Here is a 288,358-nt window from a genome sequence, read left to right as displayed (position 1 = left end):
ACAATCTTCTTTCCACTTGAGTGTTCTAGTCTGCCATCTTCATCCTCCTTGTTCCATATAGACCAACAAACAAACAAACAAAAAATGCTCCTACTTACTTCACCTCTTATCCACCAAAACTCCAATAATCATTATCATCACATAATCTTAGTACTTCAGTAATACCTCTTCCGTCGATACATATAAACCTTATTGTCAATATCATTTACCTTACCTCTTGTCCACCAAAACTGCAATAATCATCAACTTCACACAATCTCAATACCTCAATAATACCTCTTCAATATGTCGATACATATAAACCTTATTACCAATATCATTTCCCTTCCATAACACCTCTTTCCTCTAGTCAGTCTCCTCGAACAAGTACAGATAAAATCCTAGTGCAAACTTCAATTCATCATCCCATGCAATCTGAAGACACAATGTCCACACACAACCTCTGTGTAGTCCACCTGAGCCAAATCTTCTACTCATTATGAATTATAAAATACATTTTGGTTACCTTGTCCATCATAAAATAAAAGAAATGCATACATGACCTCTAACAGCCTTCAGTTTGAATAACTTTCAGTAAGTAGGTGCGAGTACGTAGTACGAAAGATCACATAAGACTTTGAATGAATAAATCGTAATATTTCACAGTGTGTACACCACTTCAAAAATCATGGCAAAACAGAAGCAAACATGTGGAGTATTTCTTGTGTCAAGTGTCACTTGCTATTTCAATTGCTCACGAAGAATGCAGTGTAATAACTGTCAATGGTCTAAACCTAGTGTTGGTATGTCATGTCGTTAGCTTCCTTCCTATTAGCATAAATTTATACAGCTTCCATAAAACCTCCAGCTCATGTGACTTCAATGAAGTTTCTTGTACCAACGTCGTTCGTAGAATTATAGCAGTTCATTTTCTTATCTTAAAATATAAGGCACTGAGCGTAAGCAAAACATGCAATAGCGAGTAAATATACCAGTAGAGAACAGTGTCAACAAGTGGATGCAGCACAATCCCTACAACGAGGCTCTGCCAAGCGAACAATCTATAATTAATACCATAGTGTGACCTAAACTCCATGTTCGTACACCGCATATCAGCATTTCTATATACCAAATTAAAGAGTAGTTATGACAACAAACAGATATGTGTAAATATGCAATCCATACGCAAAGCAGCAAATATGTATCTTACATAATAAACAGGTCATTAGCATCATTTCAGCATAAGCAAATAAATGTTCATATGTAATCTTAATAAGTAAACATGAAGGTGCAAGCAGATAAATCACAAAGTATAACTCACATACATAACCATATCAGCACAATTAATCAGGTGACAATTATAATTTAAATAAATAAGCACAGCAGGCACATAATAGAAAAATATGACATCAGTGAAAAAGCAGTGCAGCCAAGCGATGCATAATATACATAAGTAACAACCCTGTTCATTAATCAATCATTGTCAAAATCAGTTAACACAAAGTATGAATCACGTAATCGCGATGAGCAAATTACGTCTAAAGTACGTACCTAAGGGGAAATATGTTACCTGAAAAATAAACTCAATTAATAGTTACCTTTTTAGTTTATTACTTTCTTCTTCGAAATTACATTCTTCCTGAAATTTTCTCGATAGCAAGTCCTCTTAACGTCGGACACACACAGAATTTACCTGAAGTTCTTAAATATTTTATACAACTGTATCCTGAAAAATACTGTACGTTAATATCATAATTTATCAAGTCACTATAGCTTTATACAGAATTTATTCAGAGAAATTAGACTGTGTATTTTTTTACGGCTGTCAGTGCATTCGCACTGAGCGCTCGATCAGCTGTAGGTACGCGTGACGTAGGAAGTAATTGTTTACGGTCAACGACTACCTTGTGTGGCGCGCAGACTTGACTGTTGCGTTGAGTATGTGCCGCCGCTGGAACACGGCGCGGTATCCTTGTACTCTCCGTGTGTTTACGTATAACTGTTAGTTTCTCTAAAGTATGTCATTCCACAAAAATTTTAACTTTCGAAATATGATGTAATCCCTTAGAGCGCCGAGATTTAAGAGTTTCTACTTCAACAGTGTTATCATGAATAATTTTGCAAATCCTATATGGACCGTTATAAAGCAGAAAAAATTTGCGACACAAGCCCTTTCCTTTGTGAGACAAACGGTGAGACTTAATTAACACCTTTTGACCAACTGACAAGGTTTTTAAACGACCAGGACGTTTAGCTGATTTCTCTCTTCTACCAGCCGCAGATGCAATATTTTGCAGAGCCAGATTCACAACTTCAGAATGCCGCAGTTTCCATGTAGGCGGAAAAGGAACGATTTCAGAAATGCGATTTGTCGGTGCTTTATTTTTTAATATCAGTATAGGCGGTAAAGAAGTTGAATCATTAGGGAGTTCATTCAGAATGTTTTGAAAAATATGAAGATACTGATCCCATGTTCTGTGATTCTGATGACAATAAAGTCGACACAATTTATTGATTTCCTTCATCCATCTCTCTGAAGCGTTAGATTGAGGGTGAAAAAGTGAAATGAAAATTGGTTTAATCTTACGACGCCGTAGAGTACAAAGCCAAATTTTAGAACGAAACTGTGATCCGTTATCTGATATAACCTTATCAAGATGACCCACTTCTTTAAGAAAATGTTTGATGAAGGCATTAGATACTAAACGAGCTGTTGCTTTGTGTAAAGGTGTAAAACACACATATTTTGATGTCAATTCCACTGCTACCAAAATGTACGCAAAACCATTAGTAGAACGAACCACTGGACCGAACAAATCGACTGCAGCCATGTCCTTTAATTTCGCTGGAATGATAGGAAACAACGGTGGTCTGTGAGAAATAGTTGGCGGCTTAGCCTTTTGCCAAAATTTGCATTTGGCAAGAACAGATCGAATACGTTTTTCCATATTACTGAAGTAGCAATTTTCTCGTAATTTATGAAAGCATTTTCTGGGACCAAAGTGTGCATAACTGAAATGTGTGTACCAAATCAATTTATTAACCCACTCATCAGGAATGCAAACTAACCAAACAGAGTTGTCGACCGATTTTCGTCTAAAAAGAATATCATTACGAACTAAATAATATTGTCTAATCGCTATGCTTTCCTTTCTCCTCCACTTCTCCTTAATGTCCTTCCAGATTGGATCCTTGTTTTGCTCCTTAGCGATGTCCTGGAGCGAAGACGAAATAAAATTCTCAAACGCAACACCTTGAATATACATCAAACAATAATTGTTTTCTTTGTAGTCCTCTTCAGCACTTTGTTTCAAACCCATAGGTGCACGTGATAAAGCATCAGCAATAATATTTGAAGAACCCTGTATATAAACAATACTAAAGTCAAATTCCTGTAGATACAGTGCCCATCGTGACAATCTTCCATGAGTTAATTTTGTTGACAAGAAATTCCAGAGCTCGATGATCGGTGTAAACCATAGTATGCCTGCCATACAAAAATATGCGAAATTTTGTGAAAGCCCATACAACAGCCAAAGCTTCAAGTTCCGTAATCGAATAATTCTTTTCTGATTTAGAGAGAACACGACTTCCAAATGCAATAGTTTTCTGTACTACAACGCCGTTTTCTTCTATCTCTTGAAATAAATGTGCACCTAGGCCTTTGTATGATGAGTCCGTCTCCAAACAAATATCTTTAGATAAATCCGAATGTGAAAGAAGTGGAGCAGCAACTAAAGCATCACGAAGTTGTTCAAATTCTGACTGAGCTTCCTCATCTCAACACCAATTAGAATTCTTTCCAGATAGTTCACATAAACGAGGTGTGGCCAAATCGTCCACTCTAACAAAGCGTCTAAGAAAATTACAGACACCAAGGAAACTACGAACATCACGTTTTGTGGTAGGAACAGCATAATTACGAATAGCGTCTAGTTTCTCTGGATCAGGAAGAATACCTTCTGTAGAAATAATATGACCAAGAAATTTCACCTGAGAACGATCAAATTCAGATTTTTCCAAGTTCACTGTAATGCCAACTCTTGCAAAAATACGTAATAATGAATCCAAAATTTTGTTATGCCCACTCCAAGAACGTTTAGCAATAAGAATATTGTCAACATATGAAGTAATATTGTCAGGAAGATAAACAGGTAAAATTTCGTTTAAACTACGAATGAATGCTGCTGAAGATACAGTAAGTCCAAACGGTAATTTCCGAAATTGGTAACAGTTACCAAAGGCTAAAAAGGCAGTGTATTTTCTACAATCAGGGTGGAGTTCTATTTGCCAAAAACTTGCGCGCATATCAATCGTGGATAAAACTTTAATTCCATGGAAATGTTGAAGAAGTTCATCTAAATTTTGTGGACGGTCAGTTTCAGGAATGATGATATTATTTATCTGTCTGGAATCCAGAACCAAACGAATTGACCCATCCTTTTTAAGAACGACGTGTAATGGGCTGGTATAAGGACTGACTGCTGGCTCAATAATGCCTTGATCTAACATGTATTGAAATTCACCCTTAACCTTGTCTCTGTAAGCCAAAGGAATAGTGTACGTTTTCCCCCGAAATGGTGTGTGTTCTTTTACTTCAAATAAATATTGTAAGCCTTGTATAGTTCCTGTGCGATGACTAAATACTGTAGCATGTGAAGTCAAAATTTGGTGCAGTTCTTCTCTCGCAACGTCATCTGGCACTTCAGCTTTCTTAACCTTTTCATTAATTAATTCTTCGCTGTTAATTATATCATCCATCGCGTCTCTTTATCTATTGTCGTTGTCATGAATGAACACATTGTCGTCATAATGCTCAACGAAAACATCAGAAGTAAGAAACCTTAAATATTTTGTGTCTGATTCAGATTTTGTTAAACACTCGAAAAATTTCAAACTTTTCGTCATTTCGGCAACAGTCAAATTCACACTTCCTTCTTTAAAGTTTAAAATTGCCTTATGTGCGTTAAGAAACTCCATACCTAATATAATTTGTGTCCTGAGTAATGGAACAATAATAAAATTAGCAGAAAATTCGTATCCTTGACAAATGAAATTTAAGTTGGTCTGTTATTTGACTTCCACACTTTTTCCAGAAATAGCGCCTCGAATTGTAGTTTTAGAAACAGGTAACACAGGACAAGCAATAGTTCTTACACATATAAGAAAAACTGATTCACTAATGACATTCAATGGGCTCCCAGAATCTAAAACTGCAGTGAACTTATTCTTACCCACACATACTTCAATAACAGGATGTAAAAATGCGTCTACATTATTTTCCTTTTCGTCTAGCAAAATGTCTCTCATGTCTTCCAGGCGTACGTAGTGTAAAGTCGTAGTGTCATTACTTTCTGAACCGTCTATATTGCTGCCAGAAGCCGAAGCTACAAGTCATTGTCGATTGTTCGCGTCACGTCTTTGATTATTCCCGTCATTTCGCGGATCAATTTCTACGATTTGCACTTGTCTCTCTGAATTTCTGTCACGTGGAGGATGCCAATTAGGTCCCTCCTGTCTGTTACATGTAATTTCTTGGTTGCGTCTGTTATTAAAATTTCTATTTTCCTGGCTATCTGCATGACTACTTCTCGTGTAATTTCGACTGTCACTTCTGAAATTATTGTTATATCTACTACCCTGATTATTTCTGTAGTAAGAATTTCTATTATTGTATGAATAATTTCTGTCTTGATGATACCGATTACTGTTTCCGTATGATTGATCATTCCGGTAGGAATTTCCGTTATTATAATTGTCTGTGTAATTTCTGTTAGACCGTCTGTTATTATCATAAGGCTGTTATCTATTGTCCTGTCTGTTACGTCTGTCATTTTCAAAATTACCGCTATAACGTCCGTTCCGATCATTATCCCTTCTCTCTGAAAATCTATTGTGATAACTGTTACTGAAAAAATTACAAGAAGTCTCGTCGTCGTTGTCATACTCAAGTTCTTGTAGCAACGTCTTAAAAGTCTCAATGTCGTCTTTACATCTTCCGGCTAAAGCAATTTGTCTTATGGATTGTGGCAGCTTAGTTAAACAAATGCGAATTAATTCAGTCGGGCTATAAGGGTTGGACAGAAATTGATTCTTTCGAATCATGTCTTCAAAGTATTCTGCCGGCGTGCGGAACTCAGACTGTTCAAAATTACGCTGCATAATAAGACTATGTTTGACTCTGTCTTGTGTGTTTTCGGACCAATATGCCGATAGAAACGCATGATAAAAATCATTTAGATTACTACAATCTCTAATAAGTGCACGCATGCGCGTCGCCGGTTCGTTTTCTAAATATCCACACATAAACTCCAGTTTGTGACTTAGTGGTCAATTTGGTGGAAGTGCGTACATAAATTGATCTAACCATGAACATGGATGTATGTCGTTCTTAGAATTGCGAAAGATCTTAAATTTCCGAACAGTTAAGAAGTGTTTATAGTCAAAGTTTTCGCCTCGTGGCGACAAAGACCTACCGCGTCTGTCCCAGTCCCAATGTCGATTATTGTCAAGTTCGCGCGCCTGGCGCTCTCTTGTTGCTTCTCGTAAATGAAATAAATTACTTTCTTCAAACCCTTCTGCTATCTGTGATTCTAAATTTCTTCTGCTGTCTTTTCCTACGATTTCACCTTCGTTTGCTTGCTTTCGTAATGCCTCAAATTCCCTTTTAACGCGATCATTAAATTTTCCCTGATTTTCAACATGCTTATTTATGTTCTGGTACTCTTCGGTTTCTGAAAATGGCAATGGAGCTGTATCATCTGAATCTCTGTCCCCATTTAAACTAAGACTTGTCAATTTATCTGCAATCTCCTCAACTCTTTCCGATAAGTCACCTCTTTGTTCTTTCTGTTTATATACGTCTTCCGTAAGTGTCGCGACTCGGGTTTCAGTATTGACACATTTAGTAGTTAACTGTTCATAGTGTTGTGTTAGGTTATTTATTCTGTCATTTGGCACGGATTCCTCGATTCTTTCAAATATTTCTTCCTTATCGTGTGCACGTTCTAAATTTAACTCTGAAAATTTTTGTACTATCACGCGATCTTTTTCTTCCTGTTCTCTATCCTGTTCCTTTTGTCTGATTTCTATTGAAATTAAACTATTATTGTGAGCATTCAAAATCGGTTGTACTTCTTCTCTAATTTCTTTCTTTAATTCATCTTTCATGTTTTTAAAACATGTCGCTATTCGTGAGTCTAACCGTGTTTCCATTGTTCCCATATCTGTTTTAATTGTTCCTATTTGTGAGTCTAACCGTGTTGCCATTGTTCCCATATTAGTTTCTAAACGTGTTGCCAAAGTTCCCATCTCTGTTTTTAATTCAGATCCTAACTGCGATCCCAGTGAGTCTAACCGTGTTTCCATTGTTCCCATCCGTGATCCCAAATTTAATATAGCACCCATCAACTGCTCCATATTAACTGGTTCGAAATTCTTTTCGCCCCTAACATTTCCCGCAAAACCAGCTTCCTTCGTCATAGCTGTAAAGCTATCTGTGTTCGATACTATTCCAGAATCTTCTGTCGTTAATCTCGGATTCTGAAAATTTTTTGATTGTGAAAAGTTTTGAACTGGTTCTGGACTATTTTCCCTGCTTATTAAATTGCTTTCTACTTCATTATTCATCATACTATTCTCCTGTGTTGGCGAGTTCGCCATGTTAACAATTTCGTCATTCTCACTATTCATCATTTTTGCCTTTTTCATCGATTGCGTAATCATTTACAAAACATACAAAACTCGTCACTATACGAAAATTACACACAATGACACTTTATCTCCAACAATACCATTCACACGAAATGCTTCCCGACAAACACTATTAACGAACAATTGAAATCTTCATAATTGCACAAAATTGTCAAACCCGTATACAAGACATCAAAAATTAAATTCTGCCAAAATACCATTAAAAGAATAACAAGACAAATACAAATGTTCAATTACCAAATCTACACATGCAATATTCTATTACTACAAATTACTACAACAATACTACTGTCTGCTATTTTTACTATCAGAAGATTCCAAGGGACGATCCGAAGCAGCGGTCGCCACGTGCATGGGGGCTTAATTAAAAAGAATGCAAATAATTTAATTTTTTTTTTTTTTTTTTTTTTTTTTTTTTTTTTTTTTTTTTTTTTTTTTTTTTTTTTTTTTGCTGTCTGTCCGGTTACGCAGTCTCGTAACCGGTTGGCCCTGACTAGTATTACTCCGCAGTCTGACTGCATAGAATAATAACAAAGAATGAAAGAAAACTTCCGTTAACACAATTAATTAAGTCCCCAGCAACTATAAAACCTACGAAACAACAAAACACAAATGTAACTGATCTGTGTATGGAAGTGTGATTCAACGTACACATCTGGCACGGTTCTTCCTCAATGAGACAAGGTATTTTAAATACCATTTACACTGAATTAATTAAATAAAACTGAAATACTACAATTGCACATAGAAACCCGAATTACAGTCTAATACATGAACACAAGCCAGATGCTTTGTTGACTGAACCTGTGACCAAGAGGCATTGTTATTTAGCACATTTGAAATAAAAAAATAAAAGATTAGTCACGGCTACATCAGAACTCCTACTGCCCACTTCTCAATAAGCACTCTCCACTACGACTTCTCGACAAGCACTGCCAGTGGAGGCGGCTGAATAATACTCTTTGGCGCAATCTCTGGCGCTGTGACTCAGTGTAGCCATCTTTCAGTGGCTGCCTTTAACAACTACGTTGTTTCCGTGGCTCTTCTATAGGATACCTTGTAAAAACTGAAATAATTAATAAAAACGTTACGAATAAAATACTACTCACCTTAATAGGAGACTGACTTTCCTCTTGTTACACAACTTGGCACCAAATGAGATATAGCTGCATTCATTTCCTTACCCACACAAAGTATTGACCTGTACTTGGTTTTAATGGCAGCCACTGCTGAAAACCTACTCTCGCAGAGAAAAGAGCTTGTAAAAGGAATTCCTACATTTAGTGCTTCTTTGCTCAAATCTGGAAACTCTTTTCTTACTGAATACCAAAATTTTGGCAATGTCATTGATGAAAACTTCACTCTTAGTGAATTGTCTGATGAAAGTTCTATCAATGCTTCCTCGTCTTAAGTATTGAACTCAAAAGGAGAATCAGTAGTGAAGAGATTCTGAACCGACTGAAACCTACAACATTTTTCAGGAGAGCATTTTTGTAAATGAACATGTAGTTCAAATAAATGTCCTGCAATTATAGAAAAAATGTCTGCAGTAAGGCCATGTCATAGTCGCTTATAAAATGCCACAAACATAGAAAGTAGTCCATTTCTCCTCCGCCGTTAATATTTCTCTTGTAAAGAAGAAGCTTTTTTTGAGAGGCTAAACTCCGTCAATAAGATGAATGAAACGAGTTTCACTTCCTTTCAGATACTTATTCAGTGAGTTTAACTTCTCGATTATATAAAAGAGAAGTATGTGACCTTTAATGGAAACTTAGTGTCTAGAAAACAGCGCTGATACGATTTTATTCTTCAGACTTCTCGTTTAAGATCAAACAATGCGTGATAGCACTTTTCACCTAGAAAGACAGCAGCAACAAAATGAGAGAAATGTTTGTTCAGTCACCATATCGTCACATACTCATCCGAAATATTTAGATTTCTGAGTAGGAGATTTAATAACGTTCACCATATTTTTGAAAGTTTGCGGTACTTGATTAAGGTCAACACTCAAATGTTCCGAAGGAAGGGCTCCTTTATGGATAATGCAATGGACCTACGTAATATCAGGAGCTTTGCCGCGAATAAGTGCTTTCTGATTTTTTGTCACGAAGTTTTCCATTATTTCGAACAAATATTTTCCTGTCGTATCTGAGTTTATTTCCTTATAAAAACATTTATCATCATTTCGTTACTTATTTCCTCAACAAATCGCAAGTAGAAAATTAAATTAGCATCTCTGTTGCTATGAATGGCCTCATCAAGCTGCAAACCAAAATCCCTCCCTCTATTTTTTTTTTATTTTCTCATGAGGGTATGCTCCTAATTCCTGAATTCGACAACCAGTTATAGTGTCAGACAAAGGAATGTCCAAAAGTTGTTTTTCCATAGACTCTCCAAGCGTTATGGACTCCAAGTCAATAGCACACGACACAGTTAGTTATACTGCAAAACTATGCGCTTTCTTACATTTTGCTACTCTGTAATCTACGTTGTAGGACGCTAGAAGTGGTTTATTCGAGATTTTCGCCCCCTAAGAAAATGATTTTTGTTCTTCCATTTCACTCAATTTTCTAAAAAATTATTCTTTTGATTTGATTGCGTCATTCCCATGGACACTTCCTAATGACATTTTAAGAAAAAGTACTTTCAAACTCAGAAAACTGTGGACGCTCTTCGTTCTTCACAACAGTGTACGTGAAACCAAAATCTAAGCAGGTATCATCGTATTTTCTATACTTGTGTTTCCCGTCTTCATTACCACGTTCCTTCTTGTTCTCAGCAAGTTCTCACCTTTTACACCCACTTGACAAATTTAAGAATTTTTGCATAGTTTACTGCCTTTATCAAAATTGTAACAAAGTCACAATATATCAAAAACAATCACTGCTGGCGACAAGCGTGACGAGCTTACACAGACAAGCCAACGACTTAAGTGGAATTCCTCCTAGGCTACACAGGTTGAGACGAGAAATGAATTTTCCCACGACTGTCGTCTTTGCCACTAACCACGAAACAAACGACTGCGCCCCAGACTGTCATTCATGGCGCATCAGGGTGCTGCGGCGCACAGGTTGAACACCACTGTCTTGAACTATTGACACAATAAAATAAATTTTACATCTTACGAAACTCATCCAGTGCTTCAGCAGCACTTTAACTTCGTTTAATCTTATTCCAGATTCTAACTGTGCGTGAGTAAGAATGAATAATGACGTGAACTCTAGTTTTTCAATAAAGCAGTATGGTTGATGTGACATACTACTACTTTAGTTACCTTTACTTTTATCTCATAACGTAATATCGTAACATTGGAAAGTCTGTAGTGACAAACACATCAGGTTCGCTACGTCAGCATACAGCAATCATATGGGCTCAGACATTCATGCAAGACGACGCGTAACGTCTCTGTCACAGCGATTTCTGCCAAATACACAGCACATGTGTGTCAGAAACAAATTCAACCGCGTAAAAATACTGTTATCAACCTGAAAACGATAGTACGCCATCGAAACGTGTACTGTCGTTTAAAATTAAAGTGACTGCAGGACTATACCAGTAATGTTTCATACGATATGTTGTCATAGTTAACTAAAATGTTAATTACCTATTTATTACATACTGATAAATATACTGTAACATATTGTACAACGAATTTATGAAAATTAATGGAGAGATTGAATTAAGATTAAATTGGTTTTGTAATCACTTTCTGTATTACTGAAAAAAATGACTAAAAATACTGTTCAGTTAATACTACACATCTTAAGGCGTCAAGGAATCATCATTTTGGCAACGGGGGGAAGTGTGTGTTTGTGGAGGGAGAGTGGGAGGGGGGGTAGAGATTGTGGAAGGGGACCAAGACTTCACTACAGTAAGCAGTTTCAAACGGATGTACACTGACGGGAAAAAATCGCAATACCAAAAAGCAATTAATGTAGAATAATGAAACTTAGGGAATACATTTGTCGGGAATACAAATTAAAGTGATTAACATTGCAACATCACAGGTTAATGTAAGCGCCAGATAATCCATTGCAAATGTGGAATGCTGGCACATTAATAACCGATGTAACCGCCAGAATGTTGAATGCAAGCAAGCAAACGTGCATGAACTGTGTTGCACAGGTGCCGGATTTCAATTTGTGGGATGGAGTGTCATGTTTTATGCGCATTGTCAGTCAATACAGAGACGGTTAATGTTATTTGTGGATGACGCTGGAATTGTCGTCCGATGATATCCCTTATGTGATCGATTGAAGACAGATCTGATCGAGCTGCCCAAGGCAACATGTCGACCAAAATGGTTCAAATGGCTCTACGTACTATGGGACTTAACATCTGAGGTCATCAGTCACCTAGACTTGTTGTTTGTTGTTGTTGTCTTCAGTCCTGAGACTGGTTTGATGCAGCTCTCCATGCTACTCTATCCTGTGCAAGCTTCTTCATCGCCCAGTACTCACTGCAACCTATATCCTTCTGAATCTGCTTAACGTACTCATCTCTTGGTCTCCCTATACGATTTTTACCCTCCACGCTCCCCTCCAATACTAAGTTGGTGATCCCTTGATGCCTCAGAACATGTCCTACCAACCGATCCCTTCTTCTAGTCAAGTTGGACCACAAACTCCTCTTCTCCCCAATTCTATTCAATACCTCCTCATTGGTTATGTGATCTACCCATCTAATCTTCAGTATTCTTCTGTAGCACCACATTTCTAAAGCTTCTATTCTGTTCTTGTCGAAACTATTTATCGTCCATGTTTCACTTCCATATATGGCTACACTCCATACAAATACTTTCAGAAGCGACTTCCTGACATTTAAATCTATACCCGATATTAACAAATTTCTCTTCTTCAGAAACGCTTTCATTGCCATTGCCAGTCTACATTTTATATCCTCTCTACTTCGACCATCATCAGTTATTTTGCTCCCCAAATAGCAAAACTCCTTTACTACTTTAAGTGTCTCATTTCCTAATCTAATTCGCTCAGCATCACCCGACTTAGTTCGACTACATTCCATTATCCTCGTTTTGCTTTTGTTGATGTTCATCTTATATCCTCCTTTCAAGACACTGTCCATTCCGTTCAACTGCTCTTCCAAGTCCTTTGCTGTCTCTGACAGAATTACAATGTCATCGGCGAACCTCAAAGTTTTTATTTCTTCCCCATGGATTTTAATACCTACTCCGAATTTTTCTTTTGTTTCCTTTACTGCTTGCTCAATATACAGATTGAACAACATCGGGGATAGGCTACAACCCTGTCTCACTCCCTTCTTAACCGGCGCTTCCCTTTCATGCCCCTCGACTCTTTATAACTGCCATCTGGTTTCTGTACAAATTGTAAATAGCTTTTCGCTCCCTGTATTTTACCCCTGCCACCTTTAGAATTTGAAAGAGAGTATTCCAGTCAACATTGTCAAAAGCTTTCTCTAAGTCTAAAAATGCTAGAAACGTAGGTTTGCCTTTCCTTAATCTATTTTCTAAGATAAGTCGTAGGGTCAGTATTGCCTCACGTGTTCCAACATTTCTGCGGAACCCAAACTGACCTTCGCCGTGGTCGGCTTCTACCAGTTTTTCCATTCGTCTGTGAAGAATTCCCGTTAGTATTTTGCAGCTGTGACTTATTAAACTGATAGTTCGGTAATTTTCACATCTGTCAACACCTGCTTTCTTTGGGATTGCGTAGATTCAAGTAGCTTTTGAAATGGTTGTTGAGGTAGCCCAAGACTAACTGTATTTTACTGAATTTCGATATGCTTCAGAAACAAAGTTCACTATTAATCTCAGTCACTAAATTAACTTTCAATTTTCCGGTTTTATTAATTCTTTTGCTAAATTAAGTCAGAGTGTAGCGAAATTTATTACTTCTGACAAACTTTCAGTTTTCACACTACACGTGTCAACCTTCAGTTGCCACGCTTCTAGTGCTAATTATATGTTTAATAACCTTTCTTTTTCAGTTATTATAGTAATTGTCCTTAGGACTGGCGACCGTAATTTCCCCAAAATCTCAAATATCTAATTAGCGCTAGTTAATTGTTAACGTAACGGCCCCACATTTACTTTCTTTATTTACTTTACCCCTTTTCAAACTTAATTTCCACTAGTTTCATTTGCATTTTTCCTTTTCATTTAGATGTAACCCTTTCCTCCCTCTTTACCGACAGATTAACTTCGGTGACGATTGCTTTTCCCAAATTTCCATTAGGTACACGCGGTTTAATTTTTCACTGTCATTAAGGTCGATAAGTGAGGGGGAGGTTACACGGCCATGACTGACATCGAGGCAGAACCGGCTTTCGTCAGAAAACATAACAGACCTCCACTTCGCCATCCAATGAGAACTCGATCGACAACACTGAAGTCAAAAACGGCAGTGGTTTTGGGTTAGAGAAATTCACTCTACAGGACGTCTGGCTGGGAGCTGTCCTTGAAGTAACGCATTTGTTATCAGTTAGTTGTGTCACTGTGGTGCCAGCTGCTGCTCGAATTACTGCTGCAGATGCAGTACGATGCGCCTGAACCACACGCCGAACACGATGGTCTTCCTTTTCGGTAGCGCCACGTGGCCGTCTGGAGCCCGCTCATCGTGTGACCGTACCTTCCAGTGACCAATGCTTCCAGCAGTCCCGCTGTAATCCCTGACACAGTACTCGTTAAAGCCTGTGCTATGGTAAAGTGAGCGGGATTCACCTTATGAGAAAGGATTTTCGTATAGATATCGACCGCGTGTACCTGAATGGTGACAAATAAGACTTACATCCACTCTGTAATAACAATGATACGTCAAGTAAGTTCGAAATGCAATCATACGTCAGGATGGATCAAAAGCAAACCAGAAGATGCTACCAATGTGGCAATAATACGGTCGCCAGACTAATTAGGCATCAACTGAGTTTCTTCCCTGTACAAGTTGGTATATATTCATGCAAAACAACAAGTTGTAACACTGCATAATATAGTAGAATTTTAGAAGCAGAAAATCTATTGAACTGATAGTTTCACATTCTGTACTGATATGGAAAATCATGAATACATAACACTACACTATAATGTTTACTACAAAACTTTATACTGTCAATTAATCAGGTTAAAATCGGGCATAGGTTACCCTAGAAATTGTACTTTCATCCCACACACAAAATCTCAGTTATGATAAAGATAAAACACTGATAAATTTTGACTTTTATATTGACTTTAACTTTTGCTACCTCAAACCAATTTAAAACACTTCAGAATTGAAATGAACGAGGGGCGACCCTGAAGCTGTTACGATCGCTGTATTTAAAAAAAAAATTATTACTGAATTTATTATTCATTCAAGATTTCCAGTATATAAGTTACTACTCTTTTCATCTTATTTACTGCTCATTTAAATGCCTTTAAATCTGTCTCGAAATAATAAACTTCATTACTATATCAATGCTAAAGTTATCTTTCGACTTCGTTAGACCTTCGCTATTCATTTACTGGTTCATTGACAAAACATTTCTTTAACCACCGTTCTAATATAGCTAGTTCTGCAAATAATTATTATTAACACAATTTTTAATTTTCATTTCGGGACACTCGGATTGCACGACGTTTGGAAAGGACCCTGTCTAGGTTAGTTGTGAGGATAGTTGAATGATGGAAAAGTTCTGGTAAAATTTAGGTTATTATTCCCCCCCCCCAAAAAAAAATTCACTCTCTGATCCATACGAATACAGTACTAAAAGTTTCAACCTGATAGTATCGATGCGGCGGTTGGCGGGCGGCAAGATGGCGAGGCACAGAGTACACATACAACCACAGCTATAGCTCTTGACGTATCGGCACTTTAATTCTTCTTAGCGTCGCAATACTTTTCCATTTAGTGCCTATGGAATTTTGCCATGCTGTTTGGCCGTTGGAACGGCATACTCGAGGCCCAGTGAAGCTATGTCTTCCAGGAGAGCCTCCTCGCTCCAGAAGGTGTTCCTCAACCCAGTGCCAAACTCCAACTACTACTGTGCCCGTTGTGCCGTGCGCATTTTCCCGCGCTCGCCCGCCATACACTTTTCACCGCTCCCTGACAGACCGGGTATTGACCCGAGGTTTTGCATTCTACATATCCTAGCACATTGCCTACGTATGGATCAGACGCACAGTTACAATTTTAAACGTCTCACAAAAGTTTCAACATTTGTTACATTTCAATTCTATTACCCCCCCCCCCCCCCCCCCCCCCATGAACCATGGACCTTGCCGTTGGTGAGGAGGCTTGCGTGCCTCAGCGATACAGATAGCCGTACCGTAGGTGCAACCACAACGGAGGGGTATCTGTTGAGAGGCCAGACAAACGTGTGTTCCTGAAGAGGGGATTCCGTAGAAATATGGGAACACGTGAGGCAATACTGACCCTACGACTTATCTTAGAAGCTAGAATGAGGAAAGGCAAATCTACTTTTCTAGCATTTTTAGACTTAGAGAAAGCTTTGGCAATGTTGATTGGAATACTCTCTTTCAAATTCTGAAGGTGGCAGGGGTAAAATACAGGGAGCGAAAAGCTATTTACAATTTGTACAGAAACCAGATGGCAGTTATAAAGAGTCGAGGGACATGAAAGGGAAGCAGTGGTTGGGAAGGGAGTGAGACAGGGTTGTAGCCTCTCCCCGATGTTATTCAATCTCTATATTGAGCAAGCAGTGAAGGAATCAAAAGAAAAATTCGGAGTAGGTATTAAAATCCATGGAGAAGAAATAAAAACTTTGAGGTTCGCCGATGTCATTGTAATTCTGTCAGAGACAGCAAAGGACTTGGAAAAGCAGTTGAACGAAATGGATAGTGTCTTGAAAGGAGGATACAAGATGAACATCAACAAAAGCAAAACGTGGATAATGGAATGTAGTCGAATTAAGTCGGGTGATGCTGAGCGAATTAGATTAGGAAATGAGACACTTAAAGTAGTAAAGGAGTTTTGATATTTGGGGAGCAAAATAACTGATGATGGTCGATGTAGAGAGGATATAAAATGTAGACTGGCAATGGCAAGGAAAGCGTTTCTGAAGAAGAGAAATTTGTTAAGATCGAGTATAGATTTAAGTGTCAGGAAGTCGTTTCTGAAAGTATTTGTATGGAGTGTAGCCATGTATGGAAATGAAGCATGGACGATAAATAGTTTGGACAAGAAGAGAATAGAAACTTTCTAAATGTGGTGCTACAGAAGAATGCTGAAGATTAGATGGGTATATCACATAAATAATGAGGAAATATCGAATAGGATTCGGGAGAAGAGAAGTTTGTGGCACAACTTGACTAGAAGAAGGGATAGGTTGGTAGGACATGTTCTGAGGCATCAAGGGATCACTAGTTTAGTATTGGAGGGCAGCGTGGAGGGTAAAAATCGTATAGGGAGACCAAGAGATGAATACACTAAGCAGATTCAGAAGGATGTAGGTTGCAGTAGGTACTGGGAGATGAAGAAGCTTGCACAGGATAGAGTAGCTTGGAGAGCTGCATCAAACCAGTCTCAGGACTGAAGACCACAACAACAACAACAATTCTATTAAAATATTACTTTACTTTTGACATAAACATTAATATTCACATTGAAACTTCTTTACAGTTTTCTTAACATAATGGCATGAAACAAAAAGAAATGAAATCAGAACATCAATTACACAATTTTATCGTAAAATCAGATGAAAAGAACTACTTATATGTACAATAGTACAGAGTCATTGTTGTTACGACGTGAAGTAGCTATATTCCTGTCAAATCCTTTTGCATTATCGCAGAAGGAACATCCGGTTTCTCGTAGCTGTATTACACGAACTCGTTCGAGTCAGTGAGGTATTGATAACAGCTTCAAATTTTAATAGTTTTAGAAACATGTCTACCAACATTCGTTTAGTCGCACAAATACTTCTTGGTTTTGCGATTTTTTTCCGTCATTGTAGGTTGCAGCAGTAATGCAAAGACAAAAAGCGTTGCACACGACAGAGTAGCATGAGAGCTGTACCAAGCCGGTCTTGGGATTGATGTCGGAAAAAGAACAAAACCACCGTATAAGCAGAGCGTGTTGGTTTCCCCATCGCAAAGCGTAGGTGACATTTCTCAGAAGACTTAAGGGACAAACATGTATAATTCGTAGGTACTGCTATCGCCTTCAGTCTTCTGATGGGTGTAAACAAGGAAAAAGGAATTATCGCAGGAGAGGAGGACAGTAATGAATGATTATTATCAGAAGATACGCAATACATTTTACATTTTCTGGAAAAGCAACATAAAAAAAACTACATGTTACTGTTCCAAGAAAATTCTGATAATAAAGATTCGTTACTAAGTATCAGCTGAGACGGAAGCTTAAAGGCGGCAGCCTCGCCACTTTTCTTACCCTGGCAATGTTTGGGACGTCGCCAGGGAACTTCCGAATTCCTAAATATCCGAGGAATACTTCGCACCGGACTATGTCGCTTAAAGAAATGGCGTGAACAATTCCGAGGTGGTACAGGCCAAAAGGTCTAATCCTTAATGACGATGGCGATGACAATGAAAATTCTACGTTCGGACGACAACCATGATAAGCTTTTTTAAAGGTTTTCCAATTTCGTAAAACAAATTCCAAAAACGAACAAACTATTCAGTAGGAAGCAAATAGAGGTAGTTCCTTGATTGAACCAACAACCGAAGTTATGGGGTTGTGTTCTTCTGTCCAAACTCCTCAATATAAGAAAATAATGTTTTTTTTAATTTAATTTTATCCTGATTTTGCAGCTTAAAACGTGACTGTATTGAAAACATTGGAGGGATGAATTAAAAAACGCCTTCAGTCGCAACTTTTTCGTGTTTTATTGACTACACGATGCATTTCGGACCCTGTGGGCCCATCGTCAGATGTAATTTGTCTTAATACATGTTTTATTTCTCCTCCTGAATGAGCTGCCGGCAAACATTCTGTACTCTGTCGTTTTAGTACATCCTGAATGCAGTGACGTGTTCTTAAACGACAGAGAAAAGAATTTTTGCCGGTACTAAAACATTAAAAATGCTTTCTTGGATTATGTGGTAAGTTTATACTGTTCATTTTCCACTATTTTGCGCACATTATCCGCGTTCGACCTACGAAATTGATAACCTAACATTAAACCTTTTCGTGACAGGAATATGCATTTCACCTCATTCAGGAGAAGAAATAAAACATGTATTGGGGAGAAGAGAAGTTTGTGGCACAATTTGACTAGAAGAAGGGATCGGTTGGTAGGACATGTTCTGAGGCATCAAGGGATCACCAGTTTATGTGGTAAGTTTATACTGTTCATTTTCCACTATTTTGCACACATTATCCGTGTTCGACCTACGAAGTTCATAACCTAATATTAAACCTTTTCGTGACAGGAATATGCATTTCACCTCATTCAGGAGAAGAAATAAAACATGTATTAAGACAAATTACACCTGACGATGGACGCACAAGGTCCGAAATGCATCGTGTAGTTAATAAAAGGCGAAAAAGTTGTGACTGAACGCGTTGTTTAAGCCATACTTCCAAGGAAATAATGATTATAAAAGCTTGACTTAATATATAGTCTGGGATTCATAGTTTTTGGAACAGCTTCTGATACAGTGTCAAAAAAGTGCGTACTAGCAGCCCTTTGGAAACAAATCAGTGATTCAGCCTAGGTTAGTATACTGGAGACGATGCTCATCTTTGCTGTAGATTCGATTAGACTTTATCAGCACAGAGCGAAAGTAGAATACTGAAAGAGCAGAGTGTCGAGGATATTTCGTACCACTAAACCAATTCTCAGCAAGCCCAGATACAGATTTCAAATCCTTAAACCGTGGGAAAGTAGAAGAAACTCGTGTTAATAGAAAGTATCTGAACTCCCTTTGTTTTCAAGTCACAGTGTCAGTGGATGAGTGTAGGACAACTGAGGGCAACGACTAGATTGAAAGGAACAGAAATAAACAAAGAATAGAAATGACTTCTAGAGCTTTCTGTAAACTATACTCATGCTCATAAATTAAGGATAATTGCGGAATGTGGTGCCACACAAGGTGGAACTACACAAAATTGGCGCTAATTGCATAGGCACATAGGGAACACACACGACACAGATCTGTAAGTTCACGGTATTGGTGATAAGTTGAGAAAACCGTCCCGAAACACATGTGCTACAAAACGTCACTGTTCCCTTCGCATGTACACCGACATCGATATGCGATCTGATCACTATGCACACGTACACAGGCCGCACAATGGGTTGGCATACTCTAGATTAGGTGGTCGAGCAGGTGCTGGGGTATAGCCTCCCATTCTTGCAACAGATCCTGTCGGAGTTTCTGGAGTGTCCTAGGCGTGTGAAAACGTGCATCCCAGACGTGCTCGATGGGATTTAGGTCCGGAGAACTGGCAGGCCACTTCATTCGCCTCATATCTTCTGTTTCAAGGTACTGCTCCACGATGGCAGCTCGGTGGGGCGGTACGTTATCGTCCATCAGGAGGAAGGTGGAACCCACTGCACCCCTGAAAAGGCGGACATACTGGTGCAAAATGACGTCCCGATACACCTGACCTTTTACACTTCCTCTGTCAAAGACATGCAGGGGTGTACGTTCACCAATCATAACCCCACCCCACACCATCAAACCATGACCTCCACACAGATCTCTTTCAAGGACATTAAGGGGTTGGTATCTGGTTCCTGGTTCACACCAGATGAAAACCCGGCGAGAATCACTGTTAATACTGTACCTGGACTCGTCCGTGAACGTAACTTGCTACCACTGTCCAATGACCATGTACTGTGTTCTTGGCACCAGGCTTTACGGGCTCTGCTGTGACTAGGGGTCAGTGGAATGCACCTTGCAGGTCTCCAGGCGAATAAACCATGTCTGTTCAGTCGTCTGTAGATTGAGTGTCTGGCGACAACTGTTCCAGTGGCTGCGGTCAGGTCCCGAGCAAGGCTACCTGCAGTACTCCGTGGCCGTCGGCGGGCACTGATGATGAGATATCGGTCTCCTTGTGGTATTGTACACTATTGACGTCCCGTACTGTAGCGCCTAGACACGTTTTGTGTCTGCTAGAACCGTTGCCATAATCTTGAGATCACACTTTGTAGCGCATGGAGGGCCCGTGCTACAACCTGCTGTGTTTCACCAACCTCCGGTCGCCCTAGTATTCTACCCCTCATAACGTCATCAATATGTGTTCTTTGAGCCATATTCAACACACAGTCACCATTAGCACGTCTGAAAACGTCTGCGCACTTACTCGCTACACTGTACTCTGACATGCACCAAAACACCTCCGCGTATGTGGACTGCTGCCAGAGCCACCGTGCGACGATTGCAGGTTAAATGCACCTCATGGTCATACCCCAACGTGATTTAAACCCGCAAACTGCCTACCAGAGCGTTGTTTCACCATGAATCAACATTATCCTTAATTTATGATCATGAGTGTAGTTAGGGTTTCCAAAGCTAAGCTTCCGATGCGTCACGATGATTGCAACGAGTGTGTGTTTCTAGTTTTGATTTCCAGCACTGAGAGAAGGACTTTTAAAGCGGGAACTATTCAAAACTGAGGGCTATTGAGAGAAAGAACAGACTGGAGCGGAAGACTTAATCGGATGACCGATCAATCGAGGAAAATGATTATTGGCTGCTAAGAGATAACAATAGCGTGTGATAAAGAATCAGTGGCACGAGGTGGCTGTTAGGAGGCGGTATTATAGTTCTTCGCTCGTTAACAGTTTTCCTCGGGAGGAGAGTGATGAACGCAGGGAAAGAAGATTCAGAATTACTTATTTATTTATTTATTTATTTCCATAAGTTATAAGCATTGTCTTGGCTCGCAGTTAACATCGACTGTCGATGTCCGTCGAGGAATTGCGCTGTAAGCGGCCTTCGCTCCGTTCAAGGTAACTGGCGCTGTACGCCCGTTCCTCGCCTGCTGCCGGTATGACGGTTGTTGCTCGCTGTGGCCTCGCCACTCACAGTACCATAGTACCGCGGCCGTGAGTGGAGGCGGCGTGTGTGTTGGTCTGACACGTGTCGTTTTGGGAGGTGCTCCGTCCCCTCCAGCTCACCGCCGTTCTTCTTAGTCTGTTGAGCCTCGATAGCGGCTGTCGTGTATCCGAATACTGCTATGATCCTTGTTTACCGACTAGGTAGGCCCTGACCCGTCCGCCGAAGTATCAAGATGATACGGAAGACCCCGGATCCACCCATCTGCAACAGCAGTAGACTTTGGTAGCGAACTCTGCGACTGGTGGCTACGACGAGGCAGCCGTCTAGCGACTGATGTTGCTCAGCAGCGTGCAGGAAATGTAGAACAGACCTGTGCCAGACGTCACTTTACTACACTCGTCTTCATAAATTAAGGATAATGCTGATACATGGTGAAACAACGCTCTGGTGGGTGATTTGCGGGTTTGAATCACCTCGGGGTATGACCATGCCGTGCATCTGACTGCGGTCGTCGCACGGTGGCGCTGGCAGCAGTCCACATACGCAGAGGTGTGTTGGTGCATGTCAGAGTACGGTGCAGCAAGTGCGCAGACTTTTACAGACGTGCTAATGGTCACTGTGTGTTGAAAATGGCTCAAAGAACACATGTTGATGACGTTATGAGGGGTAGAACACTAGGGCGACTGGAGACTGGTCAAACACAGCAGGTCGTAGCACGGGCCCTCCGTGTGACACAAAGTGTGATCTCAAGATTATGGCAACGATTCCAGCAGACAGGAAACGTGTCCAGGCGCTACAGTATGGGCCGTCCACAGTGTACAACACCACAAGGAGACCGATATCTCACCATCAGTGCCCGCCGACGGCCACGGAGTACTGCAGGTAGCCTTGCTCGGGACCTTACTGCAGCCACTGGAACAGTTGTCTCCAGACACACAGCCTACAGACAACTGAACAGACATGGTTTATTCTCACGGAGACCTGCAAGGTGCATTCCACTGACCCCTGGTCACAGCAGAGCCTGTAAAGCCTTGTGTCAAGAACACACTACATGGTTATTGGAGCAGAGGTCCCAGGTTATGTTCACGGACGAGTCCAGGTATAGTCGGAACAGTGATTCTCGCCGGGTTTTCGTCTAACCTGAACCAGGAACCAGATACCTATCCCTTAAAGTCCTTGAAAGCGACCTGTATGGAGGTCGTGGTTAGATGATGTGGGATGCGATTATGATTAGTGCACGTACACCCCTGCATGTCTTTGACAGAGGAACTGTAAAGGGTCAGGTGTATCGGGACGTCATTTTGCACCAGTATGTCCGCCTTTTCAGGGGTGCAGTGGGTCCTACCTTCCTCCTGATGGATGATAACGCACGGCCCCACCGAGCTGCAATCGTGGAGGAGTACCTTGAAACAGAAGATATCAGGTGAATGGAGTGGCCTGCCAGTTCTCCTGACCTAAAACCCATCGAGCACGTTTGGGATGGTCTCGGTTGACGTACCACTGCAAGTCTTCAAACCCCTAGGACACTTCAGGGGCTCCGACAGGTACTGGTGCAAGAATTGGCGGCTGTATCCCAGCAGCTGCTCGACCACCTAATCCAGAGTATGCCGACCGGTTGTGCGGCCTGTGTACGTATGCATGGTGATCATATCCCATATTGATGTCAGGCTACATCTGCAGGAAACAGTGGCGTTTCGTAGCATATGTGTTTCGGGACGGTTTTCTCAACTTATCACCAATACCGTGGACCTACTGATCTGTGTCATGTGTGTTCGCTATGTTCTTATGCTACTGGCGCCAGTATTCTGTAGTGGTACGTTGTGTGGCACCACATTCTGCAATTACCCTTAATTTATGAGCATGAGTTTATAATCAGGGAATCGAGTGCGAACGTTACGCACGTCATCGGTCGGTCTCACCGACTGCCTTACGAGCTAAGATGCTGTGGTATTTAAGGAGTGAAGTAATGGCTAATATCTACCCGACGGCGCTTGTCATGACCACACAGGTCTCGCCTCTACGAAGGTGCGAGCGGTTGTCACTCTGCCGTCCTTGCTTAGCGAGCTTCTTATAGCACAGAACTGGTTGTGAGAGCTGGTTACTTCATTTATGCTACAGTCCGCTGTCTGGGTCGCCAGAAGCGCCGACGTTTTGTTTGCCCCGAGCCACTCTCGGCGGTGAAATGTTATCATCGCACCCGACACCCCCGTAATGTAAGCGAGATAGCTTCGTTCTGGGACTTAGAAAATTTTGACTGTTTGTTGCCTCGTAGCAGGTTGACATGCAACACATTCAAAGGCTTGTAGAGGACATTAGAATACAGATAGGAGCATTACTGATAGCTGAAGGCCATCCATAATGAATGGATAAGTCTAGAAGAAAAGAAGATTAGGGTAAAGTCCTATCGACATCAAGGTCGTTAGAGACGGAGCACAAGCTAGGGATGTTTCAAGGAAGGGGAAGGAAATCGCCCCTGCCCTTTCAAAGGAAGCATCCCGGCATTTGCTTGGAGCGATTAAGGGAATTCACGGTAAACTAAGTCTACATGGCCGGACACGGATTTGAATCGTATGCGAGTCAAGTGTACTAACCACTGCGCAGCCTCGCTCAGTGAAAAGTCTAGAGACGGTGTCTGTCGAGTAGTGGATGGCAAATGACCACTGGTGACGTTGATTAACGAAATTAATTATTAGTGACTACTCATAACGATGACTAACAAAAGTAACTATCAGTTACAATTTGATAACATGTCCATATTTTTTTGGTTATCTGGTTATTTTTTTATATTTTATTCAGAACTTTGTTCATCTTTAACACATTATAAGGAAAAAAGCACATGTGAAGCAGAAATACTAACCAATTACCTTAGTAGTAATTCCACTTTCCTTGTCGTGATCACAAGTCTTTCTTGTAGTGGCTTAGGCTGTCTACGAAAATTGCAGGAAGTTTTCATAAATCGTTATCCAGCTGTCTTTGAAGTGTAATTGAATAGTTCCAATTTCATCCTCATATACTCGTAAGAAAGCGCTCCGGATTAATCTCCTTCTCACTATGTAAAACGTTCGCTGATTCCCCGTAGAGGGTAAGGATAACGACCATCGGTGGGGCATGCAGTGGAGCGCATACAAGGCGTAGGGCAGGTAGCTTGGCCAGCACGAGTCAGTTCAGAGACTTTCTTATTTCGTGTCGCTACAACTCTTCAGAGAAACAAATCAGCAAGACAACAAGCTGCCCTTTCGCTACAAGTCGCTATATACACTTCTGGCCATTAAAATAGCTACACCAAGAAGAAATGCAGATCATAAACGGATATTCATTGGACAAATATATTATACTAGAACTGACATGTGATTACATTTTCACGCAATTTGGGGCATAGATCCTGAGAAATCAGTACCCAGAACAACCACCTGTGACTGTAATAACAGCCTCGATACGCCCGGGGATTGAGTCAAACAGAGCTTGGATGGCGTGTACAGGTACAGCTGCCCAAGCAGCTTCAACACGATACCACAGTTCATCAAGAGTAGTGACTGGCGTATTGTGACGAACCCGTTCAGGGCCAGACGTTTTCAGTTGGGGAGAGATCTGGAGAATGTGCTGGCCAGGGCAGCAGTCGAACATTTTCTGTATCCAGAAAGGCCCGTACACGACCTGCAACATGCGGTCGTGTATTATCCTGCTGAAATTTAGGGTTTCGCATGGATCGAATGAAGGGTAGAGCCACGGGTCATAACACATCTGAAATGTAACGTCCGCTGTTCAAAGTGCCGCCAATGCGAATAAGAGGCGACCGAGACGTGTAACCAATGGCACCCTATACCATCACGCCGGGTGATACGCCAGTATGGCGATGACGAATACACGCTTCCCATGTGCGTTCACCGCGATGTCGCCAAAACACGGATGCGGCCATCATGATGCTGTAAACTGGACCTTCCGAAAAAATGACGTTTTGCCATTCGTGCACCCAGGTTCGTTGTTGAGTACACCATCGCAGGCGCTCCTGTCTGAGATGCAGCGTCAACGGTAACCGCAGCCATGGTCTCCGAGCTGATAGTCCATGCTGCTGCAAACGTCGTCGAACTGTTCGTGCAGACGGTTGTTGTCTTGCAAACGTCCTCATCTGATGACTCAGGGCTCGAGACGTGGCTGCACGATCTGTTACAGCCATGCGGATAAGATGTCTGTCATTTCGACTGCTAGTGATACGAGGCTGTTGGGATCCAGCACGGCGTTCCGTATTACCCTCCTGAAGCCACGGATTCTATATTCTGCTAACATTCATTGGATCTCGACCAACGCGAGCAGCAATGTCGCGATACGATAAAAGGCAATCGCGATAGGCTACAATCCGACCTTTATCAAAGTCGGAAACGTGATGGTACGCATTTCTCCTCCTTACACGAGGCATCGCAACAATTTTTCACCAGGCAACGCCGGTCAGCAGCTGCTTGTGTATGAGAAATCGGTTGGAAACTTTCCTCATGTCAGCACGTTGTAGGTGTCGCCACTGGCACCAACCTTGTGTGAATGCTCTGAAAAGCTAATCATCTGCATATTACAACATCTTCTTCCTGTCGGTTAAATTTCGTGTCTGTAGCACATCTTCATGGTGTAGTAATATATATATATAAGTCTTCAGAGAAACAAATCAGCAGGAGAATAAGCTGTGCTTATTTTCCTGTAAATTTTAAGTTGATAAACCAGAATAACTCCAAAAATAAGCTTCACAAGAGAAAAAGTGTAGAATCCAAAGTTGATTGTTTTCGAGGGGGACATCTGTTGGTGCTAAAATTAACCCGCCACCCCAGCCCCCTGAGGGTGGGGTGGGAGGCAACTTTAAAATTTCAAATGGGAACCCCTATTTTTATTGCAGAATCAGATTCTACATAAAAAACTACGTACATTTTGTCTCAAACATTTGTTTTGATTCTTGGTAGTTGGCGCTGTAATTCAAGAAAATCCATGTTCTCATTTTTGCGTGGAAAATGGTTACGGATAAATACAAAATACTTATTTACTTCGTAAATTATGATTCGCTAAAGCTCTCCCTCTCTCCTCATAGGATTGGGTTTGAGAGAGAGGAATTAGAATTTTACAAATGTTGACCCAAATATTAATTGTTTCCGCAGATTGATTTGGGTCAACATTTTTAGAACTCTAATTCATGTGTGGTTCGGGTTTACGGCATCATTTACCATAGGGCCATATCTTTTCGAAGAAACAGGTGCTTCCGGTCCTGTTACCTGAACCGTCACTGGTAAGCACTATGAGTGTCTTTTGCGCAGCCACGTCATTCCAGCTCTCCAAAAGCGTGGATGTGTGTATGGGGTCAGTTTTAGCAACATGGTGCACCTCCGCACATTGCAAATCCTGTCAAGCAGCAGCTGAAGCACCATTTCGGAAATGCTAGAATTATCAGCTGCCATTTCCCTACAGCCTGGTCGTCCAGATCACCTGATCGTAAACCATGTGACTCCTGGCTATGGAGCTGCCTGAAATATATTGCGTTCAGTGTACCAATTGCAAACTTAGCTGCATTGAAGGTACCCATTGCGCAACACATTCTGAACGTGACCTCGGAAACACTTCGATCAGTTGTGGAACATGCTGTGCTGTTTCTCGATTTCAACTTGTTGCAGAAAACGGCGGATAGCATATTGAACATGTTTTGCGCCAGTCAGAGGGTAATTAATAATCCGATTTGATTTTGATTTACGCTTTTTATGCGGCTTTTGGCCTCAGGACAATTAAAAACCGATTTTTCCCATCCGATGTGATATGTCTTTGCCCTCGTGGATGGGCTTACGTAACTAACAGTATCTCAGCTGTACACCTATGCACACTGAGTAGTACAGTTTGTTTAACGTCAGACGTACACCTTAGGCATTGTTGTATGATTCATTTGTCATTTATAAATTATGATGCTTACAGCGCCATCTGTTGCTACATTTTGAAACTATTTATTTTCCTTCTGTCGTAAGTTTTCCGTCTTTTGCAATAATATTTCGTTGCAATTTGACGTCATTCTTACCAGTGGTGTTATTTCTACAGCGGTTTGAAAGTTTAACTTTAATTATAATCGCCCTGTATTTATCAATTCAAAAAGAATCAAAGAAGTAAGCAATAGTCGCTACAATAGATACTACGCGCCGCTCAGATAACTACATATGGCCTCCCCTCTCTAGCGTTCTCCATGAAGGATCTACACACTACAGGGTTGTGGAAATTCCACGGAAATGATTGATGTGCTCAGTTACGTCTCGTTAATAGACTTAACCGTAAATCCGAGAACAAAATATTTTGTTGTTTCTAAGCACAATTCAAATCTGATGTTAACAATCTTATCAAACACTTATTCAGTGCTTAAAAGTGCAGCTCAATATTTACTTGTTATGTCATTGTATGTGGGATGACCATTTCATGTGATGAGGTTTACAGAGTTGTATTCATCAATACGATATGCTACGTATAATGAGCATAAAACAATGTTTACATAAGTAACAAACATGCATAAAAATTTCAATGTAACTCAGGTGTTTGATGCTTTCATAGGTAGTCTACGCTCACGGTAATTAGGTTTCGATCCATTGATTATTCAGTAGTTCTCAACCTTAATTCAGTATCGTAGTTTAGCATCTCTTTCCTGTGTGTATAATACCCTAGCTTATCTTTGTGTGTGTGTGTGTGTGGGTGGATGTGGGTGTGTCTGTATTGTGTAGATAGTCGTAGTTGTATCATTGCACCTTGCCATGTGTTTCACAAGTTCATTTATTTGTTTACGACTGGCTACGCGCAAGGCGAAGCGTTGTATTTAGAGAATCGTCGTCTCTACACGTATAAAAATAAAATTCGTCCTTGTTACAACCACTCATCTTATCGTTTACACTTTTGGCGTATAAGAAAAAATACAAACAAAAAGTTTCCTTAACAACCAACAAAATAAATTCTGGAATGTGTCTTTCCAGCAGCCTAAATCCAATATTATTATACATATGTACAACTTAGAGGGCATACAGCCGTTCTTCAATGTATAAATGTTCTCAAGTCCTTACACATGTTTGCGTATATTAATCTCTATGCTCCCGGGTAGGGGATTTTAGTAATTATGTATGGTCTGGTGTATACTAGTTGCCACTTACGGTACAGTTTTCCAATTTTTGTGAATTTGCGATGTGTTCTAAGTAACATCTTTTGTCCTGTATTAAATTGTTTTGTACTTTTCAGCTTATGTCATAAATTCCTTTCCTGTATTTTGCGCAGGTTTCAAAGTTGACTACTGCTTGTTATATTTTATCATCCAGTAATAATTTCTCTACCGGTATCTTGGGCAAAGGTTTTTCCCCCTCGTCTACTTGATTTCAGTTGACCATTTAAACAAAATTAGCTTAAATCCAATTGATGTATGGGGAACTTTGTTAACAACTTGTAAGAAGGCAGTGACATATTCAATCCACTCGGTATGTTAACGTGGTACATTGGTTCTCACAAACCTGTTGAATTCCTTATGCACCCTTTCTATGCGAAATGCCTTGGGATGAAATTTGGGTACTAAAATGTATTTGATTTGGTTAGAATCTACAAACTCTTTCCATTTACATCGAACAAAATATGAGGCAATATCTGTCAATATGACTTCTAGCTTTTGCTACTCTTACAAAATAATCCTCTTTGATTCGTCTGATAACTGAACTGGCTATGATGTTCTGTACAGCACACAATTTTGCGTATTTGATGAAAATATCATTCAGACCTACTATATGCTTTACGCCATCTGTCTCTCTGGGATAGGGTCCAGCGACACCCAAATATATCTTTTCAAGAGATTTTTTATCCACAATGGGATGTACTTCAGTCTGTTTGGAGATGTTATAAAGTATTGTTTTCTGGCAGACAATTCACTTTCTTGCCACCTGTAATACTCTTTGTCTAAAGTTTGGGAATAACAGTACTTACCTATTTTGTCAGCGCGTTTTGCAGTACCATAATCTCCCCAAGTATAATGGGTGTACAAGATAAAATCATCCACATATTCATCTGGCAAATCCGCATGCATTGTTCTTGTTCGGGATGATTCCTATGGAACAGAACAGCTTTGTGGATAGTGAAAAACCTTTGTAACTTTTCATCACCGTTTTGCATAATTTTCGCTCTTACCTTACTCCAGCGTGTGTCTTCCTGATGTAATTGCTCAATGTGTTTGCGCATGTGGACATAGTACGGTCAGAGTGTTTTGTCTTCCATCAACAAAGCTCTTATTTCACCTTCCTGCTCTAAAAGATCGTTAAATTCCTCTAAGCCTTGTGGTAATCGAGAAAGAGCATCAGCTATTATGTTCTTATTTCCTTTCATGTACACTATTTCAAAATCGAATACTTGAAGATACATACACCACCTGGCTATCCGACGGTGTAGCAATTTACAAGCTAACAAAAACGACAGGGACTCAGGTTCACAATATACGTTTGTGTGTTTACCCTAAAGAAAAATTTCAAACTTTTTAAAGGACCAAATTACAGCCAAACCCTTCAACTCCATAACTGAATATGAACGTTCAGCTTCGGATAAGGTGTGTAACTCTAATACTAGCGTTCGCATGCGTGTACTACACTGTTTCCCAATAAAAGAACTTATGACCTGTCACAAGGAAGCCAAGTATAACACAACTACAGGCTAATAAATACCAATTATGGTTTAAAACGCACCGTATAGTGTTCCCCTTTGGGAGGAATTTTGAATCTGACTGTACGTTATCTAATAGACAGAGGGAATCGAATAGGAATTTCTTAATGGTAGTAGCTGGTAGATAACAGAAAGACTAAAATTTTGGAAGAAATACAGTAACATAATTTTTGTAAATGAAACAAAATACGGTCGCCAGCCTAATTAGGTATAATAATGTGAAAACATTATCCTCAATAGATTTTTATTTACTCTTGCAAAAGGAGACTTACATAAACACTTTCTTTGTAAAGTGTAATGAACATCTATTACAACTAGACGAACTGCTCAGTGAGTAGCAGTAATTATGGACAGCATGTTTAGCAATCAGCGAAATGGAAAAGATTTTTATCTCTGTTAACTACAATCATTACTTCAGCCATTTACTTATTTATCACAGAGGATGTTCTCAAAACAACATGGGACTAAATAACACCTGACCAGATTTCAAATTTGGACAACACACATTTACACAGCACAAATATGATGAAATAACACAATACACATCCCTTTTAAATAATCTCTTTTAAAATAGACACTTCAGATTTCTTTAGCTAGAAAAAACTCTTTCCAGTTTGGCTTTTTCCTAACGGCAAAGATTGAAATGGGGGGGGGGGGGGACTAACTGTCGCTACTTTTATGAGCAGACTATACATACTTTTCATTAACTATTTTCATGATAATAATAGCTGAATTACTTCCCCGTTTAAGATCATTTATCATGTAATACCTTAAAACAATTTACACTGACAATATTTTTCACAAACTTCAAAAATGATTTCAAGTTAAAGTCAAACTGTAATTAGACATCGAAACTATGTGCTTTATAACAGCTCTTGTGAAGCAATTTTGTTCATCAGTTCTATACATTTGGCACAATCCAACTGTAGCTAGTAATAGCAAATCAATACTTTTTATCAGTTTTATGATGTGTCCTATTTACTACTTGTGAAGAAAATAGTTTTCACAGACCACCTTTATGCTCCTGAACATTAAAGCAATGACACTTGTAAAATAGAATCAAACCAAAGTAAATTGGAACCTCTTATGAATTTGACATTAAGTGCCCCTCTTAGTCTATGAAACAATTAATTTAATTAGCAACATATTAGTACTTTACAATTGACTTTTAGGCACATGTAAATAAATCTGACAATGCCCAGTTCCTTATACAAGGTGAAACGTCCCCTTAGAAAAATTAAACATGACTGTGCCTAAACTGACACACAACATTTCTAGCGCAACGCAATCTGACTTTCAAAAATCCCTACAAAAGAATGGCCCTGACTAACATTAACCTATACCTTTCACAAATCACTTACCTCACAAAAATCTTCGTTACTCGAACTACTGCAATACAGCGAGCGCCACTACTGCCAGCTAAATAAATGATTCAAACTATGGAAGCCACTAACTACTGATAGGCATACTTAGCAAATGAAAGATTTTAATAGAGAACAAACAATGTATTTACCTTAATAGTGTTGAAAAATCATAATATACATAGCAGTTCATGACATCCAGTCCTAGAAATTTCAAAACTCCGCCATTTCTCTCCCCACATCCACCACTACTGGCGGCTCACCTCCAACTGCGCAACGCTACGCGCTGTTCACATCCAGCTGCCCAACACTACAATGGCAGACAACAATGCAAATTAGCCACAGACTGCACACAGCACAGCCAGTGATTTTCATACAGAGCGCTACGTGGCGTTACCAATAAGAAAACATAAACAGCCTACTTACATAGCCCCCATGCTCCCCACAAAAAAATTTACAAATTGTTTTGGGCAGTGGCCAATAACGATTTGATAAAATTTTTCATAATTACAATAACAAAGATATCAAATGCACACACTTATTGATACAATGTTGGTCAAAAGCTAAAATTTTCTCACAGTCCATAAAGACAGTCCTGATCGTTCATCACAGTAAAATAGCAGTGTTTTTCTCAAAGTCTGAGCAGTAGAAGAAAATGCACATGGAAGTAGTGGATTTCCATGCAGTCTTGAAGAAGTAGTGTTGTCCTTCCAACGAAAAGACAGTGCTGACTTTTGACATGCTGGCAGGTAATGGGCCACAACAGAGCAAACCCACAACAGAGTCATTCGAAGTTTTGAAGACTATTGGTAGGTAGGTCATCACAGAGCAGACCCACTGTAGTCCTGGTAGATATTATGGTATTGGTGGGCCACCAGAGGTGCAGACCCACTGTAGTCCTGTTAGAGATTGTGGTACTGGTGAGTCAGCAAAGGTGTAGACCAATTGTAGTCCTTCTAGAAATAATGGTATTAGTGGGTCATCAAAGATGCAGACCCACTGTAGTCCTTGTAGAGATGGCCAGCAACCATCTGTTGTGACTGTGCAGGTGCACAATCACCATTGAAGAGACTTGCGGATAATATAGCAAGTCCATAACCACCACTTGTGCACTCACAAAGTTTTTGGAATTGTCCTTGGAACCAGCAATGCTGTTATCCAGTCCCTTGCTGAATTAGTAACACATGTGCAAACACTAACAGTCCCTACTTCTCACATATTGTGCATTAATATGACCAACAGAAACGTGTGCAGTGAAATGTAACTTAATTTGAAGAACTGGTGTCTATACAATTACAACATAAGAATACAATTACAAAGGTACAAAATACATAATTAAAGAACATAACAGTACAGATAACATTTGTAGTAACACAGACTTTACAAAAGAATAGAAATAAACATATACATCAGTGTTACAGGAATTATGAAATAAGTAAATACATAAAGATCAGAATAACTTTTGAAACATCACCTTCACATATGTGCAACAAAACAGAATAAATAATGTCTAAACATCTTTTCAAAGTAAATAACATATTATCAGAAAAATTCTACAATGTAACTCTCATCAGATAAACACATAAAGACAGGAAGAACACAAATATACAAGAGTACACAAACACATAGCGGGATAACAGAAAGGGAAAGGACAGGGTTTGTTTTACTGCAGTATCTTGCAAACAAAACTTTCTTTACTTCTTGGAGATCTCCCTTTGTCTTCATTATTTCAAAAAGTGCTATCTATACCTGCTTTCTGTACTTTTTTCGTAAAACTTCTCAATGCATTTCTTCCAATTCATCGCAACTCATTCTCTTATATAGTCTACCCCCTATTAAGCTAACTTAAATCTACCGAGCTCAGATGCTAAACTAAGGGACAAGGCAATGCAGCAGCATAAAACAATTAATACAAACAGCAATGAAAAAAATGGAAATTGTCAAAGCAAGCTGCAGTAAATCTAAATTACCAAGCAATGCAACATTACAACTAATATGAGCCAATGTGCAGCAACAAGAAAAATAAATCAGTAGTAAAACTAGCTTAACAGAGTAATACAAAGCGAAATTTAGTAGCACTATGCCTGGCAAACCGCAGCAGCAAATGCAATAACTTATATCTAAACATGACAAAGCTCAATCAGAAAAAAATATTACACTAAAGATGGCCATGTCTAATACCTATGTCACATCTTAATATTAGAGTGATGCATCACGATAAGTTACTGTAGCAGAAAAGTTACCAAATCGTTTAAAAAATTATTTATGCAGTTCCTGTGAAGGGAAATGTCTATTTGTGCTCTTTTTTCTAAGAAAGTACATCATAAATGTATTCTTTCCTGGGTCTGTAGACATAAAATAGTGATATTAGTACATCTATTAAATTTTATAATAACCAATGCTGCAGTGCAGCTACAAACTAGATATTAAACAAAATGAGTAAATAAATACATAAAGCAGGCCATATGGCATTTCATAAGGTAGTAAAAAAAATCTCTCAACTAGAAAGACAGTAGTCATAATCAGGTGTATAGACATAAAAATATTTCACGTCATTTCATTAGGCATTTCAGTAAATATCATAAATTAAGAGCTCCACAACGTTATCATATGTTTTCAAGTTTGAGCGTGTCGTATTTGCGATGCTTTCTACAAAGGAATGTCAATAGCGAGGATAATGGCCCCTTTTTTTTCTCTCCACCTAATGGTTTTCTTTTGTCATACGACTATCTCTCAGCTGGGCGCCCAAAACGCATTACGTCAAGGTCACTTACCTTTCTTACTGAAATATTTACGACATCAGTTTCCGCTACAGTGACAGTCTCATATAAAAATTTCACAGGTCGAAAATTTGCTTTACAAATGTGTAGAAACAAAATCCTGTAAATATAACAGTGTCCAAAAAATTTTCGCCGGCATTATGATACATTCACGCTTATACACACATTTCATAACTCTTAAAGTATGATTCTTGGTTTCCAACATCCTTTTCATAAATCAGAGTCCCTAACCACTACTCCTTATTCCTTACCTTATTACACATGTACATATTCATATTCATCAACACGTCTTCAATATTCATCATAATAAATACACAGCATAATTAGATTCCTCATATAGCATCATCTCATTGATCATAAACATACCTCAAAAGCATAATACACATCGTCATTGTAATAATATCATAACATCTCAGTCTAATCTCAAAAACGTCGTAGCTTTCTGCAGTAATTTCAGAACCTAAAGAAAATTCTCTGCTCATTTCAATAGTGTCATCTACCTCAAACGTACTTTAAAATCATGATCCCATACCAAATATATCATCCAAAGCTCCCATAATATCACAATGGTTCCGAAAAAATATGAACAGTTCACAAAGTACAGACAAAATACAATTTCATAAGTGTGAAGTTACCCAACTGTGTAATTGCGTAAACATGTGTCACTGATGTAGTAAAAAAAAAATGTTTATCTATCAGTTAAATGATCAGATAGCTGTGTAATTTGTGTGTTAGAGAAATATGGTACCGATGTGTAAAGTTGTATAAGCAAATACCATATTAGCTAGGGCTCCTTGTGCTTGCCAAACACATGGTACACAAAGTAGGCGTGTACCCCCTGAGGATTAATGTAATTATACCCTCAGGTGTTGCAGATTACAGCAATGGAATGAAATGTATCACGGAAAACCTTTGTATCATTGTAATTCAAATATCTTTAAAAATTAATGTTTTAAGTACAAAATTAATCATTCAAATACGTGTACTGTAGCGCTAAACTGTGCGTCTTGTTATAAGATAATCTCTGTGGAAGTGTCGTAGTTATCGTCCTCCGAAAGCTAAGTTCCGCTAAAGTCAATGTACTTACCTCATGATAAACAAAAGTGAAATGCTTTGCGTATAGATATCTTAGTTATTACGCTTATTGCCGTAATGAAGAAAGTACTGTGCTGTAACGTATTGTTGTGCTACGGAAAAGGCTGTCTCATTGTAGCTATACCACAAAAGTTACTACTAAAACATGTTTTACTTTCCAGAATAATATAGAAAAACTGTGCAGATCTAAAACAGAAACACCGCAAAAGCAACACTGTAAATTGTCACTCATTAGTAGCGTCGTGATAAAATCGTGTAGCTGTCACATAAACTAACCACTGTGTTACTGGTTATCACTGTTAGCATTCAACCGCGATTCTTATACATATATTTTAACAACGCGTTTCAAGAGACAATGCTCTCATCATCAGGTTGTAAAGTCTATATCATGAAATTAAACGGACTAAAGAGACAAAATACCATGACAAACAGTTGGGAAGTCCATAGAGTAAAACAGAATTAAAAGTATATTGGACTGTGGGTCCTCGTCTTACATTGTAGTTGTTGACACAAGTAGATGGCCGTCCCATAGCTACCAAGTATGCTGTCGCACTGTGCCGGCTCGGGAGCTGTTGTGGACTGACGTGCCTAGGTGTTGTGGCGTGGTTACAGCCGTGTGCTTGACAGTAACGCTATCCTATTGGGCGCCTTATTTCCTTGGTCTGCCATCGTTAGCCTCTAGCAACTCCGTCAGTGACATGCTACCAACTTAAAGTCGCATACCTACCCTAAAATAATTCTAAAAACCCGCTAAAAAATCTCATTTTTTTAAAATTATCTTGTGCATTTAGAATATTGCTTTGTTTCTTTTCATGGATAGCTATCTTGAATTCCTCTATTAAGTCAAGTTTCCTCCCTCTTGAATCTGGTAAAGTTGTGGCGCAATAGTGGTGGCCAGCACGTGACGGCTACCTGGTCTCTCCTTTGGCAGTAATATGCTCTATTTAGCTCTTCTTGGCGATGTGAGTATTATTTTTAGAGCCATTTACAATGTGAGAGCACCACTTTACAGTCACAATCACACCCGAGGCCATTCCATCTCAAATTGGTTACTGGCACCTGCACTGTTGACTATAAAACTACCTACTCTGCTCTCTTGCTTCCATTTCAGCCTGCTCGCCGCTTCCACCTTTTCTTTGCTCGCCAAACCACTTCCGTAGTGGAGAGGAATCACTATGTCTTTTGTTTTATACAATACAAAATCCCTAAATATGAACCAGTTTTTACATTACAGTTTCTCACACATAAAAAAACATATTTAATAAAGTTTCATTATTTGAACACACAGTTGTAATTCCACGAAACATATTTTGCTAAACTTCACTTCCTTGCAGTAATGCAAGGACATTAAGCAGAAAAGAATAAACACTTTATACTTCACACAATAAACTACTCACTATCGATTATGCTGTTACAAGCTTTCCCTCCTCTTCTACCATTCGAAAAAGGCATGCACCCAAATCTTGTGAAGACGCGTCGATGCATAAGTAAAAATTCTTATTCATGTCTAGTTGAGATAAAATAGTAGCAGTTAATAATGTTTCCTTGATGTTCTCGAAATCGTTTGACAGCCACGCGGGGTAGCCACGCGGTCTTTGGCGGCTTGCCACGGTTTGCGCGGCTGCCCCCGACGGAGGTCCGAGTCCTCCCTCGGCCATGGGCGTGTGTGTGTTGTCCTTGGCGTAAGTTAGTTTAACTTAGATTAAGTAATGTGTAAGCCTAGGGACCGATGACCTCAGCAGTTTGGTCCTGTAGGAACTTACCACAAAATCGGTTTGACTTTGCTTGCCCCATAACCAAGGTCTGTTTTTCTGGAGAAGATTGAGTAAAGCATCACAGCTCATAAGTTGATTAGGGATGAATATCCTGAAAAATGAGACTACGCCTAAGTATGCCTTCAATTACCTCTTGTTTTGAGGAACAGGACAGTTCTGAATGGCATCTGGCATTATGCCTTCTGAAGAGATTATGTTTCCTAAAAATTTTACCTTCTCTTGTCCAAAATTAGATTTCTTGAGATCTGCTGTAACTCAGTATTTGTTCAATTAATCTTAAGTGTCCTACCGAAGTGGGTGTAGCGAATAAAAGGTCGTCCACGTATACTGTTACCTTACTGAAAAGTTTGGGTCCTAGTACTTTGTCCAGAGTAGGTATAAATACATCTGCCCTTACATTCAGTCCAATTGGTAATACCTGAAATTCGAAGCTCCTGCCCCACATACGAAGGCGGTATACTTCCGACTTTCTTCATGTAGTTTTATTTGCCAGTAAGAGCCTGGAGATCGATTGCAGCACGAAATTTCATAAACTGTTCCTCTGAATTGTCTAGACGTGTTTGTATTATTAATCATAGTATGAAAGCTTTCACGACTGGATGACATATCTTCTGGTAAACCTTCCGGGATGTAAGGTCGTGGTCCATGAAACTCTTCAGCTCCTAACGTTTCGTCCAGAGTTGCGCTGGAGATCTTCAGAGGAGTGTTTCCCCTCCGGTGAGTCTTGCCGACTGACGGGTCGGACGTCTGAGAGCGACTTATATATCGTAGAAAGTGGGCGTGGCCAGAGTTACACGTGATATGCAGAGATAATCTGTCAGAGATAGAACTTAACTATCGATCGTAATCTGGTCACGGATAAAACTGTCTAGCAATTCTGTAGTGCTACTGTCCAAATATCACTAAGTTTCATGGTCTCTTCTTTCCGATTAAAATTATCCCTATGTTTATATATTTCAATTGCTTCTCTACAAAGCCGTGGGTAATAGTTCGTCGTCGTAGATAAAATTTTTGTTTCGGAAAACTTCACTCGATGATTTCCTGGCTGAAAAGCGTGTTCTGCTACAGCCGATTTATCTGTTTTTCCTAATCGGCAAAGACTTCTGTGTTCTTTTAACCGTGTATTTACGCTTCTTTTTGTTGTTCCAACATAAACTTTACCACATGTACACGGAATTTTATATACGCCACTGGCTGATAGAGGAGCGCGTTTATCTTTCACAGACCGAAGAACATGACAAATTTTCTTCGTTGGTCTAAAAACAGGTCTAATATCATGTTTACTTAAAATCTTTCCAATCTGATCCGTTACTTTCTTTATAAAAGGGAGGGAGACTGTATTCTTCCATCGTTTTTCGGGCTTGTCAGACTTTTTGTTGTTTGGGTGCAGAATTCTGCTTACTTCTTTCTTTGAGTAGCCATTTTTCTCAAAAGCGTGATTCAGATGTTTTAATTCGACGTCTAGATACTCCGGCGTGCAAATCCGTCTGGCTCTGTCAACGAGAATTGTAATCACACCTCTCGTTTGTTGTGGATGGTGGTTAGAATTTTTATGTAAGTATCTGTCTGTGTGCGTTATTTTTCTAAAAATCTGTTGTTTCAATCTTCCATCCGTCTGTCTCATAACTAAAACATCCAAAAACGGTATTTTGTTATCATTTTCTCTCCCCATGGTAAACTGGATTCTTGGATTTATACACTCCTGGAAATTGAAATAAGAACACCGTGAATTCATTGTCCCAGGAAGGGGAAACTTTATTGACACATTCCTGGGGTCAGATACATCACATGATCACACTGACAGAACCACAGGCACATAGACACAGGCAACAGAGCATGCACAATGTCGGCACTAGTACAGTATATATCCACCTTTCGCAGCAATGCAGGCTGCTATTCTCCCATGGAGACGATCGTAGAGATGCTGGATGTAGTCCTGTGGAACGGCTTGCCATGCCATTTCCACCTGGCGCCTCAGTTGGACCAGCGTTCGTGCTGGACGTGCAGACCGCGTGAGACGACGCTTCATCCAGTCCCAAACGTGCTCAATGGGGGACAGATCCGGAGATCTTGCTGGCCAGGGTAGTTGACTTACACCTTCTAGAGCACGTTGGGTGGCACGGGATACATGCGGACATGCATTGTCCTGTTGGAACAGCAAGTTCCCTTGCCGGTCTAGGAATGGTAGAACGATGGGTTCGATGACGGTTTGGATGTACCGTGCACTATTCAGTGTCCCCTCGACGATCACCAGTGGTGTACGGCCAGTGTAGGAGATCGCTCCCCACACCATGATGCCGGGTGTTGGCCCTGTGTGCCTTGGTCGTATGCAGTCCTGATTGTGGCGCTCACCTGCACGGCGCCAAACACGCATACGACCATCATTGGCACCAAGGCAGAAGCGACTCTCATCGCTGAAGACGACACGTCTCCATTCGTCCCTCCATTCACGCCTGTCGCGACACCACTGGAGGCGGGCTGCACGATGTTGGGGCGTGAGCGGAAGACGGCCTAACGGTGTGCGGGACCGTAGCCCAGCTTCATGGAGACGGTTGCGAATGGTCCTCGCCGATACCCCAGGAGCAACAGTGTCCCTAATTTGCTGGGAAGTGGCGGTGCGGTCCCCTACGGCACTGCGTAGGATCCTACGGTCTTGGCGTGCATCCGTGCGTCGCTGCGGTCCGGTCCCAGGTCGACGGGCACGTGCACCTGCCGCCGACCACTGGCGACAACATCGATGTACTGTGGAGACCTCACACCCCACGTGTTGAGCAATTCGGCGGTACGTCCACCCGGCCTCCCGCATGCCCACTATACGCCCTCTCTCAAAGTCCGTCAACTGCACATGCGGTTCACGTCCACGCTGTCGCGGCATGCTACCAGTGTTAAAGACTGCGATGGAGCTCCGTATGCCACGGCAAACTGGCTGACACTGACGGCGGCGGTGCACAAATGCTGCGCAGCTAGCGCCATTCGACGGCCAACACCTCGGTTCCTGGTGTGTCCGCTGTGCCGTGCGTGTGATCATTGCTTGTACAGCCCTCTCGCAGTGTCCGGAGCAAGTATGGTGGGTCTGACACACCGGTGTCAATGTGTTCTTTTTTCCATTTCCAGGAGTGTATTATTAAGGTAATCAAAAAATTCGCCTAAGGCTTCTCTACCATGTAACCAGACTACAAATGTATCGTCTACATACCGATACCAGCGAGATGGTTTCTTATCTGCTTTTTCCAAGGCTGACTGTTCGAATTTCTCCATGTAGAAATTAGCTACTGCAGGACCCAATGGGTTACCCATTGCTACGCCATTAAGTTGTTCATAAAATTCATTATTCCACTGGAAATGACTGGAAGTAAGACAATGTCTGAAAAGAGCAGTCAGATCTTCTGGAAAAATATCCGTTATAAAATCCATAACTTCATTAACTGGAATCACAGTAAATAAAGATACTACATCAAAACTTACTAAAATATCTTCAGGAGTCAGAATTAAACCTTCAACTTTCTCTATAAAATGACGTGAGTCCTTTATATATGAGTCAGTTTTTCCAATATATGGTTGTAAACGAGTTGTTAGATATCTTGCTATTTCGTACGTAGGAGAATTGGTAGCACTAACAATCGGTCTCAGAGGAAGGTCCTTTTTATGTACCTTGGGTAGGCCATAGAGTATAGGACACATAGCTTCAGTCTTCAATAAAGCTCTTTCTTCTTCTTTTTGAATAGAAGTGGCCGATTTTATCAGATTATTTGTTTTCCGTAGTACGCTGGCTGTAGGATCTTTCTTAAGTTTTTTGTATTGTCCTGACGTTAAAAGATTCAAAATTTTGCTTTGATAATCTTCTGTATTTAAAACGACAGTAGCATTCCCTTTATCAGCAGGAACAATCACTATGTCTTCATCTGCATTTAAATCTCTCAGAACCTTTCTTTCGCCATTGGTTAAATTACTTTCCAGAGGTTTACTGCGGCGTAATACTCTGGTGGTTTCGATCCGGATTGCATTTGCAGTTTCTTTGGGGAGAGTACGTATACCTGCTTCTACATTTGCAATAATATCTTCAACAGGAGCTTTCGGAGGTGTTATAGCGTAGTTTCCTCCTTTTGCAAGAACTGAAATTTCGTCTTGAGATAAAACTCTGTCTGACTTGTTAATAACAGTTTCGGACATCACTATATTATTTGTAGATTCTGCATAAGTTTGTAACTTTTCGAACTTCTTCTTATGCCTTCTAGTAGTCGTTTCCATCATGTTTTCCATAGATCGAAATGTAAGGCAATCTATTTTATTCCATAGGTCTATCTGTATCTTACTAGCAAGGAATAAATGTAACTGCAGTAAGTTACGGTCAACAGCATCCACCTCTCGTCTTGTATAATGTATCCTCTCTCGAAGTAGTGCTGCTTCTGTATAATCAAATATCCGATGAACACGGGCTGTCTGTAACATCCTCTTCAACTTTAGAAAATTTGGTATGGTAGACGAATCCCTACAACGCAACAAGAAAGTTAAAGTACAAATCAAATGCGCTCTCTTCTTACGTAAAATTTCCAGGCGTCTGACTGATTTTGAGAATTGCTCCCCGTAGACTGTCTGATCATAGTATGAATATTCTAACCACCATCCACAACAAAAGAGAGGTGTGATTACAAGTCTCGTTGACAGAGCCAGACAGATTTGCACGCCGGAGTATCTAGACGTCGAATTAAAACATCTGAATCACGCTTTTGAGAAAAATGGCTACTCAAAGAAAGAAGTAAGCAGAATTCTGCACCCAAACAACAAAAAGCCTAAGGACAAGCCCGAAAAACGATGGAAGAATACAGTCTCCCTCCCTTTTATAAAGAAAGTAACGGATCAGATTGGAAAGATTTTAAGTAAACATGATATTAGACCTGTTTGTAGACCAACGAAGAAAATTTGTCATGTTCTTCGGTCTGTAAAAGATAAACGCGCTCCCCTATCAGCCAGTGGCGTATATAAAATTCCGTGTACATGTGGTAAAGTTTATGTTGGAACAACAAAAAGAAGCGTAAATACACGGTTAAAAGAACACAGAAGTCTTTGCCGATTAGGAAAAACAGATAAATCGACTGTAGCAGAACACGCTTTTCAGCCAGGAAATCATCAAGTGAAGTTTTCCGAAACAAAAATTTTATCTACGACGACGAACTATTACCCACGGTTTTGTAGAGAAGCAATTGAAATATGTAAACATAGGGATAATTTTAATCGGAAAGAAGAGACCATGAAACTTAGTGATATCTCTGACAAAGATTATCTCTGCATATCACGTGTAACTCTGGTCACGCCCATGTAAGTCTCTCTCAGACGTCTGACCCGTCAGTTGGCAAGACTCACCGGAGGAGAAACACCCCTCTGAAGATGTCCAGCGCAGCTCTGGACGAAACGTTAGGAGCTGAAGAGTTTCATGGACCACGACCTTACATCCCGGAAGGTTTACCAGAAGATAGATCTTATTAATGTTACGTGTGTCGAGGACCAAGTGCACCTTACTATCTGGCTTACTCACGTCCAAAATAGGACTACAATAAGGGGAAAATGATGGTTGTATTATGCCCCATACGCTACTCGCCCGTTTTAGTTGTTTTCGTTGAATTTTTGCCAATTTGTTTTACATCCGCCATTGAATTTATGGCTCTTGCTTTTGCCGTTGTGATTACTGTTACCGTTACCATAGTTCTGTGTGGGGTAAGGTTGCCATCTGTGTTGTACTACGAATCCGTTGTTCACTTGTTGGTCTGTAAATCATGTGGCACAACCTGTGTATCAACAGGCTTGGGTTATACTGGTCTCTCTTTGTATATCAAATCTATTGAGTCGAGTACAGATAGAAAGTATTCGGTGTCGTGTTCCGGAATGGTAACGAGTTTTTCCGTAATGAGGTCAGGTAGATGGCTCTTTAGAATTTTCAGGGCTTCTACTTGAGATACCGTGTTCGTCCAGTATCTGGTTTCATTCACATATTTTTCAAAACAGTGTCTTAAGCTTCCATGTTTGCTATTGAATGGAGCTGGGTTGAATACTTTGCGTCTGAGCCTCTCTTGTATGGCCCCAGTCCAATATTTACCGAGAAAGGCTCTCTCAAACTGTTCATAGTAGTGGAAACGTTCCCCCACGTCCGTAGCCCATAGCAGAATGTCACCCTTTGTGTATCCAACAACAAATATAATTTTCTGCACTTCGATTCGGGTACGAGGTGAAACATTTCGAAATGCTCTGATAAAGATCACGGGTTTTGCTCTTTTCCCTTCAGAGGTAAATAGCGGAAATTGTCGATGCCTAAGTAATCCTTAATCTACAAGTAATGTTGGCAAACACGCCGGGCTGTCAGCGACAGGTGTGTTATGTTCGTTTGTTGCGTAGTGCATGGCAAGTGCTCTTGTTCGACAGGTACAGCTGCCGGCAAGTGCTGTTACATTCTGCAACCGTCGCTATTTTCCTTCGACGGGCCAAACACGAATTGTGGGTAACCAGTGAAAGTATCTAACTTCTCTAAAAGCATGGGTTTGTTTTCTGTCAAATGTTGTTTTGGAATGTCAGTAGTTTTAGCAATACTACGTTGTAACCTTTCCTCTGCTTCCTTTAAACCTGAATCTATTTTAGCTAGAAACTGACTTTCTTTCCCTTTTAGAACTTCTTCTACTGTACCTACAAAAATATTCCACTCTAATACTACCTTTGCAGCAAGGATGCTGCCCTTATTCAGCATCCCGGCTTCAGCTTGATCAGTTACTTCCTTTACACCTGCATAAATCTTATCTCTCTGTTTTTTTGGCAAATTTTGTCTCTAAACTTAACTTGTCCACTTTTAGACTTATCTTTTGTACTTCGGTAGGTGCGTTTTTGCACACGTCTTGCAGCTCGCTGACGTAGTCCCTCACACGTTTTACTGACGCATCCACTTGGGAATGCGTCTCCTGAATTTGAGAATATGCTTCACTAAGGTTTTGTAACTCACCTGCAAGTTGTTCCTGTTTATCGTTTAGGGATGATACTCTTCAAAATGGTTCAAATGGCTCTGAGCACTATGGGACTTAACATCTATGGTCATCAGTCCCCTAGAACTTAGAACTACTTAAACCTAACTAACCTAAGGACATCACACAACACCCAGTCATCACGAGGCAGAGAAAATCCCTGACCCCACCGGGAATCGAACCCGGGAACCCGGGCGCGGGATGCGAGAACGCTACCGCACGACCACGGGCTGCGGACTGATACTCTTCCCGTCAACGTATATATATATATTGCGGTATTTCTTGTTTTGGTTGTTTACCTAGCTCTGTCAATTTCCCGGATAGTTCATTCAGTGCGTATAGTTTTGCTCACCTCAATGAACTGTTGACTAATACTGTTCCTGAAATCGTTAAATGCCTGATTTTGCTCTGTAAACTATTGTCCTACATTTTCCGGATGTATTGTGAATTGCTGTGTCATACCCTTGAGTTGTTGTGTTACACTTTCCTGAAATTCCTGTTGTTTTGTAAACTGTTATGTTATTTGTTGCACGAGTTGTGTCAAACTGTTCGTCTCACTAGTATTCACATTGTTCTTACGAACTGTTTTCTGTTCTTGCGTTCGCAGTACCAAGTGGGGTAATCGAGAGGTTAGTTTACGACTTGCACTGTTGAGGGCATAGTTCAATTGTTGTACCATTATATGAATGCGGGGTGTCTGTTCTTGCAGACAACCAGAAAGAACAGACACTACGCACTCATATAAGTGATTCGCCTAGTGCGGAGGCACGAATACGTCCGGCCTCCTGCGGGAATCTCTGAGTCGCGAGCTTGGAGGAAATGTACAGGGACTGCGCATAGTTGGCGCTAGGTGGGAGTGTGGGTCGGACTAGAGGCGCCCCGAGGTAGTCCGACCAATTAACGGTAAATACTGTATTCCGGATGGCGTAGAGGTTAATGCAGCTGCCTAGTAAGCAAACAATTTCATGAAACTTCCTGGCAGATTAAAACTGTGTGCCGGACCGAGACTCGAACTCGGGACCTTTGCCTTTCACGTGCCTCAAAATGCCGAAGACCTAAAGACTTCTTCAGTTCATACATACTCTCAGACTCGCTAATCACGCGTAATTCATTCAAAACTTGACTTTAGTTTCAGACGCTGCACGAGAATTGTATTACTTAATCCGTGCTCGAAAATGTTTTCAGAATAGTATGTGAAAAATTCCCTACATGTACTCTCCATGTCGTCTGATCTCATTCCAACTACACATAGCTCGAACGTCATCGAGGGAGTTGTGCACGTCATAGATCCTGGGCTGAGCAATATCCCTCAGTTTCTGGTGGTGCTTGAGCAGTAACAATCAGTATTGTTCCCCAACCATTGTGGCCGAGCGGTTCTAGGCGCTACAATCTGGAACCGCGCGACCACTACGGCCGCAGGTTCGAATCCTGCCTCGGGCATGGATGTGTGTGATGTCCTTAGGTTAGTTAGGTTTAAGTAGTTCTAAGTTCTAGGCGACTGATGATCTCAGACTTAAAGTCCCATCGTGCTCAGAGCCATTTGAACCATCCATTTCATAATGACTGACCCGTGACTTTGAGCTCATATTCCGGTTGCATCACATGACGAATATCGACGTGTTGTACCTTTCCGGGATTGTGACAATGTTTACTTTTATTTGGTTTATGAATATGAGTTCCTAATTAGAAAAGGGGGTGATACTTAAGGTGATATTTAAGAGAAAGCGCGATTTTTCTAGCATTTTTGGCGATTGGGGAATTAGTTAAACACATTACGTTTGCGCTTTATGTAGATTTTATGTGCATAAAAAAAAAACAATTGTGAAATGGAGTAACAGAGCTAGCACTTACACTTTTCGTCTCGTTCATATGTATCAGCACTAGGCGATTTGCGGCAATCTGCATCCGCCATTATTGCTACAAAATGACTAACCGAAAAACAACGAAAATCCGTCTGTAAACAGAGTATTGTTCTATTTTTAAACTGTGGAAAGGAAATTTTTTTTATAATTATGGTCTGATTTCAATGACTCCTCAGATTTGACACCCACCAAAAAATGCTAGAAAAAGTACACGTTCTTTTAAATATTAGCGTTTGTGTCGCACTCTTTTCATTCTAAAATGTAATACAGACAAAAATAAAAATAAAAAAGTTCCGCGGTTCCGGCAAGGTATAACACTTCGATGTTTGTCATGTTTTGTAACGAGCACACGAGCTCAAAGTCAGGGGTCAGTCATTATGAAATGGAAAACAGTAGCGTTGGTTTAGCACGAAACGCGACCATGCTCATCAGAGCGAAAGAGAATGCCTCCCGCTGCTAGGGAGCCGTCTCTTATTCCAGTGCTCGTGAATGTGCAGCGACCTTCAGATCTGTATAATATAAGTTGTATCAAAAAGAATCACACAGTTTTAAAAAATCGTAACTATTATGTTATTTGAGGTATGTGCGTGAACAACGCACTGTTGGAAAGAGCAGACTCTCGAATTTTACATGGTTCCCGGTAGGTAGCAGCAGTGTGCCTCCATTTCTGTTCTAGTAAAAATGGTGTTGGGATAAAGACAGCGTTTCGTGTTTTACGGTTTCCGCAGCGCGGGTCAGTATTAACTGTTCAGCTACACTTTCCTACTAGGTATGGTGTGGCATCACCTAAAGCACAGAGCGTTAGACGGTGCCATAAACAGTTCCGAGAAACAGGTTGTTTGTGTAAAGGCAAATCGCTGGGCTGTCCCCGAGTGTCTTACACAAACATCGAACGCATCCGCCAGTTTCGCAAGGAGTCCGCAGAAATCCGTTCGCCGTACAGCTCGACAGCTCAACATGCCCCCGATGTTAGTCTCGCGAGTGTTGCGTCGACGTTTACACACGAAACCATACAAAATTCAGCTACTGCAAGCTCTTCCTGAAGGTGACAAACAACAACGTGTGGAGTTCTGAAATTTCGTTCTTGGCAAGATATAGGACGACGGTTTTCTTCCATGCTTAGTGTTTAGTGGCGGGGCAACAATCCATTTAAATGGAAAGGTGAACCGTCATAATCTGATATTATAAGGGGTACGGAACAACCACACGAAGTCGTACAAGATGAGAGAGACTCTCCAAAATTTAATTCGTTTTGTGTCGTTTCACAGGAAAAGGTGAACGGTCCATTTTTCTTTGCCGAGAACACTGTTACAGGATGGACATATCTCGATATGCTTGAGAACTTCCTTTTCCCGCAGTTGGAGACTGATTCGAACAACTTCATTTACCAACAGACCACACTGGCATCTGGAAAGGCCGAAATTTTTAAATCAAAGGATTACTGAACGATGGATCGGTTGCACTGGACCAAATGATTCAGTCTTACATTATTGGTTCAAAATGGTTCAAATGGCTCTGAGCACTATGGGACTCAACTGCTGAGGTCATTAGTCCCCTAGAACTTAGAACTAATTAAACCTAACTAACCTAAGGACATCACAAACATCCATGCCCGAGGCAGGATTCGAACCTGCGACCGTAGCGGTCTTGCGGTTCCAGACTGCAGCGCCTTTAACCGCACGGCCACTTCGGCCGGCTCTTACATTATTGGTCTCCGAGACCACCGGACCTGTCCGAATATGATTATTTCTTTTAGGGACTTATAAAACACTCTATTTGTATTCCTCCGTTCCCAACAACAATGAATTACATGAGACATCGCATAACAACATCTGTGGAAACTATAACTCAAGACATGTTCACTGCAGTTTGGGAACAATTTGATTACCGCGTTTAATATGCCGTGCATCTCAATGATGGCACATCGAGCATCTATGAAAAGGTATTAAAAAATAACTTTATGAGTTCCCGTTCATCAAAAAACAAAAGTCATTGTATATGTCTATTAGCTTCAGAAACATAGAAGTGCCAAATCGGATGATTCTTTTTGATACAGTCTGTATATTGCTGTGCCCTACGGCTACCCCTGCCGAACAGGCATCCCTTCCAGTAGCTTCGTATTCCGGGCTGCATATGCCACTAGTAGGTCGTGAGCAGCACAAATCTGGACCATTTCGCATAGAAATTAGAATTATATTAATACCTTCATCCGATAACGGGCGGTGATATATATCAACGGGGACAGTTGAAAATGTGTGCCCCGACTGGGACTCGAACACGGGATCTCCTGCATAGATGGCAGATGCTCTATCCATCTGAGCCACCGAGGGCACAGAGGATAGCGCGACTGCAGGGACTATCTCGCGCACTGCTCCCGCGAGACCTACATTCTCACCTTGTATGTCCACACACTACATTCGTAGTGTCCCACCCGAACACACTCATTACTCATGGAAGACATTCTTACCAAGTCCCGTAAGAGTTCGGGTAATACGTGAGCATCCGCACAGAAGAAGTGTAAGTAGGCTGTTTATGTTTTCTTTATGTAAGTAGGCTGTTTATGTTTTCTCTATATAAGTAGGCGTTTATGTTTTCTTTATGTAAGTAGGCTGTTTATGTTTTCTTTATGTAAGTAGGCTGTTTATGTTTTCTCTATGTAAGTAGGCTGTTTATGTTTTCTTTATGTAAGTAGGCTGTTTATGTTTTCTCTATGTAAGTAGGCTGTTTAGGTTCTTATATTGGTAACGCCGCCACCACGTAGCGCTCTCTGTATGAAAATGAAATCACTGGCTGTGCTGTGTGCAGTCTCTGGCTAGTTTGCATTGTTGTCTGCCATTGTAGAGGGGCAGCTGGATGTTAACAGCGCGTAGCGTTGCGCAGTTGGAGGTGAGCCGCCAGCAGTGGTGGATGTGGGGAGAGAGATGGCGGAGTTTTGAAATTTGTCATGAACTGCTATATTTATATATGATGATATCAAGGTAAATACATTGTTTGTTCTCTATTAATATCTTTCATTTGCTAACTATCCCTATCAGTAGTTAGTGCCTTCAGTAGTTTGAATCTTTTATTTAGCTGGCAGTAGTGGCGCTCGCTGTATTGCAGTAGCTTGAGCAGCGAAGATTTTTGTGAGGTAAGTGATTTGTGAAAGGTATAGTTTAATGTTAGTCAGGGCCATTCTTTTGTAGGGAATTTTGAAAGTCAGATTGCGTTGCGCTAACAGAATATTGTGTGTCAGTTTAAGCACAGTCATGTATAATTGTTCAAAGGGGACGTTTCATATGTCGACCCTTAGCCGAGGATACCTCACTGGAATCTTCTGATTTTTTTCTTGTAGTTTGTGTAATTAGTGTAGCTATTGTTTATTGCTAGCGCGTAATTGTAGAGAAAATCTCCTTTGTAGTTGCAGTCTTTCATTGTTGTACAGTAAAACAGTTGTGGCATGCATGTAGATTTGCACCAAGTATTTCGCAGCTGCAATTAACTAGATATTATTTTCAGTGCTATGTTAATGTGTTCTCTTATTTTTGATCTTCAAATTGTGTTTTTCTGTGTTGTCGTGTGAAATACTGTAACAATAATGGCGTGTGAAAAACGTAATACTAGGCTCCAAAGTAAACTGAGAAATGACAGTGAAAATGAAAGCAGTGTGTTAGCGCCACCGAGTAATGAATTAACTGATGTTCAAAGTAGTAATTTGGTAATTGTGCATAGGGAAATGGAGCGGGCGGCAAACAATGGCGTGGACAGTGAAACAATTAGTGAAGAGGGAAACATTATCGATCGATCGGTCGGCAACAGCTCGCCTCAGGAATCCGAAATGACAGGACACAATTTTGCAAATACTGTAGATTCAGGTTTTGCGTCCTCACCGTTTTCTCAAATGAGTCAAGACACATTTTCCGCTTGTCAAAATGTGAATGTTGCCGGTGCAAATTCACTGCCGAAAAGCACTGACGAACATGTTTCAGACACCAGTGCATTGTTATTACAATTAATGCAAGAAATGGGACAAAAACTTCAAAAGTTAGACACAATGGAACAAAATCAGAGACAAACACAGCAAAAGCTTCAAAAGTTAGACACAATGGAACAAAATCTTCAAAAGTTAGACACAATGGAACAATACCAGAGACAAACACAGCAACAGTTAGACGCAATGGAACAAAATCTTCAAAAGTTAGACACCACGCTTGAACAAACACGTGAAGATTTAACTACTGAGTTACATAAAATCGAATCGAAATGTCAAAAAGTCTGTAATGACGTAAAAACACAAATTTGTGAGCATTTCAACCTATTTTTTCGAGTCATGAAAATGCATTACAGAATCACGAAGCAGCCATAAAAGAACTGCAAACTATTGTTCATGAAAATCACGACACCCTGCAAGCTAAAATTGACTCAGTTGCATCTACCGATTCGGTTATGCAACTTGCAAAAACTCAGGAAAACTTAAAGGACACAATAGATACTCTGAAACTTGGTTCAGAAAAACATACAGAGGAAATAATTTCTCTATCGGATAAAGTAGCCGAACTTTCAGATCAGTTCACTAACTTATCTACAAAGGTAGATGATGATCTGAATAACACAACACCTGTAGCCTTCACTGACACTGAAGAGTATGTAGAAATTAGAAAATTCAAACAAAATCAAAATCAAATCAATACACAGTACAAAAGAGAAATCCGGGAAGTGCAAGATCAGTTGGCACAAGTAGTACAAGAATTACATATTTCAGAGGACACTCGCGCTCCAATACGGGAAGAGGGACACAGAAATACGGAACAGCCACAAAATAATAACACAGGGCATTTCGGAAGTTATGAAAGAAATTGGCAATGTGCACCGTATTTTGAGATGGAACAGCCGACACGACCTAACAATGACCGATATGCGACTCGCCGACATGATGATTTTGACTATAAGCTGTTCATTACTACACGTAAATTCAAAACATTTAAGAATTCTGGCAACGACATTCATCCACAAGCGTGGCTCCATCAATTCTCTCATTGTTTTCCTCCCAACTGGTCATTGCAGCACAGATTAGAATTTATGTGTGGCTACTTGGAGAATGAACCAGCTGTAAGAATGCGATCGGTAATTCACGATTGCCACAGTGAAGGAGAGTTTTACCATGCCTTCCTCTCAGCATATTGGTCTCAAGCCACACAAGACCGAGTAAAACATAGCATCATAATGATGAAACGTTTCGAACAATCTGAATTTTCCAGTCTTATGAAATATTTTGAAGATATGTTGCATAAGAATCAGTATCTTTCAAACCCATACAGCCCCTCAGAACTCATCCGCATTTGCTTAATCAAACTGCCTGAACATTTACGACATATTATTTTGGCAGGACGTTGCAAAGACGACATTGAAGCTTTCCAGGGACTCTTACAAGAATTAGAAATTGACACAGACAGTCGCGGGATGCGAAAACAGGAAAACAATCACTACAGATCACATCCGTCGCAATTCCGCGATGAAAGAAATAATAACTGGGCGCGACAAGGCTATTCTCACAACGTAAATCGTGACCAAAACAGACACCACCCGTATGACAATCACTGGCAGAGTAATAGTTACAGAGAAAGATCGCACTTCCGTAATTATGAATATGACAGAGATAACCATAGAAACAGACAATATGGAAACCAAAACAATTATTATCAAGGGAGACAAAATAACTTCAGACGCAACAGTTCAGCGCGCAGTTACGATTCCGGGAGAAATTCTCCACCACATGACCGACAAGAAAGAAACTACAGGAACTACCAACATGACGACAGACGATATGATCGTAACGACAGATCTGAATTGCATCAGAACTGGCGGGATTCGAACAGAGCAGGGCCTTCTCGTCAGAGTGAATTTGTAGAAGTTAGGTCTCCTAATCCCAATAACGACGCGCGCCAACAAAGAGACAGACAATGACTTGCACAGCAGGCAGCTGCGTGCGGCCGCTGGCTCAGCGAAAAATAACAAAGACGCTAGCCTTGAGAAAAGATTTAGCATTCTTTACCGATGTAAACAACATGATAATTGCTTTGAAGTTGAAAGTCTGCGTACTAGGAAGAGTAAAGGATTGCACCACACTTCACATGTAAAACCGCTTACTGAGAGATAATCTGCTTTTTAACTTTGTCTTTGCCATAAAACTTTTCACTTCACATTTCTAGTATGCTTTGTCAGACTTAAGAAACTGTTAACATGCAACAATGTTTGAAGTTAAATATCCAGTCAAGAACAAGAGAACTTATTGAAACAGAAATGACGAATGCATTGTTATAGTGAACAGACGTCACAGTGTTATTGTGTGTGTACATTCTTGCTTGTTAGTTGCACGATTATGGAACGACTATAAGGCATACATACTTAGAACATTTACCAGTACTGCTAATGAGATTTTAATGCAACATTTTGGTTTACTTGAAAATACATTCTGGGTTTAAAGTACTTTCTGTGAGATACCAGAGGACACAGTGGTTAGTTTATGTGACAGCTACACGGTTTTATCACGACGCTACTAATAAGTGACAATTTACAGTGTTGCTTTTGCGATGTGTCTGTTTTATATCTGCACAGTTTTCTGAATTCTTTTGGAAAGAAAAACATGTTTTAGTAGTAACTTTTGTGGTATAGCTACAATGAGACTGCCTTTTCCGTAGCACAACAATACGTTACAGCACAGTACTTTCCTCATCACGGCAATAAGCGTAATAACTAAGACATTTATACGCAAAGCATTTCACTTTTGGGTATTATGAGGTAAGTACATTGACTTCTGCAGAAATTAGCTTTCGGAGGACGATAACTACGACACCTCCATACAGATTATGTTGCAACAAGACGCACATTTAGCGCTACAGTACACGTATTTGAGTGATTAATTTTGTACTTAAAACATTTATTTTTAAAGATTTTTGAATTACAAAGAAAGTTTTCCGTGATACATTTCATTCCATTGCTGTAATCTGTAACACCTGAGGGTATAATTACATTAATCCTCAGGGGGGTACACGCTTACTTTGTGTACCATGTGGGTGGCAACCACAAGGAACCCTAGCTAATATGGTATTTGCTTATACAACTTTACACATCGGTACCATATTTCTCTAACACAAATTACACAGCTATCTGGTCATTTAACAGAGAAAGAAACTTTTTTACTACATCAGTGACATATGTTTACGCAATTACAGAGTTGGATTACTTCACACTTACGAAATTGTATTTTGTCTGTACTTTGTAAACTGTTCATATTTTTTCGGAATCATTGTGATGCTATGAGAACTTTGAATGATGTATTTGGTAAGGGAGCATGATTTTAAAGTACGTTTGAGGTTGATGACACTACTGAAATGAGCAGAGAATTTTTTTTAGGTTTTGAAATTATTGCAGAAAGCTACGACGTTTTTGAGATTTGACTGAGGTTTTATGATGTCATTATTACGACGACGATGTGTGCTATGCTGTTGAGATATGTTTATGATCAATAAAATGATGCTACCGTATATGAGGAATAAGAAGTATGTCGGAAACCAAGAATCGTACTTTAAGAGTTATGAAATGTGCGTAAATGCGTGACTCTTTCACAATGCTGACGAATATTTTATTTGGACACTTATATTTATAGGATTTTCTTTCTACAGATTTGCAACACTAATTCTTGACCTGTGAAATATTTTTATGTGAGACTGTCACTGTAGCGGAAACTGCTGTCGTAAATATTTCCGTAAGAAAGTTAAGTGACCACCTGCATGTAATGCGTCGCGGGCACCCACCTGGGCGACAGCCGCCCGAAAAAAAAAAAAAAAAGCCATTAGCCTTTCAGTGGCACAGGTAGAAAAAAAAAGGGGGAGGCCATTATCCTCGGAAATATTCTTACATCTGCAAACCTGATAATGACAAGTGTCTTTCTATGAGAGTTGAGAGCTACTGACTTACGACATGCCACATGACTATTGAATGATGTTTTTATGCTTTGGTTTGCGTAATTGCTTATTTCATTTGACATCTGTTTTCCAGCTGTGTTGCAGCATTGGTTTCATAAAATAAAATTAAATGCATTTGCTAATGTGAACGCTTTCTGTCAACAGATCTGTTAAATAATAATTTTGTGATCCACATTCTTCAAAAAAGGAGCACTTGGAAAGGAAAGAACAATAATAAGGGACTAGTAACAGTAACTGCATACATAATATTCTTTTCAAGTACATGGTAATATTTCTTTTACAATAAGTTGTTGTGGTACACCACTTTAATTACATAGACATTAAGATGTGAATATACATTTCCCTTATCTGCATTGTTATCTTTAGTGTACTATTTTTTCTGCTTGAGCTATGTCATGTATAGATATAAGTTTTATATTTTTTATATTTTTTATATTTGCTGCTGCTGTTTGCCAGGCATAGTGCTACTGAATTTTAAATTGTGTTACTCTGTTAAGCTAGTTTTACTACTGACTTATTTTTCTTGTTACTGCACATTGGCTCATATTAGTTGTAATGTTGCATTGCTTGGTAATTTATATTTACTGTAGCTTGCTTTGCAATTTTCCATTTTTTTTTGCATTGCTGTTTGTGTTAATTTGTTATGTGCTGCTGCATTGCCTCGTCCCTTAGTTTAGCATCTGAGCTCAGTAGATTTAAGTTAGCTTAAGAGGAGTAGACTATATAAGAAACTAACTATTATAAATTTATAAGAAATGCATTGAGAAGCTATCAGAAAATGGTCTGGCAAAATAAAAAAGGATACTGTACAGTGGAGAAAAACTATTATTGACAGAGGATGTGAACAGAATACAGAAAGCAGGGAGAAAAACTATTTTTGACAGAGGATGTGAACAAAATACAGAAGGCAGGCTTAGATAGGACTTTTGGGAATAATGATGAATGAAGGGAGATCTCCAAGAAGCAAAGAAAGTTTTGTTTGCAAAATACTGCAATGAAACAAACCCTGTCCTTTCCTTTTGTGTTATCCCACTATGTGTTTGGGTACCCTTGTGTATATATGTTCTTCCTGTCTTTATATGTTTACCTCATAAGACTTATGTTGTAGAATTTTTCTCATACTCAGCTACATGAACTATGATGAGGAATACTGTTATCCTCAAATATAATTTGCATTAATAATATGTTATTTACTTTGTAAAGATGTTAGACATTATTAATTCTGTTCTGTTTTAATGCTCATGTGTGAAGCTAATGTTTCAATAATTGTTCTGATCTTTTATGTATTTACTTATGTCATAATTCCTGTAACACTGATGTATATGTTTATTTCTATTCTTTTGTAAAGCCCCTATTACTACAAATGTTATCTGTATTATTATGTTTTTAATGATGTATTTTGTACCATTGTTATTGTATTCTTATGTTATAAAATTGTAATTGATACCAGTTCATCATATTATTAACTTGTAAGTTACATTTCACTGCACACGTTTCTGTTGGTCATAGTATATGGACAATATGTGAGAAGTTGGGACTGTTAGTGTTTGCACGTGTGTTAATAATTCAGCAAGGGACTGGATAGCAGCATTGCTGGTTCTAAGGACAATTCCAAAAACTTTGTGAGTGCACAAGTGGTGGTTATGGACTTGCTATATTATCTGCAAGACTCTTCAATGGTGATTGTGCACCTGCACAGTCACAACAAATGGCTGCTGGCCATCTCTACAAGAACTACAGTGGGTCTGCATCTTTGATGACTCACCAATACCATTATCTCTACAAGGACTACAGTGGGTCTACACCTTTGCTGACTCACCAATACCATTATTTCTACAAGGACTGCAGTGGGTCTTATAAAGGCACATTTGCATGCCGAGCGTGAGTTTCCTCGGAAACGCGAGATATTAATTAAATAAATAATCAGTGACAAATAAATAAAGCCTATGGCACACAACTGCAGCGCTGTGTCGCTGATAAAACAAAAGTACATTTATGTTACTCGTATGTTTGATTAAAAAAGAGAAGAAAGAGCCCTGGTTGAAGTGGTGCGAGAAGCACGTATTTTAGTTTATTGTCTGGCACACCGCCATATTTCATGTTATAGAAAATTACTGCGAGTTGCAACCATACTAGGCACTCGATTCTGTAAAGAATTTATATTTATAAAAGTAAGTAGGATTATGAACTGTAGGCTTATTCATTGAATATATCTGATTTAACTAACTGTGTAATTTTTTGTTTAGTAGACAATCACCTCTGTACGACGTTTTGGCATGGCTGGCAAATTATTGTAATATTGAGATTTAGTTTATGAGTCCGCACCTACCGCAGCAGTCTTTGGAAACGATTTAATTACGAAGTCCGATTATTTCAGTTTTATTTCACGGTCAAGTACGAGTAACATTGCCTTTACGAAAAAGCCATTGTCAAGCGTCTGATACCGAATAATCAAAACCTGACGACTCATAGGAGAGCCAATCATACAGATAAAAATAATTAATATTTCATAATATTTTATTTTATTTTATTTATTTTATATTGGCGACTGCGTGTCGGACTTGTTATTTTGTCATTTGTTACATTGTTCTCTTTGTTTCATGGGAAAAATCAACTTTCTGGACCTGGACTTTACTATATGAGAAATAATAAAAATCAGAAGATATTTGCCAATTATAAAATTTTGCGGGAAGACGCAAAGAAGCTTCCAGCAAAATAAGGTAAGACGCAGCATCTTTGCATTAGCAGGCTTGACCAGACGTATAATTCAGTGTATTAGCTTTTCAGTAAAATTCTGTAGTGTTTCTTTTCCGCATAACAGTTTCAGTGATAAATTTCATTCTCAGTACTTTTCCCTAAACAATAACGTATGCAACAATACCAATACACGAGTGTACAATATGGCCGACTAATGTACGATATCATGTAACATGGCCAGCAGCCATTACCAATAATCTCAAATTCAGTTTATATTTTTAAATTAACAGACAGCCATTGTTGCTACGACCGATTCATGCTCAACTGCATTTTATTTTAAAATCAGTGTCAAATATTTTCTTGAAACATATATCACGTGTGGCATGGTAATAACTAGAAAACAATACGCAAAAATGGAACAGCAAAGACGTACTATTCAGACGCAATCCGACTCGGACGAGAGACAAATGTTAGAAAATGACTTTACGACAGCAACCGGTAGTGACGAATCATCAAACATTGACGCAAGTGTTGACGAAAATTTTGACAATAGGCCCTCCACCACAAAAATTTCAAAGTCTCAATCAGAGCCCATGCTAATGCATGACGTCACGTCTAATGACGCGGCGGGGGCAGAGACCTTGCAAACGGTAAACATTGCCGACATGTTACAAATGCTAATGAAACAAAACGCAGAAAATATGGCAACCTTAAAGACACAAAATGAACAGTTAAAGACACAAAATGACGGAATCAAATCTGATCTCATAGCACTCAAGACAGCTAATGACACTTTATGTAAGCGTGTGGAACTTATAGACGCCACACTAACCAAACAGATGACTGAACTCAGTACTAAATTTTCCCAGCTTAATACCAGACAAGAAAAGACTACAACTGACGTAGCACTTTTACAGACACAAGTAAAAAACCTTAATGTCACGTGTGAAGTTCTTACTGAACAAATTCAAACATATTCTTCAGTACATGACAACCTTGAAAAACGAATTACTGACGTACAGAATAAATTTGACAATGTTGAACAACACCTGACTGACATCTTACAATCTGATGCCACAGCTCATTTTCAAAATATTAATGAAGAATTTCATGATTGGGTAGTCAATAAAGACAAACATTTTGATAGATGCTTACGTGAAAATTTACCAACAATTGTGCACGACTCCGTAGCACAATACATTACTAATAACAAACAGCTGATCAGTGACGCAGTACAATCCGTCACTGCACCCATGAGACAATTCACAGATCGACCACAGTCTGAATGTAATGAAAATATCAGTCAAAATGCACAGTTCAGGAACCAATATACATTCGAGTATGACACACACATACCGCACACGACGAACACACAAGAACAAAACACACCACAACTACAACACATACCACGATGTGCAAACACAAACACAAGCTATTATCATGGTAAACCACAGCAACATTATCGTAATTACTCGCCAGCTGGACATAGCAGTAATTACAGTGGGACAAATACATATCATAATGCAAAGGAAGACGAAAGCTTAATGAAACACAGGCAATTTCAGATTTTTATCCCAGAAAAACGAACCATTCATCCGGTGATTTTTCTCAAATCTTTTAGTAACTCATTTCCACGCACTTGGAGTGACCGGAAAAAGATTTCATATATTGTCGGTTACATCCAAGGCGATGCAGCTGTCTGGGCATACAGTCAAGCTGACGTATGTACCACGTACAGTGAGTTTGAGCGTGCTTTTCTGAACAAATTCTGGTCGCAATCCGTTCAGGAGCGACTCAGAAGACAAATTTTAGAACCTGAAACTTTTAACAGTAAAAATGGTAACTTACGCAGATATTTTGAAAAATACTTGAACATGGGACACTTTTTAGACGAACCAGTCGCAACGCGAGATATACTCCGTGCGTTGAAGGCCAAATTGCCTTTCAACATTAAAGAAAAACTCCTACATATCCCGGATGACGATTCAGATTATTTTTTAACAGCTTTAGATTCGGTTGACATGTTACTTGAAGATCAGCGCTTCGCGCGGCAAAACAGCAGCCACAATGTTTACACTAGTGGCATGCAAAACATGCAGGCTTGCCAACACAATTCTGGCGCGCCCACAGTTGGATACGCGGTACAACAAAAACAGCAAACTCACATGCCGTCTCAGTACGGAAATCAAAATCAACACGCGTATTCCAATACGAACAATAGTTACAACAGTAATAACATTTCATGCGGCAATCCATACAAAAGGCACCGCGGTAATAACTACAACGGTAACAACGGATACAAAGGTAATAACAAAACACAAACAGAAATAGAAATAATAATAACTACGAGCCAAGACAGCATCAAGGTTGGACTCGTAACGATCAGTACTTTCATTCAAACTCTGCTTTACCACAGCAGCCACCAGGTCAAAATTGGAGCATACCTTACGACCGACAGGTAAGTTATAATGCGCAACAGCAACAACAACCGCAAAAGTTTGGAGATCATAATAGGCAATATCCGAATGTGAATATAATAGAAATGACACCTGATGCACAACCTCAATCTGTGTCAGTACCTAGTACAAATGCTAATCCAACAAACTAGAAACAGTCACTACTTTGCCCCAGGTCGTGGCTGAAGAATCCTTGGGGGGCGGCTTCAATGTTAATCAGTTATTTGACACCACACTTGAACAACAGAATAATGATATGCCGAGTAATTCTAAACAAAAACTACCTGTTTTATTTATAAGATACAACCACAATAACAATATATCAGATGAACTTTTACAAGACAGTACACAATGTCGTTTAAACACAAATGAAATTGTTTTAGCATCCACTACTGGTGTAGTAGGTGGGATTCTAACTACTATTATCCTAGATACAGGTGCAGCTGTGAGCGTTTTATCTTTTAATTTTTATAAAAAGATGTGTGAATTGGAACCTGTGCCTGAGTTTCCTGCCCAAAACTGTAAAATAACTACTGCACTAGGTAATAAGTCATGTAGGGTTACGAAGCAAGTTTTTGCAAACGTTAAAATAGGTAATGGAACCGTACAATGGCCATTCCTGGTTGTACAAAACCTTGTGACAAATTGCATATTAGGAATAGATATTATGAGCGAGAAGGACTGCATTATAGACTTCTCCAAAGGTAAATGTATTTTAAATTATAAAAGCAGGGTAATTATTATTGATTTGGACAGGAGAACTCTAAAGCATGACAAACACTGTACAGGGTACAAGGTTCAGTTAGTACTTGACAATGACATTCAAGACATGCAAACACACTCATCTGACACAGAGCTAATGGACTTGAAAACATTGCTTGATCATAAAATAAGTGAAGCTACAGCTCTCAGTGTACATGAACGTATAAAACTACAGGAAGTGTTATCCAAATATTTACAAGTTTTTACCAAACGATTAGGTGTTATCAACACGTATGTGTACAAGATTGAAGTTAAGCCTCACAAGATCTTCTACCATAAGATATATAACGTACCGTTATCTCAACGACCTGCTGTGTGGCAAGAATTAAAACAAATGTTAAACTGGAAGGTCATTGAACCATCCACCTCACCTTACTGTAGTCCTCTACTTGTTGTCAAAAAATCAAATGGAAGCATTAGGTTAGTGTTAGACGCACGAGCTATTAATGAAATAATTTTACCGGTTCACACAAAACCTGAAAATTTAGAAGAGCAATTACAGAAATTTCTAGATGCAAAATATTTTTCCACAATAGATCTCGCTAATTCGTTTTGGCAGGTGGGTATCACTCCTGATTCTCGGAAATAAACTGCATTTATGTTCGGGGGGCGAACCTATCAGTTTTGTGTTCTACCTTTCGGACTGAATGTCAGCTCTGGGGTATTCATTACAGCCCTGGATACCGTGCTTGGCGACGATTTAGTTGAGACAGTCACACACTATGTAGATGATATACTGATAGCTACACAATCCTGGAATGAACACGTTGACACACTTCAAAGAATTTTAGAAAAATTTGCACAAGCTGGAGTCACAGCCAATCTTAGAAAATCAAAGTTTGGTTGCAGTGAGATAAAGTATTTAGGACATATCATTAATTCACAGGGCATACGTCCGGATCCCAGTAAATTAGATGCTATCAGAAACTTTCCTAGCCCTCGAACTAAAAAGCAGTTAAAATCATTCCTTGGGCTATGTTCATTTTTCAGACGTTTTTTGCCACAACCACTTTTGAACAGTAAACATCTGCTAAATCTACTCAGAAGGAATCAAGTTTGGATCTGGTCGGAACAGTGCCAGAATGACTTTAATACAATTAAACATGCTTTAGTGAATGCTAACATATTGAGCCATCCAGATTTCAATTTAGATTTTTGTATGACTTGTGACGCTTCACGTACTGGCTTGGGCTGTTGCTTATTTCAAGTTGTAAAGAATAAAGAGGAGGAACAGATAAGAATTATTGGGTTTGCGAGTCGCACTCTAACTGAATGTGAGCGTACATACTCCACTACTGAGTTAGAAACACTTTCCATAGTATGGGCATTCAAGAAATTCAATTATTATTTATTTGGAAAACATACAGTAATTTACACCGATCACCAGGCCCTGACATTTTTGTTAACTTGTAAACTTGTACATCCTAGACTATCACGATGGGCAGTTACACTTCAGAACTACTCTTTTGAAATTAAGTACATAAGAGGTAAGGACAACACCATTGCAGACACTTTGTCTAGACTTCCACAAGGTATGAATGATACCAACAGTGACTTAGAAAATATAAATGACTACAGGATTCTCTTAATGCAAGACAAGCAGTATCACCAATATTATATTGATATGTGCAGAAACATGGCTGAATTACAAAAATCTGATCCTCACTGGTATAAAATAATAACATTACTGGTAGAAAAACACAATCATCCTTTGACTAAGTATTACAAGTTACACAATGATGTGCTATTTTACCGCCGACATCCAAATGCTACTAACTGGTGTGTATGCATTCCCAAAGAGTCTGAACGTAATTTAATTTGGCACACATACTTAGTATGGGGTCATTATGGGACAAAAAAGTGTTTAGCGAAGCTCAGTACATACTGTTATTTTAGCAATATGAGAAGAAAAATTTACAGGGAACTGAAAACATGTGTCATATGTCAAAAATCAAAACCTCAGAATTTGTCCACAAAAACAGATTTACATTCTATTTTACCTATTAAACCCCTGGAAATTCTGTGTACTGACATTAGTGGACCGCATCCAGCAAGCTCTGGAGGCGTCAAATATATCTTAGCTTTTTACGATATATTTTCTAAACATGTAAAACTTTATGCTTTAAAATCCGCCACTGCAAGTGCTATAATACGAAGATTCTCATGTGATTACCTGACGCACGTGGGAAAACCTAAAGCAATTCTATCAGATAATGCAGCATACTATTCTGGGTACAAATGGAGAAATTTCTTGAAGGACAATAACATTAAAAGTATATTTATTTCGAGGTTTAGTCCACAATGTAACGCGACTGAGAGACTTTTCCGAGAATTAAATCGATTCATGAGGACCTATATTTCATCAAAACATACTAATTGGGTGTCCTACCTAAGTCTTTTCGAAGACGTACACAATAACTTAAATATTTACGATACAAATTACACACCTAACGAGATCATGTTCAATTGCAAACAGAACGATCAGTGGATAGAACCATTACCTAAGTTGTCAGACAAGGAAATCACACCTGAACAGAAAATAAAAGAAGTATTGACTACGCTGACACATCACGCACAGATACGAAACAAACATCACAGAAACATAATAAAAAGAAAACAAAAATTCGAGGTAGGAATGCTTGTACTACTTCGTACTCATCATAAATCTGTTGCACTCAAACGACGCAACGCTAAGTGGCGTCTGCTATATGAAGGACCTTATATAATTGTTAACATACCGCACCCTGGTGCGTATCTGTTACAACATCGTAGAACTAACAAAATTATTGGGCTATACGCACACCGAGATCTTAGAGCATTTCATGCTGAATAATGTCAAGGTCATACCCATCAAAATATTGCTAAGCAACTCGAAAAACTCTGTTGCTACAACACAGATAATAAGTAGTATAGAAATTTTCATTTCAGCGTTCCAGAGTCGCAGTTGAAGACAGAAGAACTTTTCTTTCAACGCCGCGGCTCCAACGAGAAGACTGAATATTAAAGTAAAATTTATGATTACGTAGCAGTGAATGATATATAAATTTTTCACGGAACATTTGTGACTGTAGGTACCACTGACCTGGTATGACACCTGACGAACTGTCAGACGTCATCTGTGAAGCGATCTTTTACTTTGAGAAATAGATTAGACGCACATCTCTCAACACGAAAAGCATCTATCAGTAGTCAAGGCCACACAGACACTCTACACACACGCACAAAACGCGAGGAATCGAACATTTTCTCTCTCTTACTATTTTGAATATTTATTGAGTAGTGAAAACGCCTGGTCTTGCCTACTGATGTAATGAATGTTGTGTCTAACCTATCTTAATTTCAGATGACATCACAAAAATCATCGATAATATCCCAGCAAAACCGCTAAAGAGGATGCAATTCATGTAATCAAATGTGACACAATGTAATAACCTATAGCTATGTAATGATGATGTAAACATGTTTATGTGCAACTGTATTATGTTTATGCTAAGAAAATATGTGACGTGTGTATGTATAATTACTTATTTTTTTAACTGATGTATCATGTAAAAATTTGAACAAAAACGAGTGCCAAAAAGACATTGCATAGTGAACCTCTGTTCACGGACATTAACGAACGTTTAGGTGAGCTATATTCAGCAAAAAACTGAAAATGTGAAGTCCATAATTCGTGCATCGTCTAGTGACATTACTACAGTACCCAACTTCAAGATGTTAACTGGATTAAATGGACACAAAGTGCCTGTCCAGAAAACAACACGACGGGTGGAAGAGTTTTGGTTGGAACTTCAGGGAATGAAATGTTCTCGAAATGTGACGGACACTCTTACCTGGACTGTCCAAGGATCGACGCCAGCAATGTGCCGTCCGAGGTTCTGCAACCAAGCTTCCACGGAATGTAAAAAAAAAAAACGAACTGCACGTGGACCAATTACTCGACGGGTCACGTCTGATCTGTAATAAACAATGCTTTTTGTCACAACGAACTGCATCACAACGACTATAATGGAAATAGGAAATGGACACGCTTATGTATTAATCACGTTGTTATACAACGATGTTACTGTGATCAAAAAACTTTACCACGACGATACTAACCTGTAAAAAATTATTGTGCAGCAGATGAATATGAACTGTGATAACGACACCATGTGTATAGGTCAACGCACCTGAAACAACAGAACATTTTTCGTTGAAGCATTTCATTGCAATGCTATCTAACTAAGAACATTCAACAATCTAAAGTTGTATTGTATTATAACAAATATTGTAATTTTAAAACTAAGTTACCTGTCATAGAATGTAGTCTTCATATGTAATCTTGGAGGAATATTTTCTTTGTGCAACGACTAAGAAATGCGCGCGCACACGAACAATATGAACTGCAATACTGTGCCGCGTGATCTAAATTTACGAAATAACGGCAGTGCCGTAGTTACACAGACGCTTCTGCGCATGCGCGCACTCTGTTTTGCCAACATAAGAACTTTTTCGGCGCACGCGCGTCATTCAAATTGTGTATATAATGTGTATAATGTGTATCATGTAGGTCATGTAAATAGTTGTAGATAACTTAGATTTTCTTGTGCCTTTAGGTGAATTGCTCGCCTGCAGGTGTGTCCTTTCGCCTCGCAATTCAGGGGGCAATATAAAGGCACATTGGATGCCGAGCGTGAGTTTCCTCGGAAACGCGAGATATTAATTAAATAAATAATCAGTGACAAATAAATAAAGCCTATGGCACACAACTGCAGCGCTGTGTCGCTGATAAAACAAAAGTACATTTATGTTACTCGTATGTTTGATTAAAAAAGAGAAGAAAGAGCCCTGGTTGAAGTGGTGCGAGAAGCACGTATTTTAGTTTATTGTCTGGCACACCGCCATATTTCATGTTATAGAAAATTACTGCGAGTTGCAACCATACTAGGCACTCGATTCTGTAAAGAATTTATATTTATAAAAGTAAGTAGGATTATGAACTGTAGGCTTATTCATTGAATATATCTGATTTAACTAACTGTGTAATTTTTTGTTTAGTAGACAATCACCTCTGTACGACGTTTTGGCATGGCTGGCAAATTATTGTAATATTGAGATTTAGTTTATGAGTCCGCACCTACCGCAGCAGTCTTTGGAAACGATTTAATTACGAAGTCCGATTATTTCAGTTTTATTTCACGGTCAAGTACGAGTAACATTGCCTTTACGAAAAAGCCATTGTCAAGCGTCTGATACCGAATAATCAAAACCTGACGACTCATAGGAGAGCCAATCATACAGATAAAAATAATTAATATTTCATAATATTTTATTTTATTTTATTTTATTAATTTTATAGTCTGCACCTCTGGTGGCCCACCAATACCACAATCTCTACCAGGACTACAGTGGGTCTGCTCTGTGATGACCTACCTACCAATATTCTTCAAAACTTCGAATGACTCTGCTGTGGGTGCTCTGTTGTGACCCATTACTTGTCTGCATGTCGAGAGTCAGCACTGTCTTTCCGTTGGAAGGACAACACTACTTCTTCAAGACTGCATGGAAATCCACTACTTCCGTGTGCATTTTCTTCTACTGCTCAGACTTTGAGAAAAACACTACTATTTTACCGTGATGACCGATCAGGACTGCCTTTATGGACTGTGAGAAAATTTGAGCTTTTGACCAACATTGTATCAATAAGTGTGTGCATTTGATATCTTTGTTATTGCAATTATGAAAAATTTTTTCAAATCTGTATTGGCCACTGCCCAACACCATTTGTAAAAATTTTTTGTGGGGAGCATGGGGGCTATGTAAGTAGGCTGTTTTGTTTTCTTTATGTAAGTAGGCTGTTTATGTTTTCTCTATGTAAGTAGGCTGTTTATGTTTTCTTTATGTAAGTAGGCTGTTTATGTTTTCTTTATGTAAGTAGGCTGTTTGTTTTCTCTATGTAAGTAGGCTGTTTATGTTTTCTTTATGTAAGTAGGCTGTTTATGTTTTCTCTATGTAAGTAGGCTGTTTAGGTTCTTATATTGGTAACGCCGCCACCACGTAGCGCTCTCTGTATGAAAATGAAATCACTGGCTGTGCTGTGTGCAGTCTCTGGCTAGTTTGCATTGTTGTCTGCCATTGTAGAGGGGCAGCTGGATGTTAACAGCGCGTAGCGTTGCGCAGTTGGAGGTGAGCCGCCAGCAGTGGTGGATGTGGGGAGAGAGATGGCGGAGTTTTGAAATTTGTCATGAACTGCTATATTTATATATGATGATATCAAGGTAAATACATTGTTTGTTCTCTATTAATATCTTTCATTTGCTAACTATCCCTATCAGTAGTTAGTGCCTTCAGTAGTTTGAATCTTTTATTTAGCTGGCAGTAGTGGCGCTCGCTGTATTGCAGTAGCTTGAGCAGCGAAGATTTTTGTGAGGTAAGTGATTTGTGAAAGGTATAGTTTAATGTTAGTCAGGGCCATTCTTTTGTAGGGAATTTTGAAAGTCAGATTGCGTTGCGCTAACAAAATATTGTGTGTCAGTTTAAGCACAGCCATGTATAATTGTTCAAAGGGGACGTTTCATAAGGTCGTGGCCGGTGTTGACAGAACTATATACTTATATGGATATGGTATCTCTTCTTTCGGAAATGTGCGAAAGAACAGACACCATGTCCGTATAAGTTTCTCACAGAGGTCGGTTACAGCGGATGGACTACTTTGCCGCGCCCACCGCGGACACTAAACCAGAGGCTGTGATTACATCATCCGGTCTGGAGAGCCAACAGCTAAAAAGCTCATTATTTCTGACAGCGGCAGTCAGTTGCTTGGATCTAACGTAGTAATCCGCGTGGTGTGATGATCTACGGCCAAGAGGCTGAAGCGCAGTGGTAGTTCTGTTCCGGTCTGAGCTGCAGTCGCAGTTACGAAGTTACCGACAAGTACAAGAGGCTACTGAATAATACTGTACTGCAGTATGCATTATTAGTGAACACTCTTGTTACATGGAGCATCACTGCTGTACTGTTGCTTCGTAGATACAAACTCAGTCTCTGGATTATATTTACTACTGGAAGTGATAACTTGTTATGTACTAAGTTTTCGCCCGTAATGGGTACTTGTGAACCAGACTTCAACTCAAGTTATTTTGTGAATTAAAATAAATAAGAGTTCTAGTACTTGTATTAACTTGTTAGCTTCCAGAACGCTACACTGCCGCAGTCGTTAATAATGACGCAGCTCAACAGCAATAGTGAACGCATCAAAATACACTCCTGGAAATTGAAATAAGAACACCGTGAATTCATTGTCCCAGGAAGGGGAAACTTTATTGACACATTCCTGGGGTCAGATACATCACATGATCACACTGACAGAACCACAGGGACATAGACACAGGCAACAGAGCATGCACAATGTCGGCACTAGTACAGTGTATATCCACCTTTCGCAGCAATGCAGGCTGCTATTCTCCCATGGAGACGATCGTAGAGATGCTGGATGTAGTCCTGTGGAACGGCTTGCCATGCCATTTCCACCTGGCGCCTCAGTTGGACCAGCGTTCGTGCTGGACGTGCAGACCGCGTGAGACGACGCTTCATCCAGTCCCAAACATGCTCAATGGGGGACAGATCTGGAGATCTTGCTGGCCAGGGTAGTTGACTTACACCTTCTAGAGCACGTTGGGTGGCACGGGATACATGCGGACGTGCATTGTCCTGTTGGAACAGCAAGTTCCCTTGCCGGTCTAGGAATGGTAGAACGATGGGTTCGATGACGGTTTGGATGTACCGTGCACTATTCAGTGTCCCCTCGACGATCACCAGTGGTGTACGGCCAGTGTAGGAGATCGCTCCCCACATCATGATGCCGGGTGTTGGCCCTGTGTGCCTCGGTCGTATGCAGTCCTGATTGTGGCGCTCACCTGCACGGCGCCAAACACGCGTACGACCATCATTGGCACCAAGGCAGAAGCGACTCTCATCGATGAAGACGACACGTCTCCATTCGTCCCTCCATTCACGCCTGTCGCGACACCACTGGAGGCGGGCTGCACGATGTTGGGGCGTGAGCGGAAGACGGCCTAACGGTGTGCGGGACCGTAGCCCAGCTTCATGGAGACGGTTGCGAATGGTCCTCGCCGATACCCCAGGAGCAACAGTGTCCCTAATTTGCTGGGAAGTGGCGGTGCGGTCCCCTACGGCACTGCGTAGGATCCTACGGTCTTGGCGTGCATCCGTGCGTCGCTGCGGTCCGTTCCCAGGTCGACGGGCACGTGCACCTTCCGCCGACCACTGGCGACAACATCGATGTACTGTGGAGACCTCAAGCCCCACGTGTTGAGCAATTCGGCGGTACGTCCACCCGGCCTCCCGCATGCCCACTATACGCCCTCGCTCAAAGTCCGTCAACTGCACATACGGTTCACGTCCACGCTGTCGCGGCATGCTACCAGTGTTAAAGACTGCGATGGAGCTCCGTATGCCACGGCAAACTGGCTGACACTGACGGCGGCGGTGCACAAATGCTGCGCAGCTAGCGCCATTCGACCGTCAACACCGCGGTTCCTGGTGTGTCCGCTGTGCCGTGCGTGTGATCATTGCTTGTACAGCCCTCTCGCAGTGTCCGGAGCAAGTATGGTGGGTCTGACACTCGGGTGTCAATGTGTTCTTTTTTCCACTTCCAGGAGTGTATATACAGGTTGTCCCATTTATCTTCACCATCCTAAATAACTGTTTGCCCAGTTGCAAATTACAAAATGTTTCAAGCAAATGCTCTTTAACCCTCAGGGGGACATGAATCAGCAGAATTGCCTTCGTTGTAGCTTTGATTTTTACAAAGATATGAACAGCGATATGACATTTTTTAAAAGTCACCCTGTATTTTTTATTCGGTAATTCATTTCCTCTCCTAAAGAGCTATTCCAAAAAGTATCACAGTGTATCATTCACTGAAACACAACGTTATTAATTACATAACACAACGTTGACTATGAGCCCGGGATCACAAACTCTTCCACTTGCAGGAGTTGTCAGAAAACAAATGAAAGCCAAGTAAAAACATAACACAAAATTGACTTTTACTCTCCTATACGATTGCCCAGGAGTAGAACATTCAAAGGTGCTGAGAGTGGTGACCCTGGACACCGACACACTGGTACACTCGTTGAATGAAAGAATTATTTACTGCTTCCGGTGTTGCCTGCTGAAGAGAATTACAAGCAAGCACGATACGTTGCTACATGTCCTTTATAGTTGTTGGAACATCGCGATAGACAACGTCTTTAATGCATCCCCAAAGAAAAAAGCCCCGAGGATTTAAATCAGGAGACCTAGCAGGCCAAGTAACTGTTCCTCCTCGACCAATCCATCTGACAGGATACCTTCGGTTCAGAACACGACGTGCACACCCATTATGTGCTGGACATCCATCGTATTGATACCAAATAAGCATTCTGGTCCTTAGCGGCACTTCATTCAGAAGAGGAGGAAGAATTCGTCTGAGGAAGTTGGCATACGGTGTGCCGTTTTGCCTATCATTGATGAAATAAGGGCCAATAATTGTAATACCAAGCATCGCACACCAGACGTTAACTCCCAATTGACGCTGATGTTCCACCTGTCTAAGCCATCGTGGGTTGTCACTGGACCTTGTATTTACCTTTCCTTTGTTTGAGAAGGAACATTCATCGGTAAATAGAACATTGGAGAAGAAGTTCGGGTTGGTTAGGATTTGCTGCTGTGCCCACTGACAGAACTGTACACGATTCTGGAAATCATTCCCATGCAATTCCTCATGTAGGTATAGATGGTAAGGATGGAACCGGTGACGTCTAAGAATACGATGTACACTGGTTTTAGGAATTCCAGTCTCGAGTTCAAGCTGTCGTGTTCTCACATGTGGATTCATAGCAACGGAAGCGAGAACAATAACGTCGGCAGCTTCGTCTCCGCGAGTGCTACGACTATTGCGTTGTCGTGGGTTGAAACTTCCCGTTTCCCGAAGGGTCGCAACAAGACGAGAAAACATCCGTCGGGAAGGTGGGTTCTTGTCAGGATATCGCTCTCTGTACAGTACCGCTTCCGGCGTAGCATTTCGCATACTTTCAACAACAACAACAACAGTAAAAGAAACGTTATGTCGATGCAGTTTGTAGGAAGGACAGCCTTTACCGTATGCCTACTCTACACAACAATATTTAAAAGGACTAAACTACTGTACTAAATGCACCTGTACATATGTAAACATTATTGCAATTACTGTTCTGCTAACTTAAATTCCCCATAGATCAGTAGCATTTCTACCTTCTCTTCGTAGGTGTACATTCTACTCACACATCTCTTCAACTGACGACGATTGATGGAACGACGGGTGTGATTTCTACTTATGTTTACATTTGTCCTCTGTCGACGTCAGCGCGTGGATATGTTTCATTACCACGAGTACCTGCACTAAGCACTCGGAGCGTCAATGTTGTGTTATGTAATTAATAATGTTGTGTTTCAGTGAATGGTATAATGTGATACATTTCTGAATAGGTCTTTAGGAAAGGAAATGAATTACTGAATAAAAGATACAGGGTGCTATTTACAAAAGTCATACCGTTGATAATGTCTTTGTAAAAAACAAAGCTACAACGAAGGCAGTCATGCTGATTGTTGTCCCCCTGACAGCTGAAGAACACTTGCATTTTGTAATTTACATCTGGACAAACAGTTATGTAGAGTGGTCAAGATAAATGGGACACCCTGCATACTAAGAATGATCCTGATTATAATTTGTTTCAAGGACTACACCTGGAGGGATTTTCCAGATCACCGACTCTCCTCTTGCTTGATCTTCTCAGACATCTTTCGGCTACTGCCCAGTGTTCAGTAACTTGTTTTGGTGGCCGCTCATTGCTCAATTAAATGACAAGATTGAGCCATTGTTGCTCAAATTCTTCTATTTCTTTAGTTTTATTTGTTACTGAGAAGACGTTCCATTCTGTTTTCCTTGCTGGGTGGATTGGAATGAGGTGCACTCAGCCTTGTGAGACCAGCTTGGGTGAGAAGTAGCGGCTTCTAGGCTTGAAAAGCTGACATCCGCTGGAAGAACGGTGTGCTGATCTCATATTCTGTATCCAAATCGTGCAGTAAGATCAGTAAGATGGAAGACGACACGGAGGCACGTTAGCAACACGTTTGTATTGGCTTCTAAAAACTTGCATCATTGTTATTACTTTCAAGCATTTCCCACAGCCTACGCCGTTCATCATATTCAATGCGTTGGTGCAGTCGATGAATTCAATGTGCGTTCCGAGATTGAATTCTCATCTTTTCTCAATCCGCTGTTGTATAATAAGGACCGCGTCTACATATGAGTGACTTTTATGGAAACCATTTCGTTCTTCTAAGAAATATAGCGCTATCTTCTGGGTTCTTGTAATGAACATCCTTACATATATTTGACAGCCAGTATACAACATACTTACCCCTTTGTTACTGTCTGTAACGGTCCGATTACTGTTTTTAAATATGCATTTCATATTTTCCTCGCCTCAACCTGTGTGGAGGGAGTTCTTTTTCCTGCACTTGCCTATAAAATACGATAGTCTGTTTCTTTCACAACAAAACCGTATTTTTATAGTAAAGAGTAAAAATAAAGCGAGTAAAAGGACTAGTACAACAGCGAGTGGCGGATCTACTCACGAAGCACAAGAAGTGCTTCATGCCCAAGGAAAACCAATTACTACCGCAATATGTCGAAATTTCAAACACACGTCTGCAAATGTTTTTTATTGCAGTCTTTCGTCACAATATCAATTCTTTTGACGATGACCGACTTCAGTCCGTAATGAGCATCCTCAGATCTTTTCTACACCATGTCCTAAAGTTGATAAGGCCATAGTGGCATCGTCAAAACATATAAATATAATCAGCACAGCATCGTCACATAGATGACTGTGTGGACGATATGGCCTATTCTACACCTTACTTTAGATCTATGTGACGATGCTATGCTGATTACATTTATATGATTTGACGATGCCATTATGGCCTTATCACTTTAGGACATGGTGTAGAAAAGATCTGAGGATGGTCATTGCGGACTGAAACCGGTAATCGTCAAAATAATTGATATTGTGATCAAAAACTGGAATAAAAGCATTTGACAGCATTGGATCACTGTTCGTATACGCGGCTATGTCGCAGCTGGTGACGTGTGCAAAGTTAGAATGATACTGCTCTGGTGGCGAACGAGTTATGCTAGTAAGATGGAAGAACATAAACCCGAACAAATGAGCCGGTGTTACACAGACAACTATCTATCATTCTACTAAATGCAAACAGTACATTTTAAGTCAATAAAGCCTTAAATCATATGTATTTAATGTCAAAACGTTAAAACGTAATAACTCAAATTACCAATAAAACAAATACTAATGTGTGAATTCATACTTCGTTATTTATCTTATAATGTAGTCAGTGCTTCTAATGTGCTGCTACATTCCACTGCAACAAGACTGTCCCAAGATTTATTTTGAGTTATTTCTCTATTAATGATGTTTTCTCATTTTTAAATGCCACTGTTAAATCCTGGAGTAAGAAATTCAAGCGCATGCGGGAAAGATGTGAAAAAACCCGGATACATTTTGAACGCTGGAATGGACTCAAATAAGAAAATTGAGTCAACTTTAGCGTTCTACAACTACTACAATGCTCTAGCCGCTTACCACGTCTAAGAAGCGTACATTTTATTTAGTTAGTAAGAACTGACCTAATATGGTGTTTGTAGCAAGTTGGAAGATCCGAGGGTGCTCAAATGACTGGATATTTCGAAAGATGTTGACAATGAAGTGCTTATCTTTAACAGCAATAGTGGGATACTGGTAGTCATTAGGGCATAGTGATTTATCGATAGTGGAATATAACTTATTCATAAACCACTCGACAGACATTTAAGTTAATTCAGCTTTAATCTGAGGGGTTTTTTCCTACATTTGTGGTTGTAGGTAGGGCAGGATTATAGACAAACATTACAAACGGGTAAGAACCAGATGTGCTCCATCAGGTTCTCAACGAGCCCATTTGGATGGGACATAAACGTCGTAAAATGCTTGTTGCAATCGTTAGCAACTGTTGTACACGTGCCGGCCTGTGTGGCCGTCCGGTTCTAGGCGCTTCAGTCTGGAACCGCGTGACCGCTACGGTCGCAGGTTCGAATCCTGCATCGAGCATGGATGTGTGTGATGTCCTTAAGTTAGTTAGGTTTAAGTAGTTCTAAGTTCTAGGGGACTGATGACCACAGATGTTAAGTCCCATAGTGCTCAGAGCCATTTGAACCATTTTTTTGTTGTACACGTATACGTGCGTAAGCCTGACAGTGTATTGAATAATACAGAAAGTAAGTAACAATGTACGTTAAAGAAGTTCTATATCCGAAATTATTCGGACTAGGCCACATGTCCATATGAAGTTGGTTTTTTTTCTCAAATGATTTTCTGTATTATATCCCTGAATATTGACCATTCCTCCCGGAAAAAACAGCCTAGCGAAGCTTGTAACCAATATGAAACACAATTATTTTACGTACAGTGATAAACGAACCTAAGACATATCGCTGCAGCCGAAAGCAATGACGAACGCATGCCATTCCGACCTTCACAGTGTAGCTAGATGAAGTTTCGGCTTGGGCTCGGTGTGATACTGTAATTATGGTAAATAAGTCAGCTCATACCATCAATAATATCCAATATGACATGGATTATGACGAAACAGCCGACTTCGTGTGAAAATCGAAAGTGATTATTGAATATGCGTCAATGTCCATTGCTGACATTAGTTTTGAGGTATTTATATTGACAGGCTTCTCGATAGCGATAATCAGGTCTGTGCACTGCCAAATAAAATTTATCTACAGTTAAGTGAGGTTGCACAAATCCCACTTTTTCCCGCGGAAATGGAAGTGAGCGTATGGCGTTGTGGGCTGGGAGTCCCCCATTCAGGGAAGTTCGACTGCCGAGGGCAAGTACTTATTGCATTCGACGCCACATTGAGTGACTTGCGCGTCGGAGATGGAGATGAAATGATGATGAGGACAACACAACACCCAGTCCCTGAGCGGAGAAAAATCTCCTGCCCCAGCCGGGAATCGAAGCCGGGCCTCTTGACGTGACATTCCGCCGCGCTGACATCTCAGCTAACGGGGCGGACAATTTTTCCTGTGAGTAGTGTATATATCATAAGTGGTATCTCATTGCTGCCCAGGGTGTCTCCAGACATGTCTCCTGCCTGGAATTTCATTGACTGGGGTAGAATTGTCTTCAGTCACCAACCTCACTTGGAAATGAGCCTCGATGACCAGCGAGGACTTGGATGGAGACACCCCTGACAGCAGTGTGATACTGTCTTCACAGTCGCTCACCATACAGCCCGACAACCAGGACACGGTCTGGGATGCCGTTTCTTCTCATAGCAGGACGCCTCTGGCTGTCATCCACGGCTCAGCAGTACGTCGGCGATATCCTCGCCCATTTTGTTGCCCTTTATGGCAAGCCATCCTGGGCTTACATTTCAGCAGAATAATGCCCATACGCCCACAGCGAGAGTTTCTGCTGCTTGTCTCGGTTCTTGCAAAACCCACCTTTGCCAGAAAGGCTGCCGGACCTCTCCCCATTTGAGAAAGTTTGGAGCGTCATGGGCAAAGCCCTCCAAACCAGCTCAGAATTTAGACGATCTAGCGCGTCAGCTGGACATAAATTGGCACGATATCCCTCAGGATAAGATTCAACAACTCTGCCAAGCAATGTCAAGCCGAAAAACTGTTTACATAAAGTACAGAGGTAGACCAACGCGTTATTGACTTGCTCAACTTGAGTAGCTCTTTTTCCTGAGTGAATCATCCAATTTTTCTGAAATTGTAATCTTTCTAATAAGTGTCCTTTAATTTAAGTCTATGGTCACAAGCCTTTTGTTAACATTTTTTTAGCAAAAAGTTTGTGACCGTAGATGTAAATTAAAGGAAACTTATTGATTATACTGGTCACTGCTTTATTTGCGGCAATGTCGCAGCTTGTGTAATCTTTCTTTCGTTTGTCGGTACATGTTCATCACATCTGCCGATTTCCTTTCCATGTGGACAATTCCTTTGCAGTCCGTGGAGATTTTTTTATCCTTTTGTCTTTGAGTGTATTCAGAGGATAATGAGGAAAGAAGTTCATTTAGTGGATGTGTTGGTAAGGTAGATATGAGCACTGCATGTTTGAACTTACGATGTCTTGTTAATATGGATAAGGAGAGATCTGCGGCTCAGATAAAATGGTATTGATTATGTTAGGGAAAAAGAAGGCATCCAGAGGGAAGAAAGTGCAGAAGTCGTTCTTTGAGAAATTCGTAAGAAAATTCAAGAGATGTCTAATTTGGCGGAAGATAAAAAAGAAGAATTAAACGAAGTACATTATTATCCTATGGTATTTTCTAAGAGCCCAGGATTAATTAAAGATTGCAAATAAAGGCTGAAAGTAAAATAACGTTCATTTCGCAGCAAACATATCCAGCACCAACTGTAAGGCGTGAAGCTTGAAATTAAATGATTGCTGCCACAGAATATTATTGAGAGACCACATGGTCATTACTCTAGTCCAATACGAGTCGATGAGTAACAATATGGACTTGCCAAATTAGTCTAAGACGTAAGAGCTGTCAAAAAAACAATTTTATCGCAAAGGGACCAATCCGAAAGCTTAGATGAATTATTGCAACGTTTCAAGAGCGTCAAATACACTATGTGATCAAAAGTATTCCGACACCCCCAAAACATACGTTCTTTACATTAGGTGCATTGCACTGCCACCTGCTACCAGGTATTCCATGTCAGTGACCTCAGATAGTCACAGACATCTGAGAGAGCAGAACGGGGAGCTCAGCGGAACTCAGAGACTTCGAATGTGCTCAGGAGATTGGGTGTCACTTGTGTTGTACGTCTATGCGCAAGATTTCCACACTCGTAACCCCTAGGTCCACTGTTTCCGATGTGATAGTGAAGTGGAAACGTGAAGGGACGCGTACAGCACAAAAGCGTACAGGCCGACCTCGTCTGTGGACTGACAGAGGCCGCCGACTGTTGAAGAGGGTCGTAATGTGTAATAGGCAGACATCTATCCAGACCGTCACATAGGAATTCCAAACTGTATCAGGATCCACTGCAAGTACTATGACTGTTACGCGGGAGGTGAGAAAACCTGGATTTTATGGTCGAGCGACTGTTCATAAGCCACACTTTACGCCGGTTAATGCAAAATGACGCCTCGTTTCGTGTAAGTAGCGTAAACATTGGACGACTGAACAGTGGAGAAACGTTGTGTGGAGTGACGAATCACAGGGCACAATGTGGCGATCCGATGGCAGGGTGTGGGTATGGCGAATGCCCCGTGAACGTTATCTGCCAGCGTGTTTAGTGCCAACAGTAAAATTCGGAGGAGGTGGTGTTATGGAGTGGTCGTGTTTTTCACGGAGCGGGCTTGCACCCCTTGTTGTTTTTGTGGGTATTCGTCACCTTCCATTTTTTTTTATTTCTTTAGGCTTCATTAGTAGTTTTAGTTTCATTCAACTACATATAAAAGGAAAATTTTTCCAATCCCATTGATAAGAGGGATGTATATAACACACATGTGAATAATCTGTGGCATGAGTGTGGGAGTGCATTGCTTTCTTTGTTCGTCACAAAGTTGGTTTAGACATGTACTAGCATGCTGCAGGAGCATCTGGGAGTATAAGACAGTACGTACATGTGAAATGTGCACATATGTGCATTGAGTAATAGATCATACTTAACGTGTATCCTAGTGGCACATGGTTATACAAAGTACGATAACTGTTACTATATATGTATCATGTGGAATGGATGAACAAATATCGCTTATGTTCTGCATTCATCGACTTCGATTTTCTCCTGAATCCTTTCAAATGCAGTTTGTGAGCTCGCTCCATAGTAGAGGACGACAGGAGAGAAGATCACAGTCTCATGCATTTTTTTAGGTTCAACACGCATCATTCATCGACTCATTCTCAACCTACATGACATACAAAAAGTGTCATCACAGTATATGGAATGAGTGTTACTGCCAATTTATTGTTAATTTGTCTTTTTGACATAGGCCTGTAGCATCATACCTCTAAACCAGTTGTCGACAAGCTTCCGTGGGCTACATTGTCAAAACCTGAATATCTTAATGGCTGCAAGTATTTTCAACCTCAATAATTTAAAGGGAATGTGTGAAGAATGAGTTAAAATTCATCAACTTTTCTGTTTTTGTAGTATACCGGTTGGCACGCTTGAATCCATATTGGAAAAGTAATGCTCCATGGTTACCACAGCAGAATGAATAACACAGTGGTGGGGCAACTTCCACTCTGTTCCCAAGCTGTGTTTCTTCGTAACTGGGTATTTCATTCATCCAAGGGCTTTTGCGATTTCTATGCTTCACCACTAATCGATAGAGTAGGTCTTGGTATGGCAGTGACGTGTGTACCATGTGACTCATGTAGAGTTAATCTTATTGGCCTATGTAAAATATTTACAATTGTTCGAAGATCATAATACAATTCCGAGTAAAAATAAAATCTCATATCTTTATTTATACTTCATTCGTTTCGTCATTTTGATTAAATGAAGTATACTTTTCATGGTGGTGTTACTGAGAAGCCATGAGGCCATGCACTAATGCTTTGCGTAGTAACAATAAGAGTAATACTCTTGTGTCTTCAGGTTAATCATAAGTTCAATGATAATCACTTCTCATATCGTACGAACTGTACCGCTAGCAAGTAGTTCTATTACGTTAACAATTTGTTTTCAGATTTCAGAAAGTAGGTTTCCCGTGCGAATTTCAGACTAGCAGTTGCTACCTGTATTAACACAATGTGTTGTGAGAACGCCCTTTTACTAGTTACGAACAGTCAAGTGTTATCAGCTATAGTTGAATCCACGATATGATGCGAGGGTCTTTCCGGAAGTCACGCCTTCTATTTTTTTTTTTTGTTTTTTGAGGTGACTTTGGGTGTCCGCAACAGATGTCGTTTGTGTAGTGCTAATGCTTTAACCTTCCTCTTTCATTTGCAAGTGGTTCCATTGTTCTGCGATAGTTGGCGCCACCAAAGGCATGTTTCAGAATCGAGTGTGATATGGACGCGCGTATAAAACAGAGTTGTGTGACTGAATTCTTCACTACAGAAGAAACTGCGCAGATTGAAATCCATCGACGCTTGCTAATGGTGTATGGAGGCATACAGTAGATGTGAGCAATGTGAGGTGATGGGTACAGCACTTTGAAGATGGTGAAAAGGGTGTGTGTGACAAGCCACGGCCCGGTCGACCCTGCACAGCTGTCATCCCTCGCAATGAAAAGCGTCTTGATCAACTCGTCCGTGCTGACCACCAGAAAATTGTTTGTAACACTGAATGCCGGCTGTAATGCCTAGGAAACAATGTTGGAACATCTTGGTTATCGCAGAGCTTGTGCGAAATGGGTCCCACGGATTCTTACATAAGAAAAAAATCTCAGCGAATGGAAATTTGTCGGGACCTATTGGACCAATATGAAGTTGAAGGTGACAATTTCCTGAATACCAGCGTCACCAGAGATAAGACGTGGTCTCACCACTACGAGCCGGAATCCAAAAGGCAGTCCATCGAATGCTGACGTGCGAATTCTCCGCCAAAGGAAAAGTTCAAGACACAGCCGCCTGCAGGCAAAATGATGTGCACAGTCTTCTGGGATAGACAGGGTGTGGGTCTTTTGTATGTACTGGAGCCTAGAGAAACTGTTAATTCAGCACGTTACAAGACGACACTGCATAAGCTGAAAGCCCGAATTTCCAGGGTAAGGCCAGAGAAGACGACCAACTTCCACCTGCAACATGATAACGCCAGGCTCGACGCCAGTTTTAAGACCACGCAACTCATTGCAAAATTCGGCTGGACTTCCATACCACATCCACCGTAGAGACCTGATTTAGCGCCAACAGACTTCCATCTCTTTGAGCATCTGAGAGATGGAATACGTGGCCAACATTTACAAGACTCGGATCCTGGTGTCAAACAGGAAAGGAAGTGGTTCTGATTTTTACAAGCGTGGCATACAGGCTCTGGTTCACCGTTGGGAAAAGTGCGTGACGAATGGTGGTGACTATGTGGAAAAATTACAGTCTGTAGCTGAAATATTACTCTGTTTAGCTGTGCTGTTCTGATTTATATATCTCCTGTAGTTTCCATAAATAAAAACAGGAGGCATGAGGCATTACTTACGGAACGAGCATCGCATATATCCTTCCCACTGGAAGTAACGAAGATGTTGCTTTTCAGATCAATGGATACATTCAGCAATGAGAAATTTTTTCCTCAAGCAACAGTAAATGATTTCAGATGTAAAGAAATGTCTGCTATACACAGTGTGTGTATATGTGTGTGTCCTTCTAGGTGCTTCAGTCTGGAACGGCGCTGTGCTGCGGTCGCAGGTTCGAATCCTGCCTCGGGCATGGATGTGTGTGATGCCCTTAGGTTAGTTAGGTTTAAGTAGTTCTAAGTCTAGGGGACTGATGACCTCAGATGTTAAGTCCATAGTGCTCAGAGCCATTTGAACCATCCTGTGTGTGTCTATGTCGAATCATTTCTGAAGGGCAGTGAGATCGGGTAATTATGTTATCCTGTTGAGCTTTATTCACGTAGTGAATAGGGCATCTTTAATCAGGGCTATTTCATGTGGAACTTAATGACCACTGCTAAGAAATACAGATTTTTTTTATTTTACAGACATCATACAGCCTCTTCTGGTTAATTCTTATACTGTCTCTTCTTTTTGATATTTCGGTCAATTTTTTTCATCCTTTCTATGACGACACCCAATATGGGGGCCTATTTCGCTTCCCCTCAGTATAGCTGTTCTCTCGGTTTTTGTGACAACTGACTCGTATTTAATAATACTATCTTCATTCTTAATGCAGGAAGTGATGAGTAAGCCTAGTCTTCAACATTATTCAGCAACAAGAGTCTGCGAACAATTTCAAGTTTTCCAGCCGCTGCCAGAACACAGGTGATTGTGATGATATAAATGCTAGTGAACAATTCAGCGCTGTCTGCAATGACACACCATCCGAGCAGAACCTATAGTTACGGTCATTATCCATGTATCTGACTGATATAGGGCGTTGCCTAGTAAGGATTGTAGAGCCCAGATATTACCGTTCTGATACCATATACCATTTGCAGTTGAGTGGATGTGATCTATACATTTCTTTCGCAAATGAACTTTCCAACAAGAAAACTCTCGCACAATCAATCTAAGAAAGGCGTTCCATTCAGTGTCAGTTACGATACTAGAAGACTGACTACTTTTACTTCTCCTTCTTTGAAAATTAGCCAGATGTCCGGTGAAACGAGAGTTTTGGGCGCAGCTGTGCCAATGAGTAAACTAAGAGAAGAGGTGCACAGAATCACAGAACAGCTGCAAGTTCAGTGATTTAAACAATGCACATATAATATGCTCCGAATGTCTCCGTACTCATAGGTCAAAGCAATATGATAGCAGAGGTTTATATGTATCCATGTCTCCCCTGGAGTATCTCAGGAGTTAAGCTTGGGAAGGCTTGCTCAAAACTTTGGGGCAATCGTTCCTTGGTCTTGTACGACCGTAGCGCCAGTTTTTTCACGTGGTAAGGTCCAGACTTCATAGTGAATATTTCGAAGAGGCTGGAGATGCAGAACCGAACCAACCCACCGGTATCGAAAATGTTAGTCAAGAGTCTCAAGTATCTTAGTAACAAAGTGTACTGGAGCCTCGTCCTGCTGTGATCATACATGATTCGTGATACGCTTGCTTCGAACCTTAGGCATTAATTACGTTTGCAAAATGTGTAAATAAGAATTTCCATTCACGTACTCATAAAAAAACATGTGATGACATAGCGGCCCATACTTTCCAAGTCTTGTACATAATGGAGACTGTCCGTAGCCAAGAATAGCACATTTGCCCTTGGTGAACTGCGATGTATCGTACCTTCGAGTCTAGAGCGAGACAAGGCATTTGCAAATTATGTGAACAAAATACGTCAGGCTGCAATTCCCTGCCACATATCGTCAGATATTCCATTAACAGAGATGGGTCAAAAATATTTCAGTTCGGAGGTAAAATAGTCCCCCATTCGGATCTCCGGGCGGGGACTACTCAAGGGGACGTCGTTATCAGGAGAAAGAAAACTGGCATTCTACGGATCGGAGCGTGGAATGTCAGATCCCTTAATCGGGCAGGTAGGTTAGAAAATTTAAAAAGGGAAATGGATAGGTGAAAGTTAGATATAGTGGGAATTAGTGAAGATCGGTGGCAGGAGGAACAAGACTTTTGGTCAGGTAATTACTGGGTTATAAATACAAAATCAAATAGGGGTAATGCAGGAGTAGGTTTAATAATGAATAAAAAAAAGTGTGGGTTAGCTACTACAAACAGCATAGTGAACGCATTATTGTGGCCGAGATAGACACAAAGCCCATGCCTACTACAGTAGTACAAGTTTATATGCCAACTAGCTCGGCAGATGATGAAGAAATTGATGAAATGTATGACGAGATAAAAGAAATTATTCAGGTAGTGAAGGGAGACGAAAATTTAATAGTCATGGGTGACTGGAATTCGTCAGTGGGAAAAGGGAGAGAAGGAAACATAGTAGGTGAATATGGATTGGGGGGAAGAAATGAAAGAGGAAGCCGCCTTGTAGAATTTTGCACAGAGCATAACTTAATCATAGCTAACACTTGGTTCAAGAATCATAAAAGAAGGTTGTATACCTGGAAGAATCCTGGAGATACTAAAAGGTATCAGATAGATTATATAATGGTAAGACAGAGATTTAGGAACCAGGTTTTAAATTGTAAGACATTTCCAGGGGCAGATGTGGATTCTGACCACAATCTATTGGTTATGAACTGCAGATTGAAACTGAAGAAACTGCAAAAAGGTGGGAATTTAAGGAGATGGGACCTGGATAAACTGAAAGAACCAGAGATTGTAGAGAGTTTCAGGGAGAGCATAAGGGAACAATTGACAGGAATGGCGGAGAGAAATACAGTAGAAGAAGAATGGGTAGCTCTGAGGGATGAAGTAGTGAAGGCAGCAGAGGATCAAGTAGGTAAAAATATGAGGGCTAATAGAAATCCCTGGGTAACAGAAGAAATATTGAATTTAATTGATGAAAGGAGAAAATATATAAATGCAGTAAATGAAGCAGGCAAAAAGGAATACAAACGTCTCAAAAATAAGACCGACAGGAAGTGCAAAATGGCTAAGCAGGGATGGCTAGAGGACAAATGTAAGGATATAGAGGCTTGTCTCACTAGGGGTAAGATAGATACTGCCTACAGGAAAATTAGAGAGACCTTTGGAGAGAAGAGAACCACTTGTATGAATATCAAGAGCTCAGATGGCAACCCAGTTCTAAGCAAAGAAGGGAAGGCAGAAAGGTGGAAGGAGTATATAGAGGGTTTATACAATGGTGATGTACTTGAGGACAATATTATGGAAATGGAAGGGGATGTAGATGAAGATGAAATGGGAGATAAGATACTGCGTGAAGAGTTTGACAGAGCACTGAAAGACCTGAGTCGAAACAAGACCCTGGGAGTAGACAACATTCCATTAGAACTACTGATGGCCTTGGGAGAGCCAGTCATGACAAAACTCTACCATCTGGTGAGCAAGATGTATGAGACAGGCGAAATACCCACAGACTTCAAGAAGAATATAATAATTCCGATCCCAAAGAAAGCAGGTGTTGACAGATGTGAAAATTACCGAACTATCAGTTTAATAAGTCACAGCTGCAAAATACTAACGCGAATTCTTTACAGACGAATGGAAAAACTGGTAGAAGCGGACCTTGGGGAAGATCAGTTTGGATTCCGTAGAAATGTTGGAACACGTGAGGCAATACTAACCTTACGACTTATCTTAGAAGAAAGATTAAGAAAAGGCAAACCTACGTTTCTAGCATTTGTAGACTTAGAGAAAGCTTTTGACAACGTTAACTGGAATACTCTCTTTCAAATTCTGAAGGTGGCAGGGGTAAAATACAAGGAACGAAAGGCTATTTACAATTTGTACAGAAACCAGATGGCAGTTATAAGAGTCGAGCGGCATGAAAGGGAAGCAGTGGTTGGGAAAGGAGTGAGACAGGGCTGTAGCCTCTCCCCGAAAGTTATTCAATCTGTATATTGAGCAAGCAGTAAAGGAAACAAAAGAAAAATTCGGATAGGTATTAAAATTCATGGAGAAGAAGTAAAAACTTTGAGGTTCGCCGATGACATTGTAATTCTGTCAGAGACAGCAAAGGACTTGGAAGAGCAGTTGAATGGAATGGACAGTGTCTTGAAAGGAGGATATAAGATGAACATCAACAAAAGCAAATCGAGGATAATGGAATGTAGTCAAATTAAATCGGGTGATGCTGAGGGGATTAGATTAGGAAATGAGACATTTAAAGTAGTAAAGGAGTTTTGCTATTTAGGGAATAAAATAACTGATGATGGTCGAAGTAGAGAGGATATACAATGTAGACTGGCAATGGCAAGGAAAGCGTTTCTGAAGAAGAGAAATTTGTTAACATCGAGTATATATTTGTCAGGAAGTCGTTTCTGAAAGTATTTGTATGGAGTGTAGCCATGTATGGAAGTGAAACATGGACGATAAATAGTTTGGACACGAAGAGAATAGAAGCTTTCGAAATGTGGTGCTACAGAAGAATGCTGAAGATAAGGTGGGTAGATCACGTAACTAATGAGGAGGTATTGAATAGGATTGAGGAGAAGAGAAGTTTGTGGCACAACTTGACTAGAAGAAGGGATCGGTTGGTAGGACATGTTTTGAGGCATCAAGGGATCACAAATTTAGCATTGGAGGGTAGCGTGGCGGGTAAAACTCGTAGAGGGAGACCAAGACATCAATACACTAAGCAGATTCAGAAGGATGTAGGTTGCAGTAGGTACTGGGAGATGAAGAAGTTTGCACAGGATAGAGTAGCATGGAGAGCTGCATCAAACCAGTCTCAGGACTGAAGACCACAACAACAACAACAAGTAATTTTTAATGTGGTCATGCATTACTCACCATAGTTCTTCAATTACAGTGCTTCCTTCGGGAATGGCCGCCAACAAAACATCTATTTATCTCCCCAGATCTACAAAGTCGAGAGGGTTGTGGATAATTCTCAGACACCTTGTATATAGCAACACACACTATAATATGAGCACTACTTGTCAGTAGTAATTTTCAGTTGTTTGTCAATAATGGTTTGCCCGTATACTGTATATACTATGTTAATATGTAAGTTTACTTATGACAAGCATTGCCCTGGTATGCGTTATTTCAATTCTATTAGTAAATGTCCTCCTCCCTTCTCTCTCTCTAGACCTCCTCCCCACCCACCACCTCCTCATTCTCTGTCCATCTCATCTTGTCTGTCCACTTCCGCCTCACCCTCTCTCTGTGCCGTACAATGATATGATTTTGCACTTACATTCAGCAGCAAATATGGATATTGTCTGCGAAGTGCGTTGCGGACAGGGTTAGTATCAAAGGAGTGATAAATTGAAACGTCATCCATGGTATAGCAGGTTTTACCGAAAGTCAGTATTCATGACGTCATATCTCCTCAATTATGTGGCCTACAGCGATATAATTTTACATTTACATTCAGTGCTATATGTGAACGCCGTCAGCAGATGTGTCGTGAATATAGTGAGAAGTAAAGAAGTAATAAAATAAAACTTTTTGGCTGATGCGACAGTTGTGCTGCATGAACAGCGAAAATGTAGTGAGCGATAAACATTTCTCCTTTCATTGTCTTGGGCACTGCAAGCAAGGAAAATTTTCGTAAAGGTTCTAATTTATGTGTAAAGTTTGTTGCAAGCCACTGAACGCTATCGTTCTCAAAATACTGGATAACGTGCATAGTAGCAATACATGTGTGGGAATAGGTGTCTGCCCGAGTGCGATAGACACGAGGCATATCCCAAAAGCAAGGTCCGATTAGGCGCGAAATGGAAACCACTGTGAAAATCCGATGGAACTTTTGACAGATGTGTTGGGCAGTAACTTTAGTGTGCCTGTCGATTGCTTCACGTCGCTCATTTCAGTTGAGAGCGCAAAGTGATCACGTAGGAATGCCTAAAACAACAGTGTCTTTAGCCTAGTATCTGGCTATGGTGACAGATTTCGCCTGAAGTTATGCAGCCCACATAACATAAATGTCACGCGTTTCCTTCTTCAAGACATTTCAGGGGCAATGAAGGCGATCCTGCAGCGTTTTCGAAGGGAAGTGTCTGATCACCCACAATACAGCCCTTCACTGGCTCCCTCCATTGTTCATCTCTGCACACATGAACCACTGCCTACGAAGACAACATTTTGGCACAATCAACGAAAGACAGACCAGCGTAGAGAATTGGCGGAAAGCACAGACAGGTGCTTTCTGTGACGAGGGAACTGGAACGTTTGTACAACGCACGATAGATGTCTAAGTCGGAGCGGCGACTATTTAGAGAGGTAACTGCGAGGTGTGGCTAACTGTTGCGAATAAAAAATTTATGATTTTCACTGTGGTTTTCATTTCTCGACCGATCGGATCTTACTTTTTGAACAGCGCTCGTAAATTTTGCAATGTGCGATCAGTGAACTTTAATTGTTCTTTGATTGTGATGTTGTTCGGAATGACTTCTTGTTGATAACAAAGTCGAAATATCTTATATTTGTGTAGTGTAATTTGCCTGCACAGTTGGTGACCCGCTATGCAAGTAGTTCACGAACAGAGAATACAGTCGCCCATGCGTTATTTTTCGTAGTCAAGGAAGACGCGGCGAAATTGTTGGCGATGAAATCCAGCAGTTGGAACGGGAGTTGCAACGGGAGAGAGTGAAGCACACACGCTCCTAAGGATACATGGTTCTACATCTAAAAACGCCATAATACTAAAGCCGTATGATTTCCTAAGTATTAGACTTGCGCAATGCAACGCTCTGAATACTCTAATGCAAGACATACATGTCCACATGAGATAGTAGCTCGTCCTAATACCACGTCTCTAGATTACACCCTCCTCACACTATTAAGGCAGATATATGTGTCATCAGTCTACTGTCCAACAGAACACGCTAGGGAATGGCTTAAGCGTGTTAAACACCTTGGGCTTTCTCCTTAGTACTTATGGAATGACATTTCCTGCGAGAACTAACCGTAATTTGGCAGTATCTATATTGGACTGCATGTGTGAGAACACTGTCGTGGATTGGGATACACATGTTTTGCTTGCTTTAGTACAGCGCTTCTTTGTAATACTTATACCGCCTTTGTCACAGTATCTGTGACGAAAACCCACGTAGTTTACGAGGGGAGGGGTGAGGTTAAAACTGAATCCAACCAGAGCATAATTTTTAAGCTTTTCTAGGTCTTGAGTGCCTGGGTACCCGCAAACCACAAACTCCACGAATTTCTTGGTATTTTTTCTCTATTTTTATGTATTCTAAGTCAATTTACATAATTTTGCAATGTTTTCGCGACTTTCAATATTTCCTCTTATTTCTCTCAATTCTACGTAGTTCCCATCAATTTGTCGCAATTAAATCAGGTTTTCCTCGATTTTTACCAATTTTATGTCATTTTTCATATTGTTGACATACCCATGCGTTGTTTGATTTTATACGAGAATATTTGCGTGTTTATACTAGCCTACTAAAAAGTCCTAAGAATTCTCCTTTTTCCGATTATCTACTAACCAGCATTTTGAATAGGACGATCATGAAACATACAGTAACACTCGCTTCATACCTAGATGAGGCTCAACGAGTGGTGCAGATGATGGATGCATTGGAAACTCTAAGTCTGGAAACAATTCCATGCACTGCTACGACACATTAGAGAGCTTGTCGGCAGGCTCCAGTAGTGATGCATTTTATGGAAACTCAAAGTCTGGAAACATTTCTACATGTTCATTTGGCTTCCAATCTGTCGTGTAGGGATCTGCAACAGGGAGATGATATGTGTACAGAGTTGATTTCTGTTGCTGCTCTGATATTTTTCCCCTAAGTGGGCCTATATGCTCTTATTGCTTACCAGATGAGCTTTGCTACTTTTATTTATGCCTTCCAACTCTCTGATACGTCCCCAAAATCCTGTCGGACATCTACAAACTGTAGATTTCGGGCATATTGTTTTACCCTAGAAATAAGTTAGTTGTTAGTTAACAGTGTGTCGACTGCACTTAGCATCCTGGACACTAATAGTTTCCGTTCTCCCTACCTACAGATTGTGTCTCCCCAGCAGCGTAATTTATAGTCAATCTATTAGCAAGTTATGCATTCGAACTGCATCTGTCTGCCACTGACAGCTCTACACACATATACAGAGATACTATGCATGCCTATTACCAATGGTGACTTCTCGATTTCAACCTTTTGCACAATTCCTCCTGCTAAAGAGCATAACATCTTCGATGCAAGTTATATTACTAACATTTTGTAACAATATTATCTAGATAATCCAATACTGAAAACAAACCAAGGAATTCTGATGCGCCTATCACACCTCCCTTTATACTCCTAAAGACAACACATGATCATCCCAATTCCACAGTTTCGTACACTAAATGTCTGTTAGATGGAGGAGAAGTCCTTCATGAGTATTATTCTTATGTACAAGCTAGAACAGCACTTTAATAGGACGGTATAGTGTATCACTGTACTTGAATGCACCCATGCTTTTACAACCATATCTTCTACCATATATATACAGTGCATTTTCTCTATTTTCTGTATTTCTGAGTATAGGCTTGGGTTGTGGATGACTACCACAAACCTGACCCAGTTCTCCCACTGGAGGATTCATTTTCGAATGCTATTCCAGATGTGAAATCCTCTAGTCACCATTCCAGATGGACTATGGGGTGGATTCACATTCGAATACTAACTCGGGTCTACCCTGAGTCATGCGATGTTACTTACAATTATTAGAGTAAAGTTTTTTTCCTCTCATAATGGCTAGTGCTTGTAGGAGCGGGATGCTGGCGGCGTGGGGGCATGTCTTATAGGGTTCCACAGCTGCACTTTTAGACAAATAACACGTCACCGGGGTAGCTGTCATTTATCTCGCCTTTTTGTGTGGTCCCGGCTTCGCGACCTATTGTGTATCTGTAGCTTTTGTTGAAATTGATAGCGTTGACTGGATGGACTGATTGGTCATATGACTGCAGATGGCCATGTAATTAATTGATCAGTTTAATCAATTTGCAAATCAACTTGATACCAAAAGTGTCCTCATACTGCCATCATTCGAAGTCTGTAGGGCCATAATCTAACATTACTAAAAAATCTTGCGCAACAAATGACAATTTACAGTCTACATTGGGCATCTACATACTGATTCAGATTAATTACCTAAAGATGTAGTGGTAACATAGTACAAAATATTATTTAGCAAGAGCCGCTGTAACAATAAATAACTGTTACTGTTTCCTGTTGAAGCTGGATGTGTGGTTAGGCAGTACAATATTGATACATGAAAATATCTTTAACAAGACTAGTAAATTTTATATGTATTGGCATATTACTGAAAACATTTCAGATCTGATAGATTTCAGAATGTCCTTGATGACAAACTTTAATTATTAAGCAGTGAAATAAACAAACAAGTAAATGATCCCTGACTAGAATAATGTTTATGTCAGCACTGAAGAGTAAGTGATGAGCTGCATTGAAATGACGCAGCTGGCAACATTTTCGATTTCAAGTCATTGTTAACTGATTATAAATGTCTCTTGTTTCAGAAGCACTATCTTCAATAATGTTGGTTAACAGCATCAATAGAACGAAATTGTACAATCTTTATCCCTAGCATCTTCAAAATACCGTTAGCTGAACTATGACAGTTAGGTCAACATACTTTGTTGTGTGACAACTACGTACAGTTATGACACTGAAATTGCCCTTGGCAGCACAAATGTAATTTTAAGTTGAGATGTTACTCAAGGAGTACTGTTGAAACTGAAAACTGACTTCATTGTATGTAACACACTTTCATAAAATTTGTGTATAGTAGTCTGATTGTACTGATTCCCGGCAGCTATGAAATGTCAGCTGACAGTCAACTGCTTGATTGCAGAGATGAGCATTCACCAGCTTCCTACCTCAGACAACTGTTGCAATATCTCTGGTGCCCACACTCTGCTGTCTCGCCAGTCGCCGGTCCATCAGAATACACTAAATAAGATTCCACTGGTTCAAAAGCAGAATTGGACAAGACCAAAAGTGTTTATTTATTACCAAGAAAGCAGATTTGCAAAAACAACAGCGGACAGCCAACTGAGCACCAACAGCAATACGCAGACCGCCTCTTTATTTTTCACTTCATCAAACTTAAACGACTTAGAAGCTCGGTCCTCTCATAGATTCTAATGCTGTTTTGAGCATACCAACCCTGATCATAGAGAGCTCACTGCCCCAAAACAAAGACAATCTGTTTCAGTCGTAACATTTAACTTAATTCCTAGTTGCAACACAACATAGCTACCATCACTCCTCAACTGTCTCTCCATAAAATTATTCATAGATATTACCATTCTTAATGTGATCAAGCTCCTAAAATTATAGCCATATATTCAATTAACATTACATAATAAATAAGAAAATTGATTCTTTGTAATACATTACATTGCATCTGCTCAAACAAAGTCATTGCAATCCAGGATAAGCATCTTAATGGAGAAAAGAGAAGGAAAACACTATATATATATATATATTGTTAGTAGTAGCAGATGTACAATACAATAACATGAGCCCTTTACAACACACATAGAGCAGTCAGGATTTAACACTACCCTGTATGACTAACAAATAGAAACAGACTAATATGTTGTTATTAGCAAGCCCGCGATCATCATACGTCAGTCGTGCAGAGGATCGTGCCTCTCAAAAAGCGTCTGAGTCGAGTGTGATTGGAACATTAATGACAGGGCAGCTCAGAGGAAACTGAAGTACAAACCTCTGATTATCAAGATTAGTTGATGGCGAAATGTTGAAACCAATGTGATCCCTGTTGTCATTGGTACAATGCGATCAGTACTACATGTCTCTAAGAGCATTCTGCACAGAATCACATGATTTAGTCAAGACAGTGAAATTCAATATCCTATGTATAGTATTGTAACACCACTCAAGTCGCCAGGTCTACGCCTGAAGAACCTCAAAGCAACCTAGAACAGACTTGAGTACACCCAATAATGTAGTCTCTCATACAAGAAATAGCAATAATAATAATAATTATTACTATGATTATTGTTATTATTATGGCAGTAATTAGTAATCTTCTTAAAAACTTATTACAGACGTTGAAAAAGCACAGGAAAAGATACTTGTTTCACATTGCCTTTGAACATTTCAAGTTGCATGTCCACACTGCTGAGTGCAGCTGAGTACTGTCGTCGTGTTCTTGGTATTGTCATGTCGCCAGCTACCCACTAGCAGGGGTAGGAGTGACTCGATGTATGTATCATAAGGATGGGCAGCCAAAGCATACGCAAACTGTGGCACTACTATTAAGTGCAAAGGGAGTGTAATGCCTTATTAAAGTGTAATAGCGTGTGATTTATTCCAAGAAAGTAGAATCTAATAATATCTGCTCAAAAGAAAATGGATGATTATGGGATCAATACATACTGACTCGTTAGTTATTCCCAGGCCAACAATAACATAGACTCTTACATGTTTTCGTAATATGATCATATAAAGAAGAATGTATTCGTCTGATTCGAGACTGAACAATAGATTGTACGATTTGGTAACGAGAAATGGAACCTCATGTGACCACCAGGTAATATCCAGGGCATATAATTACAGTAATGATCTCCCAGTAATCTGCTGTGGTCACTAGTAAATCAATATGAATAGAACTGTGTGAAATGGAACCAAGTGCTTTGCATTAAGCACTTTTAGGATATATGCAAGAATGTTTGCAACTTGTTGACCTTTACTTAGCATGCTGTCCACTTTTACGTGTAGTGGAACTGCAGGGGCTGATCGGAAATGGTGTGTTGTGTTTCTGGATTGTGAATTAAGATAATGGTGAGCGACTTTTATGAATTGAGTCTGAGTGAAGATGTCACCCTCTGGAAATTCTGTAGGTCCAAGTGTTGGAAGATCACACAGTGCACCTGCGAACAACATTCTCTCATAACAGCCAACTGGGTGCGTTTGACAGCAGTTACAGTATTTACACGAATATTAACCATGTAAGAGTTATTACAAGACCTTCTGCCAACTACCATTTGCTGAACACCCCATTTAGCATGCTGAGCCATTCATAAAATAAAAGTGTTGTTGAATCTTACGAGGAAGATGCCAGGACATTATCCCATGGAACACAAGCCACTCTGTAGCCTGTGAGTGGACGTGCTGTGAGGGAGATCAGTAACTGCTCCAGCTGCTGCCTGGTGGAACTGAGCAGATGCAGAACCTGCACAGCACGGCAACCAGCACAACCCGCATCTCCAGGTCGGCAAAGCGCGCGCCCACGCACTTGCGAGGTCCTGTGCCAAACCGCAGGTAGCTGCCCGGCTGCCTGCTGGTGGCGCTGCCTCCGGGTAGGAAGCGGCCGGGGTCGAACAGGTCGGGCTCAGGGAACAGGTCTGGTCGGCGGTGTATCAGCAGGAACGACACAAAGATTCAGCTGCCATGTGGCGCCACGTGGTGGCCATCGCACAGTGGCATGTCCTCAGTCGCCAAGTGTGCTATGTTGGGGGCCGTCGGAAACAGCCTTAACGACTCCTGCTTACAAGGCAGACACTATCCGACTGCGGCACTGAGGACACAGAGGACAGTATGACTGCAGGGACTTAACTCTGGCACGCTCACCATGAGGCCCACACTCCCAAAGTTGGACATGTCTGGAGGAACAGATACCATCTTCATACAGATAAGGCTCACTGGCCAATGATCTTCTTTAGTGCGGATACACTCACATTGCTCAAACTCTTACGGGAATCAGTAGATTCTCTGTCGTGAGTAATGAGTATAGTGGGCAGGGGCACTAAACATGTAGTGTGTGGACAGTAAGCTGGAAATGTGGGTGTCACAGGGAGCATGCCAGAGATAAGTTACTCCAGTCGCCCTGCCCTCTGTGTTCTTGGTGGCTCAGTCGGATAGAATGGCTACCATGTAAGCAGGAGATCCCAGGTTTGAGTCCCCATCAGGGCACACATTTAAAACTGTCCCCATTGATATTTATCAATACTTGTAAGCAGCTAATGGTCTGGATCCCATTTTAATTTCATTCTTTGAGAGCTGCAAAATCATCAAGGGTATCCGTTCTTTCGGACATGTCCAGAAGAACAGATACCATCTTCATATATTTATTTGAAATGTCAGTGTTGTCTGAGAAAGGTGACAGGAAAACAAAAAGCTAGCACCCTTTGTCTACTTTCACACCCTAATGTGATACAGTACAATTCTTTATCATAATTTATCAAGCCAACCTAAAACTTCCCAAGTCCAAAAGTGTGTAATACGAATAATTTATAGTGTAAATAAACAACGTTCTGCAGAGGTGTGTTCTCAGTAGTGGATATAGTAAGTACTGCATCCCAATACGAATATTCCCTATGTAATTTGTAATAAATGGTACATTGCTTTTACAAAACAGAAACCTAGCACATGGAATCAACACTAAAAGTAAAAATAATCTTCATTTGGTTGAAAGTCACTTACTTTGCTCCAGAATGATGTCCATTATTCAGGAATACACATTTTCAGTATCTTCCCAGCAGGCATAAGACTTTTGACTATTAACAAAGCTGAATTTGATAGGAAACTAAAATATTTATTGGCAGCCAATTCTTTTTACTTCACTGACAAATTTTTTAGTAGCACCGACTGATGTGTACATTATTTAAAATATCGAATATCACTGTGCAACAAATTTTCATGGAAAACTTGTAAATTTTTGTATTTTGAACGTGTACATTTATTTAGACGTGATATTATTAAAAAAATCTATTAAATCATATATTTACCACTAGTTTCAGAAATATGTGTCATCTTTTACGGCATCAACATAGCAATATACCTATGAAATGTTTGGTGTAAGATAATTGTTATGAGGATTCACTCAGGGAATATGAAACACATGGACTGATTACATCCAATTAAAAACTACTCACAGAATTACTAAATTAAACCGAAAGAAAGTGAAACATTTTCTGTGGTTTTTACAGTTTGTTATAGAAGTTATCGGACATGCGCAAACAATCCATTACTTTATAATTTATAAAGAAAATAACAAGTGGTACTGCTGGAATACGTCATGTTCAGTACTGTAAGAAGTTTTACCATCATCATCGCTGTGACCTGACACTGTGAAGAATTTTCGATCAATGTATAAATCATCTGCACATTTCCACTTAACTTATCCGTTTTAAGTTATATCTGTAGCATCTGTAACACAGGGACTTTTCAGAGACGTTTAGATCACGTGTCAGATTCTCTGTAGCTGTCCAGAGCAGTCCCATTATAAGGAATGAGTGTAAAATAAATTTAAAACCACGTTTCCAGTCATAGACTCAGACTGCTTAAGGAATTATGACCTGAGTGGTAGGAGGCATGGGGGTTGTACACGTTTCAATTAAAATGTCAACGAATCTAACTTGCTTATTTATACATTAAAAGTAATTTTCCCAAACCAACTGAAGCCACCAATAGCTTTCCTAAGTAGAGGATTGTCGAATTGCACGGGAGCAGAGCAATTTTCGTGATCACCAGTCATTTAATGCATGAACCACTTAAAGTGATGTGTGCCTGCCGAGGTCCCATTGGCCGTTAGCTTCAAATTCAAGGGAAGGTAACTGTTGTGCGCAGTGACACCAAAGCTTGCTGCGGTCAGAAAGCTGGCACCGCATCCCGCAACGCAATGGGCGGCCCGAAATGGCTCTCAGCAGACAGCCTAAGTATCCATCGGTATGTCCACTCCCAGTTAAGTTGGCTGTAGGAGCCTTCTTCCGTCGGAGGAAGCATAAAGTCCGAGGTAACAAAACTGCTGAGAGCCAGACCCTTTCGCTCTCAGCTCCTACCAGTCCTTGGCTGGCTTTACTTTGTGAACAGCAGAAGTGCGGTAGTTGCCGCCATGTTCTCGATAAATGTGTTAGTTTCCATCACCTTGGAAGCAAATAGGCACAACGCCATTCAGCTTTAGCCAAGACGTTCGCGGTAGAATGCTCGTAGCACATTCGTCCGTGACTAAACTGCAAAAGCGTGATATGCAACGCCAATTATTAGCTTCGCGATAACTATAATGCTAGAGCTGTTGTTATTGACGAGATGTCCCCGTTTGCATGCTCACAAGTGTCTATTTATGGCTTATTACCTTCGTTTGTGGTTCAAATCCTGGAGATTCATCTCCAATATACTCCACCAATACTCTCCCTAGGGACTTGACTAGTTATAATTATTTCTCACAGAGTTAATTTGGCCCGCAGCAATTTCGTGGACTGCCAGGTTCCCGCATTTATTGTGTAACGAGACTACCTACATCTATATGCATTTTCAAAAATATATCTGGTTTCAGTTGAGCTGTATTACTGCTGCTGATCTGCAGTCACCCCATGCTCCGTGCATTAATCAACTAATTATAATCAGAAATCGAAATCCGATCTCTACGAAACGATCGATACCACCACGGTCCAGGGAACAAAGGATTAACAGGTGAGGCAATTTTAATCTGACAATAGGGGAGGCGGTAACAGCACAACACATCGCTTTCACATTCCCTACGAGTACAACGCTCTACACATTGCTAACAATTGTCCAGTAGATGCCTGCCAAATAGGAGAAGACTGCTTGCCCACATATCTCTGCTCCATGACTGAAAATCCTTGTGAAATCGCTCGCCAGTTCGACAGAAACAGATTTATAATTTTCAAAAAAGAAGACTAGGTGGTCACGAAATAAGTTTATTTCAAGACATGTTACTGTCACGCTTTTCATAACACGACAACAGTTCACCCACATCTCCCCTTATAATATTTTTTTATCTGTTATTTCCTAAGAAACTGAAACAAACGTTTTTAAAAGTTTCCAAAGTAATCTTCCCATCGCCATTTAACAAATTGTCAAATTTCTTGTTTCTGAAAAGCTCTCATATCTTTGAGCCAAAGAAGACATCCTCTTTGACTACTGATTGACTCAATCGTGGAAATTTTTCCTTCATTTATCAGTAGTCTTTGCCTTCCTGATTCATTTTCTTTACTAAACTTTTTATGAGTTACACAAAAATCCTACCTCCATGAAGCATGGACCTTACCATAGGTGGGGTGGCTTGCGTGCCTCAGCGATACAGATAGCCATACCGTAGGAGCAGCCACAACAGAGGGGTGTCTGTTGAGAGGCCAGACAAACGTGTGGTGCAGCAAGCAATCTTTTCAGTAGTGGGTGATTGACAGATCTGGCCTTGTAACGTTAACCAAAACGACCTTGCTCCATTGGTATTGCGAATGGCTGAAAGCAAGGGGAAACTATAGAGGTAATTTTTCCGAGGACAGCAGCTCTACTGTATGGTTACATGGTGATGGCGTCCTCTTGCGTAAAATACTCCGGACGTAAAATGGTCCCTCATTAGGATCTCAAGGCGGGGACTGCTCAGGAGGATGTCGTCACCAGGAGAAACAAAATTGGTGATCTACGGATCGGAGTGTGGAATGTCAGATCACTTAATCGGGCAGGTAGGTTAGAAAAGTTAAAAAGCAAACTGTATGTGTTGAAGTTAGATATAGGGGAATTAATGCAGTTCGGTGGTGGGAGAAACAGGAACTCACGTCAGATGAGTACAGGATTATAAATACAAAATCAAATATGGCTAATGCAGGAGTAGGTTTAATAATGAATAAGAAAATAGGAATGCAGAGAAGCTACTATGAACAGCATAGTGAAAGCATTATCATAGCCGAGATAGACACGCCTGCCACAGTATACAAGTTTACATGCCAACTAGCTCTGCAAATGAGGAGGAGACAGAAGAATTGTATGTCGAGATAAAAGAAATGAGCTTTAATTGACGATCGACAGTAGTACTACGCAAAAAGGGGATGTAACAGATGAGACTTCTGCAGTTCTGAGTGAAGCCTTATGCGCTCAAAAATGCGTCATTGCGTGCGTTCATTACCTTGTCGGTGTTTAGGCAGCGTCAGGGGGCGGCAGGCGGCGCAGCTCCTCACATCTCGCCGTCTCGGAAGCAACTCTCACCTAACTTCTCCTTACTACAATTTACCGCAGTTGGTTTAAAAAAAGCTATGTGGCTGTGTTTTCAACTGACCAATCAGGGTCTCAATGTTAACCTTAAGCTTCGCCTACAAAAATTCTGTCTATCCAATGAGAAACATTATACTTTTCGTGGTGGGGCAATGTTTTTAACGTTTGCAACGTAACAGAGACGCGAAAAAGTCTCACGCTAAAACTTGCAGCTGGTGTGGCCCTTTTAGTGTTATCGTAAGATCTATACTGTTCTTCTGGAGGGCTCTATCTTTTAACATGGGCTGGGGGGTGGTTTTGGCGGTCAGCTGGTGACGTGGGTGTCCGTCCCTTATCGTAGGGCCTCCTAGCCTACACGATTCTGCTCTCGGCTTCTGTTCTCGTTTCTCCCCTCGGAACTGCGTCTGTTTCATGGTGAGAAGGTATGACATGCATTTAGGCATTCTGGTGTTAGTCTGTGGTATTCCATTTGCTCACTCGTTGATCGTATTACTTTGGTTAATTTAATGTCAGGATTTATTCGGAGCTATGTGACATACTGCCGAATTTGCTTATCATGTCAGGATTTTCATGGAAGGTGTTGGATTTGCCTGACACCTTACAGGTTGACAAGGAATAGAGTAGAAAACGAGTGGGTAGCTTTAAGAGATAAAATAGTGAAGGCAGTAGAGGATCGAACAGGTAACAAGACAAGGCCTAATAAGCATCCTTGGACTACTCAGGAGATATTGAATTTAACTGATGAAACGAGAAAAATTAAATGCAGCAGACGAAAGAGAATACAAACGTTTAAAAATGAGATTGACAGGAAATGCAAAATTGCGAAGCAGGAATAGCTGGAGGAGAAATGTAGGGATTTAGAAGCATATTTCACTAGTGGAAAGATAGATATCCCCTACAGGAAAGTTAAAGAGACCATTAGAGAAAAGAGAAGCAGCTGTATGAATATCAAGAGCTCAGATCGTAAACCAGTCCTAAGCAGAGACGGGAATGGTGAAAGTTAAGGAGTATATAGAGGGTCTATACAAGGATGATGAACTTGAAAGCAATACTATAGAAAGAGAAGTGGACATAGATGAAGATGAGATGGGAGATATGACACTATGGGAAGAATATCTGACAAAGCTCTGAAAGGTTTCAGCTGAAACAAGGCCACGGGAGTAGACTATATTCCGTCAGAACTGCTGATCGCCTTGGGAGAGCCAACCATGACAAAACTCTTCCATCTGGTGTGCAAGATGTATGAGACAGGCGAAATACCCTCAGACTTCAAGAAGACTGTAGTAATTCCAACTCCAAAGAAAGCAGTTGCTGACAGGCGTGAAAATTACCGAACAAGCAGTTTAAATTTTATGGTTCCATAATGCTAACACGAATTCTTTATAGAAGGATAGAAAAACTGGTAGAAGCAAACCTTGGGGAACATCAGTTAGGATTCCGGAGAAATGTACAAACATGCGAGGCAATACTGACACTGTGACTTACCATAGAAGATAGGTTAAGCAAAGGCAAACCTACATTTATAGCTTTTGTAGATATAGAGAAAGATTTTAACAGTGTTGACTGGAGTATTCTCTTTCAAATTCTGCAGGTAGCAGCGGTAAAATACAGTGACCAAAAGGCTATTTGCAACTTGTACAGAAGACAGACAGCAGTTTTAAGAGTCAAGGTGCATAAAAAGAAAGCAGTGGTTGAGAAGGAAGTAAGACATGGTTGTAGCCTATGTTGAATGTTATTCAGTCTGTATAATGATCAAGCAATGAAGGAAACCACAGAAAAATTTGGAGTAGTAATTAATGTTGAGGGAGAAGAAATAAAAACTTTGAGATTTGCCGATGATTTAGCATTTTTTTCAGAGACGGCAAAGGACTTGGAAGAGCAGTTGAAAGGAATGAACAGTGTCTTGAAAAGAGGATTTAAGATGGACAGCAACAAAAGCAAAACGAGGATAATGGAATGTAGTCGAATTAAATCAGGTCATACTGAGGGAATTAGATTAGGAAACGAGACACTTTAAGCAGTAGATGAGTTTTGCTATTAGGGCAGTATAATAACTGATGATGGCAGAAGTAGAGAGGATATAAAATGTAGACTGGCAATGGTAAAAAAGCATTTCTGAAAAAGAGAAATTTTTTAATATCGAATATAGGTTTAAGTGTTAAGAAGGCTTTTCTGAAGGTATTTGTCTTGAGTGTAGCCGTGTGTGGAAGTGAAACATGGACGACAAACAGTTTACATAAAAAGGGAGTAGAACCTTTCGAAATCTAGTTCTACAGAAGAATTCTGAAGATTAGACGGGTCGATCACGTAAATAATGAGGAAGTAATCAACAGAATTGGGGAGGCAAACACAACCTGACTGGAAGAAGGGAACAAATAATAGAACACATTTTGAGACATCAAGGAATCATCAGTATAGTACTGGATTGAAGTGTGTGCGGTAAAAATCGTAGAGGAAGAACAAGGGACGAATACATTAAGCAGATTCAGAAAGATGTAGGTTGCAGTGGTTATTCGGAGACGAAGAGGCTCACACATGACAGCGTAGCATGGAGAGCTGCATCAAACCAGTCTTCAGACTGAAGGTCACGACAACAACGACATTAAAATCAGTTTAGAACAAAACATGAGAACAAATTACAATCAGTACAGCTTACGATATTAATTACAATAAGATGTTGTTCAGTGGTGAGCTGAGAGTCGACTAATATTTTGTTATCTTGTTATCTGCGTATGGCAAGGCCATACGCAGCTATTATACATACATTGGGAATAAATTTGTTCTATTTTCCTTTATGGATGAGATCACGAAGTAAAATCGTATGTGGTGGTTAGTAATGGTATAGTGCAACTTTAAATTCACTTTTTAAAATTATTCTTCTAATTCAGAAATACTATAAAATATCAGTTGTAATAAATCTATAACTACTAATGTTCCTTTTCCTTACAACTTAGGTTACCAGTCACTGCCAAAGTTGAACTGTGTTATGTCTACATCCATATAAACATCTGCACATTAGCAGTTTTGAATATCTTTGATAAAAAAAGGTTTTATAACGTTTTAAACGTTTTTGGTGCCTCAACGATACAGATAGCCGTACCGTAGGTGCAACCACAATGGAGGGGTATCTGCTGAGAGTCCAGACAAACGTGTGGTTCCTCAAGAAGGGCAGCAGCCTTTTCAGTAATTGCAGGGGCAACAGTCTGGATGATTGACTGATCTGGCCCTGTAACCCTAACCAAAAGGGCCTTGCTGTTTTGGTACTGTGAACGGCTGAAAGCAAGGGGAAACTACAGCCGTAATTTTTCCCGAGGGCATGCAGCTGTACTGTATGATTAAATGATGATGGCACCCTCTTGGGTAAAACATTCCGAAAGTAAAATAGTCCCCCATTCGGATCTCTGGGCGGGGACTAGTTAAAAGGACATCGTTATCAGGAGAAAGAAAACTGGCGATCTACGGATCGGAGCGTGGAATGTCAGATCCCTTAATTGGGCAGGTAGGTTAGAAAATATAAAAAGGGAAATGGATAGGTTAAAGTTAGATATAGTGGGAATTAGTGAAGTTCGGTGGCAGGAGTAACAAGACTTTTGGTCAGGTGAATAAAGGGTTATAAATACAAAATCAAATAGGGGTAATGCAGGAGTAGGTTTAATAATGAATAAAAAAATAGGAGTGCGGGTAAGCTACTACAAACAGCATAGTGAACGCATTATTGTGGCCAAGATAGAAACGAAGCCCACGCCTACTACAGTAGTATAAGTTTATATGCCAACTAGCTCTGCAGATGATGAAGAAATTGATGAAATGTGTGATGAGATAAAAGAAATTATTCAGGTAGTGAAGGGAGATGAAAATTTAATAGTCATGGGTGACTGGAATTCGACAGTAGGAAAAGGAAGAGAAGGAAACGTAGTAGGTGAATATGGATTGGGGCTAAGAAATGAAAGCGGAAGCCGCCTGGTGGAATTTTGCATAGAGCATAACTTAATCATAGCTAACACTTGGTTCAAGAATCATGAAAGAAGGTTGTATACATGGAAGAACCCTGGAGATACTAAAAGGTTTCAGATAGATTATATAGTGTTAAGACAGAGATTTGGGAACCAGATTTTAAATTGTAAGACATTTCCAGGGGCAGATGTGGACTCTGACCACAATCTATTGGTTATGAACTGTAGGTTAAGACTGAAGAAACTGCAAAAAGGTGGGAATTTAAGGAGATGGGACCTGGATAAACTGGAAGAACCAGAGGTTGTACAGAGTTTCAGGGAGAGCATAAGTGAACAATTGATAGGAATGGGGGAAAGAAATACAGTAGAAGAGTAGAAGAAGAATGGGTAGCTTTGAGGAACGAAATAGTGAAGGCAGCAGAGGATCAAGTAGGTAAAAAGACGAGGGCTAGTAGAAATCCTTGGGTAACAGAAGAGATACAGAAATTTAATTGATTAAAGGAGAAAATGCAAAAATGCAGCAAGTGAAGCAGGCAAAAAGGAATACAAGCGTCTCAAAAATGAGATCGAATGGAAGTGCAAAATGGCTAAACAGGGATGGCTAGAGGACAAATGTAAGGATGTGGAGGCTTATCTCATGAGAGGTAAGACAGATACTGCCTACAGGAAAATTAAAGAGACCTTTGGAGAAAAGAGAACCACTTGCATGAATATCAAGAGCTCAGATGGAAACCCCGTTCTAAGCAAAGAAGTGAAAGCAGAAAGATGGAAGGAGTATATAGAGGGTCTATACAAGGATGATGAACTTGAAAGTAATACTATAGAAAGAGAAGTAGACATAGAAGAAGATGAAATGGGAGATGTGATACTGCGTGAAGAGTGTGACAGAGCACTGATAGACCTGAGTCGAAACAAGGCCCCGGAAGTAGACAATATTCCATTAGAACTACTGACAGCCTTGGGAGAGCCAGTCCTGACAAAACTCTACCATCTGGTGAGCAAGATGTATGAGACAGGCGAAATTCCCTCAGACTTCAAGAAGAATACAATAATTCCAATCCCAAAGAAAACAGGTGTTGACAGATGTGAAAATTACCGAACTATCAGTTTAATAAGTCACAGCTGCAAAATACTAACGCGAATTCTTTACAGACGAATGGAAAAACTGGTAGAAACCGACCTCGGAGAAGATCAGTTTGGATTCCGTACAAATGTTGGAATACATGAGGCAATACTGACCCTACGACTTATCTTAGAAGAAAGATTAAGGAAAGCCAAACCTACGTTTCTAGCATTTGTTGACTTAGAGAAAGCTTTTGACAATGTTGACTGGAATACTCTCTTTCAAATTCTTAAGGTGTCAAGGCTAAAATACAGGGAGCGAAAGGCTATTTACAATTTGTACAAAAAGCAGATGGCAGTTATAAGAGTCGAGGGGCATGAAAGGGAAGCAGTGGTTGGGAAAGGAGTGAGACAGGGCTGTAGCCTCTCCCCGATGCTATTCAATCTGTATATTCAGCAAGCAGTAAAGGAAACGAAAGAAAAGTTCGGAGTAGGTATTAAAATCCATAGAGAAGAAATAAAAACTTTGAGGTTCGCCGATGACATTGTAATTCTGTCAGAGGCAGCAAAGGACTTGGAAGAGCAGTTGAATGGAATGGACAGTGTCTTGAAAGGAGGGTATGAGATGAATATCAACAAACGCAAAACGAGGATAATGGAATGTAGTCGAATTAAGTCGGGTGATCCTGAAGGAATTAGATTAGGAAATGAGACACTTAAAGTAGTAAATGACTTTTGCTATTTGGGGAGCAAAATAACTGATGATGGTCCAAGTAGAGAGGATATGAAATGTAGACTGGCAATGGCAAGGAAAGCGTTTCTGAAGAAGAGAAATTTGTTAACATCGAGTATTTATTTAAGTGTCAGGAAGTCTTTTCTGAAAGTGGAGTGTAGCCATGTATGGAAGTGAAACATGGACGATAAATAGTTTAGACAAGAAGAGAATAGAAGCTTTTGAAATGTGGTGCTACAGAAGAATGCTGAAGATTAGATGGGTATATCACATAACTAATGAGGAGGTATTGAATAGAATTGGGGAGAAGAGGAGTTTGTGGCAGAGCTTGACTAGAAGAAGGGGTCGGTTGCTAACACATGTTCTGAGGCATCAAGGGATCACCAATTTAGTACTGGAGGGTAGCATGGAGGGTAAAAATCGTAGAGGGAGACCAAGAGATGAATACACTAAGCAGATTCACAAGGATGTAGGCTGCGGTAGGTGCTGGGAGATGAAGAGGCTTGCACAGGATAGAGTAGCGTGGAGAGCTGCATCAAACCAGTCTCAGGACTGAAGACCATAACAACAACAAACGTTTTTGGTATGAAACAATATAGGAATTTCAGCATCTTTATCTATATATTGATCTTAAACAAACCGTTTGAAAATTTAGTTCTCTATGTTTGGTAGTCCCCCTGTGAGATTATATGTGCCAAATTTCAGCCTCTCTATTATGATCAAAACAAAAATACCGACGCCAGCCGTATGAGGGTTCAGATCGAATTCAATGACGACAACTGAAAATTTGTCATAGACCGGGACTCCAACCCGGATTTTCCACTGTATGCGAGTGGTCACCTTAACCGCTTTTTTCTCCGCTTTTGCGAAAGCTCGCCTTACCATTTTTTATAGGAACCTTCCTGGCTCCCAAAGGGAGGGGTGGGAGCAAAGTGGACAGGGGCCGCAACCCGAGGCCTGGCCACCATATCCCGTTCCCACGCTCCAAGAACCAAGGAAAGCGCACGGAACGTGCAGTAGAGGTACAATGAACATCAACGATTGATTTATTTATGTTTCCTTTTTTTAAAGTAACATTAATAGCATCGAGAATAACAGGAAACGGGCTTCGCGAGGAGGAGGGCAGAGCAAGGTGTCAAATTCACTTAGGCTATCGATGTATAGTTTTCTCGAGAAGAACATTCTGATGAGCAGATAATACATCAGTTCTGAGTGTGGAAGAGGCAGGGATCAACTCTTCATAACAGGGACAGCACAGGTGTCGGGTACTCGTCTGTGTCCGAAACATCACAAGCGACGCACAAAGGGGTGTCTGCGGGGTGACTTCCGTGAAGGTTAGACAGACATACTTGCTTCTCATTGACAGTCGACGTGGGGATGCTAACCCTCAACCACATTCGCTGACTTGCGCTGCTTAAGAAAGCCGTAGATCACCTTCGTTGATGTCAAGTGCTCTGGCATTATGGCAGTACGGATGCAGCTCTGGTCGACGAGAAAGTGGCGGAAGTGAAAGAAGGGTGGACGGACGTTCGAAAGTGGAACAGGTGCAGAGACAGAGATTGAGGTGCAAGGGCCTCCAGCAATAGGCTGGTAACGCACGTGGGAGAACGGCGCCACAACGCCAGGTAAGAGCCAATGAAAAGGGCTATCGCTCTGTTAGACACATGATACAGACCTAAAACGCCCCTGCAAAGCGGGAGGTTGAGGGTCTCGTACCTTATCTTGAACAGCAAAGCGTGGACAACAAATGAACCCAATTCCACTAGCATGCAGCGAGCCACGGATGGCGTAATAGGAAGTCACATGTTCTCCAATGTAAATGCACAAATACGTCCGACCTCCTGTGGGAATCTCTGGGTAGCGAACAGGAATATAATGGACAGGGACTGGGGATGTGTGGCGCTCGGTGGGAGTGTGGATCGGCCATGAGGCGTGCCGGGGTAGTTCGTGCAGTTACGATAACGCCCTGTCCCGCATGGCGCAGTGGTTACCACTCCTACCTAACAAGCAGGAGCTCCCAGGTTTGAATCCTGGTCCGGTGCACATCTGCGCTCCTTGCCGCTGATTCCGCTTAATGTCACGCTACAGCTGACAGCAGTGATCCCCCTTCAGTTTACATGGAATAGGAAGTGTCTGTGCTACGTGGGAGATACGTGACGTCAAATATAATTTTACATATTGTGTCCGTTGCAGAAGATCGAGCGCTCGTAAACAGTGATCTAAGAGCCCAGCTCGTAGTTGGGAAAGTACGCGTTAGCAGTTGAGGGCAATCGTGCACGCATATCACTTGCAAAATCGAGTCCAAAGCATCGGATAGTATCAGCTACACGCAAAAGAGCAGCGCCATCTGCAGGAAGGCCCGCACCTACGGCCATGGGACTCAATTTGCAGACGTTAAGTCAGCTACCAGAAGCTTCGACGTAGATAGTAACACATATCAGTGACTCCCTGACCTCGGAACCACTACGAGGGATGACGACGAGATCGTCTGCATATGCAGTGCAGCTGGATACATGGTCACCGAGAGACATCCCAGAGAGGCACTGACGGACGTCGCAGAGCAACGCATCCATGGCGAAAGCATACAACAGTGCAGAGAGTGGGCAACCTTGACGCACTGGTCGAAAGATCGGGAAGAGTGAAGTACATGAGACGTAGCTCCACGAAGGAGACGCTCTACGACGTCGACAGTAGTGTCTGGGTAGCCCGTATTGCGGAGCACCCCTTCCAGGAAGTCGTGATCGACTCGATCGAAAGCCTGGCTGAAGTCCAGTCCTGCCAAAATTCCAGGCATACGACGAGGGTGAGCAAGAGCGATTATGTCCCTATAGCGGCAGACGGTGGTGCGGGTGTCATTGGCCCCTCCCAAAGAAGTTCTATCGGAGGAACCACGTATCGAACACTCTGTTTAAGCCGCGTAGCCAACAGCCTGGTAAAGACCTTTGTGTCACTGTTGACTAACGTCAAGGGGCAATAGTCGCATATCCGTGAGGTACCCCGAGGCTTGCGGAAGGGAATGAGGAAACCATCTGAAACCGGCACGAAAGGTGACATTAGGTCCTGAGAAATTTCCGTTCGCACTGGCGCCAGAAGGGGACGAAATGTCCGATAAAACTCCAGTGGGAGGTCGTCACGGCCACGCGACGTGTTCGCGGAACCCGTCTGGCTAGCATCATGGACCTCGTCCTCTGTGACGTTAGCAAGAAGATCCATCGTCGCATCCACAGGAGCCGAGCCAAAGGAGAGTCCGGAGACGGCCGTAATGTTGGCAGGGTGGTGACGTCGTTCAGAGTGCAGCATAAGATAATGTGCATGTAGGGCAGACCCCCATATCCTGTTGGCTATCAAATCGTCGCCCATCGATTGGTCGTAAGAAAATATATCTAAGTCGTTCCACTGTGACACAATACATAGATGTACGTTCCTGTACTAACTTTGCATGTGCGTGTGCCCTGACCATAGCTCCTTCAACATGGAGGCGAGAGAGGGATGTGAACATTGTCTTAACACGATTCACCAAAGCCTGGAGCTCTGGCGAATATGGCACCAAGTGCATTCCCAGAGAATGGTGAAATAGAATTCCTGGGTTCGACGCCGCCATGCCGCAACCTCCCTTCCGTAACCTATCAAGACCTTCCAGAGGGCAGGATTTTCACAGACCACCCACCTCCACAATGTCCATCCTCAGCATCGACGTCGTACGACCAGGAGACAGGCGTTTTACTGAAATGGTTCAGTGGAACACTATCAGAGTTGCGCCCACAGGTAGCTTCAGATACAGAATGGGAGGAAACCACATCAGACACTGGCTGGGGAAGGTCAGTGTCCGGAGGTGGGCGCTGACTGGAGATGGAGGTGGGTGTCAGAGCGTCAGAGGACAGAGCACCATCAGTAGCAGGGTCGTCATCCTGTGCACACATCCGATGGAGGCAACCATCGGAAGGGATAAATCGTTGTCTCTTCCGTTTTTGCGGCGACCTTCGCTTCCTAACATGCTGTTCCGTATCGGATGGCGGGCGGCTATCGTCAGACATCTGGCCAGATGGCAGAAAAGAAGAGAACGGTACAGCTCTTTGATCATGGGGTCGGAACAGACAGCTTGTGCCTGCTGACGGTCATCATTCATTTGTATTGCTTCCGGCAGGAAAGTAGGAGAGAGAGACAAAACGTCCATCGCGTCGTCGAGAGGAATCGACGCCTGTACCGACTGATTCAGAGGGGGCGTAGAAGCATAAGATAGAGGTAACACAGTGGACGCCACAGAAAGAGCGCCGTCTCCGACCTGCATCTGAACCAGTCTACGTCGCAGGCATTCAGAACGAACATAGACTTCCCGGCCACATCCTGAACAGTGAGCGGCTGGCCATCGTACACGACGACAGCAATAAGCAAGTAGGAAGGCACGTGTTTCCGTTGTTCAGTTTTTATCTGACTGACATCACTGAGGACACGGTATGTTTCCCTAAGGTTTCGAGGCGGCCACCAGATAGCCCGACGGTACATCAAACGTATATTCGAAAAGCAGCAACGTTCGGAGCCCAAAACGAGCGTGATCAATCACAACATTCCCTATATGTCCGTCAGAGTATCGGAACTTGAGAGCGTCAGCGTAAAGCCGCACAATGCCGGCACACAGCTCTTCATTCGCCAGCTTTATGTATACAGTACTACTGAGGGTCGAAAAATGAGTTCCGAGAACCTGGGCTTTACCTATCATTACCTGCCGCTGGCAGCGCTAGCCACTTGTAACCGGGCTATCTCGCAGCTGCTCTGATCTACCGTACCTGGACAAGATCCCGTCAGGCCTTTAAACTCACAAATAATGGATGAAAGTATAGTAAGTTGTTTGGTGTCCAGACTCGGGGACACGAGAACGCGAGGGACTTGGTGTGTAGTCTCGAAGACTTAGGATCTCTGTCTCCAGCACGTGAAACTCTCTGGTTCGATTGTAATTTGATGTCTCGGCGACAAATAGCCGCATAGTTAACTGTTGTAACTTTGATTATTCCGCTCGTTCAGTTCAGTACACATAGTTCAGTTCAGTACACATAGTTCAGTTCACATTAGCTGACTGAAAGTGTCACACACAGTTCGTGAATAAATAATGAAACTATTAAGTCTTCAGTGTGTATCAACACATTTCCATACAAAAACGTGCGAGTTCCTCTGTTGTCTCACAAACACACACACACACACACACACACACACACACACACACACACACACCTGTTACGAAATATGCACGCTCCTTACACAACAGTAGCCAAACAGTGGAAGTGAACAGACCACAAGCGGCAGCTTGTCAACAGCGAACAGTTTGGACATGACGTTGATTGCTCTTGGAGGAAGGCAGCTCCAACGTGTGAAATGTCAATTACCAAGTAATTTTAATCAAGCTATAGTGTGTTGAACAGTGGGAGTAAATCCACTAGTAAGTGTCTGGATACTGTGGGAATTCAAATTGGATCGTTAATTTCAAGTTGTTTTCATTCATCTCTAAACCAAAGACTATTGATACTTCAGGGAGGGGGAGGGGGGAGGGGAGGTCACTGGGAACATGACACTTGCATTAAGAAGCTTTCAGTTCCCATGGGTTTCGCTCTGAAATTTAAAGTTACTGTGCTCTTGACTGACTAGGGGTCCGCCGTGGATTTTCGACTGAAAAAGGGGTCTGCCTGCTGAAAAGGTTGGGAAGCCCTGAGTTAGACAATGCCATGCTTATTTTCCGGCGCGCCGTAGCTACTGAACATTTGGAAGACAGTGGTGTCATTGAACCTGTTTCTGCTTCACCATGGGCTTCACCTATAGTGTGTGTGAAGACACCAAATGGTCGTCTCCGTATTTGTGCTGACTTTAAGTCTGCGGGAAAATTCTTTTCCACGATTGACTTGCTCGACGCATACTTTCTGATTTCCCCCCGACGAACAGTCGCAGCACTATTTTGTGATCAACACCCACTTTGGATTGTTCAAGTTTCGCCGTCTTCCGTTCGGTTGTGCTTCAGCTCCTGCTATTTTTCAGTCTTACTTGCAGAAGTTGTGCCACTGCCCCTGGTTTTTCCGACTATCTGGACGATATAGTCGTATCAGGTCGCACCCCTGACGAACATTTGCAGAATTGGCGTCCCTTAGCCGCGCGGGATTAGCCGAGCGGTCTAGGGCGCTGCAGTCATGGACTGTGCGGCTGGTCTCGGCGGAGGTTCGTGTCCTCCCAAGGGCATGGGTGTGTGTGTTTGTTCTTAGGATTATTTAGGTTAAGTAGTGTGTAAGCTTAGGGACTGATGACCTTAGCATCTAAGTCCCATAAGATTTCACACACATTTGAACATTTTTTTGCGTGGCTTATTTACTGTACGTTTGCAGGCAGGACTAAAGTGTAAGAGAGGCAAGTGCAAATTTCTTCAAACTGAGATTCAGTATTTACGACATATGATTAACGGAGAGGGTATCCACCCCTAACCGTCACATCTCATTGCGATTAGGACTTGCCAGCACCCAGGAACCTGAAAGAACTCCAGTCTGTGTTGGGTAAAATTTCATATTATATTCGGTTTATTTATGCAGCACAGATTGCAGTGCCTTTGCATCGCCTTCGGCGTAAGAACGTTCCTTTTGTTTGGTCTTCGGAATGTGACGCTGCTTTCCACAAGCTCAAATCTGGTTTGTTGAGTGATCGCTGTTTGATTCCTTTCGATCCTTCCAAACCAGTTGTTTTGCCTGTCGATGCATCTTCTCACGGCATTGGAGCGGTTCTCTCGCACTGCATTGATTCTGCAGATCGCCCAATCGCTTTTGCCTCTAAGTTGCCCAATTCTGCCCAGCAAAACTACTCTCAAATCGAGAAAGAAGCTTCAGCTATTGTTTATGGTGTGACTTTCATGATTTTTTTGTATGGTCGAAAGTTCTATTTGGCCACCGACCATTAGCCTTTGACGTCGTTGTTCCACCCGTCAAAGCCAGTTCCGGCCCGTACTGCACAAAAGTTGCAACGTTGGTCCTTGTTTTTTTCTAACTGCAATTACGAAATCTTGTTGCAGCCTACGGCCCAGCATGGCAAGGCTGATGCTTTGTCTCGTCTACCTATCGATCCTGACTATGTGTTTGATTCTTCAGAACTGTCCTGCGTGTTTATTGATTCGCAAGATAAGGAATTAGCTGATGGTTTTCCAGTGGATTTTCGTCGCATTGCTTCCGCGACAGCCACCGATGCTTCTTTGCAGATTCTTTTGCAGTATATTCGTACTAAATGGCCTCCATCTGCTACACAGATTCGTGATCCACTTGTTAGACATTACTTTACGCAACGTCACAACTTGTCTGTACACCAGTGTTGTCTTGTTACGAACTGACAACGTTCAGTCTCGTGTGGTTGTACCTCGTGCGTTGCGGTCGGAAATCCTCCGATTGCTGCACGCTGGTCATTGGGGTACAGTGTGGACGAAGCAATTGGCGCGTCGTCACTGCACTTGGGTCGGCATTGATAAACAAATTGAGAATTTGCTTGCTAACTGTCGCACTTGCGCGGAGCATCAATCTGCTCCCCGCCAGCGCTTCTTTGCGTGGCCGACTCCTGCTGCCCCTTGGCAGCGCGTTCATATTGATTTTGCTGGTCCTTTCTGGGACAACCGCTGGTTGATAGTCATTGATGCGTACAGCAACTTTCCTTTTGTTGTACCTATATCTTCTAATACATCTGCCAGTACTATTCGGGCTTTGATGTCTATTTTTTTATTGGGTGACGTCTTGGAGTTATTGTCTCTGACAATGGCCCCCAATTCGTGTCCTCAGAGTTTGAAGCGTTCTGTGCTGCTAATGACATTCGCCATCTACCCGTTCCACCCCCAATCGAACGGCGAGGCTGAACGCTTTGTGCGTACTTTCAAGTCGCTGATGAGCATGTTGCACACCACTCACTCACTGTCGCGAGCGCGCGCTCTGGACTTTCCTTGCTTCCTATCGCTCTCAGCCACGCGCCACCCATTCCCTCGCAGAACTGCTACATGGCCGCGCCCATCGGTCGCTCCTGCAGCTATCGCACCCACCGCCACGCGCTCCCACTGCTTCGCCTCGTTCTGGCTTGGCGCCGCACGATTTGGTGTTCTATCGCGTTTTCTCTGGCAGGCAGCGCTGGGAGCAGGGCCGCATTCTTCGCCAGCTCGGCGGCGCCTTATTTGTCATTTTTGGTCCCTCCGGCACTGTCAAGCGACACCGCAACCGGATCCATTTGTGCCGTCCTCGGTTTTGTGCTGCTGGTTGTTTTCCAGCAGAACTGGAGGCTTCGCGGCTTCTGCCGCCTCAGCCCACGGCTCTACCGATGGCGCCCCCACCGCGCGCGCCTCCGCCGCGGGCGCGCCTGCCGTCGTCGCCGCTGCCGGTCCGGTCACCTGCACCGGACAGGCGTATCTCGCCGCTGCCACGGCCCCACCTCCAGCAGCCGCCGTCGCCGTGTTACTCCGCAGTGCCGGAACCGATGGACACTGAGGATGCCGCCACCGCCGCCGCCCATGGAGGTCGTCGCTCCACCTCCACCTCCTCATCCTAGCATACCTGGTGGTGGCGCACGGCCTGGGCAGGTTTTCCATGGGGCGTTTTCCTCGGTCCCTCGAGAGCAATTTAGGGTCGCGGCTGGACAGCGTGCCCCGGCAGTTCGGCTGTACACCCCCTCAGCTGCGCCGCCCCTGAGTCTCTCCACCCGCCGTCGGAAGCCATACTCAGCGACGGTGCGTCGTTTCATGGGGGGAGGGATGTGGTATCGATAGCAACGATGCCGCGGCACAGGTGCAAGTTCTTGGGTTGGCACTACAAGAGACACAGACGACAGCACCGTCTAGCTGGCGCTGTAGAGCTCTACGAGCGTCGCTCAGTATTCACCCCATTTGATCAAGAGCAGACGGCCAGGACACTTTGCTTCAGGTTTGCTTCATATACAGTGTGTTAACTGTAAGACGGCAGAGTTGTGTGGGGAGTGCGGGGAGAGGAGGAAGTAAGCATTGGCTGGCGAGGGTAGAGGAGCCCTTGGGGAGGGGACAAGGCACGCCTACCTGTTGCAGTGCTGGCACTACAAATTGCGCGTCATGCTTACACGAAAGCAGACGGAATGGCTCAAATGGCTCTGAGCACTATGGGACTCAACTGCTGAGGTCATTAGTCCCCTAGAACTTAGAACTAGTTAAACCTAACTAACCTAAGGACATCACAAACATCCATGCCCGAGGCAGGATTCGAACCTGCGACCGTAGCGGTCTTGCGGTTCCAGACTGCAGCGCCTGTAACCGCACGGCCACTTCGACCGGCTGCAGACGGAATGCTTGGAAGTAAAACTCGCTTTAAATGTTGTTCGTAAACGAAACTGAAATCGTCATGTACATTAAAATGTATATATACAAAACTGAATGTATGTATGTTTGTCTACTATGCGCTCCCCCATGTAGTGACACCGACACTCTCTTCACGTAAGTCACCCTTCCTCTGCCAACATTTATTAAACGTTAAGTTATTATCGATCCACGATTCATCGAGATAAAATATTTCTCTGCCTGCTTCCCTGAAGTTCTTCATGTCAACAATGAAACGAGATCGCCAGTGCACAATGTCTCGACGTTCTAACAACACATTCCTCTTGTTTTGCACCTTACGCCACATGAATCCCATAGACAAAAGTACTTTTCTCAGCGAGACAATACTCCACTTCCAGCCTATTTTGTCGTGCAAAACTGGAAGCAGTGTTCGAAGGCTTGGCACAATCTTCCGCACTGAATAAAATTCCGCTATCGTGTCGCGAATGACACGCTGGTTGAAATCATCGATCATTACTTCGATTTCTCCACTTCTTTTCCTAAGTTAAAAGAGAGAGAAATATTTATAAGAAAAAGGCCTTCTGCACTGCATGTATTTTTTTGAATTTGGAAATGTACTGTAATATGAATGTGTTTCGAAATAATACAGTACCCAGTGGTGTTCCCATACAAAGCAATACATTAGCAACGAAAAATGAAATATAAGGTAATTCGGACGGAATAGGGGGCTCCTTCAAAGTGATTGCGAACAAAATATCTGAAATGGAAACTAACCTTTTCTTGCCAGGCGTTTGTGGTGATACGCCAGGATGATTCTTGGAAAACTGTTTGAATCTTCCAATGCTACAAATGCTTTGTCCTGTGTGTGTAGCAGCTCTCACTGAAGATTTGTAAATGGGGTAAAGCAATTTTTTCTGCTCCCTTTCCCTTTCGCGGCATTCAATCACACGCAACATAATTTTGCGAGCATCGCTACGTAATACTGGTTTCCTGCTAACCGTAGGCCTACCGGTAGGGGTTGCTGGCGACTCCCGAGATGGGCCAGCAACTGCCTCTTCACTCATTTTGATAATGTTTAGCACAACTGCACAATAAAAACACGCAGAACAGTACAGTGCAAAACAATAACGAAGCAGACGACAATGGCTACCTTGTACAACACAGTCAGCTACGTAATGTTGGCAGCAGTCGAAACTGCGTGCCTTCCGTAGCCTCCCGACGTTTACCGACTTCTACCGATTCAGGACTAGGGAGAGGTCTGCCATATAAAAGTTTACACACTGTACACTCTTTGCACTACTTACGACGGGTCTAAGGCTTTGCACCTACATGCTCATCTGTACAAAGTTACTGTAAGTGGGCTGTTTAGGTTTTTATGTTGGTAACGCCATGTAGCGCTCTATATGAAAATCACTGACTGTGCTGTGTGCAGTCTGTGGCTTGTTTGCATTGTTACGGTTTGCTATTGTAGTCTCGGGCAGTTGGCTGTTGACAGCGCGTAGCGTTGCGCAGTTGGTGAGCCGCCAGCAGTGGTGAATGAGGGGGGAGAGATGGCGGAGTTTTGAGAGCGGATGATCTGGACCTGTGTCCATCAGAGACAGCAAAATTGTAAGACTGGATGTCATGAACTGCTATATATATTATGACTTTTGAACACTATTAAGGTAAATGCATTGTTTGTTCTCTATCAAAATCTTTCATTTGCTAATATGCCTATCAGTACTTAGTGACTTCGGTAGTTAGAATCTTGTATTTAGCTGGCAGTATTGGCGCTCGGTGTATTGCAGTAGTTTGACTAACGAAGATTTTTGTGAGGTCAGTGATTCATGAAAGGTATAAGTTATTGTTAGTGAGGGCCATTCTTTTGTAGGGATTATTGAAAGTCAGTCTTCGTTGTGCTAAAAATAGTGTCAGTTTATTGATCTGAATAAGTAAAGAGAGAAATGTAGGTGCACGTTCAGTTTTGCTCAGCTGTTTGAAAATCAAGTAACGTAGAGGTTTATAAGCACAATCATTCATAAATTTTTCTAAAGGGAGGTTATGTACGCCTCTGTATATATTCATGCACAACTTTTACTTACCTGCAGTACCGACATGTTTTACCTCACCTGCTCCTACTCGCTTCCTTCATTCGCCCAACCTCCAGTTTACAGGAGCAGACCCACATGCCGCCTTCCAGGCGGGATACAGAAATAAGTTACAGTTAAAATACATCGTGAAGTTCCAATGAAACAGCTATTCGTCAAAAATATAAACTGTAGTAAATAATCAGCTTAAAATAAACTAGTCTAGGCTGCCCTCTGTTATCCGTTCCGTAAAATACGTGCTGTTGGCAAAGATATATGGAATAGCTGTCAAAGGTTGCTATAGCGATAGAGAAGTTATTAGCAAAGATAATCTATATAGACGTTGAAGGGTTGCCGTAGAAACGGCGTCCTCTATCGATGCGACATTCTGAAAAGCTAGTGCTGTAACGACAGCAAGGACGATGTATGTAGATGTTAACGGTTGCCGTAAGGACGGCGTCCTCTATCGATGTGACACATCAAAAATAAATAGAAAATATAATAGTCGTTAAAGATTATTCATAGCAATATGAAAGGCAGAAGAGCGAAACATGGGGCGTTATTTAACAAGCAATCTTGCCTAATATGTCGGAAGGAACATAGATACACAGGGTAGCATAAGGTTTTAGATATACAGAGGTCCGTCACATCTTGTGTTAAACACGATATGGTTATAAATTCATATAATAGATAATATTATGTAAAGTAACGGTGATGAGGAAATAACCCATGCAACATTAAAGGATACAAAATCCGTTAAAAAGACTGTTAGTGAAAAAAGTTTATTTTACTTTTTATTGTGCCACTTACATCCAGTTAACATTGTTAGCAAAGTGGTTATCGCAAAGTGTGAATGTGCATCGTTTTCGTTTTAATTCTTGCTGTAAGGGGGGGGGGGGGGGTAGGCAGGCTGCCAGTTTGTTGATTTACAGAATATCTAATAATAAATCAGTACTTCAATATGTAGCTCTAAAACCGGCGGTATATTTACAATGTGCAGCTGAAATTTTTATCGGCAGGTATGTCGATATTTCTTCCACGATGGTCTGATAGTTTTATCGATATATCGAGGCTTATAGATATCGATATATTGTATTGCCGAGGCACACCACACGTAGAAATGTAAATAACAACTTAAGGTCGGCACAACCTGTACAACGGGCAAGTAGAATATGAAACGAGTGAGAAATTTGAAAATCTAATATTATGGGAGAGGAAATAAACTCTTCTGGGATTGCCAATGACATTTAGATTCCGTCAGAGACGGATAAGAACTTGGAACATGAGCTGAACGCAATGCATTGTTTGTAGAAAAGAGGTTATAAGATAAGTAAAACAAGGGTAGCGCAATGTATTCCAAATAAATCAGTTGACGCTGAGGCAGTTAAAGAAGTAAATAAATTGTGCCATTTGGGCAGCAAGATATCTTAGGGGTGGAAGTAAACAGGAATTAAAAAGATAGACTTCCAATAGCGTGGAAATGTTATCTAAACAATAGAAATCTTTTAACGTCGAATGTAAATTTAAATGGAGTGAAGTTGGAGTGTAGAGTTACCTATTAGTGAAATCTCAGGATAATAATCGATCCAGACAACACGCGAATAAAAATTTTTGAAATGTCGCACAGAAGTGTGTTCAAAATTAGGTGGACAGATTGGGCAGACTGGAGTAATTAATGAAGAGATACTGTATCCGACCGGGAAGAAAAGACCGTTATGACGTAATATGACTAGGAGAAGGAAATGGTTGATGTGACATACCGCAGGCGTCACAGAATCGTCGAATAACAACAGGATGTGGCGAGTGTCAGCGTCGCATTTACTAGCAGGCTAGCCAGGCGCCCGCGCAACGAAAGTTTAGAATCAAAACGTGTTTACTGCAAATCTCTTGTAATCGTAAAAGACATGGACGTAATTAATATTTGACTGACTTTTCAAATGGACGACACAGATAAGTCAGCGTTCGTCTCTCATATCTCACGCCCTCTCGCCCAAAATTCCCAGAGGAAGCCGATTAAGCACGTGCTACTTTGGTTGTCAAAACAGGTAAGACTTATTCCAAGTCACTTTGTTCTTTAACGAGATGTTGTAGGAAACGTACGAGCGGTCTTAATGTACATAGCGTTTAACAGATAGCTTAAAAACTCGTTAAGCCACTGAAGGGTCACTATCTCTACGTGATCGTTTAAGAGGCATCCTTACATTCAGAAGTCAAATGAATCTATGTATTTATATAAATTCGTTTTGTGGATCTTAATAGTTAAATCGGTGAAAAAACAGTCCAGATCGCGGTGGTTATTTTATTAAATGACCGGTTTCGGCCTAGTCTTTGGCCATCTTCAGAACAGCACCTTCAGCTGAAGTTAACGATGTTTATAACAGTCAGTTGATCTCAGTCGCTGAATGTGCTCAGCAGTTTCAGTGACAGAGATCAACCGAGTTTTCTAGACATCAGCAACTTCAGCTGACGGTGCTGTTCTCAAGATGGCCTAGTCATAGCGATTTGAACTGTTTTTTCACTGATTTTACGTAGCTTACAAGATCGCCGTTTGCCAAAAAGTCGCCAAAAATCATTATAGTTACACTATTACCAATTATGAGTGATTCCACAAATTTCCAACATCCATACTACAATATTATGACGTTTTTACCCGTAACTGTGGCTGTTCCTTTGATTACAGACGAATAACAATAATCTGTTAGCAAAGTAATGGCCTCACTGTAATAAAACTTTTTTACTTTTCCGTGTCATGTATTACTATTGACTGGCGTAAGTTACAAACTAATTGCTATAAAAAAATGGGCATTTAAAAGTGATAACTTTCCATTTTTTAATTTCAGCAATACATTAAATCGTAAATTTTAACGTAAAATTTTATTCAATTACATATTGACCTTTACATGCTACATTATAGAATTTTAACTCTAAAATTGCTCTAAAATGCTATTTTTCCACGTTAGTTAGGCCAAAATGTCCCCCATGTTCATTCTATGTGTCTTACAAAAGAGTAGGCCAATCCGACATGTCGAAACATTCCCTGAATTCTTTTATGCAGGAAAAATACATGAAAAGAAAAGCCTCTCCAAATTTCAGCTTCTAAGACGACCTGCAAGAATTTTTTTTTAAACATGTTAAATGCTGTCAAATTCATATCTCACCAGGCGGCTGGAGAAATGTACACCCCTACCGGAGCTGTAGATGACTGTGCAAGTGTGCAACTTAAGCAGGTGCACATCCTTGGTTGACGGTGCGTCGCTAAATAGATAACAAAACTCGGCGCAATCGTAATTTGTAAAGCTAATTTCAGTTTTCATTGACAGTTCCTCTGAAAGAATTGTCTATAGTTACGTTTCACTCAAATTTGCAACTCGTGTAGCGTCCATAACAATTACAAGTTGCTTTTGCTGCAGCATAAGTGTTAACGATGGATACAAAATTGAATTATTATTCACTACGTTTAACGCTTAACGTTAAACAATGCGTGAATCCTGTTTTGCTTCGTAAAATCTGACAGTAATCTGTGCAAATGGAAGAATGTCTTACACAGAGTAATAAATGCATGCTAAAATGACTGTAAAAGTAAAACTATCATAAATATTTACTATACAGGCTGGCTAAGAGGTCCCGTTACCCCCCACCCCCCCCACCCAATTCATAACATAAACACCTAAACTCGAATAAATAAGAACTGTAGCTCTTTAGAGGAGTTTTATTTAGATATGATCCATGTAGAGCAGCTCGTGAGAGACAATGCACCGTTACCGATGGAGAGCTACGAGACTGGACCCCCTGAATTGCAACTGAGTTGAACATTGCTAATTTCTGGTCTTCTTCGACCTGGTTAAGCAGATTGAAGAAATCATACAGTATAGGAGGGCGAAAAACAGCGAAATTTATATAAAGCAAAAGTGTAGAAGAGATGCCATTAATTCGTAGCTGACGTGAAGACGGAGCTCCTTGTTGTCCCCCACATCTGCTGCGTCTAACGCCGATCAGTCAGGTGTCGTGAAAGAACTGCGAGCAAACCACACTTTATCGTTTCCAGGAGAATAGGAACAGATTCTGTTGTGCACTAGATTAATGCTATGACTGTGTATATACAAAAATGAAAGTGGCAAGTATGAGTGGATTGTTGTTTCCACAGCTTTATATCTGTCTTCAGACATTAGAACCAAAAATTTAGAGAACTGTTTAGTAGCAAAAGTCTTATAATTTACCCATCAAAATCTAGAAAAATAAACACGACTAATTTTTACCATTTCATTCCAAACAGTTTCTAGAGTTCCAGAAATTAATTCATTGCTTTTGTTCGACTCTTGGCATGGGCATAATAACTGTGTCTTTCACTGGGCGACGAAAAGACGGTTGATATAATTCAGATTTCATCCAGACTCTCGATACAGAATTTTCTCGACTGTGGAAAGTATTTTTAAGTAAACTGTTGGAAAATATAATTTCCGATATTTCCGTTTCATTTGAGGTTCATTAGAACAGTATTCTTAAATTTCAATCATTTGGGCATTATCAGTTTGCATCGACACATTTTACGAACTGCTGTAAGTATGCTTGGTATTCAGCAGAGCAAAGGCCAGGACCATCTCCTACTCTACCGTAATTCTGTCTAAATAGAACTAATAATTACTGTGATGTGCTTGATATCACTAATTTTTCTTCCGTCAGGTGTGGCCGGTGTAAGAAAAATGGTTGTTTTCGTCATTCAAATGACACTTGGCTTTATTATGACGACTATGAGGAATAAACAAGGAATTGTTTCATTGTTTCTGTAATACTCACTGAGGTGAAAAAAGAGGTCATGGGATAGCGATATGTGCACATACAGATGACGATAGTACCGCGAGCACAAGGTACGAGAGTTGTCCAGAAAGTAAGTTGCGATCGATGGCCAAATGGAAACCACAGTGAAAGTCAGAAACATTTTATTTGCAAGAATTAGCTACACTTCCCAGATATTTCTCTACATAGTTGCAGCTCCAACTTAGACATTTCTCAGAGCGTTATAACAAATTTCCAACACCATCATCATGGAAGGCAGCTGCCTGTGCTTTCCGAAAATTCCCTACGCTGATCTGTAGGGCGTATCCTGCGCCCAAGTCTTGTCTTAGTTTCCAGCGTCCCATGTGAACAGAGATGACACTCAGGACGAGCCAATAAGGGCTGTGTTGTGGGTGATCGAACACTTCCAATCGAAAAGGCTGCAGGAGCGTCTTCGCTGGCCCTGCAGATTGCGGCTGAGGATTGCCATGAAGAAGGAAGTGCGTGCCAGTTGTTAGGTGGCCTGCATTCATTCTCAGCGGACCCTGGCACTTGGCGTTGTTCTAAGCCCCTTTACTCGCTCACAGTTAGCTCACAACTGAAATGAGCGTCTTGATGCGATCGACGGTTATACTAGACACACTGCCCAAAACGTCAGTGAAAAACTTCATTGGGTTTTCACTATGTTGTCTATTTCGCGACCGATCTGGACAGCCCTCGTACATAAGGGGAGTGCATTGGTGGAGCTGTCATTTGTATGGACGTGATTTATGTGAAAGTTGTGCGATGTGATTCTGACCGCACAACGGGAATTAACAAACTTTGAAGCCTGAATAGTAGCTGGAGCAGACACATGGAATATTTCGTTTGGGAAATCATTAGGAAATTCAGCACTCCGAGGTCCACGGTGTCAAGAGTGTGCCGAGGATGCAAAATTTCAGGCATTACCTCTCATCACGCACATCGCAGTGGCCGACGGCCTTCACTCAAGACCGAGAGCGCCGCCGTCTGCGTAGAGTTTCAATGCTAACAGACAAGCAAGGCTGTGCAAAAAAAAAATATATGTGGGACGTACGGCAAACGTATCTATTAGGACAGTGTGGCGAAATTTGACATTAACAGGCTATGGCGGCAGGCGACCGATGGAAGTGCCCGTTTTAACAAGACGATGTCACCTACAGAGCCTCTCTTGGGTTCGCGACCATACCCGTTGGACCCTAGACGACTGGAAACCCGTGGCCTGCTCATATGAGTGCCGTTTCAGTTGGTAAGAGCTAATGGTAGGGTTCGAGTGTGGCTCAGACCCCATGAACCCCAGTTGTCAGTAAGGCACTGAGCAAGCTCTTCGTGGTTCCGTATGGTGTGAACTGTGTTTGCGTGGAATGGACGGGGTCCTCTGGTCCAACTGAACCGATCATTCACTGGATATGGTTATTTTCGGATACCTGGTGACCATCTGCAGCCATTCATGGACTTTGTGTTCCCAAATAAAGATGGAATTCTTGTGGGTGACGATGAACCATGTGACCACGCCACAATTGTTCGTGATTGATTTGAAGAACATTCTGGACAATTCGAGCGAATGATCTAGCCACCCAGATTGTCCGGCATGTACCCCATCGAATATTTATGGGACATAATCGAGAGGTCAGTTCGCGCACGAACTCCTGCACTGGCAATAATTTCGCAATTATGGGCAGCTAGGGAGGCAGTATGGCTCAGTATCTCTGCTGGGGACTTCCAACGACTTGTTGAGTCCAAGCCTCGCCTATCTGCTGCACTACGCTGGGCGAAAGGAGATCCAACGCGATATTAGGAGGCATCCCACGACTTTTGTCACCCCAGTGTACATTGTTCAAAAATCACCATAAGAACAGTGCTACACGAATTATTATAATATATGTTTCATTTCAATCAATTAAAGGCACGATTGATGAAAGTCATCTGTAATGTAACATCAAACAGTACCTTCATTTATTTATTTCCAAGGCGTGTTCGCACGGAGTTTAGTTTAGTTTTAGTTACCTTTGTAAGAATTACACATGCAACAGTTTACCTGTGGTACGAACTGCCTCTCATTCAAAATATTAATGATACATGACACTTCATGTATGCGTGAGGGGCTTCAAATACGGTTGTGTCACTCCGGATATTAACACTATGTGGTTTGTGCTCTCTTAACGCAGTGAATTGCGCGCTAGGCAGGAAGGCCTGTAAAAATCGCTGTCATAAGAGGTTCTTAGTGCGATGGAAAAGAGTTACTTCAACAATTTTTTAAAAATATTTGCAGTGCATCTTAGCAGCTAAGATTCTGACATTGTATTTCTTTCGTTGTATTCTTCCTGCATAGAAAGTCTCATGGAAAGTTTTGACACGTCGGAATGGACCATTTCAAGAACAGTGGTGCGTCCTTACAGTCATTTACGCTTACCTGTAGATATCTTCGCAGCGCTTGTGACACTCTCTGAGCCCGTGGACGTGCAGGGGGAATTTGATGGACTGCCTCACGTTGCCCAGTAGCGGCAGCGTCGGAGGACCGGGGGCCGAGGTGCGGGGGCGGATGGACCACAGCCACGCGAGCACCGCCCCCGCCGCCGCCGCCAGAGAGGTGGCCACGTCACACAAGCCGATTCACTAGACACACACACACACATACACACACACACACACACACACACACACACACACACACACACACTGGCAAAGGTAGAGCCATGCTGCGGAACTGACGCTGACGCTGAAAAGACGAGCCTATCCTTGGCTCGAGATGGTGCAGTTTGGGCAAAATTTGTCATTCCTGCGGTTCCTGTGGGAGAGAGAAAAATATGTTACCACTCTTGAAGATTTGTCCTTGCTGGTGTAACCTCAAAAAGAGAAAGACACACTCTGATGGGGGATTGGTAAAACTTAATCCCTCAGCAGGTCAAGCCAACGCGTGGTTGGCCTGTGGTGAGGTTGCTGGCCCAGTCCACGGATGAGCCGGTTGCGGGAGTCTCCCGCTTTCTCGTAGAACTTCCTGGCGATAGCGCGAAACCTGTCTCGGAGAAGCGCCTCGGAAGAGGCATAGCAGTCTTCATAGAGCGCTTCTGTATCCGATGCAGAGTCACAATGTGAGCATCTGCGGCTTTCCCCCAGACCACGGCCGCGTACCCTAACAGCAGGCGGACCAATGTTAGGTATAGCGTGATGCCGTGTTGCGGTGGCAATGACGACTGCGGGTTTAACAGCGGATACAGGGCGCGAAGCCGTCCTATTGCTCTCCCTTTCACATGACGGATGTGATGCTTCCAGGTGAGCCAGCGGTCTTGGGTAACCCCTAGGTATTTCTCCGTCCCACTCCATGGGATAGGTTCTCCCAGGACTTCGACTGGCGTAAGCCCTGGCGGCAGAAGTCTTCAAGTGAAGACAACTTCCTGGCTCTTCGTGGCGTTGAATTTCAGACTTTGCTGCCCATGAGCTCGAGGCGTCGCAACCGCGTTGGAGGCGGTTTCTCAGCATTTGGGCGTTCATGCTGCGAGTGAACAGGGCTGTATCATCAGCGTACAGCGCCAGTTCGACTCCTGACACTTTCGGCGCGTCGGCAGTGTACAGGGAGTACAGCGAGGGGCCGAGAACCGACCCCAGCGGCACTCCTGCACGTATCTGCCGGTCTGTGGACGTACCGTCGTCAGCCCTCACGACGTGGAAGGTTCGTTCAGACAGGTACGACCGCAGAAGCGTCATGTGGGACATTAGGTGTTCAAAATGTGTGAACTCGAGACCGTCGTGCCACACCGAGTCAAACGCTCGGGAGACGTCGAGGAACACTGCCCCAAGGTATTCCCTTGTTTCCAGTGCCCTCATCGCCGGTTCTACCACCCGCAGGAGCGGATGGGAAGTGGAACGTTCTTCTCGAAACGCGAACTGCTCGTCCGGGATGGTGCCGTCCTGGGTGACATGTCGCATCAGTCTTCTCGCGTACAGCCTCTCGAAAACCTTCGAGAGGGACGGGAGCAGGCTGATGGGTCGGTAGCTGGATGCCTGGCGTGGGTCCTTGCTGGATTTCAGGATGGCCACGACCTCCGCGTGTTTCCACGCAGAGGGGTAGACACCTGATCGGAGGATCTCGTCGAAGACATCGGCAAGTTGCCGGTGTAGTCCCGACGGAAGGTTCTTCAGCAGGAGGTTTGTGACGCCATCGCTGCCTCCAGCCTTCTTGGGGTTCAGCGCGCGAAGCTGCACAGCAACTTCCTCCTCCGTTATCGACTAGATAACGTCGCCTTCGTCCCTTGCGGCGCGGAAGGTTGGTAGTTGCTCGTGGACCTGCTGTGTGTGATCGTCGTCGATGACGTCGGCCACTGGTGTGAAATTCGCTGCAAATGCGTCAGCCAGAAAGCTGGCTTTCGCGTCCGGATCGCTGGCAAAGTCGTTCTCGACCTGTAAGGACGGTATTCGCTGTCGCCGGCGTAGGATTGATTTTACCACCCTCCATGCAATGCCATCCCCAGGATCGAGGGTAGACACAAGGTCTTCCCATTCCTGGTTCCGGTGTTGCTCGACTGCTGCCTTAATTTTCCGTCTCATGCGGTTAAAGCGGTGCCTCTTGTCTGGTTGGCGAGTGAGCTGCCATTCACGAAACAAACGGTTCTTCTCGGTGATCGCGTCCAGGATAGGGCGCGGTAGCTGTCGCGAGAAGTCTCGTGGCCCTCGGCGATGTCTCGGTGTGGCTTCATCTGTTGCTCGGAGTATTCTTCGGGTGAAGAATGCTAGAGTTTGGTGACTCCTCGGGCAGTTCGAGGGCTTTCGTCTGAGAGCGCTCGGCGTCGAGCCCGCGATAGCTTGGACGGCTCTCTGGGAGAGAAGCTTTGACCACGTCGAGGCCAAAAATGACCAGTACGTGGTCGGAGGACAGGACTTTACTCATCTCGGCGGTCGCGAATTGCCCGATGCCCTTATAAAGAGCAATATCGAGCACGTCCGGTTGTCCCCGTACAGGGAAGATCGTGGGGTCCAACGTCCCCACGGTTATCGTGCCCTTCCGGTGAACATCGCGGGAGAGGCGGCGCCCGCTGTGGCTGACAGTTCGCGACTTCCATTCGGTGTGCTTCAAATTGAAATCCCCGGCAATGAAAGCTCGCCCCTCCAGCGACAGCAGGGCATCGAAGTCGGCTTCCTCTAGTGGTCTGCCAGGCCGCCGGTACATCGACACGAAAAGAATCTATCCGGCGGTGGTGTTGACGGCCACTCCTGTGGCCTCCAGCGCATTGAACGCCGGCAGTTGAACCCGGTGGTGGCGTAGTGAGTTCGTCACGTAGATGGCAGTGCCGCCCCCGTGGGTGGCTCTGTCACCTCGGTAGCAGCAAAAATTTGCTGCTTGCACGTCGACCCCGCCGAGCGGTTCTAGGCGCTACAGTCTGGAACCACGTGACAGCTACGGTAGCAGATTCGAATCCTGCCTCGGGCATGGATGTGTGTGATGTCCTTAGGATAGTTAGGTTTATGTAGTTCTAAGTTCTAGGGGACTGATGACCTCAGAAGTTAAGTCCCATAGTGCTCAGAGCCATTTGAACCATTTAACCCATAAATATGGTCGTTACCCATTTTAAGGCTGGCTTCTCCCGGCGGTGGCCGCCGTCATTGCTCCCACGAGCACCGGTAGCTGAGTCATCAGCTGGCTGAGCGACTGCAGAAGCGCGGCGAGCTCAGTGGTGTGTCAGTCATCCTTCACCGTTTCGGGAATCTTAATTATTATACAATTTTAACCCACTACCTTATATGATTAGTGGGTCCAGATATACAATGGTTACCATTGCAGCTGAATCTTAAGTTACATTTAAGTAACTAATTAGGAAAGTGAGTTGTAGGATAATTGCAATGGGCAAAGTTAGTTGATTTTGATTGTATATGGATTACTATTAACTAGTTACTAATGCCTGCAGCGTTACATATGTGTCAGTCAAAAGTATAAACCTACTTATAGAGCCTTGCTCATTGAGCTAAACCCAATGAACGTGCCCCTGACACTGGGCAGGCCAAGATGTTAGTCGCTGCAGGTTCCTAGAAATAGTACCTAAATCTAAGTCCTACAACTAATCCTATCCTAAAGTCAAGCTCGGTGCTTGGCCATGATCGGTAATGTTGCACCCCCCCTCCCCCTTAAGTTCCGAACGCGACGGATTTCCAGACCGTAGAAGTCGGCCTGTCCACGCTCAGGCGGTATGGGAATAGGGTACCAGACTCTATACGTGTTTAAATATTTCTCAAATTCTTGCTAATTCAAGTCTCCCAGATATTCCTTTAAAACTTTTTGTGATACCACGTTTTCCAGTTTGTTGATGGTCTGAAAAGTGCCGTGTTGTCTAAGTAAGCTGTATGTGTTGTGGTGTGGCAGTTGGTCACGTAACATCGAAGCTACATCATTGAAAAGGGGGGACCCGTAAACGACATGGTCAGGAGTACCCTCCGGAACACCAGTCTCACGCGGGTGTAGCCTTTTTCCCGAATCGACATAAATATATCGGGTGGGGTCCATGACGAGTGAAAAAGTGGAATAGTTCCCGGGTTGGCTCGAAGTATTTCATTCCCATCCGTTCCCTAATATCCGGAAGAAGATCAAAAGTCCTACGTCCGGTTTCTTCAGCTTCCCAGGATTCTTGCCATAACTGGTCTCCTCTTAATCTGATCTCAACGCTGTTCCCAGCCCTGATGCCTAAAATCTGTTTTCTCTATGTTCCCCTTCTAGGCCCAGTACCCGAATTTTAATGCCCAAGGGGCAGAGCCCCATTATGACTAACAGGGCTCCTCCCGGCGTAGTCCTGTACGCCCCCACTGATCTCACTATCATGGTCCTCTGGACTCTACTCACTGTCATGGCAGGCACCACCCTCGTGAGTCTGTGTGGCCAGACTCCAGAGCCGTAACCCACTATTGATGTGAGTATACTACTGTGATATAATTTGATGAAATGTGGTGGGAGATGAAATCTTTTGTGTCCAATGGAAATGAGGTTATTAAGTACTTGAAAGGCTCTCTGAGTTACAGTGTCAATGTGCTTTCCGAAGGACCACCTTTCATCAATGATGATTCCAAGGTATCGAGTCTCTCGTCGCCGGAGAACTGGTGAGCCCTCAATTCTGACTGTGGGGTTACGAATTAACTGTCCTTTCAGGAGAAGGTAGGTGGACTTGCCTGGTGAAATTTTCATCTTTGTAGTTCGGCACCAAAGTTGTAGTATCACTAAGGTTTGACGCCACTGCGACGTTTCCCGTAGCCGGCAGCGGAGCGGCGTGCTGGGAACGCCCTGCGCGAGCGGCAACCCACCCTACAGCCGCGGGCGCCGGCAAGCCGGCCTTCCCGGTGCGGCCGGCGAAGGCAGCTGCGACGGCTGCGGTGCCGGTGCGTCGCAGCGACCGTGGCCTATCGGAGAGGGCGGCCGGCTTCCCCTTAGCGACGTCCGCGAAGCTGCGGCTCTGGTTTACGCGGCTGGCGCGATCCCCGCGCTTGAATAAGGCGAATCCTCGGTAACAGGCGACGTGGTTCCTGTTAGTTGCAGCACTTCGTTCGGTCTTCTTTCTTCTCGGGGCAGTCCCGCGACTGGTGCTCCTCAACGCATTTGCGGCAGCGCTCAGGCATCCTGCAGTATTTCGTCACGTGGTCCATGCGCTGACAGTTGAAGCACTGGGCTCGTCTGCCTTTTGCGCGGAGTGGCTCGACTTTTATGTCGAAGTCGGCAATGTTGTCAACCTGAAAAATTTTCCGGTTGTCACCATTGTCAACCAATACCACAAGGAACCAGGGCATGTCCCTGTGGGTCCTGGCCGACCTCATCAGGCCGACGTGGCGGGTCTGGAAGCCGAGTTCCTCCAGCCGCCGCTGTAGGAACGCCGGTTCCATCTTCAGCGGCAGGTGGCGAAAAACGACTTTCAACTGCTTCAGCTGTTGCGCACTCTGCGCGAAGCGGTTCCACTTCTCGGTTCCGCAGAGCTGCACGAGTTTTGTGTGGTCCTGTATGCACTCTGCTCTAACCTTGTAAGTGTCGGTCACCGCGATCATCTTTCACGGTTTTACGACGGAGTACAGCTTCTCCCTGAGCTCACTTTAGCCCTCGCGCCACTGGATGGTAATCAGCGGCGGGCGGCAGGGCGGTTTCGTCGGCGTGGTCCCGTCCCCGACGGTCTCGGCTGCTTCTGGCAGATCAGCAAACCAGTCCAGTTTGCAGCCTTCACCTGTTCCGGCGTCACCAGTTCGAGCGACCTGGCCCTCGCTGTGTGGCGCCAGGGGCGGCGCTATGAAGCCTTCTTCGTCAGGCTTCCTCGGCGATGCGGTCGTCCTGCGATGTACCCTCTAGAGATAAGTAGTTCACGAACGAACGGGTGCAAAGGAACGGTTCACCAAGATGAACGAAAGGACCGAAGAACGAATTCCAAGGAACGAGAGGTTCATAGTTCACTTCGGTCGCGGCGGTCACTTCGGCAGTTCTCGTTCCAGCCTCGGTCGCGTGCTCGTCTCAGTCTCGGTCTCCTTCGGCCGCACTCGTCGTTCTTCGCATGACCAACTTGTCTCAGTTCCACTACCGACTGCTCCTAGCTAGTTCAGTGTCCAGTTGTTCGTTTCGTTCACAGCGCTCGCCCATTTTACATGTGTTCCGAACTGTTCTTGCATTTGGTTCTGGCTATTCAGCGTCCACGACCGGTAATCAAAAAGTATTTTATAGTTACGTAAATTACATAAAAATTATGTTGTATGTAATATGTATGTCTTTTCAGGTAACAAAAGGGCATATCAGCTCACTTCATTATATCGATGAACAGCAGAAGACATACTTATAACAAGGCAAGTTCTTTTTTTGTTATTCATATATTTTTTCATTTCATCGACTTGATTTAGCAGCAAACTTTCAATAATTTGCTTAATTTTTAGTGTAATAAAATTCATATAAAACGATTTTCGTATATCTTTAATATACAAAACATTACATTTAGGAAGGCTGTAATTATTTTTAAGTTTGGTTGTTTCCAATTTGCATTACCTGCTAGTTTGGTTTCTTTGAAAAAAATAAAAGAAAGTGGGTTGTGGGTCATTTTGGCTCAGTAGGAAATGCGGTGCCTCTCCATTTGAAAAGACATAGATTGCCATAAAATCGTATTTACTTGTCTCAAAACATTTGTTCAGAAGGAGCTTTCAAACAAAAAACTTTATTACTGCGAACTTTATTATTATTATTATTGCTGCATTAACTTTAATAACGCAACGTAAAAACCTAATTTTTACTAAGCATGTGACGCAAGTGTGAGAAAACCACATTTTATTTTATGCTTCCATAAAGTCTCTACTTCGCCTACGAACTCAGACACAACGTGAAGCATATATAGGGTGTAAACGATTACTGTTTACAACGTAGCATAGCTATGTAGTGCAAGTCGAAACGAAGAACTTTATACAAGACACTTGTCGTCTATTAAGTTGGGAAACAGCCACCAACAGGTTCCCAAGACTACATGTCGCGTGAGATTTTCATGTTCTTTTCTCCAGCTCTCTACACATCGTCATCGATTGTTTCGCAATTGTTGCTTGCATTAGCTTGTTATTTCTTCACTATCTAATTATTACATGTTTGTCTGTTTGTTGTATCTGCTCGTAACGGCAACACAGCGTCCGTAATTGGCGAGCAGTCTGTACTCGCGGCCGGGGTTCCGTGTGCCACCCTATATTATTTCCCTGCGATCAGCCACACAAGGCTAAGGTTGGCTAAGCGAGAGGTTCTTCAGAATCACAGAAATTACTTCTAGTGTGGAAGAATTCTGTAATGAATAAAAACTCTGTACTCCAGGGGGGGAGGCAAGTGCTCCCTCTTGGCGCCCTCCACCTTCAATCACCTACACTACCAGTTTTCAGTTTTTCATAAAAACCATATACCAAGCACAAATAAACGGTTCCCAAAAAAGAACGATCAGCAGTGAACTAGTTCCCAAGGATGACAGAGTTTGCCCATCTCTACTACCCTCCTCTTCTTCTGCCTGGCGCGACCGGAACTTGGCTGGGGGGAGTGAGTGTCCCCTACGGCCGCGGCTGGGCGCTTCTGCGAGGTTTGCTCGACCTCAGCAGGCTCGTCGGTTGTTGGACGTTGGTGAGGGCGTGGCGGCTTCTGTAGCCACCACGGCTGGTGCGACTGCTGGCGCGGCAGCTGTCGTGGCCACCGCGACATGCAATTGCCTGTCGCGACCCACGGTTACCAGGAACCGGAGTCTCGGTAGTACCTGCTCCCTGTCCGCTTCGGTGCCCATGGCCAAACGTTGCATGTAGATGCAACTCTCCTCGGAGGTCAGCCTGGCGATGGCGGAGGAAATTTCCTCCTTTGTCAGGGGGATCGGCCGCTCGATGCGACGTCTCCGTCGTGAGAGTGTGCGGGCGCGGCGCCGTCCCTTCGTGGAAATTTCCGCGTCCATCCGGCGGCCGCGAGCAACGCTCTCCCTCGTCCTCTTCGTCGGTGGTGGGGGGTCAGACACTGCCGTCGTCCGGGAAACCTCCCTGCGACCGTCATCTGCCACGCCCTGCGTCTCGCCGGAGCGATCATCTCGTTTCAGTTCCTCCTCCGTGTCGTGGCCCCCAACACGAAAACTTTGCTTCTTTATAAAGCCACGACAATTTTTTGCTTTCTTAGACAGGGGGGTCACGCCACGTGGATTTTGCCACACCAGTCCCTAAAGGCCCTTGCAGGCCGTTGTCGAATCTGAAAGAGAGAAACGCTGGTGAGCGAGAAAACGCAAGGCGAGTAGCCAAATGCGTGGACCCGCGCAACCGGTCGCTGCCAGATCACGAGCAAAGAATTAGCCTCCGCAACGTCAACAAGAGCGTCCGTACACTTCGGCAGCCACAGTGCAAGTGCCGCGTGATTGACGCGTGCGTGCGTATGCTGCGGAACTGGCTAGCTAGGTCGCCTTTATTTATAGACTCTTCTGGCTATTGTCTGGCCTCCACTTCCAGGACCGCTTCTTCCCAGCTACTTTATGCTTCCGGTGCAAACTGGGTCAAGCCTGCCTCCCATATCAACACGTTGCTACATCACTCACAGATTCCAGTACTGTGCAACAATGAAACTAAATCCCTTCTTGTTCAAGATTTGCTGTAGCCCGTCTTTCATCTCTTACGTCGCTCACGCCTTTACGTCCTCCTGTATCTCTACATCTCTGACAAGACTACTCAGTAAATTCATGTTTAAGTGTCTGGCAGAGGATTCATCGAACCGTCTTTACACTATTTCTCTACCGTTCTACTCACGAATGACGTGTCGGAAAAACGAACACCTAAATCTTTCTGTGCGAGCTCTGAATTCACTTGTTTTATTACAGTGGTCATTTCTCCCTCTGCAGCTTGACGTCAATAATGTGTTTTCCCATTCAAAGCAAAAATTTGGTAATCGAAATTACGTTAAAAGATTGTGCGGCAGTGGAAAACGCCTCTGTTTCAATGATTCCCACTGCAACTTCCATATCATATTCGTGATACTGTCTACCTTATTTCGCAATAGCAAAAAACGAACTGGCCATGTAACACCTATGTAATATATCGATTAAGTAATATCACTAACAATTAACTTTTACTTAAAGATGAATGTCAAAATTATACTCAGTTTTGTAAACTTCGTTAATTTGGTATTTTCCTGTAAATACCATTTCAAAATATGTGTCGTTTTATATAATATAGTAGCTCACAAACCTGGCATTTCACGGGTATTAATTTTGCCAATTTTCTGTTACAAACGAAAACAAAGACCGAAATGTGAATCTTCAGGTTTTGGCGGAGCAAAGACTGTTCAATTAACTTTCGGCTGTGCAGCCGCAAGAGTTCTCCTTCTTCTAATATTTCGGCCGTATAACGTTCAGCCATATTCAGAGTGAGCCGCAAGACTGCCGCTCCAGTGCTTGCTTCGTCCCTTTATACTGTTGTACCGCGCAACTGCGTATGCGGCCACAGATGCAAATGCGCCAGAGACGTTGGTCGGCGGCAGAGGCGTGCACAGTGCGCGAGCACATCTATGACTCCGCAGTCGATCTGTGTTGGCATGTGGATATATTATTGTGAGCTGCACTGTGACGGCATCTTTCTGAGTTTATTACAACAAGTGCCGAATTCCATGATTTATCAAGGTTGAAACCACTATCTCTAGTAATTAAATTCGACGTCAAGTGTATTTCAATTGCCACCTTGACTATCGAGTCCCAAAAAGATGATGAAGTTGCCAAAATTTCGAGGTTGTCATACAACATACTGTGACCAGTGTCAATATAGTGTTCTGCCACTGCCGACTTGTTAGGTTGTAATAGTCGTCTGTACCTCCGGTTTCTTTACATCTTTCTTGGACAGTACGAGTTGTTTGTCCAATGTAAGAAAGGCCACATTCGCACGGAATTTGTAAACTCTAGATTTTTGGAGCAGTAAATCATCTTTGACGGATCCCACGAGTGCAGTTGTCTTGGGTGGAGGACGAAAAATCACTTACTTTGAGTCTGCTGAGAATCCGTCCTATTTTTGATGAGAGGCTACCCACATATGGCAGGAAGGCCATCAATTTAAAGGTTTCTTCGTCTTCTTCTACTTTCTTTGTGGCCTCTTTCGGTTTCATTTTCAGTGCCCTCTGTATTTTGCTGTGGGGAGTACCCATTGTCTTTAAACACTCCTCGAAAGTGGGAAAGTTCATCTTGCAGGCTGCTTTCGTCAGAAATAATATGCGCTCTGTGCGTCAAAGTTCGGAGAACACTCATCGTCTGGGCAGGATGGTGGCAGCTATTTGCACGTAAATACAAATCCGTGTGCGACGGCTTCCGATAAACTTCATGTCCCAAAGTGCCATCCTCTCTGCTCCGAACCAGAACATCCAAGTATGGAAGACATCCCTTTTTTGTACGGAGGCTTGAAAATGGCATATTTTAATCTGTCTGGGAAAATACCTTGAGTTAGGGATGCATTACAGATGTGACTCAGAACGTCAGCTGTAACTGCTCCACGGTGTTTTAATATCTTGTAAGAGGTGTCATCTACTCCTACAGAACATTTATTTTCAAAGATTTAATGATTTTCTTTATTTCTTTATTACATGAAAATTAATCTGACAAGAATTTCATAAAACTGACTCTCCTGTGTACTGTTTGGCTTTTTCTTTTGAACTATTCTCACCAATTTTTCACCTACACTTAAGAAATGGTTGTTAAATACACTAGCTATTTGTGTACTGTCGGTTAGGGTGGTCTTATTCTCTTTCTTAATAATAGTTCGTATCCCAGTAGTTACTTTTCCTGTCCCTCTTCTAACAACATTTCTTACTGATTTGATTTTATTGCCTGATTTGTTAATTTCATCTCTAATATACATATTTTTCGATCTTCTGAAACCTTTTCTCAGATGTTACAATAATTTTTATAGTGTAAATTACTTCTCGGCCTTCACTAATTCTTGCTGTCTCATACAAATTTCCTTGTCTTTCTGAAGACACTTTCATGCTTGATATACTAGTGTACACATATTAAGCGGCGTATGTCGATATTGTCTGCATAATGTGTTGCGAATAGAGTTAGCGACAAAGATGTAATACATTGAAACATCATGGACAATGCAGCAGTTTTTCACGCATCTCAGAGTTTATGACGTCATATCTCCTGAACTGTGATAGGTAGGTGGTTCTTACCCCCACTCCCAACGATTGTTGCCTGACACTAAGGGATATGTGTACCAAGTTTCGTTGACTTCGGTCCGGTGGTTTAGGAAGAGATGTGGAACTCGGTCTCTCTCTCTCTCTCTCTCTCTCTCTCTCTCTCTCTCTCTCTCTGTGTGTGCGTGTGTGTGTGTGTGTGTGTGTGTGTGTGTGTGTGTTTGTCTTTCTTACACATACATACGTATATATTTTAGGATCGAGTATATAATATCTGTAACCATTAACTTTTTTTACTTAAAGGTGAATATGAAAAGTGGTCACAATTTTGTAAATTTTTGTAATCTGGTATTTTTCTGTAATGTCATTTTAAAATCTATGTCCTTTTGTGCGAGTATAATACACACATCAAAAAATGTTTTGCATCACCTCGGTTCCAAGAGTTCCGGAACTTGTACAGAAAATTGTAATAGAGATCAACATAAACGTCATTTCCGCCCTTTTTATTGCTCATGAAAACCACACATTGCATGTTGTATCACCATACAGCGAGACATTCAGAGGTGTGATCCAGACTGCTGTACACACCGGTATCTCTAATGCCCAGAAGCACGTCCTCTTGCATTGAGGCATGCCTGTATTCGTCGTAGCATACTATCCACACATGAATCAAGGCACTGTTGGTCAAGATTGTTGCACTCCTCAACAGCGATTCGGCATAGATCGCTCACAGTGGTTGGTGGGTCACGTCGTCCATAAACAGCCCTTTTCGATCTATCCCGGGCATGTTCGATACGATTCATGTCTGGGAAACATGCTGGCCACTCTAGTCGAGCGATGTCGTTATCCTGAAGGAAGTCATTCACAAGATGTGCACGATGGGGGCGCGAATTGTCGTCCATGAAGACGAATACCTCGCCAATATGCTCCCGATATGGTTGCGCTATCGGTCGGACGATGGCATTCCGTATCGTACAGCCGTTACGGCGCCTTCCATGACCACCAGCGGCGTACGTCGTCCACACATAATACCACCCCAAAACAGCAGGGAACCTCCATCTTGCTGCACTCGCTGGACAGTGTTTCTAAGGCGTTCAGCCTGACCGGGTTGCCTCCAAACACGTCTCCGACGATTGTCTGGTTGAGCACATATACGACACTCATCGGTGAAGAGAACGTGATGCCAAACCTGAGCGGTCCATTCGGCATGTTGTTGGGCCCATCTGTACCGCGCTGCATGGTGTCGTGGTTGCAAAGATGGACCTCGCCATGGAGGTCGGGAGTGATGTTGCACATCATGCAGCCTATTGCGCACAGTTTGAGTCGTAACACGACGTCCTGTGGCTGCACGAAAAGCATTATTCAGCATGGTGCCCTTGCTGTCAGGGTTCCTTCGAGCCATAATCCGTAGGCAGCGGTCATCCACTGCAGTAGTTGCCCTTGGGCGGCCTGAGCGAGGCAAGTCATCGACAGTTCCTGTCTCTATGTATCTCGTCCATGTCTGAACAACATCGCTTTAGTTCACTCCCAGACACCTGGACGCTTCCCTTGTTGAGAGCCCTTCCTGGCACAAAGTAACAATGCGGACGCTATCGAACCGCGGTATTGACCGACTAGGCATGGTTGAACTACAGACAACACGATCGGTGTATCTCCTTCATGGTGGAATAATTGGAACCGATCGGCTGTCGGACCCCCTCCGTCTAATAGGCGCTGCTCATGCATGGTTGTTTATGTCTTTGGGCGGGTTTGGTGACATCCCTGAACAGTCAAAGGGACTATGTCTGTGATACAATATCCACAGTCAACGTCTATTTTCAGGAGTTCTGGAAACTGGGGTGATCCAAAACTTTTTTTGATGTATGTATATGTACCAAACGTTAACTGCTGTCACTAGTTCATGCATGAGGATTATTAGTCTTTTAAGTTATAGGAAGTCCCCTGAATAACAGAAAAGCTAAGGCGCAAAAGGAAAAGGTGGACGGTCATGGAGTTAGCAAGCGAAGTGACTGTGTTGGCAGGAGTCTGAGCGGGAACACTGAAAATGGTTGAAATGGCTCTGAGCACTATTGGACTTAACATCTGAGGTCATAACTCCCCTAGATCTTAGAACTACTTAAACCTAACTAACCTAAGGACATCACACACATCAATGCCCGAGGCAGGATACGAACCTGCGACCGTAGCGGTCGCTCGGTTCCAGACTGTAGCGCCTAGAACAGCTCGGCCACTCCGGTCGGCGAGCGCGAACATTACCAGTTTTCAATGAGGCTAACGTTTATGTCAAAGTGGACCAAAACGACTCGGATGCAATTGCCTTCAGCAACAGCAGCAGCACTGCATTTATTCATTTGCTCCAAATTTATAATTACGAAGCCAAGAAAATATTAGAGCACTTTACATCACGAGCCATGACTGCCTCATAGTACTTTTCATCATTGACACAGAAGATCATCTCCACATTATAAAATAAATAAAATAAATAAATAAATAATATATTGTTATTTAGATATTGATTATTCTATCTGTATGATGGTGATTGTGATTGCAATTGTAATTAATATTTTGCTTATCTGGAACGTGGACGTTTAATTAATCGGTATCAGACGCTTGACAATGGCTTTTTCGTAAAGGCAATGTTACTCGTAGTTGACCGTGAAATAAAACTGAAATAATCGGACTTCGTAATTAAATCGTTTCCAAAGACTGCTGCGGTAGGTGCGGACTCATAACCTAAATCTCAATATCACAATAATTTGCCAGCCATGCCAATACGTCGTACAGAGGTGATTGTCTACTAAACATAAAAAAGTTACACAGTTAGGTAAATCAGATATATTCAATGAATAAGCCTACAGTTCATAATCCTACTTACTTTTATAAATATAAATTCTTTACAGAATCGAGTGCCTAGTGTGGTTGCAACTCGCAGTATTCTTCTATAACATGAAATATGGCGGTGTGCCAGACAATAAAATAAAATACGTGCTTCTCGCACCACTTCAACCAGAGCTCTCTCTTTCTTAATCAAACATAAGAGTAACGTAATTGTGCTTTTGTTTTATCAGCGACACAGCGCTGCAGTTGTGTGCCATAGGCTTTATTTATTTGTCACTGATTATTTATTTAATTAGTATTTCGCGTTTCCGCGGAAACTCACGCTCGGCATGCAAATGTGGCTTTATAACATCCACCTTCAGAAAAAGTAATGTTTAGTTTCTACTTTTGTGCATGAACGAATGTTTGCTGAAGTTGCGGCAAATTAAATTTTAAAATGCAGCAGTGAGCTATATACCTTGCTTTTCCCTAAGTCGCTAACCTTGTTAGGCTGCTATTCCAATTCCACAAACAAACCATGTTTCAATCCACTGGATTCCTATTTTGATCTGGCTGTAGGGGTTAGTTCAAAGTGCTCCACGTGTTAGGTAAAAGTTATCAGTTCACTCATTAGTAGAAGACAGTTTGCTTGAAGTCCTATATAAAAAAGTAATCTTAAATTATTTCACAGAATATAAAATCTTTAAATACAGACAGTTATTATAAGTACGTTACCGTGTATAATAGATTAAAGGCTTACCCCAACTGTACACACGCAATAGATTTGTAATCAGTCAAATTTGTTTGTTGGTGTTTATATGTATGCCAGTGTTTATTTTTGAATGTGTTGGTTAGAGAGAAAGCTATAAGGCAAAATAGTTTAAGGGCTCTCCAGTGCTATAGTACTTTTACCTGTAAATTATCGATGAACGTTTGTTGCAAGTTTATGTAAATATTCTTAAAGTATATGTGCACTGAAATATTTGAACTGCAGTGTCGCAGCTAAATAATAAGAGTCAGGATGTGTAGATACTGCTGATTGCGAGAAATAAATTTTTCTTCTTTGTTTTCTTTTGGTTCATTTTTCTCTGTATGGTCTAGAATATTCTTTGTTTTGTTCTACAGTATGAAATGTTTCGCTTTGTTTGTAATACTACACGAATCTCTTATTAATTGCATGTGCAAAATATCAAATTATGTTTGATGTTCTTTGTGTGCACTGTATAAATCTGAGCTGTAATATGCAGATCAGCTGTACAAACTTTGAGGCGAGGGCGATGATAGATGAAGTTGAACAGTTTGTCATTGGAAGTGCAGTGGCCAATGGGGTGGCTTTCACATGTATATGTGTAATGTTCTGTGAACGTGCTGGACAAAGACACACTAAAAGTTACGAACGAGATTTCATGTTCCGGTCACGGTTAGAAGTAGATTTCGACTTGACCGTTATAAAAGGAAATGTTAGACTTCTTGAATACTGTGAGCTATAACCAGCAGTGACAATGTACACTCGAATGGACAGTGATTGTCGTTGTTAGAACCGAACTCTTTTGTATGTATCTGAGTTGCACAAACTAATATACTTCGAAAAATACTATTTTGTTTGCTCCTGAATGAACGTTACGTACGTCAAAACATTAAAGGCCGCCGTGAAAACATTAAAATCGTTTATTGCGGATGCTACTGTGTTCGCTAAAACTGTGAATTCGTGATCGTGATATTCATTCTAAGATAGAGATGGGGAAAAATCAAACGGTTAAAACCGATACCGGTAATTTAATTCTGAATAACCGTATTTTATGGTATTTGTTTGGTCTCGGTTGTAACAGATATGTTTGTTTTTTACTAATAACTGAGTATAAAACCAACATATCAATATGCCATAACAGTGGTGTCAAAATTTTTGTTCTTACACAAAACCGTTTTTAAAACACGATTTGGTGCGATACTCTGTGGCTTCTGAAACTTTGGTGTCGACTTTGAATGATAGTGTTTCTGATGAAAGGAGTCAGCTTATAGACTAATACATTATACAACGCGTATTTATACGCTGATTGGACAATAAATATTGGCCAGTGGGGTAATTCATTATTGAAATTTTAACTATAGTAATTGTTCCTGGTAAATGTTACATTTTGCCAACTATCTAAATTGTTCATTCGAATGTTCTGAAAAATAATTTTAGGAATAAGATTTTGACTCTGCAGCGGAGTGTGCGCTGATGTGAAACTTCCTGGTAGATTAAAACTGCTTGCCGGACCGAGACTCGAAATCGGGAACTTTGCCTTTTGCGGGAAAATTCTCTACCTTTATTTTGATCTCATTTTGTTCGATATTGTTTGAGGCGGACGTCCGATGACACCCATTTAGGTTCTTCGTTGAACCTATCACTCAGGTTTTTTTTTTTTTTTTTTTTTTTTTTTTTTTTTTTTTTTTTTTTACAGAGGGTAGCTAACCCACTGATCGAACACGCTGAGCTACCGTGCCTGCTCTGAGCTACCCAGCACGACTCACGCCCCGTCTTTACAGCTTTATTTCGGACAGTACCTCGTCTCCTACTTTCCAAATTTCACAGAAGCTCTCCTGCGAAACCTGCAGAACTAGCACTCCTGGAAGAAAGGATGTTGTGTGGAGACATGGCTTAGCCGCAGCCTGGGGGATGTTTCCAGAATGAGATTTTCACTCTGCAGTGGAGTGTGTGCTGATATGAAAATTCCTGGCAGATTAAAACTGTGTGCCGGACCGAGACTCGAACTCGGGACCTTTGCCTTTCGCGGGAAGGTGCTCTACCGTCTGAGGTACCCAAGCACGACTCACTCATTCTGGAAACATCCTCCAGGCTGTGGCTAAGCGATGTCTCCGCAATATCCTTTCTTCCAGGAGTGCTAGTCCTGCAAGGTTCTCAGGAGAGCTTCTGTGAAATTTGGAAAGTAGGAGACGCGGTGCTGGCGGAAGTATAGCTAAGAGCAGGGCTTAATTTCGGCCGTAACGCGCCGGAACGCGTTCCGGCACCTCCAAGAGACCATTTTCTTTTTTTCCCTCTTTTTTTAACAGTTCAGCACCGGAGATTTGAAATAGTACAAGTGTGTTAAATCACAACGTAACTTTAATTTGCCGCTGCGCCAGCACAAGTGAACGGGACAATGGGTCGGCAACGTGATATGACGGGCAGGAGGTACTGTGTGTGTGTGTGTGTGTGTGTGTGTGTGTGTGTACGCACGTACAGTATACCCAAGAATACTGAACACACGTTCATAGAGCAACTACAAAGCAACTGTTCGAACGTTGAGGTTGGCAGCATTTGAAAACATGATGTCATAGGCACGAAGACTACAGACTTGCGCCAATACGTATGAAGCAGAACTATGGAGCAAAGTGTCACTGGTAGGGCGGCAGGCGGTGGCAGCTGCTGTTTATATTGGAACCTTGTGGTGTTATGTTTTTCATTATAAGATATTATGGTTTAAAAACCAGAATTTCAGAATAGTATTTTCTAAAAAATAATTTCTCATTGTAAGTCTTAAGTTTTATCACAAGTCTCTCTCTGTGGCCGGCGGGAGGAGGAGGGGGGGGGGGAGTGTAGAAGGGGGCGCGTTCCGGCACCTAGAAGTTTATAAATTAAGCACTGGTTGAGAGGACGGGGTGTGAGTCGTGCTTGGGTAGCTCAGCTGGTGCCGGCACGGTAGCTCAGGGTGTTCGGTCAGAGAACGGGTTCGCCTCTGTACTAAAAAACTGAGTGGAAGGATCGACAAAAGCGACCTTTAACGGATGTCATGTGAAAACCAAACACAACGACAAAAAAAAAAGATTAGTGAAAATCAATTATATTCAGATTCCTATTAACAAGTAATTATGTATACTTGACTAAAATGGGTTTTCTATTCGAAATAATTAAAGTAAAACAACGTTAATAATTTTACACAGAAGATTATTATTTTCCTGTCACTTTGATGAAATACTAAAAGAGAAAGGAAGTAATGGCAACAGTTATACATTAAAAACTTAACAATTTATTCATAGTTTGCAACAAAAACAGTAAGTAGCTGATCTTCTGTCTGTCTACATGATATGCCTTTGTGCTTGTAAGCCTTTGAAACGGACAGCTTAACACGAAAAATATTTTCCAACTTCAGTTTTCACTCTTTAGTACTTGCTGTTTGTAATGCCCAAAAAGTGGTATGACCTATGATTACATGATTTTCGATCAGAGATTTAAAAAATTAGAATCAGTAAAAGAATTCTGAGTTTTTTTGTAATATCCAGCTCCTCATTACTTTTTGAGAACAGCAACAAACGGTGAAGGAACTAAGTTGTCTTTTACTTGCCTATTTTATTTGATATTTTGATTCTGTTTATCTTGGAATGTATAATGCAAAAATCTGAGAGAGTCTTATAATTTTTCGGTTTTTGTTCGGCTCCTACATTTATCACTGGAAATAATAACAATAAAAACGTAAAGTCAGTTGTTTCCTAAACGTGCTATTTTGAGTGGTTTTAACAGTATAACCGAAATCCAATTGTTTCGGTCATAAGAGATACCCCTTCTATAAAATGGGATGGACTTTGAGTTCGTGATTCGCGACTTAAAATGAATTATTTACTGTTTCAGAGTCTTGTTTGAATGTTAGTAACAGCGTCGTGTGTGTAGCAGACGGTATGATCGTTCACACAATTTGATTCTATATATCTACATCCAACTGCCCTGTGACAAAAGGAATGCGACGAAGGATTAAATAATTGCCAAGAGAATCATGTACAAATTTGGTGGATGTATCCATAGCAATTTCACGATTGATGGAGCTATAGTAAATACCCTTCACCACAACGAGCCACCGTCGATGTCACATGACACGTACTGAACATTTAAGCTGGAACGCCAAGCTCTCTCTCCTTTTAAAAAGAGTCGCAGTATTTCAGACACTTTCAACGTTTTTTTTTCTTTTGTGGCGAACGTTTCTCAGTAGCTGCTTTCCTTAAAATAATTATAATTTCAGTGAAGTTTGTGCCACATTCAGTGTTGACATTGTTGATACCACCATTAACAGTAGTCGTTACCATTTAGCTCTAGCTTTTGTTTTATTGTAGTTGCTGTTGAAGTGTTTTTATGCATATTTAGTGAGGTGTGCTTTTATATATGTGTGCAATATTTTTATCAGTTCATTAACCTGCTTTGTTCTGATTTGTGGCAACTTGGGTAGGTTGTGGCGTTCGCCATTAGATACTGAGCGCCAACCAATCACAGCAAGGCTGCTCATTCGCTATTGGTGGAAGTAACACCATCTGTGGGCATTAAAGGCGCAAACGAAGTTGACAATCGGTATCACCATCCTGACGGCATCATCCACGCCTCGTCCTTCCTCCAGAAGGTAATTACTGACTCCGTGGCGGCCCATGTTCCTACTCAAACCATCCACCCCCACTGTCCCACCCTCCCTCCGAGGGCTGCCCTCCTCCTCCCCGAATCCCGCCGTCTCTATCGCTCCTTCCTGCGTACTCGTGACAGGGATACACTCCAACGCCACCGACAAATACAGCGACACGTACAGAACCTTATTAGAGCAAAGAAACGCCGGGACTCGCGCCAGACCTGCACACAACTTAAGCCACCCTTCCTATCAACTCCTCCAAGTACTGGTCTGCCTTCCATCGCTTTACTGGTTCCCATTCCACTCCCCACTACCACCTTCTCCATAACGACCGCCCCTTTCCTGACAACCTCAGTAATGCCAACCACTTAGATTCCCACCTTTCCGCGGTCTTCTCCATCCCTGATGATCCCCACTTTGATTATTCTCTTTTCCCAACCATCATGGAACGTGCCGATACGTCGGTCGCTCCACTTGCTCCTAGTCTCCAGTACTTGGGACAGTAGCCCCCCTCTGACATCAACACTCCAATCACAGCACAAGACATTAAACTTATCCTCTGGTCCAAAAGCAACACAGCCCCTGGTGAAGACTGTGTCACCTACCGCCACCTTAGAGAAAGCCCCTTCTCCTTCCTGACTGTCCTTGCCCATTTCGATAACGTTATCCTCTCTACTGGCTTCTACCCTGCCCTGTGGAAGGCTTCCCGCATCCTCTTATTCCTCAAACCCCCTTCTGTCGCCTCTGCCTATCTTTACTATATATGACGGTAGTATCTGTTCCCGAAAGAACAGTTACCGTGGATGACCATGCAGCTTTGCTAGAAATGAAATGATAATTAAATGGACACCCTAGCTGCAAACAGGCGTAGATGTACTTCATTGGGGACATGTTGAAAATGTGTGCCCCGACCGGGACTCGAACCCGGGATCTCCTGCTTACATGGCAGACGCTCTATCCATCTGAGCCACCGCGGGCACAGACGACAGTGCGTCTGCAGGGACTTATCTCTTGCACGCTCCCCGTGAAATCCACATTCCAAACATGTCCACACCACTACAATCGTAGTGCGCCTAATAGATGTTTGCCCATCATAAGGGATAAGTCCCTGCAGACGCACTATCCCCTGTGCCCGCGGTGGCTCAGATGGATAGAGCGTCTGCCATGTAAGCAGGAGATCCCGGGTTCGAGTCCCGGTCGGGGCACACATTTTCAACATGTCCCCATTCCCATCTTCCTCACCACTGTCTTCAGTAAGGTGTTTGAATCCATCCTCTCCTGTCATATCCATCAGCATCTTAATCAACACCACCTCCTCCCCCTTACCTTGTGTGGCTTCCGACCCTCCTTCTCCACTGAACTCCTTAACCTCATTCCCCTATCTCTCCCTTCAGCTTAACTCCCGTCACTCCGCCATTTTTGTTTCCCTCGACCTCCAAAATCCTATGACCGTGTATGGCATCCCAGTCTCCTCTTTAAACTCCAAACCTACACCCTGCCTATCAATTTTGTCCATCTGGTCACTTCCTTCCTCTAATGCCATCCTTCCTATGTCACCTTACATAACACCAACTCCCATATCTTTTATCCCACTGCTGGCGTCCCCCAGGGCTCTGTCCTGTCCCCTCTTCTTTATCTCTTGTATATGGCTGATATGCCCAAGCCACCCCCACCTGTCCACCTTCTCCAATATACTGGTGGCACCGCCTTCCTTGCTCTCTATCCTACCCTTCAATGGTCCCAACACACCCTCCAAACCCACCTTGACCAGTTCACCACTTGGTGTAACCAATGGTTCCTTCGACTCAACCCCTCGAAAACCCAGGCAATCATCATAGGTCACACCACCCACTCCTTCCATCTCCATGATTTCTACCTCACCCTTTATGGTTGTCCTATCCAGCTCACCCCCACCCTGAGATACCTTGGCCTCACCCTTGACCGTCACCTCACCTGGACCCCTCACCTCCTGACCATCCAGCAGAAAGCCCATTCCCACCTCCACCTCCTGAAACTCCTGCCTGGCTGGACATGGGGATTGCATCCTTCCACCATCCTCCACACCTACAAATCCCTCATCCACCCCATCCTCTGTTATGCCAGCATTGCCTGGATCTCCACACCCACCCAATTTTACAAAACCCTCCAAATCCTCGAACGCCATGCGCTCTGCCTTGCCTTCCGTATCCACTTTCCTTCCCCACATGGCTGCTGTATGACCTCATCCACTCCCCCACCTCCTCCTTTTCCTCCAACATCTCTGCATCCTTTACACTGTTCGCAGGCTTGATCTTCCCCATCCCCTGGTTTCCTCCTTCCTCTCCACCCCCTCACCCGTTGCTATGACTCTATCGCTGTATCCCTCCCTCTCTCTACCTCCACACCCTCCATCTCCTTCATCAGGGCAATTTCTAGCACTTCCCCCTCCCGTATCATGAACTTTGCCTTGACATATACCCTTCCTTCCAACTGTAAACTGACCTTGTTCTCCTCCTTCCCCAGGGCCCACCTTTTTTCCTCTCACCTCCTTCTCTGAGAGTGGATTTTCCTCCTTCCCTCCTTCCCTCCCTAAGTCCCTGCACCCCCTCCTTGGCTGTTTTCCTCTCCCATCCCTTCCCTTCCGAGCCCTCCTTCGGCGCGCCCCCCACCTCATCCCCCTTTCTCTCGCCTCCTCCTTTCCTCTTCTTCCCATTTCCCTTGTCCCCCCCCCCCTTGCAGATCCTCCCACGTTTTTATTCGTTATCAGTGTGCTACGTTAGTGTTGTGTTTCGGTGCCATTATACAGTGTCATTAGGTGATGTGGGTTTTAATTGTGTGCTCGACCTGTTTATCGTCCATGACAGTTCCTTGCTACGCCATCCGTCATGTCGCTGTTTTACTCGTTCTACGAATTTTTATGATCTGGCCGTGCTTTGCCTAGTGCCTTTTAATGTAGGGTGTGTTTTTTTTGTGTAACATACTTTTTTAGATTTTTATCTCCGATTTACAGTCACCGCTTTGTATGTCTTCTTTGCTTCTGTCCCTCCTTTTTTTTGTATATTCCGCCAAGTTATCTCCTTTATATTGTTTTTAAATGTCTTCCTGTCTATGGTTCAAATGGCTCTGAGCACTATGGGACTTGACAGCTATGATCATCAGTCCCCTAGAACTTAGAACTACTTAAACCTAAGTAACCTAAGGACATCACACAACACCGAGTCATCACGAGGCAGAGAAACATTAAGTAGAACGTCATACGGATATTAACGCATGCTCGTGAGCGAGTGCGAGTTTTTTTGAGTTTCCAGTTACAATCGAGAAAGGTTACAGCCTATTCCAACATTATTACGAAATTAGCTATCGGTTTTTTGTGATTTGTTTTCTTTTGGGGTTCGTCACCATATTCTGATAGGATTAACCTCAGATGGAAAACGGATTTTTTTTCTAGTCTAAATTATAAAAATTCACTGCCAAATCACACAAAGTAGATCTCTTAGTACCATTTCTTTCACGTGCAGCTAAATTTTGTTATTGAACTGAGAAACATACTTCACATGCTCATATGTGCAAACATTACACTGTGCAATGGAATGACTACAACTTATGTTCATATTAGGTAAGTAAGTTAAAGTTACACGTTCTGGCCTTAGATGGGCCAATCGGATCCGACCAAGCACCATGTCATCCTCTGCGAATGCCGTCACTGGATGCGGTATGAAGGGCCGTGTGGTCAGCACACCACTCTCTCTGCCGTCGTCGGATTTCTTGGCCTTGGAACCGCTACTAATCGGTCGAGTAACTCCTCAGTTGGCCTCACCTGGCTGAATGCACCCTTTCCCAGTCCTATCGCCAAGGAAAGCTCGCTGGCAGTAATCCAACCCACGTCCCCGAAACCGCAGTCACTTACACTGACCATTCATATATGGAGGCGGACATAATAGGTAAAGTAATTGCTCTACAATTATTTCGAAATCAAATGATTTTAAGTAAAATTTTGTTGAGGAATACTTGCCAGAACGGAGACAAGACTGTTTGTATGAGAATTCATAATGGCAAGGATATATAATAACAGGGGCAGGAACTCTATGAAACATTTCTGCGAGTCTTTCTACAAGATTTTAGCACATTTTAAGAGGCAGGCGATGCGAATCTGATGTCGTCTGGGAATTGTGGAAGAGACTCCCAGAAGATTCAAAGAGCTTCGTTGGGAGTAATCAAAAATGTTTTGCTACATCTTTGGAAAGAGTCGAAGATGAAGACTACTGGAACGGAAATCGCGATTACTGCCAAATGAATAGTTAAATAATTAATCAAAACGATGATGACCAATATGACTACGAAAGATATCGCATCACCACGATACATAGGGGAAGAGGCAGAGGACGATTCAGTCCAGTCAGTTGCGATAGAGGATTTGTAGTACGTAATTACAGCGGCTATGATGACGTGGAAAATGGCCGTGTACCTTCTGGGCCAAACACGAGCAGAAGGGTTTTAGAGGCCCAAACATAAGAATCGTGATCGTAATAAACGTAAGAAGTCCACAATACAATAAGTACGAATTGCTGCGAGACACAGCAGTCGTTGCAGCAGATTTACAAGGAGATGAATCATGGCAGGCGGTCAATAAGAGGATGTTAAGCCTGGCAGCTGAGCTCCCGGTAGCAACCGTGCCAGCAAGACAGAGTAGTAACGTACTGCAATGAGCAGTTTCGCTAACTAATGATACCGTACCAAATGAGAATAGGAATATGTTCATAAGCAAAGAAAGAGATGCCAAAAATACACTCCTCGAAATGGAAAAAAGAACACATTGACACCGGTGTGTCAGACCCACCATACTTGCTCCGGACACTGCGAGAGGGCTGTACAAGAAATGATCACACGCACGGCACAGCGGACACACCAGGAACCGCGGTGTTGGCCGTCGAATGGCGCTAGCTGCGCAGCATTTGTGCACCGCCGCCGTCAGTGTCAGCCAGTTTGCCGTGGCATACGGAGCTCCATCGCAGTCTTTAACACTGGTAGCATGCCGCGACAGTGTGGACGTGAACCGTATGTGCAGTTGACGGACTTTGAGCGAGGGCGTATAGTGGGCATGCGGGAGGCCGGATGGACGTACCGCCGAATTGCTCAACACGTGGGGCGTGAGGTCTCCACAGTACATCGATGTTGTCGCCAGTGGTCGGCGGAAGGTGCACGTGTCCGTCGACCTGGGACCGGACCGCAGCGACGCACGGATGCACGCCAAGACCGTAGGATCCTACGCAGTGCCGTAGGGGACCGCACTACCACTTCCCAGCAAATTAGGGACACTGTTGCTCCTGGGGTATCGGCGAGGACCATTCGCAACCGTCTCCATGAAGCTGGGCTATGGTCCCGCACACCGTTAAGCCGTCTTCCGCTCACGCCCCAACATCGTGCAGCCCGCCTCCTGTGGTGTCGCGACAGGCGTGAATGGAGGGACGAATGGAGACGTGTCGTCTTCAGCGATGAGAGTCGCTTCTGCCTTGGTGCCAATGATGGTCGTATGCGTGTTTGGCGCCGTGCAGGTGAGCGCCACAATCAGGACTGCATACGACCGAGGCACACAGGGCCAACACCCGGCATCATGGTGTGGGGAGCGATCTCCTACACTGGCCGTACACCACTGGTGATCGTCGAGGGGACACTGAATAGTGCACGGTACATCCAAACCGTCATCGAACCCATCGTTCTACCATTCCTAGACCGGCAAGGGAACTTGCTGTTCCAACAGGGCAATGCACGTCCGCATGTATCCCGTGCCACCCAACGTGCTCTAGAAGGTGTAAGTCAACTACCCTGGCCAGCAAGATCTCCGGATCTGTCCCCCATTGAGCATGTTTGGGACTGGATGGAGTGTCGTCTCACGCGGTCTGCACGTCCAGCACGAACGCCGGTCCAACTGAGGCGCCAGGTGGAAATGGCATGGCAAGCCGTTCCACAGGACTACATCCAGCATCTCTACGATCGTCTCCATGGGAGAATAGCAGCCTGCATTGCTGCGAAAGGTGGATATACACTGTACTAGTGCCGACATTGTGCATGCTCTGTTGCCTGTGTCTATGTGCCTGTGGTTCTGTCAGTGTGATCATGTGATGTATCTGACCCCAGGAATGTGTCAATAAAGTTTCCCCTTCCTGGGACAATGAATTCACGGTGTTCTTATTTCAATTTCCAGGAGTTTAGTTTAGGTAATAAGGAAGTAAACAGTTCTTACGTAAATGAATTAGGAGGAATAACTGATTCATGTGAACTGATTCATGATCTGCATAAGGGGTTAAGGCAACATGAATTGGAAGATTTTAAAAGGGAAGTGACCAGAGAGTTAAATAAAAGTAAGCGAAAGGAGGAGGGCATCAAAATTAGAACGTTCTCATTAAAGAGCAGATTAGCGGAACAGTGAAAAGCGCCACGCAGAGTTTGCATACCGCTGATGTTCAAATGGTTCAAATAGCTCTAAGCACTGTGGGACTTAACCTGAGGTCATCAGTCCCCTAGACTGAGAACTACGTAAACCTAACTAACCTAAGGACATCACACACATGCATGCCCGAGGTAGGATTCGAACCTGCGATCGTAGCAGCAGCGCAGTTAAGGACTGAAGCATCTAGAACCGCTCGGCCACAGCGGTCGGCTCTGCTGATATTGAAAAGGTGGTATGTGGGGAAGTAATGTGTACTGTGCGGAGTACGCGAGCTACTAATGAAAATGAAGTAATTAATATGAAAAAGATTAAGATCGGGGACAGGAAAAGGATGGAAGAAGAAGAAATTGTTAGCATTGCGAACGAAATGCTCTTAGCTAATGTAATCCCAGCAGTAAAAAAATTTGAAATGACCATTTGGCGTCAATGGCCGAGAGGCCCCTTACAGGGCAAGTCTGGCCTCCTTGGTGCAGGTCTTATTACATTCGACGCAACAGTGGGCGACCTGCGCGCCGCATGGGGATGAAATGATGATGAAGACAACACCCAGTCCCTGAGTGGAGAAAATCCCCAACCCAGCCGGGAATCTAATCTGAGCCCCTTAGGACGGCAGGCCGCCACGCTGACCATTCAGCTATCGGGGTGGACATTCCAGCATAAGAAACTATAGTAAATATACGGCAGATGTGGCTCAGTGGACTGTGTGCAATAAAAGGAGCAAGTAATAGCATTCACCGTTACTTGGATGGACAGTGTACACTCTACCCTATGCACGGTCCTAATAAACGCCTGGAAACCCTTCCACTGGTTGACTGCGTCGGCGTCTATCGCAAAACTCCTCTTTGTTTGTCGTAAGTGGATGGAACAACATTGTACGTAAGTGTTCGATCAAAACTATCTTCCTGACAGAGATAGAAATAAGCTAAGTGTATGATACGACGAGGATTTTCTAAACGTTCCTGCACAATTTCAGGTTTGAAAAAGATTATCTGACCGTTTTCTAAATGAACATCTAAAAACAAAATGGTAGGGTGTCCCAGTACCCGCCACACTGCTTCCGACGTGACTGATATTTGGTCACCACGTCACGGTCAGGACTCTGAAAATCAGATGTCACCTGGTCGCATCCCTTATTCACGTGCTAGCGCAGTATTCGACATTCAGGTGAGTTTCAAATGCACATGAAAGTACTGGTGAAGATGATACTACCAACCGATTGTCTACTGCAAGACACTCGCCGCACACTTTAACTTGAGCCGTGAAACTATCTTGACGCGTCCGGCAGCGATGCCGTGGATACCCACTAACCAGTAACATTTTCGTCAATAACAGTTACGTTTTTGGGAAACCTTTTCGTGAAACAGCCTTCTTTCACGCAAGGTGAAATGGTATTTAATGAACCACATGCGCTATCTATCATGTCGGTTTTGACAATCCTGTGCAGAATGGGATCCCTGTTGGGATTTGGTGTTTCGGTGCTAACAACTCGATCTTTGTCGTTGGGCATAATCTTCTCTTCGTGCCACAAAATGTTGCGCAAATGAGGCAAATCAAACATTTGCCGCCCTATGGAATACATATAGCACCGGCCTGCTCCAAGTACCTTTTCTTTTGTAAGAAGATCTATCTGGCTTTTTTGTTTTAAAACTATAAAAATCAAGCCGTGACTGTCCAACGACGCTTGGCCGGCAGGCAAGTTGCTCTCTATTTCGGGCGACCTCGGCTTGGTGGTCATAGCAATAAACAAATCTACGTCACTATATTTTCTAACATTGCAAAACGAATCATGAGTACGCTCGTCCACATACCTGGGACCACCAGTGAATGAGGAAAGCTGACTCATCATCCTGTATCATAATCCTGTGTCAGAATCATGCTATAAAGCGTCTCTAAGATCGTTGTTATTTTAGCACGTAATTGTCTATAACAAGTGCAGATGAATATTAACTGTCCAGTTCCAATTTTTGCACACTCATTGTAAGTAGGCTCTTTAGGTTTTTATGTTGGTAACGCCACGTAGTGCTGTGTATAAAAATCACTGACTGTGCTGTGTGAAGGCTGTGGTTGGTTTGCATTGTTGGAGTAATATTTGCCATTGTAGTGTTGGGCAGTTGGCTGTTAACAGCGCGTAGCATTGCGCAGTTGGAGGTGAGCCGCCAGCGGTGGTGGGTGTGGGAAGAGAAATGGCGGAGTTTTGAGAGCGGATGATATGGACGTGTGTCCATCAGATACAGTAAATTTGTAAGACTGGATGTCATGAACTGCTATATATATTATGACTTTTGAACACTATTAAGGTCGTTTGTTCTCTATAAAAATCTTTCATTTGCTAACTATGCCTATCAGTAGTTAGTGCTTTCAGTAGTTTGAATCTTTTATTTAGCTGGCAGTAGTGGCGCTCGCTGTATTGCAGTAGTTCGAGTAACGAAGCTTTTTGTGAGGTAAGTGATTTGTGTAAGGTATAGGTTAATGTTAGTCAGGGCCATTCTTTTGTAGGGATTATTGAAAGTCAGATTGCATTGCACTACAAAAATATTGTGTGTCAGTTTAGTGTTGATCAGAATAGGTAAAGAGCGAAATGTCTGGGTACTTTGTTTTGCTCAGCTGTTTGAAAATCAAATAATGTAAGAGATTTATCAGCACACTAATACAATAATTTTTCTAATGGGACGTTTCATATGTCGATCCTTAGCCGAGGATACCTCACTGGAATCTTCTGATTTTTTTCTTGTAGTTTGTGTAATTAGTGTAGCTATTGTTTATTGCTAGCGCGTAATCATAGAGAGAATTTCCTTTGTAGTTGTAGTTTTTCATTGTTGTACAGTAAAACCTTGTGGCATGCATGTAGATTTGCACCAAGTATTTCGCAGCTGCGCTTGCAGTTAACTAGATATTATTTTCAGTGCTATGTTAATGTGTTTTATTATTTTGCTCTTCAAATTGTCCTTTTCTGTGTTATTGTGTGAAATATTGTGACAATAATGGCGTGTGAAAAACGTAACACTAGGCTCCAAAGTAAACTGAGAAATAATAGTGACGACGAGCGTAGCTTATCAGCACCACTGTGAAGTGAATTAACAGACATTCAAAGTGGTAATTTGGTAATTGTGCATAGGGAAATGGAGCGGGCGGCAAATAATGGTGTAGGCAGTGAGACAATAAGTGAACAGGGAAGCATTATCGATCGATCGGTCGGCAACAGCTCGCCTCAGGAATCCGAAATACAGGACACAATCTCGCAAATACTGTAGATTCAGGTTTTGGGTCCTCACCGTTTTCTCAAATAAGTCAAGACACATTTTCTGCTTGTGAAAATGTGGATGTTGCCGGTGCAAATTCGCTGCCGAAAAGCACTGAGGAACATGTTTCAGACACCAGTGCGTTGTTATTACAATTAATACAACAAATGGGACAAAAGCTTCAAAAGTTAGACACAATGGAACAAAATCAGAGACAACCAAAACAAAAGCTTCAAAAGTGGGACACAATGGAACAAAATCCTCGAAAGTTAGACACAATGGAACAAAATCTTCGAAAGTTAGACACAATGGTACAAAATCTTCAAAAGTTAGACACAATGGAACAAAATCTTCCAATGTTAGACACCACGCTTGAACAAACACGTGAAGATTTAACTACTGAGTTACATAACATCGAATCGAAAGGTCAAATAGTCTGTAACGACGTAAAAACACAAATTAGTGAGCATTTTCAACCTATTTTTTCGCAGCATGAAAATGCATTACAGAATCACGAAGCAGCCATAAAAGAACTGCAAACTATTGTTCATGAAAATGACGAGACCTTGCGGGCTAAAATTGACTCAGTTGCATCTACCGATTCGGTTACGCAAATTGCAAAAACTCAGGAAAACTTAAAGGACACAGTAGATACTCTGAAAATTGGTTCAGAAAGACACATGGAGGAAATTAGTTCATTATCAGAGAAAGTAGTCGAACTTTCGGATCAGCTAAATAATTTATCTACGAAGGTAGATGATAATCTGAATAACACAAGACCGGTAGTCTTTAATGACACAGAAAAGTACGAACAAATTAGGAAATCCAAACAAAATCAGAATCAAATTAATACGCAACACCAAAGAGAAATCCGGGAAGTACAAGATCAGTTGGCACAGGTGATACACGAATTACATATTTCAGAGGACACTCGCGCTCCAATACGGGAAGAGGGCCAAGAAATAAGGAACAGCCACAAAATAATAACACAGGGCACTTCGGAAATTATGAAAGAAATTGCCAAGGTACACCGAATTTTGAGATGGAACCGCCGAAACGACGTAACAAATACCGACATGCGACTCTCCGTCATGATGATTTTGACTATAAGCTGTTTATTACTACACGTAAATTCAAAACATTTAAGAATTCCGGCAACGACATTCATCCACAAGCGTAGCTTCATCAATTCTCTCATTTTCTTCCTCCCAACTGGTCATTAGAGCACAGATTTGAATTTATGTGTGGCTATTTAGAGAATGAACCAGCTGTAAGAATGCGATCAGCCATTCACGATTGTCACAGTGAAGGAGAACTTTATCATGCCTTCCGCTCAGCATATTGGTCTCTAGCTACACAAGACCGAGTAGAACATAGCATCATAATGATGAAACATTTCGAACAATCTGAATTTTCCAGTCTTGTGATATATTTTGAAGACATGTTGCACAAGAATCAGTACCTATCAAACCCATACAGCCCCTCAGAACTCATCCGCATTTGCTTAATCAAATTGCCTGAACATTTACGAAATATTATTTTGGCAGGACGTTGAAAAGACGACATTGAAGGTTTTCAGGGACTTACAAGAATTGGAAATTGACACTGACAATCGGGGGACGCGAAAACAGGAACACAACAATTACAGGTCACATCCGTCACAATTCCGCGATGAAAGAAATTATAACTGGACACGACAAGGCTATTCTTTTACAACGTAAATTGTGACCAAAACAGACACCACCCATATGACATCCATTGGCAGAGTAGTAATAATTACAGGGAAAGATCACCTCTCCACGGTAATGACCATCACAGAGACAGAGAAACAGACAATATGGGAACCAAAATAATTTTTATCAAGGGAGACAGAATAGCGTCAGACGCAATGGTCCACCATGCAGTTACGATTCCGGGAGAAATTCTCCACCACATGACCGACAAAAAAGAAACTATGTAAACTACCGACAAAACGACAGACCTGAATTTCATCAGAACTGGCAGGATTCAAACAGGGCAGGGCCCTCTCGACAAGGTGAATTTGGACAAGTTAGATCTCCAAATCCCAATAACGACGCGCGCCAACAAAGAGACAATAGGCAATGACTCACACCGCTGGCAGCCACAAAACGTACTTATGAAACTGACGACGCAGCTGCCGTAGCTAGTAATTACGTAAAAATGGAAGACATTAGGGACATCTTACTCCAGCAACACAACGTAAAACATAACAACATTGCATATCCTGTGATTCACATTACAGTAAATGACGTAAAATTTACGGCAGTACTTGACTCTGGCAGTCCCATTTCAGTAATTAGTGAAACAGCCTTTAGCAAATGCAACAAATCGAACGATTGCCCCACACTTCCGTTACATAAGATCAAATACAAGGTGCAATCGTTCGAAAAAGTGTAGATGTACGCCAACAAACCAACTTAGAATTCCTTTGTCAAAGCCACAGTTTCTCTATGAATTTTCTTATTGTTCCATTATTGTTGGCGGAAATTATATTGGGAGTAGACTTTTTGAATGAATACAAAGCAATCTTAAACTTTCACGATGCTGAAATAAGTTTAGAGAAAGAAGGTAAGTCAATAACTTTGAAATTTGAAGATTGGCGAGGAAGTTAATCGGTTTTACCTTCTGTTAGGCACCAGTTCGGAATTTTCGACGGAACTAGACACTAACAATCACTCTGCAGGTACTGGCAGGGATGATATCGACGGCATATTTGATACTAATGAGTTAATTCAGAATAAAATTCAAACAATTGAGAATTGTAATGACACTGATAGGCAGGACCTTTTTGAGATTTTACAAGCACATTCCACAGTTTTTACTCACAAAACAGGAGCAATCAAGGGATTTCAATACCAATTTCGTCTTCATGAGCATACTAAATTTTGTGTTAGACCATACGTAATTCCAGCACATTATAGGGACCGTTTTAGAACAGAAATACAATCTATGCTTGACGAGGGCATTATTGAGCCTGCAGTAAACTCATACAAAAATCCATTACATGTTGTTGAAGATAAAAATGGATCGATCAGGCTTGTCTTAGATTTGAGGCAAATCAATACTATCATCATTCATGAAACAGACAGGCCGCAAACGATGGAAGAACTTCTTCAAAATATTAATGGTGTAAAAGTGTTGTTTTCTATTGATCTCAGATCCAGCTTTTATCAGATCGAACTTCGTCCAGAATGTAGAAAATACACAGCTTTTCTTTGTTTCGGCGTTTGTTACCAATTTCGGAAACTTCCTTTTGGTTTGAATATTTCTTCGGCAGCGTTCATTCGCCGGCTAAATTCCATATTACCTGATTTCTTAAAACGTCACATCACCTTAAATGTGGACGATATTCTGATAGCAGAAGTCTCATGGGAACAACATAATCGCATCCGCAACAGTGTGTTACGTATTTTTGCAGATTCTGGAATTACAGTTAACGTGGAAAAGTCTGAATTCGGTAGGTCAAAGGTGAGGTTTTTGGGACATATAATTTCTTCTGAAGGCAATCAGCCGGATCCTGAAAAGTTAGAAGCAGTAAGAGCCATTCCAGTTCCATCTACAAAAAAACAAGTCCGCAGTTTTCTAGGTCTCGTAAATTTTTACCGTCGTTTTCTGAACATGCAAATTCTAGTTACACCAAAACTTTGTTCTCTCACTGGAAAAAATACTATTTGGAACTGGGACGAACAAGCACAGTTGGAATTCAATTCTTTGAAAGATTCGCTATTTAACGCGCCAATACTAGCTCATCCAGATCTCTCACAAGATTTGTGCCTTAGCACGGATTCTTCTAGAGTCGGTCTTGGTGCTCATTTATTTCAAGAAGCCATAGAAAATGACACTACTGTTCAGAAAACCATTGCTTTTGCTAGCCGAATGCTAACAAAATCTGGAAAAAATTATTCCGTTACTGAATTAGAAGCTTTAGCTGTCGTTTGGGCATTTAACAAATTCCGTTTCTTTCTTTCTGGTAAGCACGTAAAAGAATACAGTGATCATCGTGCATTACAATTTCTTATGTCTTCAAAATTAAATCATGACAGGTTAAAACGTTGGGCGTTGTTTCTGGAAGAATTCCACTTCACAATAGTCTACATTCCCGGCAAGGAGAACATTGTTGTGGACGCACTGTCACGCGCAATGGCTGGGCTTGAGAAAAGTAACACAGAAGGCAACTTCGAGAAAAATTTCAGTATTCCTTACATTCAGAAAGTCGCCTTTGAAAACTTCATCACCACATCTTTAAAGGACATTGCTCATGAACAAGATAAAGATCCGATTTGGAAAGGCATCAAAAGTAAATGGCATGAAAAGTCACACACTCAGATTCAGCATTATTATCTGGTTAGAAACAACATACTCTTCAAACGCTGCACTGTTGATGACAAGCTATGGGTACTTTGCATTCCTGACGATTTTGTTAATAAGCTCATATGGTACATTCATTTCAGCTACGCTCATTTTGGTCCAAGAAAATGTTATCATATTCTTCAGACGACTTGTTATTTTAACAATATGGAAAAGAGAATTCGAAAAGTCTTGTCTATTCGTAAACTTTGTCAAAAAGCTAAACCATCTACCATCTCACATCGTGCTCCGTTGTTTCCTATCATTCCTTCTAAATTAAAAGAATTTGTTGCTGTTGATCTCTTGGGACCCCTTGTCAGAACATCGAATGGATTTTCGTACGTTCTAGTCGCTGTTGAATTTACTTCAAAATTTGTTTCTTTCACTCCGTTACATGAAGCCACTGGACGGTCTGTATCCAACGCCTTTGTTAAAAATTTCTTACGTGAAGTTGGACACGTTAGTAAGTCATTTCAGATAATGGACCGCAATTCAGATCTGCTGTTTGGTCACGCATGCTTAGGAACCATAAAATCAAACCTGTTTTTATTTCATTGTACTCACCACATTGTAACCCGTCTGGACGGATTATGGAAGAAATCAATCAGCTTTGCAGACTTTATTGTCACAGAAAGCATCAGCATTGGGACAGATATTTACACTTATTTCAAAACGTGCTGAATGAAATGCCTCATGTCTCCACTGCTTTACCACCTATTCTTGTACTGAAGAATGAAGAACCACCGAACAGAATCAGAGAGCTTGTACCTTTACCGAATACACGTAAACTTCGACACAAAGACATAATTTATTTGGCTATTAAAAATATAAAATCTGCAGCAGACAAAAGGAGAAAACTACACGGTAAAGCAAATGCAAAGAAATTATATATTGGTCAGAAAGTTCTCATTAAAGCTCATTCATTGTCACATAAGAAGAAACACTTGAGTCACAAATTCTTTCTGATTTACAATGGACCTTGCAGAATCCGACATATACCACATGATAATTGCGTTGAAGTTGAAACGCTGCGTACTAGGAAGAGTAAAGGATTGCACCACATTTCACATGTAAAACCGTTTATTGAAAGATAATCTGCTTTTTAACTTAGTCTTTGCCATAAATTTTTTCACTTCACGCTACTAGTACGCATTGTCACACTTAGAAACTGTTATCATGCAACAATGTTTTGAAACTAACTACCCAATCTAGAACCTAGGGAACATATTTAGAGAGTAATTACCAAAGCATTGTGATAGTGAACAGAGGACACAGTGTTACTGTGTGTGCACACTCTTGCTTGTTAGTTGCACGATTATGTAAAGACTAGAAGGCTTACATACTTAGAACATATTCTGCTAATGAGATTTTAATGCAACATTTTGGTTTACTTGAAAAGACATTCTTTATTTGAAGTACTTTCTGTGAGATTAAAGATGACTTAGTATTTGGTTTTTTTGACAGCTACACGATTATATCACGACGCTACTATTGTTGACACAATTTGCATTGTTGCTTTTGTGCTGTATCTGCTTTATATCTGCACAGTTTTTCTGAATTCTTCTGGAAGGTAAAACATGTTTTAGTAGTAACTTTTGTGGTATAGCTACAATGAGACAGCCTTTTTTGTAGCACAACAATACGTTACAGTGTAGGCCTAGTACTTTCTTGATCACGGTACTGTACGTAATAACTACGATATCTACACGCATAGCATTTCGCTTTTGTTTATTACGAGGTAAATACATTGACTTCCACAAAACTTTGATTTCGGACGACGATAATTACGACACTTGGCACATTTTTTACCCTTAAGTAATGACAGAGATTATTTTACAACAAGACACACAATTTAGCGCGGAAGTACACGTATTTGAGTGATTAATTTTGTACTTAAAACATTTATTTTTAAAGATTTTTGAATTACAAAGAAAGTTTTCCGTGATTCATTTCATTCCATTGGTGTAATTTGTAACACCTGAGGATATAAATACATTAATCCTCGTGGGGGGAGGGGGGGGGGATACACGCCTACTTTGTGTACCATGTGTTTGGCAAGCACAAGGAGCCCTAGCTGATATGGTATTTATTTATACAATTTTACACATCAAATGGCTCTGAGCACTATGGGACTCAACTGCTGTGGTCATCAGTCCCCTAGAACTTAGAACTACGTAAACCTAACTAACCAAAGGACATCACATACACCCATGCCCGAGGCAGGATTCGAGCCTGCGACCATAGCAACAGCGCGGCTCCAGACTGGAGCGCCTAGAACCGCACGGCCAGCGCGGCCGGCTTTACACATCGGTACCATATTTCTGTAACACAGAATTACACAGCTATCTGATTATTTAACAGAGAAGCAAACATTTTTTTTACACATGTTTACGCAGTTACACAGTTGATAACTTCACACTTATGAAACTGTATTTTGTCTGTACTTTGTGAACTGTTCATATTTTTTCGGAACCGTTGTGATACTATGAGAGCTTTGAATGATGTATTTGGTATGGGATCATGATTTTTAAAGTACGTTTGAGGTAGATGACACTATTGAAATGAGCAGAGAATTTTTTTTTAGGTTTTGAAATAATTGCAGAAAGCTACGACGTTTTCGAGATTTGGCTGAGGTTTTATGATATTATTACGATGACGATGTGTATTATGCTGTTTAGGTATGTTTATGATCAATAAGATGATGCTACCGTATTTGAGTAATGTGATTTCGTGTTTATATGTATATGAATAATGAATAGAAGTTAGGGACTCTTGTTTGTGAAAAAGGATGTTGGAAACCAAGAATCGTACTTTATGAGTTATGAAATGTGTGCAAATGCATGAATGTACCACAATGGCGGCGAAAGTTTTTTGGATTCTGTTATATTTATAGGATTTTGTTTCTACACATTTGTAACGCAGATTCTCGACCTGTGAAATTTTTTTATGAGTCTGTCACCGTAGCACAAACAGCTGTCGTAAATATTTCAGTAAGAAAGGTAAGTGACCTTGACGTAATGCGTTGTGGCGGCCCAGCTGAGAGATAGTCGCCTGAAAAAAGAATGCCATTAGGTGGAGAATAAAAAAGAGGCCATTATCCTCACTATGACATTTCTTTGTAGAAAGCATCATCACAAATATGACAAGCTCGAACTTGAAAACATGTGATTACACTGTGGAGCTCTTAATTTATGATATTTACTAACATGCCTAATGAAATGATGAGAAACATTTTACATCTACTGTCTTTTTAGTTGAGAGATTTTTTTACTGCCTTTGGAGACACCATTTGCCTAGTGAATGACGTTTCATGCCTTGAATATATGCATATTTTGTTTAATATCTAGTTTCTAGCTGCACTGCAGAATTGGTTAAAATAAAATTTTATAGTTGTACTAATATAGATATTTTATGCCTACAGATCCAGTAAATAATAACTTTACGATCTACTTAAAAAAAACGAGGGAGCACAAAAAAATTCTCACAGGAATTGCATATATAATTTTTATCAGTGACTGGTAACTTTTTAGTAGTGTAAGTTAAGGTGATGCATCACTCTAGTGTTAAGATCTGACATAGATATTGGACATTTCATATCTTTACTGAAATATTCTTTCTGCTTGAGCTTTATCATGTTTAGGTTTAAGTTATTGCATTTGTTGCTGCTGTTTGCCAGGCATAGTTCTACTGAATTTTACATTGTATTAAGCTAGTTTTACTACTGATTTATTTTTCTTGTTGCTGCACATTGGCTCATATTAGTTGTAATATTGCATTTGTTTTGCTAATTTAGCTATACTGCTGCTTGCTTTGTCAATCTGCACTTTTTTGTCATTGCTGTTTGTGTTAATTGTTTTGTACTGCTGCATTGCCTCATCCCTTAGTATATATGTCTGAGCTCAGTAGATTTAAGTTAGCTTAAGAGGGGGTAGACTATATAAAAAACTGACTATGGAGAATAGGGAAAGAATGCATTGGGAAGTTATATGAAAAAGATTTGGGCCAAAATGAGTATTATACAATGAGAAATAATTAATTTGAAAGAAATATGAATAGAATACAGAAAGGAGGTATAGATAGGACTTTTTGGGAATAATGATGAATGAAGGGAGATCTCCAAGAAGTAAAGAAAGTTTTGTTTGAAAAATACTGCAGTAAAACAAACCCTGTCCTTTCCTTTTGTATTATCCCGCTATCTGTTTGTGTACCCTCGTGTATTTCTGTTCTTCCTGTCTTTATATGTTTATCTGATAAGACTTATGTTGTAGAATTTTTCTGATACTCAGCTACATTCACTGTGATGAGGAATACTGTTATTCGCAAATATAATTTGCATTAATAATGTTATTTGCTTTGTAAAGATGTTTAGACATTATTAATTCTGTTCTGTTTCAATGCTCATATGTGAAATTCATGTTTCGAAAACTGTTCTCATTATTTTATTTATTTACTTATGTCATTATTTCTGTAACACTGATGTACATGTTTATTTCTATTCTTTTGTAAAGCCCATATTACTACAAATGTTTTCCGTACTATTATGTTCTTTAATGATATATTTTGTACCTTTGTAATTGTATAGACACCAGTTCTTCAAATTAAGTTACATTTCACTGCACACGTTTCTGTTGGTCATAGTATATGCACAATATGTGAGAAGTTGGGACTGTTAGTGTTTGAATGTGTGTTAATAATTCAGCAAGGGACTGGTTAGCAGCATTGCTGGCTCTAAGGACAATTCCAAAAACTTTGTAAGTGCACAAGTGGTGGTTTATGGACTTGCTATATTGTCCACAAGACTCTTCGATGGTGATTGTGCACCCTGGCCGTCTCTACAAGGACTACAATGGGTCTGAATCTTTGATGGCCCACCAATACCATTATTTCTACAAGGACTGCAGTGGGTCTGCACCTCTGGTGGCCTACGAATATTTTTCAAAACTTCGACTGACTCTGCTGTGGGTTTGCTCTGTTGCGGCCCATTACCTGTCTGCACGTCAAGAGCCAGCACTGTCTTTCCATTGGAAGGACAAAACTACTTCTTCAAGACTGCATGAAAATCCATTACTTCCATGTGCATTTTCTTTTACTGCTCAGACTTTGAGAAAAAAAAAAAAACATTGAAATTTTACTGTGATGATCAGGACTGTCTTTATAGACTGTAAGAAAATTTTAACTTTTGACTAACATTGGATCAATAAGTGTGTGCATTTGATTTCTTTGTTATTGTAATTATGAAAAAAATTTTCAAATCTGTATTGACCACTGCCCAAAACAATTTGTAAAATTTTTTGTGGGGAGCATGGGGACTATGTAAGTAGGTTCTTTAGGTTTTTATGTTGGTAACGCCACGAAGTGCTCTGTATGAAAATCACTGACTGTGCTGTGTGAAGGCTGTGGTTGGTTTGCATTGTTGGAGTAATATTCGCCATTGTAGTGTTGGGCAGTTAACTGTTAACAGCGCGTAGCGTTGCGCAGTTGGAGGTGAGCCGCCAGCAGTGGTGGATGTGAGGAGAGAAATGGTGGAGTTTTGAAATTTGTAAGACTGGATGTCATGAACTGCTATATATATTATGACTTTTGAACACTATTAAGATAAATACATTGTTTGTTCTCTATCAAAATCTTTCATTTGCTAACTATGCCTATCAGTAGTTAGTGCTTTCAGTAGTCTGAATCTTTTATTTAGCTGGCAGTAGTGGCGCTCGCTATGTTGCAGTAGTTCGAGTAACGAAGATTTTTGTGAGGTAAGTGATTTGTGAAAGGTATAGGTTAATGTTAGTCAGGGCCATTCTTTTGTAGGGATTATTGACAGTCAGATTGCGTTGCGCTAAAAATATTGTGTGTCAGTTTACTGTTGATCAGAATAGGTAAAGAGCGAAATGTCTGAGTACATTCAGTTCTGCTCAGCTGTTTGGAAATCAGATAATGTAAGAGGCTTTTCAGCACAGTAATTCATTAAGTTTCCTAAGGGGACGTTTCAACATCTACTAAAAATTGGTCAAAAAGACCTTGACTTCAGTGTACGTAGATATGTTCTTTCTCACGTAGCTGGATTACAAAACTGTAGAACTCAATCGAAAAGTTCTTTTGTTAAAATTCGGAACACCCGCGTGAGGATCAATATTATACACTGCAAAATTATAGCCATGTTCACCTTGACATAACATTAAAGGATGCTGTAACGAATCATAAGCGCGATGTGTTTCATTGATTCTCATTATGAGTACGTAACACAATGTCTCTATCACATTCCTGATCGACTAACAGGACAGTGACTTCATTTGTAGTTGGTGCATTATTTCGACACGGGTGAGATGCTCTTGGTCTTTTTTCAGCTGTAGTTACAAACTTATAATTATTGCGCTCGTCGTTTGGAACTAAATGCACTGCCGCTATACTGCTGTTGACATATGGGTTCACGCTGTGTAGCGTGTTTTGCTGGCTTCTTACCAAACTTGAGTTTAAATTAGGAATATGTTGTTGCCTAACATTTGCATGGTCTCGGTAATTACCTACAAAATAAATTTGTAAAACCCTTGGAAAATTCTGCTACATCAAAGAACTAATCACGCACTACCTTGGCCCTGTACCTTAAAGAAAGGCGTAAACGCCCATTCAGTGGTCCGATTTGCTCCAAAAGAAGTCATTTGGAAAGCGTTGTCGTAAGTCCTCAAGTTCTTCAAAAAGTGTTTCGATGGCTGATGTTCTCTGTCAGTGGCTCTGGTTGCTCTTGCATTTTTTCTAGGCGAACTTTGCCAGATTAACAACACACCCCCTTTGGTTCTCCGTGCTACTTAAACATACGGCAATGCGTGACAGTTGAAAATAATCGAAAAATTTTATTACTGAAACGTATTCAAATCCACTTTTTTTCCTTTTTCTAGCCACGGCAGCTCCACAGGATCGTATACCATCAGCTCATCATCATTACTGACTGGCAGCCTAAGAAAGGGATGGCGCAGCGTTCTTCCTCTAACTGCATCACTCGGATTTCACTGAATTGTGCTCTCCGCACTTCCTGTAAACGACTACTTTCTTGTTCCAAGTGATGGACGGTTGCGGTTGCCTCCTGTCTGTCATGGTAGCGGCTACTAAGGTGCGCGTCATATATCTTGGCGGCCGAGTTTAGGTTCGTTCTGCGCATTTGACGTCACAAATCACAGTCATCCAATGAACAGAGAACGACGTTGCCAGATCTCGACTGCAGTGCAGAGCACGGACGAGTGTCTTCAATTTTAGAAACGTTCAGTCATAAATGAAGTAATTGAACAAAAGCAATGTCTTGATAGCAGACTTTCTTTTATAGAAAGTTTGGAAAAAGGATTCTTTACACCAATTGCTTCATATTCTATTAATTAATTAAACCAAACAAACAATAAGCCTCCTAATTCAGGCGATAGCAAGGAAAGGTGTTTGTATCAGTCTCACGAACCGCTTTTTCGCAATAAAGAACAGCGGTAATTGTTTATTTCCTATTGTACTTCGACGCAACGTGAGTTATTCATAGTCATCCCAACAGTGTTTGTCGGTATTTTGCAGACGTTTAGAGTGCTCCAGGAGATGCTAGAAATGAGTAGCTGCGTTGGCGTAATGGTTAAGGTGTTGGGCTGCTAATCGGAAGATTCTAAGTTCAAGGCTTGTTGCATACTAAATATTTTATTTATTTAAAAACAATAGCGAAGTGTCTTACTTAATGAATTTTATTCGTTTGAATGTAATGTTTTGAAATTTCCTGTGCTTCATTATAATCATAATAAGTTTTCAGTTTTTGTAATTTTCTCCTCCAATATTTCTTTTCACAGCAATTAAAAACAACGAAAAGGCACACATACAATATTCATGTTATCCGTTTTGTTTATATATCGCCTCTTCCGCAGTCGCTGTTTTACTATTCATATTGAGATATATTCTTTTGCGGCAGTATTAAAAGTATTATTTAGAGCAGAATTTCGGCTCGTACGTTGCCGAGCTATTTGATTGTCTGACGGAATTCTTTGCTTCGCTGCTTTGGCAACAACATATTCAATGGTTTCGTCGACTGATCTATGTTTTGGCAAGTATTTGCTGTCCGTTGTGACAAAAACAAAATGTTTGCGCACTGTGCCTCACTGGCAATATATTTTAGTTTTATGTTTTATTACGTCCAAAATTCAGTTTTGTGTACTTCGCCAACTTCGATTTAATCAGAACGTTTTAGAAAAAAGCGAAATGACTCTGGTATAAAGAAAGTTTTGTTACAGTTGCTAAAGATAGAATATTTCCCAATTTATAAACACTGTTTATGTTATAAAGGGTGTTCATTTTATGGCGACATTGAAATCTCTTGAAAACGACACACAGAGCCAAAAGAAATCCTAATGAAAATTAGTTCCTCCCAGAAGGGGACATCCAATTATAACAAATTTGACTACAAATTCGTCGAATTTGGTATCATTGGATGCCCCCCTCTGAGACAAAAAAAATTTAGTTATAAATTTGTTTGATCCGATGTGTAGATCTGCGGATATTTCAATGTCTCCAATTAAAATGAACACTCTGTATAGTTGGAACCATGAACGACTGCGGTCGATTTAAGGCTCGTTCTACGCACCTGACGTCACGCATCCGCTGACAGCCAATGAGTGTTCAGTAGTTTTCTGAACGGTCTGCTGGGAATGTCTTGGCGAGTGCGAGTGTTAAATGTGATTGTAGTTATTCTTTGGTGAATTTTTATCGCATTTGTTGCAAGTTGTCATGGCTGATAATGGTGATAAGCGACAAACTCTCCATAAACAGGCGAGGGACATAATTTACCGGATTCACGCTTTTTTCAAGCGCGAAGCGGAAAACGGTGGACCTATCACGGATGTCGCCAGATCTCAGGAACGCACTGCAGAAGCGACAGGCGTTAGCTTGAGAACCGTTCAGCGGATTGCCAATGAAGGAAAGTTATCTACGGAGACCTGTGGAAGCCCACTTTTCAGATCGCCAGGGAAATATCGCACTCGTGAGAGGACTGTAACTAATTTAGATAATTTCGACAAAGATGTTCTAAGACGAGAAGTGCTCAACATGTACAACACAGGCGAATTTCCTACTGTAAAAAAAATCACTGTGAAAATGCGTGAAACCATAAATTTTAAAGGTAGCATGACTTCAATGAATAGAATACTTAAAAACATTGGATTCAAATATGTACATACAAATGACGGTAGAAAGTTTTTAATGGAACGTAGTGATATCGCTGCTTCAAGGGCACAGTTTTTAAGACGTATTATTGAAGTAAGAAAATCCGGGAATAAGAACATTTTTTTCTTGGACGAAACATGGGTGAACCAAAATCACACAAGGAAAGCGTGTTGGAAAATGAGCGATTGTTCGGGTGGGTTTAAAGTACCAGTTGGTAAAGGTGGACGAATAATTGTGCTTCACGCTGGTTCTGCTTCTGGATTCATTCCAGAAAGCAAATTAGTGTTCCGGGCAAAAAAGAGAAATTCAGGGGATTATCATTCCGAAATGAACTCTGAGACATTTAAATTGTGGTTTAGGAATCAGTTTCTCCCTTACTTGCCTGCAAACTCGGTGATTGTAATGGACAATGCGAGTTATCACTCTGTTGTTGTTGACAAGACACCCACAACAAGTACAAAAAAAGCCGATATCATGTTATGGCTTCCAAGTAAAAATATTCCACATACTGCCAACCAAACTCGTGCTGAAATGTTGAATCTTGTAGTGCTTCATAAGCCTCGCACAAAAGTTTATGAAATCGATTGTATTGCACAGGAACATGGACACACAGTTTTGCGTTTGCCACCGTACCATTGCCAATACAATCCGATAGAGTTAATTTGGGCACAAGTGACAGGGTATGTCGCAGAACGAAACGTGACATTTAAAATTGCCGATACAGAAAGGCTTCTGCACGAAGCACTTGACAGAATTACTTCTTCAGCATGGGCTGAATGTGTTCGGCATGCACAAAGGCTACAGGAGGAGGACATGGACAGGGAAATTGTAATTGACAATCTGCTTGAACCCATCATCATAACTCTAAGACCTGATGATTCGGACTGCGACACTGACTACAGCGATGCAGAAGACTATCGCAGCGATTGACAACAATGAAGGGTAAGGCACATACACAATAATACTCATGTTCTCTTTCTTGTTTTTGTTCCACAGTTGCAATTTTACTAATGGTATTGAAATATATTCCTCTTCTGCAACTGTAATAAGCGTCTTATTTAGACCAGACGCGTTTTTCTCTTTTGAAGCATCTTCATTGGACAGCATTTTGTCTCCTCCATTGCCAAGTCACCTTTCGTAGTTTTGTGCTGAGGTAACACAATATTCAACGTTTGTGTCGGCCGATCAGTGTTTTAGCAAATAAATGCTTTTTGTGTGTGCCACACACAAAAATTATATTTGACATAGCTCAGAGCACTGATACACAGTATATTCAAGTCCTAATGTTTTTGTAAGTCCACAGTTTTGTTTAACGTATTTTGTGTACTTCCTTTTGATTGATTGAAGTGCTTTAAAATAAAGTCAAACGCGCCCGGTGTAAATAAAACTTTTATTACAGTCGCGAAAGACGGAATATTTCTCAATATTACATACGACACCAATCTGGTACTTAAATTAAATGAGATGTTGTTACACAGTAAATTTTATATGAAATTTAGGTATCTTGTCCACATTTCATTCTCAACATTGTGGTAACTACAATCGAACATACGGAAAGTATACGCTATGAACTTTACCTCTGCAAACGCTTCAAAATTTCGTGCAATGGTTTACTACATTTAATGCTGCAATATAACTGCGTTGAAAATCGAAACAAAATTAAGTCATTTATGGGGGGAAGATATCAGTCAAGAAGATGTGTCAAAATCAAATTTTTGGGCCAAATAGTTTTTGTGAAATCGAATGATAAGTGTGTCAAAGCAGTCGGAACACTATGTGTCTGCACAGGCGAGCAGTGCAGTGGTTACAAAATCGCGCACGGCGTGGAATGCGGGGAGCACGTCTCTGTAGCAGCGAAAGGTTTAATGCGGCCGTGGTGGCTTTACTTCATAAACTGCGCGCTCCCCCCTAAACGTAAGTTTGAGAACTACACTGCTACGGCGCTGCTTCTCTTGGCGCGAACAACTGGCAACGCTGCAATCTCCCGCGTCTGGGCGGGCATGCGCGAGCCGCCAAGATAAATGAATTGAACTATAGCAGCAGAAAAATGAAGCTCGTGCTGCTCATCTGTCTCCAAAAGCCTTCAATTTTCACGGAGACTGCGCTCGGCAAACAAACGAAGGTCGTGCTGCTCTTCCGTCTCCAAAGACCGCGAAATATGAAGATGGCTGCGGTCAGCAGGTAGACGAATCTCCAATAGCCGCGAAATTTAATAACGGCTATGGTCAGAAGATAAACGTGCTTCTTTCCCGGTGCAGTTCAAGAGAACTTGTGATTTTGTGACGTGTGCGGTTATCGGCCAAACGCAGTTCCCGTTCGGAGTACGTGATTATGGATCGAGAAATCTCGTGACGCCTACGATCAGAGGTTAATCGAATCTCACGTTCTTCCTTAGTTTCCGCACTATGGTGGCGAGATCGGCCTGCACTCAAGCGACGTTCACGTTCTTCGTTACCCTCTGCTGACCGCGAAGCAGCGTTACGGCGTCTATTAGCATTCAAACGTGACTCGCGTTCACAAGAAGTCTCTTGATATCAAGACCATGCATTTCTAGGTCGCTGCGATGCTAAACGCTCTTCATGCTCTGGTTCATTTTCTGTAAATATTCTCAACGTGTTCGTTTGACCTGAGCAGAATCAGAAGTAAGGTTAGACCGTTTTCGGGAAGACGTTATTACTACTCGACAAACTCATCAACGATAATAGTTACACCAACTGAAGAACGATTTGAAGAATGAAAGGAGTTATTCGAATGAAGACACTAATACGAAATCGCAACAATTGTAACACTTCACTTACGTCGATAAGACACGATGAAAACGTACAAAACATTCCAAAATATTACTATTAACGGACTGCATCATTTCTGTCGTGGTTTATATAGAACAGTTTTATAAAACTTCAGTTGTCCCGATGTTTTTCTTCCGATATAATTAAACGATCCTCAAACCAAACTGAGTCGATCCATATCAAAAAATTTTGCCAATTTTGCCCGTTTTCATGGACGACTCACACTGTACCAAAGATTTGATTATTGCGAAATTGTTTTCTCAAAAAAGGGACCTACAGGTTCCTAAGACAAAAAAAAAGTTCAAATGTGTGTGAAATCTTATGGGAGTTAACTGCTAAGGTCATCAGTCCCTGAGCTTACACACTACTTAACCTAAATTATCCTAAGGACAAACACATATCCATGCCCGAGGGAGGACTCGAACCCCCTAAGGCAGTTTCCCCTACATCTCCACAGGAGATAGAGGGGTCCGCAGCTCGTGGTCGTGCGGTAGCATTCTCGCTTCCCACGCCCGGGTTCCCGGATTCGATTCCCGGCGGGGTCGGCGATTTTCTCTGCCTCGTGATGACTGGGTGTTTGTGATGTCCTTAGGTTAAAGTAATTCTAAGTTCTAGGAGACTGATGACCATAGATGTTAAGTCCCATAGTGCTCAGAGCCATTTGAACCATTTTCTTGAGATACAGGGAAAAGAACCACACAGTAGTCCGATATCGGTGTCCTTTCCTGCCCACACTTACACGAGTATATTAGTTCTAAGAAAAAAAATAAAGAAACGACACACCACGAAGGAATTATCCGAATGGGACGGAAATCGGTAGATGTGATGTACATGTGCAGACAAACAAATGATTACAATTTCAGAAAAATTGGATGACTTATTCCAGAAGATGAGCGGCACAAACTGAGCAAGTCAGTAACGCGTTAGTCCACCTGAGGCCCTTATGCAAGCAGTTATTCGGCTTGGCATTGATTTACAGAGTTGCTGGACATCCTCCTGAGCGATGCCATGCCAAATTCTACATCATACTCCGCAAGCCAGCTAATGGTGTCTGGCGGAGGGTACTTTCGGTACCATTATCTGATCCCTCCAACCTCGATCCACTCGCGAATAGTGCGTGGGAAGAATGGTTGTCGGTAAGCCTCTGTATTGGCTCTAATTTCTCGAATTTTCTCATCGTGGTCAATACGCGAGATGTGTGTGTGAGTGTGTATGTGTGTGTGTGTGGAGGGGGGGGGGGGGAGAAGGGAATGTTGTCTGACTCCTCCTGGAAAGTGCTGTCCCGAAATTTCAGTAGTAAATCTCTAAATCTCTCCGTGATGCACAACGTTGTAACCTTCCCATATAAATAAACAAATATAAAATAATTAAATTTGGATAATTAAATTCTGACGTATGTAGACTGATAAATCTTAACTCACAAAAAACTGATAAATTTTGATGTAATAAGCGCTATGCCATGGCCCTGTGAAATCAATCTGAATCTGTCCGTGAGAAATAAACTGAAAACTTCTTACCTCGTAATGGTGTCGCCTGATAATGCTGTCAATATATCTGCTTGTAATTGGTACAGCTTAGTGCAATGCTGGCCTATCTACTAATACTGGATAACATTTGTCTGAGATCTGAATTACTAGAAAAACTGACTTTACTTAGCGACACAGCTGCACAGCTGGTCTTCAGATTACTAAAGAGCACATAACAATGATATGACAAAAGTTCTGGAATATTTTAATTTAGATAAATGACTGGATCGGGACTGGCAATGACTTAAGGGGAAATTATACTTTTATAGTTGACTGTTAAAAACAATTATATTCTGAAAATTTTCTACATTATTGATAAAGATCTACAACCCATTACACAGGAAAAATGAATAAGTTATAAATCTGGGTCAACTGGTGCTGACGAATCACAAAAGAAAAGATTGAAATAAAATTTATATTAACATCCCAGACAAGTGACTTAACTAGGTGCATACCAATAAAAATAATAAAATTTTACCTTGCAATAGATGGTTGACATAATTACACTGTTGATTTTTCGTTATGTTAACAATTATTCATTTGTTCATCATCATCTCATTCCATGGTATCATTTAGCTCTGCGGCTCATCATAATTATTCTTCAGTTGCATATAATTAAATTTTACAATTTGTTCTGCACTGTGACTTTAACAACTTCAAACTATAAACTGCAACTACACTGCACAGACTGCAACTACACTGTAGCAGCGAGCGACTGCAACTGCGGCAGAGACTGCTCTGACCTGCGACTCTATTGCAGCTCTCTTTTAACAGGGGCAAAGATATTTCATGTCTCAGGCAGCGCCTGTGAATTGTCGTTCTAGCAATTGAGCACTACATTGAGATTACATTTGTTCCCGCAGGGTGGCGAACCCCTTAAAACGACTCTCTTGTAACGTCTGCCAGTGGAGTTTGTTTAGTATCTCCGTAACGCTCTCTCGCCAGATAAACGATCCTGTGACAAAACGCGCCTCTCCTCGTTGGATCTTCTCTATCTGCTCTATCAGTCCTACCTGATATGGATCTCAGACAAATGAACAATACTCAAGAATCGGGTGAACAAGTGCCTTGTAAGCTATTTATTTCGTGGATGAGTTACATTTCCTTAAGATCCTTCCGATGAATGTGAGTCTGGTGTCTGCTTTTCCCACTATCTTTTTTATATGGTCATTCCACTTAAGGTCGCTCTGGATAGTTACGCCTAGATATTTTATGGCAGACGCTGTCTCCAGCTGTTCGCCATCAATAGTGTAGCTGTACAGTAGTGGATTTCTTGTCCTAGTTATGCCCAATAGGTTACATTTATTTACGTTCAGGGTCAATTGCCAGAGGCTCCACCATTAATCAATTCTCTGCAGGTCGTTCAGTACATTCTTACTACCTTCTGGCGTTGCTACTTTGGTATAAACAACTGCATAATCTGCGAATAGGCTTAAAGAGGATCCGACCCTTTCTGCTAGATCATTTATATACGAGGTGCATTCAAGTTCTAAGGCCTCCGATTTTTTTTCTAATTAACTACTCACTCGAAATCGATGAAACTTGCGTTACTTCTCGACGTAATCGCCCTGCAGACGTACACATTTTTCACAACGCTGACGCCATGACTCCATGGCAGCGGCGAAGGCTTCTTTAGGGGTCTGTTTTGACCACTGGAAAACCGCTGAGGCAATAGCAGCATGGCTGGTGAATGTGCGGCCACGGAGAGTGTTTTTCATTGTTGGAAAAAGCCAAAAGTCACTAGGAGGCAGGTCAGGTGAGTAGGGAACACGAGGAATCACTTCAAAGTTGTTATCACGAAGAAACTGTTGCGTAATGTTAGCTCGATGTGCGGGTGCGTTGTCTTGGTGAAACAGCACACGCGCAGCCCTTCCCGGACGTTTTTGTTGCAGTGCGGGAAGGAATTTGTTCTTCAAAACATTTTCGTAGGATGCACCTGTTACCGTAGTGCCCTTTGGAACGCAATGGGTAAGGATTACGCCCTCGCTGTCCCAGAAAATGGACACCATCATTTTTTTAGCGCTGGCGGTTACCCGAAATTTTTTTGGTGGCGGTGAATCTGTGTGCTTCCATTGAGCTGACTGGCGCTTTGTTTCTCGATTGAAAAATGGCATCCACGTCTCATCCATTGTCACAACCGACGAAAAGAAACTCCCATTCGTGCTGTCGTTGCGCGTCAACATTGCTTGGCAACATGCCACACAGGCAGCCATGTGGTCGTCCGTCAGCAATCGTGGCACCCACCTGGATGACACTTTTCGCATTTTCAGGTCGTCGTGCAGGATTGTGTGCACAGAACCCACAGAAATGCCAACTCTGGAGGCGATCTGTTCAACAGTCATTCGGCGATCCACCAAAACAATTCTCTCCAGTTTCCCGATCATGTCGTCAGACCGGCTTGTGCGAGCCTGAGGTTGTTTCGGTTTGTTGTCACACGATGTTCTGCCTTCATTAAACTGTCGCACCCACAAATGCACTTCCGACACATCCATAACTCCATCACCACGTGTCTCCTTCAACTGTCGATGAATTTCAATTGGATTCACACCACGCAAATTCAGAAAACGAATGATTGCACGCTGTTCAAGTAAGGAAATCGTCACCATTTTAAATATTTAAAACAGTTCTCATTCTCGCCGCTGGCGGTAAAATTCCATCTGCCGTACGGTGCTGCCATCTCTGGGACGTATTGACAATGAACGCGGCCTCATTTTAAAACAATGCGCATGTTTCTATCTCTTTCCAGTCTGGAGAAAAAAAATCGGAGGCCTTAGAACTTGAATGCACCTCGTATATTGTAAACGGGAACCGTCCTATCACACTTCCCTGTGGTACTCCGGATATTATCTTTACATCTGTCGATATAGGTCCGTTAAGAGCGACGTGTTGAGTTCTATCTGCAAGAAAGTCTTGAATTCAATCGCAGGTCTGCTCCGATACTCTGTAAGCTCGTATTTTTGTCATTAAGTGGCAATGCGGAACAGTGTCAAATGTCTTACTGAAATCAACCTGAGCGCCGTCGTCCACTGCGCTGTGGATATCATGAAGGAATAGAGCGAGCTGAGTTTCGCAGGATCTCTGTTTGCGGAATCCATGTTGATTTTTACAGAAGATCTGTTCATTTTCAAAGAACGTCATAATCCTTTAACATAAAACATGCCCCATAATTCTACAACAGATTGACGTCAACGACATAGGTGTATAATTGTGTGGATCTGTCTTATGGCCTTTCTTAAAAACGGGAATGACCTGCGCTTTCTTCCAGTGTTAGGTACCTTTCGTTGCTCAAGCGATCTACGATAAATTACTGTAGAAGGGGAGCAAGTTCTTTCCCATGATCTTTATAGAATCTTATAGGTATATCATCTGGTCCTGATGCCTTTCCACTACCATTCGATTCTAGCTGCTTTTCAGTTCCGCGATCGGTTATCTCAATATCTGCCATTTCGACGTTCTCACAACGACTGAAGGGAGGGATAGTGTTTCGATCTTCCCCGGTGAATCAACTTCCGAAGACCGAATTCAATATTTCGGCCTTCTTTCTGTTATCTTCCAATTCGGTGCCGGTGTGGTCGCTGAGAAAACGAATAGATGATTTTGACCCACTTACTGATTTTACATACGACCAAAATCTCTTAGGGTTTTTACTCAGGTCGGTTGTCAACGTCTTACTTTCAAAATCATTGAAAACTTCTCTCATTGCTCTCCTTACGTTCATTTTCGCTTCGTTCAGCTTACATTTGTCAGCTAGGTTGATCTGAGACGAAGTGCTCTTTGTTTATGTAGCGCTTTTCTAATACGGATATTAAACCATGGTGAATTTTTCCCATCCCTTAAAACCTTACTCGGAACATACTTGTATAGGGCATATTAAACGATGCCTTTTAATTTTTTCCATTTCTTCTCCACATCTTAGTCCTTACCACCGAATGTTTGATGCTGACTGCTGAGATATTCTGAAATTTGTATGCTGTCACCCTTGCTGAGCAAATATATCTTCCTACCTTTCTTAACATTCCTTGTAGGACCCGTCGTCATAGAATCTGTCACAGCCTTACGACCACTGATATCTTCCTCGATGTTAACTGATTCGATAAGTTCGGGTCTGTTTGTTGTCAGGAGGTCTGAGACGTTAACCTCACGATCTGGTTCTCTATCTGCTCAAGGTAATTTTCGGACAAGGCATCCGGAACAATGCCACACGATTCCCTTTCTCTGGCACTAGTTTTGATGGCATAACACTTCCAATCTATACCTGGCGAGTTGAAGTCATCCCTTGTTACAACGGCATGACCAGGAAAATTAGTAATGACATTCTGGAAGCTCTATCTGAAGCGCTCTACAAATACAGATCCTGACCCAGGTGGTCTTATAAAACCATCGGATCACCATTTTTGAGTGTATTTGATACTCAATTTCACCCAGATTAATTCACATCCGTGATAACCACGCTAGATTTTATCGAGTATTTTACTACAATAAACACGCCGCCACCATTGGTGACTAACCTATCCTTACGACAAACAGCCCAGTCTGAACTTAGGATTTCATTTCATTGATGTCTGGCTTCAACCAGCTTTCTGTTCTCAATACTATCTGTGCAGTATAACCTTCAATAAGCGATACTAATTCTGGGACCTTTCCTTGGATGCTCTTGCAGTTTATTAAATTCATAGTAATCTTTCCTATCTCTGATCTGCCAGGACCCAGATTCTTTGAGGTCGCTGTGCCTGATTTAACAGGCAAATCAGATTTGTTCCCAAAAGAAGGGTCCTCTCACCTAAAAAAGCCGCATGTGCCCGCCACACGTACTCCACTACCCTATTAGCCGCTTCCTGCATGTAGTGCACGCCTGACCTATTAAGGGAACCATACAATTCTGCACCCGATAGCGGAAGTCGAGAAATTCATATCCGATACCGTCGCAGAGCCGTCTAAGCCTTTGGTTTAGACCTGCCACTCTGCTCCAAACCAGAGGACCGCGATCAACCCTGGGTACGATGCTACAAATAGACAGCTTAGCCTGCACCCCACGTCTGTTGCTAGTTGCCTTCACCAAATCAGCTATCCGCCCGAAAGGAACCGAGGATGGCCTCAGAACCCAAGCAGCAGGCGTCATTCTTGCCGACACGTGCCACTACGTGCAGCCGGTTGCACCCAGTGCGCTCGATAGCCGCCGGCAGGGCCTCCTCCATATCACGGATGAGACCTCCCGGCAAACATACCAAACGCACACCGGAATTCTTTCTCGCCTTACCTGCTATCTCCATGAGGGGCTCCATCACCCGCCTAACATTGGAGCTCCCAGTGACTAGCATTCCCGCCCTCTGTACTTGTCCGGACTGGGCAGGAAAATCGGCCGCTGGCCCAACAGGAGAGGCATCCTGTGCTGGCTCAGAGTTGTCATCAACAATGGGAAGCACCTCGTACCTGTCGCTAAGACGTAGGTAGCCAGCCGCACGGTCTGCTCCCTCTTTCGCCTTCCGCCCAGTGACATGCGAACCACCACTGTCTGCCAGCCACTCTGAAATGAGGACAGACTGGTCAGATGCTGCGTATCGGAAGCCGCAGTGACGTGCGGGCCACCAGGGGATTCCAGAGACACCAAAGATGTCGCAGGTCTCGTCACTGGCGCCCCGACGTCACCGCAACTTCGAGCATCAGGTAGAAGCTAGTCGACGGTAGCCAAGGCAGCTTGCAGCTGTTGATGCACAGCAGCCAACTCTCTTTGTGTCCGCTCACAACAAGCACAGTCCCTAGCCATATCGTATTAAGTATGAAATAGATACATGGTCTCAAATGGCGCTACTAAGTTTGAAAATATACCAAAGGAGAAGAAAGCAAAACTAAAAGTTGCTGTGCAGATTTCTCAGTGAACTCTGAGACCGCAAACTATTAAACAGAAATAGATTTCTCTACATAGAAAATTTATACTAGGAAGCAGCCCTCCACAAGGATATACGAGGGCAGTTCAATAAGTAATGCAACACATTTTTTTTCTCGGCCAATTTTAGTTGAAAAAACCGGAAATTTCTTGTGGAATTTTTTCAAACATTCCCGCTTCGTCTCGTATAGTTTCATTGACTTCCGACAGGTGGCAGCGCTGTACGGAGCTGTTAAAATGGCGTCTGTAACGGATATGCATTGCAAACAACGGGCAGTGGTCGAGTTTCTTTTGGCGGAAAACCAGGGCATCTCAGATATTCATAGGCGCTTGCAGAATGTCTACGGTGATCTGGCAGTGGACAAAAGCACGGTGAGTCGTTGGGCAAAGCGTGTGTCATCATCGCCGCAAGGTCAAGCAAGACTGTCTGATCTCCCGCGTGCGGGCCGGCCGTGCACAGCTGTGACTCCTGCAATGGCGGAGCGTGCGAACACACTCGTTCGAGATGATCGACGGATCACCATCAAACAACTCAGTACTCAACTTGACATCTCTGTTGGTAGTGCTGTCACAATTGTTCACCAGTTGGGATGTTCAAAGGTTTGTTCCCTCTGGGTCCCTCGTTGTCTAACCGAACACCATAAAGAGCAAAGGAGAACCATCTGTGCGGAATTGCTTGCTCGTCATGTGGCTGAGGGTGACAATTTCTTGTCAAAGATTGTTACAGGCGATGAAACATGGGTCCATCACTTCGAACCTGAAACAAAACGGCAATCAATGGAGTGGCGCCACACCCACTCCCCTACCAAGAAAAAGTTTAAAGCCATACCCTCAGCCGGTAAAGTCATGGTTACAGTCTTCTGGGACGCTGAAGGGGTTATTCTGTTCGATGTCCTTCCCCATGGTCAAACGATCAACTCTGAAGTGTATTGTGCTACTCTTCAGAAATTGAAGAAACGACTTCAGCGTGTTCATAGGCACAAAAATCTGAACGAACTTCTCCTTCCTCATGACAACGCAAGACCTCACACAAGTCTTCGCAACCGAGAGGAGCTCACAAAACTTCAGTGGACTGTTCTTCCTCATGCACCCTACAGCCCCGATCTCGCACCGTCGGATTTCCATATGTTTGGCCCAATGAAGGACGCAATCCGTGGGAGGCACTACGCGGATGATGAAGAAGTTATTGATGCAGTACGACGTTGGCTCCGACATCGACCAGTGGAATGTATAGCGTCCCCAGTACCAAATTTTGATCATGTAGCCGTAAAATAACAATTTCTCTGCGTAGGTTTAGATTGCAAAGAAATAATTTATGACAGAATGATCTAAAGAGACGACAAGATACGCTCTTTTGTTAATTTTTTTTTAGTCGTCTTCAGTTCTTCTTTTGTCTTGAATGTGTCTAGAGGGACATCTTGCGTGTGCAGACAAATGTAAGCATATTTGTATGAGTTAAGCATATAATATACCGATTTAATATTATTGTGCACTTTTAATTTGTAAGAGGTGATTCCGATTTCATGTCCGCCTTCCTTGAATTAACCTGCATTCAAGTAATTTACAGCTCAACAATCGCAGCGGCCGATGCAGCCAACGACGCCATTACGTGGCGATATTAACTTATGAAAATTTAACGGAAGCTGAAAACTCGCCCGCTATTAGCATAATATCAATTTTTCTCCACAGCCGCACGAAGTTGCAGAAATACTTAGCTTTAAGATTCTTATTTTCAGTACCATAGCTGAGAGCCAGAGCCAGGACTCAGACTACAATACAATGGTCAGCGGAGGTAAGAAAAATACTCTCGCGCGTGTGTGGGCCGCAATTTTAATTAATAACTAAAGATTTCTTGCTTTAAAGTGAACTGACTAGCCGAGGAAAGTAATATGAAAAGTTTATTACATTGTTCAACTTAAATATCATTTTTATTAAGGCCCACCACGTAAGTCGGCAACAATCAAAAAATAATAATAACAATAATAACAACATATATATTAAATTACGACGGCCGACGGACGCGAGATTGGCGCCGCAACTTTGGGGCCCGATTAATATGATTCTATTGTACTGAATGTAATTATGTATGTATATGATTCTATTGTACTGAATGTAATTATGTATGTGTCTAATTGTTGTAAAATATTAATGCTTGTATGAATTCTTTTACATGTACAACAACAAAACCACACCCTGAGGAGATCTGGAGAGGAAAAAGTGTAGAAAAGAAAGAGGATTGCGAGAAAGAAAAATAAGTAAGGTAAGGCCTATTGTGCAAGCATCCTGTGTAGCTCTGTGCGGAATATCGAACCCATGTGCACATGAGATACCTTCGGTGTTTTGTGTATTTATGTGTTTATTTTTGGAGGGGATAATTAATCGTGTGTGTATCAGTGTTAAAGATTCGTCAGTGGCTTAAAGTGAATTTAGTATGGGTAAGATAGGACAACCTAAAGCATCCGTACCAGAAGAACAAAATTCTGTTAATATGGAAAGTGAGGATAATTTGCAATACGTAAACGAATCCCAAGCCACCGCCTCGGATGACATAATTTCCGGAGCGGGGGGCGAGGATCTGTGGTCGGTGATTGACGCTCCACAGCAGAATGGGAATAGAGTAACAACTCCACTGCCTGGGCAGGGGGGCCAATCGAGTGCTAGATTAAGCGGGGCACCAGTATGCTCACCGATTGCAGACCCATTTGCAGAATTTCTGCGCAGGTTAGAAGAAAGAGATAGGGAAAGAGATCAGAAACTGGCTCAGATGCTACGTGAGCAAGAGCAGCGCAATGAAGCGAAACTAGACCGTATACAAAGCGAACTTGCCGAGATGCGGGACACTTGCAAAGAAATCCCCGATCTTGTGCAAAGCTTAGCCGGCGAGATGCAAAAATTACAGATATCGCAGGCTAGGCTTGAAGACAATGTCCAGACTTTAACCAACCGCGTGGATAATGTGGAGATAGATGCACGGAAAAGTATTGACGCATATTTGGAAGTGCAAGCTCAAAAAGTAGAAAAAGAATTAAATGAATGGCTAGAAGTAAAGGATCACGAGATATCTGCAAAGATTGAAAGCGACGTAAAAACAGCTGTAGAACAAGCGACTGCGGCCGCGAGTGTAAATATTGACGCTAGCGCTGCTGCACTACATGCCGAATTAACAGAGATCAAATCCCGTGTGACAGCGGAGTTGCCAAATTGGCAACAGGAGGTCGCGCGAAGACTGTCTGCGTTGGAAAGCAATGTAAACAGTGGCGGACAGATCATGAATCCGACTCCGCGCACTGATTACTGTAATGACGCTGACGGTATGCAGGGTACGAGTGCGCAACTGCAACCTAAGACAAAGAATACAGTTCGTGGTCTCCTTTATTCAAGGTGACGCGGCACTGTGGGCCACCGACGTGTCCGAAAAATGTCTAACGATGCAACAGTTTGAAGGTGCATTCTTGCAAAAATTCTGGTCCGATAGCGTCCAAGAAAGACTACGAAAGGAGTTGTACAGTCCAGAAATGTACAATCCTAAGATGGGAACGTTACGCAAATATTTCGAAAAGTATATAAACAAAACCAGGTACTGGGACGAGCCAATGTCCGATCGTGACATAATCAGATTGATAAAAATGAAGTTGCCCAGTGAAATTAAAAGATATTTCATCAATGTGCCGGAATACGATATAGAACAATTCATGGAAATAGTGGATTCTGTTGACTTATTGATCGAAGATATGAAAACCGAAAACAAGTGGAACCATGCAGGCTGTAATCAACAAAAAGCCGATTACAATAGCAGCCACAGTAATGGTAACGGGAATAGGCAAGAGCACCGGCAACAGAATCGAGGCACAAACAATGGCAATGGTTATAACAGCAACGGTTATAATCGTCAAAATCGAAAGAGACATAATGATGGACGCATGAGTAATGGATATAATGGTAACGGCAATCCGCAATGGCGGAACAACCGAAACCAGTGGCGTGGTCGTAACGAACCGACACCACAGTGGCAACAAAACACAGCGCCACAATGGAACGCCAACCCAGGTCCGTCACAGAACATGTCAGGGAGTTACAACCGACCACCACAAAACCAGAGCCATACACAATATCAAAATACACCATCGGGGAGGCAGGGCGGCCAACCCAACAGTAGCAACAACAACAACCAGAACCACAATGTGAGGTTAGTGGAAGTGACAGACAACTGTCAACCCACTAATGCTCATCCGTTAAACTAAAGACAGCCACAATACGCTCTCCGTTGTTGGCTGCAGGATGGTGTAGTGAGGGCACATTCACGGATGACAGCCATAAACTTTGTATGCTGAGATACAATGAAGGAACAAAAATAGAAAAGGAACTTGTAGACATACCGCAGACATGTAACCGAACCGACAAAAGTGTTGTGCAGGCTATATTGCAAGCAGATATGTATGGAGCACCAATACACATAATAGTCGATACCGGTGCGTCAACCAATGTCATGAGCGCAAATTTTTACAAGTACTTGAGTCAAAATAATAGAATACCAGTATTGCCAGTGAAGAATTGTCGTGTTACAGGTGCAATAGGTGCACAATCTCATATCATAAAGCACCAGGTGCAAGTCGAGTTTACGGTAGGAAATGAAGCAATGAAAAGCTCGTTCCTAGTAGTTAAGGGATTAGGTGTTGCTTGTATCCTGGGGATGGAATTTTTACGCCAGAGGGACGCAAAAATCGACCTCTTGTGCGGGGAAGTAAGCCTTATGAATGAGGATAGACGTGTAGTTTTGCCGTTGTTGAGGACACGGGAAGTGCACGGTAAATATTGCCGGAGCTTTCAAACGAGATTCGAAGGAATACAGGTAATGAATTTATATTCTGACTTAAGTACAAGACAAGCGTATTATAAAGAATCTATTACTGAAGATAAAGAGGAAAAAAGGAAACTGATAGCCATGAAAGTTAGGGAGTCAGAACATTTGACTGAAGCACAACAAAACGAATTGACTCAGCTACTTACAGATTATGAGAATGTGTTTTCGGAAAAACCCGGTGTTATCGAGGGCTACACCTATAACATCGAAGTGGTACCTCACGATACTTTCTGTCACGCAAACTACACCATCCCGTGGTCAAAGGAGGAGGCAATTACGAGGGAAACAAGAAAAATACTTACAAAGACTTAAAGAAGTTCGCTCAGTAGAGCAACGTTTACATTTGTGTGTAGTAGGTTAAGTTTATAGTGTATTTTTTCTGTGTGTAAATGTTCCGATTTTAGTGTAATATTTAAAAACAATGATGCATACAAGATTAGTGCGATTCAGTTTTGTAGATGTTAAGGAATAATAATATTTTTAAGCAATTGCATTTTGAAGAAAAAAAATGAACGTAGGTTTAAGAATATGTTAAAAATTTCATGTTGAAAAACGCTAAAAAAAATATTTAAAAAAAGAGAAAATTCAATAGCATGTAACGATGAAAGAATTTTTCATTAGAGTGTCATGAATATTTTTGAACTGTAGTAGTAATGAAACTTATGAAAATTTAATATTATAATGTATATGTTGTTCCATGTATTTATGTCTATACCGATCTTGAAATATGCTCAATCATAATTTACTAAACAACATGAGTGCAGGGTGTACATCACCCAAGGTACCTCATGTGTTGTGGACAAGGTACAAAGCAAATCAGTAAACGCGACTACCGCTAAGCACTGTTAAAATATATTGCCATCTGCTAAGGCAGAGATTTGCACGAATTTGTAGTGCAAACAAAAGTCACAAATCTAACATTAATCTAGGAACTTGCACGCTAGGCCTAGATTATAAAATGTTTACAATAATGCGAGAGGCAAGGTTTTGTAAAGTCGAGCCTGGCTCTGGAGGGCAAGTACGCAATGAGTGGGCAGACATGACATGGGGACTGACCTCAGATGAGACGGAAATACAATTGTATAGTCAAAAAATCTGAAGGCAAGTACGACTCTAAGTGGAAAAGGAAAAGAGACAAGTAGTGCGAGAGACTGGTAAAATCCAGCACTAGCCAAAATCCAGTTCAGACTGAATGAAATACATTAGTGTTTGTGAACTAATCGAAACAGCTACTTTAAACAGTGTGAAAAACTGTGAAGGTGAAACTGTGATATGGACAGTGAAGTGCTAGTATTGAACGTTCAACAGCGGTGAGGACGCCAAACGCCAATATTACGCACGAAAAACTGTGAATTTGCTTATAAATGTGAACTGTTAACGTGAAGTGAACCCACAGTCAATATTTTTGGGACAGACTGTAGTTTCAGTGAGCACAATAATGCGAGATTGGAATGCGAAGCGTGGACTGTTGCAAAACAGCGACCGCAGAAACGGCGAATGTTTGTGCTAAGCTCGTATTGGGACACTCACCAGTGCCTGCGAGTGCGGCGAAAACATAAATAATTTTGTCAAGACAAAAACTGACGTATGATGGAAACAGTATTGCATCAAAACTTCATTCACGGGAGAAGATCCATGTCATGTATTCTGCAAGACAGTGCTAGCTTGACACTCGGAAACTGGCGAAAACTTAACAACAACTGCCGCGCTAATAAATTCTTCTTTCCCACTAGCGTAACCATCTGCGGCGGGAAACAAATATTACGTTGGTTGTGTGTATGTTTCATGTACTACGTCGGAGATCCGTAGCAGAGCTGACTCCTGCCAACAAGAGCGGGGGGCGGATATCATCCCACTCCGCCACGCCTGGCCGAGAGAGAAGCGCATCGCGAACCGTGCAGCCGATCAGCTGATTCTGACGTTCCGCGACGGCGAGACACACGCTGGCGTCGGGTGGGCGTTGACCTCTCCGCAGCCGCCGCGACCGCCGAGCACCGAACACACCAACCGACGCCGTCGCGAGCCAAACGTCGCGGCGTAGATCATCAACGACACCGCAATCAAGTGTTATAATGACCTCATTCCTTTGCATAGTGCAACGAAAAATTATTGACAAAGTATGCTTATCCTGTACTCCAATGACATCCCAGAAACGTTTAAGTGAAAGTAACCCAAGCAGTTAGTCTGTCGCTCCGCCGAGGTTTTCCCCAGGTTTCCCTACGGCCGCGCCAAATGGGGGGCGAACAGTTGACACCCCTGGGACTTCAAATATTCCGGACTAACTCGTGGTTGTATACCTTGAACTTCATCTGTATTACACCTGGTGGGCAACACACCTCAGTAATTTAACGATTTAAATAAACGATGTGACATATGCAAACTGTGAAAGAAAAATCTGCGTGTGGACACTGTGGACATGAAAGTGGAAATATTTATGTCAAAAAACCCGAACATTTTTCATGACACAAACATTTCGGGGGGCAATATAGCGTCCCCAGTACCAAATTTTTATCATGTAGCCGTAAAATAATAATTTCTCTGTGTAGGTTTAGATTGCAAAGAAATAATTTATGACAGAATGATCTAAAGAGACGACAAGATACGCTCTTTTGTTAATTTTTTTTTTAGTCGTCTTCACTTCTTCTTTTGTCTTGAATGTGTCTAGAGGGACATCTTGCGTGTGCAGACAAATGTAAGCATATTTGTATGAGTTAAGCATATAATATACCGATTTAATATTATTGTGCACTTTTAATTTGTAAGAGGTGATTCCGATTTCATGTCCGCCTTCCTTGAATTAACCTGCATTCAAGTAATTTACAGCTCAACAATCGCAGCGGCCGATGCAGCCAACGACGCCATTACGTGGCGATATTAACTTATGAAAATTTAACGGAAGCTGAAAACTCGCCCGCTATTAGCATAATATCAATTTTTCTCCACAGCCGCACGAAGTTGCAGAAATACTTAGCTTTAAGATTCTTATTTTCAGTACCATAGCTGAGAGCCAGAGCCAGGACTCCGACTACAATACAATGGTCAGCGGAGGTAAGAAAAATACTCTCGCGCGTGTGTGGGCCGCAATTTTAATTAATAACTAAAGATTTCTTGCTTTAAAGTGAACTGACTAGCCGAGGAAAGTAATATGAAAAGTTTATTACATTGTTCAACTTAAATATCATTTTTATTAAGGCCCACCACGTAAGTCGGCAACAATCAAAAAATAATAATAACAATAATAACAACATATATATTAAATTACGACGGCCGACGGACGCGAGAAATGGTACCATGCAGGCATACAGGCCCTCATTTCAAGGTGGCGTAAGGCCGTAGCGTTGAATGGAGATTACGTTGAAAAATAGTGTTGTGTAGCTAAAAGATTGGGGAATAACCTGGTGTATTTCAATGCTGAATAAAACAACCCCTGTTTCAGAAAAAAAATGTGTTGCATTACTTATTGAACTGCCCTCGTACTTACGCAAAAACTACGATTAACTTGCTAACCACTGGTCTACATAGTAATATACACATGTACAGTTCATTTCTTTGCAGAAGCACGTGAACAAAAAACAAAGACTAAATTAATGTACAGTTTATCACACAAGTGCTGCTGCTGCTCTGCTGGGCGTCCTCTCAGCTCGGCAACTGTTCTGTCCAAATGGCGAGTTAGATCGTCAAAATCTGGAGCTGGTTGGAGAGCCCTGCCCACCGTTCACCAAACCTCCTCGGTTAAGGAGAGATCCGGTGATGTTGCTGGCCAAGCACGAAGACAAGTAGTGAAACTCTCGCTGTGTGCTGAAATACGAGGGTTATTCGGAAAGTAAGGAACGATCGGTCGCGGGAAAATAGTGAAAATCTGATGAAGCTTTGCACAGATGCAATGGGCACTGTGTCTAGTACACCCGTCGATCGCATCACGTCGCTCTTTTCAGCTCTGAGCTCACAGTGAGAACGTAAAGACGGGTAGAAATTAGCGTCTCCCACCATGTATGAGGGCTTGGCGAAGGATTTCGCCTGAGCTATGCAATCCACATAACGTAACTGTCATGCGGTTCGTTCTATACGACAATTCTCGGCCGCACTCTGCAGGGGCAATGAAGATTCTCCTGCAGTGTTTTCGGTGGGAAGTGTTTGATCACCCACAATACAGCCCGTAATTGGCTACCCCTGAGGTTCATCTCTGCTCAAATGAACCGCTGGCTATGAAGACAATATTTTGAGACAGACAACGAACTGCAGTCCGCAGTAAAAAATTGTCGAAAAGCACTGGCGACTGTCTTCTGTAATGAAGGAATTGAAAAGTAGGTACAACGCTACGACAGATGTCTAAGTCTGAGCGGTGACTGTGTAGAGAAGTAGCTGGAAGGTGTAGATAACCGTTGCAAATAAAACGGTTTTGATTGTCACTGTGGTATCCATTTCACGACCTATCGTTCCTTACTTCCCGAATAGTTCTCGTATAATCCCAGGATGGCTTTCTATCAAGGGAACAGAATGGGGCGTAGAATATCGACGACGTACTGTTGTGATGTAATGGTTCTGTGGATGATAACCAATTAGGTCCCGCTGCGAAAAGACATGGCATCCCAGACCATCAGTTCTGGTTTTCGGGCCGTTTGGCGTGCGACAGTCTTACTGGTACCCGACCGTTGTCCTGGATGTCTCCAGACACGTCTTCGCTGGACGTCGTGGCTCAGTTCGGAGCGGTACTCACCACTAAAGACAGTTCCACTCCAGTCAGAGTCCACGCCGAAGATGTGTCTGGAGACGCCCGAAACAGTGGTGGAATACCAAACTGACTGTCACCCGCTATACGGGCCGACAGCCAGGAGTAATGGTCTCGTGTTCCATTTGTTTTTGTGCTTGCCAAACTCTGCTTTGGTTAGCAAGGTCGCCGGTCTCTCCACAACTGGAGAATTATGGGCAAGATCCTCGAGCCACATTGGAATTTTGGCGATCTAACGCACCAATTGGATAGAATTTGGCACGATAGCCACGAGGATGACATACGGCAACTCTACAAATCAGTGCCAAGCCGGATGACTACTTGCATAAGGGCCAAGAGTGGACTAACGCGTTATTGATTTATTCAATTTGTGAAGCTCTTTCTCTTGAATAAATCATCCAGTTTTTCTGAAAATGTAACCGTTTCTATGTCAGTACATGTGCACCACATCCACCGATTTCTGTCCCATTCTGATAATTTCTTCGTGGTGCGTTGCTGAGTTTCAGAGTCATATAAAATTTTGTAAATGATGTCGGGGTAACTTTTGACTGTAAAACTAGTTACCTGTTAAATGTAATACTGGAGTTTCGGTCCTGTGGTCATTATCAAGCGAAAGTAATGGAGCCTTAGTACATGTCAAATGCCAAAAAAATCATCTGACATGTTATGATGCAAAAGCCGGTTTCATTGTATCTTGGTCCTGATTACGACGTCCTGTGCATATTACATGCTGTGAATTACATTACAGATATGTTGCCGGTATTCTGCCTGATGTTTGCTCGCATCCATTATATCTGTGGCGTGAATGACACCCTATTTCCTTTTATTCGTATAAAACACAGGCTGGTTTCATTACATAGTGTTCTGCGGACTCCTGTATATTTGTTCCTGCTTAGAATCCGTGTGTGAATTGCTCGATTTACATGCATTATAAATATATTGTTCGTGTTCAACTTTGTTTTAGTTCACGTCCGTTTTTCGTACTTTCTCGCATTTAACGGAGAACGTATTAGCAGTAGCATTCAGTACATTGAAGTACATACACACTATGCCACACAGTCTCATGTACAAATATGCAATATGATGTAGAATATTTTTGCTGCGTAATAGTATCTTACGGTCAACGGCCTTGCCGCGGTAGTAACACCGGTTCCCGTCAGATAACCGAAGTTAAGCGCTGTCGGACTGGGCTAGCACTTGAATGGGTGACCGCCCGGTCTGTCCAGCGCTGTTGGCAAGCGGAGTGCACTCAACCTTTGTGAGGCCGACTGAGGAGCTACTTGAGTGAGAAGTAGCGGCTCCGGTCACGAAAACTGACAACGGCTGGGAGAGCGGTGTGCTGACCACATGCCCCTCCGTATCCACATTCAGTGATGCCTGAGGACTGAGGATGACACGGCGGCCGGTCGGTACCGTTGGGCCTTCATGGCCAGTTCGGACGGAGTTTAGTTAATAGTATCTTGCGCGATTTGTCACTAATACTACAGATCATACTCAGTGGCAAGAAGCGATATACCATTTCCGTCAAAAAGTGTTAACATGGAGTTCACCATTAACTGCGAGAAAGTTCGGTAATGGGTGTGAATAAAAATAAAGAAGAATATGAGCAATATATCCATTATGCATTCAAATCAAAAAGTTCACACACTTATTAGTATGAAGCAACATATGCGCACGGTAAACTGTGCAGCCAAACCAGCTTCTGTTTCACATGAAACAAGAACAATATGGAATCATCCATTCCATCCAGTATTACGGATACGGGAAAAATCAGGCAGAATACGTGCAATGTACACGCAGCGCAATTCGAAGCGTGCATTACATACATGAAGGCGTAAGCAGTAACATAGTCCTATGAAACCAGCTTGTTTTAAACGAAACCAAAACAAATACGGAAGATTTTAAATAACTCAATAACGAAACATGATGGACTGACAAACTAGCAGCGCTCCAGATGGCCTGGCAGCGAACCAAAGCCGTACTACCAGAAGTGCCTAGTTTCACCCCGCTGTTCAGCGACTCCAGACTGGGGTTTGTTTCGCAATTTTTGGGGAAAATAGTTTTTAGGGGAACTTTTGAGGAAACGGTAAACATGGGGAAATTTTTGCGGAAGAAAATTTCGGTACATGGCAAACTGGGGAAGTATTTTATCTGCACATACTTACCACTAATGCCATGACTGATATTTTAGTCCAAACAACAACACATACTTAAGTTTTGTAGATATTGATTAGATGTCACACTCTTCTCAGACCCGTTCGATGTACACGCACAGTTTCGTCGTTTCAGTTAAAGCTTATAATTGATGAGTTTTATATTGTAACGTATATCCTACGGTTATGTGCTGTTTCAAGCAATGGGGATCTCTCAAAAACGCATCGGTATTGGTATGGTTTATTCTACATCTACATCTATACTCCGCGAGCCACCTTACGGTGTGTGGCGGAGGGTACTTATTGTACCACTATCTGATCCCCCCTTCCCTGTTCCATTCACGAATTGTGCGTGGGAAGAACGACTGCTTGTAAGTCTCCGTATTTGCTCTAATTTCTCGGATCTTTTCGTTGTGATCATTACGCGAGATATATGTGGGCGGTAGTACTATGTTGCCCATCTCTTCCCGGAATGTGCTCTCTCGTAATTTCGATAATAAACCTCTCCGTATTGCGTAACGCCTTTCTTGAAGTGTCCGCCACTGGAGCTTGTTCAGCATCTCCGTAACGCTCTCGCGTTGACTAAATGTCCCCATGACGAATCGCGCTGCTTTTCGCTGGATCATGTCTATCTCTTCTATTAATCCAACCTGGTAAGGGTCCCATACTGATGAGCAATACTCAAGAATCGGACGAACAAGCGTTTTGTAAGCTACTTCTTTCGTCGATGAGTCACATTTTCTTAGAATTCTTCCTATGAATCTCAACCTGGCGCCTGCTTTTCCCACTATTTGTTTTATGTGATCATTCCACTTCAGATCGCTCCGGATAGTAACTCCTAAGTATTTTACGGTCGTTACCGCTTCCAATGATTTACCACCTATGGCATAATCGTACTGGAATGGATTTCTGCCCCTATGTATGCGCATTATATTACATTTATCTACGTTTAGGGAAAGCTGCCAGCTGTCGCACCATGCATTAATCCTCTGCAGGTCCTCCTGGAGTACGTACGAGTCTTCTGATGTTGCTACTTTCTTGTAGACAACCGTGTCATCTGCAAATAGCCTCACGGAGCTACCGATGTTGTCAACTAAGTCATTTATGTATATTGTAAACAATAAAGGTCCTATCACGCTTCCCTGCGGTACTCCCGAAATTACCTCTACATCTGCAGATTTTGAACCGTTAAGAATGACATGTTGTGTTCTTTCTTCTAGGAAATCCTGAATCCAATCACAAACCTGGTCCGATATTCCGTAAGCTCGTATTTTTTTCACTAAACGTAAGTGCGGAACCGTATCAAATGCCTTCCTGAAGTCCAGGAATACGGCATCAATCTGCTCGCCAGTGTCTACGGCACTGTGAATTTCTTGGGCAAATAGGGCGAGCTGAGTTTCACATGATCTCTGTTTGCGGAATCCATGTTGGTTATGATGAAGGAGATTTGTATTATCTAAGAACGTCATAATACGAGAACACAAAACATGTTCCATTATTCTACAACAGATTGACGTAAGCGAAATAGGCCTATAATTATTCGCATCTGATTTATGACCCTTCTTGAAAATGGGAACGACCTGCGCTTTCTTCCAGTCGCTAGGTACTTTACGTTCTTCCAGCGATCTACGATAAATTGCTGATAGAAAGGGGGCAAGTTCTTTAGCATAATCACTGTAGAATCTTGAGGGTATCTCGTCTGGTCCGGATGCTTTTCCGCTACTAAGTGATAGCAGTTGTTTTTCAATTCCGATATCGTTTATTTCAATATTTTCCATTTTCGCGTCCGTGCGACGGCTGAAGTCAGGGACCGTGTTACGATTTTCCGCAGTGAAACAGTTTCGGAACACTGAATTCAGTATTTCTGCCTTTCTTCGGTCGTCCTCTGTTTCGGTGCCATCGTGGTCAACGAGTGACTGAATAGGGGATTTAGATCCGCTTACCGATTTTACATATGACCAAAACTTTTTAGGGTTCTTGTTTAGATTGTTTGCCAATGTTTTATGTTCGAATTCGTTGGATGCTTCTCTCATTGCTCTCTTTACGCTCTTTTTCGCTTCGTTCAGCTTTTCCTTATCATCTATGATTCGACTACTCTTAAACCTATGATGAAGCTTTCTTTGTTTCCGTAGTACCTTTCGTACATGATTGTTATACCACGGTGGATCTTTCCCCTCGCTTTGGACCTTAGTCGGTACGAACTTATCTAAGGCGTACTGCACGATGTTTCTGAATTTTTTCCATTTTTGTTCCACATCCTCTTCCTCAGAAATGAACGTTTGATGGTGGTCACTCAGATATTCTGCGATTTGTGCCCTATCACTCTTGTTAAGCAAATATATTTTCCTTCCTTTCTTGGCATTTCTTATTACACTTGTAGTCATTGATGCAACCACTGACTTATGATCACTGATACCCTCTTCTACATTCACGGAGTCGAAAAGTTCCGGTCTATTTGTTGCTATGAGGTCTAAAACGTTAGCTTCACGAGTTGGTTCTCTAACTATCTGCTCGAAGTAATTCTCGGACAAGGCAGTCAGGATAATGTCACAAGAGTCTCTGTCCCTGGCTCCAGTTCTGATTGTGTGACTATCCCATTCTATACCTGGTAGATTGAAGTCTCCCCCTATTACAATAGTATGATCACGAAACTTCTTCACGACGTTCTGCAGGTTCTCTCTGAGGCGCTCAACTACTACGGTTGCTGATGCAGGTGGTCTATAGAAGCATCCGACTATCATATCTGACCCACCTTTGATGCTTAACTTAACCCAGATTATTTCACATTCGCATTCGCTAATAACTGCACTGGATATTATTGAATTCTTTACTGCTTATATCGCAGTTTTGCAGAAACCTGATTGGAGACAGTAAAAAGTGCCCTCTACCTATAAGAATTGTGCATATGCTATTTTTTAACCGTACATATTAATGGCGAATATACTTTTTAATAAAAACATTTTTTTTTGAATGGACCATGAACCGAAACAATTTACACTAATGTAAAATTTTTTATAAGGAAACTTAAAAATATAATTGAAATGTAGATATTCTTTCGAAAATGTGCGTTTCCTCTTCTTTGTATTGATTGGTGGTGGAGAGGGCTTCCCTACGTCAGAATGTATACAACGCCACGCCAAGTCCTCTTCCGCCGCGCCCAATTCACCTCGCCGCCAGTACGCTGAAGGCCGTTCCGCTGCAGCTGGTTCTTACTGGAGCGTGCTGTTGCATTCAAGAGTAAGCCTAAAACAGGTCTTTAAAAATAATAACTTCTGTGCATAAAATCACTTTGTTCATTGAGTAGTAGATCTGGGCTTTTTCTTTGATTAGCGTATATTTCAATCTCTTGGAGCACGTTAAGATAGAGACTTTTTGGAGCTTTATGTAGCACCTCCATTTGTTCATTTATATTACTCACTTCATGTTTACTATCTTTTACATGTGCTCCAAATTGAGAGATTTTTAAAGACCTGTTTTAGGCTTACTCTTGAATGCAACAGCATTATTTAAAGAACGATCGTGGAAATCCCGTTAAGACAATCATGTCTCGTTTTGATAAAAACAATCTATTAGATTTTATTTCAAGTAATCCTGGGAGATGTCGGTAAATGAAAACTACTTACTCCTTTCTCTGATCAGATATTCTACCAGCTATAGCTGCCTAATTTGCCGTTACCTCAGTAGACCTACTTTTTGGCCTTTCTCCTCTCCATGGACTAGAGGGGAGGGCTAGTAATTTACATATTTCATGCATATCACTCTCATCTACAGTGCCTGCAAATACCTCTGTTCCTGATGATGTACATCTTTTATTAAGCTCTCAAATCAGATAGTTTATCAGAGGTATACTACAGATATTGTATGAACACACGTATGATAAATGCACGTCACGTAATCTGTTTTCCTCGTGGTGAGAAATGTCTGATAATCTATTACTTTCTCTTGAAAAGTATGAACTCCTAGTGACGTGCGGTATTTAGCAGAATATGAGAATGTATGACACATTTGAACATTTGCAAATCAATTAAAATCTCGAGTTTATTACAATAATCTGAATGCTCACATGAAGCACATCAAATATTGTTGAATCAATAGTGAAAGAGCAATGTTCGCGTGTATAGGTAATATCTGCTCTCTGCCAACTCTCTGCAACAGAGCTGGAAGTACTGGCATACATGACTTGTCACGGTATGAATATGACTACCACGAAATTTCACAAAAGGAAGAATAATTCTGTCTTGTGTTAACATAATCGGATACACCATAGAGGATCTAAGAACTGCAGCACCTTATCGAATACCATGGAACTATACAGACAAAAGAAAAAGTGGGGGTGAACTAAAGTGGGATATAATGCGACACCATAGCTTTCCCAATAAAGTCACTAAATTCAATGACTTCCTTCAAACTGGGTTCCTGCCACTCAGAGAACGTTTCTTTCTGTGTAGAATACTTTGGTTTATTGCTTGGTGATGCCTCTGACTACCCAATAGTTATTTTTATCATATGTGGCGATCACGGGAAACAAAGGTTGAATCATTGACGCGTAAGGAACTATTACTAAATCCGTGGTAAAACTGATGGAAGCAGAGGCGAGAACCATGGGTAACCACTAAAGGTGATTACTCAACTGAACATTTACAAACTGTACGCAACACAAGCCGACAATGAAATTTATCGCTGAAGACCACTAACATTATTTACATCACGAAAATTTTATATAAAGTACTTGATCGAACGAAGTATTACGCTTACAATTTGATAGGTATTAAGTCTTAGATACACATGAAGAAACTCAAGTTAATACGCACGAATTCTGAGTAGGCATAACTGTGTCCGATCAGAACAAAAGCCAATGATACGTTCACTCATTTCACAGTAAATGCTGGGGAATTACTCTGTGAATAAAATCAAAAACATATCCAAACATGTAACTGAAATACCTTAATGAATCCCTAACACAAAATAATTGTTAAAGTCAGGTAACCCAAATCATACTTAAGCCATGTTCGGGCGAATAAACACGTATTGCAGCTCGGCGGCGGATCTCAGGGTGAGTTAAAAAAGCGGAAGCCAGCGGCCGTTGCCTTCAGGACTAGCTTTGTTTTTTCAGCGGAGTGTGAGTGACCCTCTAACTGACTATATTGGTGAAAGATACAGAAAGGCTCAGGATCGACAGGTTGTACTTTGCCAGACAACTTTGGAAGAGCTCTAATATGTTGGCATTACTCCACAATAAACTCTCTGTCTCACAATCAGCAATCTCAAACTCCTTCACTCACACATTCGTACTTACAAGTACCATTCATGGACATGTGAGGATGGCAACAGGTTACTGGTTATCAAAATGAATTCTAAATCCTCACTCTATGCGTAATCCATTTCCAATAACTTTATCAAATAGCACAGAAAACATCTGTGTAACTCATAAATGTAATAATCAAGAAAGATAAGTAGAGAAAAATGGAAGAGGGCTAAAATAGACTCCATTCATAACTCTGTCACTTGGAAAGAAAATAGCGCAGGTGTTTTATTCAGTTTAAAAAGCAGAAGCAAGTAATCTTTCCTAATCTACTCTTGAACTATTTCCATAGTAGGGGGCCTTAACGGCAAATAAAACTGTGAATGCAAGATACAAAAACATCATCAGAAGTCTTTCTCTCTCTACATGGCAGTGACCAAACATTACTTTAAATCAAATTTTGGAAGCATAATGGACCCTAAAATGAAGTATTTACACATCTGAATTGCACAACTTAGTAAAATACACACAGCTAACATATTAGCAATGCTGAAATTAAATACAGATAAGTAGACGATTGTAGTTCACTCTTTGTGCCACTTATTAATACCACACATACATTTATCACAACACATAACACTTGGTTCTACAACATTGCAAAACACACGTGAGTATTATTGTTGATCTAACTTAATTTACAATGCACTTGTTAATGGGTATCACCGGAGCAAACAACGTTGTTTCCCGCATTGAAATTCTTCAAAAATTCGTCCCTAAAACGAATGTCTCAGTCAGCCAAGCGTTACAGTGCCCCATGCTAGAGTATTGACATCATCTTGTAGTTCAAGAAGCTTTAATCTTCTGTCGCACTGTGGACAGTACATGACACTTCGACGAAATAGCATACTGAATAGTAATAACGTACAATCGTATAGGTAAGAAACAAGTGTTGCTTTGCTTTCAGAGTCACTATGCTACGAGATAACTTCATATTGCAATAAAAAACGAATGGTAACAGCTACTGGTAATGTCTATCATTACAGTAACCCACATGCTGGAGAATTAATTTTCTCTTGCAGTACAAGTTTCTCATCTTCTGCTGGTAATGCTAACATGTGCAGTCACACGGTAGAGACTACATGACACTTCATCTAAAGAACGTACTGAACAGTACCAAGCGAGGGGGCGCAGTGACTAGCACTCTGGACTCGCATTCGGGAGGACGATGGTCCAAACCTGCATTCGGCCATCCATTCCGTGATTTCCCTACATCTCTTCAGGCAAATGCCAGGATGGTTCCTTTAAGAGGGCATGATCAACTTTCTTCCTCATCCTTTCCTAATCCGATGGGACCGATGACCTCGCTGTCAGGTCCCCTCCCCCGAATCAGCCTACCATCGATACTGAATAGTAGTAATACACATTCATATAGGTAATATACGAGGGTTCCTATGGTTTCAAAGTCGCCCAAACATTATAGTGATTACATGTCAATTAATTTTATCTTGTAGAACAAAACATTTGTCGTCTTATGCTGATTATGCTGAGCAAGCAAGGTAGTGACAGCTGTCGATACCAGCCAAATACACATTCAGAACTTAAACAGTAGACTAACACCAAAAGCTGAGAGTGTTTGTGTGAATTAGATGTTAGCTCTCCATCTTAAATAGTATTCTATCACAAGAAGCTAACAGTGTGCATGTGCAGTTGGTGGTAACTACTGGATCTTAAACCATATTCTGTATATACAGTAGGTGTAAGCTACTGGGGTATGAGCTACTCCAGGTGTCAACCATTTGGGGAGTGCACCAATGCATATGTGCAGAGGTCAGTCAGTATATTTATGATCTCGACTAAACAAGTTGGTACTTATTCTGACAATTTGAGACTTGTTTCAACAAGCAAACGAGATTAGTCAGCAAACTGAAACTTATCAAGACTTGTTCCCAGCAGAAGCTGTGTATGTGGCCACTGAGGGTGTCAGCTACTGGGGATTTCAGATACTGGGTGTGTGTGGGTGTCAGGTACTGGGTGTGTCAGATATTTATAATACAATTCAAAGGCCCTTTAATCAATTCCAGACGTGACCTAAAGTCATACCAGATGTGTGTGTGTGTCGGTGTACGAGTGTGTGTTTTCTGACGCGTTTTGGGTCTGGTAATACTGCACGCTACAACCTTTAAGTAATTTATTGGATAAATACTTCTGAACAATACACAAAAAATTCAGATTGGTCAGTTACTTTGGAGTACAGCCATAGTATCGACTCTGGGACTACATTGCGATTTCATTTTAATGCCTGCTAAAATATTATGCTGTGGTTGGTTGTTCTACGCTGATACTGGCTCCAGAGGGAGCAGGGCTTGCTGCCATCTTGGATTGTGATTACCTGTGCATGTAGCAAATGCACAGGAGATCGGTGGTATCGCAAAGTTCACTACCACAGTTAATTGCTAATTGGTCTGAATTTGCCGTTAATGTGCTACTTAACTCGAACAAAATTCAGGAATCGATATGTATCGACTTGATCTAAGTGTTCCTTGACTCTTACTTGCTAGGCTCCGGTTTGGAATCAATTAACAGCGATTCCGGACCAAATGTTCTGCATTTTTTTAAAGTCTGGTGTAGAAATGATTCCATGAATGTGATGCCTGCTAGGTATGATTTTCCCAAAAAGTTTTCAATTAAAGCAAATACGGCTCCAAAAGTGTTAATGCCGTTGCGTCAAAAGCTAATGCTTTTAGTTAGGACTGAAAATTCCATTCAGCGAGAATTTCATACTAACTTTGCCTTCTTTTTCCATAGCACGTTAAGGGACGAAAACATGCGTTCATTTTTGTCACATTTCAGTTGTATTTCACTAGCAAGTCCTACGTGCTTTATTATGGAGAGTTCCAGACCAACTTCACTACAATGAATACATCTTACACAGTTTGAAAAAATTCCTTTGAGAACCGACATATCAAATATTTCATTCACATCCGATTCGCCCATAAAACATTCATAGTTTTCACTCATTGAACCAAGCTTCTTCTGTGAAGTATTTTCTTTCCCACTTTGACTGCTATGGGCAGGTGTACTTGAGAGGTTAGGTTCACTCACTTGGTTATCGTCTTTATTGTTTACAGTAATAACACATACCTTTGGCTTTCCAACATTTCTCCTTTTCTTAAAAGCCTTCAGAGGATTTCTAATAACTTTACTTTTACTCATTATTATACTTCAACAAAACAGAGACTCAAGAAACAGAATTAATTACGAATATTTTCGAGATAACGTCAGAGTAAATAAACATGAAACAATCGACAATCACACCAGCGATGTATATTGAACCATCACAGGTTAGCCACAACACATACTTTATCTCACATCACTAAAATGTACCTGATGAACACGGACGTTAATAATAACACCATTTGACAGCAGTTTAACAGCGCCACAGTGGGTCACGCCCATGTAGAACACGTTTCAAAAAAAATTTAAAAATAGTTGTAGTCTTCGGAATTGAATAAATTATATATCTATTAAAAGATAATAGTCTGCAGATTCAGAAAACGCAAAAAAGTAAAAATTGAACTTTTCATGATTTTGAGCCTTTCCGGAGCCCCTTAAACGTTACATGTATTAATCAAGACTGCCGTTGCCATGTAACAGGTACTCGCGAAGTTCACTGGAACATTCAACGAGAGCGGGCGCTATCTGTGCGAGAAGCTGGCGGAGTCTGCTGGGGCGACGGTGGACGTTTACCCCATGCTGATGGAATGTGCGCTGCGCACCATGGTGAAGGTCGTCTTTGGTGTCGAGCTGGATCGTCTGGAGCCAGACCGAAGCAAGCATTCCCGTATAGCGGCCATCAGGAAAATGTCGGTGAGTCCACAAAATACGTCAAATGTGTTTACTTTTACTGAAATCCATATACCGAATATAAAGTACTAAACATACAATTTAAATCTGTAATTTTTTGATCGACAGCCCGTAGATGTACAGCTGTTTTATATTCTGCAACAGTTACAATATTTCGGCAGTCAAATGTGTCGATATCGTCAGGTGCGCTGCGCTGACGAGGATGGCCAACTTACACTGAGGTGAAAGAAGTTGCTGGGTAGCGATATGCACATATACATGTGGCGGTAATAATGCTTACAGAAGCTATGAAAGGACAGTGAGTTAGAGGAACTGTCATTTGTACTCCGGTGGTTCATATAAAAAAGTTTCCAACGTGATTATGGTCAGACGACGAGAATTAACGGACTTTGAATGGGGAATGGTAGTTGCAGCTAGACGCACGGGACATTCCATTTCGGAAATCGTTTGGCAACTCCATATTCCGATATCCACAGTGTCAAGAGTGTGCCACGAATATTACCTCTCACCACGGATGACACAGTGGCCAACAGCCTTCACTTAACGACCGAGAGCAGCAGCGTTTGCGTGGAATTGTCAGTGCTAAAAGAGAAGCAACACTGCTTGAAATAACCCCAGAAATCAATCTTGGACGTACGACGAACGTATACGTTAGGGTAGTGTGGCGAAATTTGACGTTAATGGGCTATGGCAGCAGAGGACAGGCGCGAGTGCATTTTATAACAGCACAACATCGCCTGCAGACCCTATCGGTTGGATTTCAGACGGCTGGAAAACCATGGCTTGGTCAGATGAGTCTCGATTTCAGTTCGTAAGAGCTGATGGTAGGGTTCGAGTGTCATGCAGACGCCGGAAGGACATGGACTCAACTTGTCAACAGGGCATTGCGCAAGCTGGTGGTGATTCCATAATGTTGTGGCTGTGTTTACATGAAATGGGGTGGGTACTCTGGTGCAACTGAACCGATCATTGACTGGAAATGGTTATGTTCGGCTACTTGGAGACCAACTGCAGCTGCTCGTCGTCTTGATGTTTCCAGACAACGGTGGTTTTTTATGTATGAGAATGCGCTATGTCACCAGGTCACAATTGTTCGAAATTGAGTTGAAGAATATTGCGGACAATTCGAGCGAATTGTAACAACAACAACGTTATAATATTGTACATATAATAATTTTTGCTTCTGTTTTTCGATAAATAAGTATAATCGATGTTCTGATTTCATTTCTTTTTTGTTTCATGCCATTATGTTAAAGGAACTGTAAACAATTTTCGATGTGAATATTAATGTTTATGTCAAATTGCAAGCAATATTATAACAGAATGGAAATGTAAGAAATGTTGAAACTGTTGTAAGATGTTAAAATTGTAATTGTGCGCCTGGTCCATACGTAGGCAATGTATTAGGCTATGTGGAGTGCAAAACTTTTGGTGAATACTCTGTCTGTAGGGGAGCGGTGAAAGGTGGATGGCAGGCGAGCGCGGGAAAATGCACATGGGCGCGGCACGGCATAACGGGCTCAGCAGTAGTAGTCGGAGTTGGGCATCGGTCTAAGGAACACGCTCTGGATCGAGAAGGCTCTCCTGGAAAACGTGATTTCATTGAGCCTCGGATGTGCCGTTTCCGACGACTATACAGCATGGCTATATTCCATAGGCACTAAATGGAAAAGTATTGCGACGCTGAGAAGAAGCAAAGTGCCGATACATCAAGAGCCATAGCTGTGATTGTATGTGTGCTTTGCGCCTCGCCATCTCGCCGCCCGCCAACCGCCGCATCGACACGAACAGGTTGAAACTTTTAGTACTGTATTCGTGTGGACCAGTGTTACTTTTGTTCCTGACTGTTCAATAACAACTTAACTTTTAGCAGAACTGTCCTATCATTTAATTATCCTCATCACTAACCTAGACAGGGTCCTTTCCACATGTTGTGCAATCCGAGTGTTCCGAAATGAAGATTTAAAGTTTATGTTAATAATACTTACCTGCAAACCTATCTATGTTAGAATGATGTTTAAAGAACTTTGTTGTTAATGAATAAATATGCAAATAATATAGGTCTGGCAAAGTTGGAACATAATGTTGAGCCGGCTGAAGTGGCCGTGCGGTTAAAGGCGCTGCAGTCTGGAACCGCAAGACCGCTACGGTCGCAGGTTCGAATCCTGCCTCGGGCATGGATGTTTGTGATGTCCGTAGGTTAGTTAGGTTTAACTAGTTCTAAGTTCTAGGGGACTAATGACCACAGCAGTTGAGTCCCATAGTGCTCAGAGCCATTTGAACCATAATGTTGAAATTGGTTTAGTAATGAAGTTTAATTATTTGAGGCAGATAAAATGGTAATTAAATGAGCAGGAAATAAGCTAAAAAGAGTAGTAACTCACCTATTGGAAATCTTGAGTGCTTAATGAATCCTTTAATCAATATTTTCAATACAGTGATCATAACAGTTTCAGGGTACCCCCCTTTTTTCTTTTATATTCATTTAAATTCTGAAGTGTACTGAACTGATTTGACCAGCAAAGTTAAAGTCAATATAAAACCAAAATTTATTAGTGTTTTACCTTTTTCAAAATTGATATTGTATGTGTGCTTCGAAAGTGCTATTTCTAGGGTAACCTATGCCCGATTTTAATCACATCAATAGACAGTACGAAGTTTGTAGTAAACATTATAGTGTATTGTTGTGTATTTATGGCTTGTCCATATTAGTACAGAAAGTTAAATCATTAGTTCAGTAAATTTTCTGGTTCTAAAATTTACCATATTATGCAGTGTTATCACGTGTTGTTTTGTATGAACGTACACCAACTTGTACTGGGAAAAAACTCAGTTAATGCCTAATTAGGCTGGCGACCGTATTATTAACAATTTGGTGGCATCTGTTGTGTTGTTTCTTGTCCGTCCTAAAGTGTAGTTGCACTTCAGACTTGCTTGACGTATCATTGTTGTTACTGAGTGGGTGAAAGTCTGATTTTGCCTCCATTCAGGTACACGCGGTCAACATGTATACCAAAATCCTTTCTTATAAGGTGAAGCCCGTCAACTTACCATAGTACAGGCTTTAATAAGTATCGTGCGCAGTAGCGCAGCGTTACAACCTAAATCGCCCGGTAAGAATCCTGTCGAGCATTTATGGGACATAATAGAGAGATCAGTTCGTGCACGCAATTCTGCACCGTTAACACTTTCGCATTTATGGGTGGCTATTGAGGCACCATGGTTCAATATTTCTGCTGGGGACTTCCAACGAGTTTTGAGTGCCTGCCACGTCAAGTTGCTGTACTAGGCCGGGCGAGAGGACATGAGACACGATGTTAGAAGGTATCCCGGTGTACATCCCTCCTCCCCACGAGCTGCTCTCTACACGGTCCGCGCCTGAGAATGCCTGTCGGCGAGCGAGGAGTTGATTGCGTCGGCGTCTATAGCGTGCGACGCGCGGCACGGTAGCGTGGTTTTGCTCCGTCCGCTATGGCCGCAATAACATTGTGTTTCCCCAGTGTCTTCTTAATTAGAGGCATGTTCGTTCGCAAGCCTTGCTGAGATTACAGGTGCAGTTCTGGTTAATGAGACTTTAACAATATTTGTTATGTTGGGCCTTCAGCTGACATTAATTTCAATGAATAATGAAAAGCGACTCAGCCGTATTTTTACACACTTATTGTGTTTCTTTGAAAATCTTCAGGTTGCCTGCAGTTAAACAAAACAGGAAATTACGATTAAACTATGTCATTTAGACTGGCAATGGCAGGGAAAGCGTTTCTGAAGAAGAGAAATTTGTTAACATCGAGTATAGATTTAGATGTCAGAAAGTCGTTTCTGAAAGTATCTGTGTGGAGTGTAGCCATGTATCGAAGTGAAACATGGACGATAAATAGTTTAGACAAGAAGTATTCTCTTCTTGTCTAAAGCTTCTATTCTGAAGCTTTCGAAGTGTGGTGCTACAGATGAACGCTGAAGATTAGATGGGTAGGCCACACAACTAGTGAGGAGGTGTAACTCTTCAGGCTTTCCCGGCGAGATCTTGACATGTAAAATAATCGGGTCTACTGCCAGAGCGACACAAACATCCGATAATGAGGAGGTATTGAAAAGGATTGGGGAGAAGAGGAGTTTGTGGCACAACTTGACTAGAAGTTGGTAGGACATGTTCTGAGGCATCAAGGAATCACCAATTTAGTATTGGTTCAAATGGTTCAAATGGCTCTAAGCCCTATGGGAGTCAACATCTGAGGTCATCAGTCCCCTAGAACTTAGAACTACTTAAACCTAACTAACGTAAGGACATCACACACATCCATGCCCGAGGCAGGAGTCGAACCTGCGACCGTAGCGGTCACGCGGTTCCCAACTGAAGGACATCACACACGTCCATGCCCGAGGCAGGAGTCGAACCTGTGACTGTAGCGGTCATGCGGTTCCAAACTGAAGCGCCTAGAACCTCACGGCGACACCGGTCGACCAATTTAGTATTGGAGGGCAGCGTGGAGAGTAAAAACCGTAGAGGGAGACCAGGAGATGAATACACTAAGCAGATTCAGAAGGATGTAGGTTGCAGTAGATACTGGGAGATGAAGAAGCTTGCACACTATAGAGTAGCATGGAGAGCTGCATCAAACCAGTCTCAGGACTGAAGACCACAACAACAATAAGATGTCATTTTAAAGAAAAAAATATAAGTAAATTGCATGATCACTCACCGTCATTTTGTGTGAGCACATTTAGCGTTTGTGTGCAGTTGGTTCATATATGCAATTGATTACTGAGCGTTTTTAGTCATCTACGTCAGTGCAGCCTTTTAGAAGCTTTGCCATCTGTCCCTTTATTGTACACACATGTATAAAATTAAGCCCAGCTTGCTGTTATCAGTTCTTTTATTCTGCAGTCATTATCACTTTGTATAATCACAATTACGGCTTCTGTCGTGCTATATCTCACTACTTTACAGTCAATTGTGTAATAAGTCACACGACGATATAGATCTAATGATGATACAGCTTTGCGTAACCAATGGTCTATGTTCTCTTGCATTGTAGCTAACATGAAACAGGTCGTTTGCAATTTTATTAGCAGCATACAGTAAAGACAAGTTTGGTTGCCTTAGCACTTTTACATTTTTTTAAAGACAACGAATCTCTTGTGACAAAGTTACTGATAGTGTATAATCGTTCTGTGAGATCAAAATTATTGTTTCAGATTCACAGGATGAACGTCAATGAAACCGACAAACTGCAGGGACGGATTCACGACTGGAAATGGGGGGAAAAGGTCATACGAATTTGTGTCGGGAAACGCTTCGTTGCCACGGTAGATGGCACAGGCGAATAGGAGTCCCCCTGACCACGTGCCACGCGAACCGGCATCATTTTTGTCTTTTGTCATAAGTACTAGGTACGTAATTAACAAGTAACGTATTTTCAAATTAATTAAAAGTTAATCTGTTACTCGAAAATTTAACTTCGTCAGTTAACGATTAACGAACTAACGGTCTTGTGTCCAGTCATAGTAAAAAGGCAATTGCTGCCTCTTCCTTCATGTCTTCGTCCGCCTGCACAGGTTGAACTGTAATTGTGAGGCACAGAACGCGCGTAATATGCCATTACGACTAACCGTTTTTTCGGGACACAGCTCTGAGGTACTCCAATTCCCGAGGCAGACGCTCAACATCTGCGATGATGAGCACTCTATGCACCAGTGTTTTCGGTACCCCATTCCTCTTTGCTCTGTAATGGCACATGCAATGACTAACGTAATGGAATACGGCTGTGCGAGGATTTCGGCATAAGCTTCCAAATACTGAGACAGTGTCAGTAGAGAAGTCATCGAAATACCCATCAGGAGCAGTCTCATCAACTGGGACTCGGTCTAAAGTCTCGGGAAGGCTTCAGAATCAGCACTGGTCTAACTAAGATGACACACAGCAGACACAACATTCTGGCGGACAAGGCGGGCAGATGAACAACACTGAAACCGGGGAGCTCTGCCAGCCGTTGCAGACAAGACGCCGACGCGACCGCCCCCTCGGACGCCTAACACGCGCTTTGAGGCGCGCACTGCGTAGGGGTCGGCTCTCATTCAGCACAAAAACTCCTACATTGTCGCATTTCCAACGCGTCCACGTCTCACTTAGCCCCTTCGAATGTTTGTTTGTGGTCTTCAGTCTGAAGACTGTTTTGATGCAGCTGTCCATGCTGCTCTCTCCTGTGGAAGCCTCTTCATCTCTGAGTAACTACTGCAACTTACATCCTTCTGAATCTGTTTAGTGTATTCATCTCTTGGCCTTCCTCTGTCATGTTTACCTCCCCACACTTCTCTATAGTACTAAAATAGTGATCCCTTGACGGCTCAGAATTTGCCGTTCCAACGAATTCCTTCTTCTAATTACGTTCTGCCACACATTTCTTTTATTCCCAAATACATTCAGTACCTCCTCAGAGATAAGTGAACTACCGATCTAATCGTAAGCATTATTCTGTAGTACCACATTTCAAAAGCTCACCTCTTGCCTAAATTGTTTGTCGTCCGACTTTCACTTCCATGCTTGGCTGCACTCGATAGAAACACAACTAGAAAAGACTTCGTAGCACTTACATTTATGTACTATCAAAAACAGCCTTTATCACAATTTATTTATTACGGTGACCGGTTTCGACCACTACTGTGGTCATCTTCAGAGCTTCAAGTCGTATACAAAGCTTTAATTTGAGGGCTACATACATTAAAGAAAATACATAAAGTTATAAAGATATAAAACGGTGAATTACCAATGAGTAAGGACCTCCTTCTGCTGGAGAATCACTACTGGAGAAAACAGTGCACGTCTTACTATATGTAATGGAGGCTCCGCCCACTTCTGACGGAATGATGTTATTACTAAGCAATGGCTAATAGGTCGAATAACAATGTAAAATTTCTTAGTTAAAAGAACACTGTCAAGAAATAAAAATAAACACACACTAAACTTAGGTTTTTTAACAGCTATGTCAATTAAGAAGCGTTAAAAATATTCTCAAGGCCTGTTAGTGAACCATTTGGAACCTCTGGTTCCCATGGTGAAGTTGGACGCCGTTCCAAAGATGAGGCAGCAGGCTTCTTTCCACTGAAGTTGTTGTCAAGTCGATAGGCAAACTAGTGGTTGCCATGGTGAAGATAAACGCCAGTGCAAAGATGTGACAACAGGCTTCTTTCTAACGCAGTTGTTGCGAAAGTGGAATGGCAAAGACTGTCACGTCAGACCAACAAGGAAGACTGGAAGCACGTAAAGTTTTAGAACTGTGTGGCAGGCCTCAGCTTTTCAAACTGTTCCATTTTCGTAACTCTAATTACAGCAACTTAGCATGAACATTTGTTGCTCATTGTCCCAATTGCATTACCAAGCAGGGTCCCTTCCTTTTCCGGAATGAACCCGAATGTCGTTGAAATTCAAATGCCAGCATTAAAGTAATATTATTCCATTTCACTGCTTCAATTTCAAAGTTCAGTTAAAGTATTCATAGCTGGTTACAATATTTAGATTACACAAGCACAAATTATGAGTGCGAGCTTTGTTACATATTTTAGCTTACCTGTGACTACAGCTCGGCTTGGTACGTACTACATTTTACTATCGTTAATTCTTCAGAATCATTAAATTCAAGTTCAAAGTTAAATCTCTTATTTCTAAATTGCGTAGATTCAAGTAGCTTTTGAAATGATTGTTGAGGTAGCCCAAGACTAACCTTATTTTATTGAATTTCGTAGTGCTTCAGAAACAAAGCTCACTATTAATTTCAGTCACTAAATTAACTTTCAATTTTCCGGTTTTATTAATTATTTTGCTAAATTAAGTCAGAGTGTAGCGAAATTTATTACTTCTGACAAACTTTCAGTTTTCACACTACACGTGTCAACCTTCAGTCGCCACACTTCTAGTGCTAATTATATGTGCAATAACCTTTCTTTTTCAGTTACTATAGTAATTGTCCATAGGACTGGCGACCGTAATTTTCCCCAAATCTCAAATATCTAATTACCGCTAGTTAATTGTTAACGTAACGGCCGCACATTTACTTTCTTTGTTAACTTTACCCCTCTTCAAAATTAATTTCCACCAATTTCATTAGCAGTTTTCCTTTCATTTAGATGTAAACCTTTCCTCCCTCTTTACCGACAGATTAACTTCAGTGACGATTGCTTTTCCCAAATTTCCATTAGGTACACGTGGTTTAATTTTTCACTGTCATTAAGGTCGATAAGTGAGGGGGAGGTTACACGCTGACTTAGAAGTTTCAATTTTTTACGCCATAATGGAACCTTGGATCTTAGTAAGCGACATATATTTCAACTTGATATGTCCGACAGGTTATCAGAAGGAATCCCATGACTGCTGTCATCTCAGTGTATTGTTGGTGTGGAAACTACTAACAGAGACTATTGTGTGTGCAGTACAAAAAGATCGGAGGAAATTATGTGTTAAGGGGACCACACTCTAACCGATGTTAATTTAGGCATGTATTTGACCAATTTCTGAAAAAACTAATTGATGCAGGACGTTAATATTTTTACTGTATGTTACGTGATGCTAATAGAGTCAACTGTACTAAAATATACTTTATCCATTTGATAGTTTTTAAGAAATAATTTTTTAAATGTATTAACAAAAAATATTAAGTTTTTTCTGCAGAAAATATTCTTTGTGAACTTCCTAATGGGGGAATAATAATGAACGTAGTATCAGAGGTGGCTTTTTATGTTATGCACAGTCTCTGAAAATTTCATTCATTTATATATGATAGTTTCTGATAGAATGGGGCTCATGTACTGAAAATTTTAGTTTGCAGGAAATTGACTTTAAAGAACAAACTTTTGAAATTTGTTACTTACAGTTAACTAAAATTGTCCTGCTGCATATGATGGCCCTTCTTTGGCCTCTAGCATGTCTTCCAGCTTCTTTTTCACCTTCCTGGATGTTTGTCTCGCTTTCTTGGCCATATTGGATGCAGACCTGTCTGCATCGGCTATCCTCATTTTATCACAATGTTGCAGTCCAGTGACCATATGTTCACCAGGATTAATTCGCAGCTCTTGCAGTACCCAACACTTTCCAATATTACCACAATTGAATGTAACAACAGCATAATGAACTCCTAGTTTCATTGTATGCATGCCTGCAATTATAGTTTTAGGAAGGGCTGTTCCAAATTATGCTGCTGAAACATTGATTTGGTTTCTGTGTCTGCCCATGCAGACATTTCCTTAGAAGGTCAGGATGAGCCAAGTCTCTGAAAATAGGTTTAATTGCTGTAATAACAGCAGCAGGAAGAGAACGCTGGTGAGAATAAGATTCTCCAGTTGCCTGAGCCGTATTGTATTTGCACCACGAATTTTCTCATGATGGACACGATCCACGATATGGCTTATCATCAGTAGAGGCCTTATGGAAGAATATGGCCCAAACATCTCTCTTCATTGCCTCCATATGTTCTTTATTTCTCCTAATTGCCTGCCAATAGTATACCTGCAAGTTGTCTATTTCAGTTTTAGTTAACCGACCCTGTCTGGTCAACAATTTTCCATCTTCTTATTTTTTCCTCTCATATTAACAGTTAGTTTTCTCAGCCTTGTTCCCATACGTTTTTGAACATGGCCTACACATTCTATTTTGCTAATAATTTGAGTTGACCACATTGTTGTAAGCTTTACTATCGCCATCGCCTAAATATATGGCGTACCGTACGCATCTTGTTTCTACTGAGCTATGAAATATTTGTTGTACTCCATGAACTTCCGTACCACCACTTGTTCCTCTAAAATTACCCACACAGTTGTGTTCTGTATGTTCATTGACTTTACAACATTTGCAATATTCAGACATTATCTGCATATCTAACACTTTACCGGTGCGTACACACGTGGCAGTCACTTCTCCATTCAGAGAAGTAAGTATGTCCTCTTTTCTGCCAACTTCCATTAAGTGCAACTGCAATATCCTAACATCCATCATTTTCTTGCACTGCCAACGTGCAATGTAGGGGATATAAAGATCTAAAATATATGCTGGAAAGTGGGTGACAGAAAAGTGGGCGTGGCACCTAAACATACGTGGTAGGAAAATGCTCTTTAAATGCTCGAAATAATTATTTTCAGCAAAATATTTTTCAGAGTATTTAAATAAAACCTTAATCTATCGAAAGATGATGAAAACCAAAACTCGATTTTTTTCGACCTGAACTACGATGTGGTCACCTTAAGCCATAATGTAACTCTAAGTTTGCTTTACACATATGATAAATACACTGAGCTGTTGCAACTGATCATGTGTATTCCTTAGGCAATAATTGTCCGACCCTGGAAGGCAATTAATGGCATCATGTGGCTGAGTGCAGAAGGTCGGGCAGTGAAGAGGAATATTGCGGAGTTCAGAAGCCTAGTGAAGCGCGGCCTCGCCATTGCAAGAGAAGACATGAAGGCTGACGGTTCAACTCCTTTGGTCCACTTTCTTTCGGAGCAGAAGCAAGGGCAGCACTTGACTGAAGAAGAAATACACAATGAGGTGAGTATTCGTGTTTAAAAACTTTAACGAATATCTTTACCTATAGGCTGGTTTCCATGAGTTTCAGTGGAATAAAATGAAATTTTGCTAACAGTGTTCAGATACATTGGGATAGGCGACGCCCAGGGGGAGTGTGGGTCGGCTGTGAGGCGTACAGAGACACTCTGCGCGTTTGTGATACAAAAAAAGAGTCCGGTTGACGCAACTGCCTACTAACAGGTGATCACGACTTCGAATTCCGCTCTGGCAGACATTTTCGCTCGTCGCCGCTAATGCTCCACACAGTCCTGATACAGTTGATATCACCAGTCCCTTCGCTTTCAGTTCCTTTCTCCTCTCTCCTCCTTCAATTAAACCATACAGCGAGTTTCATAATTTATAAAGTATTCCGGGCTATTATGCCGTGGTCGGAGGGATTCCACTTTAAAATCCGACATTTCGTCCCCATCTGAGGAGGACATTTTCAAGGGGGATCGTAGCTTTGTTGAATGTCTGATTCACACCCTGGCTCGCTACTGACTGACGGTCTCTACCTGTCTCTAGCTGTCTATAGCTACCAGGTCTTCTACGTTCATGCTCCAATCATTAAACCCAATACTCGACGTGCTTCGGTCCCAGTGCATTTTGCAACGTGTTTCAAAATTTTATCCGTTATCATAAGATGTCAAGCACTTCTCGTTGTGCATGCAGAAATGGTCCTGCACAGTCTTTGAAAATATTCTGTTGTCCATATCTTCCAGCCATAAATTTCACTTTCCAGGTCGTTCCGTCTGGTGTTACGACATGTCTACCTGAAGGAAACTGATATAGTCCACAACCTTGGTCATTTCGTTGTTCACGACGCCTGCAGCCACGAGCTGACCTGGCCTTTTTGGGAGCTGTTCCTGTAATAGTACTAATTATTATTACAACATACAGCACATACTGGTTTCAGTATATTGTGAAATATTCGAGCAAAAACCACACTTTCATAAATGCAATGTAAGAATTGTAAAAACTCAAGAAAACAACAACATAAGTGTTGCAATTGAAATCTGTGTCTATGCAGCACATATATAAACAGTAATGATTATAAGAACACACACATAAACATGCACACCTTCCTCATCAGTATTCAGTAGAACATCCTGAGCAGTAACATCATTTTCTGATGAAAAATCTGGAACTACAATTGGCAGTAAGTCTTTCTCAGAACAAGACTCCAGCGGCTCGCCGTCAGGTTCATGATCCAAAATCTCATTTAGGACATTTATAATGTCCTCTTCTGTTCGTAGAAGTTTGGCCATAATAAATTTATATGTCGCACGCACTATTTATACAGTCGGAATGCACTACTAAGACCGTATTTCGTGAAACAAAGCACAGTTGCGTACGCAGTCATACATGTTTCAACCTGCTCTCCCTCTCTTCCCCTGCTGTAAAACTTCAAAGTCATCAATCAGTGAGATAAGAAGGAGTATTGTGATTGTTGACCAAACGCAATCGAACGATAACCATGAAAGTATACGAAAAATGTGATTGTTATAGCGGCTGCAAAAGGGGGATCAGGAATGACCCGTCCGCGGTTCTAGGTGAATCTTCATATTTCTATTATATTGTTTCCCCATTATATCTAAAATTAAGTATAATCGCCTATTTACCTTATTTCATAAAAAGTCACAGAAATTCAGCACTCTAGGCAATCATGCAAAGGGGTGGCAATCCGGTGTTAAAGCAAAGTCTCTGTACTTTACTGTTACTAATCCTGTTTATGAACCTAATTTGTCATTTCTTTACTTTAGCTTTATTTTTCTGTCATTGGTGCTCGAAAGTTATCCATTGTTATTTTAGCATTTATAATTTACTATTGCAAGTAAGTCATCATTTGGGTATAGTCATTTTTGTGAATCATTCTTACTTACTAGGTAGAGATAACAAACTAATAGCATATGTACAACAAGAAGGTATATATTCCTTGCCTACATTAGACAGAACAGAAAAAATTTGAAAGGGAAATAAAGTTTCATCCAGCTGGAACCACGCAGTACGCCAAACTGTGTATCCGCCAAAGAGTGGCAGATTACCTACAGAAACCTATTACTGTCAGTTTTGAAAGGCTTCAGACGTAAAATGTTTCCCAGATCTGGTTCTCTCTTACTTTTCGGGTATTCCAAACAGTATACATTTGCATGAGGCTTACTTCTTATCCTGAATGGCCCTTGATAAACGTGCATAAGCTACTTTGTTTCCGATGAATTTTTCTCAGATTTTTCTTCAGTTTTGACTAGTACTAGTTAACCAACGTTAAAACTAGTGGGGAAAGATTTTGCTTCGTGTCATCTTTTTCTGTCCAAGGCTCTCTTATCAGAAATTTGATCTATTCACTGTCCCTTAGGCTCTATTTCTTCGAAGATATAGTTCTTCTCCTCATAAGCATCTTGCACATTATTCCCAAATTCGATACCCTCCTGCAAGTATCCCTTATTCCTCATTACTCTAATAGGCAGAACCCATGCTTCATTATTACAGTCTACATAATTTTCAATGATAGGCTCTGTAATCACAAGAGAATCTGTTAAAGTTAATACCAAGTGGCTCTGATCGAAGTCAGTCTTTTTTTGATATTTCGTTAAAAGTTCTGCACCAAATAACATTTCAACACAAACTGAGAATGATTAAAAAGGGATGATCTATTATTAGGTTACCTATACCAGTCAGTATCAAAGCCTCGTGCTGTACGGATCTAGAAACTTCTCCAGTAGCACCTATTGCTCTTAAACCCCTTCTTTCATGACAGCTCATTCTTATTACGAATAGAATCAAAGGATACTTGGGACAAAGCACTTGCTTTGCTGCCACTATCAAGAAGACAACGCACTGTTACTCCTGAGATGCTAGTTTTTATAATAAGGTTAGTTATTCTAGTTTGAACAGATTCCTCATAAAGCCTTCTAATAAACCCATTTCAATCTGTTTCCAGCTAAAATAATTTTGTTCAGTTGGAAATACATTCACACTCCGATTCACGGGGTCATCAACCTCTACATTTTCAGTTGGCTTTTCCAACCTGTCCATCAATTTTATATCAAAGCACCTGACGACTTCCTCTACTTTCGTTTGCCGCACATCAGCTAAACTGCTCTCTGCCTCTGAGCAACTGTATCCCTGCATTGCTATCTACAATACTGTCGTCGGCTTTTACAACTATGGCAAGTCAATATAGCTAACAGGTTCCCTGACTTCATTATCACTGCTACGCCCATTATCTAACAACTCCTCCTCCTCAGAACCTTGCAAAACTGACTCTACTTCCTCTACCGAAACTTTAGCCTTCAGATTGCCATTATTGTCGAAGATGTAAGCCTTTACTTCATTTTCGTCTTCATCTGATTCAAACCAGTTAATTTGTTCCTTCCTATTATCTGTAGAGTTTTGTTTTTCCTTCTTGACCCATTTTTCTAATGTGTCCAAAATGATGTCAACTAGATAATCAGAGTGGTTTAGCATACTATTGGTACCGTATGTTCCTATTTTGTCATACCTGCTATCGGTTTGTGTGTGCTGACTGATTGACAAGTCTGTGTTTTTTTACTGGTTGTGTTACTATTTTCACCTGGTGACCACGTTTCCTCGTGACGGTATTTTGATTCCCAAACGCGGTCTGCTATGTTCATTTAATTCAATATCAGATTGGCTAGCATTCGGCTCCCCATCTCGTCTTGACGGCACATTATCTACATTTCAGCCCCTGGCATAGTAATTGATGCGAAATCGCAGTGGCTGTCTACCTCCTCTTCCTCTACGACGGCCTTGACCACGATAATTAGGTAGAGTGTTCTGAACCTCAACACTTCCCACATTCACACTTCCACTGTCATTATTTCTCTTGTTTACATGATTGTTAGAAGACCTATTGTTATTTTGCACCTACTCCTCAACAGCAAGGTACTCTTTCTACTCGCTGCAGATACTCAGTGAATCTATCAACATTATATCTTGGTGCGGAAAAGGTTCTCTTCTGCCAATACCAAGGCAGCTCACCTTCTAATCCAATAATAATCATTCCCTGCTTCATCTTTTCTGTCAGATGTGACATCTGTGAAATCCACTTTCTAGAGAACTCTTTAACTGATTCACGACTTGGATTAAACATTTTACCACTCTAAAACTCCTCAAAATATCGTTTTGTTTGTTGTGTGACCGGTACTCATTAATAAATGCAGTTTTAAATTCAAAAAGAGTATTACATATAATAATTACGTCAACTGACCATCGCAAGGCATCTCCTGACAAATGACTTCTTCTGAAAGAAATTTTCTCACGTTCTGAGCATGCAAAATCCTCAAAATTTCAAAATTATCCCAGAATTCTAATGGGTAAATTTGTCTGTCTGCATCAAAACTCGAAAATTGACAACATCCGATGGAAGCGGCGTCAGCTGAAGCGACATGATGCGCAGAAGTATTACAAGAGCTACCAGAGGTTACTCTATTTTCTATGTTAGTAATACGAGTATTTAGTTCTTCTACGTGTAGTTCTACTGCCTCCAGTCTGTTAGAATAATTTTTATCAGCATCCTCAAATAATTTCGCATGATCCGACTTCACTTCCTTAATATCCTTCTCCACAGGCGTTTACTTTATTATTTACTGCCGGCTGGAGTGGCGGAGCGGTTCTAGGCGCTACAGTCAGGAACCGCGCGACCGCTGCGGTCGCAGGTTCTAATCCTGCCTCAGGCATGGATGTGTGTGACGTCCTTAGGTTAGTTATGTTTAAGTAGTTCTAAGTTCTACGGGACTGATGACCTCAGAAGTTAAGTCCCATAGTGCTCAGAGCCATTTGAACCATTTCAACCATTTTACTTACTTTCTCAAATCGATTAGAGCAAAGTTTGGATTCATTGCCTCTTCTTTCCGATAATCTCCATCCCAGAAGATCATGTGCTTCTTTGAAATGTTTGCGCATTTCACTAATTTCCGTTACACAATTTAGTTAGCCGTTGCCCCGCGAGGTAGCCGCGCGGTCTTGGCCGTATTGCCACGGTTTGCGAGGGTCCCTCCGTCGGAGGTTCGAGTCCTCCCTCGGGCATGGGTGTGTGTGTTGTCTCAGCATAAGACTGCATAAGTTACATTAAAGAGTGTGTAAGCCTAGGACCGATGACCTCAGCAGTTTGGTCCCATAGAAACTTACCATAAATTTCCAATTTTTAGTTTACTTTGACTTGCAGGTCATGATGTTAGAATCAATTATCTAATTTAAGCTATTCAAGTTGGAGATCATTTCATCCTTTAGTACTTTACTACTGTTCTTTAGTTCCTTACTGATAGACTCAGTCTTACTGTTTAAGTGTTTGCTGTTTGAGTTCATCTTATTGTTCAGTTCAAGTTTAGAAAATAGTAATTTCATCTAATTTGGTGCCTCTACCGTGCCACTTGGCATTTCAGCCGGTTTCAAAGTAGTTTCTAGCTTTTCCTAACTGTGTTGTATTTCAGATATATTGACTCAAATGGTTCAAATGGCTCTGAGCACTATGAGACTTAACATCTGAAGTCATAAGTCCCCTAGAACGTAGAACCACTTAAACCTAACTAACCTAAGGACATCACACACATCCATGCCCAAGGCAGGATTCGAACCTGCGACCGCAGCAGTCGCGCGGTTCCGGACTGAAGCACCTAGAACCGCTCGGCCACCGCGGCCGGCTAGATATATTGAAGTCAGTTTTATTATCCTATAATTCTCTTAATTCTACATTTCCCTTTTTGACTCCAGCTTCAATTACATCACCATCAGAAAATGATTCTAAGTTTGCCAAACGACGCCTCGCTGGGTGCAAGGAGCGTAAACATTGGACGACTGAACAGTGAAAAAACGTTGTGTGGAGTGATGAATCACGGTTCACAATGTGGCGATTCGATGGCAGGGTGTGGGTATGGCGAATGGACGGTGAACGTCGTCTGCCAGCGTGTGTAGTGTCAACAGCAAAATTCGGAGACGGTGGTGTTATGGTGTGGTGGTGTATTTCATGGAAGGGGCTTGCACCCCTTGTTGTTTTGCGTGGCACTATCACAGCAAAAGCCTACATTGATGTTTTAAGCATCTTCTTGCGTCCCACTGTTGAAGAGCAATTCGAGGATGGCGATTGCATCTTTCAACACGATCGAGAACTTGTTCATAATGCACGGCCTATGGCGGATTGGTTACACGACAATAACATCCCTGTAATTGACTGGCCTGCACAGAGTCCTGACCTCAACATGTAGAACACCTTTGGGATGTTTTGAAACACCGACTTCGTGCCAGGCCTCACCGACCGACATCGACCCCTCCACTCAGTGCAGCACTCCGTGAAGAATCGGATGCCATTCCCCAAGTAACCTTTCAGCCTGCCAAAGTGAAAGCTGTCATCAAGGCTAAGGGTGCGCCAACACGATATTGAATTCCAGCATTACCGATGGAGAGCGCCACGAACTTGTAAGTCATTTTCAGCCTGGTGTCCGGATACTTTTGATCAAATAGTGTATATGTGTGCAGCGGACTGCTGAACGGAACATGTCCTGTCGATCGCTCTAGCCACAGGTGTCAGAATCTAAATGGTTCCTTACTCGGACACGTATTACTTAATACCTTTGTCGTTAAACAGTTTACAATCTTCTTAATTTTTATATGAATGGAGTTAAGTTTGCTTTAGTTACTGAAAAAGTTTTAGCTCGGCTGCATTTAGACTTTATCTGCTAGACTTGCTAGAATGGAACCAACAGTAGAATATGACCTCTGAACTGCCTCTTTAAGAGTTCTCGTATTCATAGTTATTTATAATAAATTCTTGAAACTTGGTACAGCTGTATTATAGCATTATTGTAACTGAGTGCTATCAGTAGAACTTTCTATTACGAACCGAAATGATACTTAATCTATTATGCATAAGCTTCATTATATAGCGCCACTTAGTTTTTTCTTAAAATAATTTCTTTAGGGAAATATATTCATTATGTTATTCTGAGATTTCACAATGTTAACATTAATATACTGAAACATTCACTGACAATGTTTGGAAAATTTATTTTAATTTCTAATTTCACTCTTAGCTTAAGGTGCAATCCTTTTTATGCTAACCACCGGCGCGTTATAATGACGTGGCGCTGGGGTAAGTCCCAGCACACTCACTCTCCTCTGTATCTCTCACAGTGATGCAACGTTTTTTCACCACAAGCCAATGCTTTTTTTTTCTTTTTTCCTTTCAGTTTATTGGCCTTACGAAAGCCCACATACAGTGCCGGTTATGTCGATACAAACGTAAGGACGACACAACAATCAGTCGCAGAAGCGACAAAATCCTGCGTGGCTGGGAACTGAACTCGGACCCCTTTGGTTAGCAATGGGCCGCGCTGACCGCGCGGCTGCCAAGACGGGCTTGCGGCAGAGTGTTCATCATTAATGTGGAAGAACCACATACATTATAACTTACGTACATACTTAACGTCCAGCCACTGAGAATCTACATCATTCTGTACACGAACATCAACTCGTTGATGCTCCACGAAAATTATTTTAACACCTGGCGTTCCAAGCAGCCTACCTCAGGAACGGAATGAAGGCATCCTCAATAGTCATTTCTCACTCCTGCTAATACCTTTCCTCTTGAAAGTGTTGTATCATGCCACGACTTTTTGCTAGCTTATTTCCAACATGTGCTCCAGGTCACTTGCCGGCATGGGATTGTCACCAGACCTTGGGCCAGCCTAGTCAGTTCGGAACACAAACCGCTGTCGACACATCATGGAAAATATATGAAGGTGGTATTTGTTCTTTCGAACATGTTCGAAAGAACAGATACCATGTTCGTATAGTTAAGGCTAACCAGCCACTGACCTCCTCCTTCTGTGCTGGATGCACACGCATTGCCCGAACTCTTAAGGGACTCGGTAAGATTGTCTGCCGCGAGCAATGAGTGTGTAAGCAGGAGATCCCGGGTTCGAGTCCCGGTCGGGGCACACATTTTCTATTGTCCCCGTTGATGTATATCAACGCCTGTCGACAGCTTAGGGTCTTGATTTAATTATCATTTATCACGCAAAACCAATTCATCAGTGCCAGGCTAGGCCTCCTACCATCAGATGCTTTGCCGTTCCTAGCTGCTATGAGGACGACCACACAGTACATTGAGGAATGTTATGTCACAACTGTTCGTACGAACTGACCAACGGAGCAGTGCCCATACTACTATTATTATTAATCCATTTATAACAGTAATGCCTCCGTGCCTGTTACCTGTTATTCAAACACAGACTGTCTTCATTCTTACACAAATTAGTACTGTCAACAAATTTTTTTCTGTACATCATTACATCCAACATAATACCAGGTTATTACAAATAAAAGTGCAGCCACTCACAGAGATCCATTGCCGGCAGTAATTATCGTACAGCAGCGAAACTTGGTACATATTCTGATGTGTTAATGTGGAAGCGATTTACGCTGGAAAAATACTTAGTTGGCATTTTGACCACGAGGTACAAATCTGGCACTGTGAATGCAAAAAATATTTATAGAAAAGTTTCCAAATGTAATGGATTAGAGATGGGACATGGACATAAAAAAGCAAACATGTGAGAAAGGCGTAAAGTTGATGTTATTATTAACAGTTGCTAACACGATTTGTTCAATTTGAGCACTGGAGACATTAACGAGATGCTGTATCCATGCAATGACATGATCAGCAGTTGCTCGCAGCTATTTAGGTTGAATCTGAACAATGGGTTCTTGTGTACTGCCCTGTAGATCAGCTAGAGACTGAAGATGTCACTGGTTAACGCGTTTTTATATTTCCCCAGGGCCAAAATTCGTATGTTTTTAGATCAAGTGATATTGCATCTGGGAAACCTCTGGAGGTAACACGTTCGTGGACGGTTGCATTAGCATATCTGTCATTGGGCGAGCGACATAAGGTGTTGCTCCATGTTGCATGAAAACAAAGGTTTCCATGCAGTTGTTCTCTCCCAAAGCAATAAACACATACCGCACAAGGAGGTCTCGATAATGTGCAGACATCACGGTACACCTGACAGGACTTCTGGGTTTGTTCTCTTCAAAGAAGAACAGACCGATAATAAAGGTGCTTGTGAATCCACACACAGTCCCAAACGATGAGTGCAATGCCTCCTTTTGCACAATATGCAGTTTATCGGTGTCCCAAATTAGGCAGTCCTGTATATTCACTGCACACTACAATGCAGAAGGTGCCTCGTCACTCCATAGAATATTGTCCTGCCCCTATGTCATCAACTTCGATACGTGCCACGAACCGAAGAGCAAATTCAAAACGTAGTTGTACATCATGAGGTTTCAATTGTTGCACCGTCTGGATCTTGTACAAGTACCAGTGTAAAATAGACCACAAAACTTTCCGCACTGTTGACGATGGGTAGGCCAATTCCCGTGACTCTGCATGAGCACAAGCTCTATCCGGACCACATACTGCACGGTCAGTTACAGCAACAGCAACCTCGTGAATAGAACGCCTTGTTGTTACAGGTGCCACACCAAGCTCACCTATGTTTCCGAATTTCAGTACAATATTTTTTAAGCCATTTGACGTGATGACACTCCTCAGACCTTTCAGTTCGCGATATTCTCTCACCACAGCAGTGCAATTGCCGCTGTCCATGTAAAACAGTTTTACTAACAGTATATGGTCTGTCTTATTGATACCCATACTGTTCACTCATGTTACAGCTTATCAAGGGACAGTGTGAATGTCATACAACCATACAAACTGTGTGCAGCGGCAGCTTTCGACCCAGTGGCCAAAACTGGAATTAATTTTTTCTAGTGTAAGTCGGTTCTGCATTAAGACATTAGCATATCTACCACGTTTTGCTGCCAGGCAGTGAGTAGTAGCACTTGGGCCAAGCACTTCCCATCACCGTAACTAATTTTGCCACTAATATAAACTAAACCTACTACAAAGTCCTATGTCCACTACTGTTATAATATCAGTTCTTATTTGTCACCGCTTAATGAAGTTTGTAACCCTCAGATCGCAAGACGTCTACCTGGTCTTCGCTTATATGTGGCTGTTCCTTCAGGTTTCTACTTCCCGATCACAGCAGCAACAACTGACTCGGCAGTTTTAGAAGAGCTGAAATGCCAGACGGTTTTGTTGTGTTTCAGTGACCAGCCCGCGTTCCAAGTCAATGAACTCTGCTTACCGAGCCGTTCTGCTGTTACTGCCCTCTACTGTAAACATGATACACCTCGCATCCCTTTATTGTATTTGAAATAAAGTTAAAAATTGAAGATAGTTAAAAACTTCGTTATTTTACAAATAATTTGTAGTGTTTTCTTCTAATGGATTTCATTTGTACCTCTCAGTTCATTTTGTGATTTGACTAGAGGAGGTTATTTCGGTGAACACAATTTCAGATTTTAATGAAGATATTTAGGTGAAGGTGACGCCTAAGTTAAGACAGCGAGGAAGGCAGAAGGGAATATAGTACATAAATAAAATGACAGAGTGGCTGATATAATTATGGAAAACACCGATAAAAGACCGGATACGTCCTACATTTATCTAATTGATAGATACCATAAAAAAATTACTGAGGGCTACTAGCGTCTTTTTTTCCTTTGGGGTGGCGCGGGGGAGCGGCGAGGGGGGAGGGTGACAGGAAGAAGGATTTCGGAACAGGAAACGTCTCCGTAAGTCTCTGAACGGCTGGAAATAGTGACAGTATCTAGTGAAAAATGGTCATATACACTGAAGCGGCAAAGACACTGGTATAGGCATGCGTATTCAAATACAGAGCCGGCCGCGGTGGCAATGCAGTTCTAGGCGCTACAGTCTGGAACCGCGTGACCGCTACCGTCGCAGGTTCGAATCCTGTCTCGGGCATGGATGTGTGTGATGTCCTTAGGTCAGTTGGGTTTAATTAGTTCTAAGTTCTTGGTGACTGATGACCTCAGAAGTTAAGTCCCATAGTGCTCAGAGCCATGTGAACCATTTTTATTTGTCACCTTCTAAAACGCACTCAGCACTACCCGTGCCATAGCCACACTCCGCGGTTTCTTTAGGAGCTGTGAAGGGCGTTTCATCTGCCTCTTCCGTTGTCTGTCGGTTCCCTGATTGTTACGATCATCGTGCACGAGTGGTTGGCCGTTCGCCTACCGCAAGTGTTGACCTCAACTGGTTCACCGCATTGCTCCTCCATATTCCATCGCAGCGTCCTGCAGTGCAGCAGACGGGTTTTGACTGATAAAGTAACGCGCTATCCAAGCCTTTTCTTAAAATGGCGTCGGCAATATTGTCCGGTATTCGCCATTCTGTTTCCCAACGCAGTATCTCCTTCATACCGAGTCTTTCATGCTAATTCGGTTATTGCCGAACAACATCGGCATTCAACGGGCATCCCCAGACAGTGTGTCCTTGTGTGCCTTCTTCACTGCAGCCGCAAGCAGAAGTTTGTATTCCACCAATTCGGTGCCAGTAGTGGTGTAATGCAAGAAGGGGGTCAGGCTTCTTGAAGGATTCAGGTGCCTCGTTCCAGTCTGTTTTCTATGTGGCAGGAGAACATAGGTGCGCCTCGTCGCTTTCGCATCGTTCCACTATTTCTGCCACCGATGGAGGATATGGCTCTGAAATTGATGCTTTCTTGTGGTCCGTATTCGTATTAAACTCTGCTTTTCAGGATGTTCCCTCCTTAGCCAATGCGTCGCTTCTTTTTTTTCCATACCTGGAGATCGAGTAACATTTGCCAAGTGTTAGCTGCAACGCCTCAATTGACACGGTACCAAAAGCTCCCGACAACATAAGAAGTTGCACGCATTACACCCTGCTAACTACCCGTACAGTGTTACGACCAGAAGTCTGTGCTCCCAAGCACTCGAACAGTATTCCGTGATTGTAATTGGAGTAGCGTTTCGATACGAACTTATTGTTAGCATCGGTAGGTTAAAAGCGTATCTGGCCTACCAGTTTTGTTCACCAGGTTCCTGCCTCTGTTGCACAGTTCTTCAATTGTACATCATTATTTTGTCACACGTCCAGGAGGACACGTAGGTATCTGGTGACGAACTTTCTATTTATAGACCTGTTGCTTAATTTCGTGATATGATCTCTTAATTGGTTCCCTTTTAACAACACGTACGTGATCTTTTCAGTTGCATCAGACAAAAGTGTTCCCTGATCATGTTACCCGGATTCAGCTCCCTGATGAATATGCCCTCTTCGCAGCGGAGCTCCACGCGATCCTGAAGGCACTGGAGCAGTTGAATCGTGTTTGGGGCAATCGATTTCTCCTCTGCTCCGTTTCTCTTAGTGCCTTACAATCATTGCAGAATCTGTACCCAACTGAGGAGATGGTCCAGCTGAAATATGACCAACTGTACTTGCTCCAACGGCGGGGTAAGGAGGTATCCTTCTGCTGGGTGCCTGGCCATGTAGGAATATGGGGCAATGAACAGGCCGATCGGGCTGCCAAGGAGGCCTGCAGAGAGCAGGATGTGGTCCAGTGTCCTATTCCCTTCCAGTCTGTCATTTCTGCACTCCACAAATTGCTCAGGCGGGAGGAAGTGACCCTCACGCGTCTTCGGATTGGGCACTGTCCTCTCACATATAGCTTTCTATTACGGCGGGAGGATCCCCCGCTTTGTGATGCTTGTGGTGTCCACATCTCTGTCCGGCACATTTTAACAGACTGCATTTTATATCGTGATGCAAGGGCAGAAGCACAAGTTGATGGGGATCTGCCCTGTGCTTTAGCTAATGATGAGACGTGTGTGTCTAGGGTTTTAAAGTTTTGTGATGTGTCTGGACTCTGGCCTAAACTTTTAGGCTGGAGGTTTTAGTGCATTGCGAAGTGGCTGGCTCCTCCCTTTTTTCCTTGCGGTCAGCCAGCCACTTTCATCTGCTATATTGTTTTAACCCCCTCTACCACTTTCTTCTTATGTTGTCCATCTTTTACTGCTGGCGACGTGTTTCGTCCCAGGTTGCGGTGTGGGTAGGCACATATTTTTCCAACCTTGTTACCTATGTTTTTGGTTCTCTTTTATCTCCATGTTCTGAGTATTTTCTTGACACCGTCTCAGTCTGTTACTGAGCGGGTGCTAAAGACCTTGTCATCGTGCGCCCATACAACCATCTCCACCACCTCCACCACCACGACTCCTTGACACCACTGATGTAATTGTTGAAGGACTATGTTAAATCCATCTTCCAGGCTACTTAGGGAGTCTCCCTTCACAAGGATCATCAGTTTGTCGGCATACGCCACGACTCCTACGGCCTCTTCGTTACCCTGCAGCTTTCTTAATACCGGGTCAAGTACCAGATCTCAGAAGACTGGGACACTTACGGATTCTTGTGGGCGGCCTTTCGAGATTTACAAGGGTTGTCCAGAAAGTAAGTTCCGATTGGTCGCGAAATGGAAACTACAGTGAAAACCAGAAACGTTTTATTTGCAACAGTTAGCTACACCTTCCATCTACTTTACTACATAGTTGCCGCTCCAACTACGAGTTTTGTCGTAGTGTTGTATCAACTTTCCAATACCCTCGACATAAAAAGCAGCCGCCTGTGTTTTCGGCCAGTTATGTGCACTGATATGCAGCACGTTGTCTGTGGAAAACTTCTGGCTTCATAACCATAGGTTCTTGTGAGCAGACATGAGACTCACGGGCTGTATTGTGGGTAATCAAACACTTCTCGTCGCTAACGCTGCAGGAGCGTCTTCATTGCCCCAGCAGTGTGCGGCCGAGAATTGGCTTGAAGAAGGAACTGCTCGACAGTTGTGTTATGTGGGCTGCGTGAGACAGGCGAAATCTCTAACCAGGCCCTCATACTTGGCGGGAGACGCTATTCCCTACGCATCAGCCGGCCGCGGTGACCGTGCGGTTCTAGGCGCTTCAGTCCGGAACCGTGGGACTGCTACGGTCGCAGGTTCGAATCCTGCTTCGGGCATGGATGTGTGTGATGTCCTTAGGTTAGTTAGGTTTAAGTAGTTCTAAGTTCTAGGGGACTGATGACCTAAGATGTTAAGTCCCATAGTGCTCAGAGCCATTTGAACCATTTGAACCCTACGCATCTTTACGTGCTAACTGTTTACACAAAACTGAAAAGAGCGACGCGACACGATCTACGGGCATACTAGAGACACTGCCCAACACGTCTGTGCAAAGCTTTCAGGATTTTCCCAGTGGTTTCCATTTCGCGACCGATCGGAACTTACATTCTGGACAACCCTCGTATTTTGTAAGGGTTTCTCCTTGGCACGGCAGAGGTGCTCCTGTTTTGGCAGTAGTTGTTAGAACAGTAGTATAGCGCTCGTGTGCAGTTCAAATCCCTGAGTGCTGGCCACTGAAGGTCGGCATCGGCGTCGGCTACGACCATTATTATGGCTACAACAAATTTATACGGAGCGTATTTTGCAACTGTTACAGCCTCATTTACAGTCTTCTGTTGACTTTTCCCTTCTGAAACCATATTGTGGGCAGCTGGTTCCATGAAGAAATCTTTTCTCTTGAAGTCCAACACGTAGAAGTTTCTCCAGAATGTTCTCTAAGGTACCGAGAAGACAAATTGGTCTGTAGGACTTGGAGCTAAAGTATCTTGTCTTCAGCGTTTTTCTAGGTAATAATGTGTGCTTTCGTCTACCTGGTATTCTTCTCTGCAGTAAACGCGCGTTGTAGAGTCGGCACTTATATAAACATATGTGCGTATGAAGGGCATATAGAACATCAGCAGGGATGTCTTTAGGACAAGATGATTTCTTCCTTTTCAGTTTCAGGTTTCCTTCCCTCACTTCCTCTTCCGAAACAGGACGAACTATCCCGCCGCCACAGTATGCTTCCATACTTTTGTTCCTTAATTCGATGTTCATCAAATTCATCTTCTGCCTTGTCATCTGGAAAGAGTGTGTCCATCAGTAATCACGCAGGTTGTTGCCAGTTTTCTGTCGTGCAGCCGTCTGCTCGTTCTAGAATTGGTAACATTCTCGGAGACTTAATCTTTTGACAGACGAACCTAAGGACATCACACACATCCATGCCCGAGGCAGGATTCGAACCTGCGACCGTAGCAGTCACGCGGTTCCGGACTGAAGTGCCTAGAACCGCACGGCCACCGCGGCTGTCTACATACTTTCAAGATCCATAGGAAACCGCCGTCACATATATTGCAATACCTGCCAATTCCCAACTCCCGGTGACCGTAAACATGCTGCCTTCCAATCAATTATACACCATCTGATATCCATCACCATGATTGATGGCAACTTGCAAATTCAATTAAATACAATCAAACGAATATCATCGAACAGTGGCTACTCTCCTGCCTTGGTGGACTCCATGACACACAGAAAACAAAGACAGGCGCATTATTCTTCACCCGGTTCTCAATCCACCATCCCTAGTACTCAGTAAGTAATGTGGAATTCCATATTAGGAAAAGTCTCTCTGAACGTAGCCACAAAGCTTAAATCCACGAATTTTGAAACATGATTTTGTGAGTGCAACAGTTTTGGTCACTTTTTACGCAAAGGTAACTTTGGAAAAGAGTGTAACATGCAAAATCGCTTGCAATTGTGGCAAATTTTAAATTGGTCAGTCTGGTAGGACTATATGCATACACTTGAAGTGACAGCGTAGCCGTTGGAAACTTAGGAAAGGAGACTCCGATTTTGCAGATCGCCTGCTTAAGGAAGGCCATAGCAATAAAGTGCAACATGAAGTCTTACATCACGTCCATAAATAGAGAAAGATGAACTACCTTGTAATAATGGGAATTAATAGACATATGTCTGTTTTAAATAATGAAAACAGCACATGTTACTCATTTTTCGCTGCTTTGCACAACGCGTTTCGAGAACGTATTCGTATTTTCAAGTGCATTTGTGCATTTGTTTACACGAATGTGTTTGGTGATGTTTGCATGTGTGCTTTTCTGCCTTTCTCTTGAGTCTTTTCGAAATTATAAGGTATTGTGCCTCCTGCATTATACAGAATATCACACAGATGTAAATCATCATTTACTCTATTTCTTTACAAAACATTCTGGGGAAATACAAAAGTCACAAGGACTCAGACCAGGCTGTAGAGCTGCAGGAGCGCCTTTTGAGGTCAAAAATTCCGTGACAGAAGTGGCCGTGTCCCATGGGGCGTTGTCATGAAGCAACATCCACTTGTCTGCAATATCTGATCTCACTCAATTAATCTTTCTTACTGAGCCTTTAAAGTACATCTTTGTAAAACACTGGGTTGACAATTTTTCCTGGACGACCAGATTCTTTATGCACGACACACCTAACGTCAAAAAAGCAAATAAGCATTGGTTTGCTCTTTGATGAGCTCATTCGAGCCTTTTCCGGTTGAGGAGATATATCTGTGTGTCACTCCTCACTCTGCCGCTTTGTCTGAGGATCGTACTCATAAATCCAGGATTCATCACTTGTGATCACCTGACTGAACTATTCGTTGGTAGAGCACTCGCCCGCGAAAGGCAAAGGTCCCGAGTTCAAGTCTCGGTCCGTCACACAATTTTAATCTGGCAGGAAGTTTCATATCAGCGCACACTCCGCTGTAGAGTGAAAATTTCATTCTAGAAACAACACCCAGGCTGTGGCTAAGCCATGTCTCCGCAATATCCTGCAAGGTTCGCAGGAAAGCTTGTGTGAAGTTTGTAAGGTAGGAGACAAGGTACTGGAAGAATTAAAGCTGTGAGGAGGCGGCGTGAGTCGTGCTTGGGTAGCTCAGTTGGTAGAGCACTTCACCAGAAAGGCAAAGGTCCCGAGTTCGAGTCTCGGTCCGGCACACAGTTTTAATCTGCCAGGGAGTTTCATATCAGCGCACACTCCGCTGTAGAGTGAAAATTTCATTCTTGAACCATTCGTGGTCACTGGCAGTCCTCTCAAGGACAGCAACACACACGTTTCTACGATTGCCCTTCTGTTCAGTTGTGAAGATTTTCGGCACTATTTTGGCGCAAACCTTTATCATATGCAAGTATCCGGTCAAAATTTGATGTTCGCTGAAAGTGTGTAACATATCACCCGTCATCCTTATTGTCTTCAACGTCTTCTCGAACTTCCAAAAATGATTTGTGCCACCAGCTATAAACTTGTGCTTCCATATCCCCCATAGGCTTGTTTCAACTTTTCAAGGATCACACCCTCGGATTCCTCAAGTTTAACACGAAACTTGATAGCGTAACGTTTTTCTAAGCTCTGCTGTTCGATTTTCGTAACACATAACAAAAACACAGCTCCGATAATGGCGCTCTCAAAATCACGTAATGGTATTACGAAGCTGAAGCTCTTGCTGGGCATCTGGAAGGGCTGAACACACAGGTCTACACACAGGGCGTTACCAGCTCGGTCGCAGTGCTGTCAGTCTCATTATTTTTCTCACCAGTATACCCGACACAGTGAATACACTGAGCTTTTAATTTTTAACTAATTCGTTCATTGGAAAATTGAGACGCCCACACCCTTGCCTGTCCTATGAAGCCGATAGGACACTAACCGTGGCCTCCTTTTTTTTTGTTTCAGATACGCACCCTCATTGTGGCCGGCGTGGAGACGACGGCAGCCTCCATAGGCTTCACACTGGCGCTGCTCGGGCTGCACCCAGAGTGGCAGGACGCGGCGCAGAGGCAGCTGGACGACGTGTTCGGCTCTGGAGGTGACTACCTCAGGCCAGCCACTGCGGCCGATCTCTCCCGGCTCACGGTCATAGACGCTATTGTAAAGGTATGGAATACTACAGCATCTCTGGATAGCACGCAGTTGTAGCTTTTATTTCGTTTTGCAGGCATTTACTGTGATACCACGCAGGCAGCACCACGCCCTGAGCTGTCTGACAGATTTACACTGTTTTCGGTAAAATCTTAAACATGGCAGTAGTCAGCAAGTGTAGAATTACGGATATAAGGGTAGTCATACAGCGAACCAGTTGCATGTCAAACGTTTATTCAAAACTTTAGCTAGGTTTCGACAAATCTAAACCCTCATCCCCACAAACAGGATGTTTTTCAACCAGTACAGCGTGCAGCAAAAAGAAACGTGAAAATTACATACGATGATGATGATGATGAGGTCCCATACTCCGAGGAGCGTAGGGGACGATGCGGGAGACCCGTACCTGCCGACTAGGCAAGGTCGTAGGGGGGGGGGGGGGGGGGTTGCCATTGCCTTCCTCCGACCGTAATGGGGACGAATGATGAGAATGAAGACAACACAACAACATCCAGTCATCTCGGGGCAGGAAAAATTAAAAATTCCTGATCCCGCCGGGAATCGAACCCGGGACCCCGTGCGCACGAAGAGAGAACGCTACCGCAGACCACGAGCTGCGGACTACATGCAATGGAAATATAAAATAAAACGACGTGCGACATATTGTGTGAAAAGAGAAATGAAGTCATATGGCGTAGTCAACAGTAAAAATGCATCGTGCACCATACACACAAACAGAACCAATGGGGGCCAACGACGACTAAAGAGAATCCTTCATCGTGGCAGAAGAGCAACCCTTCCGCAAACTGCTGCAGATTTCAGTAGTGGGCCATCAACAAGTCTCAGCTTGCAAACCATTCAACGAAACATCATCGATATGGCCTTTCTTGACTCGAAGGCCCACTCTTGTACCCTTGATGACTGCACGACACAAAGCTTTACGCCTGGCCTGTGCCCGTCAACACCGACAGTGTACTGTTTATGACTGAAAACATGTTGGTCGGACTAGTCTCGTTTTGAATTGTATCGAGAGGATGGACGTGTACGGGTATGAAGACAGCCTCATGTATTCGTAGACACTACATGTCAGCAGGGGACTGTTCAAGCTGGTGGAGGCTCTGTAATGGCGCAGGGCGTGTGCAGTGGGAGTAAGATGGGACCCCTGACACGTATAGAAACGACTCTTAGAGGTAATCATCCAGTCTGTTCACCTGCACCCATTCATGTCCACTGTGCATTCCAACGGACTTGGGCAATTCCAGCAGGGCAATGCGACACCCCACATGTCCAGAATTGCTACAGAGTGGCTCCAGGAACACTCTTCGGAGTTTAAGCACTTTCTCTGGCCACCAAACTCCCAAGACATGACACTGAGCATATGTGTGATGCATTCCAACGTGCTGTTCAGAAGAGATCTCCACGCCATGGTATTCTTACGGATTTATGGACAGCCCTGCGGGATTCATGGTGTCAGTTCCCTCCAGCACTACTTCAGACATTAGTAAACTCCATACCACGTCGTGTTGCGGCACTTCTGCGTGCTCTCGGGAGCCCTACACGATTTTAGGCAGGTGTCCCACTTTCTTTGGCTGTTCAGTGCACATTAAAATAATGTTACAGAAACAGAAATGTAACAAAAATTACAAAAAAGGATATAAACCTATGCAAATTGTGAACAAAAAGTAGGATAATGACAGATTGCGTATTTGAAAAAAAAATGTTGAAACAGCGCGGAAGAGCCATTATAGTTGCTATGTCAATTTAGGAACAAGCCGAATCCAATCGAAAAAGTTTGTTTTTAAGCTGAAATCGATCATTGATTGAATAAAATCCTTATAACTGAAATTGTGCTTAAAAATTTGCAGTTCCTCCAGCAAGTGCAATCTAAAACCCTTCTCCTCCCTACACAGAAGAACCACGTCTTCCAGATTCATAGGGGATTGTACACATTGTACGAGATATTCGTCATAAGTTGACCTATGAACGCTACCGTCCTCTTTACCCAATAAATGTCCTTTAACTCTAACTTTGACAGTTCTTCCTGTCTGCCCTTTATAGAAACAAGAACGATTATTAGACCTTACTTTATAGACGCTAGAATGTAGCCTTAGATTGTACATGGATCATTTTTACTTATGACGAAACCCTATGCTATAACATTTATGTGGATCATTTTACCGTTGATTAAGCCGTGTGACTTCGTTTCTCTTTTCACACATTGTGTAACACGTAAGTTTATTTTATATAATTTTGATGTTTCTTTTTGCTGCACATATAACTTCCATGTACTGGCTACAATGTATACTTTTTTAGGTGTCATTACATCTTCTGAGGAGATAGGTTTATATCTGTCGAAACCTAAGTAAAAGTTTGAGTAGATTGTTAACAAGCAACTGGTTGGCGGTGTGATCCATGTTATCCGTTACCAGCAAACCTTAAAGTTTTTACATATTTGCCCTGATCCTTAATTCTTTTCCAAATATCTCCTTGGTTTATTTTAGTGCATGCTCTACGTTCCGACTGAATAACGTAGTAGATGGCTTACAGCCCTGGCTTACTCCCTTCGTATTATTGCCTTCATTCCATGTGCTTGTACCACTACGACTACAATCCGTTTTACGTACTAGTTCTGGGCGTCTCTTTGCTTCCTGTTTTATTTCATTTCTTCTGTAAGTTTTAGAGTTTCAGGAGACGGTAATCCCGTCGACACAAGTTCTTTTGACTGACTATCCACTTTATAATTTAAAGAAAATATTAATAAGCAAAAGAGTACAAGTCGATAAGTTTGGTACGACTAAAGTTGCCAAATTCTACAACCTAATAACGGACACCAGTGATAACTGAAGAAAATTTACCCCTATGAGCTGTAATTTTACTAAGCAAAAGAGATGCACAATTAGCTTAGTGTAAAATATTTTATTAATTTTCCCGTCTTTCTAAAGAAACACATAGGCGTTTAACTCACTTATGAGAACAATTAGACATTACTACGTGATGTTAATTGTATTAGTCCAATCAAACAACATCGAATGTCGACTGTTAACAATAGAAGGCTATCGTCTACACGTAACTGCCATCTGTTCGAGCAGCAGTTAGAACAGTTGTTTAAATAAAGCAACTTTTCAAACTTCAAATTATTATTTACTGATGCGTAGACTGTCTTATTTAAGTTACTCTGACAATAGACTTAGACTGCAGTTTAAATGAGGCATCTCCACTGTTTAGTAACAAATAAGTAGTGTGATTTACAGTATCGTAGTATTAGCATTTGTAGTAATTTCGTTTATCCGTGGATCACTTTTACAAGAATTGATATTAAAATTTAAGACCAGCAAAAATAACATGATTCATGGATACAGACATTACCTACTTGCAGTGCTAGTTTGGCATGGATGGGACATATAGTCTGCTGTGTCCTTATAGTAGGATCTTCACCAGAATTTGCCTGAAGTAATTTAGGAAGTCCATGAAAATCCTAAATAAGGATGGCCAAATGAAAAATGTAGCCTCTACCTTCCCGCATACAAGGTCAGTCTGCTTAAAACAGTGTTACCTCACTCGCCTTATGCCTATACACATGCGCTTTTTCAAAGAAGTTGTTTAATAATATTGTAAGCCTGTATGAACCGCAACATAATTTCCTAGAACCTCACTCTCAGACCAGAGGTGACGCGGAATTTTTGGCCACTCGTTTCTTAGTGCACGAGCGGCTGTGTACAGAAGTGAAACGACGACGGGGTCACACTGAGATTTATCAAGTCTCTGTCACTGGAGACAGTACAGAAAGTCTGGGATGTTAGGATGCGTACAACACTATCAGCTACTACTGAACTGCCAACCACCGACAATGTTATTCCTGGGAATGTATACTTATTTGATCATGATCATGCGTAATGGAAAGGTATCCGACTGATTTTGTTTCTCTGAAGATTTCTACTGAAAGGGAGTAATAGCAGAACAAACGGGAATCGAACCAGTGATCCATTAGTTATCAGATAAACTGTAATTACTTGAAAAGAAATGGTCTCCAGCCTAATTAGGCAAAGTTGTACCAAATACTATCTCTGTTCATGAAAAAGTTTACTATTGGGATTGACCATACTTTTTGCAGATAAGATACTAAGCACTGCCGCAATTTATCAAGCAAGGTAGAATTAGTTTCTCATGAACGACACAGAAGGAATATTACCCTTTTTTGCAGCAACTGGCTCTCAATAACACTTACTTTCTGCATATTAAGGAAGAAAGCATGTCATTATTATAGATAAATAATTAGTAATTGTGGAGCAACATAAGTTTGGACAAGAGGTTCTTTTATCAGCTTAATTATTCGAAAAAAGAAGTCCTTGAAATGGCTGTCAGATAATTATATTCTCTATTCCTGTTACTATTTGCATTCTGAAGGCGCATTTGCTTCCTTATCTAGTTAGCTCAAATAGAACATGTGGTACCTGGATCTAGTATAGTTGAGCCCGTTTCTCATTACAGCACACAAAAGTCAGCTAGCTGACATGTGCACTTCATTAATGCTGTAATTGTAATATGAAACTTACATCTGGCTCAACAATTAGCAATGAGGACCAGAAACTAATGTGCCCCAGGATTTACATCAAAGCTGAATATTTTATTCACAATACAATATGAGAAAAAAAAACACCTGTACATCTGCACAATAATTAATTCTTATGTTGGCCCCTCAAAGTCTACTAGGCAGTATCTATTCATGACCACCGCCGTTTTTGCATGCAACAGTAATACTGTACAGAGATTTCAGTAAGATCAATTTTTAGCTGAATATTATAAATTTATCCAGGGAGCTGAACTATGCTGAAACTTTAATTATTTTTGTATGAAAAATACGTGGAGTCCTTTAAGAATCATGCTCAGTGAATAATAATGAAATCTGCTACTCCACAGAGTTTATTAACTGTAGTGAAAGTTTAATGAAATGGCTTTTCAGCTCAATAAAATAGGATAATCGGGAATATGGTAGCACTTGGTATACGACCCTGTCTAGGTAAACGACTAATGATAAAATATGACTGATAAACACAAAGGTATAGGGCACAAACTTAAAATTGAAAAAGAAACCGCATAAATAGACCATACAATTACCTAATACTCAACTGGAGATGAAGATAATGGCAAATTCGGTCTTCTTTACCGTCCATAAAAGGCGGCAAAAGTATCTGTGGCTCTTGCTGTTTAACTAGCTCTGGAAATTCTCTTTTTAGCAAGAGTATGCCATGAATAATAAGCCAAATTACATCCACATCTGAAGCTGTATTATACGCTCTATGATCAAACGTATCCGGACACCCCCCCTATCACATACGTTTCTCATATTAGGTGCACTGTGCTGCCACCTGCTGCCAGATATTCCATATCAGCGACCTCAGTGGTCATTAGACATAGTGAGAGAGCGGAATGGGGCGCCCCGCGGATCTCACGGACTACGAACGTGGTCAGATGATAGGGCATCACTTGTGTCATGTGTCTGTACGCGAGATTTCCACACTCCTCAACATGCCTAGGTCCACTGTTTCCGATGTGATAAAGAGGTGGAAACGTGAAGGGACACGTACAGCACAAAAGCGTACAGGCCGACCTCGTCTGTTGACTGACAGAGACCGTCGACAGTCGAAGACGGTCTTAATTTGTAATAGGCAGACATCTATCCAGAACATCACACAGGAATTCCAGACTGCATCAGGATCTGCTGCAAGTACTATGACAGGCAGGAGGTGAGAAAGCTTGCATTTCACGTTCGAGCGGCTGCTCATAAGCCAAACATCACGCCAGGAAATACCAAAGGACGCCTCGCTTGGTGGAGCGTAAACATTGGACGACTGAGCAGTGGAAAAACGTTGCGTGGAGTGACGAATCACGGTACATAATGAGACGATCCAATGGCAGGGTGTGGGTATGGTGAATGCCCGGTGAACATCTGCCAGCGTGTGTAGTGCCAACAGTGAAATTCGGAGGCGGTGGTGTTATGGTGTGGTCGTGTTTTTCATGGACTGGGCTTGCACTCCTTGTTTTTTTTTTAAGTGGCACTATCACAGCACAGGCCTACATTGTTGTTTTAAGCACCTTCTTGCTTCCCATTGTTGAAGAGCAATTCTAGGATGTCGATTGGCTCTTTCAACACGATCGAGCACCTGTTCATAATGCCAATGGTGGAGTGGTTACACGATGATAACATCCCTGTAATAAACTGGCCTGCACAGAGGGCTGATCTGAATCCTATAGAACACCTTGGGGATATTTTTGAGCGCCGACTTCGTGCCAGTCCTCACTGACCGACATCGATACCTCTCCTCAGTGAAGCACTTCGTGAAGAATCGGTTACAATTCCCCAAGAAACGTTCCACCACCTGACTGACCGTATGCCTGCGAGAGTGGAAGCTTTCATTAAAGCTAAGGGTAGGGCAACATCACATTGAATTCCAGCATTACCGATGGAGGGTGCCACGAACTTGTAAGTTATTTTCAGCTAGGTGTCCGGATACTTTTGATCTCATAGTGTATAATCTTGCAGTTCTTCTTGCCTTGTTCAGTTCAAGAGATGGGAATACTTTACCTGCTAGCCACCGACTGACTCTTATCACAAAAGAAATTTGCAATTCGACCGCCAAGTCCACCTTTTCTGTTCCTGCTAAGCCAGTGTCTTTGCAGAGGGGCTTCCCTCCGTGTTCTACGAGGGCAGTTCAATAAGTAATGCAACACATTTTTTTTCTCGACCAATTTTGGTTGAAAAAACCGGAAATTTCTTGTGGAATATTTTCAAACATTCCCGCTTCGTCTTGTATAGTTTCATTGACTTCCAACAGGTGGCAGCGCTGTACGGAGCTGTTAAAATGGCGTCTGTAACGGATGTGCGTTGCAAGCAACGGGCAGTGATCGAGTTTCTTTTGGCGGAAAACCAGGGCAACTCAGATATTCATAGGCGCTTGCAGAATGTCTACGGTGATCTGGCAGTAGACAAAAGCACGTTGAGTCGTTGGGCAAACCGTGTGTCATCATCGCCGCAAGGTCAAGCAAGACTGTCTGATCTCCCGCGTGCGGGCCGGCCGTGCACAGCTGTGACTCCTGCAATGGCGGAGCGTGCGAACACACTCGTTCGAGATGATCGACGGATCACCATCAAACAACTCAATGCTCAACTTGACATCTCTGTTGGTAGTGCTGTCACAATTGTTCACCAGTTGGGATATTCAAAGGTTTGTTCCCGCTGGGTCCCTCGTTGTCTAACCGAACACCATAAAGAGCAAAGGAGAACCATCTGTGCGGAATTGCTTGCTCGTCATGTGGCTGAGGGTGACAATTTCTTGTCAAAGATTGTTACAGGCGATGAAACATGGGTTCATCACTTCGAACCTGAAACAAAACGGCAATCAATGGAGTGGCGCCACACCCACTCCCCTACCAAGAAAAAGTTTAAAGCCATACCCTCAGCCGGTAAAGTCATGGTTACAGTCTTCTGGGACGCTGAAGGGGTTATTCTGTTCGATGTGCTTCCCCATGGTCAAACGATCAACTCTGAAGTGTATTGTGCTACTCTTCAGAAATTGAAGAAACGACTTCAGCGTGTTCGTAGGCACAAAAATCTGAACGAACTTCTCCTTCTTCATGACAACGCAAGACCTCACACAAGTCTTCGCACCCGAGAGGAGCTCACAAAACTTCAGTGGACTGTTCTTCCTCATGCACCCTACAGCCCCGATCTCGCATCGTCGGATTTCCATATGTTTGGCCCAATGAAGGACGCAATCCGTGGGAGGCACTACGCGGATGATGAAGAAGTTATTGATGCAGTACGACGTTGGCTCCGACATCGACCAGTGGAATGGTACCGTGCAGGCATACAGGCCCTCATTTCAAGGTGGCGTAAGGCCGTAGCATTGAATGGGGATTACGTTGAAAAATAGTATTGTGTAACTAAAAGATTGGAGAATAACCTGGTGTATTTCAATGCTGAATAAAACAACCCCTGTTTCAGAAAAAAATGTGTTGCATTACTTATTGAACTGCCCTCGTACATGATTACGAAGCGACAGCTCTATTCATGAGCCAGTATGGCAAGTAAAGATTCAACATTTCCATTCTTTTACACCATATTACTTTTGAAAATACATCCTTAGATTATTACGGTTACATAAATGGTCATAAATAACGAATAAAACATTTACACAGATGTTACACGAACCAGCTTGGTGATACAGAAGTCACATTGTGGAAAAAAACAGAGAAGTTATATAAGTTATATAGGCTGTATCGTTAATAGTATTAAAGATGCACATGGTGATGAAAGGAAGTGAGATTCTGGCTTGGCTTCCTGTTCTGTTTTTTATTGCTTCTTCGTGTGTCTGCAATAAAAATGCAGAAGAGCACAGGCGGTAGTTTATAAAAACACAGATGAGGCCTACTACAATCTCAAGTTAATCAAAAAGTATCCACCATAGCCAATAACCTTGTCAAGAGTCGGGAATACACACCAACATATGGTGCTATAGATCACGGACCATGGAAGTGTCAGATTCTATTGCTCCAATCGGATCCTTAGGTTCAAGTACTCGCTGCAAAGAAAGTCACGTATAAACATAGGTACATGTAGACAAATGTACGATGGAAACCAATAGCCCTAGTTCAGAGGTATGTTCAGGCAAGCAAGGTGTCCTTGGTGTACAAGCTAAACTAAAGATAATGCTCACCTACGTAGAATTTGCTGCTGGCTCTTCGTCATCCGAGGCTGCTCGATCTGGAACTCTTGCCAGTGTGGAACTCTGCTGCTGCTGATCTCTGGAACTCTGCCTTGCTTGACGTTTCAGGTCTTCTATGTACGGCATCTTGAGCTGTTTGCTTATATATGGGACATGACTGCATCGCTTTTTACCTCTAATTCCCAATCAGCGGTTTTTTGACTCGTATGACCTCTTAATGTACTGACGAAAGCGGCTTGCACTGTTAACGGCTTACAACTAATATTCATATTTACATGATTCTTCTTTTCTCGGCTGGCAACCTTTCACTATTAGATCATTACAATATTGTCAAAGTATAGTTCTGCACCGTTCATTCATTTCTGATCCCCAGTCACACGCTACACACACTATACGCATGTTGTTTCATAATGTGACACTACACACGCCGTTAGTCGATGTCAAGGCTATAGCGACTGTGTTTGGTTTCCTTTCTGTTTTCTTCAACTTCTTATTTGCTAGTCTGAAAGACTGAGTGAGCATGCCTCTATTAACAGTGAGATGTTGAGTTTAGAAAGAAAACGAAGTTTTAGTGTCATACGTTGCTTAGCTTTGGGACTAAGTTCTTCCAGAAAAGATAAAAAAGAAGGAAAAATATAGTGTGAAAGTGTTATGTGAAATGATGGATGTTTTGTAGTATTTATTTGTCCTACTTTTTTTTACCAAGCAGCTACTCCATGTAAGATACGTAATCCTTCGCTGCATAGTATGATAGAATGTTTTGATTAATAGGTAATTTTTATGAAATATGACTAAATTGTGAAAGTACTTCTGACTGCCTTTTTAAATAAATTTGTTTTAGTAATTTCTTTGATTTCTTGGTTCGAAATGGTGTTTTGAGTCTTATTTACTTTTTTATGGTAAATGTAAATTCAGTCCAAATCTTGCAGAACTTGTATCATAGACAGTAATGATCAATGTTACTTTTGATGTGCATGACTGATTGGCAAACGTACTCACATGGTGTATTCAAAATTCCCAGTGTTTTGAAACATATGTTTGCAATGAGCTCAATTAAAAGTTTTTGTTCAGATTTTGCACCCTAGTGCTCAAGAAAAGTATTCCAAAACTAAGAAGCGAGTGTACATATGAAGAGTATGTAACTAAACAACATTGGCCATCACACACTGATGACAGGACTCTAAGGACAAAACATGCTGATCACATTAAATTTGCGAGGACAATATCTTTGTATGTTCACATCACTTAAACTAAAAATCAATATGCATTGCCACAAATTTTGTGTTTGTTATGCGGTCTATAGAGATGCAATCAGCATTTAATTTAAAAATGTAATTTTCTCCTTTTCAAACCTACAAGTGTGTTACAAGACTAATTCATGCCTCAGTGTACTAATCACAATATGCAGTGTTTGAACGAAAATATGGAAACATCACGAACATGTATGCTTCAACATAAACAAAGATGCTGTAGCATAAACTAGATTGTGACATTTACGACCAAGTGGTATGTGGAGCCAATTCCTTGCAACTCAAATCTTAACAGAAACACCCAGCCAACCCAACATTAATTGCTGCTACAGTAGTGACAACTCAGACAATGAACACCCAAGACAGAACCACGTTAGGAAAGACGGGAACAGGTGCGTTCTGCTGAGCTCTGATTGTCACGTAGCAAAATTCCCTAATTTGTCGGTGCTGCAGACATACATTACCAATCTGTCTTCTTAACTGTAAGGACACAATCTGGCTGGTATACCGGAGGCGATGCCTGGTTGCTTTGGCGTCCCGTCGTGGTGATGATAATGTCGCGAGTATAGCCCGAAACAAATTATCCTGGTCTAGTTATTCCAGACTAAACACTTCCTAGCAACACAAATGCGTCTCTGAGGGAGATGAAGAAGGCTCGCTACACAATCACAGACAGTACAGTGATTGTTGATTTTAACAAGCGAAGTCACACGGTAACTCTGATAGTCAACTTTAGCCAAAACTGTTCAAGACGGACAACATAGGCCGCTTGTACGCAGAACGCTCAATTGTCAACTGTACTTGGAAAGTTACGTTGAAGTCGGAACTTCAGCAAATTCGTCAAACAGTTACAATTAAATGAAAGTATATTAGACAGCCAACGGAAGGCAGGCTGTCCAGAGCAGCGAGAGCTCAGTCTTGTAACCTACTCTGACCGAAAGGCGAGAGACGACTTTCTCAAGAGCACCCGTGCAAGCCGAACACAGAACATTCCCGCCCCCACGACAGTGGCCATGGTTAAAACGTTCCAATCAGCAAATCGAAAACCAGCGGAAAATTCCACTCTATTGCCGAAGCGCTACTATTCCACCAATGGAGATACTTAGCGCCAATTTCTGCGCCGATTTTGCTACGTCACGGAGCTATCCCCTGAGCAAGCCAATCACAGTTATGATTTTGCAGAAAACGCGGGAATTTGCCCGCCAAGACTGCCTGGTAACACAAGTCATTCCCACACCTTGCTGGTAGCCCGTCAGAAAGTGTTTTTACTAAGTTTCTGCGAAGTAATGGAATCTGTAGCCCCAGCCGTGCTCCTTCAGGCCCCTGTGGGCGTGTCGCCCCCGCTCTTATGACAATGTCGGCGTCTGGACAGCATCCACTCGACTCCCTCACACCCGCCGGCAGAACCCTTTCAAGATCAGCAGAACCCACCTGTCACCGGACCACCCGGGTGACGAGAGATGCTACGTGGGAAGTCCACGTGTGAAGGAATAGCAGCTTTTCTCTGTGTGCATTTAGAGAGGAAAATATTCATATCGTCTGAGTTCTCAATACTACCCTTGTAATGACCATACTCGGCTGTCCTTCCCCAAATCGAATTACTCAGAGTAAGATAAAAATATGAGAGGGGGCTTATGCCACGTCTCAAAGTGTAATTTTCTCCTGCTCAAATCTACAAGTGTGTTGCAAGACTAATTCATACCTCAGTGTACTAATCACAACATGCAGTGTTTGAACGAAAACATGGAAACACCACGAAAATGTATGCTTCAGCATAAACGAAGATGCTGTAGAGGCCTACTGACTAAACTGCTGAATTTCAGTATGAAAAGCACCTATGCAATGTGCTCAACATACTGCAATTGTCAGTCGTGGTCAGAACAGTGTTATGTGTAGCTGTGAGTCAGTTATATCAAAGCTAACTGAATTCGAGGGTGGGGTAATTGTTGATGCTTTCATGGTAAGTGCACCCAAAACCCAGGGAGCCGAAATGTTTGCTGTTTCAGGAGATAACTTACGGAAAATTTAAACTGTGTACAGGGAAAGCAGAAAACCCTGATCCACTATGTCATAATGTGGACGAAAGTGTGGGTTGAGTGATCGTGACAGACTGTCATTGAAGAATAGTAGTGGGATAACAGCTGCGAAAGTCACTGCAGAGTGGAACATCACACTGGCTAACCCTGTCAGTGCCAAAACAGCATGGAGGAAGCTCCACAAGCAGGGAATTGTAGAGTGAGCTGGAGTTCCAAAACCACTCATCAGTGATGCAGATACCCTTAATAGGAAAACGTGGGGCCAAACCTATAAAATCTGGACTATGGGGTGCTGGAAGAAAATAATTTGGTCGGATGGGTCTTGTTTCACGCTGTTTAAACCTTTCTGGCCAAATATGCACCTCAGAAGTGAAACGTTTGTGGAGTTCAGTGATGGTTTGGGCAGCTGTACTGTACTGCTCATCACTGATGGAGATACCCTTAACAGGAAAACGTGGGGCCAAACCTATAAAATCTGCACTATGGGGTGCTGGAAGAAAATAATCGGATGGGTCTTGTTTCACGCTGTTTAAACCTTTCTGGCCAAGTATACATCTCAGAAGTGAAACGTTTCTGGGGTTTAGTGATGGTTTGGGCAGCTGTATTGTGGTATACAATGGGCTTCACGGCTACTCTGCAAGTCGCATTATTGCCACATGTTATGTGACCACTTTGGCGTATCAGGTCCATCCTATGGCAGAAGGCTTGTTCCTCAAAGGTGAAGTGTTGTACCAAGGCTGTAGGGCCTCTGTTCACGAAGCTGGCATCGTTCAGCACTGGTTTCGTGAGCACGAGGATTAATGGTAACATCCCACCTGGCCAGCACAGTCACCAGGTCTCAATGTTATCGAGCCTTTGTGAACTGCTTTGAAGAGGAGGGTGTATGGTCACTATCCACCTCCATCATCATTACCTGAACTGGCCCCTATTTTACAGGAAGAGTGGTATATGATGCCCTCGGAAACCGTAAAGGACCTGTATGATCCATTCTGAGACGACTTCAAGATGTTTCCCTACATCGTATAATCCATAGTAGTGTCCTGAGTTTGGGTGTTACCATATACTTTGCCCAGGTTCTGTACATGTGTAGCACTGATGTAGTTTCGACAAATGAGTTACACGAATAAGATCAATTATGGGATACATATTGTGTGCTGGACTTCAGCGTCCCGTGCAAGATCTGTTCAGGAAATTCCTTACAATACGACGGTTCACATGTGCGTGTACGGCTGTTGCAGGAGTCGCTGCGGTTGTTTCCGACAGCCCCCAACATTGCGCACCTGGTGACCGAGGACACGCCGCTGTGCGATGGTCGTTACTTGGCGCCGAGGGGCTGCTGCGTGCTTGTGTCGTTCCTGCTGATGCACCGCCGACCAGACCTGTTCCCTGAGCCCGACCTGTTCGACCCCGGCCGCTTCCTGCCCGGAGGCAGCGCCACCAGCAGGCAGCCGGGCAGCTACCTGCCGTTTGGCACAGGACCTCGCAAGTGCGTGGGCGCGCGCTTCGCCGACCTGGAGATGCGGGTTGCGCTGGCTGCAGTGCTGCGCAGGTTCCGCATCCGACCCGGCTCCACCAGGCAGCAGCTGGAGCAGATTACTTACTCCATCACAGCACACCCACTCACCGGCTATCGTGTTTCTTTTGTTCCACGGGATAATGTACCAGTAGCTTCCTAGCTTGCCGTCTAAAACTGAACGTATGAACAGGATGAGTATGAAGAACCCTTGCATTTCCTGAACTGTTCAAAATACCGAAACGAGGTTTCGCCAAATTAGAGTACGAAGAGGGATTGTAATGCTATATAGTCGTGTATGTTCCCTAACCGTTTACAAAAAATGGTTCAAATGGCTCTGAGCACTATGGGATTTAACTGATGCGGTCATCAGTCCCCTAGAACTTAGAACTACTTAAACCTAACTAACCTAAGGACATCACACACATTCCTGCCCGAGGCAGGATTCGAATCTGCGACCGTAGCCGTCGCGCGGTTCCAGACTGAAGCGCCTATAACCGTTTACAAATGCACGAGTTCAGCTTTTCCTGTCCTCACTTGGGCGGTATGTGGACCGTGTGCCTCAATCTCATGTGGACCTACAGATAGTCTAGAGGGTGATAACATCATTCAGAGATCGGTAAAATCATTTGTTTTTGGTTTTTCCGACTTAAGCTTACTGCAATTTGATCAAAGAGAATTTTACTCCAGACGCCTTTCACTCTTATTTATAAAACATCTTCTGTGTTCATTCTGCAAATTGGATACATATGTTTGTACATTTTTAGTTGCTTTACATTAAAAACAGCGTTTTGTTTATAAAGTTACAGTGGAAATTACTTACAGTGTTCCAGCCTCTTCTTTACACATTCTTCAAACCACTGCTTACTCCCTTTCATTAGCAGCAGTTGATATCGAAAGACTACGTTTCACATGCACACTCGGCAATTTTTTCCCTTTGCACTTTTTCTTGTGCTGAGTGAGAACACACATAACTTCAGTTCGATCTGCAAAAGCGAGGTGAAGTGTAAATAACACAAATACAGGATGTGTAAATAACAGGCTGCAACACTGTAAGTAATTTGCGCTCCAACCTTATAGACAAAACCCTGTTTTTAATCTAAAGCAACGAAAAATATACAAACTTATATATCCAATTTGCAGAATAAGCACAGAACATGTTTTATAAATACAAGCGAAACGCGTCTGGTCTAAAATTCTCTTCAGTTAAATTTCAGTAAGCTTAAGGCGGAAAAACCAATAACAACTGATTTTAACAGCTGCTGCGGAAAATGGCCACTCAAACAAATACATTAGTGTTCGTGAATGTCACTCACTTTTGCGTCGAGTCAGATTACAGCAACGCGCAACTCCTCTTCTGCACAGCACCTGCGATTTGACTACACTCCATAGGTGCACAGCATGCTACATAACATTCTTCATTTTACGAACACACTTGCACATATTTTTAAAGTGCTTTATGCAAAGTACTCACCTACACTTCACACAGTTGCATGCACATTGATTTACTAGTGGTCACAGCAGACTATTGACTGACCATTACTGTAGGTATAAGCCCGGAATATTCTGTGATATGTATGAAAGGTTCTATTTTTTGTTACGAAAATCTTAATGTCTAATTCAGACCCGACCCAGCTGAACACACTTTCTCTGTGTGATCATATTACGAACATATTTCACATTGTCGATCTGGCAGTATCACATTGGTGCATGTATATATCTCTCACATTCTATTTATCAGACATTATAAAAGAGCACTTTTGTGAAATAAGTCAGATGCTTTACAGTGTTGGAAACCACATTAAAATACTTAACAGTAACGTCACCGTGCCTGTATGCTACAGCTGTTTGCTTGCAACTCATATGCGCTCACTATCTCTTACCTTCATCGCTAGAGCATAGTCAGAGAAAAAGCAAGAAATGCGGCGTAGATGCCCCACTACACTCATCAATGCAAGCGCATAACTATAAATATTCAAGGACAATGCTACATCTGAACAACTGTGTGCTTAGTTTCATAGTTACTGTATGAACTGAAATATTGAAGTAACTAGTGTTTTAAAATCAAACAATACACTTTCTTAGTGCTTTTCAAAAGCTTTTTGTAAGATGAATAATTACAACCATAGTAAAAACAATAATTGTTCTTTTTTATTTTAACAACAGAGATTGCATTGTAGGAGTTGCCCAGGTTACATCCAGCTTCCTCAGGAATATCTCTGGTAACTCAGAGTTTTACAGTACTTCACACAATATTTTACGCTATTTCTGAACAATAATTTTTATTTGACTGTGTTTAGTAAATCCTAGGAAACAGATGAGTGCTCTTCAGATTACGTAGTGTTGATAGCAGAGCACAAAGTATAATGATATGATCAGGTTTCACATTCCAAATTCCACCGAACTCGAAAGTCAGATCCTCGTATTTCAGTTTATTCTGAGCCACCTAAACGTTATAGATTCAGTCACCTAGACTAAGATGTTGATTGACAGGCATGACCTTTTATCTGGCTAACATGCTATGTCAGGCTTGTTAGTCACAACCATTCGGTCCATATGTACTTGTTGCTTGCACAGGGCAGAATTCCATCGTCTGGTCAACACCACTTTATGTTTGTGGTCATAACATTTGTCAGAAAGCTGTAGTACTCTTAGAGCTCTGCATGTTCACCAATGACAGTATGACCACATCCCATTGTTCTTCTTGAAATCATTCTCCGCCAAGATGGAGAAGCCTGGTAAGCCGCTTTTGTGAAGTAAACATTTCTCATCTTGCAGCACATGATGATGGTGCCTTGCACAACAGCCTTGCTTGGTGGTGTTTACAATGCTGTAGAGGATTCTGAGCACTTTGCCTCTCAATTTAGCACATTTGTCAGATTATTTTCTGAAGAATTTCATTGTCTTGATATCACAGTACTTGTCTTTTCAAAATGTTTCGAAAATTGTTAAAATAAAACATATCATTCCTTTAAAAATACCTCTTATTTGCTACAATGCCTTGGTTGACACTTGAGTTACGAGTATCCACCATAAACTATTATGACATACCCTATGCATATTATCTTTTGATAATTTATTTGTAATTCTTGAGCCAGCCGGAGTGGCCGTGCGGTTCTAGGCGCTACAGTCTGGAACCGAGCGACCGCTACGGTCGCAGGTTCGAATCCTGCCTCGGGCATGGATGTGTGTGATGTCCTTAGGTTAGTTAGATTTAATTAGTTCTAAATTCTAGGCGACTGATGACCTCAGAAGTTAAGTCGCATAGTGCTCAGAACCATTTGAACCATTTTTGTAATTCTTGAACAACATTTCGTTGTACATTATATTAAGGTTTTTATCATAATGTAATAAACAGATCATTAACAATTTTTGTAATCAATCACAATATATCCTTTCAGGTCCTATGAACATAGTACACATCTGACGTTTCAATACGAAATTAATCACATCAACCACCCTCTAGACCTGAGTATCTACTGGAGGTGGCAGACATGGTTCAAACTATTACACACACACACACACACACACACACACACACACACACACACACACACACAGTCATGGACAAGTCCCCGATTCGGATCTTTGGGGCGGGACTACCAGTGGTAGAGGTCACCATGATCGAATAACCAACGAAAGGATAATATTCTACGAGTCGGTGCACGGACTGTCAGAAGTCTGAACGTGGTAGGGAAGCTAGAAAATCTGAAAAGGGAAATGCTAATGTTCTATCTAGGTATATTTTTGGTTAGTGAAGTGAAATGAAAAGAAGTCAAAGATTTCTGGTCCTTTAATCTTCATTTGTCAGTAGGGAGATCATCATGACACTTTTTCAATTACAGGCCACATGTGTGTCTTTAATACAGTGGTTTCCATTGCCTTCTGCATCATCATGTCGTTGATTGTTGCTGATTCTTCCACTTTTGGGCGCCGTTTTCCAACCGAAGGGCAAGAGAGTGCCCTGAGCATCTGTCCTCCAGGGTGCACAGTGAAACAGAGGTAGCATTAACAAGTGTTTCTACCCAGGAGAATGTACAGCATCACAAATTTCCTATAGACCGTCAGGGCATGTGCAAATGCTACCGGTTGTGCAATGCGCTGATGCCAACAGGGCCCCCACGTGGAAATAGGCGACATCTTCTCAGAGGATCTGGCGTTCAGCTGGCTATGCATCGATGGGCATACTTGTGGTCCCCATTTTGTGCACTTTGGTGTGACACCCAGCACTAGACGTTCGATGCCAAGCAGCAATGGCCCCAGTCACCAGCTTGAAAACGACCACGTGGTACTGACGACATCTAGTTGACTACGAAGCCACGAGGGCATGTCTTCCCTAAGGGAATGTAGGCAGCATGAATTCCATCAACTGAAGTCCCTCAGAGAGCATATGCTGGCCTCACACCAGCTTATTGCAGTGGTGAAGTTTCCAAGTTCAGCAGCTTTACGCCACGACTGTGGCATGCCTTGAGCTGGAACTTGACAAGTTGATAAGTAGACAGCCAGCCAGCATACCTTCATCACCAAAGGGTTAGTCGCAGTTTCTCTGAAACTCAGCAGAGCATCGTTCTCTCCAGTTCAAGATGCAGACAGAATGGCGGCAGACTTTAATACTCTGAGCATCTAGGCTCGATTATTTATGCACTCACTGCAACGCTTTTGATGTACTGTGGGATTGAGTGAGGGGGGGGGGATGAGTGCATCTTTCCACATTCCCCAGCTTGCTCCTGGCTCCACATCAAGCGTTGGTTCTTGGTGCAGTCATACTTACAACATGTGACCTTTTGGTTGTACGCAGGTGCTCAGAGTTATAAGATGTTACTTCTCTCTTGGTCGCACTGTGTTGCAGCCCTAGCTGTGCTACGCTCTTCCCATGACCCCAGTGACACAAACATGTCTGGCTGAGGTGTTTGACGTAATGTCATAACTACTGCCCAGTGGCCTCGTTGATTAGTGGACTGGCTCTACTGCCTGATAATGACAGAAGTAAAGCTACTTGATTGAGGGATAGTGACTCCAGTCACAAGAAACAATAACAGCCGTGAGAGGTATGGGCTGATCACATACGCCTCCATATACACATCCAGTGATGCCTATCACCTGAGGATGGTACCGTAGGCATTTATTTAAAAGTTGTCATAATTTTTAAAACAATTAAAAATCCAAAGTGAGACCATACAACATCAATTTTTAAAACAGATAGGCCGTATGACTTTCAAACACACTACTGACTGGGCTTCTTTTATATAGGAGTCTTCCTACGCCCAAAGTGAGAGAGGCGGGGAAAAAATGGGCAGAGGTCGCAACCCGAGGCACCATGTCCCATTCGTACTCTCCAGGAACAAAGGAAAGCATAGGGAACGTGGAGTAGAACTCCAATGAATATAAATGATTCACTTATTTATTTTTAAATTAACAGCAATAACACCGAGAATAACAGGAAACCGGCGTCGCAAGCGGAAGGGAGCAGCAAGACATCCGACTTATTGATACTATCGATGTATAATTCTTCCAAGAAGAACATTCTGATGACCAGAGAATATATCGGTTCTAAGTGTGGAAGAGGTGGGGATCAACTCTGCATGACAGGAATCACTCCAGCTCTGGAGGGGGAGGGGGGGGATTAAGGATGACACTGCAAAGGTATGAAACCGCCTCGAAGATTAAAACTTCCTTTCTTCCAGGAGAGCTAGCTCTGCAAGTTCACAGAAGAATTTCCGTGAAGTTTGGAAGGTAGAAGACGAGGTACTGGCAGAACTGAAGCTGTGAGGACGCGAAAGGCAAAGGTCCCAAGTTAGAGTCTGGGTGTGGCTCTCAGTTTTAAACTACCAGGAAGTTTCACATCAGTGCACATCCCGTTGCAGAGAGAAAATCTCATTCTGGAAACATCCCCCAGGCTGTGCACATTCCGTTGCATAGAGAAAATCTCATTCTGGAACATCCCCCAGGCTGTGGCTAAGCCATGTCTCTGCAAAGAGACGATGTATTGAGGACCGGTCGTGAGTCGTGGTTGGGTAGTTTTGCTGGTAGAGCACTTGCCTGCGAAAGGAGAAGGTACCGAGTTCGTTTCAAAGCCCAGCACACAGTTTTTATCTGCCAGGAAGTTTCATATCAGCGCCCACTCCACTGCAGAGTGAAACTCTCATTCTGGACTGCAAAGGTAATTAGAGAAAAATTATCTGTACTTTGGATTGTGGACAACTGCACAATGACGTTCACTAAGGAACTGCAAAAAATCAAGGATACTTTTCTCACCATCAGCAAACAAGTAGTTAGCTGCGTGTTCACAAATCCGCTAACAGAGTTCGTCTTCCCTTCTGGGAAGTACCCATGCGGAAAGAGAAGCAGTTGGGTAGGCATGTGATGAGGAGTCCCATGGGTGTCTGATTATTGGTGTGGCAGACACCTCTTGCCAATCTGCACACCACGCTACGTTCGTCTGTGTCAAAAACATCACAGGCGACACACAACGGGGTGTCTGTGAAGTTAATCTCGTGAATGCGTGGCTGGCATACTTGCTTCCCATCGACAGTAAGATAGCATGCAGATTTGACGACAGTGTTAAGATAAGGAGCGCACACCGATAGCCAAACAGCACGCCAGTCGAATTGGGGACGCTTCCCCTGAACCAGTGCTTTCCCTAAACCGCACTCGGTAACATGTGCTGCTGAAGAGAGCTATAGATCGGCTTCGTGGGTGACAAGTACGCTCACATTATTGCAGTATGGACGTAGCTCAGGTCGAGGAAAAAGTGGCGGGAGTAAAAGAAGGGCGGTGGAATAGGAGCTGAGAGAGAAAGTGGTACGAGGGCCTCCAGCAATAAGCTGATAAGGCACGTAGAGCAACGGTGCCACAACGCTATGTAAGAGCCAATAAAAAGGGCTATCGCTCTGTCAGGCACTTGATACAGACCTAAACTTCGCCTGCACCGTGGGAGAATGAGGATCTCATACCGTATCCTGAACATCAAGCCATGTTAAATAAATGAACCCAATGCCACTAGCATGCTGCGGGCCATGGAAGGTGGAACGGGAAATGTCTGTGCCATATGGGGGACACATGATGCCAAATATAAATTTACATATTGTGTCCGTTGCAGAAGATCGATTGCTCGTAAGAGGTCATCTAAGAACGCAGCTCGCAGTTGGGAAACTAGGCGTCGGCAGCTGAGAGCAACTGTGCAACATATCTCATTTGCGAAATCGAATAAAATCAGCTACACGCAAAGGAGCACCGCTGTACACAGGAAGTCTTACACCTACAGCCATGGACATTAAGGCGGCTACCAGAGACTTCGCTGTAGGTGGTAACCCACGCCAGTTTGACACCCTGCCCTCAGCACCGCTACGAAGAACAATGACGGTATCGTCTGAATAAGCTTTACAGCTAAATACATGGTCACCGAGAGACATCCCAGAGGGGCAATGACGGAGGCCGCAGAGCAATAGTTCTGTGGCGAAAGCATACAACAGTGTAGAGAGTGGGCAGCCTGACGCACAGATCGACGGATCGAAATGGGAGGAGTGAGACGGCCATTGTAGAGTACACGAGACGTAGTTCCACGAAGGAGACGCATTTCGACGTCAGCGGTAGTATAAGGGTGTCCCATACTATGGAGCACCCCTCCCAGGCATTCGTGATCGACCCTATCGAACGCCTGGCTGAAGTCAAAAGCTGAGATGAGAAAACCATCACGAAAACTGTCGGGTATCGGTCCGAAAGGCGACGTTAGGTCCTGACAAATTCCCTTCCACACTGGCGCCAGAAGGGAACGAAATGTCCGATAAAACTCCATTGGGAAGCCGTCAGTGCCAGGCGACGTGTTTGTAGAATCCGCCTCGATAGCAAGATGGACTTCATGCTTGCATCCACAGGAACAGAGAGAATGGATAGTCTGGAAAGCGTTGTGATGTTGGCAGAATGGTGACACTGTTCAGAGTACAGCATAACATAATGTGCATGGAGGGCAAACCCTACATGCAGTTGGGTATCAAAACGCCGCCCATCATCTGTCGCAAGAACATTAATCAATGTCTTCCGACAGTGGCACCGTTCCACTATGACATGATACATAGCTGGACACTCCTGCACTAGCCCGTAGTGTGTGCGCGCACTGACCATAGCTACTTCAAGGAGGCGGCGAGAGAGAGATGTGGGCCTCCATAACCAATCAAGGCCATGCAGAGGGCAGGCTTCGCACAGAGCACCCACCAAGACAGGGCAGACTGATGGTCATCACAGCGCCGACGACAAGCTGTCCACGTGGTCTCAATGAGCTGCCAGCAGTCGATTGAAATAAGACGGATCGTGTTCAGTATCCATGGTCCACGGCCGCGCCACACCCTTGACCGCAGAGATTGGTGGGGCAGATGTATGTGTAATGGTCAGAGAACGCAATGGGCCAGACTTCAGCAGCCTGTACCCCACTGACAATAGCATGGGATATGTAAACACGATCGAGGTGACTGGAAGATTGGCTAGTGAAATGTGTAAACCCAGGATGATCCCCATGAACATACTCCTAAGAATCCACATGGCTAAAAGGTGCAGGGGAATTGTCACTAGCGCTGCGCAAGGAGAGTGACTTGGTAGTTGGTCTTTGGGTGCCTTTGTGCTGTTTAAATCGCCTCCCATCATCAATGAAAAAGGGGCGTGACTGTCTCTGAAAAGAAGGTGAAACTTTCAACTCAGCAACCCAAATCAGATGGCCCATAGACATTGACCATTCTGACGTCACTAAACGTGAATGCTTTAAAGGCCCTCTGGTGTTCCTAATCTATGTAAGCGACTTAGGAGACAATCTGAGATGCCCTCTTATATTGTTTGCAGATAATGCTGTCATTTGCTGTTTAGTAAAGTCATCAGAAGATAAAAATCAATTACAAAATTACTTAGTCACGCTATCTGCATCATCTGAAAGATGAATATTGTCTCTGAATAGGGAAAAGCTGTAAGTCATCCATATGAGAACGAAAAGAAACCTTCAAATTTTCGGTTACACGATAAATCTACAGGCTGTCAGCTGAACTAAATACCTAGAAATTAAAATTACAAACAACTTAAATTGGAATGGTTCAAATGGCTCTGAGCACTATGGGACTCAACTTCTGAGGTCATTAGTCCCCTAGAACTTAGAACTAGTTAAACCTAACTAACCTAAAGACAGCACACACATCCATGCCCGAGGCAGGATTCGAACCTGCGACCGTAGCGGTCTCGCGGTTCCAGACTGCAGCACCTAGAACCGCACGGCCACTTCGGCCGGCTAAATTGGAATGATCACACACATAATGTTGTGGGGTAAGCGAACAAAAGAATGCGATCTTTTGGCAGAAAGGAAATGCTACAGGTCTACCTACACTACGTTTGTCCGCCCTCTACTGGAGTACTGCTGAGTGCTGTGAGATCAGTATCAAATAGGACTGACGGAGGACATCGAAAAAGTCGAAAGAAGGGCAACTCGTTGTGAGTTATTGCGAAATTGTGGAGATAGTGTCATGGATATAATAAGAGAGTTGAGGTGACAATCATTAAAACATAGGCGTTTTGCGTCGCCCCGAGATCATTTGACACCAATTTTCTCCTCTGAATACGGAAATTGTTTTGTGGCCAACCTACGTATGAAGAAACGATCATCGTAATAAAATACTAGAAACCAGAACTCGTGAAGAAAAATTTAAATGATCATTCTTCTCACGTGCTGTTAGAGAGTGGAACGCTAGAGAAATGGTCTAAAAGTTGTTTGAGCAACTCTCTGTCAGACACTTAAGTGTGAATTGCAGAGTAGTGATGTAGATGTAGAATTATATCAGGCACGAAGCGCCTGAGATTTCAAAAAATACTACTAGGTAAGTCATTAAGTTGCATGGTGCACGTGTGAGACTTGGATAGCGACTTCGATCAGTAATCAATACGTCCTCGGCCCTAGGTTCAAAAACCGCTACCCCTTAAATTCTGATTAATAATCAGCATTGGCGGCCGAAGACGTCCGGCATAAGATGTCACCCTCATTCTGCTAGCGGCCATGTCAAAGGTGTAGGAGGAGCAGACAGAGGTGCAGGGCACTCTCTTGTCCTTGGGGCGGTAAACTGCCGCTAACAGCAACGAGCATCGGCATGAAGGTGCAGAAGGCAATGGAAACCACTGCATTAAAGTCACGTAACATTTATCCACAGGACATGTGCCCTGTAACTGAAAAAGTGTCATGATGATCTATCCATTGGCAATAGATTCAGGACTAGTCTCCCACTAGGATCTCCGGAAGGGGACTGCAAAAGTGAGTGAGAGAAGAGAAAGACTAATTGAGTTCTGTAATAAATTTCAGCTAGTAACGGTGAATACTCTGTTCAAGAACCTCAGGAGGAGGAGGTATACTTGGATAAGGCCGGATGACAAGGGAAGATATCAGTTACATTACATCATGGTTTACCGAGCGAAGTGGCGCAGTGGTTAGACACTGGACTCGCATTCGGGAGGACGACGGTTCAATCCCGCGACCGGCCATCCTGATTTACGTTTTCCGTGATTTCCCTAAATCACTCCAGGCAAATGCCGGGATGGTTCCTCTGAAAGGGCACGGCCGACTTCCTTCCCCATCCTTCCCTAATCCGATGAGACCGATGACCTCACCGTCTGGTCTCCTTCCCCAAAAACAACCAACATCATGGTTAGAAAGAGATTCCGAAATCAGTTGCCGGGTAGTAAGGCGTACCCAGGAGTATAAATTGACTCAGATCACAACCCAGTAGTAATGAAGAGTAGGCTAAAGCTTAAGAAATTAGTCAGGAAGAAAGCAAAGATGTGGGATACGGAAGTACTAAGGAAAGACGGGATACACTTGAAGTTCTGTACGGATAGAGGTACAGAAATAGGGAATACCTCAGTAGGTAATACATTTGAAGAGGAATGGACATCTCTAAAAATGCCAAACACAGAAGTTCTAAAAGAAAACATAGGTACAAGGAAGGTAACTGCGAAGAAACCATGGGCACCACAAGAAATATACAGTGGATCGCAGAAAGAAGGAATTACAAAAATGTTCAGGGCAATTCAGGAACACAAGAATACAAGTCGCTGAGAAATGAAATAAAAAGGAAGTGCAGGGAAGCTAACAAGAAATGGCTGCAAGAAAAAGTGAAGAAATGCAAAAAGAAATGATTCTCGGAATGACTGACTCAGCCTATAGGAAAGTCGAAACAACATTATGTGAAATTAAAAGCAAGGGTGGTAAAACTGCAACGGAAATTCCACTGTTAAATGCAGAGGAGAGTGTGGATAGGTGGATGGAGTACACTGAAAGCCTATAAGAGGGGGAAGACATGGCTGATGTAACAGAAGAATCAGAATTTTAGACCTTCGGAGGACTGACGGTCAAATAAGGCAGGAGGGATAGATAAGATACATAACATTCCTTCAAAAATTTTAAAATCACTGGGGAAGTGGCAAGAAAACGACTATTCACGTTGGTGTGTAGAATGTATGAGTCTGGCGACGTACCATCTGACTTTCGGAAAAATATCGTGCACACAATTCCAATGACTGCAAAGCTGACAAGTACGGGAATTATCGCACAATAAGCTTAACAGTTCATGCATCCAAGTAGCTGGCAAGATAATATACAGAAGATTGGAAAAGAAATTGAGGATGTGTTAGATAACGATCAGTTTGGCTTCAGGAAAAGGTAAAGGCACCAGATAGGCAATTCTGGAGTTACGGTTGATAATGGAAACAAGACTACAGAAGAATGAAGATATATTCATAGGATTTGTCGGCCTAGAAAAAGCGTTCGATATGTAAAATGGCGCAAGATGTTCGAAATTCCGAGAGAAATAGGAATAAACTACAAGGAGAGATGGGTAATATACAATAAATACAAGAGCCAATGGAGAATAATAAGAGTGGATGACAAAGAATGAAGTGCTCAGATTAAAAAAGTTGTAAGACAGGGATGTAGTCTTTCGCTCCTGTTGTTCAATTTGTACATAGAATAAGCAATGATAGAAATAAAAATAGGGTTGAGGCGTGGAATCAAAATTCAAGGTGAAAGGATATCAGTGACACGATTCGCTGATGACATTGCTATCCTGAGTGAAACTGAAGAAGAATTACATGATCTACTAAATGGAATGAACAGTTTATTGAGTATTGAATATGGATTGAGAGGAAGAAATACGGAAGTAATGAGAAGTAGTAGAAACGAGAACAGCGAGAACATCAGGACTGATGGTCACTAAATAGATAAAGTTAAGGAATTGTGCTGCCTGGGCAGCAAAATAACCAATAACAGAGCAAGGAGGACATCAAAAACAGATTAGCGCTTAAAAAAGGGGATTCCCCAAGAAAAGTCTATTAGTATCAAACATAGGCCTTGATTTGCGGAAGAAATTTCTGAGAATGGTCGTTTGGAGCATGGCTTTGTATGATAGTGAAATATGGACTGTCGGAAAACCGGAACAGAACAGAAGCGAAGCATTTGAGATGTGGAGCTACAGACAAATGTTGAAAATTAGTTGGACTGATAAAGTAAGGAATGAGGAAGTTCTGTGCAGAACTGAAAAGGAGTATGTGGGAAACACTGCCAAGGAGAAGGGTCGGGAAACAGGACATCTAATAAGACATCAGGGAATGACTTCCGTTGTACTAGAGGGAGTTATAAAGGGCAAAAACTGTAAAGGATGACAGAGATTGGAAAACATCTATCAAATAATTGAGCACGTAGGTTGGAAGTGCTTCTCTGAGATGAAGAGGTTGGCACAGGAAAGTAACTTGCGGCGGGCCGCATCAAACCAGTTAGAAGACTAATGACTCAAGAAGAAATCATTAATATATAGTGTGCTCGACAGCGGTCTTTTTACACTCGGCATGGGCATTCCATATATTGGTGCAGTATCTTCACATGACTCTCCATTCAGGATAGCATGCAATGTCTTGACTGTCAGGAATTTTTGCATTCAGTTGCAGTCTTAGAAATACATGGAAACTTTGGTAAATGGGGGCAAACTAGGTGCAAACTTTTTGAAGGTGGAAATAAAACATATGTGACAGTGTAGTTTTCATTTATTGACCGCACACACTACGTAAGTTGCCGCAGTGGACACACCAGTTCCCGTGAGATCACCGAAGTTAAGCGCTGTCGGGTGTGGTCTGCACTTGGATCGGCGACCATCCAGGCCACCATGCGCTGTTGCCATTTTTCGGGGTGCACTCAGCCTCGTGATGCCAATTGAGGAGCTTCTCGACAGATTAGTAGTCAAGAATACCAACATAACGACCGGGAGAGCGATGTGATGAACCCACGCCCCTCCTATCCACATCCTCCACTGAAGATGACTCGGCGGTCGGATGGTCCCGGTAGGCCACTCGTGGCCTGAAGACAGAGTGCTTTACACACTACGTAAGTGAGAACGTCCTGTCTGTAATAGTTCCAGCTGTATACTCAAGACAGCAGTAACCTGGAGCACAAGCATATAGTAGCCACCTTACCCTTCGTAGCACCAAGGGCACGTCTTCCAGCAGCAGAGGGACGTTTACACACAGGACATGCAGATACGAGGTGTGTGAGAAATTTAATGAGACTGACAATACAGGGAGCTATATGGCAACGCTGTGTTGGTCTACTTGTATGCCCTTCATCCCTTCCATCAGCTCAGTCCGAGTTTCAGCTCTGTAGAGCCATCACATGATTTTTGAGAGCACCATCAGTGAAGTTGTGTTTTTGTTGTGTGTTATGAAAATGGAACAGCGGAAGTTTAGATCAATCATACGCCATCGAGTTTAACGTTACACTTGTGGAATCCACGAATGCGACCTTTGAAAAGTTGATACACGTCCATGGGGTACATTCCTTTTCAAGAGCACAAGTTTTTCTCTGGCACAAATCATTTTTGGAGGCCGAGAACACGGGGAAGGTTAACCTCGCTCAGGAGGACCTTCAACTTCAGAAACCGACGGAAACGCCGAACGTGTACCTGCTCTTGTGACATCATATCGAATTTCTTCCTCTAGGACAATCTGTCAAACAAGTGTTTTAAAAATATGTCCTTGAAAGACTCATGAAAACGTTGACTCGAGTAAAACCAGACACTGTAGACAAGTGGGTGCTGCATCATGATAACGCCCCCTGTCACACGACCACTTCCATCACGGGATTTTTGACCTCAAAAGACATACCTGTTGTTACACAAACCTCCTGTTCACGTGATCTGAGCTCTTTTAACTCTTTTCTTTTCCAGAAATTGAAAAAGTCTTAAAAGGACGTCGTTTTGCGAGTCTGTACAGCACTGAAAGAATGTGAGCGACATGTTGAAGGACCTACAAGCTGAAGTCTTTCAGTGCACCTACCAAGACCAGGACCAACGACTCCGCCAGTGCATAGCTGCCGAAAGGGAACTACTTTGAAGAGGACAATACCGTTGATTGAAAAAAATAAAAACTGTCATTACCTTTCTCTCACACCTTTTGTGGTAGACTTACGCCTATTAGGCGTTGTGGAAGCATGCCTAGTTTCACGATGGGGTCTGCATGCTCTGTAACCCGCAGGTGAATACCGTGATGGTTAACAACGCTGTCCCCCCATAAAGGTAGCCTCATCTGTGAAAAGGATGAAAGAAATTCCAGCAACATGTTAGCCTGTGCAACACACCATCGACAAAACCGCTGCTGACATGGAGGAAAGTCCATAGGTAATAGGGTCTGCACGCTTGGAAGTGGTACAGGTGTACGGGTAGATGCACTTGCCATGAAGAATGTTCCACACAGGCGCCTGTTTTACTCCATACTGACAGGCCACCAGCCCGGTAAATTTTTTTTTTTTTTTTTACATGTCAAGTTCCGTAGGAGCAAATCTCCAAGGTCATTCAACGCGTCAGTACATGAAATTACCACATAGAAGTAATAACAGATCGAATAAAATGTTTATGAACCCAAAATTATTCAAGCTGTACTGATACTGGGGTCACTGTCAAAGACCTTTTATCTTCACTTCAAGTGGGTGTACCATCCTTGGAACACTTTTTCGGCCATATGTCCCTATGTCTTAGAAGTTGACTATGAACTACAACTAAGTATATAATGGAATGAGGACGATAAATACTTGTACTGGACAGGGCCCTGAACCAGAATTTCCCGCTTATTGCGAGCAGTTGCCTTACAATTAGGGTATCCGAACACACCTCATGGCCAGGGCCAAACTTCCTTATGTTATGATCCTTGTGTCTACAACCTGCACTCGTATATCCATTATACACATTCCTGTACAGGGGAGACATTCTTTAACTGAAAGTCGCTTTCCCAGTGTGGGCAGATAAATCCGATATTGCAGTGCCCATATTGTTCATAAGTAGGGTGCAAAGCTCCTTCAGACATGCATGTGACAACTTTTGATCATACTTATGAACAATACAGGCACTACTATAGTAGTAGAGCAAAGACTGTATCGCTTCTCCCTGCACTGTTGCCAAATTTATTCAAGATGGCGGATCCAAGATGGCGGCCATAGATGTGGCAAAATCTCACTGGCATCGTGGTGGGAAATTCAAATTTTGACAGGAAAATAGGTCAACTGGACTACTTCCACTAACCTAACTCCACAAGCCCTCCCCTCCCCCCTGCCCTCTCCCCCTACACTCACTGCCCCAGCCCACATGGAAATTCGTGGCAAAAGGACTCAGTCTGTGCTGGGCTGCTGCATAGGATGGACAGAAGTCTTTATTTTGCATACAGTGTGGTATATTGTTTATTTAAACAATTTGAGTTCCCACTGAATGAGCACTAGACAGCAGCTCCATCCAGTGTGTTCACCTTGAGGTCCAGAGACCACCAGAGAGCACTGCTGACAGTGCCCCCTCCCCCTCCCTTGACGCAATTAAAGAGGGAGGCATGGGGAAAAAAATGGCGAGAAATTCGTTTAGTCTGTGTCTAGCTGCTGGACTGCGAAGACCTCACGACCGTAGGCTAATATGGTGTGCACAATACATTGTTTAAACAGTTTAAGTATACTGCTTATTTATTTCTGAAATAGCAATATACCTCGAAATTGACACTGTATTTAAAAAAATTTAGACAATGTTAAACAACTGCAGTACTCTATTTTATTATTTCGATAGCAAAAGGAATCACGAAGTTATATGTTCACACATCGCGCTAAACATACCTGAAAAACCTTCTCGTACACATTCTGTGCACCAGGCCAATCCACATCAGTCACCAGCCACCAGTAACCACAGGGTGGCCATGGTAAGCACATCTTGTCACATTGGAAATACTCACATCCGTACTCCTCATCCCTGGCACATTTTCCTTCTCTGTGCCACATGGATACTCCTAGTTGTTGAACATGAACTGCTTCAGGAATATTGTTAAATCTGCTGTTTAAGCAATATGAGGAATATTGTCACATTTGTATCTTGTAGATATCACTGAACAAAATGTACCAATGTAAAAAGAGAGAGAGAGAGCTTTGTGTATGACGCAAGAATATTCAAACAATTTGAGATGTAATTACACTTCTTCCGAGGAACTTCGCCACACTGAACACAGACTAAAAAGATCGCGGCAAGTTCTGGCATACAGTTGTGAAACCTCTCAGTCTTCATCCAGCCTTCCTCCCTGAGACACTTCACGCGCTTTTATAGGTAATAAATCCTAGACCCATATCAACTGCAATATCCGAGTTTTAGTTGCTTGTTTGAAGACACTGCCAGAGAGAGAAAAAATTTCTGAGTCCTACAACTACTGTAGTGTTCATCACTTTTCTGAAACACTCAGTGGACTTGGTTTATATTTGCTGCTAGAGTCAGGGACATTAAGGCTGTTATTTTTTCTTTACATCACTTTTTGAAACACGCTACTGTCTAAGCACAGACGCGAAAATCAGAACAATTATGTATCTAAAAGTTCGTGACAATTTAGAACCACACAATACATCCTAAAAATAAAGAAAAAAGAAAAGAAAAACACAAACAGAATTCAGGGAACTGTCCTACAGACGAGAAATATGGCCGTAATTTTCGGCGAAGTTTCGATGTCCTACACCTGTCGGTCTGGAGATGCTCAAAACCGCAATGGCAAGTGGGGCACAGGATCCAACTGTCAAAACCAGACGACGATGGTCTGCTTGGATTTGTCTCTGTACACTCGAACAAAAAAGACATCATGCGACTCTCACACATGACAGAACTTTCCGTAGATGTCTTGTCCGAACCAGTCCTTACAGGCTCCTATGCCGCACACAAAAGATATCATTCCACTCGCTTACGTCATGAAATCTCTGTGAATGGATTATTCTGATTGGTTGTTACTGAATTTACAGGCCAAATTGCTGCTGCTGCTATGAGATCACTGTCCGCCACTATGTGCAAAAGGGCAAATTACTAGAATTTCAGGGGCAAACTATTTTTTACAGGTTGAAAAACATACAGTAGTTATATTGGACTGACAGTGAAAGCCTGCAAAAAGAGTCAACAGATTAAGTAATGGAAACTACTGGCAAAGACACTTCCTCAGTTACAACACTCTGTTACTGTCGAGGAAAGCTTGAAGTTTTCGGTGTGAAATCTTTCTCCAACCGGGCTATATCACCACAAACAGCTGTACCGCCATATCATATCGATGCAGTAAGTAGAATTCGTATCGTGCACCATATAAAATCATCGCTTCTGCGTCCTGCACACAGCTGTTCCCTATCAGACTTTCGTGCGTATACCACAAAGACAGACAGGACCCAGAAAACATAATCACATGCACCAACAATAGTCGCAGCACTAGATACAGTATATGATCAAAAGTATCCGGACACCCCCAAAAACATACGTTTTTCAGATTAGATGCATTGTGCTGTCACCTACTGCCAGGTACTCCATGTCAGCGACCTCAGTAGTCATTAGACATCGTGAGAGAGCAGAAGGGGAGCTCCACTGAACTCACCGACTTGGAACTTGGTCAGGTGATAGGACGTCACTTGTGTCACAACGTCTGTACGCGAGATTTTCAAGTTCCTAAACATCCCTAGGTCCACTGTTTCCTCTTTGATAGTGAAGTGGAAACGTGAAGCGACATGTGCAGCACAAAAGCATTCAGGCCGACCTCGTCTGTTGACTGGCAGAGACCGTTGACAGTTGAAGAGGGTCGTAATGTGTAACAGGCAGACATCTATCCAGACAATCACACAGTAATTCCAAACTACATCAGGGTCAATTGCAAGTACTATGACAGTTAGGCGGGAGATGATAAAACTTGGATTTCATGGTCGAGTGGCTACTCTTAAGCCACACATCACGCCGGTAAATGCCAACCGACGCCTCGCTTGGTGTAAGGAGCGTAAACATTGGACGATTGAACAGTGGAAAAACGTTGTGTGGAGTGATGAATGACGGTACGCTATGTGGCAATCTGATGGCAGGGTGTGGGTATGGCGAATGTACGGTGAACGTCATCCGCCAGTGTGTGTAGTGCCAACAGTAAAATTCAGAGGCGGCGGTGTTACGGTGTGGTCGTGTTTTTCATGGCGGGGGCTTGCACCCCTTGTTGTTTTGCGTGCCTCTATCACAGAACAGACCTACATTGATGTTTTATGCACCTTCTGGCTTCACGCTCTTGAAGAGCATTCGGGGATGGGGATTGCATATTTCAACACGATCGAGCACCAGTTCATAGCCGGCCGGGGTGGCCGAGCGGTTCTTGGCGCTACAGTCTGGAACCGCGCGGCCTCTACGGTCGCAGGTTCGAATCCTGCCTCGGGCATGTATGTGTGTGCTGTCCTTAGGTTAGTTAGGTTTAAGTAGCTCTGGTTCTGGGGGACTGATGACCTCAGAAATTAAGTCCCATACTGCTCAGAGCCATTTCAACCATTTGAACCAGTTCATAATGCACGGCCTGTGGCGGAATGGTTACACGATAATAACATCCCTGTAATGGACTGACCTGCACAGGGTGTTGACCTGAATCCTATAGAACACCTTTGGGATGTTTTGCAAAGCCGACCTCGTGCCAAGCCTCACCGACCGACATCCATACCTCTCCTCAGTGCAGCACTCCGTGAAGAATCGGTTGCCATTCCCCAAGAAACCTTCCAGCACATGATTGAACGTATGCGTGCGAGAGTAGAAGCTGTCATCAAGGCTAAGGTTGGGGCAACACCATACTGAATCCCAGCATTACCGATGGAGGGCGCCACGAACTTGTAAGTCATTTTCAGCCAGGTGTCCGGATGCTTTTGAACACATAGTGTATTTTACCGCGAGGTCGGTCGGTCATCCACCGCGGCCCAAGGTCATGAGTCAACTACCCCCTGCACACACTGGCCTGCTGAGCGACAAGAGAGCCTTCCACAGACGGAGGCCACTCTCTGAACTGGTGTACAAAGGCTGGGCTGGTATCCCTGGCACAAAGGCATCCACTAATGGTACTGTTTCGGTTCTGGCCTGCTTGCTGCTGTGGTTCTTCAACCAGTTGCAAAAATCTCCAGACTCTGGGGTTACAAGAACAAGTGAATTTTCACATTGGTTTACCAGCATATCATACCATTTATGAGATAGTTCTCTATATCTAGCATATAGCAGTATGCTACTGATGGCTTGCACAGTCTAATTCCGAAGATAAAGAGTGGAAATTATATCTCTAGAAATCCGACACTTCAGCGAGATCATTATGTGAGACCTGCTGCAAACCACTGAGTAACTAGAAACTTACCGCGTCTGCGAACATCTATACGTGAAAACTAAAAAACACAGCAAGTTGGTAGTTTCACTCGTATTTTTTTCACGAAAACCAATATAATAGAGGAAATGAGACACGTAAAGTAGTAAAGGAGTTTTGCTATTTGCGGAGCAAAATAACTGATGATGGTCGAAGTAGAGAGGATATAAAATGTAGACTGGCAATGGCAAGGAAAGCGTTTCTGAAGAAGAGAAATTTGTTAACATCGAGTATAGATTTAAGTGTCAGGAAGTCATTTCTGAAAGTATTTGTATGTACGGAAGTGAAACATGGACGATAAATAGTTTGGACAAGAAGAGAATAGAAGCTTTCGAAATGTGGTGCTACAGAAGAATGCTGAAGATTAGATGGGTAGATCACATAACTAATGAGGAAGTATTGAATAGGATTGGGGAGAAGAGAAGTTTGTGACACAATTTGACCAGAAGAAGGGATCGGTTGGTAGGACATTTTCTGAGGCACCAAGGGACCACCAATTTAGCATTGGAGGGCAGCGTGGAGGGTAAAAATCGTAGAGGGAGACCAAGAAATGAATACACTAAGCAGATTCAGAAGGATGTAGGTTGCAGTAGGTACTGGGAGGTGAAGAAGCTTGCACAGGATAGACTAGCATGGAGAGCTGCATCAAACCAGTCTCAGGACTGAAGACCACAAAAAAAAAAACAATATAATAGAGCGCAAATTATACCGGCACTTTACAAAGTCAAATAAGGCTTTAATACTTATCATCGTATTTGTTTCTCATGTCCAGAGAACCACCAAATGCACACAACACACATCTGAACCGATGTTCCCTCAACCGAATAAAGGTGGAAAATGTGCAGAATGGTAGGACAAGCCGAAAAGGTCAGTTCGTTCCGGCCACCGGCTACCTCTGCCACGCGCCCCGCGCGCCAGACACAATTGTCCTAGGAAATTAGCCACATATTTAACAGCGTAATTACAATATTACGCTCGTAGAGTCAATATGGCGACATTCGACAATGAGCGAGTATCAGAAATAACCCCCCCTCCCCCCATTTTAAGGCTGTGATTACTGAAATATGAAAATCTATATTCTTCTTACGACTGGAGATAATTTTCCAAGTAAAATCTTTCACCCCCCTTACAGTCACCGACGCGTTGAAATCGCATTTCTCCACGTCAAATCCATACCTCCCCTAACAACAGGAAATGGTCATTTTCTTTGCACTGTCAGAACACTGGCCACAGTAATTTTACATCCCAACACATACTTTATAAGCCTGATGATCACTACTAAGTAAAATACATTGCCAATAACTGAATGCTGGTAACACCAAAGAATACTGGGCGAAAATCCACGATGGATGGACATGTCTCATTTGTTTTTCTTTCGAGGGGCACCATTGTGCCTTAGAAAGAGAGACGTAATCATTTTATAAGCGACCAGCTACTTAAAACACGATTGCTATGACTATGACTATGTCCTGCATAAAAAAGCGCTCTTGTTTCTATAGACGCACACAAGTATCTCTTACGACATCCATGTTAAAAACTATACAAGCTTTATAAATCGAGAGATGGTACTGCTTCAGAATGAAGTGGTCTTCCACACAAATACCGCGATGATGTACAGGGTGGTCCATTGATCATGACCGGACCAAATATCTCACGAACTAACGGTCAAACGACAAAACTACAAAGAACGCAGTTTGTCTAGCTTGAAGGGGGAAACCATTTTTTATTATATATTCGTGTAGTACGTAAAGAAATGTGAATCTTTCAGTTGGACCACTTTTTTCGCTTTGTGGTAGATGGCCTGTAATAGTCACAAACATATGGCACACAATTTTAGATGAACAGTTGGTAACAAGTAGGTTTTTTAAATTAAAATACAGAACGTAAGTACGTTTGAACATTTTATTTCGGTTGTTTCAATGTGCTACATGTACCTTCGTGAACTTATCTTTTCTGAGAACTCATGCTGTTACAGCGTGATTACCTGTAAATACCACATTAATGCAATAAATGCTCAAAACGATTTCCATCAACCTCAATGCATTTGGCAATACGTGTAACGACATTCCTCTCAACAGCGAGTAGTTCGCCTTCCGTAATGTTCGCACATCATTGACAATGCGCTGACGCATGTTATCAGGCGTTGTCGGTGGATCACGATAGCTAATATCCTTCAACTTTCCCCACAGAAAGAAATCCGGGAACGTCAGATCCGGTGAACGTGCGGGCCATGGTATGGTGTTTCGACGACCAATTCACCTGTCATGAAATATCAATACCGTTTCAACCGCACGCGAGCTATGTGCCGGACATCCATCACGTTGGAAGTACATCGCCATTCTGTCATGCAGTGAAGCATCTTGTAGTAACATCGATAGAACATTACGTAGGAAATCAGCATACATTGCACCATTTAGATTGTCATCGATAAAATGGGGGCCAATTATCCTTCCTCCCATAATGCCGCACCAAACATTAACCCGCCGAGGTCGCTGATGTTCCACTTGTCGCAGCCATCGTGGATTTTCCGTTGCCCAATAGTGCATATTATGCCGGTTTACGTTACCGCTGTTGGTGAATGACGCTTCGTCGCTAAATAGAACGCGTGCAAAACATCTGTCAGCGTCCCGCAATTTCTCTTGTGCCCAGTGGCAGAACTGTACACGACGTTCAGAATCGTCGCCATGCAATTCCTGATGCATAGAAATATGGTACGGGTGCTATCGATGTTGATGTAGCGTTCTCATCCGACGTTTTTGAGATTCCCGATTCTCGCGCCATTTGTCTGCTACTGATGTGCGGATTAGCCGCGACAGCAGCTAAAACACCTACTTCGGCATCATCATTTGTTGCAGGTCGTGGTTGACGTAACACATGTGGCTGAGCACTTCCTGTCTCCTTAAATAACCTAACTACCCAGCGAACGGTCCGGACACTTGGATGATGTCGTCCAGGACGACACGATATCGACCTTTTCCGCAATTGGTAAACGGTCCATTTTAACACGGGTAATGTATCACGAAGCAAGTACCGTCCGCACTGGCGGAAAGTTACGTGATACCACGTACTTATACGTTTGTGACTATTACAGCGCCATCTATCACAAAGCGAAAAAAGTGGTCCAACTAAAACATTCATATTTCTTTACGAACTACACGAATATGTAATAAAAACTGGGGTTCCTATTTTTACAAACGCAGTTAATATCCGTTTGACCTGTAGCAGCGCCATCTAGCGGACCAACCATAGCGCCATCTGGTTTCCCCCTTCAAGATAGACGAGTTTAATTCTTTGTAGTTTTTTCGTTCGCTGCTTATTTCGTGAGATATTTGGCCCGGTTACTATCATTGGACCACGCTGCAGATGGTGATCGCTGGGGTGTGTATTAACAGACCGAAAGGATGGGTGCATGTCGCTGGCGGTGTAAGCTCGTAATAAAATTACCCTTCTCATCGAATTTAGGGAGTGATTCGGCTACGTAACGTGGCGGCTAAGAAACTCCGGGACTGGCGACAGACATGCACCCGTTTAAATGCTACCCTACCTATCAACTCGTCCAAGTTCTGGTTAGCCTTCCGTCGCCTTACCGGCATTAAACCCCCCCCCCCCCCTACTATCCTCTTCTCCATGATGATCACCCCTTCCCTGACTCCCTTACCTCTCCGATGTCTTTTCCATCCCTGATGATCCCCAGTTCGATTACTCCCTCTTCCCGGATATCCGCGATCGAACTGACACCTCTGTCCCTCCCCTCGCTCCTGGTTTCCAGTACTTGGACAACATTGCACACACGGAACTCAATGCCCATATCACTACACAGGATTTCATTGCTACACTCCGCACGAAACGCAACACCGCTCCAGGTCACGATCGTGTCACCTACCGTCACCTTCGTGAAGCTCCTGTCTCTTTCCTCTCCACCCTGGCCAGGCTCTACAATGTAGTCCTGTCCACCGGTTACTACCCCGACCTGTCGAGAACCTCCCGTATCCTAATGTTCCTTAAACCCGGCAAACCGCCGTCCGCCGTCTCCTCCTACCGTCCCATCAGCCTTACCACGGTCTTCAGCAAGGTCCTGGAATCCATCCTCACCCAACGCATCCACCAGCATCTCCGCCAGCACCGCCTCCTTCCCGTTACCCAGTGTGGCTTTCGGCCGTCCTTCTCTTCCGACGGCCTTCTCCTTCACCTCACTCATCTCCTTTCCGACCAGCTTAATTCCCGTCGCTCCGCTATCTTCCTCTCCCTGGACCTCGAACGTGCTTATGACAGAGTATGGCATTCCGGTCTCCTCTTCAAGCTCCAAACCTTCGCCCTTCCCATTAACTACGTCCGTCAGATCGGCTCCTTTCTCTCCCGCCGTCCTTCCTATGTCACCATCCATAACACAGATTCCTACACCTTTTTCCCCTCCGCCAGTGTGCCCCAAGGCTCCGTCCTCTTCCCCCTTCTGTACCTATTGTACACGGCGGACATGCCGCCGCCGTCACCCCCCGTTCACCTTCTCCAGTTTGCCGATGACACCGCCTTCCTTGCCCTTGCCCCACCCTGCAGCGCTCCCAACACCTTCTCCAATCCCATCTTGACCGGTTCACCGCTTGGTGCAACCAGTGGTTGCTCAAGGTCAATCCCTCCAAAACCCAGGCGATCATTGTAGGCAAAACCACCTCTTTCTTCCGCCTCCTTGATTTCTATCTCACCATCTATGGCCATCCTATCGCCCTCACTCCCACCCTTAAATACCTTGGCGTCACCCTCGACTATCGCCTCTCCTGGACTCCCCATCTGCGGACAATCCAAGCCAAGGCACGCTCCCGACTCCGTCTCCTCAAGTTCCTTTCCGGCCTGGATCTCCGCCCCCCCCCCTACCTTTTATAAATCCCTCCAAATCCTTGAATGCCATGCTCTCCGCCTCGCCTATCGCATCTGTCTCCCCTCCCCCACGCGGATCCTGTATGATCTCATCCCCTTCCCCCACCTCCTCCTTTTCCTTGAAGGGATACGGATCCTGTACACCTCCCGCAAACTCGATCCTCCTCATCCGCTTGTCTCACTCATCCTCTCCCACCCCCGACCACTGCCGCACCTGTATTCCCATGTCCCACCCGGTCTCCATCTCTCCACCCTCCTTACCCTCTCCCAAGGTGGCTTCCGCCAACTCCCCCTCCCTGATGATGTCCTCCTCCCCTCCATCTACCTCTCCTATCAACTTTGATCCTCACCCCCCCCCCCCACTTCCTGTGTCCTTTCCTTTAGGCACCCTCCCTCCCTTCCTTTTCCTTTTCCCCCATCCCCTCCCTCCACCCCTCTTCCCCCGGGCTTCCCCTCTCCCTTCCTCCCTTCCCCCTGTCTCCCCTGCCCATGGCATCTGCTCTCCCCTCTCCCTCCCTCCCCCACTCCTCCTCTCTTGGCAGGTCCCCGGACTCGTACACAGTTAGTGAACATTCGCGCGTCGGAGATCAACGCCTCGTGTTCTGTGTGTGCCGTCGTTTTGTGCTTATGTGGTTCAGTGTTATTCGTTTTGTGCACCTACATTCACGTGTGACAATTTTCGTTTCTGTCTCTGTCCAAGTATCTGAACAATTTTATCTTGGACTCTACGCCCGTGAACGGCACCTTGTATTTTAAAAAATGTTTGTCTCCGTTTATATGTCCACCACGTTTTTTCTCTAGATGTCTTAATTTGTATATCTGTGTTTCTCTGCGGCCAAAGAGCGGCGTCGTATGCTGCTGCTGGCCTACCTGTACTACAGGTTTCAAAATAACAATAAAGAAAAATAATACGTAACGTGGTATTAAGCCAATATTTGCAACTCCCTCATTCTGCCGCTAGATATGTTTCACGTTAACAAGCAGTATTTGTAACATATTCTGTCTCGAGGCCTTTCCAGAAGTTAAGTGATATTTCCACTGGGCTATATTCGAGGGAGGATGGTGGTTGATTGAGAATGATCAGATATAGTAGATGGTATGCTATGTGACAAACAACCAAAACCAAGTGCAACACTAGATTGAGCTCGTAATAAATGTACAGATCCTGTGACCAATACACCAGCTTTTCAGATCTATAGTGTTACACTTTCCAGTAGTTATGCTGTCTGTGATTTGGAATGAAGTCTTTCCATTCAACCATTTACGTGCGTTGGATGCTATGTAGATGTCTGCAGGCACAGATGAATCATAATCGTGGCACTCTCATATCTCGAAACGAGTTACCTTTTGCTAACCTATCTGCTAAGGATTCCAGACAGTAATGTTTTTTCCTTTATTGTCATTTCACTCCCCTGACCCACTCCCTCCTCCTGCCCTACCGTGCCCTGCTGTCAGCGGCACAGTTCGCAGCTCTTCTACCAAGAGACTACATAAAATATCACAGGAGAACAGTACACATTTAAAATATGGTGATAAAGGATGAAATTTATGCATGAGAAGGGGAAACAACTAGAGATAAAATATACAAGAAATGGGTAGTTTGTCGAGGCACGTTTACATAAAATCCACATATAGTTAAAATGGCACTCGATGAAGATGTAGGACATAAACACTGGCATCACGAATAGCACAATTAAAAGCGGCGTTCATAGTATGTGAGGACGACACTGAACACACACTGCACTTATGTTAGCGAGCAACAAAGCACAACAAGTAACTGGATTAAAACTTTCAGGGCTTGCCAAGGGATGGGGAAGGGGGGTGGTGGGGCCGTTGGAGAGGAGGGAGAAAAGAAGGAATGTGGGTTTGATGGAGGAGGGGGGAGGAGGCAGGAAGGGGTGGAGTCGGTAGCACACCAAGGGGCAGGGTATGGGCAGGGAGCACAAGGACTAGGAAACAAGAAGTGAGAAGCACAGGAGGAGGAGGGGGGAAACAGCAGATTGGGAAGGGGAAGGAAGGGGAGCACAAGAGAGGAGGGTAGAAGAAGAGGAGGTTCAGAGTTGGAAGGAAGGATAAATATCAGGGCGAAGCACGTCATCCACGACAGGGAGACGTTGGACGTTACCTTGTGACAGGAGGTGTACTGTGTGGAGATGGAAAGAAGGTGGGATCAGTAAAGGTGTGGCAGCAAGTGAGTAGTGGAGAGGAAAGGAGACACTATGGCGTGAGGGGCATCAAGGCAGCAGGTGGTGTAGAGGATACAGATGTGTTCAAGGAAAAGGAGGAGAGGTGTGAAGGGGATGAGGTCATAGAGGATCCTCGTGGGGGACGGGAAATGGATACAGAAAGTGAGGCAGAGGGTTCAAGGATTTGGAGGGCCTTATAGAATTTAGTAGAGTTGATGAGGTATGGAGGTCCAGGCAACGTTGGCATAACAAAAGATGGGATGGATCAAGGATTTGTAGGTACAAGGGATGGTGGAAGGGTGCAATCCCCGTGCCCAACCAGACAGGAGTTTCAGGAGCCGAAGTCTGTAGTGAGCTTTGTGTTGAATATTAGGGAGATGGGGAGTCCTGGTGAGGTGACGCTCAAGAGTGAGGTCAAGGTATTTCAGGGTGGGGGTAAGTTGGTTAGGGCAGTCATAGATGGTGATATAGAAATCATAGAGCCGGAAGGAGGTGGTGGTACGTCCTACAATGATTACCTGGGTTTTGGAATGATTGATTCGAAGGAGCCACTGGTTGCACGAAGTGGTAAATTGGTTTAGGTGGGTTTGGAGGAAGAGCTGGGACCGTTGAAGGGTAGGATAGAGGGCAAGGAAGGCGGTATCATCATTATATTGAAGGAGATGGACGGGTAGGGGTGGTTTGGGAATATCAGCGGTGTATAGGAGATATAGGAGAGGATAAAAAAAAAGGAGCACAGGTGCACAGCTGCAATAGGGTAGAAGGCACGGGAATTGGTATTATTCCCATACAGTAAAACTCTAACATGCTTTTAGACAGTCCCTCTGCATCTTGTAACTGTTCCTCAGTCTATGCCTGATACTTCCTGCACTTTTGTCCATGTGATCTCTCTTGAGATGGCATCAAGGTGGAATGTCTTATAAATACTGTTTGTTAGCGTGAGAAATATCTAGCGGCGGCATGAGGGAGATGCAAATATTGGGGGCTGGGATGAGCTGCCCACAGTGGTACCAACTTTGAAGCTCCACCGCTATATGTCAGCGCTCTTTGAGCGTCTGTTGTTAGATCTTTCTGGAAGTATGAAAAGTCCCGGTGACAATACAGACGTTCAGGAGGCTCTGAAAACACCTGGTTGGGATTTGCCATGTCCGCTGGCCGTTGTTGTCAAGGAATGGAGTGAAAGACCTCCATGCGTGGCCAGAGGGCCCAGCTGAACTGCTGAATATATCTCAATAAAAACGTGACCCAGTAAGATACTGGGAATCCAGTACCACAAATAAAAGGAGAAAATTATGACGAGTGTGGTGGTTTAGACGGCCCCTCAGTGCCATGTAGAGTTTCTAAGTTATTTGATGTTAAATACTATGTGAACAGTATAAATTTAATTAGAAACTTGGCGTCATCGCCGTCGATTTTTTTTAAGTCGAAGTGCCTAAGAATAGGTCTCGTAGACATCTATCAGAGAATCAAAACAGAATTGTTATAAACCTTACCACTTTTGAACTAAAGGCGGGGATGCGTATTCCGGTCGGAAAATTGTGAATTTTAGCCATAAGATTGATTAATATGTTGCAAGTCGTGGCAGTATTGTAAAATAAACATATTTAGGGAAGTATGAACATAGTTATTGTTTTTTTGTGTCTAGTAACGACACTATAACAACAAAGAACGTTTTTCATGACAGAATTAGAAAGCAACAACGTAAAGCTGAGAAAATTTGCATGCAAGTACACGTGTAATATAAGCGTATAGCGGTTTAGTTTTTATATGCTCCGGAAGAAGGAAATTTATGTTTTGACTCATGTTACAAAGTGAAGATATAAATACCCAGCAGCTATCTTGGCGCGGACAGTCTGATTTTGCCGGCGCTAGAAGGTGAACGGTCGGCTCCTGGCAGTATTTGGAGGCAGCCGTCCTAGTGAATCTTGCACGCGCAGCAAAATAGTCGCTTCGCGGAAGTATTGATTTTTTTAAGTGTCTAAACATGGCCCTATAAAATTTACGCGTGTGTCGTCAGCAAACACTTAAAAACATTTTCGTACTGTGAACTCTCAAGATATTTCGTCAAGGAACGACTACAGATTTTGAAATTTCATTTACAATCTTAGCGAATGGTTTTTGGGACTTGTAATTTTGCCACTTCGTAACTGAGCAGTAACTTAAATTGAGAGTCGCAGAACTGTTGCGAGATTCTGGAGTCTGCGAGACACTGACCTTTTAAAAAAAAAAAAAAAAAAAAAAAAAAAAACGCGTATTGGCGTAATAACATTCAGTATAGTCCATTCATAAACTTGTCACCGTGAGAGAAACAAGAAATAAATAAAAATTTTCTCATAAACTTCTATCCGTGAGTGTAGTGAACTCTCTTTACGTAAATTCTTGCTTGGTTCAAAATGGCTCAAGTGGCTCTGAGCGCTATGGGACTTAACATCTGAGGTCATCAGTCCCCTAGACTTAGAGCTACTTAAACCTAGCTAACCTAATGACACCACACACATCCATGCCCGAGGCAGGATTCGAACCTGCGACCGTAGCAGCAGCTCGGTTCCAGACTGAAGCGCCTAGAACCGATCGGCCACAGCGGGCCGGCAATTCTTGCTTGCATTCAAGTGAAAGTTTCCTTTATTTTAGTTGAGGATTTTGGGGCGAATGCGACGAGCGATTGGTTACCCACCTTGACTTAAGCTAAGCCGGATTTTAAAAAAATATCCAGCCATTCACTGAGGACCTTGGTACAGTACTACTAACTGGAACGTTGATTCATTGGTAATCTGCACTGTGGCGCTGGAAGCCTTCGAGCTAATTCAGCTATTGTATTTGAACGTAAACTTCTACGAGACATATTCGGTTCCTTTATTTTTTAAGTTAGTGTGCACCTGAATTGAACAGTCTAGAATTATCTTCAGTGATCAGTCCCGATTCGAAATGAGCCCCAATGCCCAGCGAACACGTGTCTGCAGACGTCCCAGTGAACCTTCGGATACCAATCCGACTGTCGACCGCCATACGGTCATAGAACCGGGTGTGATGGTCTGAGGTGCCATTTCATATCATACCAGGACTCCTTTGGTCTTCAACCGCGGCACAATTACAGCACAATGGCACTTCGACGATATTCTATGCCTCGTTTTATTGCCCTTCATGGAAAGCCATCCTGGTCTTACATTTCAGCAAAAGTAGTGCTCGCCCGCACACGTTTCTACCGGTTGTCTTCGTCCTCGCCAATCGCTACCTTGGTCTGCAAGGTCGCCGAGTCTCTCCCAGATTGAGAACGCTTGGAGCGTTATGGGTGGGACCCTCCAACCAGCTCGGGATTTTGACGACATGATGCGCCAAATGGACAGAATTTGGCACGGTACCTCTCAGAAGGACATTCAACAACTTTATCAATCAATGACAAGCTTAATTACTGTTTACGTAAGGGCCAGAGGTAGACCAACGTGTTATTCACTTGCTCAATTTGTGAAGCTCCTTCTCATGAATAAATCATACAGTTTTTGTGAGGCTGTAATGATATGTTCGTCTGTACGTGTGCATAGACCGGTTTCCGTCCTGTTCAGATAATTCCTTCGTGGTGAGTCGTGGTAAGGGCCAGAGGTAGACCAACGTGTTATAACCTTTCTCAATTTGTGAAGCTCTTTCTCATGAATAAATCATACAGTTTTTGTGAAACTGTAATGATTTGTTTGTCTGTACGTGTGCATAGAGCGGTTTCCGCCCTGTTCAGATAGTTCCTTCGTGGTGAGTCTTTTCTTGTTAGTGCGTATTTCGCGACGCCGTAGAACTCTACTGTAAAGTTTAATGGGTAAAATAGAGTATTTCCCCAGATAGAGCTCTAGTATCTATGGCACTATGCTATCTACTACACTGAAACTATTACCAGTATATCTACTATACCCCAGGTGCCATGTGCAATCATTCGATCAAAACCGATGTCATCTTTCCAGGTTCATTAATTTTTTTTTTCTGGAAGTGTATTTGAAAGAAATTTTGCATTTTTTTCTAGACACAATCTGACATCTCGAAACTTCCATGAACTCGTAAACGCTAAAATAAATTATAATTCTAAATAACAAGCAGAAATGAGCATAAGAGTTACCAAATTTATATCAGTGGTACATACTGTTCCAGTACTTTCATTTCGAAGCCACTCATAAAGGCAGTACACACTCATAATCAATGCACTCTGAACAAAGTGAATGACTGCTACAGTGCATTACTGTCACAGTAGTACCTCAATGTACCTGTAAGTGCCTCTGTGTTGAAAACAGCATCAGTGGTTTCTTTCGAAAGGCACTGGATTTCAAAATAAAACAAAAAATAGAGTCCCATAGCAATGGTGTCTTTTCCATCCCATCTGTATACTGGTATACTTTTGATTACCACGTAATGAATGATGGACATCACTTGCTTGAGGAGGAGACAGAGTCTTGGTGGGAGCAACACCTTCTGGGGATGGCCAGCACTGAAACAGTAATTGCATACGTGATTGCAATGTGAGGAATCAATTGAAATGGAATACTGAGATATCTGCTACCCCTTCACTGTGAAAGATCAGGTTAAATGTAGAGATCATCAATCATCCTTGGACTGGTGTTTGGAAACACTCCACTATGCCACAAAACTCTTCCGGATGCCATCTGTTGTAATCTCTTCGACATTTCTGTCAACAAAAAATACCGCCTCTGTCTTTTATTTCAGTCGTCCTGTGTGTTGTGGCAGAAGCAAAATTGACACCATATGATGTTCAGTTTTCTGTGAGAGCCAGTGGATCGAAATGTTCAATGTCAGTTTAGAAACTGACACACACCTCAAAGTCATAGTGGAAGAAACAAAATGTATGGTGGTGTACAAAGCTGTAGTCATACATTGCTTGGATGTGTTACGGCAGAAGAAACAACGTATCAAACAACAACACAGAGACACTCCCTTGCAACTGACAGTCTATGGGATATGGTCCTCAAGCAGTAAAGGTGTGGAAATTTTGCACTGGTCTGTGCAGGTTGCTTCGATCACTGGCACCTGCTCCAATGGATCAATGTCTGTATATTTAATAGGATCGCCACATATGCTCGATGCCACCCTACAGGCGAAATTTGTTTCCCAATATACAAGAAGAGAGAGATTCAGTAAAAATCTTATTGAATTTCTGTCAGATGACATTAGCAGAATTTTTGTAGTTTGTAGTTTTTCTCTGTTGTATGGTACAAAATTATGTTGATAGAATCTTTGGGTGACAGATGTCAATGCACCCTGAGGGATGCAGATCTCATTTGGACTAGTGTACCAGTATGTAGTTTGCAAACACACGATAATGCAGTAGAAAAATCCTCATCCTTCTACCTGTTCCTGTAACTGCTCGTACTGTCTTTTCTACTAACTCGTTATACAGGGGAAAGCTCCATTTCGCTCTGGTCTTACACAACGTATGTGGTTGGTGGAGCTATAACAACACGTTCCCATTTCCACTGAGTGGTCAAAAAGCATGGTCCTGTTGCATTACCTCTGCTCACCCTATTTCCCCATTTGTTGCAGAAGGTGGTAGATATAGCGTTCCCCGACTTCTGCTCAGTTCCGACTTAATTTGAAACGATAACAGTGAACAAAGCTGCAGGGATGGCAGAGTAGATACTGAGATGCAGAGGAACTGTCTAAAACCACTTTGGAGTTTTACTGTATGGGATCCTTAGCAGATAGGTTAAAAAAACGTAATTCATTTCGAAATATGAGAGTGATACGAATATAATTCAACAGAGACTCTAATCATTAAAAGACATCTTCACTGGATCAGACGCAGGCATGTGGTTGAATGGAAAGACTTGATTCCAAATCACAGATAGCATATCTACCGGAAAGCGTAATACTATAGATCTGAAAGCCAGTGCACTGGTCATAGGATTTTATACAGGGTGGTCCATTGATCGTGACCGGGCCAAATATCTCACGAAATAAGCGTCAAACGAAAAAACTACAAAGAACGAAACTTGTCTAGCTTGAAGGGAGAAATCAAATGGTGCTGTGGTTGGCCCGCTATATGTCGCTGCCATGGGTCAAACGTATATAAACTGCGTTTTTTTTAAAATAGGAACCCCCAGTTTTATTACATATTCGTGTAGTACGTAAAGAAATATGAATGTTTCGTTGGACCACTTTTTTCGCTTTGTGATAGATGGCCTGTAATAGTCACAAACATATGGCTCACAATTTTAGACGAACATTTGGTAACAGGTAGGTTTTTTTAAATTAAAATACAGAACGTAGGTACGTTTGAACATTTTATTTCGGTTGTTCCAATGTGATACATGTACCTTGGTGAACTTATCATTTCTGAGAACGCATGCTGTTACAGCGTGATTACCTGTAAATACCACCTTAATGCAATAAATGCTCAAAATGATGTCCGTCATCCTCAATGCATTTGGGAATTCGTGTAACGACATTCCTCTCAGCAGCGAGTGGTTCGCCTTCCGTAATGTTCGCACATCATTGACAATGCGCTGACGCATGTTGTCAGGCGTTGTCGGTGGATCACGATAGCTAATATCCTTCAACTTTCCCCATTGAAAGAAATCCGGGGACGTCAGATCCGGTGAACGTGCGGGCCATGGTATGGTGTTTCGACGACCAATCCACCTGTCATGAAATACGTTATCAATACCGTTTCAACCGCACGCGAGCTATGTGCCAGACATCCATCATGTTGGAAGTACATCGCCATTCTGTCATGCAGTGAAACATCTTGTAGTAACATCGGTAGAACATTACGTAGGAAATCAGCATACATTGCACCATTAGATTGCCATCGATAAAATGGGGGCCAATTATCCTTCCTCCCATAATGCCGCACCATACATTAACCCGCCGAGGTCGCTGATGTCCCACTTGTCGCAGCCATCGTGGATTATCCGTTGCCAAATAGTGCATATTTTGCCGGTTTACGTTACCGCTGTTGGTGAATGACGCTTCGTCGCTGAATAGAACGCGTGCAAAAAATCTGTCATCCTCCTGTAATTTCTCTTGTGCCCAGTGGCAGAACTGTACACGACCTTCAAAGTCGTCGCCATGCAATTCCTGGTGCCTAGAAATACGATACGGGTGCAATCGATGGTGATGTAGCATTCTCGTCACCGACGTTTTTGAGATTCCCGATTCTCGCGCTATTTGTCTGCTACTGATGTGCAGATGAGCCGCGGCAGCAGCTAAAACACCTACTTGAGCATCATCATTTGTTGCAGGTCGTGGTTGACGTTTCACATGTGGCTGACACTTCCTGTCTCCTTAAATAACGTAACTATCCAGCGAACGGTCCGGACACTTGGATGATGTCGTCCAGGATACCGAGCAGCATACATAGTACACGCCCGTTGGTCATTTTGATCACAATAGCCCTACATCAACACGATATCGACCTTTTCCGCAATTGGTAAACGGTCCCTCCTTTTTTTTTTCATTTATTGAATTTCAATTCCCCCCGAAGGGGGCGGGCTGGCAGCAGCTTAGTATGCCGCTCTTCAGCCGACAGATTTTGTGACAAAGATCAAGAGAACAAATAATAAAAAACAGGCGATAAAATCGGAGACTTAGAGAGTAACAAGGCGAAAAGAAATCGTGGAACTTAAAACAACAACACAGGGATGATGACGCTAGTAAAAATACATACGAAGCAGACAGGGAAAACAATAGACAATTAAAAAAACACGGCGACAGTCTGGATTCTGTTCGCAAAGGACATAAAATTCACACCTAGCGACAGCATGGTTTCTGTTCACAACACGAGAAAGACAAACAACACTGAATAGTCACTGGAACACTGCACTAAAAAGTTGGCAAATGTGACACCACAGTCGAGAGCAGGTGGGGGGAAACTGGACAGAAGATGGGAAAACAAAAAAGGGGGGAAAGGAGAGTAAAAGCGAAGGGGGGAGCCGGGAAGGGAGCTGAAGGAGGATGAGGACCCATAAGAGGGGTGGGGGGCAGACGCGACAGGGAGTGGGGTAGGCAGAGGAGGGGAATACAAAAGGACTGGGGGGGGAGAAGGGAGGTAGGGAGAGGTTTAGTGGGGAGAAAAACAGGACGGAAGGGGGAGGGGGGGGGGTAAACGGTCCATTTTAACACGGGTAATGTATCACGATTCAAATACCGTCCGCACTGGCGGAATGTTACGTTATACCACTACCTATACGTTTGTGGCTATTACAGCGCCATCTATCACAAAGCGAAAAAAGTGGTCCAACTGAAACATTCATATTTCTTTACGTACTACACGAATATGTAATAAAAAATGGGGGTTCCTATTTTTAAAAAACGCAGTTGATAAGCTCTTGACCTATGGCAGCGCCATCTAGTGGGCCAACCATAGCGCCATCTGGTTTCCCCCTACTAGCTAGACGAATTCGTTCTTTGTAGTTTTTTCGTTTGATGCTTATTTCGTGAGATATTTGGCCCGGCCACTATCAATGGAGCACGCTGTATATTTCTTACGACCTCAATATAGCAATGCAATTGTAAGCTATTCTTCACATGGCGCACTATCTGCTGTATATGATCATTCTCAATCAACCACCATCCACCCTCGCCTACAACCCAATGGATATTTCACCGAACCTCTGACATGGCGTGGAGACAGAATGCGTTAAAAACATTGTTTATTAGCATGAGAAATATCTCGATGTTGGCCAAACCCAAACTCTTCCATCGGATTGCCACAGAGTACAGCGTGATTCACCACTTCACTCGTTTCCAGTCATCCAGTGTGCAATGTCGTCGTTCTTTTCACCACCTCAAGTGCCGTTCGGCACTGACTGCAGAAACGTGGAGCTTATGAGGGGCTCCTCGATCGTTGTAACCCATTATTTTCAATTCTTTAAACACAATTATTGTGCTATCTGGACTGTTAACACAACTCTGTAATTCGCGGGTGATTCCCTCCGCTGATTGTATGCGATTTTTAGGTTCGGTGTTTTAATCGGTAAAAACGGAGCCCTCTGTGTGTCTGTCTGTTAAGACCAAAAATTTATGCCACATTCTAAGATCTATAGCTGCTTGGTAGTGTGAAGAATTTGAACTTCTAAGTGAAACCAATCCAAAGATATGGGTATGTATGTCATATATTTCGATATTTGCAAACTCACTCATCAAAGCAAAACCTATATAGGGTGGTCCAATGATCGTGACCGGGCCAAATATCTCACGAAATAAGCGTCAAACGAAAAAACTACAAAGAACGAAACTTGACAACTTTGAAGGAGGAAACCAGATGACACTTTTGTTGGCCCGCTAGATGTCGCTGCCATAGGTCAAACGGATATCAAATGCGTTTTTTTTAAAATAGGAACCCCCATTTTTTATTACATATTCGTGTAGCACGTAAAGAAATATGATTGTTTCAGTTGGACCACTTTTTTCGCTTTGTGATAGATGGCCTGTAATAGTCACAAACATATGGCACACAATTTTAGACGAACAGTTGGTGACAGGTAGGTTTTTTAAAATTATAATACAGAACGTAGGTACATTTGAACATTTTACTTCGGTTGTTCCAATGTGATACATGTACCTTTGTGAACTTATCATTTCTGAGAACGCATGCTGTTACAGCGTGATTACCTGTAAATACCACATTAATGCAATAAATGCTCAAAATGATGTCCGTCATCCTCAATGCATTTGGCAATACGAGTAACGACATTCCTCTCAACCACTTCCTTGTTTCCTTAAATAACGTAACTGTCCGGCGAACGGTCCGGACACTTGGATGATGTCGCCCAGGATACCGAGCAGCATACATAGCACACGCCCGTTGGGTATTTTGATCATAATAGCCATACATCAACACGTTATCGACCTTTTCCGCAACTGGTAAACGGTCCATTTTAACACGGGTAATGTATCACGAAACGAATACTGTCCGCACTGGTGGAATGTTACGTGATACCACTACTTATACGTTTGTGACTATTACAGCGCCATCTATCACAAAACGAAAAAAGTGGTCCAACTAAAACATTCATATTTCTTTACGTACTACACGACTATGTAATAAAAAATGGGGGTTCATATTTTAAAAAACGCAGTTCATATGCTTTTGACCTATGGCAGCGCCTTCTAGCGGGCCAACCATGGCGCCATCTGGTTTCCCCCTTCAAGCTAGACGACTTTAGTCCTTTGTAGTTTTTTCGTTTGATGCTTATTTCGTGAGATATTTGGCCGGTCACTGTCAATAGACCGCCCTGTATAACATACTTCCCGTTAAACTATATTATTTTTTGTCATCCATCTTCTGACTTGTTTGATGCGGCCCACCGCGAATCTTCTCCTTAACCAACTCTTCATCTGAGAGTAGCACTTGGAACCTATGTTCTCAACCATTTGCTGGCTGTATTCTGATCTTTAGCTTCCTCTGCAGTTTTTGTCCTCTATAGCTCCCTCCAGTACCTTTCTGTTAGCAGAAGAGCCAACACCGTGTTACGAGTGGAGGCCGAAATGCACGCGTTTTAGCTCATGCAGGCTGGCGTGAGGAGGGAAGAACTATACTGACGTGAGGTCTGGAACATGACAAGGAATGAGAATTCAGAAAGCGGACGTAATTAGTTTGATACTTAACTTTAATCTATTAATGATGAACGTTGCTCTTGACGGTACATGATTCACAATATTATCTGTTCAGAATACATTCTTGAAGTTATTACTTATAGTAACTGAATATGGCGCCTTGCTAGGTCGTAGAAAATGACGTAGCTGAAGGCTATGCTAAACTGTCGTCTCTGCAAATGCGAGCGTATGTAGACAGTGAACCATCGCTAGCAATGTGATACATGTACCTTTGTGAACCTATCATTTCTGAGAACGCATGCTGTTACAGCGTGATTACCTGTAAATACCACATTAATGCAATAAATGCTCAAAATGATGTCCGTCATCCTCAATGCATTTGGCAATACGTGTAACGACATTCCTCTCAACAGCGAGTAGTTCGCCTTCCGTAATGTTCGCAAATCATTGACAATGCGCTGACGCATGTTATCAGGCGTTGTCGGTGGATCACGATAGCTAATATCCTTCAACTTTCCCCACAGAAAGAAGTTCGGGGACGTAAGACCCGGTGAACGTGCGGGCCATGGTATGGTGTTTCGACGACCAATCCACCTGTCATGAAATATGTTATCAATACCGTTTCAACCGTACGCGAGCTATGTGCCGGACATCCATCATGTTTGAAGTACATCGCCATTCTGTCATGCAGTGAAGCATCTTGTAGTAACATCGGTAGAACATTACGTAGGAAATCAGCATACATTGCACCATTTACACTGCCATCGATAAAATGGGGCCGGCCGGTGTGGCCGTGCGGTTCTAAGCGCGTCAGTTTGGAACCGCGTGACCGCTACGGTCGCAGGTTCGAATCCTGCCTCGGGCATGGATGTGTGTGATGTCCTTAGGTTAGTTAGGTTTAAGTAGTTCTAAGTTCTAGGGGACTGATGACCTCAGCAGTTAAGTCCCATACTGCTCAGAGCCATTTTTTTTTATAAAATGAGGGCCAGTTATCCTTCCTCCCATAATGCCGCACCATACATTAACCCGCCGAGGGCACTGATGCCCCACTTGTCGCAGCCATCGTGGATTTTCCGTTGCCAAATAGGGCATATTTTGCCGGTTTACGTTACCGCTGTTGGTGAACGATGCTTCGTCGCTAAATAGAACGCGTGCAAAAAATCTGTCATCGTCCTGTAGTTTCTCTTGTGCCCAGTGTCAGAACTGTACATGACGTTCAAAGTCGTCGCCATGCAATTCCTGGTGCATAGAAATATGGTACGGGTGCAATCGATGTTGATGTAGCATTCTCATCACCGACGTTTTTGAGATTCCCGATTCTCGCGCTATTTGTCTGCTACTGATGTGCGGATTAGCCGCGACAGCAGCTAGAACAACTACTTGGGTATCATTATTTGTTGCAAGTCGTGGTTGATGTATCACATGTGTCTGAGCACTTCCTGTTTCCTTAAATAACGTAACTATCCGGCGAACGGTCCGGACACTTGGATGATGTCGTCCAGGATACCGAGCAGCATACATAGCACACGCCCGTTGGTCATTTTGATCACAATAGCCTTACATCAACACCATATCGACCTTTTCCGCAATTGGTAAACGGTCCATTTTAATAGCATCTAGTACATCCAGTCAACGTTGCTGGTATGCAGGGCGTTGCCGATGTTGTCGCTTGTGGGTGTATGTTACCTTGCCATACGTGTTTATGCGGCCGAAATACGCGCGTCTTAGCTCACACAGGCTGGCGTGAAGAGGGAAGAACTATACTGACGTGAGGTCTGGAACATGGCAAGGAATGAGATTTCAGAAAGCGGACGTAATTAGTTTCATACTTTAATCCATTAATGACGAACGTCGCTCTTGACGGTACATGATTCACAATATTATCAGTTCAGAATACATTCTTGAAGTAATTATAGTAACTGAATATGGCGCCTTGCTAGGTCGTAGCAAATGACGTAGCTGAAGGCTATGCTAAACTGTCTCTGCAAATGAGAGCGTATGTAGACAGTGAACCATCGCTAGCAAAGTCGGCTGTACAACTGGGGCGAGTGCTAGGGAGTCTCTCTAGACTAGACCTGCCGTGTGGCGGCGCTCGGTCTGCAATCACTGATAGTGGCGACACGCGGGTCCGACGTATACTAACGGACCGCGGCCGATTTAAAGGCTACCACCTAGCAAGTGTGGTGTCTGGCGGTGACACCACAAGTACCATGGAAGTTATTCGTTGACGTCTTAACAGGTGTCCTATCATCCTGCCCCTGCTCCTGCTCCTTGGCAGTGTTTTCCATGTAATCCTTTTCTCGCTGGTTCTCTGGAAAACCTCCTCACTCTTTACCTTATAAGTGCACCGATTTCTCAACTTTCATCTGCAGCACCACATCTCAAACGCTTCGATTTCCTCTTTTTCCGACTTTACCGCAGTCCATGTTTGACTACCATTCAGTGCTATGCGACAATGTACATGCTCAGAAATTTCTTCCATAAATCAAGACCTATGTTTGACACTAGTAGACTTCTCTTGGCCAGGAATGCCCTTTTTGCCAATGCTAGTTTGGGTTTTATGTTCTCCTTGCTGCGTCCTCCACTGGTTGCTCCTACCTAGGTAGCAGAATTCCTTACCTTCGACTCCTTCGTGAACACTAATTCTGACTTTAGGTTTCTCGCTGTTCGCAGTTCAGCTGCTTCTTGTTAGTGTCGCCTTTCTCTGGTTTACTCTGTATTGATTAGACTGTTCATTCCATTCAACAGATCGTGTATGTCTTCTTCACGTTCACTGAGGATAGTAGAGTCACAGCTAATCTTATTGTCGATATCCTTTCATCTTCAATTTTAATCCCACTCTTGAACCTTTCTTTTATTTCCATAATTGTGTGTTTGATGTACAGACAGGAAAATAGAGACGAAAGACTACGTCTCTGTCTTAGACCTTTTTTAATCCGACCACTTCATGTGTAACCTTCAAGTCTTGTTCCTTGTTGGTTCTTGTATATATTGTATATTAGCAGTCTTTCCCTATGACGTGCCCCTATTTTTCTCACAATTTCGGACAAATTTCCTCCATTTAATAATGCCGTGCGCTTGTCCACGTCGACAAATCCTATGGAAGTCCTAATTTTTCTTTAGTCTTGCTTCCATTATCCTCTCTTGTGGCCGGCCGTCGTGGCCGAGCGATTCTATGGGCTTCAATCCGGAACCGCGCTACTGCTACGGTCGCAGGTTCGAATCCTGCCTCGGGCAGGGATGTGTGTGATGTCCTAAGGTTAGTTAGGTTGGTTGGTTTGTGGGATTGAAGGGACCAGACGTTAGTTAGGTTTAAGTAGTTATAAGTCTAGGGGACTGATGACCTCAGATGTTAAGTCCCATAGTGCTCAGTGCCATTTGAACGTCTCTGGTGCCTAAAACCAAACCTATCGTCTTATAACACAACCTCAGTTTTCTTTTCTATTCTTCTGTATATTATCTTTGGACTCATGACCTACGCTCTTGCTACATTCGGAATCGTGTGGATGTTTTTCCGAAAGTCTGATGGTATATCGGCTGTCTCATAAATTCTACATACCAACGCAAATAGTCGTTTTGTTGCCACTTTTCCCAATTATTTTAGAAATTCCATTGAAATGTTATCTATCGCTTCTGCTTTATTCGATCTTAAGTTGATCAAAGCTATTTTAAATTCTGATTCAAATACTATAGCGCCTATGTCTTTGCTGTCGACTCCTGTTTTATCTTCCATGACGTCATCATACATGTACTCCCCCTCATAGAGGTCTACAATGTACGCCCTCCGCCTATCCGCTCTCTCGTCTGCATTTAACAGTGGAATTCCCATTGTCCTCTCAATGTTACTGCTCTTCCTTTTAATTTCACCAATGGTTGTTTTGACTTTTCTGTATGCTGAATCAGTCCTTCCAACAATCATGCTTTTTTTTATTTCTTCACATCTTCCAAACAGTTATTTAGTCTTGAGCTTCTTTGCGCTCCTACTTATTTCATTCCTAAGTGACTTGTATTTCTGTATTGCTGAATATCCCTGAATACATTTGTACTTCCTTCTTTCGTCGATCAACTAAACTGATTCGTCTGTTACCCGTGGTTTCTTCACAGTTACCTTCCTTGTATTTATGTTTTTCTTTCCAACTTCTATGACTGCTCTTTTCAGATATGTCCAGTTCTCTTCAACTGAACTTCCTACTGAACCTCAGAGGACCCCGAGCGTATCTCTTCGTTCCTCAATACTTCCGTACATCACTTCTTTGCTTATTGATTCTTCTTTACTTACCTCTTACGCTTCAGCTTACTCTTCATCAGTACTAAATCATGATCTGAGTGTATATCTACTCTTAGGCACACCTTACAGTCCAGTATCTGATTTAGGAATCTCTGCCTGACCATGATGTAATGTAACTGGAATCTTCTAGTATCTTCCGGCGTTTTACAGGTATACATCCTTCTCTTGTGATTTTTGAACGGATTATTCGCTGTTATTTGCTACAGTTTATTGCAGAACTCGATTAGTCCGTCTCCTCTGTCATTCCTAGTACCAAGGTCATATTCTCCCGTAACCCATTCTTCCACACCTTCCCCTACAACCGCATTCCAATCCCGGATGATTATTAGGTTCTCATCTCCATTTATGTACTATATTGCCCGTTTACGTTCCTCATGTACAGTCTATATCTCTTCATCTGCTCCTCACGACGTTGGAATGTACGACTGAGCTATTGTTGTTGGTGTTGGTGTCGATTGTCATGAGAACAATCCTATCACTGAACTGTTTACAGACACTCACTCTTGCTCTACGTTCCTGTTAGTAGCGAAGCCTATTCCCGTTACACTATTTTCTGTTTGTTTTGATATTATTCTATACTTTACGGTCCAGAAATCCTTGTTTCCTTTACATTTCACATCACTGACCTCCACTGCATCTAGACTGAACCTTAGCAATTATCTTTCCAGATTTTCTAGCTTTCCTACCATGTTCAGCTTCTGACATTACACTGCCCGATTCTTAGAACGTTACCATTTCGTTGGTTATTCAGCCACCTCCCCTTTGCAGTGTAGTAGTTGTATAACACGTTTATTACCTTATACATAAGTCAAAACTGTTTTTATTTTAAATTCAGTGCATTAGTATTTGTATAATGATTCTTTCATATAGTGTTCATTAAAAAAATGACGATCATTCCATTTGGGACGTGTGGAATGGTACATTAGCTTATTTGCCTGAGTTGTAACTATTTGTCACGTATTATTGTTTTTCTGACATGTTCTACATCCTGGTGGACCTCCTCATTACGGATCAATTGGAATGAAAGTAAATCTAACCTAATCGGATCTAACACTCATGGTGCAAGACGTCTGCCTGGTCTTCGCTTCTCTGTGGTTGTTCCTTCGCGTTTCTTCTACCCGACCACAGCACCAACAACTGACTCGGCAGTTTTAGAAAAGCTAAAACGTCCCAGACGGTTTTCTTGTCTTTCAGTGACTAGCCCGCGTTCGAAGTCACTGAACTCGCCTTACTGACCCGTTTTGCTGTTACCGCAGCTCTACTGTAAACATGATACACCTCGCATCCTTTTATTCTTTTGAAATTCAGTTGAAAATTGAAGATAGTTAAAAACTATTTTACAAATAATTTGTGGTGTTTTCTTCTATTGGCTTTCATTTTAGCTCTCAGTTCATTTTGTGATTTGACTAGAGGAAGTTATTTCGGTGAACATAATTTCAGATTTAATGAAGATCTTTAGGTGAAGGTGACACCCAAGTTACGAGAGTGGGGAAGGCAGAAGGGATGATAGTGGTGGACTTGGGGTGATGGATATTGTAGCCCTAATTAAGACAAGTAAATTCATGTGTTCAGATACTCAGAAGATGGCAAAACAGGAATATGTATTGGTGGAAAGAGAATTGAATGTATTAGATTTGCTGATGACATGGTATTAGTGACAGAAAGTGAGCGGACAGTGAATAACATGCTGAAAGATCAGAATAAGCTTGTGTGGAATGTGGAAAGCAAATAAACACAGCAAAAACAAACAGTATGGTCATCAGTACAAGACGCAGACTGTCCAATATTAAAATAGGACAATCTACCATTAGCCAAGTAATTGCATTTATATATCTTGTTGTTGTGGTCTTCAGTCCTGAGACTGGTTTGATGCAGTTCTCCATGCTACTCTATCCTGTGCAAGCTTCTTCATCTCCCAGTGCCTACTGCTGCCTACATCCTTCTGAATCTGCTTAGTGTATTCATCTCTTGGTCTCCCTCTAAGATTTTTACCCTCCACGCTGCCCTCCAATACTAAATTGGTGATCTCTTGATGTCTCAGAACATGTCCTACCAACCAATCCATTCTTCTAGTCAAGTTGTGCCACAAACTCCTCTTCTCCCCAATTCTATTCAATACCTCCTCATTAGTTATGTGATCTACCCATCTAATCTTCAGCATTCTTCTGTAGCATCACATTTCGAAAGCTTCTATTCTCTTCTTGTCCAAACTATTTACCGTCCACGTTTCACTTCCATACATGGCTACACTCCATACAAATACTCTCAGAAACGACTTACTGACACTTAAATCTATACTCGATGTTAACAAATTTCTCTTCTTCAGAAACGCTTTCCTTCCCATTGCCAGTCTACATTTTATATCCTCTCTACTTCGACCATCATCAGTAATTTTGCTCCCCAAATAGCAAAACTCCTTTACTACTTTAAGTGTCTCATTTCCTAATCTAATTCCCTCAGCATCACCCGACTTAATTCGACTACATTCCATTATTCTCGTTTTTCTTTTGTTGATGTTCATCTTATACCCTCCTTTCAAGACCCTGTCCATTCCGTTCAACTGCTCTTCCAAGTCCTTTGCTGTCTCTGACAGAATTACAATGTCATGGGTGAACCTCAAAGTTTTTATTTCTTCTGCATGGATTTTAATACCTACTCCGAACTTTTCTTTTGTTTCCTTTACTGCTTGCTCAATATACAGATTGAATAACATCGGGGAGAGGCTACAACCCTGTCTCACTCCCTTCCCAGCCACTGCTTCCCTTTCATGTCCCTCGACTCTTATAACTGCCATTTGGTTTCTGTACAAATTGTAAATAGCCTTTCGGTCCCTGCATTTTACCCCTGCCACCTTCAGAATTTGAAACAGAGTAGTCCAGTCAACATTGTCAAAAGCTTTCTCTAAGACTACAAATGCTAGAAACGTGGGTTTGCCTTTCCTTAATCTTTCTTCTAAGATACGTCGTAGGGTCAGTATTGCCTCACGTGTTCCAACATTTCTTGGAATCACAATAATTGAAGACTTGAGATGTCACCAGGAGGTGAAAACTCGAATTGCCATAGCGAAGGAGGCATTCCACAGAAAGGCGAGACTCTTATGTGGAAAATTAGATAAAGGACTAAGGAAAAGGCTTGGCAAATGTTTTGTCTGGAGTGTGGCACTATATGGGGCAGAAACATGGACGCTGACGACGAGAGGATGAAAAAAGGTTGGAAGCATTTGAGATATGGATGTGGAGGAGAATGGAGAGAATAAGCTGGATGGAAAGAGCGAATAATGAAAGAGTATTGGAAAGGGTTGGTGAGAGAAGATGTCTGCTGAATGTTGTAAGAGAAAGGAAAAAGAACTGGTTGGCACGTTCATTGAGAAGGAAGTGGTTACTAGCAGATGCTTTGGAAGGATTGGTTTGTGGGAGAAGACTGAGAGGAAGAAGGAGATACAAGGTGATAGACGGCATAAAGGGAAGATGAAATTACGTAGGCCTGAAGAGGACGGCAGAAGACCGGACAGCTTGGAGAATTACCATTTGAAAACCTGCCTTTTGGCAGAACACTGATGATGATGATGATGAGATACTCAGAACATGGTACTTAAACTCTTTCGCCTTCGGTGTATAACCATCATTTTCCATCTGAGCTAATCTTTCTTTTACCCTCAAAGACATAAAATTATCATTTTTTCTGTGTCGAAAAGCATCGTGAAGGGAATGTAGTAGATAAATAACAAAGTGGCTCATATAATTATGGAAACAGCAATTAAAGACTGGAGATGTCCTAAATTTATCTCATTGACAGAGACTATAAAAAAGTTATTGAGGGCTACTAGAGTGTTTTTTCCTGTTGGGTGGCGCGGAGAGGGGGGGTGGGGTGACAGGAAGAAGGATTTCGGAACAGGAAACGTCTCAGCAAGTCTCTGAACGGCTGGAAATAGTGATAGTACATAGTGGAAAAGTTTCAAACAAACTGGTATAGGCATGCGTATTCAAATGAAGAAATATGTAAACAGCCAAATTATGGCGCTGCGGTCGGTAACGCCTGTACAAACAACAAGTGTCTGACGGACGCAGTTGTTAGATCGGTTACTGCTGCTACTATGGCAGTTTATCAAAACTTAAGTTAGTATGAAAGTGGTGTTATAGTCGGCGAGCGACGGATGGGACACAGCATCTCGGAGGTAGCGAGGAAGTGGGGATTTTCCAGTACGACCATTTCACGAGCGTACCGTCAATATTAGGAATCCGGTAAAACGTCAAATCTCCGACATCGCTGCGGCCGGAAAAAGACCCTGCAAGAACGGGACCAACGACAACTGAAGAGAATCGTTCAGCGTGACGCAAGTGCAGCCCTTCTGCAAATTGCTGCAGATTTCAGTGCTGGGCCGTCAAGTAGTGCCAGCGTGCGAACCATTCAACGAAACATCAGCGATATGGACTTTCGGAGACGAAGGTTCACTCGTGTACCGTTGACGAGTGCGCGACAAAAAGTTTTACGCCTCGCCTGGGCCCGTCAACACCGATATTGTGCTGTTGATAACTGGAGACATGTTGCCTGGTCGGATGAGTTTCGTTTCAAATTGTATCGGGCAGATGGACCTGTGCGGGTAAGGAGACATCCTCATGAATCCGTGGACCCTGCATGTCAGCAGGGGAGTGCTCAAGCTGTTGGAGCTTCTGTAATGGTGGTGTGGGGCGTGTGTGCAGCTGGAGTAATATGGGACTCCTGATACATCTAGATACGAATCTGACAGGTGACATTATGTAAGCATTCTCTCTGATTACCTGTATCAGTTTATGTACATGTGCACAATGCGACACCCCACGCGTCCAGAATTGCGTCCAGAATTGGAACACTCTTCTCAGTTTAAATACTTCCGCTGTCCAGCAGACTCGCCAGACATGAACATTATTGAGCATAAATGGGGTGCCTTGCAACGTGCTGCTCAGAATAGACTCCCTTGTACACTTACTGATTTATGGACAGCCCTGCAGTATTCATGATGTAAGTTCCCTCCAGCACTATTCAGACATTAGTGAAGTCTATGCCACGTTGTGTTCGCGGGCACCCCACACGATAGTAGGCAGGTGTTCCAGTTTCTTTGGCTCTTCAGTGTCTTTTCATCATTAAACCTTGTAAGACACCTTGTTAAGCACCCTCTAGAAGTGGGCACACACTTCGTTTATTACCACCTAATATCGTGTTAGAATTATCAACACACAAAACGACACACATTTATCCTTAATTTTCACAGGTTAAGGGTATCATTGATATAAGATATAAGCTGAAATAGTTTCTGCAGTTCCATTTGGTCTACTTTCAATATTAAAATCGTAATTTTCAATCCTCCATTCTTGTGGTCAAAGTAATGAACCGTAATGGGGATCATTTTAAATATCTATAGTTGCTAGCATCTGTCGGGACACCAACAAAAAGAACGCATTCTAGATCTTTCATGGCGCATTCTTTTGGATGAAGTGCTAGTACTGTATTTGCTATACTCCAGTTTTTGTCCGTCCACTCAAGATTGTCGACGATATGAATGAGTCAGGGAAAATTTTTCTCAGTAGTTCAGGGATACAATCCATAGATTTATTTCTACTGTGATGTAACACAGAATGATACCGAAGAGTGGCTTCAGCAACACTTATTTGAGTTTCCAATTCTCTGTTGGTTTTCATTTTTTTAGTCAGTCATCCCTAACACACTACGTATGTCCCTCTGTTTTCAGTTCCAGATCGCGAGCGCCATGAATCGATATTGGTACATAGGTCAACAAACCGCAATTTCTGCTTCCCAATATATTGTCCCGACACGAAAGTTTCAATAGTTTTCTCGGTATTTATCCGTAAATGAGCGTTTCCCCTTGGGCATGAAGAAAAGTTATAAATCTCTCTTAAAAAGGAAACAAAGAATAAGGAAAACGAACTGTTCAGCTATAGAAGACCGTAAATTTATCAAACGAAACAATTTTTCTGTGCCGTAGGCTACAGTTTGAAAACTATATAATATGATTTATTGGCTGAGAAATTCGTAATTCAAAGAAGATGGAGCTGGATGAACACAATATTCGCTAAAAATACATGTATCACACAAAATAAACTGATAAGCGAAAAACAGAGGGAAGGGGAACTATCATATGAAGGAAAGTACACACCACAGCTATATCTGAGCTACAATGACCGAAACATCGGTTGCGAGCAGTATAAGTCGATGTTTTCCGTTCTGATAGAATGAGATCAATTGTAAGCAAATAACAAATGATGTAATTCAGTAATCAAAGTAAAAAGTATGTACATTGTTGACGATACGAGACGAAAACAAGTATCAAAAGATCCTAAGTGTCAAAAATGGCGACATTAGCAGATAGCGTAAAAAAGGAAGCGAGCGCCATATTAAACGTCGAAAAAGTTGACATGTCCGAACAAATGCGGACGTATGGTCACCCACTGTAAGGTCCAAATGCACGCACGCAGCATTACGTGAGGAAACCTGCAGCTTCGACCGCCCCAGAAACGCTGACATAATGCTCTCAGCAACCCAGGCGAACGTCCGCCACAGAATGCTTCGACGTGCCTAGCCGTTGTATGCCTGCAAGTCGTAAACTGTCAGCGGAAAAGCTGTTTACTCCCGGCCGTGGATCGGTGGGGTCAATCTGTCTCGACTCGCAGTGGCGAGTTACGAAAAGTCACTAACTGTGTGGGCCAGCACGACACAGTGATGGCGTGTTGGCGTAGAGTAGGGTAGACAAGAAGCGGTTATGATAGTTGTTTTGCCCTTTCGCAGTTTCACCTGTATGTCAGTTGGGTGGAAGAAAGATGCTGATTACCTTAATGTATATATCTGTTTTCATATAAATACAAAAAGTTTATTCCTAGACGGAATAGTTATTTCACAGGAGCAGTTCACGTAATGTATTCTTTCGTCACAACCGACCCCATGCCAGGGGCGGTTGTCACAGCACTTGGCATCGGTAGCGACGTAGATGGAGAAAACTTAAATATGATTTGAATTCAGAGGTATCTCCATTTTTATTTCTAAGGCACTTTGTCAAGGTTTTATAAAAATACTTATTTTAAGACTCATCATTAACAACTATCTGTAATCAGTAACAAATTGAACAAAAACAGCAAATATATCCATATTAAAACTAACTGAAAGCCAAATACAATCACATTACAGATGATAACAGATGATAACAGATGATGATGATGATGATAACAGATGATAACGTAGCAAATAAAGATTTCGTAGAAAACAAGGATTTGACATAAGAGAGAAAAAAAGGAGGTTAGTTTCATTACTTCACAAACTCAAAATAAACAATTCAGTGCGATCAAATCGGTAACCAGGCTCATCAAGGTTATGGTACATATAATAGTGACCATCATCTGTACACTCTAAGCGAGATCAGAATCCATATTTTGCTGGCCTACTTTCAGCGTATTGTGCCGGAGAAACAAGACAGAAAAATTTCTCATTTTCTATTGATGTTGGAGGTATTTTGCTTTTCGTTGTTTTTTCTTTGCCTTTTTTCTTCGATGAAATCTTTAATGATTTTTTCCTCATCTCCTTGGCCTTTTATCCTCTTTGTTTCCCTTCAAATTCTTGGTTGACAGCTTCTCAGTCAGGAGTGTCTGTGTAAATTGAGAATTTTTTAATTTTGCGACTTCGATTTTCTCATTTCCTTGCCAGCAGACTTTGGGTAATGCCATATTTCTTATGGCATAAAAACTGGTAGGGTAAGTTTAGATCTCTAAGGCATTGCCTGAATGTCCACATTATTGATACTGGGGGGAGTAGGCAAAGGATCATTCTAGTGATGAATGAGTGAGAGTTGGTGTTTCACCATCAGTGTTCGGCCTGTCAGTTGACAGGACAAGAAGTCAATTTCTCGGAACAGACTGCTATTGAACAGATATATATTCCCGTTTTAGAAAATTGGAAATTTGTGGTAAGGTCTTGTTGGACCAAACTGCTGAGGTCATCGGTCCCTAAGCTTACACACTACTTAATCTAACTTAAACCAACTTTCTCTAAGGGCAACACACACACCCATGCCCCAGGGAGGACTCGAACCTCTTTTGCAACGTGGGGTCGAGCGTTGTCGTGCTGCAATATCACTTTATCGTACCTCTCGCTGTATTGCGTCCGTTTGTCTTTTAATGCTCTGCTCAAACGCATTAATTGCGTTCGATAACGAGCACCTGTGATTGTTTCACTTGGTTTTAACACTTAATAGTACACGACACCGAGCTGGTCCCACCAAATGCAGAGCATGCATGATCTTGGCGCCGTGAATATTCGGTTTGGCCCTCGACGTGGAAGCATGGCCGGAATATCCCCATAATTTTTTGCGTTTAGTATTATCGTAATGAACCCTTTTTCGTCCCCGGTCACAATGCGATGCAGAAATCCCTTCCGTTTTTGCCTCTGAAGCAATTATTCGCAAACACACAAATGCCGTTCGACCTCTCTTGGTTTCAGCTCACACGGGGACCCAAGTTCCTTCTTTCTGAATCATGCCCATAGCCTTGAGACGTTTTGAAATGGCTCGCTGTGTCACTCCCACTAATCGTGCCAATTTTTCTTGAGTTTGACGCGAGTCTTCACTCAGCAATGTCTCCAACTCTGCATCTTCGAAAACATTCTCTCTTCCACCACTATGCCGGTCTACGACGTTAACATCACCGATCTTGAAGGGTTGAAACCACTCACGACACGCTCTTTCACTAATAGCGTCCTTACCATACGTACCTGAGAGCATTCGATGGCACTCAGCCGCTGTTTTCTTCATATTGAAAATAAACCGTAACATCTCCCGCAAATGACGAGAATTAGGCTCGTAAAGTGACATTTTCAATCAACAATATCATGAAGAGACAAATCGAGTAATGTTTGAATGAGGTTATGTTGACCGAGTCCCAAGCTAATTTCCTGACGTCTGCGATCTGTTTCTTTCGACCGTTACTTACCGTTGTCGTTACCCATCGGCAAACGGCGGAAACAAAGTTGTACACTTTGTACTTTATAATTTGTTTAACTTAGCCAAATTTGTTTTTACACTGTGCCGAGACTTCTTTCCTTTTCCTGTCCAATGCAAGACATGACTCGACAAATGAGCGGGTGGATCCAGATGCTCCGCTAGTTTCCGGTGAGGGTTCCATCCAGAAATGTTAGGAGGTTGTAGCAAAATCGAGTTGAGTGCAGCTGCGAAGGAGTGACGTTATGCTTGGTGGACACTAACGACAGTCTTTTGTTATTGTTTGATATAGTCGACGAACCATGACGATGCGTTGGTTTCTTTCATATTATCGTTCAGCCAGGATATTGCACAATTCCACCGACCGCCGACACAGAGACCCACAATGACGTCCGTTTCAAATTTTGTCGAGACCCCTAGTAGCGTTGTCTCATTCTTCGTGATCATTCACGCTGCTCAGTAAATTGCATCAAAGGAATTGAAGCTATCCTGTTCACCAATAAAGAAATCATGACTAGTGGAACATAACTACTATAGAAAATAAGCGTGAAGTATACTTAGGTGACAAAAGTAACGAGATAGCGATATTAGAGGAGGTTTACTATCTTTGGCCCGAAAAAGGCATGTTCTTTGAGAATTTTTTCTCGGGATGTGTTATAGATATCAATGTCAAATGTGGTCAAAATATTTATTTATATTTCCTCTACAAACTGGAATTTTTTCGACCGAAAATGTCGAAGGGCAAAGGCGGAAGTGCCGTCGGAACGAAACAAAATTTCGATGTAGACCTACATCCACGCGCGGTATGTCACAGGTCAGCCGGCTCGTCTGAAATCAAAATTGAGTTGACGTTAGCGAAGTATACAAGATTCTTTAGGAGTTGTACCTCGCTTAAGTTATTTGGACTACAGGAAACAAAATGGCGGCCATTTGAAGAAAAATAGGGTTTTCTTCATCGATTTTTCAACTTCGTCGGCCTAGTAAAAATATTTATAGTTGATGGATCGGGAAAAAAGTGGTGCAACTCCTAGACAGTTTAGTTAGCTTCGTCGGAAACAAAGAATGATGCGAATCGGTTCAGTAGATTTGAAGTTACCATACCGCGCGATAAAAAAAAAAGTCATTTCGAGAAAAACGCGTTTGAAGTTTTGACTACATATAAATGCAATATAATGCAACTTACGTTCAATCTGCTATTCTGGGTCCATAAACTAGTCCTTCCTCTTCCTCACTGAGGGCTTTCTGCTCGATCTGGGCCATCCTGGGCTGCTCCAGACCCGCTCGTACGGCCGGTGACAAGCGGTTTTTTGCCGCTTGAATCCGGTGTTCGTCCGAATGCTTGCCGAACTGCGCCGAATAGAGTCCCAGGGTGACGTCCATCGTTGTCATAGTCTTCAGAATTGCTGAATACCTTTCGTTGCAGCTGCTCACTGCCAGGAAAGTCGCAGTCTCCACAGTCTTCGCACCAGAAAACAAATGCTTGGGGGCTAACTTCCAAACACACGCGTTCAAACTTTCATTTGAATTTTGTGTGTTTCCTCCCACGCACCGGTACAATAACTCGTCTTCAGAAAGAAAAAGCTGGTGTGATTAAGGTACAGGCTTTCATGTAAAAATAAAATTATTGAGATATATTAGCACGTGTTTTTTTTATTTCAAAACGGTACTTACTTAAAAAGCACGCCTCGTATGTGTACCAAGTCTGATTATAATCAGTACAGTGGTTTAGAAGGAGATGTG

The 288,358-nt window shown here is 42.3% G+C and overlaps 1 protein-coding gene, 2 non-coding genes and 1 pseudogene across 3 annotated transcripts; 3 read left to right on the top strand and 1 right to left on the bottom strand.

Moving 5' to 3' along the window:
• The first annotated feature begins 110,582 nt into the window (after positions 1–110,582).
• On the top strand, positions 110,583–236,215 carry LOC124789148 (cytochrome P450 4C1-like). Its single transcript, XM_047256442.1, has 6 exons — positions 110,583–110,668; positions 120,719–120,842; positions 194,085–194,297; positions 204,604–204,825; positions 222,345–222,545; positions 235,778–236,215. The coding sequence occupies exons 1-6, from the start codon at positions 110,583–110,585 to the stop codon at positions 236,213–236,215; spliced, it is 1,284 nt and encodes a 427-aa protein (XP_047112398.1).
• On the bottom strand, positions 140,945–141,019 carry Trnat-ugu. Its single transcript has one exon. It is a non-coding gene; the product is annotated as a tRNA-Thr (tRNA).
• On the top strand, positions 141,172–141,246 carry Trnat-ugu. Its single transcript has one exon. It is a non-coding gene; the product is annotated as a tRNA-Thr (tRNA).
• Positions 184,155–184,272, top strand: LOC124790441 (annotated as a pseudogene).
• Positions 236,216–288,358: the final 52,143 nt, after the last annotated feature.

Source organism: Schistocerca piceifrons, chromosome 3 (assembly GCF_021461385.2).
Source record: "Schistocerca piceifrons isolate TAMUIC-IGC-003096 chromosome 3, iqSchPice1.1, whole genome shotgun sequence".
Lineage (NCBI taxonomy): Eukaryota > Metazoa > Arthropoda > Insecta > Orthoptera > Acrididae > Schistocerca > Schistocerca piceifrons.
Note: the sequence above shows the minus strand (reverse complement) of the source record. Positions and strands in the feature narration are given on the sequence as shown.

Bases quoted from the DNA above. Each gene is read 5' to 3' on its own strand.
- LOC124789148 (XM_047256442.1), top strand. From the start codon at position 110,583: ATGCCGCCACCGCCGCCGCCCATGGAGGTCGTCGCTCCACCTCCACCT. The intron at 110,669-120,718 runs GCAGGTTTTCCA...GTGGACGTGCAG, and splicing joins GGTGGTGGCGCACGGCCTGG to GGGGAATTTGATGGACTGCC. The intron at 222,546-235,777 runs GTATGGAATACT...CGGCTGTTGCAG, and splicing joins TCATAGACGCTATTGTAAAG to GAGTCGCTGCGGTTGTTTCC.